Here is a 288,358-nt window from a genome sequence, read left to right on the forward strand (position 1 = left end):
TTCTTGCTGTCTTTACCGGACATACGTTGTATTGCAGAATGGCACCAATCCTAGTCTGGAGATATTTTTACGAAGTGACATAGCAGTGAAGTACAATATTTCATTTCCTTTAAAAGATTAAAGATTTGTCTGTCATTTCTGTGATTTAGTAAAAGAGATAGGAAATTATGCAAACAGTAATAAATTAAAAACTTAACAACAGTTCATTCATACTATACGATCAAAATAGGAGGTAGCTGATTTGCTGCCATTGTCCACACAACATGCCCTTATCTGCGTCTAGCCCTTGTAAACGGACAAATGGCTATTAGTAATTCCTAAACAGTAGTACGATCCACGATTCCAACATAGGTTTTGATTAGAGTTTCAAAGAACTGGAATCAATAGGAGGGTATGTGTAATTTTTTGTAGTATTCAGCCACTTATCATTTTTCGAGAAAAGCAGCAAACAGTGGACGGATTTCATGTTCTATTGTCTATTTAATTTAATATTTTGATTATATGTTTCTTGAAACTGGGTGAGTCAACATTTTTCGTTATATCTTCGATTTCTACCTTTGCTACAGGAAATAGTAGGAACAAAACACCGAAAATCGGTAATTTCAGAAACCGGTTATTTTGAGCGGTTTTAACAGTCAAGTTAAAATGGCAAGTAAACAACCGATATAATTGAAAACAGTTTGTTTCAGCGATAACTGCCATCCCTAGGTCACACCAGTCTGAAGAAAGGTAGCAGTTTCCTACTTACATTGCTGAGTGATGGCAACGTAAATGACAACTCTTCGATTGCAATCGAGGATCTACATCTACATGATTATTCTGCTATTCACAATAAAGTGCCTGGCAGAGGGTTCAATGAACCACCTTCAAGCTGTCTCTCTACCGTTCCACTCTCGAACGGCGCGCAAGAAAAACGAGCACTTCAATTTTTCTGTGCGAGCCCTGATTTCTCTTATTTTATCATGATGATCATTTCTCCCTATGTATATGGGTGCCAACAGAATGTTTTCACAATCAGAGGAGAAAACTGGTGATTGAAATTTCACGAGAAGATCCCATCGCAACGAAAAACGTCTTTGTTTTAATGATTGCCACTCCAATTCACGTATCATGTCTGTGGCACTATCTCCCCTATTTCGCGATAATACAAAACGAGCCTCCCTTCTTTGTACTTTTTCGATGGCATCCGTCAGTCCTACCTGATGCGGACCCCACTCCACACAGCAATACTCCAGAATAGGGCGGACAAGCGAGGTGGAAGCAGTCTCTTTAGTAGACCTGTTGCACCTTGTAAGTGTTCTGCCGATGAATCGCAGTCTTTGATTTGCTCTACCCACAACATTATCTATGTGATCGTTCCAATTTAGGTTATTTGTAATTGCAATCCCTAAGTATTTAGTTGAATTTACAGCCTTCAGATTTGTGTGACTTATCGCGTAATCGAAATTTAGTGGATTTCTTATAGTACTCATGTGAATAGCTTCACACTTTTCTTTATTCGGCGTCAATTGACACTTTTCGCAACATACAGATATCTAAATCATTTTGCAGTTCGTTTTGGTCATCTGACGACTTAACAAGACGGTAAATAACAGCATCATCTGCAAAGAATCTAAGATGGCTACTAAGATTGTTTCCTACGTACATCGTTAATCTAGATCAGGAACAATAGAGGGCCTAAAACACTTCCTTGGGGAACGCCGTATATTACTTCTGTTTTACTCGATGAGTTTCCGTCTTTTACTACGGACTGTGACCTTTCTGACAGAAAATCACGAATCCAGTCACACAACTGAGGCATTGTTCCGTAGGCACGCAGTTTAGTTGGAAGACGCTTGTGAGGGACGGTGTCGAAAGCCTTCTGGAAATCTAAAAATATGGGATCAATTTGACATTCCCTGTCGATAGCACTCATTACTTCATGAGTATAAAGAGCTAGTTGTGTTTCACGAGAACGATGTTTTCTGAATCCGTGCTATGTGTCAATAAATCGTTTTCTTCGAGGTAATCCATAATGTTCGAACACGGTATATGTTCCAAACCCCTACTGCAAATCGACGTTAGTGATATGGGCCTGTAATTCAGTGGATTACTCCTATTTCCCTTTTTGGGTATTGGTATGACTTGAGCAATTTTACAGTCCTTAGGTGCGGATCTTTCTGTGAGCGAGCGGTTGTATATAATTACTAAATATGGATCTACTGTATCACCATACTCTGAGAGGAACCTGGCTGGTGTACAATCTGGACCAGAAGCCTTGCCTTTACTAAGTGATTTAAGCTGCTTTGCGACACCGAGGATATCTACTTCTATGTTTCTCATCTTGGCAGTTGTTGTTTCATTGGAATTCAGGAACATTTACCTCCTCTTCTTTGGTGAAAGAGTTTCGGAAAACCGTGTTTAATAACCCTGCTTTTGTTGCACTGTCATTAGTGACTTCACCGCAGTGAGGGTATTGATTGCGACTTGCCACTGGTATGATATATGTATGACCAGAATCTGTTTGGGTTTTCTGCCAGATTTCGAGACAGAGTTTCTTTATGGAAATTATTAAAAGCATCTCGCGTTGAAGTACGCGCTATATTTCGAACTTCTGTAAAACTTTGCCAGTCTTCGGGATTTTGCGTTCTTTTAAATTTGGCATGCTTTTTTTAGCTGCTTCTGCAACAGCGATCTGACTCGTTTTGTGTACCATGGGGGATCAGCACCATCACTTATTAATTCATGTGGTATACATCTCTCAATTGCTATCGATACCATCTCTTTGAAATCATTCCAGAACTTTTCTACGCTCACATGACCACTTAGGAAGGAGTGTAGACTGTCTCTTAAAACGGCGTTAAGAGCATTTTTATCAGCTTTTTTAAATAGATATACTTTGCGTTTCTTTTTCATGGTTGTAGCTGTTGCGGCATTCATACTAGCAGCAACTGCCTTGTGGTTGCTAATCCCTGTATTCGTCACGTTACTCACTATTTGTCCAGGATTATTTGTTGCTAAGAGGTCAAGCATGCTTTCGCAACCACTTACGCTTCGAGTGGGCTCATGAATTAACTATTCAAAATAATTTTCTGAGAAAGCATTCAGTACAATTTCGGTTGACGTTGTATGCCTGCCGCCGGCTTTAAACGTATAATTTTTCCAGCGTATCGAGGGTAGATTGAAGTTACCACCGACTATAACTGTATAAGTGGGGTACCTATTTGAAATGAGACTTAAGTTTTCTTTTAACTGTTCAGCAACTATATCTTCTGAGTCGGAGGGGGGGCGGGGGTCGGTAAAACGATCCAATTAATAGTTTTGTCCTACTGTCAAGTAGAACGTCAGCCCACGCTATTCTAGTGCTGCATAAGTAATGAGAAGAATTTATGGTGCGTACGGGAAGGAAGCATTTGCTGAAACAACGGCACGAACGTGTTTCTTTTCGTTTCCGAGAAGAAAAATTTGATTTGTGTGATGGTCCACCTTCTGGAAGACCTCTTTTTGATGAAAACTGCCTAAACCAGTTGGTTCACAATAATCCTCGACAAGCAACGCGAGAACTGGCACAAATTATGGAACGCGACCAGACAACCATTGTGCGTCATTTACATACATTGGGTAAGGTGCAAAAATTGGCTGTTTATTTACCACACGTGTTAAGTGACAGCAACAAAAATCTGCAAATAATCAAATGTTCATGTTATTGGCTCTTTACCGTTTGTGTTGCCGTAACCAAAGCCATTCCTTGGGAACATAGCTACAGGTAACGAGAAATAGTGCCTGTATTTGAACTTAAAGAAGAGGAAAGAATGTCTCAGTCCATCGAAAAACCAACACCCCGTGCGAAGGGTTGTACATATCCTCAGATGATCAAATTGTCCGCTTGGTGGAAAACTGCTACCAATAAATCAAACGGTAAAAGCTGCTTATACCGAACAACTAAGACAACTCGCTGTTGCTATTGAAAACTAAACACCGAGTAAACCTGCGTTGGTAATTGACGTTAATGCACTCGCACACGCAGCCAGAATCACCAGAGATGCGACTGCTGAACTTTGGGAACCGCTTCGTCACCCTCTATATTCACCAGACCTTCCACGGGCGGCCATATGAATAGTACGCAGGGGGCCGGGGGGGAGGGGGGGCGGGGGGGGGATGACAAGACATGGAGTATGGAGTATTTTTAATATTTTGGAAGACAAATGGTGACTTGTAAGTAGCCATAAAAAAGTTCCAGTTCCCATCCCGTTAAAAGCCTGCATAATACCTACTTTTTCGTTTCTCTGATAGACTGTGGGGGAGTCCTTCGTTGCCACGGAATGTGGGCCCCCTTTCCCCCTTCTGATTATCATCTTTTCCAGTCTCTCTCCAACAACATTCAGCGACAAGCGTTTCATGATGAAGCATCTCTTAGTAACTGGATAACATTTTTTTTTTCAATTCTAATCCACAACAGCTCTACAGGAGAAGCATAGAACTCCTATCACAACGACGGCAGCCCTGTCTGAAGACCGCAGGCAGTCATTGACAAAGATGGCGATTACGTCACTGAGTAGAGTATCAGTCTTGTTATTTGTATTGCATTATGATGTAATGGAGTGTATCTGTACTAATGAAATGATATCATGATACTGTAAAAACGGCGCCAGTTCAGGCAACCACCGAATATACTTCTTTTAATTGAAGCGATAACGCCTAGAAGCTGAAGTACGTCCAGAACAGGTGCAAGGTTAGTGGAAAAGTAAAAGCTCATCCCCCAGTCGTCAGTGCCAGTTATCTGGCTGAGTTGACCTCCAACGATTCAGCTTCTGACGTGCACTAACATCGATTACTGCTCAAATTCTAGCTTCTAGTTGTTCTGTGTTTTCTAGCTCCTTCACACTCCGCCTGCGGGCCTGCTGGATCAATAGGTCTGGCGATAGTAACGCCGCTGTTACGAGAGCTTCAGTAATATGCAACTATTAATCTTTAACGAGTGGGTTATCGCAGATAGGATACGTTTCTCATTATACCTATTTAGCTCACAGTGTAAGTTATACTTACCGTGAGGATAAGTAAACAAAATCAAAATATTTTCAAGAAATGTTTCAAATGAATTGACCTGATTGTATAGAAAACCAAACCACACAATGGTGGGGACTCAACAGTCGTATCTCAAAATGTAGTATGGCACAGCAGCAATGAGGTCTCGCTATTGCCACCAGGTGAACGAGATGCTTGATAGTTCGAAACGTCTTAGACAAGATATCTTCAGCAGTTGTATTTACTGGGGAGTAACTGCATGGCTTTCGCACTCTGAAATTACGGTAGTATGACTTTCATGTCCATGCAGTGGACAAACACCTCGGTTACCTGAACTTCCTGGGACATGAAAACTCTGTGCCAGACCGGGACTCGAACGCGGAACTTTGACTTCCGCGGGCAGTGCTCTTACCAAGTGACCTATTCAAGTACGACTGTGGACCTGCTCTCATAGCCAATCTTCCCCAGTATCGCTGCTCCTGTGCGAAGTTTGGAAGGTAGGAGAAAGGTATTAGTGGAAGTAAGGTTGCGAGGACAGGCCGTTAGCCGTTTCTGGATAGCTCAGTGGGTAAGTGAACTGCCCGAGGAAGTCAATGTTCCGCATTGGAGCCTCGCTCCGGCACACAGTTTTAGTCTGCCAGGATGCTTCGAGACTGCACGGTGGAAGATTCATTCTGTATGTTGCCTACCTTTTCAGTGAGAAGCTCCGGCGGAATCTGCACATTAAAACGCTACTAAAAAGTGTGCAAGAGAACTAAATTACGTTCGTTAATGGTTATTAGCTGGGGACCTAATCAGATGATATGATTAATATTATACTGCCTTATTACGGCCCTGTTTTGATCATGCCTGTGTGTACGTGTTTCGGCTTATGATTCAACAGTACGTCACCTCACCGAATGCAAAAGCAAAGTAATCGCTTTCCGATATTGCAGTGTCTGTCTTTGCAAGAAGTATGATGCAATATTCATTCGGACATGCATGCATGACGTATGGAAGTTTTGGTCTGGCCGTGAAGCGTGCGCGGATAGCCGAACTGTTAGGAAATTTGTGGTAAGTTCTTAAGGGACCAAACTACTGAGGTCTTCGGTCCCTAGGCTTACACATTACTTAATCTAACTTAAACTAACTTACGCTAAGGACATCACACACACCCATGCCCGAGGGAGGACTCGAACCTCCGACTAAGGGGTGGGAATTGCGTGAACCGTGGCAAGGCGCCTACGACCGCATGGGTACAACGCGCGGCGAACTTTTAAGGCAACCGCTCGCGGCAAGCGAGAAATCCGGATTCGAGTCCCATTCCGGTACAAATTTTCAATATCTTCTTTCAGTTCTCCAGTTGGAGGTTGCCTGTATTAGCAACTGCAGCGACACTTCCTGTAATAGCTTTGCCCTCGCTCCGCGATCTACTGGGTGTAAATGAATGAAGCACTTCCTTATGTACGACGGTCAGTATCGCAGTACGAAATTCTTATAAAGCGAGAGCAGCTTACGGAAGTAAAGCTTTTAGTGAATCTTCAAAAGCTAACCAAAGGTTGTTTTAGCTCCCCTCTCTCACAACTCATCTTTTACAAACATACTGCTTTTTGTTCTACACAACAATTAGAATTTCACCAACAATTAATGTAGCTTATTAACAAGTATCAATAAATGGGGCATATCATTGCCTATTGTTGGGTGTACGTCCTGATGAAAACTCGAACTGGAAGAAACATTCACTATGTTCAGAAATGGCTCTGAGCACTATGGGACTTAACTTATGAGGTCATCAGTCCCCTAGAACTTAGAACTACTTAAACCTCACTAACCTAAGGACATCACACACATCCATGCCGAGGCAGGATTCGAACCTGCGACCGTAACGGTCGCGCGGTTCCAGACTGTAGCGCCTAGAACCACTCGGCCACACCGCCTGGCCATTCACTATGGGTTCAAAAGTATCCGGACAGCCTTATGTCATACGGAATTGACCACTGGATATCACGTGAGTATAAAGGAACGGGGGGAGTATTGTATTGTCACTAGAGAAACAGTAACAGCAGAATGTTTCGCTCAGCAGAGTTCAGTGAGTTCGATCGTGAACTAGTCATTGGTTGTCACCTGAGAAACAATGTCATTAGGAACATTTCTACCCTTTTAAAGTTGCCCATGTCGACTACTGGCTTTGTGATTGTAAAGTAGAGACGCGAAGGAACAACCACAGCTAAACCAAGGGCAGACAGACCTCATGTACTGACGAGCAGGGGCCTTCGAGCATTAAGGAAAGTGGTTGTAAAAAATCACATAAAATCAGCAAAAGGAATCACTCGTCAGCTCGAAAGTGCTACCGGCAATGCAGCTAGCACAGTGACTGTGCGTAAGACCTTAAAATGAATAAGTTGCAATGGTCGAGCTTCTCCTCATGAGCCACACGTGTCTGCAGTCAGCGCTAAGCGACGCTTGAAGTTAAGGTAAAGAGTGACGCCACTGGACAGTGGATGATTGGAAACGAGTGATTTGGAGTGAAGTACGCTATACCCCGTGGCAATCCGATGGAAGGGTTTGGGTCTGGCAGTCGACTGGAGAACGTTACCTGCCGACATTGGTGGTGCCAACAGCGAAGCATGGAGAAGGTGGTGTTAGGGTATGGGTGTGGTTTTCGAGATAAGTGTTTGGCCCCTTATTGCGATTAAGAAAACGCTAAATGCAAACATTGCATTTCACTACACTGTGTACTGCGTACACAAGAGGACAGATTAGAGGGAGCGATTGTTTTTATCAGCGTGACAGTGCACCCTGTCGTAAAGGGCATCTGTCAGGCAACTGTTGGTGGGCAATGACATTCTTGAAGTGGACTGGCCTGCCCAGAATCCCACCCTGAACCTAATGGAACAGTTTTGAGGTGAATTAGAGTATCGACTTCGCTTTATACCTCAGCATTTAACCTGACTACCTCCTCTCTCGTCCGCAGCTCGTGGTCTAGTGGCTAGCGTTGCTGCCTCTAAATCATGGGGTCCTGGGTTCGATTCCCAGCCGTGTTGGGGATTTTCTGTACCCGGGGACTGGATGTTCGTGTTTGCCACATCATTTCATCATCACCATCATTCGTGACAGTGGCTAGATTGGACTGTGTAAAAATTGGGAATTTGTACGGGCGCTGATGACTGCACAGTAGAGCGCCCCACAAACCAAACATCATCGTCATCACTACCTTCTCTAGTTTCGGCTCTGGGGAAAGAGTAGTTTGCCATTCCTCCACAGCCTTTCTGACATCTTATTGAAACGGTCTCCAATTGAGTTCAAGCCGTTGTAAAGACGAAGGATGGATACACACCATGTTAACGTTCATTAATAGGTGTCGATACACTTTTGAGTAAATAGCGTCTTATTGAGCCACTCAAACAACTAAGTTGGGAAATTTTTGTACTTCATATATTTACTAGTTTTGTAAACTAAAAAAAATCAGCATCTTCACATATTAAGCATATTTTCATGTGCGGCCATGTTCAGAAAAAACAGCTTGCACGACTAGAGATAGGACGTTCGTATTCACAGAACATGTACATTGGTATGTTCTGTGAAAATGATTAGCAATCCAGTCACCTCGGTTCAGTATGTGGCCTGTTGTCTTGTAGGCGCAGGGTCCTCCATGGGCCCTGATAACTCGTTTCAAACGTGATGTTGTTGTTGTGGTCCTCAGTCTAGAGACTGGTTTGATGCAGCTCTCCATGCTACTCTATCCTGTGCAAGCTACTTCATCTCCCAGTACCTACTGCAACCTTCATCCTTCTGAATCTGCTTAGTGTATTCACCTCTTGGCCTCACTCCACGATTTTTACGCTCCACCCTGCCCTCCAATACTAAATTGGTGATCCCTTGAAGCCTCAGAATGTGTCCTACCAACCGATCCCTTCTTCTAGTCAAATTGTGCAGCAAATTTCTCTTCTTCCCAATTCTGTTCAGTACCTCCTCATTAGTTATGTGATCTACCCATCTACTCTTCAGCATTCCTCTGTAGCACCACATTTCGAAAGCTTCTGTTCTCTTCTTGTCTAAACTATTTATCGTCCATGTTTCACCTCCATGCATGGCTACACTCCACACTAATATAATATCAGGCATGAATGGCGTCCTTTATGTCATTCACATAGGGCACACATAGAGCACTCTGGTCACAATGCCCTGGGCACCCACTAGCTGTGCTTTGTGGTTGTACCCAATAGCACCCCACGACATAAGACCTTGGGCTGGCACGGTATGTCTTGTGCGAACGCAGTCGCTACGATGCCGCTCCCCCTCATTGTGGTGAACCAAAATGCGGCCATCATTTTCAAACAAACAGAAACTGGATTCGTCCAAAAACAATATCTAACGCCATTCGATTGTCCAGTGACGTCGCTTCACACACCACTGCCGTCTAGCACGCTTCTGCCCATTCGGTAAAGGTAGACGGAGAAGTGGACGACACGCACGTAACCCACGCTGTAATAAAGGGCGACGTACTGTCACCCCGATAGTGTACGATGTGTTACGCTGTTCCACTGTTGCGCAAGAGCCGAGGAGAACGCAGATCTGTCCTGCAGTGCTACTCGGATGAGGTTTAGATCTTCTCGTCACGTTCTGCGGCTTTCCGTGAACCATTATGCACACACCCGTTGCGCTGCCGAAACACTTTGTCCCATACGAGCAGCAACTTCCCAGATGGTTGTATCACATTCTCTCATGGCAATAATGCGCCGTCTTTCAAACTCACTGATTTGACGGTACGGTTCGCGCATCCGTCTGCGCGGCATCCTACACGTCTTCTCAAGTCACACTAACCCATTACCTTCGGTTTATAACGACAGCGGGAGCCGCAGGCATATTTTACCGGTATGGGGTGTTGCGCCGCGATATCGATGTTGACTTCATATACAACTATTCGCTCGACGAAAGATCCGTACCCAAAGACTGGAAAGTTGCACAGGTCACACCAATATTCAAGAAAGGTAGAAGGAGTAATCCACAATTACAGGCCCATATCGTTAACGTCGATATGCAGCAGGATTTTGGAACATATATTGTGTTTGAACATTATGAATTACCTCGAAGAAAACGGTCTATTGACACACAATCAACATGGGTGTAGAAAACATCGTTCCTGTGAAAAACAACTAGCGCTTTATTCACATGAAGTGTTGAGTTCTATTGGCAACGGATTTCAGATCGATTCCGTATTTCTGCATTTACGGAAGGCTTTTGACACGGTACCACACAAGTGGCTCGTAGTGAAATTGCGTGCTTATGGAATATCGTCTCAGTTATGTGACTGGATCTGTGATTTCCTATCAGAGAAGTCACAGTTCGTAGTAACTGACGGAAAGTCATCGAGTGAAACAGAAGTGATTTCTTGCGTTCCCCAAGGTAATGTCAAAGGCCCTTTGCTGGTCCTTATCTATATAAACGATTTGGGAGACAATCTGAGTAGCCGTCTTCGATTGTTTGCGGATGACGCTGTCGTTTATCGACTAAAAACAAAACTGCAAAACGATTTAAAGAAATCTGAATGGTGCGAAAAGTGGCAGTTGACCCTAAATAACGAAAAGTGTGAGGTCATCCACCGGAGTGCTAAAAGGAACTCGTTAAACGTCGGTTACACGATAAATCAGTCTAATCTAAAGGCCGTAAATTCAACTAAATACCTAGGTATTACAATTACGAACAACTTAAATTGGATGGAACACATAGAAAATGTTGTGTGCTGAAGGCTAACCAAAGGCTGCGTTTTATTGTCAGGACACTTAGAAAATGTAACAGACCTACTAAGGAGATTGCCTACACTACGCTTGTCCTTCCTCTTTTAGAATACTGCTGCGCGGTGTGGGATCCTTACCAGATAGGACTGACGGAGTACATCGAAAAAGTTGAAAGAAAGGCAGCACGTTTTGTATTATCGGGAAATATTGGAGAGAGAGTCACAAATGATACAGGATTTGGGCTGGACATCATTAAAAGAAAGGAATTTTTCGTTGCGACGGAATCTTCTCACGAAATTCCAATCGCCAACTCTCTCCTCCGAATGCGAAAATATTTTGTTAACACCGACCTACATAGGGAGGAACTATCACCATGATAAAATAAGGGAAATCGGAGTTGGTACGGAAAGATATAGATGTTCATTCTTTCCGCGCGCTATACGAGATTGGAATAATAGAGGATTGTGAAGGTGGTTCGATGAACCTTCTGCCAGGCACTTAAATGTGATTTGCAGAGTATCCATGCACATGTAGATGTAGATGTAGACCTTGAACCCGTGGGCCGACACGGTTCAAATACTGATCATTTCTGCAGAACATACTAATATTCCTGTACTGTGAATATATCTTTAGTCGTTCAAGGTATTCTGTTTTTTACTAAACAGGAGTGTATTCATATCTTACCCGTATGAGAGGACTTCAAAAAGTAAGTTACACGTTATTATGGCAGGCCAAGTATATTGAAGGCCAGTATATTGAGTGCTGCACTACACTACGAAGTGACACAGATATGAAGTGGCACTGTTTTCCAGTATAATCACAAAGTATCTGTAAACAACGGTCAGAACGTTCTACCTATCGTTCAATTTCTTGACGACAGACATCCGCCTCTCGGTCACGGAGCCTTTCGGATACTGCTGTGTCTTCATTGTCAGGAAATCGGCGATTACTGCGAATCAGTTCCTCGATTGCCTGATCATTGTGGTCTGAAGCCGATGTCGATGACATTCTTTTCTGATTATTATCACCCAAGTTTGTGCAGTCTTGTTCAACTGCGACTGGATACAAAATTTCACGGTGGATCGGTTTGCAGTGTTTTGCCCACAAGAATCATACCGTCGCGCGAACTTCAAGTCTGGAGTACGTTTCCAGTTGCCGTATCATTTCACTCCCACACAGCTAATCATCTGTTATCCGCACTGCAGCGCAAGTGTGTCTGCGATAAACGCAGAAGGTGTACTCTCTTCTGACAGTGCACCACTCTTCTTGCGTAATAGACTTAGGGAGGAAATGTGTAACTTACTTCTTTAAGTGCCCTCGTAGTCGTCTGGATTAACTTGTCACTTAGAAAGAAAATACTGTCTGCACAAAAGTTAGCAGTGAGAATAATAGTCGGTGTTCACCGACACTCATGTCGTAGACTGTACGTATGAACTATGGCAGTTCTCGTGTGCACCCAGTATGAAGGCCAAATATTCAGCAACAGTAGTTTCATCATGCCTGCCCAACGAAAGAGGAACCGTCCCGACTTTTATTCTAAGCGATTAAATCTTGATTAGCCAGAGGGGATTTGAATTCCCGTTCTCTCGAATGCGATACCACTGTCTTGCCGCTGTGCCACCTGGCTCGATGTATTTGCTGAGGAAAAAAATCAGACAGCTTGAAAAATTTGCTAGTGATTGATGGATCCCGTTTCCACGCGACGGATATCTCAGAAGGCGTAACATACGATAATGGCTTCCGATAAACTGAATGAATCGCCGTTGTATTATCTGAAAGTGGAATATTAGTGGGGATCCTGCATCTTCGAGACTGTAAGTTTGTATTACTTTGGAAACAATCTTTACAAAACTGTGGCTGGGAACTCAGAACGTTTTCCTAACTTTTGTTGATCTAAACTTAACGGTAGCTTCATTGTATAACAACAAGCAAAGTGTATCAGTTTCATGAGAATCACATAGTTGCAGGTATCAGAATTTGAAGCAATCAGACATGGTATACCTCAGAGCTCTGTTTTGTGTCACCTGCTGTTACTAATACAAATAAATGATATACCATTTACATAGTCGAAGGTGCAAATTCTGTTCTTTTTGAAGATGATAGAAGTACATAAATAAAAGGTTGTACCAGTCCTCTTGCTGGAAAGGCAACTAACGAAATATCTGAAAACATGACAGATGGGTCAAGGCAAATCGATTATCATTAAATTTTGAGAAGACTCATTACGTACAATTCAATAACTCTAATGGAACTCCACAAGATATTAAAACAGTCTCTCAAAACAATGAACTACAAGAAGTTGAAAGCTTCACGTTTTGCGTATCCACATAGATCACAATCTAAATTAGAAGATACACACACTCTTAGAATTAAGGAAACATCTTGTTTCGGTTACATTAGCAGTATACGTGATTGCACCTATAGATAATTTAAAAATGGAAGTAGTTTATTAAACAAATTTTCATTCATTTTTTGGGGAAAGTTATTTTACAAGGATTGTATTTTGTAAATATAGACCCGTGCTGCAAAATTTATATCCAGCGTCAGTTCTAGAATATCCTGCAGATACATCTTTTAAAAAGCTCAGTATTTAGACAATTGCTTCACAGCACTTTTATTCATTGATCTCATTTGTTGTTACCAATATTACACTTTTCTCAAAAAACAGTGTAATGCACGTTTACGACACCAGGGCCAAAAACAACATCTACAAAATTTCTAGGACTGACATTAGTACAGAAAAGAGACAAAGAGACGGGTAAACATATATTCAACACCGTGTCAGACAAAGTAAATGCCGTGTAGATAATGGTGTGTTTCAGACTGAATTAGAGAACTTACTGTTGGGCAGTTCCCTCTATTCATATGAAGAGTACCTTTACAGAAACTCGTAAGTATTAATGTATGGGTTATTTCGTAGTTAGCAATAGCACTTTAATATATCTTCCTGTTTTGTCGTTTTATTGTATTTCACTTAAGTATGCATCCTCGGCTTATTTCCATATCCCAGAGACCACTCTCTGTAGAACCCTTTCAATACGACTAACTTCACTGTCTAAGTAGTCCCATACTCATAGAATGAGCGTAGGTGAGCAGATGCAGGAATCCTGCATCGAAGATATAGGCAATGTCCTAGTGGAGGAGGTTTGCCGCTACCTTCCTCTGACCCTTTATGAAATGCCAAGTGTTTATCTGTGTGTCAAGTGTGTGTGCAATGTTGGATTTTTGTTGTTATGGAGATAAGCGAAGGGAGAGGGTGAAACATGGTGCCGGCACATAGCTTACGCCTCTCGAAAAGCACCAAAGGGGCCGCCGAGCTTACCTTCCCCACCAGATGGACGGATTGCTGTCAACGGATTGTTGACTTCACGAGACACTACGAAGTGGTTTGTAATTTAATCCAGGTCACTGGCGCGAAGTAACTTTACGACACCACCTCTCCTCCTCATGCTGGCTAAATACTGGCAGCGAAAATTTTGCACCATCAAGATTCGAAGTAGGGGATGGCAGTTATCGCTGAAACAACCGGGTTTCGGCTATATCTGTTTTCTTCATCTCCTGTTTAACATAACAGTTAAAACCGCTCAAAATAACTTGTTTCTGAAATAACCGATTTTCGGTTTTTTGTTGTTCCAGTAATAGTCGTAGACAAGGAACAGAAAAATTCTATGACTCCCTCAGACTTTTGCATTGTCAGTTTCAAGAAACCTTGAATCATAACATCAAATAAAACAGGTAAGTAAAAGAAAACTGTTTCCTCTTTTCTGAAAAAATAATGAGAGGTTAAACACTGTAAACATCAGCAGCGTTCTCCTATTGATTCCAACTCTGCTCAAAGATCATGTTGCGTTCGGGGATTACACCACTATTTGAGCATTTCGAATAGTCAGTGATAAAGGGTGAAAAGTCATGTTGTAGAAGTCCGTTTCCAAAGGCTACAAACAGACAAAGGTCTACCATGTAGACACAAGCAGCAGACCAGATACTTTCTATTTTATTATAAACAATGAATCAGTTGTTAAGGTTTTAATTTATTACGGCTGATTTAATTTCCTTTCTCTTTTATCATTCCACAGAAATGACAGACAAATAAGAAGCTTTTGTGTAAAATTTATAACTTTTTTTCTTTAATCATTTCGAATGGAATACCCGCTTTGCAGTCAAATACATTTACTTACTTTTTAACAGGAATTTAAAAACAATTGCTTTTCTGATGACAAAACTAAAAACGCTCTTTCAAAAAATTCAAATGAACAGTTTAGGCAGTAGGCAAAATGGTGCATTTACCAGGAACAATTACTTGGCAATAGTTAAAATTTCAGTTATGAATTAATCCATTGACCAATATATATCGACCAGTATGTTCACAAATACTCGTTCTATAATGTGTTGATCTGCAAGTCTACGCTTATCATCAGAAACAATGTAATTGAAAGGTAGTGGCAGTCCTTCCAGAAGCCAGAACAAAATATTTTTAGGCTACAAATGATAACCTGGTATTTACCTTCTTCTCTGCTCACCTACTTCTGGGTGGCAAAGGACAACAGGTAATTTACTGTCTCAGCAATGATGTACCAATTCTTACATCATGTGTTCGTGCCTCGTTTCTGTCGGCGTTGTTATAAAATAGTTGTGATCGCTTTTCCCAACGTTTCAAAGCAATGCAAATTTTACGAATAAACAATACTCTTTAAAAAAAGGTTTATTTAAGTGCTAAAAATTTTAGCATCGCTGCTATGGCAAATTGGTATAACGGTTTTCACCCGATTATTAGTAAAAAATAAAAGTAACCCTATTATAGCCGAGATCAAACAAATATCGTAAAATATCGTTATTCAGAGCTAAAATACCGGTATCGGTTTCTCCCATCTCTAATTCGGAGCGGCGTATTTCCAAGTCGCGTGACATCACACAAGTGTGCGTTACCGACTTCGGCTACGGAGGATAAACGTACGTAATTTTCAGCAGTGTGAAGGAATAGATCGTATGAAACGAATCTTTCTCTTTGAAAAAAGTTTGCTAATTTGAACCAAATGTTGAAATTTGTGCACTCATAGTTTGTATCTGGCTTTTTAAGTTCTTGTGTCATTCGCAGTGAATGTATGTCGAGCGTGACAGATGTACAGGTTACAAAGCTAAAAGATTTGTTTTATAATTTGTGAACGTAGACTTGCCCAGTCTCGAAATCGAAATCGTCCGAGTTTCCAAGTGAGTGGCGGATTTGCAAATTCTCGACATTTCCACGAGTGTCATTTTCATCTGCTTCCAGCAAGATGTCGAGAATTTGAGAGGGCTCCTTATTTGAGGGCGGCGATCGTTAGTGAAAGGAGTTCGACACTGTGCCAGGTCGTCGACTAATAATGAAGGTACGGCGGGTATATTGTATCTTCACAAATCTACATCTACATCAATATTCGGCAAGCTACCTGATGGTATGTGGTGGAGGATACTTCTGGTGCTACTAAATTGTCCCCCCTTCCCTGTTCCATGCGCGAATGGGCAAGTGAGAAGAATGATTGTCGGTAAGCCTAATTATTAGCTCTAATTTCTCTAATTCTTCACAACCTGGTCAGTTCGCTAGATTTAATTAAATTATTGTTGAACCTTTGTCGTCCAGTGCAACGTTCTCTTTATTAGTAAAAAATTAATCGGACAAGTCCATGACGAATTGCTGGAACCAGTGTCTACCTTAAAATGTGTAAGAGTAACTACCCAGAGCGACGGCAAGTGGAATGGCCACATAAAACAAATAGTAGGAGAAACAGATGGCAGACAGATTCGTAGGAAGAATCTTAAGGAAATGTAACTCTTACACGAAGGAAGTTGCTTATAAGGCGATTTGACCGATTCGTGAGTATTGCTTATAAATATGGGATCTTTACCAGGTAAGAGTGGAAGAAGAGAGAGAAGATCCAACGAAGAGCGGCACGTTTCGTCACGGGATCGTTTAGTCGGCGCTGGGGCGTTACCGCTATCCTCAACAAGCTCCAGTGGCCGGCACTACAAAAGAGGTGTTGAGCATCACGGAGAGGTGAAACTTCGAGACACTACTTTCCGGGAATAGTCGGACAACATATAATTTTCTCCCACATCTAGTTTACCAGATTAATCTGGTAAACTACGCTCCCCCACCCCCTCCAGAAAAGTGTGATATGACTAAATATAAACGATTTATCAGGAAGGGTCAGCAGATCCGTGAAATTGTTCTCTGACGACACTGTCTGCACTAGTGGTCGTCAAACTGCTGCCCGGATCAAGTATTCGTCATGCACGCGGTTTCAGCCGTATGTTATTAAAAAAAAAAATGCACCTAGCATCTGACATCCGAATACAAAAACATCAACTAACGTTAAAAGCTTCTTTCTGCTCAGCGACAAACAAAATTGTTGTTTTAATTGACGTTAATGAGTTGGGCCATGAGTTTAGTGCAGTTGGTCAGTTACCTCAGGGGCAGAGAGGTGAGTAACGCGACCACTTCAGGGTTAGAGGATGTGGGGGAAGGGGGGGGGGGGTAGGGGGAATGTTTTATTGTTTTTCTTCCAGTGCTGATAACGCACGGGCGTGAGCGGCACATACCGATAAGCTGCTATGATACAAACTCAAACGGTCGTAACAGGGATTTGAGATGTGCGTTACAGAGACGTTCATCTTCAGATGTGGTACATATTTGTAGCAAGTGGAATGAAATTAAGCTAAGGCTGTCGTAATACAGCGCAATGAGTAGAAGAAAATATGCGTTCAAAGCATTTAGCAAATATTTGTGATGGAGTCTGATGCTGCATAATGCATTTAAGTATAAGTACACTGACGGAAAAAAAACTGCAACACCAGGAAGGAGTCGTGCGACGTAAACGAAAGTTGATAGACCCGTTTCTACATCCGAAAGGTGATGACTATTCAAATTTCGCACCATCGATAGGAATAGCGGTAGTAGCGCTACTATGTGGATGCAAATCAAGTTTGCTTTAAGTACAAGCTGTAGTGATCGTGAGCGTTAGTTACCTTTGATTCTGGACGTGGTGAGTTTGTCAGTCAAGAATGCCTTTAAGGCGACAAAAACACCCTTATCAACACCCCACGAGGTCGTGTAATAGGGCTGCGAGGAGCTGGATGTTCCTTCTGTGATAATGCAGAAATATTTTGCAGTAATGTAGCTACTGTACGTGATTGCTGGCAGCCGTGGTCACGAGAATGTACGGTCGCGAGATGACCGAGCTACGGATGGCCACGTGGCATTACCGGAAGGGAAGACAATCGTGTTCGGCGCATGGCTCTGGCGCGTAGTACAGCATCAGCAGCAGCAGTCTGAGCACCAATTGGTATCACAGTGACAAACTGTACTGTTACAAATCTGTTATTTCGAGGTCAGCCCCGAGACAAACGATCTGTGGCGTGCATTCCACTGATTCAGATCACTACTATCTCCAACTTCGGTGGTGTCAAGCGAGAGATTGCTGGAGGACAGTATGGAGGTCTGTTGCGTTTTCTGATGAAAGCTGGTTCTGTCTCGCTGCCAGTGATGACCATGTGCAGAGAAAATAACCCTATAGTATCCGATTACAACTTAGTGGTAATTCTGGAGCACATCGCATTGTTTAAATATCCGAGGGTAAATCTAAGAAGCGACATGAAATTGGTCGAACACGTAAAATTGGTAATCACCAAGGCGAATGGAGAAACTGAGGGGTTGGAAGCGTGCTAGGAAAGTGCAATGCTCCACTGAAGTAAATCGAATGCAATACGCTGCTGCCGCGCGGTATTAGCCGAGCGGTCTTAGGCGCTGCAGTCATGGACTGTGCGGCTGGTCCCGGCGGAGATTCGAGTCCTCCCTCGGGCATGGGTGTGTGTATTTTTCCTTAGGATAATTTAGGTTAAGTAGTGTGTAAGCTTAGGGACTGATGACCTTAGCAGTTAAGTCCCATAAGATTTCACACACATTTGAACATTTTTGAACAATACGCTGCTGCGACTAATCTACTCGTAGTTCAGCGTATTGCTCCTGAGTTTGATAAGTCCTTGTCAAATTTGCATGACAGCAGACGTGGTATGAATTCAGAGACGCAGTACTGGAGTCGTGACAGGTCAGTGTAACGCATACGAAAATGAAACAGGCATGCTCGAGGAACTTAAATGAGAAACTTTGGAAGATAAGCAACGTTGCTCTCGCGGTATCGTTTTATCTAAATGTAGAGAACCTGTGTCCGAAGGGGATGTTGCGAGAATTATGCAGCCATTATCATACGAGGGTGATTTGATAAGTTTGCTAAATTTCCATGAATATAGGAACATTTTTGCTTCATGGTTGGTAAGCTTGATTATTCCAAAGATCGTACAAAGAATTTCAACAATTCACAACGCACGGTTGATTGTTGACAGCAGTCTGAATTGTCAGTGTGTCGACTGCGATTAAAAATGGAGAAAATCGAGTTTCGTGCTGTTATTAAACATTTTCATTTGAAGGGATGAACTGCCTCACAAATCGAAACAGAACTGGATACAGTTCACGCGGACTCAGCACTATCAATAAAGACCATTTACTTTTAATTAACAAATTTAAACGTGATCGGACAAACAATGAAACGAAGCGCGCTCCAGCCGTCCATCTGAGATCACCACAAAGGAAACCGCTGACAGAACCCATGAGATGGTAATGGAAGACTGCCGAATAAAAATTCATGAGACTGCTGAGACTATAGGCATCTCTACTGAGCGAGTGCATAGTGAAATGATAGTATGGTATTGTTGGCCAGGATGTCCCAGTCGGGTTCGGCCGCCAAGTGCAAGTCTTACTTCAGGCGGCGCCACATTGGGCGACTTGCGGCCGGTGATGAGGATGAAACGATGACGAGAACAACACAACACCTAGTCCCCGATTGGAGAAAATCTCCAACCCGACTGAAAATCGAACCAGGGGCCTCTACATGGGAGGCAGGCACATTACCACCTAGCTAAGCATGCGGACAGCGGGTGCATAATACCCTGGGCAAAGAAATAGCCGTGAAGAAGATGTGTGCAAGGTGGGTGAAGCGACTGCTCACAGTCGACCAAAAGCGCATTCGGCGCAACATTTCAGCACAGTGTCTGGTGATGTTTAGTCGCAATCCGTAAGACTTTTTGCCGGATTTGCGACTGTTGATGAAACCTGGATCCATATTTGCACACTAGAGTCCAAACAGCAGTCAAAACAATAGACAAAGGCTGATAAAAGTGTACTAAAAAAGGTGAAGATCGCTTTGTCGACTGATAAGATGATGACCATCTTTTTTCCTGTTTCTTATTTTTCTTATTTTCTTTTCTTTTTTTTTTAGTTTAGTAAGTAATAATTCTCATAGAGTACTTGAAAAAAGGCAGAACCCTAACTGGACCCAGTAATGCTTACTTGTTGGATCGTTCAAAATTTGCGTCTGCTGAAAAGATACCAAAGTTGGCAATCAACAAAAATGCTTTCTCACCAGAATACTGCACCAGCCCACACATCAGCGATAATAACGGCGAAAGTGCATGAATTGTGCTTTGAAGTGATTCCTCATCCACCCTATTCATCAGACTTAGCCCCAGGTGACTTCTTCCTGTTCCCTAATTTGAAACTTTAGCTTGCTGGAAAGAAATTTTCATCAAATGAGGAAGTGAGTTACAGTAAACGAGTATTTTTAGGACTTGACAGATTCTTTTTTTTCCGATGGGATGAAAAAGCTGGAGGAGCGCTGGACCAATTGTATGTCCCTCAAAGGAGACTATGTCGAGAATTAAGGTGAGTTGTTTGTGACACATTTTTTCATGCTTTTTTACCAGACTTACCTAACTATCTTTGTATATCTTGTCCAGGGACCAAGAGAAATAGATAAAAAGAACACAAGGGCACCTACAAGTGAGTCTAAATAGTCATTTTACTTCTCTCAATATGCGACTGGGATGGGACAGATATGAAGTGCTCTTCTCCACGTACTCTACACTAGTTCGCCGAGCGTATATTCAGGTGCACATTTAGATATAGGAGAGATATCCCTCATGCATCGGCACTTGGACAGCAGACGAGTACAGGTTGTCCAGATGAAACCTCCCTCATTTCCAGATGCAACTAAAAAAAAAAAGAAACTGAGATTTTGAGGCTTATGATTTTATTCGCAGTTGTTATTTTCTCAGCAGTTGTGGTATATATTTCAGAATAAAATTCAGTCATCAGTTGCATGACTAGGAAATTAATTTCCCTCTACCGGTTACAACAGATTAATCTGTCATCTTTACAAGTTTAATACTGTTTAGTACAACTTGACCGTACATAAATGTGATTCAATTTGTGTGCATCATTACCACATATAATATGTACATTTTTGGACACGTCATGGCATTATGCTTCTTTGAAGAAGATATTCACTTCTGCTAAACCAATATTAAGCTTCTGAAGATGACAGATTAATCTGTTGAAGTCGGTAAAGTGAAATAAATTTTCTAATTGTGCAACTGACGACTGGATTTTATTCTGACACACAGGTACTTACGGTCTGCGACATCATGTAAAGCATTTTAAAAATTATTGTGCAGAATTTTTCTACACAAACCCTTCGTTTTCTTCCAAGTGCTAAATATTTGCCAGAAATGACCACACCTCAACAGATAAACCAACGCGTGGTGTGGTAAGCGGAAACGAAATCACTTGTTGCTGTCCAAAGAATTTCCGACCTGAACTTCAAAGGCGATTAAGGCTTCGTACGACAAGCTTCTACGCTGAGAAAAATTGTGTATTTGGAGAGGAAAAATTTAAGTATTTCGTAGGGTAGTAGGGTGTGGCTGCATTTATCGGGCCCTATGGTAAGTACGCATGGAGAATATGTAGGAAAGGGTGTTGGGGAGGTGGGAAGGAAGCAGTAGTTTGGGGTGTTAGTACGACTATAATGTGAAGGTGAAACGTTGTTGTGATGCCTCGTGTAAGGAGGAGAAATGCGTACCATCACGTTTCCGACTTTGATAAAGATCGGATTGTAGCCTATCGCGATTGCGGTTTATCGTATCGCGACATTGCTGCTCGCGTTGGTCGAGATCCAATGACTGTTAGCAGGATATGGAATCGGTGGGTTCAGGAGGGTAATACGGAACTCCGTGCTGGATCCCAACGGCCTCGTATCACCAGCAGTCGAGATGACAGGCATCCTATACGCATGGCTGTAACGGATCGTGCAGTCACGTCTCGATCCCTGAGTCAACAGATGGGGACATTTGCAAGACAACAACCATCTGCACGAACAGTTCGACGACGTTTGCAGCAGCATGGACTATTAGCTCGGAGACTATGGCTGCAGTTACCCTCGACGCTGCGTCACAGACAGGAGCGCCTGCGATGGTGTACTCAACGACGAACCTGGGTCCACGAATGGCAAAACGTCGTTTTTTCGGATGAATTCAGGTTCCGTTTACAGCATCATGATGGCCGCATCTGTATTTGGCGACATCGCGGTGAACCCACATTGGAAGCGTGTATTTGTCATCGCCATACTGGCGCCTCACCCGGCGTGATGGTATGGGGTGCCATTGGTTACACGTCTCGGTCACCTCTTGTTCGCACTGACGGTACTTTGAATAGTGGACGTTACATTTCAGATGTGTCACGATCCGTGGCTCTACCCTTCATTGTATCCCTGCGAAACCCTACATTTCAGCAGGATAATGCACGACCGCATGTTGCAGGTTCTGTACGGGCCTTTCTGCATACAGAAAATGTTCGACTGCTGCCCTGGCCAGCACATTCTCCAGATCTCTCACCAATTGAAAACGTCTGGGCAATGGTGGCCGAGCACCTGGCTCCTTACAATACGCCAGTCACTACTCTTGATGAACTGTGGTATCGTGTTGAAGCTGCATGAGCAGCTGTACATGTACACGCCATCCAAGCTCTGTTTGACTCAATGCCCAGGCGTATCAAGGCCGTTGTTACGGACGGAGGTGGTTGTTCTGGGTACTGATTTCTCAGGATGTATGCACCCAAATTGTGTCAAAATGTAATCACATGTCAGTTCTAGCATATTTGTCCAATGAATACCCGTTTATCATCTGCATTTCTTCTTGGTGTAGCAATTTTAATGGCCAGTAGTGTAATTTTTTGACTACAAATTTTCTTTCAAAAACATTAATTTATGGTTATTTTAATTAATGTCTTAGTTGTTGGTAACGACATGAGAAGAATATTTACCGTTGTTTCGTTTCCCAAGAGTGTTCGGGGGTACTGGGACATACAGGGTTATTCATAAGTACATCCAGGGATTCAGAAGACGAAAGCGTAAAAAAAGTACAGGACTTAGTGAAAACAGACACGCATCAGTGTCAGAGCACCTCTCCAACTTTGTAACTTACACTACACGTGCTCATTATGGGCTTCATTTGTGATGCAAGCGTCATTTGTGGGTGCATGTCGTTGACGCAATGTGTCCGGGAAGGTACGAAGACAGCCTGCTTTGCGAAGCTGCTAATTGCGTTGCCTATCTGCAGGTGAGAACTAATTCGATGTGACACTGCGGAGACGAAGATTAACAACGAAACAACCTGTAGGTGCGAGCTGTAATTATAAGAATTCTGCTACCCCTTAGTAGGCTTCCCTTTACCAGCGGGACATTGACCATTGATACATAGCAAAAACATGCGACACATTTCAACTGGTTGGCTGATAACCTATCGTAGGACACATGAGTCCCATTGGTAGTCTAAAGGTTAAAGCGAAGCACCTTACTTTTAAATCTTATGAAGATATGACTGAATATTTGTACAGCTTTTTTTTACGGATAGTATTTCTTATAAGTGCGCTGCCTGTGAAAATATGAAGTTAGAAAAACGTAAACGTGAACACACTCGGGCTTTAGGCCTTAGCCCTGTTCCGAATGGCCGACTGCTGCCTTCAAGGCAGTACGCCGAGGGGACGATCGTGATACCTGCGATCAACACGTCGCCAGTTCCTCCAGCCGTTATTGCCAGCAAATGAATTATGATGATGTCGATGCTCCTTTATTCAAGCAGCTTCTCATTTGGCCTCACAAGGCTGATTGGATCCGTTCCATACCTTGCTACCTCAGAAGACATCTGAGAAAGTCCTGAGAATCGAACCAAGTCCTTAGCCAAAGGGGGGGGGGGGGGGAGGGGAGGGGAGTCCACATGGTCCGGAACCACCCCCTATCATCTAAATGAAATTACATACAAGCTGGCTGCCGTGTAGTGAAATTGATAGATATTTTAATTTTCAATCATACGACAAAAAAGGGATACGCACTACAGTTAATCAGCAAGGCCAATGTTTGATTTAAGGGGGGGGGGGGGGGAGGAGGGGGGGGGGGAAGTAACGGAAACTGTAAACATTTATTTAAAAAATCATTACAGCCATATTTATTAATGTACAAACCTAAAATTTTGTATATGTTAAGGAAAAGAGCTGTGTTTTAGCGGAAAAATATAATAAAATACGCAGCATTGATATTTTGCCAGAAATTTGAAATTTTAATTTCTTATTGTGTTTTTCATAAAAAGCCATAACTCAAATTCTAATCATGCACTTAATCTGAAAATTTTATTGTAGTGTCCGGAGAAGGTTATAAGACCACTGAACTACAGTTATTAAATCGTGGTACAAACTGAATCATTAACAGAGTTTTTAATTTTGCACATTCAAAATTAACTTTTTTTCTACATACAATCATCTACAAATCAGAGTGTAAGGGCAGGATATCGTATTTTTTTTTTAGTTCCAGGGAGACAGCAACACGTTGCGAACAGTTCCTGAAAATTTCATAGCATTAGCGCATATACTTTTTGAGAAAAGGCTTCTAATAACGTAAACATGTAAAACAGAGAAAATGAGGTTCAAAGATTTTCTTCTCATATTTCTACATGTAATAAGCTTACCTCAGTTTTAAAATCCTCCATGCTGATACTCCTCATCCTCCAGGTTTCTCTTCCCTCCTCTTCAAATCTGCCTGGCCTGCATTTGCAGGTAAGACACTGATCTGTTAGCTTTCTTGACACCGCTCTCGTTGATGGTGTAAAATGCTTTTGTTGTAAACATACGAGGATCTATACCAGCTCTCTTCAGCACTTCAATTCTGCCATTATTTCCGTTATTGTAACATAAAACTGCATCACAGACACCTATTTTGAGTACTTCAAGTCCACAAAATGTCCTTTTTGAGCATCCAGTCCAAATTAAATTATTGAAGCTTTCATTTGCATTTTGTGTCTTTCTGTGAAGATACTTCCTCAGTAGATCATGGTTTGCAAGAAACCTGAATGTGGGCTTAATTGCATTCATAACAGGTTCTGGTAATGAGTGTTTATGTGAATACGTCTCATTTCTGTTGTTGAACTTACACCAATCGTCTTTCGGACACAGATTGTGCAATGGTGTCTAGTTTGTGGAATAAAAATTGCCCACACAGCACGCCTCATTGCCTCTAAATTATGTGTGTTTTTCCTGATAGCTCTCCCATCAGATAACTGAAGAGAATCAGTTTCTTTCAGAGTCAACCTTCCTTTTCCGCCTAGTGGTTTTCCATCCTCAAGTACTTCACCTCTCTTCTCTTTCAGCAAGCGACGAAACCTACCACCAAGCCTCTTTTGGATGTGGCCAACACATTCCAACTTTTCTATAGTAGTATTGTACAGATTTTTATCTGTTACTGCTTTGAACGAAGATGAGTCCCCTTCACCAAGGTATTTAATATATCTAACACCATACTGGTCCTCAGATCTGGAGGACATCCTCACAACTGCAGCAGCCTCCATGCCCCACTTGAGCCACTATAATTTTTAGAGCATGCTACTGCATGCTTTTCTTGCCCAGTTTCCCACTGTCTTCATTGTTGGACATTTTCCTTGTTCCACACTGGTGACAATATGTAGACATAATTTCTACATCTAAAACTGTAACTGAGTCAATACCAATAACAGATGCAACTCCATAAAGAGATGTGTGGCCCCTTTTCATCCAGATCCCATCTACAGACACACACAGGTCAGTAACAGTCGTAGGAGATGCACTGTCATGAATATCTGCCCCAGGATCAATTTCGTTTTGGTTTATTTCCACCAATTCCTCCACTGCTTTCTTCATAGAAACTTTGGCAGTATCACATACAGCATCAGACATTTCTTTAATTATTTTTTCAAACCTTGCACACAGTGGAGGCATTTTCAGAAAACCACGCAATAAATTACCTCCTTCCTTGCCCTGTTCACGGCATCTCAGAGCATATGTTAACCCTAAAATTGCTTTCTTAGGTACCAGTGTCAGTTTTTTTGGAGGAGGAAAACGAAAATTCATAGCCACACGAACTACAAATTCATCATTAAGCCCCACATCCGAGGAGTTAAAGATGCAAGGACAGTGAGGTGGGACCATGACGGAAGTACCACAGTCTGAAAATTGTATCTCAAGTCAAAAAACTAACAATTGTTAATCTATAAAACATTGCACACGGAGTAATAGCACAGGTTTTTGGAACATGAAAAACAAATAGAGTAAAAGACTTGAGACAAAGTGCAGTTTTGTCATGCGTTTTGGGCACGTTTTTTGCAGCTACTAATGAATAAATTAAAATAAAAAAGTAACCTATTAACCCCTGCGGACACATCCGAAGAGTAGTTCAGCCAAATTTCAAAAAGACCTCTTTATCAGTGTGCCCACAATCCATTTCGTCAGCTTGAGACACAGTGTATGTCACACACGACAAAACTACATCTCTGTTTCAAATGTCTGCCACTTCACTATTTTCTCAGATTTCAAAAGACCCTTCTGTTACTCGATACGCAATATCCTACAGATCAAAAAAATTGTTTGTTTTTTGATTTCAGATAAGATTTGCAGAGAGCAAGACTTCCGTCATGGACACACCCTATTTTGGGCAGGGGAATTTTAACTCCTTAGATAGCGGGCTTAATGACGACTGAATGTCTTTAAAAAATGCGAAAATATTCTCCAAGAATAAATAAATAATGTACAAAAAATTTCCGTTGATTGCTTCGCCAGTTTTTCAAAACGACCATCGTAAAAATCCCTAATTTTATAGGCTGACTGAGAAGAATGGATCCATCTAGTTAATTTGAATACTACGATTCCAAAGAGATTCGGAAAACGTCTTCCTTATTCTTAAACTCACGACAAAAATTTTATTGAGTTTTTTCAAACAGAAGAGTTCATCTGATGAAAACAAGGCAGTTTTTTTTTTTTCAGCGTGTCTCTCGCTGCTGAAATGCTCTCAGCGTTTTTAGGTGACTGAAGTAATAAAACTTGAGTACAGTACATAGAATATGTCATGATATTTTATAGAACGCATTAGATCCTTATAACACTGTTTCAGTTATTATCTTACTTTTTCCTCTCTTATTTTTTATTTATTCAGATCTTTTTTCAGTACTAAAAATTGGTCTTTGATGCACTGTCTCCTCTGTGTTACCTAACAAAAAAATGGTTCAAATGGCCCTGAACACTATGGGACTTCTGAGGCCATCAGTCCCCTAGAACTTAGAATTACTTAAACCTAACTAACCTAAGGACATCACACACATCCATGCCCGAGGCACGATTCGAACCTGCGACCGTAGCGGTCTCGCTGTTCCAGACTGTAGCGCCTAGAACCGCTCGGCCACTGCGGCCGGCTGTTACCTAACACCGTTTTAGTTGTGCCCATAGGTTTTCTGTAATAGTATTTCTCTTCAGTCATGTAGTTGTGGCCATTCGAATTTCACCCAGTCCAGTCAATGTTGTTTGTGATACTTAAATGGCTTTAGAGCCCACCATAATAGCCGATTCAGGCTATTAAAATTGCATATCCCTCTGGGTACTATCAAATACCGGAACCTCGTGTCAATATGTTGAACGGTTCACGAAATAAAAGGGGTACAAGTTGCAGGTGATTCACCGTGCATGTGTAGATGTGGAAGCTAGATACGCAACAAGTAAATCTAAATGCGATAAGTGGAGAAGACGGCGGCGTACTCCGTCACCCCAGCCGAATTCCAGGACTTCGACTGGAATGACGCTGCCCTGTCTAGCAGCTGTCTGTCTCCAGACCCGCCCCCGACAACTGCCAATCGATGTCCGCCAGCGGCGCGTGCGCCCTGGGCGCAGCGCCAGGCCGTCTGCTCGCAAAGATGGAGCCGCGCACTCCCTAAGGGCGGTCGTCGCTGCCGGCACCTGTTCCTGTCCCCCCACAGACAAGACAATAAGAGCTCAGGGTCACCCACGCCACGCACTAGATCGCTGTGCCGACGACGCATCCCACGTTCTTGCGATGTATGGCATGAACGGCGCGTGCCATTCGGGAGTACTTCGGGCCACCGCGAGAAACGTCGTCTGCGGCTGTACCGACCACTTTTGGCTTTGCCCCCCGCAGCTCGCCGCACGCCGGCACATCGCCTCCCTCCCAGCAAGCGACCGCCCGGGGTACGAACCGCGGCTTTTGTCGAGGAAGACTTGCGCCGCGAGAATAAACGGACTGTTGCAGTACCACACTACGCCGGTGAGTGTGCCAATTGGCCGCCGTTTGCATAGCGTTCTACTTCCCCCGCATGCCGATTTCACATGTGCGTGTAATTACTATATATATATATATATATATATATATATATATATATATATATATATATATAGTGTGTGTGTTTCTCTTTTTGTCTGTGCGTGTCAGTGCTCTCTGCAGCTTCGTAGTTGCCAGCAGCACTGACCGAGCCGAACTGCTGGCGTAACATCGTCCTCGCCTCGCGTGTTGATCTCGTCAACCTGCGCAAATCGTCCCACCCGGGAGCTGAGATTTATAAATAGCACCGAGGTTAATATAGTCGGCGCCAGCCGGTCATTTGCAGGAGGACAGGGCAGGAGTACGACTGCCCCGCCGCGTTTCGCAACGGTGGTTTCGAAACGGCCACACAGCATCCGTTTTCTGCTAAAAATTCTTCACTGCCAACTACAGCTCTACAGTACAGTCCCTTTAACATGTGTGTCTTCGCCTCTGTCTTCCTCTATCATGCGCTGATAAGGGCACCGTGAGACCTGCTATAAATTTTACGAGATAGCGTTATTCGTATTCCGCGAAATGTGCTGCGGTCCGATTTTCTCTGCAATGTAAGTTTAAATGCGATAAAAAATCTTCAGATTTTATTCTTTTGTTAGAATATTTCTTTTAATTTCTTTAGTGTCTCGTCAGCTACAACGTTCTTTAAGATATACGAGTAATTACTTAATCACGATGGAATAAATAAAAATTTTAAACTATAAGTTTACGGTGCGTAAAGTGTTTAGGCCTACTAATTGCGCAAGTTCGTTGAAACATAAATAATATAGGCCTGCACGGCCTAGTCCCCCATTCTTTATCCTTTCAGGACATTTCCTGAGATCACTCAGCATCTTTTGATCTTTCCGAACGCCGATTTTAAAGAAGGTAAATTATATGCAGGTAGACCTTAAGGTCTCAGTTAAATCGAAGTGGTCGTGGTGACCTCACTGTTGCAAAGAACGTTACCTGGTCTTAAGAAAAGACTAATTTCGTCAATGAAGAAATGTAAGCAGTCTTTCCTAACAATTTTTGTTGCTTCGCCCTTGCATTTCTTTAGCTTTCCATTACCGTCTTTGTAATGAATTATCATATTTTTGTCACGGTATACGCAAATATGTTTAAAAAGCGTCTTATCCTGTCACTACGGTTATCATCGTACTACCATTACTACGACGCGAATACTGTCTGGTCTGTATAATAGAATTCACAAGCTTTGTGCAGCTTAAAAGAGAGATCAAATTGTTTTATCCGGGCCCTATGTATACGATAGTCACGAATTGTATCGATTAAGGGTGCCACTATTGATTAGCCGCGCGAGGCGTCGATTAAACTTGTTGCAGCCTTAGGCGTGCGCTGTTTCATTCGTGAAAATGGACAGACATCCTACGAATTTACATGTAAATGTCGTTCAGCGATACTAATTGTGGCATTCCGCATGGCGTTGCAGCCGCATAGGGCAATACGTGGAATATATTCCAGGTTATGCCTTCATTTTATGAATTAATTTTTCCCCGAGTCACCCGCATAATAGATTCTTGCCGAGTGGCACGTAGCCTATGTTATAAACAACAGCAAACACTTTTTAAAAAGTTAATGATTGTCGTTTCCATCCCAGCTTCACAATTTTTCATATTTGTATGTACATGTAGTAACACGAACGGTAGCATTCACTAGGGCAACAGTTGTAACGAATCACAGAACGAAGAATTCCTCGTTTCTTCATAATTTTTGTCGTTCTGTGAATATAATACTATACATTTTATATGTACTAATGTATGAGGAAGACAATTTATTACTGTATATGCCCTTGTAAAAAAGAGATCTACGGATGAATAAAGCTATACTACTACTACTACTACTACTACTACTGCGCCATCAGACTGTTGAGTTGTGTAATAATGCCTGGTAACTCGTGCTTTTCTTATAGAGTGGCTTCGAATATTGAGCTTTGCCTATATAATTCGCAAAAATCTGTTATCATTGTTTGCATATTCTAAATTGCCATGTTCGTTTACATATGGAATGTTTATTGGTTCGTGCACCCCCCCCCCCCCCCCCCCCTCAAAGATGATTTTAAATTTGTTTTGTCATACGACACAGTATTATCTGTGCAACTTCTGTACTGTTGAATTTTAAATCGTTCATATCACTTAGCTCGCCCTCAGAAGTAAATAAGAAACGAACATTAGTATTTGCAGTACCCAAATGCAAGCAGGAACAGTAACAGCAGTTTTTCTTGTTTACTTATGAAGTGGGAATATGTAATGTCGCTATAGAACATGAAAATGCAATGCATTGTTTTCCATTCTGTCACATAGCATAATTTACGTAGCAGTGAGTATCCTTCAGCTCTACCTCCCATCTTATTAAGATAGAGACTTGCATGTATCCTTGTGGTTATTTCTCTTGAATTCTTACAGTTATGAAGAAGCCTTATCTACCCTGCAATTTCATAAAAGTTTGTATTAACAATATCCAGACTTTTACTAATGCAGTATCCAGAGTTTGAATAATGTGGTCAAGGTATTGGCCTTATTCATACGTAAAAATTATTTAGTAATTCGAATGAATTCCGTGTTTCTTTATAAACTCAATGCTTTATAGAATCACAAAGAGCAATTTTTAATTATAACAGGATTAACATACTAAACATTTTCCTATCCCAGTGCACAATAAGTCAAGCAGCTCACATGGTTACAGCAGCACTATTTCTGAATGGTAAACTGGATAGGAAAATTAAATGATCCAAGCATAAGGTGGATAAATCTGAACAAAGCTGTTGTTATTCTCATTCAAAACACCAACTGTACACATTTCATAATTTATATGTGTTATTTACATAATTTTTGCTCCAGAATAAACTCCTTGGAAACCAGTTTGCAAGACAACTCTGTACAAGTACAAAACTTGGACAATGAGGATGGCAGAAGTGAGACATTAATCTTCTCTATACCATATTGATAGAAGGTACAGGGATATTAGCTGGTCAGCATTGATGAAAGACAACTTTTTCCCATCTGCTGCACTTGATGGTGTTACTTTTATATGTTACTGATTGTAAAGATAGATAGCTTCATCTTCAGGCGGTTTGATGCTTGAATCAGTCAAAATCAGAAACTCATGCTGTCTCCTACAAACACAAGGTATTCTAATTCAATCTTCATGTACCTGTACCAGCTTAATTTGAGGATATATTGCAACTGTATAGTTATACATAATTTAAGGTAAGACAGAGCTCTCAAAACCAGATTTTAAACAGAAGTACATTTCCAGGGGCAGATATAGACTCTGACCATAATTTATTAGTTATGAACTTCAGATGAAAAGTGAAGTAACTACAGAAAGTTGGACTCAGATATACTGAAAGAACCAAAGATTGTTGAGATAATTAAAGGGGCATTAATAATGGTTGACATAAATGTGGGAAAGGAATACAATGAAAGGTGAATTGGTAACTTTGAGAGATAAAATAGTAAAGACAGGGGAGGATCAAGTAGCAAGAAAGACAAGGCCCATTAGAAATAGTTGGATGACACACAAGATATTCAATTTAACTGATGAAGCAAGAAAATATGAACATGCAGCACTTGAAGTGTGGTAGATCGGATACAGATGCTTATAAAATAATATTGACAATAAGTGCTACATGGATAAGCAGAAATGGTTAGCAGCATGTATAACTAGGAGAAAGATAGATATTGCCTATGAGAAAATTAAAGAGCCCATTGAAGGAAAGCCGGCCGAAGTGGCCGTGCTGTTAAAGGCGCTGCAGTCTGGAACCGCCAGACTGCTACGGTCGCAGGTTCGAATCCTGCCTTGGGCATGGATGTTTGTGATGTCCTTAGGTTAGTTAGGTTTAACTAGTTCTAAGTTCTAGGGGACTAATGACCTCAGCAGTTGAGTCCCATAGTGCTCAGAGCCATTTGAACCATTGAAGGAAAGAGAAACAAATGTATTGGAAGCAATAGCTCAGATAGAAAGGCAGTAATAAGCAAAAAAGAGGAAGCTGAGAGGTGGAAGGAGTCTATCGCACTATACAACGGAAAAGAAACTTCAGGACAATATTACAGAAAAAGAACAGTTAGTAGATGAGATGATAGATATGATACTGCAAGAAGAGTTTAACAGAGACCTAAGTCAAAACAAGGCCCTTGAAGCAGAACACATTCCATCAGAATTGCTGACATCATTGGGAGAGCAAGAAAAATGTAAGTTTTTGAAAACAGCCGCAAGTTGCCCTTTGCATTTTTTGTTTACCAGTTTTGCTCTTGAAATGAACAACAGCATCATCAAAATATAGTTTAAAGTTGACTGACAGAATTAAAGACTGCATTTAAAGTTGGATGACAGTTCTGAAGATTAAACTGGTTGTACTATCATACTTAAACTTAATGTTTAAAGTATAGTAATGAAAGAAGTATTCATCCTGTTGTGCAAAGAATATAACAGTCCAATTCCAAAGATAGTAGGTCTGACACGTGTGAATATTATAGAACAGCGGTTTACTCAGCTGTAATTGCAAAATATTGATATAAATTATTACCAGAGCAGTGGAAAAACTGATAGAAGCTAGCATCAAGGAGATCAACTTGAGTTCCAGAGAAGTGTAAGAACCTATGAGACAGTACTGACATTACAGCTTACATTAGAAGATAGATTAATGAAAATCAAACCTATGTTTATGACACTTGTAGATTGAGAAAAAGCTCTTGACAATGTTGACTAGAATGCACTTTGAAATTCTGAAGGTAGCAGAGGTAAAATATAGGAAGTGAAAGGTTATTTACAGCTTGCGGTAGAACTAGACTGGAGTTACAAGATTTAAAGGACTTGGAGGGGGAGCAGTTGTCGAGAGAGAACGGACATTGTTGAGTCTGTACATTAATCAAGCATTAAATCAATCCAAGGAGAAATGTGGAAAGCAAATTAAAGTACTGGGAAAAGAAATAAAAACTTCACAGTCTTTGCTGAGGCGGCAAAGGGCTTGGGTGAGCAGTTGAATGGAATGTATAGTGTCATGGAAAGATGTTATGAGAACATAAATATAAATTAAATGGAATGTAGTTTAATTAAATTGGGTGCTGGTGAGGAAATATAGATTAGGAAATTAGACACTGAAAGCAGTAGCTTAGTTTTCCTATTTCGGGAGCAGAATAACTGATGATGGCCAAATGGAATGTGGTTTAATTGAATCAGGTGTTACTGAGGAAATCATCAGATACTAAAAGCAGTAGATTAGTTTTGCTGTTTGGACAGGAAAACAGCTGATGATGGTTGAACTGGAGAGGACATACAATGTAGACCAGCGACAGCATTTCTGAAAAAGAGAAATCTGTCAATATGTAGAATAAATTAAGTATTAAGAAGCCTTTTCTGAAAGTATTTGTGTGGAGTGTAGCCACATATGGAATTGTAACATGGACAGTGAAAAGTTCACTCAAGAAGAAAATTGAAGCTTTTGAAATTCAGTACTACAGAAGAATGCTGAAGATTAGATAGATTGATTGAATAACTAATGAAGAGGTATCGAATCGGATTGGCAAAAACAGAAATTTATGGTAAAGCATGACTAAAAAGAAGGGATTGGTTAATAAGACACATCATGAGGCATCAGAGAATCACTGATTTGGTAATGGAGGGAGTGTATCATTAATTGTAGAGGGAGACCAAAGCTTGAATGCAGTAAGCAGGTTCAGATGAACAGAGGTTGCACTAGTTATGTAGATGAATGGGCGCACACAGGGCAGATTGCTACAGTCAACCAGACTTAAGGTTGCAGACCACAACAGGTGTTGTAACTATGTAATTATGTAATTTTTCAAGTTAAGATAGTTCACACGAATTGGAAATCCAAACCCTGGATTTGTATGAGACAGTACAAGTTTCCAGCTCATGAGTGATCCATGCACCCAGTCAAGGTATCTGCAAATTAAGCTATTTAGCTTTGAAATCAGTCGATGTAAAACTTGAGTCTAATATATACAATTGAAGGAAAATAATAAGAAACGTGGGTTATCAGAAATGATTAAAAACCTTGGAAATATCTAGAGAGACTGTTGAAGATAGTATTGATTTGAGCAAGGCGGGAATGTAGGTGTCCTACCAGCAAGTCAATGAAAAAAAGGTCTAATTAAGAATATGATTCAAAGAGGTGGAATAGGCACATAGTACAACAACAGTTGTTGCTGAAAACTATAGATGAAGGTTTGGTGGAAGGAAAAGCATCTTTCAGGGGCAGACCTAGATGTGTATATAAAGCATGTAAGGCAGATTGTAGATTAAGTAGGATGCAGCAGTTACACTGAAAACAAGAGGCTATCTGGCTAGCAACAGGTACATAGAACTGCATCAAACCAACTTTAGGGTCGATGACTGAAATGATTCCAGTTTGTAGGACCTACTATTTCTCATCTGTAGTGGTGTTCTCATTCCACAGAGTTGTTGAAACTGAGATCTGTGTAAAAGTTTTACTGTTATACCATATTTTTAACTTTGTTTGCATGAAGTGCTTTATTTATAAAGCACTCTTAATTGTAAGGTAGGTTATAGGTACGATCCATCCATATCTAGTGTTTAGTATGGAATTTTCTAAACTGGTCTGGAAGTTTGCAACAGGTTGTAAGTAGACATCAAGCAGGGAACTGAAAATCCCAATATGTTAAAAAAAAAAGGTAAAAGAATACCTCATTAGCCACTACTTATACAATTTATGAGAATGTTTAGACTCATTATGTAAATTCCACATAACTCTAATATTTGTATTGGCTGCATCCTGGAATTGTCAGTACATATATATACTTGACTGTGGTTCATGTAAAGTAAATGCTTTGTGTGAGTATTATATAAAAACAGCACATAAGTAGTTTAAGAGGATAAGCAGCAGCTTTTTTAAAGTATCTGTTTTACTCACAGTACACAGTTATGAAGTATCCAAATTGTGATTCCTATAATTGTCAGTGTGAGTTGATTAGCTCTAGGCATAATTTGCTGTTAGTATACTTTAAAGAAATAGCTAGCATTAGTTGCTCCTACCTGTTAGTTTATAAATAATTCTTGCATCAGTGAAAAGATGAATGAAATAGATAAAATCGTCAGTGGTATTGAGAAACAGCTGGGCTCAATGGAATCCCTGTCAGATTCTATACCCAATTCATGGCTGAGTTAGCCCCTCTGTCAACTGTAATCTGTCGTAGATCCTTCAACAGAAAACTGTGCCCAGTAGTGTGAAGAAATCACAGGTCACACTTGTCTACAAGAAGGGTAGCAGGAGTGATCCACCAAACTACTATCCAAGATCCATGACACCTATTTGTTGCAGAATCCTAGAACGTATCCTGAGCTCAAACATAATGAGGTATCTCAAACAAAATGACCTCCTCCATGCCAAGCACCTGGGATTTTGGAAACATAGATCACGGTAAACTCAACTCACACTTTTGTCAACTGATATCCTGAAAGCCATGTATCAAGGCAGCATTTGACTCAGTATCACACCTACTCTTGTTATCAAAAGTACAATTATATGAGGCATCAGATGAAACGTGACTGATTGAGGATTTATTGGTAGGGAGGATTCAGCATGTTATCTTGGATGGAGACTCATCGACAGATGTAGAAGTAACTTTGGGTGTACCCCAGGGAAGTGTGTTGGGTCCCTTGCATACAATATTAATAGTAACCTCAGACTCTTCGCAGATGATGCAGTTATCTACAATGAAGTGCAGTCTGAACAAAGCTGCAAAAATATCCAGTCAGACTTTGATAAGATTTCAAAGTGGTGCTGAGATTGGCGACTTGGTTTAAATATTCAGAAATGTAAAATTGTGCACTACAAAACAATATATCATCAGGGAGTCACAGTTGGAACTGGTAAACTCATACAAATTGCTGTGTGTAATGCTTAGTCCCTACAAAATGAAATGGAATGATCACATATGCTGTCATGAGTAAAGCAGGTAGCAGACTTTGATCCCTTGGTAGAATGGCCCTGATGTATGTGTGAATATTGGAGCATAGCACTCACTATAATATGTGCTTGCTTTTTGGTGGTACATCCTTGCTCCAGACCAGGCTACTTACACTATGCGGGAGACAATATGCTTGCCCTCCCCTTTCAATAATCCTCTTATTATTCTCCCTGCTATCTTCTGTTATGCTCTCTAGGTACTTGAAATTTTCCTCTTTCTTTAGTAATTGACCACTTTTATTTGTATTCATTTGTACTCTTCTCTTATTCCTCACTGTCACCATCACTTCAAACTGCTTTACAGTAAATTTCAATCCATATTATCCTACCACTTCCTCCCAAACATTTAGCCTATCTTGTATATCTCTTTTCCATTTCCCCACGCATTAAATCATCTGCAAATACCATTGCTTCCATATTTTCATCTCCTATTCACACTGCAACTCTTGTCATTCCCTCATCCGTAATGGTCATGAAAAGTAGGGGGGTAGTGCACTCCCTTCATTCAGTATATTTTTCTGTTCAAACCAGTCTGTCACTCTCCTCCTCCTTTCACACAACTCAGAATTCCTTCATACATTTCCTTCATTTCTATCATAGACAGCCTTCCAATTCCTCTTTTGGAATGGTTTGTGTTTACATCTGTGACCACAAGGGGAACAGCACACTTATTAATATGCCACCAATCATGATGAATAGTGCTTTATTAAGTCACTGAACATGGAGCATGAATCACAAGAAAATGACTGTCTCTGCTTGATAATAAGAATTAAATAAAGAGTCACTTCTTGACGATGAGAAATTAGGTTGGCACTGTATCTGCTAATAGGAACCTTATCTCATTGTCAAGAAGTGAATCTTTATGTAGTTCTTATCATCAAGCAGTGACTGTCATTTTCTCACTATTTATGCTCCATGTTCAGTGACACAATAAAGCACTACTCATCACAATCAATAAGCATCACGGATGTAAAGGGAAACCATTCATAAAACAGGAATTGAAAGGGTGTCTAAGATAAGAATGAAGGAAATGTGTGGAAGAATTCTGAGTTGTGTAAAATTAAGAGAAGAGAAGACAGACTGGTTTGAACAGAAAAATGTGTTGAAGCAAGGGAGTGCACTATCTCCCCCCCCCCCCCCCCCCCCTACTTTTTATGTCCATTATGGATGAGATAATGACAAGATTTGGAGTGTGAGTAGGAGATGAAAAAATGGTGTTTACGAATGGTTTCTGTTTACATCCGTGACCACAAGGGGAACAACACACTTATTGATGTACCATTGGCTGTGATGAATAGTGCTTTATTATTCATTGAATATGGAGCACGAATAACAAGAAAATGACAGTCTTTGTTTGATGATAAGAATTAATAAGGAGCCACTTCTTGACAATGAGAAATAAGGTTAGCACTGACTCTGCTAATAGGAAGTTCGCACAGATTATATGTTTGATCACTGAAATAGGAAATTTCTCCTAATGTCCGTAAGTGCTAAGTCCCATGAGGCAACTGTCAGTAATAAGCAGTGACTGCACCTGTTGATGGCTGAGTGGACCAAAGAAAATAAGGTAAGCAATGCCAGCAAGGCCGCAGTTGGCAGGTAAGCAGTGGCTGCACGGTGATGGTGTAGTGGCTCGTGGAACATATGGAGCTGGACCCATGAGGCTGAGGCAAGTGGCAGGCAGCAACCACTTGCAATAGTGAGGTGACTCAGGGGCATGCTGTAGATGGGTCCTTCAAGACTGTGATCATTGGTACTACTGCATGGCTTCTTGTGGAGACAGGTGGTGTCCAGGATGAGAGCTCGGCGAGGACTGTGTGGCTATGTGTTTGGCAGCTGGTTATACATGTTTGATTTCCAGGAGGCTCTTGACTGGTGTAGAAAAATATTTCCGTGATTGTGGCACTGCCTGGAGTGATGCTGGTGTCACTACATTGTACATAAATTTCCATAAGTCTGTCAGTAAATATGCCTGTTTTTACAGACAGTAGATGTGGAGCCTCTAGTGTTTATTACAAGTGGCCAAGTTTTGCCAAGACAATTGGTGGCAGACTGAATGTGTTGTACATTTGAATTTTGATGGGATACCACATTTCCCAGATCATGCTTCTTTCCACATTATTATTCACCTTCCCTATGTTCAGAAAAACCATTACTAAATCATTTCTGTATTCATAGTGTCTCTCTTGAAGCTGCCTTACACTAAAAATTAGATCAGCTGTTGACTTTCCTAGTATAAACTCATAATTTTCCTTGGTCGGTTCTACTACTATTGTCTGTACTCCCTTTTCCAGAATATTGTCAAATACCTTGGCAGCATGACACATCAATGTCATTTCCCTATAATTTTAGTGTAGTTTCCTGCATCCCTTCATAAAATTGGCACTACGATTCCTTCTTTCCAATCTTCAGGTGTCCTTCCATTTCACCATCTCCACGGTTATTTCATCCAGCCCAGGTGCTTTTCCCCCTTTCATGGTCTTTATTGCTTCCTCTACTTATGTGTAGGTTAGGTCCATCTCAGCATTATCTACTTTCCCTGGCTCCTAATTTTTCTCTTCTACATTTCCATTGCGGTTTAAGAACCCTTCAAACTGTTCCATCCACATCTACTTTGATTTCCTGCACATTCTCAACTTCGTTTCCTTCTTTATTGATCATCCTGGAATTTTTTATCCTGCCCCTATTCTTAGCCTTAACCATCTCATAGAGAGCCTTCTTAGTCCCCTCAGTGTTCTCTTCCCTCACTTTTGTCCACTCTTCCATGCATTTCATCTCCTGCTACGTATCTCTTAGCCACCGTTTTTTTCACACTGTGTTCTTTCATTACTTCCTATGTTCTCTCCTGAAACCATATGTGGAATACTTTGTTTTTCTTTGTAAGTTCCTCCCTTACTCTATCATTCCACCAGAGTTTTGCTTTCTGGCCAGGTACTTGTCCTCTTTTTGTGGTCTTAAGGGCAATTATTATTATTATTACTATTATTATTATTACTGAAGCAGGATGAATGTGAAACAAATTATTCATTGAATTGAGACACTTTCACAGACTCCAGTTTAATAAAATGTTGTATTACGTATGGCATTCAGTATGTTTATCAGTTAAACAATTATTCAAACCAGACCTGACAGCAACAAAATATAAAGCAAAGAAGAAAAATAAGTGATATCAACATTATTTTTAAAATACTTTGCCATTCCAGTCCAGTTTAAAATTTAATTTCCATAACATTGTATCCTGATGTACTTTCTTTTCCCTAAATGTCATCTATTTCTGTAGTCTCAAGCCAGACAGTCCATAGTCAGGCAATGAAAATTAGGATAATTAGTTTCCAATGAAGGTTGATTGCCATTGTTGCTGTTACCTTCCTGAGAGCTGCTACAACATATAAGTCCTGTATCTCTATAGTGTGTGGATGATTGTAATGAATGTTTGTGCATTCTAGAATTCTGTTATGCATGAGTATGTCATCAAATTTTTGTGATAATGAAACTTTGTTTTGGCATGGAGCCTGTTCTTCCTAAATAGTACCAAGAGGACTACCGAGCAATGTCCACAACATATGTATGGATCCCCATGAAGGGTATCAACATGCCCTTATTCCATGAAACACTGTGGAAAAATGTGGGAATTAACCTAGGATATTGGCACAAAGTTTAGTGACCTGGAGTTTTATATGACTACATCTTCTCCTCTTGCTGGCCAAACGTTTTGTGAGTCTGAAACTACTGTGAATGAAGACACAAAGGAATTAAAGACTTAGCTGCCAGTGGGCACTGATCAATTGAAAATTTGTGCCAGATTGGATTCGAAGCCGGGTCTCCTGCTTACTATACAGATGCAAAGACCACCATGCCACCCGGACATAGCAGTCATTGCAACTGCACAGACTACCCCAGCACACCTCCCATCAGACCCAAATTCTCCATTTATCCACACACTTCTGATGTAGCGCCCCTTGCACATTATCCTCATTACTCATGGCATTACGTCAGTTCGAAGCTTGGTGTGCATCTGCACTGAAGGGATCATTGATTGTCCTCACCTTAATTATATATATGGTGTCTGTCCTTTCGAACAGTCCAAAAGAACAGAAGGTGAGGATGGCACATCTGCCTAATAAGCAGAAGATCTGAGTTCAAACACCAGTCTGCTAAAAATTTTCAGCTTTCTCCATTGATTTAAATCAATGCCCACTGGCAGCTAATATCTTTAATTCCTTTGTGTCTAAGTTTATATCCATCACCACAATTTGAACAGGCTACCTCTGAGTCATATCCAACAACACTAACATTCATCACCAATTTCATCTATGTAAATTGTAACAAAGATTTAGGTCAACAAATATTTCCTTTCTTGCCCTCTAGTTTGAAAATAGGAATATATGCATTAAAATCTGAAAGTTAAGCTGGTGTTTATTTGTTCAGATTTCTGGAACTGTACGCCCGCATCTCGTGGTCGTGTGGTAGCGTTCTCGCTTCCCACGCCTGGGTTCCCGGGTTCGATTCCCGGCGGGGTCAGGGATTTTCTCTGCCTCGTGATGACTGGGTGTTGTGTGATGTCCTTAGGTTAGTTAGGTTTAAGTAGTTCTAGGTTCTAGGGGACCGATGACCATAGATGTTATGTCCCATAGTGCTCAGAGCCATTTTTTTTCTGGAACTGTACAAATGTTAACTATTTCAATTAACTGTTTGCAAGCAGGCTTGGAATTTTAACTCTCCCAAAATAAAACAAATATGTGACATATAAATTAAAAACTATTGCACGGGCTCCACCGTTTCCTGTTAGGATTTGCTGCTATGTCAAGATGTTTGTAATGAACAGAAACTACATTCATTCTAAATTTAATCAAACAATGGTAATTCCAGTAGGAATATCAGCAATGTAGAAAAATACAGATTGCTACTTACCGTAAAGAAGGTATGTAAAGTTGCAGACAGGTACAATTGAAAGACACCATTTTAATTGTGCCTGTCTGCAACTTGACTTGTCTCCTTTATGGTAAGTAGCAATCTGTCTTTCCTACATTGTTCATTCTCAATTTATTTTTCAGTTGTAGCCTATATTACATAAAAATAAAATGTTTTCCAAGTTCAGTGTAATGTAACTAAGACAGGTCACCCGAAATATATCCAGAATGATAAAATGTATTAATGTGCAGTTTTCACTATGGTATAGAGCTGACAATGTTTTGAACTTTGTCATTGACACTAGTAATTTTTAACTTTTGTAGATACCATATGACCACAATGATAAAATTTGAAAAATTAGAGCTGATACAGAGGTTTATTGACAATCATTCCTCTCATATGCCATTCGCAAATGGAAGAGCACAGGGTCATCCATTAGTAGTATCAGAACTACCCTCCACCACACACCTTCAGGTAGCTTGTGGAGTATTGTTCACACTGATTTTTATTTCTATAAACTATATGTATGTTTTTCTATGTCATTGGAATTAACCTGCAAAGAGGACTACAGGGAGGTAATATGTGGAGAGCTTCATCAAATAATAATAACATAACAGTGCCAGAAATCATTGTGCCACCAGCAAGAGAAGAAGCCTTCTGTACCAAATTCAAGCAAACCCCATAGCTCATATGTAGTTTATGTGTTTACCTGTGCACTTGAAGACTGTCAGACTGTGCTCTGGTGTGACAGTGATCAGACAACTTGCTTGTGAAACTATTCCAACTTTCATAATGTATAGTCCAGTAGATGACACCAAACTGTTACAATGGCAGTGCAGTTGTGTACTGAAAGATATCCTCATCATGCCCAGCCTGCCCAACTGGTCTTTGCAAACATCATTTTAAAAAATTCAGATAATGGAAGTGTGAAGAATAAAATATGCCAAATATAAAGAACAGTAATCAAAGATGTCATTTTAGAAGCAGAAACAAACAATCCACTTGTAATTACAAAGCATCTTGAATGTGTGAGTGGAGTCAGCAAAAAGGACTGTTCTGTTAATACTACAATATAACATATTTCATCCTTTCCACATTTGGTTCCTTGTCAGTGATTTTCAAAATCGGTTCTAGTTCTCTATGTAGTGCTATGGAAACTAAAAAGAGATGCGATGTTTCTACACAAGGTTCTGTTTATGGATGAAAAGTACACACATCAAAAAAAGTTTTGCATCACCTCAGTTCCGAGAGTTCTGGAACCTGTACAGAAAATTGGAGTAGTGGAGATCAACGTAAATGTCATTTCCACCCCTTTTACTGCTCATGAAAACCACACATTGCATGTTGTACCACCATACAGTGAGACCTTCAGAGGTGGTGGTTCAGACTGCTGTACACACCAGTACCCCTAATATCCAGTGGCACATCCTCTCGCATTGATGCATGCCTGTATTTGTCTTGACATGCTATCCACAAGTTCATCAAGGCACTACTGGTCCAGATTGTCTCACTCCTCAATGGTGATTCAGAGTAGATCCCTCAGAGTGGTTGGTGGATCATGTCGTCCATAAACAGCCCTTTTCAATCTATCCCAGGCATGTTCAACAGTGTTCATATCTGGAGAAATTGCTGGCCACTCTAGTTGAGCAGTGTTGTTATCCTGAAGGAAGTCATTCACAAGATGCATGATGGGGATGCAAATTGTCTCCATCAAGACAAATGCCTCACCAATATGCTGCCAATATGGTTGCACTATCGGTCGTAGGATGGCATTCATGTATCATACAGCCATTACATTGCCTTCATTGACCACCAGTAGTGTACGTTGGCCTCACCTAATTCCACCCCAAAACAGCAGGGAATCTCCACATTGCTGTATTCGGTGGACAGTGTATCTAAGGCATTCAGCCTGACCAGGTTGCCTCCAAACATGTCTTCGATGATTGTCTGGTTGATGGCATATGCAACCTCATCGGTGAAGAGAACATGATGCCAATCTTAAGCGGTCCATTTGGCATGTGATGGGCCCATCTGTATGGGCTGCATAGTGTTGTGGTTGCAAAGATGGACCTCGGCATGGACATTGGAAGTGAATTTGTGCATCATGAAGCCTATTGCACATAGTTTGAGTCATAACACGACATCCTGTGGCTGCACAAAAAGCATGATGCAACATGGTGGCGTTGCTGTCAGGGTTCCTCTGAGCCATAATCTGTAAGTAGCAGTCATCCACTGCAGTAGTAGCCCTTGGGGGGGCCTGAGCAAGGCATGTCATCAACAGTTCCTGCCTCTCTGTATCTCCTCCATGTCCGAACAGCATCATTTTGGTTCACTATGAGACGCCTGGACACTTCACTTGTTGAGAGCCCTTCCTGGCACATAGTAACAATGCAGACATGATAGAACCACAGAATTGACCATCTAGACATGGTTGAACTACAGACATGAGCCGTGTTCCCCTTTGCTGGTGGAGTGACTGAAACTGATTGGCTGTTGGACCCCCTCCGTCTAATAGGAGCTGCTCATGCATGGTTGTTTACATCTTTGGGTGAGTTTAGTGATATCTCTGAAAAGTCAAAGGGACTGTGTCTGTGATACAATATCCACAGTTAATGTCTATCTTCAGGATTTCTAGGAACCGGGCTAATGCAAAACTTTTTTTGATGTGTGTAGTGTACAAATTACGGGCTAGTCATTCATGACAACATACACTACTGCTGGTTGAAAGAAATGGATAAACAACAATCTTGGTCTCTTACCACATGGTTTGGGCTTTTTAGAATCATTTCATTGGCCCCCATGTTGTTGATGGAGCTCAAAATAGGCATACATGTCTTCAGTTCAAGAGGTGTGGTCCCAGCTGAAGGAGAAACCATCCACTCCGAGATGAAACAGTGAGCTGCAGAGCTCTGCGAGCCATGTTCATCAGATACACAGGGGCAGTGGCTTGCATAATCAGCATCACCTGCTGCAGTCAGCAGGATGACTGTAGCTGGCAGGGACTGCACACTGTAGTCGATGTATGACTGCCCCTTCGAGGCTGTTGGCACAACTCAGGCCATGGAATACAGCACAGGGAAGGGCAGTACTCTAACTGTATCCTCCAGCATGATCGATGTTGTAGGCTTTTGCCCATTCTGGGTGATGATCAGCATTCATGGAAGCTTCCAGGAACTGGTGCACAGCAACTGAGAGACCGGGATGCCTCAAGCCTGGCCTTGAACATGTGTCCCACTAGAGAGGTGGCCGCCAGTAGGAGGTAGTCACCCTGAAGGAGACCCAGCAGTTCAAAGGTATTAAGTTGTTCGCATGTGATCCCCAGACAGGCCTGCTGCTACTGAAGATGAATTCCATGGTTGACTAGATACCTCATCAAGCACTGCAGTAGTCTCTATCTTGAACTCAGCAGATGGAGACAGCAGTGGTTGGTATCATGTACACCTCGATATGGTCATGTACACAGTACATCAGCAAGCACCTGAGAACAACTGAGTACATCTGAGAATGAAGGTCTGATTTGTGGGACTATTTGTCGAAGTCTGCTGGCCAGTACTTCTCTGGTAGCAGCATCCCACTTTGGAAGAGATAACAGGTCATAGCAGCCGGGTACTGCCCCTGAGTGGTGATGACTATTGTTGTTTAATCAGCTCCTGAATTAGCCTAGCTAAAGCTGCAGTGTTGTCCAGCTTCACCCGTCAGAGGCACAGGCTAGCTTCTTCCACTTCATCAGCTTCCTGAAGCAGTGCTCTTGCGCTCTGAATACATCATCTTACTTCATGGTGTGTGCTCACCACAACGACAGAAACTGTCTGCCTATGTCATTTTGCTGCATTGGCACTAGACAGTTCAATGCGTCTGACTAGGATATGGTGCAACAATATGTACCAAAGCTCGAAGCCACCATTTTCATTACTTGATACATCAATGACATTAATAAATATATGAACTTTACCTAAGTCACATGCTTGCTTGTGGTTTTTTTACGACCTCTTCTCATTATAGTGGGACAGTGATATTGTTGCCTTGTTACTGTCTGATCAAGTTCCACACGTGTTGTTTCACTGAAGTTCTCGTTCAAGGCATTTTCCAGTCATGTGAAAGAGTATATAGTTAAGAAAGTAAAGATTGGTGTCATAACTTGCTATCTATAAACGTTAAAAATTACACATGTGTACTAGAAAATTGGATGCATTGTCTGTTATCACTTAGCAAAAACAGCAGATTGAAGAAATTAATCATTTAAAGTATATTTGGGGTGGCCTGTCTTAGCTGGCTCACTCTATATACTCCATAAGCATTCAACACACATTTCCTTAGTTTGAGATTTGGGTGTGTTATGACCATGTTAACAGATGTTTGCAGTGAACAACATAAAACAAATTCTTCAATTACAACAATTTCAAATAGCTGAAAAATTAACAGAACAAATGGCAATAGGTATGATGATACTGATGAGAATCTTGAAACTGAGTGGCAGCAGTCTCTGAGTTAGAAACATTAGAAACTATTGTGTTCACTTGCTGCCTGTAATCTCCCTTCCCCAATATTTTTTGCTCATCATTCATTTCAACTGTTTAGTTTATGATGATTGGACATGGGTAAGGGATGGTTAACAGGAACACATTTCACACAGAGTCTGACTGTATTCCCTAAACAGAAACATATCTTTTTCATTTATGAATATTAAAGTTCCTAAAATTTAGGTGCAAAAATGTTACTTTAAAAGGGTAACAGTACATAACATTTCACTTCTTTTATTGTTGGCAAGTAACACACTTCCTAACAATGCCTAAGCCCAACCATCCTCATATTAACTGTTATATTTATTCCATATTCATAAGTTTTCCATTACAGTACTGCTTTTCCAAATTAATCCTTCATGCTATGACAGCCAACCATAGACTTTATAACTGTTAAAAAAATAATTTAAAAAAATAATTTAAAAAAAAAACATGTTTTGCCAACAGATTCTAATAACTAAGAATAATGATACTGATTTATCCACTGATTTCATTGGTAATGACATGCATTCTCTGTGAATAAAATGAATAATCCCTCACTGTTGCTCTACCATTTGATGCACAACTTCCAAGCTCATATTTTATCACATCAGCAAACTGTTCAAACATTTTTTGGTGCAACTAAACTGCACATGGTCATTGGTTGTATGTAATAGCAAAACAATGCCCCTGCTGGAAAAAAGGCATGCTCAGCTGTGAAAGTTCCGTACAACAGGTGATGCTACTATCAATATAATGAAATAATTATGCATTGAGCATGAAATATGAAAGGAATACATTCCACTGCCAGTACGAGAAAATTACTGATTGCATTGTTACATGCTGTTTTCAGTTGGAAAAAAAAAAAAAAAAAAAAAAAAATCTATGCTGGTGAAGAATTAACTGCACAGTACACCGAGGTGACAAAAGTCATGGGATACCTCCTAATATCATGTTGGACATCATTTTGCCCAACATAATGCAGCAACTCGATGTGACATGGACTCTACAAGTTGTTGGAAGTCCTCAGCAGAAATACTGGCCCAAGCTGCTCTTATAGCCATCCATAATTGTGAAATTGTTGTTGGTGCAGGATTGTGTGTATGAACAGACCTCTCAATTATGTCCCATAAATGTTCAATGGGATTCATGTTGAGTGGTTTGGGTGGCCAAATTGTACGGAACATTCTTCAAACCAGTCGCAAACAATTGTGCCCCAGTGACATGGCACATTGTCATCTATAAAAATTCCATTGTTCTTTGGGAACATGTAGTCCATGAATGGCTGCAAATGGTCTACAAGTAGCTGAACATAATCATTACCAGTCAATAATCAATTCAGTTAGACCAGAGGATTCTGTCCATTCCATGTAAAACTGGCCACGCCATTATGGAACCACCATCAGCTTGCACAGTGCCTTGTTGAAAACCTGGGTCCATGGCTTTGTGGGGTCTGGACCACACTCAAACTCTACCATCAGCTCTTAACAACTGAAATAGGGACTCATCTGACCAGACCATGGTTTTACAATCATCTGTGGTTCATCCGATATGATCATGAGCTCAGAAGAGGCACTGCAGGCAATGTTGTACTGTTAGCAAAAGCACTTGGGTTGGTTGTCTGCTGCCATTGCCCATTTACCCCAAATTTTGCCACACTGACCTAACAGATATGTTCATTGTATGTCCCACAATGATTTCGGCAATTATTTCATGCAGTCTTGCTAGTCTTTCAGCACTGACAACTCTATACAAATGCCGCAGCTTTCAGTCATTAAGTAAAGGCCGTTGGTCACTGTGTTGTCTGTGGTGAGAGGTAAGGCCAGAAATTTGGTATTCTTGGCACACTCTTGACACTGTGGATCTCAGAATATTGAATTTACTGACAATTTCTGAAATGGAATGTCCCATACATCTAGTGTCAATTACCATCCTGTGTTCAGAGTCTCTTACTGTACATTTTGCAACCATGATCATGTCAGAAACCTTTTCACATGAATCATCTAAATACAAGTGAGAGCTTGCCAGTGCAATTCCCTTTTTTACCTTGTTTGCGTGATACCACTACCATTTATAGAAGTGTATGTTGCTATCGCATGACATTTGTCACCGCAGTGTTTGATATAATCTTTTGAAAAAATGCTTTTAAACAATACCTCGGAAAGAGAATTTAATGAGTAATGTAAAAATAGGGTACAATAAGGGGTTTGAACAATTGAGCATATCAAAATTACGTGCTGCCTTTCATACACTGGCACATATTTAGCTCAATGTGGTGTGTTATGTTGAATGAGATACTGAGGAAGTCAGCAAACCATCTTCGGCATTTTCTTTCTTGCACAGAAAGGTTACAAAAGTGAATAGGGTCACCTCAGACAAACTGGAATTTCCATTTTGTGGTAGGTTCCTTGTAGAAGCAGACATTACGCTAAAGATGGTGGCAGTATTCCACGGGGTAAACTGGCAGCCAGAGTGGTTAATTGTATCTGTAAACACATAATTAGTTATGAGGTTGCCAATGACTCTACAGTTCAAGATAATGTACATGTACCACCTTACTCTGAGCCCAGCCTCTTTTTTTCACATCTGTGTCTCACCGTCAATAGATCAACTGTGGCAAACACCATTGCTTTTATGGAGGAAGAAAATTTTAAGTACTGAAGATTGGCACACTGTAATATTCATGGATGACATGTGTTGGTGAATAAAATGATATAGAGAAACTGAAGAATCCAGTAGATGGATAAAATACAGTTTTAAACATGATGATTTTAGGAACTAAAACAGTGATGGCTGTTTTAAGTAAACTATTTTGTTAAAAAAACAGCTCAAACAATAATTGCTTGTAATCACCTATTGGCTTCATTAAAACCATCATGAGATTGCTTTGCACTGAAAAAAGGAAAGTGTTGGCAGATGAACAAAACCAAATTTAAAATTACTTTTTCAAAACATTGACTTTAAAAGAAATATGAAAATGCATGATGTATAAAAGAGCATTACATTGTTAACTGTCTGCCACCATTGCTGAGTGATCAGTTTGTCTGATTGCCAATTGGAGGACCTGGTTTCAATTCCCTTTACTGCCAGCAATTTTTTCTTGGTTGAGGGCTTAGAATAGGGTGCACTCAATCTCCTCTGCATGTAATCAATGAATTAGTTTTAGACTGTGGTCCAGCAAAGTTGCACCTGCATCTAAAGATAATTCTAGAGGTGTCTATCACTTGCTAAGGTGACATGAGACAACTGCTGATACAGTAGAAGCCACAGTTACTAATAGCTATTGTGGCTGGGAAGACGTGCCCACTTTGGATAACTGGATGGTAATTGAATACTGTAGTTTAAAGGTGCAGTCATTAAGAATTAATATATGCAGTTTAATATATAATTTGCTGTTTGGTTTTGCTCATTTGGCCCATATTTTTGTTGTAATAAAATCCTCCAAGGACACGTCTCAGCAGATGAACAGGAACTGAAATTTGGTATGTTCTAACAACAGTCCAGGATAATGAATTAATGAACACATTGTAACAAAATATTAGTTTAGGTGCATTGCAATGAAACACTATATAACATATGCCAGAACTGCATATACAGCTTTATGCTGGCTACAGGAGGCTGAAGAGAAAAGCTGACATGCAACAGTTAAGAAGAGGTTCCTTGATGAACATTGAGACTACTGATTATGTTTACTAAGGACAGTATCAATCATAACTGAAAAATGTAAAACGTTCTGATGATTCAGTGCTTTCTCCAGTAAATAAAGATTCAGTATGAGAATACTGGTCATAAGGAGTCTGTTTTGGCCTGAAATATAATGAAGAATAGTTGTGCAATGACAGTGTGGGGCTGATTGTAATTCCTTGAAGTTGTAATGCTTCACAGGATGAACTGTTGCCTTGGTACTGCATAATATGCTCATATAATGAGTAATGCTACTATCCCATCTGTGTGGCAACTGCACATTGTTGTGGCCTCTCTCTGGGCTCAATGGCTTAGTGTGTATAAGTGCTGATATGGATGCAGTTATATTGTGTATGCCACGTGGTTTCATAAGAGATGAAATGAGGAGGTTATCTGCAGAACTGGTGAAGAACAGGCTATGTGGAAAACACTAACTAAAAGAAGGGACAGTGTGACAGGTTATGTATGAAGATATCAGGAAATAACTCCAATGATTTTAGAGGAAGCTATAGAGGGCAAAAATTATAGTGGAAGGGTGAGATTGGAATAGGTAATTGAGGACATTAGGTGTGACCTGAAGAGACTGGCTCAGGAGAGGGAATCATGGCAAGCATCATCAAAACATTCAGAGAACTGATAAGGGAGGAGGGGAGAGCTATTATATCTGTGGACACTATATTGATACTTCTAACACCCTGGGATCCTTTGACATACTTTTTCAATCAATTTTAATCCCTCCACCCCCCCCCCCCCCCCCCCAACACCACTTAGAACTAGTTGAAAGTCTACCTGTTTTCTGTAGTTGCATCAGTGAAATTGCATGACTCAGTGTGCAATGTATCAGCTACCAAAGCAACTTCTCCACTGCTGCAATGAATGACAGTGGCAGTGTTAACATGATCAGTGTTATTTTGTCACAAAGAAGCAATGTTCCAGAACATAATTGTTTTAATTAATTTTATAAATATCTCTATTTTGCCTGTTTTCTTCACTGTTAACAAAAAATTCCTGAGGAAACATAATTGCATGAGATGTCCATATATAGCATAAATTTAGTGGGACTAATGATAAAGAAGTGCAAAAAATAAAATAGTAAGTGAAAAAGTATTACACAAGATACTGTACCTGAAGTCCTGGCTATTAGGAACATCTTCTTCTACAACTAAATAGGAAAAGAGTGGAAAATAGTATGGAAAGAGGTAAAAATTTCAAGTTGCTCATTATAAGACATTAAATGGGAAATATACAGTATTTATTTCCGTTTTGTTTATTTATTACTCAGTCAGTCTTCGACTGTTCTTGACTTGTTGGCCTGTTTTCTGTTCCAGAATGTTAGTTTGGGTTTTTATGATTCTCTTTTGTCTTTGCTGTAACAGTCATTGCACTTTATTTGTGAGGCACATACTGAGAGAAGCATTTGAGGCATAGGTGCTGTTTGTTATCGATATACATAGTTTATTATTAGATCATCTGAAATTTTAACATGATTTTGTAAATGCATCCAGCTTTTCTATAATTTAATTTGCTGTCTTGTTTTTAAATCTTGTTTCCAAATTATACACAGAAATCTTCTATTTTATTGTCTGTGTAAATTGTTTCAGAAATTACAAAGACATCACATCGCAAAAGTTTTTACCCCAGTTGAAGAATTCCAAAAGTATAACCCAGAGACAGGGCAACTTCAATCCAGGTAACTATTGTATATAGCTCAACACCTTTGAAGTTTTTGAGGAAATTATTATTGTGTAGCAGTGTTGTAGAAGTATTCCTTTATATTTAGTTTTATGCTGCATGAGAAAGAGCTAGTATTGGTATTGATAACATTTCAAATGATGAGAGAGAAATGTCTCATCCATAGCAACTGACAAATTACAGCTGTTCTGATTCTGTATACATGATTGACTGCGTAACAATCAACTAAAATTCCTCAGGGAAGAGCCTTCTACTGAAAATTGAAGGTGCCTGTGATACTAAAAAATTAAGAAAGTGTGTGGAAACCATTACTGAGAATGATGTGTAAAAGTTTTTTGCATTTTAGTATTTTGCTAGAGTGACCTCACCACATCATTACAGAGATTAGCAAATCTAATTGAAGAAAGCATCTTCAAGACTGAAGAGTTTGCAATCTACCTGCTCTAATGAAAACAATTCACAGATAAAGTTATAGATTAATCACATATCAGCGAGTATGGTGGTGATGTGGAGAGAGGCCCCATTCTTCCATTATTCTGGAGAAGCACAGTAGTGTTACTCCTGGCATGGCTTTATGGTGTGGAGAGGTATGACTTCTAGTGGCAGCTGGTAGTGATTGAGGGAACTGTGACAACACAACAGTAGGACACAGACCTCCTGCATCCTTGTGTGTTTCCTCTCAGCTGACAGTATTGTGGTGCAGATTGCAAGAGGATGATGCTCATCCACATGTGACACATGTCTCTGTGAACTGCCTGTGTGATTTTGAGCAATGTCCATGCCCAGAAAGATCCACAGATCTGTCCCTGATAGAACCTGAGTTGGACCAGCTCCGATGTCAACTCTATCACAGTACCAGTATCCAGGATATGAAGGACCAGTTACAGTAGTTGTGCACCAACTTACCTCAGGAGAGGATACAACACAGGGTGACAATTCTGCTGGAAAGCCTGAAATTTTTAGGGAATTACATTTTACCTGGAAAAAACAGGAAATTTCAGCTAATTTCTGGATTTTCATAAAATCTCAGGGAATACTGTATATTTAACCTGGCACTGAAATTTAATTTTATTGAGTTTTATAAATCACAAATTTTATAAGACTTAATATTTCAAAGTGTGTTAATTGTATGATAATATTACCACACAATTATCGATGTTTAAAAACTGTGGTTAAACAACCTTTTATGGGTAGTATATCTCATCTGAGAGGAAAGAAACATCATTATTGTTTTTGTATCCCTTCCTGCCCCCCAGCTCACCATTAATTTATCAGGAGCTTCTTGACATCATCTTCCTCCTCACACCTGGAATTCTCAGGGATTCTGTAACAGCTTTATGACACCCACTGTAACCAAATCAGTCCATGCATCCTGGCCAGATACAATGAAACATCATACTGAAAAGAGGGCTCACTCTGTCAAGTTCTCTGAAAATTTGACGTAATTTTGTAATAAGTGACATAATATCACATACCCTCTCAACCCATAAAGTTTCATTTTGTTTCCTCCTTCCCTTCTGGTGCTTCACTTTTTTATGTAGGGCAGTGTACATCTGAGGGAGAGCTAGAGGAAACTGTACATACATCTGTGTGTCAACAACTGTGAATACACCTTAGTTGCCAGATCCAACCAAAATGCCTTGTGGCTTCAAAATTGATAGCTGTGAATTGGTGAACAATAAATACAGCTGAATGAATGAAGAAATAGAAAGAATCAGAAAATAACATCCAGTACTAGCATGATCACTGCACTCTGCATCAAAGAAATTTCTCATTTCAGACTGTGCACAACTACAGTCAAATTCACAACTTCCTTCTCAGATTGTACTACGAGGCTAGTGTGAAAAGTTCTCAGGGTGGAATGGAAAAAAGACTTACCTCAGTGAAACTTTTTTATTTTTCAGTGTAGTCTCCTGGTGCACTAATGCACTTCATCCAGTGATATTCCAATGCCTTGATCGCATCTTCAAAATTAGATTTCCCCAGGCCTGCAAAATACCTGTCAACTTCAGCTGTCAATTCTTCATTTAAAATGAATCTTCATCCATGAAGAAGAACTTTGAGTTTGAGGAAGAGATGCAAGTCTGATGCAGCCAATCCAGGCAAATTAAGTAGTTGTGGCAACAATTTGTATCTTAGTTCATGTATTTTTTCATGGCAGTTACACTTCTGTGTAGCCATGACTTTCTTCCTTGCTAAATCTGCCCTTTTTTCATGTGTCTGTTTCTGTAGTTGGTTCAGGAGGCTAGAATAGTATTGTGCCACAACAGTTTGACTAGTGAGAAGATAATTTATCAGCAGAACCAATTTTCCATTCCAGAAAACTGACACCATCCAAGATGACTGACTGGCACAGAAAACATTGTTCGTTGCTCTGACAATGAGTCGAACACTGGACAGACATTTCCATTTTGATGCATTTCTGATCCTGCGTTAAGAATTGTGGCACCCATCCAGAGATCATTCTATAATCTCTGACTCCACTGTTAAAATGTGATATGGGCATTCAGACGGCATCCATCAGCTTCAGGAATTTCTTGTAATTTCAGTTGGCAATTCTTCATGACCATTTTAACCACTTTTGCAATAATTTCTGGGTAGTGTCACGTCTTAGGCGACCACTATGCAGATCACCATCTAACTTGTACTGAGTAAATTTAAACTCATTTGTTCACTTTGCAACAGTTGAATTTGAAGGAAAAGCAGAGTCCCTTGCTTTCATACTACTATTTATGAAGTACATAATCACTGCTCAAATCTCAGTTTCTTTCATCATCACAAATCACTACACAGGAACAACAGAGAGATGTCTGCACCACAGGTCTTTCCTCAGAGCACTGACACATCAGATGCTTACTCAAGAAGAATGACCTTTTATTATATGGGAACCTCATTTCAATAGTGCTAATAGCTGATGGTGATTCTGCATACTTTTAAAAGTGCCCTTGTATTTTGGTAAATGTTTCACAGATACAAGCATTTATCTCCTCTTCCAGAGTTTCCAACTGACACTTTTTTATGTTGCTTTACCACTACTTTTTAATTACTGTTGCACCTGTTTCCTGCATTCTGTTCAGATGTATTCAGTAATCCTCCCAAGTCAGCAAAGTGTTCACAAGATCACTTTAATTTCTTTATTGTTTTGACAGTATTCTCTTCCTAGCTGGGTGGGCATATTTTTAATTTCAATCTACTTCAGTCCAAGTTGGCATGTCTTTTCTTGTTTGCAATCATATTCTTAATTTTTGCCTTTGATCACATCCTTTTTATACATGTTTACTGAATTAGATGTGATTTTTGCTGTGATAAAAGGAAAAGTTATATTGAATTGTAATTGTTCCTCATTTTTATTTTTCCAGTATCTTTAATGAATTCAGGTAATTATCCTACCTTTCATCTTTGAGCTTATTTGATAATATGAGGTACATTATAAGATATGTTGTCATTATTGCTTATGTCTGAATTGAATACACAACAGTTTTTGCTCATATCACCACTTAAATTTGAAATGGAACCGAAGCAGTGTCCACTTCAGTGCTTTAATTTGCTGTGAGGATGGTAAATGAGGTGCAGCAGATTGTGTAAGTGATCTTAATCTACAATGAGAAATAGAAACAGCCACCCAGTAGAAACATGTGTTAAGGAAATGGGAAACAGAATGGGGAAGAAGGAAGTTGAGGACAAAGATAAATTTAAAAAAAGATAGATAGATAGATACATACAAGGACAAAGAAAGATGTATGAATGAAAGAATACACAGCCATAAATAAATGTATATGGATATGGAAAATAAGAAAAGGCGGAGCTCAGTGGCAGTGAAAGAAGGAGGATATATGAATATTTAAAATTATGAGTTAAATACTGAAGACAGAATTGATAAATGGGACCAGGAAAAAACATGAGCCTTAATGAGCATCAGAAGACAATTTTGTGGGAGAAAGCATATGATGATTTTTCAAACACTGATGCTGAACTGTGGCATAGCATGTCATATGACATGATATTTTCTGTATTTTGTCTGTTATGCTGAATGCAGAACTGGCAGACTGAAACTTGTAGCTGTGCCATTAATTGTATCTGGGCAGTAAGAGCATTGCCTGGAAATACATGAATTTGGGTTTGAGTCCTGCAACAGTTTTTTTTAATTTCCCAAAACATTTCAGTTTGTCAAACACTCCACTTCAGAGCATAAAATTCATTCTAGGAACAACTCTTAGGCTGTGACTAAGTCATCTTCTGCCATACCTTTTGTGTCAAGGATTAATTCAGCAGGATGTGGAATGTAGGAGCAAACTACCAGCAGACTGGAACTTTGAGCCAGGCTTATACCATTGTATAGCGGAGTCAGTTAACTGCTTCTATTCCATTGATGAATTTCTCCTTAAAAATGGTAGCCAGAACAAAGTGTAGTTGCATAAGAAGGACTAAAAAGAATGCTAACACTAATCATGTATATATATCCTACAAATTGACTCATTCCACATCATTTTGATAAAAGAATCATTCAGATGATCTATGTAACATGTACCTGATGACTAGCAGACTAGGCTATTCATTTATGTGACAGCATGTTTGAACATTTGTAGTGGGAAACTGCCAGAGATACCTGTAACATCAGCATGCAAATTTATATTACAGAAAATGCGACAAATCAAATTAACTTTTGTGACTCTTCTTTTATACACTCTTGATTCAAAAATGTATGGTATTACTAATGAAAGTAGCCTGATTCTAGAAGACTTCAGAATTATTTCAGTTTTCAGTAAGAAATGCCAGCCCTTCTCCCTGCTTCATTCTGTGGGGAGAAGGGTAGGAGGGAAGTGGGAGGTGGGGGAGAAAGAGAGAGAGAGAGAGAGAGAGAGAGAGAGAGAGAGAGAGAGTAGGGGGAGGAAAGGAGGAATGTTCGGGGAATTGAAGCTGTAGAAATAGATTTGAAGCTATGAAGATGGAATACCTGTAACATAAGATTCTGTACAGAATTTGCAACTGAGTTAGCCACTCCCTTAGCCAGTACTGATTCCTAAAACAAAAGACTGTTCTCTGTGTTTGGAAGAAATATAGGCCACAGTGGTCTACAAGCAGGGGAGCAAAAGGTGATCTACAAAATTACCATCGCAATGTCCTTGACATCCATTTGTTGTGGAATCATAGAAGATATTCTGAGATGAAACATAATGAGATTTCTAAAACAGAGCAACCTCCTCCATGCCAACCAACATGGCTTCCAAAAAAAATTGCTTGTGTGAAACCCAACTCACACTTTTCTCACATACTGTATCCATGGATCAAGGCAGTCACGTAGATGCAGTATTTATTGACTTCCAAAAACCATTGCTTATTTAAAAAAGTACAATCATGTGGTGTACCAAAAGAAATTTGTATCTGGAATGGGCTCTGAGAGAAGCAATGAAGATTATGATGCCAATACTACTTGGCAAATTTTTGCAACAGTGATTTATTTTTAAAATTATACTGGGTTTCAGTGTTATATCTGGTATCATGACTGAACTTTTTTGACTTGTTTTCATAGAGATTCAATTTTTTACTAATAAAATTCATGGGAGAGAATACGTATTGGGGAGCAAGTGTAAGTATTTCAACTGCCTCAACAGTCTGTAGCAAAGCATTGCTTACTCTACATGTGATTATTATTATGGTTTTCTTGAACAATGAGTAAGCAGTTTTCCCAGAAAAGATTCCATATGACATTATATAGTGAAAACATTGTATTTTTCCTTTTGTGCCACAAGCAAAACAGAATGCTATGAAATAAATGACAGAAATATGCACTTCATCATCCAAGAGATGACACAGTGTTTCATTATCCTCACAAATACATTTCATTATTTTCTCCCACTATAGCTACAGCACAATAATGCTTGCACCTTCTTGGACAATATGTGAGTTTCTGTTTCTCTTTACAAGTCAGAACAGTATTCTGCAGGCTAGGAGCTGCCTGATACCAAAAGAAATGTTTTTGTGTGCTTGACTCATTATATGAGCTTGTGCCAACAATGTCCTTCAGCTGACGTGTGGTGCCATCCTGTACTGAACCTCTCTCACTGAACCAACAAAAACATGTTTATTCTATGTGTTCTTAAGTGTTCATGGCCGAAGGTAATCCATATTATACTTAACAGGAAATCCATCATTATTTTAAGAGGTAGCAAGAGCTGAAATGATGTAGGCCTGTATCACAACTACAATATTTGAAAAAATAAATAGAACTAAAATTTTGTCAACAGATACCCTAACAGTGCTTTCTTGTGCACAGTCAAACAAATAAGGACTGTCATGAACAGTCATTAAACCATGTAACACACATGTGTGTGAATAACTAACTGAATTATTATCTTTAACTCTTGAAACAAATATGTAAATCTTTCAGTCATAGAAAATATTTGAGTATATTACTTTTTGTATAAGTAGTATGTGAACAATATAAATTAATGTATCATATTTTGTAATATAGAATCTCCTGTACCACATACAAGTTGGAGAACATTCCATAAGTTCAAATAAGATATAAGGGGCACAAGCTGTGTGGAGTCAGATGCTCTAAAAACGTGGACAAACATGTTTGTGTACTGGCATTTTAGCAGGAGCAAAACAGATATTTCCAGACATACTCGAGTCAGTATCTTTAAAGCCTTACTCCAGCTAGCACCTACAGCTTGCCAGTTCCATAAGTTACAACCATCTGGTGTGGGCATAATCATCTGAAATAGAATATTTGTGGAGGGCATTTGAATAAACCATGGGCGGACACACTAATGGATCAGACCGCTTTGTGAAATTACTTGCTCGGTTTCTTAGGTAATGAAAGACTTTTGGTAGTTATAAGAAACAGGTTTGTAGTTAATAAGGTGTATTTCACTATGTACCATTTTAACCATGCATTTCCCACCAAACAAAGTAAGTACAAAGGCATTTTGGTGAGAATGGAAGTATGTTTTTGACCTTATATGATGTGTGCTGTCAGGTTTGGTTTACAGTCCTATTCAGTAGACAATAATCATAGCACTTGAGTGACAGCAGTAACTAATTATATATCAAGGCCAACCCCTGTGTTCTGTTCTGTCCTGTTTAGAACACTGATCAATTCTTAGAATGCATCATTGCAAAAAATACTAGCTTTTAAACAGATTACTGGTTCTCTATCACTGTTAAAATTTCCTTAAAGTTAATAACACAGTAATGTTAAAACATAATTGTATCTTTTTATGCTTCTATTAATAATAATATTTTGTTTCCCATGTATCTAACACTCTCTAGAGGATTGTCTTTCATCCATGATACCAGTTACATCTATATGTAAGTAAAAAAATAATTGTAAAAGAAATGTGTTGGCATAAAAATGAGCCTTTCTAGACAGCTTCCAGCATGTTTTAAATAGCATTCAAAATATTAACTCTTCCACATATAGTGTCAGTTGCAGTAGAAGTCTGTGTGTACGTAAAAGTTGATGGCGCAGAAACAAAAACAGGTGTTGGTGTTAGAGTCTCTAGACATTTTTCAGCATGTTAGACTGTTGTAACAGAACATTAGCAATTGTACATAGATTTTCAGTTTCAGTCACCTTCTGAGTGACATGTAAATTATTAAAAATGTATTGAGATGTTTGACGATGGCTTTCTGGCCAGTTCTCTGCATGTTAGATCGTAGTCACTATATTAAATGTTATACATAGATTTTTAGTTGCAAGAGATAACTCTAAGTAAAGAATAAGAACAGCCATTAGACATACAACTTTATGCATGTTATATTACTTATGTAAAAAAATCAGCTGTGTGTGATGATCTTTTAATTTCCAGTAGACATAGCATTTGAGAAACTGAGTGTACTGTACAAAGTTATTGCTAATTCAGTTGTTGGCACCAGAATAAAAGAACCAAAACAATTTAATGTCAGTGTTTTAATTTCAAAAGTTTAATATTTTTGGTTCTTCACCTTGAAATAATTTATTACAAACTCAAACAGTGTTAGTGGCAATTTATTTCCTGTGCTGTTATCTGTTTCTTTATAGCAGATAATTTTTTTGTAGCCAGCATGTCTTAGACGTTTCAAGCTAAGTAATGCTTGCTCACATGTTACTGCTATTTTAATTATCCTTTTAAAAGACAAGAACAATATCTAAAATTATTCACAGGGAGTGGTCAGTAATGCAGTTATCATTTCTTATGATATTAGCCTAAAGAATATGAATATTTTAAAATTAAAAATTTCTTGTGTAAAGTGTAATCAGTCAACTATATTATTTAGTGAACATTTATATCTTTTTAATGACTCTGTGATTTATTATGATATAATGTACAGCTGTCCTCAACTTAAAAGGTCAGTTGAAACACTGCATGGTTTTACAGGGCAAAGCTCACTGAACATGGTATGCTATTACCTTTTTCCAACACTGGAAATGACTGACACAACTGGTTATAGGGAACCTAAAACTTAATTTCACCCCAAACCACAAAACCACATCTATGATACAACTGTACTTTATCCTTAATTTTTCACTGGGAATCTGTTGACGTATTTTAGAAATACAATGATTTTGGAAACAAAGTAAAATTTTTATTTACAAAACTTTAAAACAACTTGATAGTGACTTCTCAAAGATACTTCCGGTTTTCAAACAATGGAAAATCCAGGGTGGCCATATAGTGGGATGCTGAGTCGCAGATAGGCACAACAAAAAGACAAATAAATAAAGTTCTCAGCCATTAAGACCTTCGTCAACAGTGGATGTTGATACATAAAAAAAAGAAAAAAAACACACACACATGCAACTCACACACATGACTGCAGTCTCAGACAACTGAAACCACACTTTCAGTTGCCTGAGACTGCAGTCCTGTGTGGGAGTAGCGTTTTCACACACACGTGCACGTACCGCGTCTATTGTTGATGAAGACCTTAATGGCCGAAAGCCTCATTTATTTGTGGCAGTCTTTTTGTTGTGCCTACCTGCGACTGAGCATCTCCGCTATACTGTGAGTAGCAACTTTTCTTTACATAATATCAATACTTCTGATTTTGTTCTTTGCCATTTTTGTTTTTGTTTCATCACCTATTTTCTGTTATTCCTCTTGAGTTATGTTAAACATAAAGTGCACTTGTGAGATAAGTTTATTTATTATCATTTCCATTACTTGTGCTACATGTTAGCATCTTCTGCACCTATGACCTTGACCTGCTTCACCAAACTACAAGTATTTATGTTGATCCTGTTTTATGCAACTTCACATAGTAAATTGGAAAAAAAACCTCTTTCAATAACCAGTTAAATCAATTCCTCACTGATTTAAAAAACAAAAAAAACATGTAATTGTTGCATATGTGAAATAAAACCACATATTACCTATATTTCACCTGTAATCATTCTGACACCATAGTCAGAAACATTAGGCATAACATACAAGAAGCACTAGAACTTCTCAATGTATCATACTAAGACAGTCCTACTGTCACAGCATTTAATGAATGAAACATGGCTGTTTCAGCTAATTCAGACATTTAAGCAGACCTGCATTCTGAATGGTGTGGATGTTAGGAAAGTTCTTTATTGCCAGTGATCTCTTTTGTGTCAATCTTTCTATGTTTCAGAAATAATACAGAGGCAGCAAGAATGTTACAATAGATTTATTGGGTGGGCAAAAAATCTATTGAACCTTCCTGCTGCCTCTGTATTATTTTTTGTACTGTATTTTTTGGAGTAAAAAATCTATTGTAGCCTTCCTGCTGCCTTAAAACCATGGCCATATCTACTTGGTTTGAAACTTCCCACTCCTATTGTTGATACATTCTTCCTCAATTTTACTGTTATGTGCTACACAGAAAATATAACATTGAATGTTAATTTATTTTCAGTTTTCAACATTTTTCCTCAGTTCATATGAATGTTACTAATCCATTTTGTTGCTGAGACTTCTACGTGTTAATCTTTTCCATTCCTTTCATTTCTTTGTGAGGTAATGGAGGAAAATAATGTATAAATTAGATTTTTTAAGAAAATAAAGTACCAGTAGACGTAATTTTTTGAAATCTTGGTAGCAGATGAATTCACAACATGTGTCTATTCATCATTATAGCTATACAGTACAAAGATTGTATCCAAACAGTTTCTCAGTTTTAGAATAGGTTCATAATTTGAGTTTTATGAGTAAAATATGTTAAAAATCCATTTTACCATTCTTGCACTCTGCAAGAAGACAGACAGACAGAGAGGGTGGGAGGGGGGGTGGGGGTGTCAGGATATTGTGATTCAATTTGATTGGCTTTATTTATAGCGCCAGAGCTCTCTGTGCATGATGCATCTTTGATTGGTGTCAAGTGAGTAGTGGTGTAACAGGCAGATATGAAAGCTATTGGTTTAAGTTAATATGAACTTGTTCTTGGCCTATATTAGATGTGACATGATCAATATAAGATGACATGCTTGTAAGTTACATAATTCAGGATGATGGACCAGGTATCACTCAGTCTCTGAGTTGTTGCTGTAGAGGACACATGGATATACGTGATTTCATACAGGACTGTCTTTGCAGTGCTCGTGACCAGGATCAAGCAAAGAATGCTGAAGATGTTCTCTTTGACATGTTCAAGAGTGAAGAAAATGACCTGCTTCCAATTGGAAAATTCCTTGCTGTAAGTACTGAAAACTTGGCATATTCTTCACCCATATTGTTTTACATCTCTTAAAGAAGGCTTTTAGTGTTTATTTTTCACAGACAAAAATGAAAGAAAAATGCCGCCACTTTTGTGACTCTTAAATATAAGTTTGTGTGTTGGTTTTTGCCAAAAATAATGATATAGTGCATGGTGGGATACTATATGTTAGCAAGAATACGTTATTCTTATTGAAAATAAATTTAACTACACTATTTAACTTTTTATGGTTTACTCACATGTAAAGCACGCTAAATGTGTTTAACTTCACCATCTTAAATTTAATTATACACACAAGACTATTCTTTTTCTCAGTTGAAACCACTGCTGATATTGGTTGTGGACTAGACATGAAAGTACAAGATATAATAAAAGACATGTTTCAATTTCAGTTTGATGATACTGGAAAAGTTCTACTATTTCTCATTGTACGACGAATAATACACATCTGTGGAATTAAAATATTTTGACTTGATTACCACAGACTTCAGATAGCAACACTACACCTTTAGATGAATCTTTCACCTATTATTGCAATGTACTCTGATATGAATAAACCGTGATGACATATACAAACTATCTGCTACATGAGGATTTGAACATAGGTTCTTGTCTTTTCCAATGTGATTCAATTGTTGGCATGAGCTGCTTTAATATGGGTAATAAACAAATAATGTAGACTTTAATATTGTTATCCATTTTCAGTAAATTGTATTGAATGCTACTGAGTAATAACAAAAAATAGTCCTGTACCAATTTAGCACCTAATTCTGCAACTATTTCTTTTCTAAAGTTCAAGTACACCCAGTTAATAGTTTGAACTGAGCTGCTGTTTGTGTAGGTAATTTCATCTGCAGCAGAGCAGTACCCCTAGCTGCCACTATTACCCAGTACGATTACTGTGTGCATTGGCAGTTAATTGTCTGGTAACAGACATATCATTATCAGATATCTACTCAAAGCAGCAAAAATAATTAACAGATGCTGAATAAACATCAGTTGTAGGAAACTTGACTGACCTACAACTTTTTTTAAGAAATGGGGTACAAGTAAATAAGACTCAAATGAATCGGCAATTGCGAATAAGGACTACTGTCAGCTGCCAATGAAAATTTGTGCCAGACCAGGACTCAAACCTGATTTTCTGTGGGTGGTCGCCTTTCGATTTGGCTATCCATGCATGACTCATGGCCAGACCCAAACTTCCATATGTTGTCAGCCATGCGTCGACGACCTGAACTCGTACATCCATTATATTTTATTCCCATACAGGTCAGACATTGTACTTTAAAGTTGCTTGCCCAGTATTGGCAGATAAATATGATATTGCAGTGCTTGTGTTATTCTGATTACAGTGCATGTATGCCAAAAGGATCTTTGCATCGTAACCAGAATAACACAGGCATCATAATATCATATTTATCTGCCAATACTGAGCAAGTGACATTCAACTCCAATGTCTGACCTGTATGGGAAGATAGGTAATGGATGTACAAGTTCAGGTTGTAGACGCATGGTTGACGATATATGAAAGTTTGGGTCCAGCCATGAGTTGTTCATAGATAGCCAAATGGCAAGGCGACTGCTTGTGCTAAGAAGGAAATCAAGGTTCAAGTCCTGGTCCAGCAAACATTTTCATTGTTGTCATTCCATTCTACAACTGACAGTAGTCCTTATTCACAAATTCATTTGATGTATTTCATAATGGCTGTGGTCACTGCAATGCCTGTTCATTTGGACATGCATTCATCATAATCAGAATACACAGCATGCATGCATGTCCAAAGAAATTTTGCATTGTAAGCAGAATACATAGCCACTGCAATATCGTATAAATAAGATAGAAGTAAGTGAGAGGTACAATAGTGTTATACGTGGTGGAGGGGGAAAATCACACAAACTGTAAGTAAATAACATTATTGCTTCTGAGATTCAGCTCTGTTTTGTTAACTTAACTCGGTCCCAGTTGTGGTTTGGTATATAAAGACTTATTTTTTCTCTCATATGTTAGTATCATCATATATGTGACATACTATGGTTTTAATTTTTATGTTTACTGTCAATAAATTTTGCTCACATCACTGAAATCTGGTAATGAATAATATACGCCTTTTTAAAAATAAGATTGTGCATTGCAAATGACACCATTCATTAACAGGTTTGAAAAAGACACCATTTTCTTCTATATATGTGTGTTAATAATCCATACTTAAAGCTGCAGCACCTTGCAAAAAAAAAAAAAACTTTTAAATTTAATTAAGTTTTTTTATGTCTGGATGGATAATAGGATAAAACAGAATGAATATGTTGATAATATAACATAGAAACTTAAAGATAGCTGTACATAGAGGACTTTCTCAACCCTTTCTCAATCTCTCATTGTGTTCAAGAGTGTAACCAGGATTGGACTTGAGTTAAGGGTTGGCGAATAATGGAACAGTTTTGAGATTTCACAATGAATGGTTCTAGGAACACTTGCTGATAGCTGGTAATCTTTACCTATTTCGCCTTTTTGCAAAATGAAATTGAATTGATACATTTGCCTATGTTGTGGAGCAGGATTTGTGTTCAGTTTGTGAATATCACGATTGTGTTGATCTATATATGAAAATGCTAGCCTATTTTGTATACCTCCATGCCCTGTTCCCATGCAGGATGATTTTCTGTGCTAATCCAGTTACGACCAGTAAAAATATTTATTCAGCAATTCTCCCAGCGCTTAGTGCAGGTACTCGGGGTAATGGAACACACCCATGTGCTGACATTGACAGAGGACAAATGTAAACATAAGTAGAATGCACACCCATCATTCCATCAACCATCGTCAGTTGAAGAGTTGTGTGAGTAGAACGTACACCAACTAAGAGAAGGTAGAAATGCTACTCATCTATGGGGAATGTAAGTTGGCAGAACAGTAACTGCAACACTGTTTTCTTATGTATGAGTACATTTAGAACAGTAGTTTAGTCCTTTTAAATACTGTTGTGTAGATTAGGCATACAGTAAAGGCTGTCATTCCTACAAACTGCATCAACAAAATGTTTCTTTTATTGTTGTTGTTGAAGGCAAGCGAAGTGTTATGCAGGCAGTGGAACTGTACAGAGAGTGATATCCTGACAAGAACCCACCTTCCTGATAGATGTTTTCTCGTGTTGTTGTGATGCTTCAGGAAATGGGAAGTTTCAACCCACAGCAACGCAGTCGTCGTAGCACTCGCACAAACGAAGCTGCCAAAGTTACTGTTCTCACTTCCATTGCTATGAATCCACATGTGAGCACACAAGAGCTTGAACACAAGATTGGCATTCTTAAAACCAGTGTACATCATATTCTTACACATCACCAGTTCCATCCTTACCATGTACATCTACATCAAGAATTGCATTGGAATGGTTTCCAGAATCATCTACAGTTCTCTCAGTTGGCACAGCAGCGAATCCTCTCCAACCCAAACTTCTTCTCCAATGTTCTATTTACTGATGAATGTTCTTTCTCAAACAAAGGACAGGTAAATACAAGGACAACCCACGATGGCTTAGACAGGTGGAACATCAGCGTCAGTGGAGAGTTAACATCTGGTGTGGGATGCTTGGTACTACAATTGTTGGCCCTTATTTCATCAATGGTAGTCTAAACAGCACAGTGTATGTCAACTTCCTCAGACAAATTCTTCCTCCTCTTCTGTATGAAGTGCCGCTAAGAACCAGAATGCTTATGTGGTACTAACACGATGGCTGTCCAACACATAATGCCTCGCGTGCACGTTGTGTTCTGAACTGAAGGTATCCTACCAGGTCTCCTGCTAGGTCTCCTGATTTAAATACTCTGGACTTTTTTCTTTGGGGATGCATTAAAGACGATGTCTATTGCGATATTCCAACAACTCCGGAGGACATGCAGGAACGTATCATGCTTGCTTGTAATTCTCTTCAGCAGGCAACACTGGAAGCAGTAAATAATTCTTTCATCCAATGAGTGCAGCAGTGTATTGGTGTCCTGTGTCACCACTTTCAGGCACCTTTGAATGCTCTACTCCTGGGAAATGGTGCAGGAGAGTCAAAGTCAATTTTTGTTATGATTTTACTTGGTTTTCATTTGTTTTCTGACAACTCCAGCAAATGGACGAGTTTGTGCTCCTTGGCTCCAAGTCAATGTTGTTTTATGTAATTAATAACATTGTGTTTCAGTGAATGGTAAACTGAGATACATTTTTGAATGTGTCTTTAGGAGAGGAAATGAATTCCAAATAACAAATACTGGGTTCCATTTAAAAAGATCATACTGCTGTTCATATCTTCTTAAAAGACAAAGCTACAATGAAGGCTGTCATGCTGATTGATGTCCCCCTGATGGCTAAAGAACATTTGCTTGAAACATTTTGTAATTTGCATCTGGAAAAACAGTTATTTAGGGCGGTCAAGATAAATGGGACGCCCTGTATATACACTTAACATCAGTATTAACCACTCCCTGTCCTATTCCATTCATATTCCATTCAAAAGATTATGTGATACCATTCATAACTTCAGGTCTTTAATCTTTTTCTTGCGATTCTTAAACAAAATAGTTACAATGGAGACAGTAGAATTATTGCACTGTCTAACTTGAATATTGTTTTTCTATTGTTTGTGCACCAAGGCATCATGAGAACAATGTCACCCTCCTTCCGATGATTCCCTAATAATTTACCTGAGTATTCATGTTGCATTTTGACATAGGCTCTGCTAATCAGTCATAATCCCAGTAGCATACATCTGAATTCTTTCATTATATATTGTGAGCCATACTTGTTAGATGCCAATTTTTGAAGCAGCATTCCACTATAGACCACACTAATTTCTCATCTACAGTTTCCTTAATACATGCGCTACACTTTACCAGTATCCTTCAATAAATGTAATTTTCCATTCAGTGTCCCCCACTACTGATTCCACTTGTTTATTCCATTTTGCATCATTTTGTAGTATTACCTCAAGGTTTTAGAACAATGTGATGAGCTCTTGAAGATTACAGCTTATGTTGTAATAAGATTATTTCTTTTTTGCGAGCATTGCCTCTCATTTATCCATCTTTCAAGAGAGCTGCCAAGCAGTAGACCAAGTGGAAATATCTTGTAAGTCAGTATGTATTTTTTTTTTATTATCTACTGACAAAAGCTGTCTGTAGACAACAATGAACAATCTAAGAATGCTACTCACCATATCTGATAATTTATTTTATGTATGTTGAGAACACTGGTGCTCTTATTACACTTTCATCGACACATCAGGTATTACTTTTGTTTCTGTTGAATATTTGTCCTCCAGTTTAGTTACCAGTCTACAATGTGGAATATCTTATAGAAATTGAAGAAGACTGAATCCAATTCTTCACCTGAATGCTACTGTATGTACGTGATGTCACGTGTGTAACAAATGAATTGTGTTTCACATAAGTAGTATTTCATGAAACCACTATGCTTCTTTGAAGGAAGCTACTTCTTGTGAGTAATTACATTATATTAGACTTTAGAATGACCTCTAGGACTCTGCAATGGGTGAATGTTATGAATATTGGTCTGCAATTCTGTGCATCCATTCCTTTATGTCTCTTATAAACAGAGGTTACAGACACTTTACCACTTTTGGGACTGTTTTCTTCACAAGAGATTTTTTTGGGAAAAATAAACTAATAAAGTATTTAATTCCTCAGTGTATACAATTTTCAATTTAAGGACCATCAAGTATGACTGAATTTTTAAAGTGTAATATATTATTTCAGACTTCTGTATGTTGTCTTGTGTTTCATCACCAATATAATGAAAGATAGATTGGATGAAAAGATTGAATGTATTCAACAACTCTACATGAGATATAAGTTCCTGGAACTTCCTGAAAGATATTTTGCCAATGAGTTTACACCTAACTCTTCTTAAAAATATATGTGTTGCTGTTAAGTCTTCTCTGTCAGTCTCGTGACGTTTTCTTTTGAATTGAGAGTGTTACGGTTTATTTCTGCAGCCTTCTCTGTGTGATACTGATATACAAAAGTAAGCATTGTCATATTTTATTACCTCACTTGATATATATAGTGCAATTTATTATTTATTTGAGCTTTGACCATAACTTGTCAGAATTGACCTAAATATTCCCATTTTGTCTTTTAAGTAGGGTACTACCAATTATCAAACACAAGTACTCTTCCAACCTTCCTCAAATAATCCTCATTAAGTGCTTTCTCCAAGGTGATTTTGTTGATTAGATATGTTTGCAGCTGTAAGATCTAAAATATTTGTCTCATAGGTAGGCTGTCTGAATAGTTGTTCTAGTTGCCCTTATTGCCAATGAAGTGTGTGTTGTGTTCCACCCAGTACTAGACAAATTAAAATGACCCTTACTACTACCATATATTTGAAGTCTTCCCACGGAATTGAAATTAGGCTGTTTAAAAATGAAACTATACTAACATGTCTGAATCTGCATTGAAAATCAAAACCTACCTTTCTATTTCCTATCATTACTAAAAATTCTGGAAGTCGAAGATCAACAATTTTATTCCTCTTTCTGATTTTTTTAAAACAATGGCATGTCAGCTATGTAAACTGTTTTAGACATCAGCAAAGTACAATAAATTATCCCAAAAACAGGCTAAGTGTTAGTTAGTTTTTTAATGTAATACATAAACACAGTTTATAGCTGCTTGGTTTTCCAATTATAGTTCTTGAACCATCTTGCATCCTCAAAAGTTCTCCTCTTGATGAAATCTGAAGAACATAGCAAATGTAGGAGTAAAACCCAAGATACTGTAGTTGGTGGTCATGTGTGCATGAGATGTGATTGCTTGTGTGTGTGTGTGTGTGTGTGTGTGTGTGTGTGTATGTGTGTGTGTGTGTGTGTGTGTGTAGGAGTAAATCAGGCAGTCTCTAACAATTGTAAGCAAATTGAAGATGGCTATTAGAAGTCATTAATATTGACTTTTCTTTGTTTTATCTTAATCATCGATTACATATTTATTTACAGTTGGAAACATCTAAATTTACGGGCGACATATGATGTAGTACATATAAATTTATTGGCAAAATGCAACATATGAGATAATAATAATAATTCCATGTGGCTTAACTGTCTGGTGCAAATCTTTCAATTGGACACCACTTCAGTGACTTGCATGTCCCTAACCTACAGTTTGATGTGGAATCTGAACCATGTCATTCCTGGTAAATCTTCACACCATTGAGAGGAGCTGGCTGGGTTAAAGGCTGACTAAAATGTTCTATGGCCTTACTGGGATTCAGTGCTTTGACTATTCAATTTCCAGGCACCTCTAGACCACAAGCCTCAACAATGCATGAGATGCAAGAGAGAAATACGCATGCCCAGAACTTCCCAGTAAGTTTCAGGGTAGCTTGCAAGAGACCATTCTTTATACAAAATGTTTGGGACAGAGGGCACTGGTCATGTGACTTGCAGTTTATTGTTGTCCAAAACCACAATTTTCTTTGTCCATACAGAAGCCCAATTTTGTAGTGCTCTCCTTGCATCTTTCTGCATGTGATCATAGCCTAGCCAGCATCTTCAACATAAGACAGGTTTCATTGTGTCCACTACAATTGGACCTGGTGGTAAAGCACATGCATGGAAACCAAGAGGTTGAAAGATCGAATTCTGGTTAAACCATGGAAAATTTTCAGTGTGCCTTTAATGTAACCTTCACTTCTAAATTATGCAAAGATTCACCAGGAACAAAGTGTGGTTCTGTTTCCATGTTAGAGTGTAGGTCCGTTTTCCACAGTAGGATTGCTGGGGGAGTTAGAGGCACACAACTTACCAAAGATACATCAAACTGAAAGACTGCATTGGTCCATTGAGCAATATGAAATTATTATTATTATTATTATTATTATTGTGTCCACTGGGTAGCTGTGGCACTGCTGTCAACCATCAATGGAAGTGCCGTTCCTTCTCCACACTGTGTAATATTGCCCACTCACATGATGTGGCAAGCTTCTTAAATGATTCCAAAATGCTGTTCTGGAAAATGAACCATTACTGAGGAGGAATGTGTCTACACAACAAAAGGGTACTGTTCATTTTTTACTCTAATTCTTTGCTTACTGTTAGCTGCTTCTCTTTGTACAAGGAGAAGTGGTTACACTCTTTGAGAGGTCATGTGGTTTTATTTGATTCCAAAATCAAGTTAAATGAACAACAGAATTAGCAGTGTGAGCAAAATACTGGCCCCTTCTTTTGATATTTTCTAATGTTGACTGGGAGTCTGCTGTATAGTTTAACACCAATATGGCTCACTGCCTTTGTGTTAGATCTTTTTGTTCTTTGCATTGCTGTGCTATTTTTGATGTTGTAACTATGAAAGTTTGCATTTTTCTGAAAATAAAACATTTTTGTGTGTGATCATTTCAACGCTAATAATTTACATATGTGTGCTAATATGTATATTAAGCTGTGTCTACAGTGGAACATTGCTCCTGGATGCTTAACATTTTGGTTACTCATTGTAGCCATTTTTCTGCTTCACTGCAACAATGATATATATTTACACATTTGATAAAAAAAATACTGACAGATGTTATTTTGTACAGTTTCACTTGAAAATCTGTCAACTTGTCACCTACTCTGAGTCACTTAAAAACGTTTGCAAAGAGTATGGCATCCATCCCATAAAAAAGTTCTGAGTCATGAGTCTATATTTAGTTATGCGGATCTGTTTTACTATGGAAGAAGCATTAATCTTACATTTAATGTGCTGGTACAGTAACATCTCCACTTATTCTGTAATATAAAACAACTTGCACTTATTGCTTGTTTTATTTAATTGTATCAATATAATAGAAGGAAACATTCCACGTGGGAAAAATTATATATAAAAACAAAGATGAGCTGACTTACCGAACGAAAGTGCTGGCAGGTCGATAGACACACAAACAAACACAAACATACACACAAAATTCAAGCTTTCGCACCAAACTGTTGCCTCATCAGGAAAGAGGGAAGGAGAGGGGAAGACGAAAGGAAGTGGGTTTTAAGGGAGAGGGTAAGGAGTCATTCCAATCCCGGGAGCGGAAAGACTTACCTTAGGGGGAAAAAGGACAGGTATACACTCGCACACACGCACATATCCATCCACACATACAGACACAAGCAGACTGAAATATGTCTGCTTGTGTCTGTATGTGTGGATGCGTGTGTGCGAGTGTATACCTGTCCTTTTTTCCCCCTAAGGTAAGTCTTTCCACTCCCGGGATTGGAATGACTCCTTACCCTCTCCCTTAAAACCCACTTCCTTTCGTCTTCCCCTCTCCTTCCCTCTTTCCTGATGAGGCAACAGTTTGTTGCGAAAGCTTGAATTTTGTGTGTATGTTTGTGTTTGTTTGTGTGTCTATCGACCTGCCAGCGCTTTCGTTCGGTAAGTCAGCTCATCTTTGTTTTTATATATAGTTTTATTTAATTGGATAGATAAAAGAATCTACTCACCAAGTGGTGGCAGAACACACACATAAAAGACTGTTGCGACTGACAAGCTTCAGTCTGACTGAATCAGTCTTTCCTTCTCATCCTGTATGGTAACCCTCCCTTGACCTGCAGTTCTGGATGTCTTTCCCAAAATTTACCTCTTTTCCTAGACCTGTCCTTCCTTTTCCTTCACTCTTCTTCGTTCTCCTTCAACCCTTCTGCCTGAAGAAGGAGCCACTGGCTCCAAAAGCTTGCCAATTACAACAGTTTTGTATGTGTGTGTTCTACCGCCGCTTGGTGAATAGAGTCTTTATCTATCCAATTAAATAATTTTATCAATAATTGATTGTTTTTATTGCTTGTTTTGTAAGAAAAACAATTATAAATGATTGTATGGTGAAAGACAGATATAATGATACACTGAGGTGACAAAAGTCATAGGATACCTCCTGATATGTCGGACCTCCTTTTGCCCAGCGTAATGCAGCAATTTGAAGTGTCATGGACTCAACCAGCCACTGGATCTCTCTTGCAGAAATATTGAGCTATGCTACCTCTGTATTGCAATATTGTTGGCAGCACGGGATTTTTGTGCACTGTTTCAAGGGATTCATGTTGGGCAATCTGGGAGGCCAAATTGTTCATTTGAATTGTCCAGAATGTTTTTCAAATCAACCGTGAACAATTGTGGCCCAGTAATATGGCTATGTCATCCATAAAAATTCCATGGTTTTTTTGGGAACATGGAGTCATGAATCATGTCAAAGTCCCAAATATAACTGAGGGTCTAGTCCATTCCATGTAAACACAGCCTACACCATTATGGAGCCACCGCCAGTTTGAACAGCGCTTTGTTGACAAGCTGGGTCTATGGCTCTGTGCCACACTCAAACCCTACTGCCATGCTCGAACCTCAGCATCAACTCTTACCAACTGAAATCAGGATTCATATGACTAGGCCACGGATTTCCAGTCATCTAGGATCCAACCAATATGGTCACAAACCCAGGAGAGGCACTGCAGGCAAAGTCGTGCTCTTAACAAAGGCTCTCATGATGGGTCATCTGCTGCCATAGCCCATTAATTCCAAATATTGCCACAATATTCTAACAGCTACATTCACCATACATCCCACATTGATTTGCGTGGTTATTTCTTGCCGTGTTGCTTGTCTGTTAGCACTGACAACTCTATGCAAATGCCACAGCTCTTGGTCTTTAAGTGAAGGCCATCGGCCACTGCATTGTTGTTGTGAGAGGTAATGCCTGAAATTTGGTGTTCTCAGCACACTCTTGATACTGTGGATCTCAGAATATTGAATTCTCTAACAATTTCAAAAATTGAATGTTCCATGCACCTAGCTCCAACTACCATTTAGCACCCAAAGAGTGTTAATTCCCACTGTGCAGCCATAATCATGTTGGAAACCTTTTCACATGAATCACCTGAGTACAAACAACAGCCCCAGCAAATCACTGTGTATGCGATATAGACACCATGTGTACGTGTTTATATCGTTATCCCATGAATTTTGTCACCTCAGTATAAAATACAAAGCAATAAACAAACAAATTAAAGAACTCTCAAACATTCATAAATTTGTAGGCACTGCGAAGTACAGGCCTGCGGAAGACTGATCCTCGACTATCAGAGCTTATGGATAACTTGAAACAAGTACACAGGAAATCAGGAATGGAAGGAGGATCACCAGAAACTTTAAAACTTGACAGAGAGACTTTTAGGAGGTATGAAATCATCAGATTTACAGTATTGTCGAAAACAGAAATTAAGGGAGATATATATGAATGAATGCGTTGTAGGCACTTTATCTTAAATTATTACTTTTTTGCAGTGTCATCTCGGCAAACATAGTGCTTATTTCAAGAGCTTTCAGGCATCAGTTTGTTATACCAGATTTTCAAGGATATACAAAATACATTGAAGATTTTTACTGGAAATGCAAAACAAACACAGAAGGGAAGGTAAGCTCATGTCAGATAAGTTAAATGAGTTCTCAATTAGTATGATGTGTATACTTCTGTCCCACTCATCAAGGTTTTTTTGAAAAATGCAAGGGGATTGGCGAAAATGGCCTTATGTTTCATTGTGGTAATGACTATAAATAAGAGAAAAATCATGTTCAGAGTTGTACTAGCTACTGCATCCTTTGGCTTTCTTAATGTGCTTTTAGAAGCACAAATTATTCCGAACTAAGTTGCTGAAAAGATTTGAGTTGTACAAATTATTTGCAGTTGTATATAAGCTTGCAATTCTCTTCCCTTCATTACAGTTTGTGTGTTCTACCTGGATCAGAGATCCATATCACTCTTACACTCTTCATTGTATCTATAATTGATGTTACACTCCTTGTGTACACACAGCTCTTGTTTTGTTTGTACTGTACTTATGTTTATCTCACTTCACAAAATTGTCAGAAACAACATTAAAATTTGTGATGCAATGTGGTCTGATCACTATGATTTTTTTGAAGATGTAGTAGCATTGATTGCAATTTTATAAAGAAATTATGTTGAAAATTAATGTCAGAATATAGTTAGTTATGTGTTCAGTGAATCATAAATGTGACTTTTTGCCATGATATTCTCTCTCTCCCTCTCTTAAACACATACACTCATATTACAATACATTTAGACACTCTTCTATGGAGCAGAAAGAGTTGTCAAGTAGATGTGGTCTCAGTTTGTGATTGAGGTTAATTTTATTAAATGTCAATGATAGAAAGTTTTCTATCACCTTAGAAGCAAACAATAAGTAGACTGCAGAAAACTAGGTCCATGGTTTTTTCAGCTTTTGAATTAAACATTTGTTATCTGATAGCAGGGATGAGTGTAGAATGACATACAGTAAGATCAGTTCTACAGTAAGATCAGTTGTACAGTAAATTTTGTGTGCATCACTCTCTCAGTTATTGGAAAAAGAATGCTTAATTTAAAAGTTGAAATAAATGTCACTTCTATTAATTATACATTTTATAACATTAGACATTGCATCTGTGGGATATGCATTACCAATTTTATATTATACATAATGTGCAATTTGTCAGAAATATAGGCACATTTAGGTGTGTTACTTCTAAAATGATAAAATTGTCATGCTTTGATATGTAGAACAAGATTTATCAAAAATTTTCATAGCTAGATGCCTAGGACATGATTTATGAAAGACTCAAATGAATGAAAAGTGTCAGGACTAGGTACTTATTTCTCTTACTGAGGATGAATAAATTTGTGACTGTGAGCGTAAGGAAATCCCATAGCCACTGGTTCCATGCTAGGCTTCACCTCCATGTTAAAACAAGAGCTTACATATTTCTGCAGGACAGGCAATAAATTGAGCACATGCTGTCAGAATTGCTGTTATGGAAAAAAGAATAAATTACTTCCTATTTGATGAAGAAAATAATGAAGTGCTACCCTTTCTTATTAAATTGATGATAAATATTGTTATAAAGAAATGGGCATGTGTTGTAACAAATTTTCTATTTGTTAGAGGATGTCTACAATAATGACAAACAGAAATAACTTCTCTTGCTTTTAATGCTGTTTTGACTTCCTTCGTGTCGTTTCCACACCTTAGTGAAGTAAGTTTTTTGAACACTGGAAACACAACAAAGACCAAGCTAAAACAAAAAGAATGTGCAAAAGCTACTGAACACTAGAGAAAGCCCACTTAGATTATCTTATATTTTTGGAAAGCATTTGACACTGTGCTCCACTGCAGGCTGTTAATGAAGGTCCAAGCATATGGAAAAGGTTCCTACATATGACTGGCTTCTGGCTTGAAGACTTCTTAATCAGTAGAACCCAGTATGTTGGCCTTGACAGCGAGTGTTCATCAGAGACAAGGGTATTGTCAGGAGTACCTGGGGGAAATGTGATAGGATCCCTCTTGTTCTCAATATACAATACATGACTTGACATAGTGTGGGCTGTGCCCTACAACTGTTTGCTGATGACTCTGTGGTATACAGGAAAGTATCATTGTTGAGTGACTGTAGAAGGATACAACAGTTATGGAAAGGATTGACTGCTACTCACTAAAAAGATGAGACACTGCAGACAGTTGCAACGAAAACATAGTTATACACTGAGCTTTGGGCCAGAGCCTTCTTCGGGAAAGAAAGGAAAACACACACCTTCACACAAGAAGGCAAACTTCATGCACACATGACCACTATCTCTGACTGCTCTGGCCAGACTGTAACTGCTGCACTGAATGAAAGCAGCAGTCAAGGAAGGGGGAGGGATCACAGGGGGTTCAGGTGAGCACAGGGGGCGGGGGAGTGGGGGTTTGGGGGGGGGGGGGGGGGGGGGAAGAGCACTGTCTGTCGCAGACAGTGGTTCAGGCCAAGATAATATCAGAAACAGAGAATATGTCATAAGGATAACTTCCATCTGCGCAGTTCCGAAAATCTGGTGGTGGAGTGGAGGATCCAGATAGCATGGCTTGTGAAGAAGCCATTAAAATAGAGCATGTTGTGTTCTGCTGCATGTTGTGCCACAGGGTAGTCTCCTTTGCTCTTGGATATAGTATGTGGGTGGCTATTCATCCTGGTGGCAGCTGGTTGGTGGTAATATTAATATAAAAAGCTGTACTTTGATTGCAGAAGAGCTGATATATAGCATGACTGCTTTCACAGGTGGCCCAGCCTCTGATGGGATAGGATAAACCTGTGACAGAATTGGAATAGGGAGTGCTGGGTGGGTGGATTGGGCAGGTCTTACACCTCAGTCTTTCACAGGGTTATGATCCCTGTGGCAAGGTGCTGGGATTGGAGTTGCATAGGGATGGATGGGATGTTGTGAAGGTTGAGTGGGATCTTGCATAGAATGTCTCTCATTTCAGGGCATGATGAAGAATGTGGTTCAGTTGTTCTAGTCCAGGGTGGTATTGGGTGACAAAGGGGCACTCCTCTTCGTGGGGTTGGTGAGAGGATTGGAGGGGGGGGGGGGCATATGACACAGGAACTCTATTTATAGACTAATTCTGTGTGATAGTATCTGCCTGTGAAGGCCTTTGTGAGTGAGACCTTTAGCATGCTGGGCAAGGGAGTTCTTGTTACAGCAGATACACCATCCCCAAGTAACCAGGCTGTATGGGAGGGATTTTTGGTGTGGAAGGAATAGCAGCTGTTGAAATTCAGGCACTGTATGTGCTTGGTGGGTTTAATGTGGACAGAAGTTGACATCCAGCAAGGTGACATACCAGGTTGAGGGGGACCAGGTGAAACAGACAAGAGAGAAGGTGTTGAAGGTGTGAAGGAATGAGGACAGGTTGTCTTGGCCCTTAGTCCAGATCATGAAGATCTCATCAATGAACCTGAGGGGTTTGAGGTTCTGAGAGACTAGGAATGTTTCCTCTAGATGGCCATAAGCAGGTTGACATGGGAGTGTGCCATGGAGGTGCCCATGGCTGTGCTGAGGATTTGTTTGTATACATTCCCTTCAAAGGAGAAGTAGTGGCATATTAGGAGAAAGATAGTAAGGTATATATGGCATGAAGTTGTGGGCATGGAATCAGAGGGACATTGGGAGAGGTAGTGTCCCATAGCGGCAAGACCATGAGCATGAGGGATGTTGGTGTGTAAGGAGTGCTGTCAACAGTGACGAGTAGGGATTCAGGAAGTAAAGGGGTGGGAGTGGTGGAGAATTGGTGAAGGAAGTGGTTGATATCTTTGACATAGGAAGCTAGATTTTGGGCAGTTGGTTTAAGGAGCTGGTCAATGTGGGAAAAAATTCTTTCAGTGGAGGTGCAATAATCAGCTACAATGAGGCATCCAGGATTTTCACATTTGTGAATTTTGGGGAGCATGTAGAATGTCAGCGTGCAGGTGTCATAAGGGTTAGAAGGGAAATGGATTCAGGGTAGAGGTTCTGGAAAGGGCCTAAGGCTTTAAGCAGGGACTGTAGGTTATGTTGGACATCAGGGGTGGGATCCAGGATGGGATCGCTCTGTCAGAGTTTTCAGGTGGAGGAGTCAGACAATTGGATGAGGCCTTCTACCAGGGAGTCACTGTGATTCATAATGACAGTGGCAGAACACTTGTCTGCAAGTAGAATTATTAGGTGAGCATCTCTTTTGAGGCTGTGAATGGCAAGTCTTCCTTCTGCTGAAAGGTTAGTGTTCTTAGGAAGGGACTTGGGGAAGGATGGTGAGGCCAGGTTGGAGGCAAAGAATTTCAGGAAGGTGACCAGGGAGTGGATAGGTGGGGGAGGAGGAGGTTCACAGTTGGATGGTGGAATGAACTTGGAGAGGCAGGGTTCAATTCTGAGATTAGATTGGCTTTGGATGGAGGAATTGGTGGCAAAGAAGTGTTTACATTCCAGAGATTGGAAGCAGAATAAGTCTTTGACAAGTTCAGCTTAGTTAAATTTGGGTGTAGGGTTGAAAGTGAGGCCTTTGGATAGGACTGAAACTTCTGTGGGGCTGAGGACTTTGGGGGGAATGTTATCATTTTGTTCAGGGATTGTTTCAGCTCTGGATTTAGTAAAATGTTGGTAGGGAGTTTTGCAGGATGTGACAAGTTGAAAAGGTATACCAGGCAGGGTCTGGGGCTATGAGAGACTGATGAGGAGAAACACTGTGGGTAGGATAAGGGTTGATGGGACATCGAGGTGGCAGTAGGATGTCAGCATGTTGGATAACGTATGGAGATGGTGTCGGAATGCTCTTCCAGTTGCTGGAGAGCAAGGGATTCCGTTTTAGAGGTGTGATGTATGTAGTAGGAATTTCACAGTAGAGGCATCTTGTGAAGGGAGTAGAGATGGTGCTGAGATGACTGTGCCATGGAAGTGTGTTTTTGCAGTACCAGGTTTGTGTGGGACAGGGACTGGCAGAATCTGAAAAGGAGAAGGTCATTCTGAAAGGAAGGGAGGGATCCAGGGAAAGGAATGTTTTTGGTTAGGCCATATGGAGGGATTACATGGTTTAGGCAGCATTTAAGGTACAGGTTATGGTATTGGGTTTTAGCCGAGGAAAGGGATACTTTTCTGAACTGCTGTAGAAAGTTGGAGCAAGGGTTCATTCCTGCATGGTCATTACCATATGCTGATCCATACATGCCAATGACGTCTGTATTTGCGTACACTTGTGTTGTAATGTACTAGAAAACAATTGTGCAATTAACATTAATAAACAGTTATGAGCTCACCAAGTGCCTAATGATAATTTGAACAGTTAATGCAAGTGAGCAATGAAGTGAGTTTAATATCAATAAAAGCAATAATTTGAGTCACATATCAACATCATTGTTGTTGTAATGGAAGACCAAAGACTGGGATTTAACCTCAGAACTGAGGGGGCATTCTGAACATTTTGTGTAAGAAATTATTTCATGTGGCATGCAAGTATGTTCTGTTTATGTCTTTTCCCCATGATTAATGTGTTATGAACAGTATTATAAAATGAGATCCAACATGGAAATGAAGTGTTTCCAGACTAATGGTGATGTAACATTTCATCCTATTCTCTGTTTGAGGAATATGTTCTGAAAGTCTAACCATACCTCTCCATTACAGTAGCTCAAAAATAATAACACCTCTGTGTTGTTATGTTTATCTCTGTTTCATGCACCATTCAGCTACAAGTGGATAGTTGCCTTCCCTCATTTTTATTTATATAAACAGAAGAAAGAGAGAGAACTGAAATGAACTTGTACAATATTTGCAGAAATTACCTGCCACCATAAATACATAAATCTCAATGTGATTCTGTTGCAGAGGCACATATAGGAGTATTTCATATTAAAGTATGATTAAAACATTAAAAAGCAGACATTGATTGAAAGTGATATTAATATTATTTGTCCTGTAGTAACATAATGGAATTATTTTTATAATTCATCTTTTATTTTTACATCTTGTGTGAAAATTATATATGCTTCTACTGCCACTAATGTACTTTTGTGTCATATTTCTTGAAAAATTGTGTTGTGATATTGTTAAACAGTAGTTAATTACAATGATGTACATATATTTAAAAAGGTGGCGAGCTACATTCCACAGTTAGCAAGAATGAATCCTGATTATTGGGGAGTCAGTGTGTGCACAATAGATGGACAGAGATTCTCAATAGGTGATGTCAATATACCATTCACTTTACAGTCTTGTAGGTAAGTTGAAAGAATATTTTACAAACAGTAGCATAAGATCCAATCACCTTAATGTGACCACCACCTACATTCGATATCAGTGTGCAATAACCACTCACAGATGGCAGGTGGCAGCACTAGTGTGGAGGGCATATGAAGCTTGTCAGGAGCTTGCAGGTAACAGTGCAGTCATGGTCGTAATGTGGAAACAGAATGATTTATCTGACATTCAAATTCAGGCCAAGAGTGGAAGCATTTCCTAAATTGTCTAAGGTTGTAAACAGTTTGTGTGCTGCCTTGGTTAAAGTATGCCATGCACGGCAAAAAGGCACTATCCAAAACTGGCACTGAGGCAACTGTGCTGCACCAAAGGCCACAGATGGCGGGGTGTGAACAACGGCTGCGGAATTGTGTACGGGCAAATAGGCATGCAACTGTTGAGTGGATGAACACCCAGACAGACCTGGGGTCTATCAACAGTGTCTCCTCAATAACCATTCAGTGAATGCTGCTGCACATGGGCCACCACATCCGGTTCATGCAGCCATGCTGACTGCTGTTCATCAGTGGCAAGGCTGGAATTTGCATTCCAGTACTACAGCTGGACATAGACTGAGTGGCGACATGCAGCTTTTTCGGGTGACAGATGGCTGTTTACATGTACAATGTCAAGCATCTGAAAGCAAACACCCTTCAGCAGTTGTCAGAAGGGTTCAGGTTGGAGGAGGGAGTGTTATGGTCTGGGGAATGTTTTTGTGGGATTCCCTGGGTGGTCTCATCATTCTGGAAGGCACAATGGATCAACACAAATATACATCATCTTTGGGGACCATGATGTCCACCCCTGCATGCACTTCTTTTTTCCTGGTCATGATGGCATTAATCAGCAAGCCAATGCAATGTGTCACACAGCTCACAGTCTACATGTGTGGTTCTACATGTGTGGTTCAAAGAGCACCAGGATGAATTTACTGTGATTTCCTGCCAGCAAACTCCCCAAATTTAAACCCATTTGGGAATCTGTGGGACCACCTTGATTGAGCTGTTCCTGACATGGATCCTCAACTGAGAAACCCAGCCCATCTGGCCATGATACTGCAGTTGGCTTGGCTCCATGTTCCTGGCGGTACCTTCCAGAACCTCATTGATTCTCTTCCTACATGTCTCGCAGTGATCCGGGTGGCAAAAGGTGGTTATTCAAGTTTTTGATGGGTGGTCACATTAATTTGACTGGATAGTGTATCTGTGAATATTTTGTAAGTGAAAGTATTATCTGCTTTTGTTCATAAAGCAATGATGCTTCTAATGTAAAAGTATTTGATGCAATTTATGTTAGCCATATATATATTACAATGGTAGTTAATTCATTCATTCATACTTCATATTCCATTCAGGTATGTGGAAAAAGTCAAATTATATGTTAACAGGCAGAAGTGGCTAATGTAGACAACTTCTGTTAAGTATGGTATAAGGGGCAGTCAAAGTAAAATGAAACGGATTGAAAAAAATGTTAAGTAAACTGTTCATTATTTCATAAGTATTTGCCATAACCACTAATACAGTTATCCAACTGTGAGACAAGATGGCCAATGCCTTCATTAAAAAATGATTATGGCTGCCAACAGAACCACAATTGTATCCAGGTGTGCACCTCTTCATCTGAAGCAAATTGACGGCCATGAATGTCTTTCTTCAGGCTCCAAAAATATGAAAACTGTTTGGGGAGAGATTGGTACTCCATGGAGGTTGTGTGAGGGCTTCCCAAAAAAAGCTGCTGCCGCATCTTTGAAACAATGTTTTGAGTATGCTGCAGAAGTTTTTTGGAAAGCCCTTCCACATCCTCCATACCATATCAATCTCTCCCCATGTAGTTTCTGTATTTTTGGGGCACTGAAGAAAGACATTTACAGGCATCAATTTGCTTCAGACAAAGAAGTGCACACCTGGGTACAATCGTGGTTCTGCAGGCAACTGCAAACATTTTCCCATGAAGGCATTGACCATTTTGTCTCACAGTGGATAAATGTATTAACAGTTAAGTGATTACTTTTGAAATAATAGTTTACTTACTTTTTTGCTCTGTTTCATTTTCATTTGACTGTGCCTTATAACAACAGATAGTGACAACTGCCAATCTTCTTGCACTAGTAATTATGGAAATTGTCTCTACATTACTTTGTATATGTAGATGTATATTTAGAAAAAAAGGAATTCCTCCAAAAAAATTGCCGCTGCTCCTCCTCTTACACTTACACTAAATTACATACACTAGATTGCTGCTTTCAGCTTCTGTTTCATACTATGCATTTATGTAACATTACTGATCTGAGGGCCCACTATAACTGTCTACATACTGCAAAAGTTAAAAATCTGTATTAAATAAAATCTATTTCCCCAACTACAAGTATTCTAATAAATTATAGAAGGAATTTCTAAAAACATACTCATGTACTTTATTTCTGAATATCTGGGGATTTTCAGTACCCTGTCTGATGTTTACAGTAGGCAACCTGCAAAAAAAAAAAAAAAAAAAAAAAAAAAAAAAAAAAAAAAAAAAAAAAAAAAATTACTTTTGAATCCTAGTCAAGGATGCAAAATCTACACAGAAACTTATCTGTATTTCTGGTAGTATGGTTGTGAATTGAACAGTGCTTCCTAAACTCACTCTTGCTATTGGTCTGAAATACCACTGGGGAGTAAATGTGTTCGTATGTTTATGTAAGAATCACCAGGTGCCAAAGTATTTAGTAAGAGCTTAACAACAATATTCATTTACAGTGACAGAAGATGAGACATGATATTGTGCCACTGTTCCGTACATCTTTGTGGCACCACTAAAAATATTTCTGAGATATTTTCATTGTAAGCACTAATATGCAGTTAATGATGACACAGAACTTTTAATTTCTATAGACTTAGTGGCATGCTGTATGCTTCTAAATTGTGGTTAGTCTAATAAATTCAACAGCTGATACAGGGGTGAATTCATAGTCAGTAATCATCAACTATGGTTACCTCCAGTGATCAGTATGCCACTCACTGATTTCCTTGAATAAATGAGTCAGTGGTCTGACAGAAGTTGTAAAGTTCTTTACGGTAGGGACACTAAAATTATTAGCTAAATCTTAGTGTTTCCCACTCAGATATGGGACAGATGTATAAGTGTGTTGCATCATATAATATCATATAATTTAATCCCTTAATGGCACTATCTGAAACAAATGCAGCCAAAGAGTGTAGTTTTGACAGGTCCCAAGTACATGCACTGAACAAAGCTAAACGGGCAAATTTCTTTCATCTCAGAACATGTAATACCCAACTACCATACCAAAAAACAGTAAAAGACCTTGGAATAATCTTGGATGAACACCTAAACTGGGAAGAACAAACAGTCACAGCTTGCCGGAAATCGCTCTCCTCCCTACATGCAATTCAAAAATTTAGAAAAATATTTCCAACCCATGTTAAACAAAAATTAGTCCAAACACTAGTCTTGCCTAATCTTTACTACTGTGATGTAGTTCAACATGGCACAAATAATGAAAATTCGAGATGCCTCCAGCTAGTGATGAATGCTTGTGTTAGATACGTATGCAACATACGGTTGTATGATCATATCAGTCCTTCATACTCCCAGCTAGGTTGGATATGCCCACATAAGGCACGCGATCTCCACATGATGTGCTTACTTCATCGATTTCTTAGCCACTGGTGCCCCCAATACTTATCTTCTCACATTAAACACCTATCATCATTCCACAACCGCAATACCAGATCGGATACATCTAGCGTCTTGGCTGTACCTTTACATAACACAAAATCTTTCTCCGTGTCATTCTCCATCTCAGCCATACGACTATGGAACGCGCTCCCCTGTGATCTGCGTCTTATCCAAAACCACTCAACATTCAAGAGGGAACTTAAGACTTACATATTAGGGACGGTATAGCCACCATTGTTGTGCCCCCCCCCCCCCCCCCCCCCCCTCATCTTTTTCTTTCTCCTCTCCATCATAGCTTCGAATTTTACCATTCTATTTCTCTTCCTCTAACCTATCCACCTCTTCTATATCTCTTTCACCCCATTCCATCGTCTTATGTCTCTGCTTGATGAGAATAGCTCACAAGCTGCAAGAATATAACGAGAAAATTCCCAACTAGCAATAGGACTGACACTCATAAAAGAAAAATATGTTTACTTTCATATACATAGTCATTATTACTATTATTATTATTTTTATTATTCTTGATTGTTATAATTATTTTTTGATTGTTATAATTATCATTGTACTACTTTTATAATCTCTATTTTTTTTCTTTAACATTAATACTGTATAACATGTTATATGTCCTAATTTTCTGTAGACACTGAAATTTGTTGAATCTGAGTATGCCTGGTTAGGTGTAAGAGAGGGCCTGAAGGCCCTAATCTTGCCAGGTAAAATAAATGCATAAATAAATAAATAAAAATAATAGGCTAACATGCAATTGCATCCACAGGTAACACAAATGTTATGTACAGAAATATTAATTGCAGTTGCACTGCTCTTTGGAATGTCTCGGATTTCACCAGAGTCTTAAGGGCTTAGTGCCTGATGTAATGAAGCTAATATTATAGTAGATTTAGCTCATGAAATCAATAAAAACTTTGAGAAAATTGCAACTGAGGCCAGATGAAAATACGGGAAACAATATACACTACAAAATAAGTTATAAGTAAATTTATTAGTCATGTTAAAAAGCCATAACTGGTAAGGCATGGTCCGGAACAATTTCATTGTGCCTAAACAGAGTTTTGGCAATAAAAACTTTGACAAAATTCCAGCTGACACCAGATGAAAATACAGGAATCAACATACGTTACAAAATAAGTATCTTGCTAAAAAAATTGCCAAGCCTCTGGATTCTAGAGTTGCATATAGGGTGGTGGGTGGGGAAGTAAGTGTCTATTGGAAACTGCTAATATTTCCCAAAATAAGTGGTTTATTTTATTGAAAGAAGATTTATTATGCACAGCAGAATGGTACAAATTATTTTTACAGTGCAAATTCTACACAGGAATGTTGATTTTCCAGTAGTTTCTCCATTTATTTGGGAATGTTCTCAATTGACATCAACGTGATTTCCTGTGGTACTTGGGTGAGAACACACCAGATGGAAGCTTCCAAATCTTCCAGCATATGTGATTTTTTGGTCTGATATACTTTTTCTTTCGTCCAGCCTCACAAGAAGAAGTTGAATCACATGAGATAAGAGCTCCATGCTGGCTACTTGTGAGGACTGTGGTGATCCAATGTATGTCCTGGAAAATGATTTTCAAGCAATTTCCTTCCACTGACTGCAAAAGATGGTAGGACAGCATCCTACACAAACATGAGGTCATTGATATTGTTGTGCGTGGAACAACTGGCCAAACCTGGTTTTCCAGCACAGCTAGGTACAGGTGTGACTCCATTGTGTTGTGAAGAAGGGACAGACTGATAAGTTCTTTTGCTCTCATACCAAGTCAACCAAACTACACTGGTCCCATAAGATGATGCATTTTATCAACAGTGGCATGTGGATATCTTTCACTCAGTAATGGGAATTACGGGAGGTTTCAAATCTTCCCCATGAAACACAACTTTATCACTCCAGATTATGTTTGAAAACAACTTGGGAAAGTGTCTAAACCAGCTAGCATGATTTCTCCATATTCCATCCAACAGTCACAGTTTTCTGCAAACAATAATGTGACTTCCACAAATAAAATTCTAACTCCTTTTCAGTGACATTTTGGATTGTCTGTTGTGTTATCAATTGTACATTTTCCTCTGACATGGATGTCTTGGGATGGCAACATCTAGCAACATCCACGAAAGATCTCATAGTCATCAGTTTTGTATGGCAATTCCTCATGGTCCTTAGATGCAAAATAGTGTGAGGCCCATGCACAGCTCCTCACTCTTCTTGTACCACTGTCACAGAGTACCATATTTCATATCAGGAGTCCACCTGAGTCCATTCATACACTGACAGACATTTGCCCATGAATGTCAATTTCTACCACTGCAGAGAAAGAGACACAATTGTTTTTAAACAATGTACTAATTTTTTTTAATACTACTACGTATTTATATCAGGCACCTACTTCCTGTCCAGCCAGTATATTCTCAGCTAAAGTATCTCAGAACAATTATTTCACACATGTTGTTGTTGTTGTGGTCTTCAGTCCTGAGACTGGTTTGATGCAGCTCTCCATGCTACCCTATCCTGTGCAAGCTTCTTCATCTCCCAGTACTTACTGCAACCTGCATCCTTCTGAATCTGCTTAGTGTATTCATCTCTTGGTCTCCCTCTACGATTGTTACCCTCCACACTGCCCTCCAATGCTAAATTTGTGATATCTTGATGCCTCAGAACATGTCCTACTAACCGGTCCCTTCTTTTTGTCAACTTGTGCCACAAACTCCTCTTCTCCCCAATTCTATTCAATACCTCATCATTAGTTATGTGATCTACCCAATTAATCTTCAGCATTCTTCTGTAGCACCACATTTCAAAAGCTTCTATTCTCTTCTTGTCCAAACTATTTATTGTCCATGTTTAACTTCCATACATGGCTATACTCCATACAAATACTTTCAGAAACGACTTCCTGCCACTTAAATCTATACTCAATGTTAACATATTTCTCTTCTTCAGAAACGCTTTCCTTGCCATTGCCAGTCTACATTTTATATATTCTCTACTTTGACCATCATCAGTTATTTTGCTCCCCAAATAGCAAAACTCCTTTACTACTTTAAGTGTCTCATTTCCTAATCTAATTCCCTCAGCATCACCCGACTTAATTCGACATTCCATTATCCTTGTTTTGCTTTTGTTGATGTTCATCTTATATCCTCCTTTCAAGACACTGTCCATTCCGTTCAACTGCTCTTCCAAGTCCTTTGCTGTCTCTGATAAAATTACAATGTCATCAGTGAACCTCAAAGTTTTTATTTCTTCTCCATGGATTTTAATACCTATTCCAGATTTTTCTTTTGTTTCCTTTACTGCTTGCTGAATATACAGATTGAATAACACTGGGGAGGGGCTACAACCCTGTCTCACTCCCTTTCCAATCACTGCTTCCCTTTCATGCCCCTCGACTCTCATAACTGCCATCTGGTTTCTGTACAATTTGAAAATGCCTTTCACTCCCTGTATTTTACCCCTACCACCTTTAAAATTTGAAAGAGAGTACTCCAGTCAACATTGTCAAAAGATTTCTCTAAGTCTACAAGTGCTAGAAACGTAGGTTTGCCTTTCCTTAATCTTTCTTCTAAGATAATTCGTAAGGTCAGTATTGCCTCACGTGTTCCAATATTTCTACGGAATCCAAACTGATCTTCTCCGAGGTCGGCTTCTACCAGTTTTTCCATTCATCTGTAAAGAATTTGTGTTAGTATTTTGCAGCTGTGACTTATTAAACTGATAGTTCGGTAATTTTCACATCTGTCAACACCTGCTTTCTATGGGATTGGAATCATTATATTCTTCTTGAAGTCTGAGGGTATTTTGCCTGTCTCATACATCTTGCTCACCAGATGATAGAGCTTTGTCAGGACTGGCTCTCCCAAGGCCGTCAGTAGTTCTAATGGAATGTTGTCTACTCCCGGGCCTTGTTTCAACTCAGGTCTTTCAGTGCTCTGTCAAACTCTTCACGCAGTATCGTATCTCCCATTTCATCTTCATCTACATCCTCTTCCATTTCCATAATATTGTCCTCAAGTACTTCGCCCTTGTATAGACCCTCTATATACTCCTTCCACCTTTCTGCTTTCCCTTCTTTGCTCAGAACTGGGTTTCAATCTGAGCTCTTGACATTCATACAAGTGGTTCTCTTTTCTCCAAAGGTCTCTTCAATTTTCCTGTAGGCAGTGTCTATCTTACCCCTAGTGAGATAAGCCTCTACATCCTTACATTTGTCCTCTAGCCATCCCTGCTTAGCCATTTTGCACTTCCTGTCGATCTCATTTTTGAGACGTTTGTATTCCTTTTTGCCTAATTCATTTACTGCATTTTTATATTTTCTCCTTTCATCAATTAAATTCAATATTTCTTCTGTTACCCAAGGATTTCTACTAGCCCTCGTCTTTTCACCTACTTGATCCTCTGCTGCCTTCACTACTTCATCCCTCAGAGCTACCCATTCTTCTTCTACTGTACTTCTTTCCCCCATTCCTGTCAATTGTTCCCTTATGCTCTCCCTGAAACTCTGTACAACCTCTGGTTTCGTCAGTTTATCCAGGCCCATCTCCTTAAATTCCCACCTTTTTGCAGTTTCTTTAGTTTTAATCTACAGTTCATAACCAATAGATTGTGGTCAGAGTTCACATCTGCCCCTGGAAATGTCTTAAAATTTAAAACCTGGTTCCTAAATATCTGTCTTACCATTGTATAATCTATCTGATACCTTCTAGTATCTCCATGATTCTTCCATGTATACAACCTTCTTTCATGATTCTTGAACCAAGTGTTAGCTATGATTAAGTTATTCTCTTTGCAAAACTCTACCACGTGGCTTCCTCTTTCATTTCTTAGCTCCAATCCTTATTCACCTACTACGTTTCCTTCTCTCCCTTTTCCTACTCTCGAATTCCAGTCACCCATGACTATTAAATTTTTGTCTCCCTTCACTACCTGAATAATTTCTTTTATCTCATCATACATTTCATCAATTTCTTCATCATCTGCAGAGCTAGTTGGCATATAAACTTGTACTACTGTAGTAGGGGTGGGCTTCATGTCTATCTTGGCCACAATAATGCGTTCACTATGCTGTTTGTAGTAGCTTACCCGCACTCCTATTTTTTTATTCATTATTAAACCTACTCCTGCATTACCCCTATTTGATTTTGTGTTTATAACCCTGTATTCTCCTGACCAAAAGTCTTGTTCCTCCTCCCACCGAACTTCACTAATTCCCACTATATCTAGCTTTAACGTATCCATTTCCCTTTTTAAATTTTCTAACCTACCTGCCCGATTAAGGGATCTGACATTCCATGCTCCGATCCGTAGAACTACAGTTTCCTTTTTCCTGAGGTAGGATTACATTAGGCTTCAAATGAGAGCAACATTTTTTCCGATGATTGATATGACTTTCAGTATGATATGCTTATTACCTAAACTAGACTTGTCAACTAGTAAAGAAAACAAGAAATTGGAAGAATGTAATTTTAACAAAGAAAATTATTATATAAAAGGAAGACATTTGTAAAAAGTTCAATTTTTCTTCACTGGTCCATATTATAACAAATGCAGTGGAATGAGTTTAATAGCAACACTGTTATGTGTTATAAAAAAGTTTTATCTTTCTAAAACACCCTATCAGTTTCCCTCCATAGTTTGTTGCAGATGATGTGTAACGGAGACTGTCATAAATTCATTTTCAAGATTTTTTCTTATACAAACTATGGGTATAAAAACATGTGAAACTGACCCAGTTTTTCTTTTCCTCAGCAAACCACTTACATATGGAATAGCACTTGAGCAGCTTGGAGCAAATGTTGTTCACCAGTATGTAGGCCAGGAACCTAGTGGCCGAAATTTCAATGAACTAGTGCTGGATTACAATAGTGAGTACCACACATTAAAGAATAAGGCATTGTGAACTTTGTTTTAAAATGATCCTTTGTTCTGAAGATATTTTGTAAGCAGTGTGGGATGTGATCTTATAATATTCTAAATGAATTATCAAGGAGTTTATTAGGGAATAAATTGATTCTTCCTTCCTTCATGCTGAGTTAGACAATGCCAGGGGAGATCTTGACAAGTTAAGGAGAGAGAAGGGTAAAGAGAGGTGGGAAGTGGCAACAGGAAACAGGAGGAACAGGTCTAGAACTCTGGCATTTCGTGGTGGATGAACTAGGATCAGAATACCAGGTCACCAATGTTTTTAAACCTAGTGATGGTCTGGAGCAGGTGACAGAGATTTCACTAAGGAAGACACCGTAGTTGTAGCGGGTGGGCCAGGTAATAGTATTGACAGAGATCCTGGGTACAGTATAGAGTGTGACCTGGCAAAGATTGCATCAGCATCAAAGCATACTAGTATTGAGTTTGTATCTGTTCTTGAGAATGGCTGCTTATGTCGGGTGCAGAGTCACACATTGGTGTGGTTCCTGTTGATTCCCTCAATAGGTGGCCTTCACCTCAACAGGAAAGGGAAGGGTAAACTGGCTGGGAAAATAGCAGGAAAGTTAAAGGGGGGAGGCACTGTCATGAGTGATAAAATACCAGTGGTTATAGGGTTCAGTTAAGACCCTCTTTTAGGATAGAGAGAACAGAAAGAAACCAAGTTTTAAGAGAGGGTAGGATTGAGACAAACCTTCAGTTTGAGGAAAAAAAACAAAAAAACATAATTCTAGCTTATTACATCAGCACAAACAGCTGACAACAATAAACAGAAATTTAAACTCTACTCAATTCTAACTCAGTCAATGTGAAATGTCAGCTATCTATATTGCATCAAAATATTTGAGGACTGGGAAATAAAATTAAAGAAACTAATTATCTGCATAGATGAATTAGAGTCCTCAAACCCAGCTGACATAATATGCCTCTCTGAACATCATGTGACCACTGGTATAGAAATTTTAGGTGTTACAGGACTTAGGTTAGCATCTCACTTTTGTAGAGCAGAAATGGAGAAAGGAGGAGTTGTCACATTCATCAGGAACTGTCATAAACTTAAGAACATAGACATTCATAAATTTTGCCTAGAACAGCATACGCAACATGTGCAACAGAAGTAGAATTTTACAAAAAATCCTTCATAATATTAAGTGTATATCAAGCACCTGCAGGTAACTTTAATGTCTTCGTAAACCACCTTGAAGCTGTACTGGTCCATTTAACAACCAAAAACAAATAAATAGTGGTTGCTGGTGACTTCAATATAGATGTCCTTAAAGATTCTCCCCAAACTTATTTGAGTTGGTTAACACTATCATTCAACTTAATTCACATTGTAAAGTTCACAACTAGGGTAGCCAATTGCTCACAAACTGCCATTGATAATATCTTTATAGAAAAGTCCAATGAACAAAATTACATTACAAAACCAATGTTCAATGGCCTCTCAGACCATGACATGCAGTTCCTTCTGTCAAATGTTAATACTGAACAGGATATAAAATCTGTTAAATCTGAACTCAAAAGGGTAATCAATAAGCCAAAAATTGATTATTTTAGGACACTCCTCAGAGACATTCACTGGAGTGATGTTTACAGAACTCATGGCATGAATGCTAATAAAGTGCTTACCTTATTTGAACACTGTTTTCCCCCAAAACTAACCATGGTTAGAGCAAAGTCTACAAACAGGCCATGGATTACTCAGGGAATAGAAGTATCTTGTAAAACAAAAAGAAAACTGTCTGATGTTGATGCTACAGCACATTACAAGAAATACTGCAAAATATTAAAGACTGTGATACAGACATCGAAGCAAATATATTACAAGGAAAAGATAGTCATATCAGATAAGAAAATAAAGACAATATGAGATATAGTGAAGGAGGAGACCAGTAGAACCAGACATGAAGAGGGGCAAATAGCATTAACAGTAAATGATACATTGGTGACAGATGTGTTATAGTGTTGCAGAACTTTTTAATAAACATTTTATAACTGTTATTGAAAAGATGGGGTAGTCAGGTTCTGCAGATACTGCCATGAGATACCTCAGACCAGACATTTCAAGTAACTTCCATGATATGTATTTGACCCTCACTAGCCCAGCAGAAGTTATGTCCATCATCAAATCTTTAAAATCAAAAACATCTAGTGGGTACGATGAAATATCAACAAAGTTAATTAAAGAATGTGATTCTGAGTTAAGTTATCAGTGGAATATTTCCTGAATGGTTGAAAATGCTGAAGTTAAGCCACAGTTTAAGAAGGGAGATAAAGAAACAGCATCAAATTTCCATCCAATTTTACTTTTGCCAGCATTCCCAAAATTTTTAGAAAAGGTAGTGTACAATTGGCTACATAACCATCTCATCACAAATAACATACTGTCAAAGTCGCAGTTTGGATTTCTAAAGGGTTCTGATATTGAGAAGGCTATCTACACTTACAGTGAAAATTCATTAGACAAAAAATTGCAGGCAACTGGTATATTTTGTGATCTGTCAAAGGCATTTGACTGTGTAAATCATATTATCCTGTTAAGTAAATTAGAATATTATGGTGTAACAAGAAATGCTGCAAAATGGTTCAGGTGTTATATCTCTGGCAAGAAACAAAGGGTGTTATTAGGAAAGGGACATGTATTAAGTTATCAGGCATCATCCATCTGGGAACTCATTACATGTAGGGTCCTGCAAGGCTCCATCTTAGGGTCTTTACTTTTTCTTGTGTATATCAATGATCTTTCATCAGTAACATTACCAGATGCCAAGTTTGTTTTATTTGCCGATGATACAAGCATTGCAATAAATAGCAAATCAAGTGTAGTCTCAGAAATATTGGCCAACAAAATATTTGTGGGCATTAATCACTGGTTCCTAGTCAATTCTTTGTCACTGAACTTTGAAAAAACACACTACATGCAGTTCAGAACTTGTAAGGGGTGTCCTATGAGTATATGCCTAACATATGATGACAAGCAGATAGAAGAAATTCTTGGGATTACAGCTTGAGAACAAATCCAAGTAGGAGGAGCATACCACAGAACTGCTGAAGTGTCTAAACAAATCTCTATTTGCAATGCAAATTCTTTCAGACATAGTAGATATAAAAATGAAAAGGCTGAGATACTATGCTTACTTTCACTCCATTGTGTCATATGAGATTATTTTTTGGGGCAATTCATCATTTTTTCCAGGCACAAAAATGTGTAATAAGGGTTGTATGTGGTGTAAACTCAAGAACATCCTGCAGAGGCCCGTTTAGGGAACTAGGGATACTAACTACTGCTTCCCAATATATTTATTCCTTAATGAAATTTGTCATTAAAAATATATCACTTTTTCAAACCAACAGCTCAGTTCATGGAATCAATACTAGAAATAAGAATAATTTTCACAAGGATTTAAAGTCACTTACTCTTGTACAAAAAGGTGTGCATAATTCAGGCACACACATTTTCAATAACTTGCCAGCAGCCATAAAAAGCTTACCAACCAATGAAATTCAGTTTGATAAAAGCCTAAAGGATTTATTGGTGGCCAATTCCTCCTACTCCATTGATGAATTTCTCATTAGAACCAACTGATTTTTGTTTGTTTGTGTGTGTGTGTGTGTGTGTGTGTGTGTGTCTATATATAGTACAATCTTACTTCTGCACCATTTCAGTGCAGCAATGTGTTCATTGTAAATAAGTATTGTAGTAGTTCTGTTATATGTTTATTACCTCATAAATAAATAAATAAAAAAATTTAAATTTTGAATTCAGTACACTAATGCAATATTAGCAAATGAGTGTTTAAAATGATCCTTTCATATAGTGTTCATTAAAAAAAAAAATAATAATAATAAATAAATAAAAGAATAAAAGGGGGTGGGGGTGGGGGGGGGGGGGGTGATCATTCCACTTGGGACCTGTGGAAGGTACATTAGCTTATTTGTTTTAGTTGTAAATATTTGTCATGTATTATTGTTTTTCTGACATGTTATACATCCTGGAGGACCTCCTCACTATGGATCAATTGGAATGAAAGTAAATCTAATCTAATCTAATCTTCTGTGTTCCTCCAGTGCTCTTGTCAGCATTTATTTACATTGTTCGCATGCTAGTTTTCTCCTTTCAGTCCATGGACATTCATTCATTCATTTTTTGTGTTCTGTGCATACCATCAATGAGGGAAAACCTTCAGGGATGGGGAATGTGAAAGATGTATAAATTAACTAAAGATAAGCAAATTGAAGAATTTTAATTTGTATACTGTAGTAACAGTTAACTATCATTATATTGCTTAATGCTGTTTCTGCTCATGACAGTGGTGGATACAGAAAAACATCAAGGATGGGAAGTAAGGATATCTTGAGTTACCTTTATCTTTTACCATTATAAAAAATAATCAAGTCGCATGCAAAGTTTAAGGAAGTTTTATTTAAACTGATTATACGCATATACAAGACAATGCCATCTTATGATATAAAAAAGTTACAATTGTGGTTCTCTTCCTTAAATGGTGAATTCTGTGCACCTGTTCTTCCTGGCAAATTGGTTAATTACATTGTCAATAGGACAATCAATGTCAAGGTGAGTTTTCAACAGAGCTAAGCCATGAAGTCGATCCCTATGTGCCAGACAGAAACGTACAAAATACGATGATGCGGATGCCCATGCTACATAGGAGAGTACAAATACGAGGTGCGACAATAAAGTAATGAGACTGATGCGAAAAAAATGTTGCTTAGTGTTGTCTCCTTCAAAGTAGTTCCCTTCTGACTGCACACACTTTTTCCAGAGCTTCTGTCATTGATGGTAACATTTCTGGAACTCATCTTCTGTAATATCCTCCAAGACCCTCGTCACAGCTTTTTGGACATCTCGTGTTTTTTGAAAATGGTGTCCTTTGACCGCCATTTTGACTCTTGGAAATAGAAAAAAGTCACATGGATTGACATCTGGTGAATAAGGTGGCTGTGGTAGTACTGAAATTTGTTTTGAGGTTAAAAATTGCTGTACTGACAGAGTAGAATGGGATGGCGCATTATCGTGATGCAGAATCCAATTATCAGCAATGTTGGCACGAACATGAAGAACTCTTTTACAAAGTATTTCTAAAATTTCTTTGTAGTAATATTGGTTAAATGTTTGTCCAGGAGGCACCCACTCTTTATGAACAATTCCCTTGGAATCAAAGAAGCACACAAGCATGCATTTCACTTTTGACTTTGACATGCGAGCTTTTTTTGGTCTGAGTGATCCCTTTGAGCACCACTGTGAACTTTGGTGTTTTGTCTCTGGATCGTACTAAAAAAAAACCAACTTTCATCACCAGTGATAACACGGCTCAACAATACTGGATTGATTTCTGTTTGCTCTAACAGATCGGCTGCCACATTTTTCTGTGTTTCTCGCTGTTGTGGTGTGAGATTTTTGGGGACCATTTTTGCACAAATCTTTCTCATACCAAGATCTTCAGTTATTATTAGATGAACCATTTCTCAAATGATGATCAGTTCTTCTGCAATCATTTTCATGGATAATCTTCAATCAGATTGTACAAGTTCATGCACCCTGGCCAAGTTGACATCTGTCCATGAGGTTGATGGTCGTCCACTGCGGTCTTCATCTTCAACATTCGTTCTGCCTTCACTAAACTTTTTATGCCAATGAAAAGCTTGAGCTCCTGACATAATCTCCTCTCCAAACACCCTCTGAAGTTTACCGTAAGTTGTCGTCACGTTTTCACCCCATTTAATGCAAAACGAAATAGCATACCGTTGTACAATATTATGTGCTTCCATTTCCGTGATGAGAGACACAACACATGTTAACTTATTACAGCACAACTCACAACTGAGCAGTTGCATCAATGTGCCGCTTGGACTAGCAGCTTATAGAGCAAGGTCAAAGATATTGCACCTATGCAAGCCTGCAGGGTTGCCACATCTTGCAAAGAAAATCAGTCTCAATACTTTATTGTCGCACCTCGTACTTGATAATTCGATTCAGTTGAGTTGACTGATGAAAGAAATGAACTAATAGTGTGCATGCTGACTGGCAGGGGCAGTGCAGTGCGGGTGGCAGTGCACAAGGGCAGGGGGGGGGGGGCACCTTCCAAATTGAATTGAATTGAATTGAATTGAATTTTATTTGATCCTGTAAGATTACATTGTGTACAGTAAATGTATGTATCCGCCACCATCTGAAATTTAATTAATGAAATTAGAAAGAAATATAACACTTTGAAACTGAAGCTGCTGGCTCCTCAGCTGTAGTAAATAGCAAATATTTTTCTGCTATTGACAGCTTAATATTTACTTGATTTTATGTTGGTTTTTTCAAAGAAAGTAATTACGTACATCAATATACAGTATAATGAGTCCTGTTTACAGCACATCACTACTTGTAACACAGATTTAAAAGGAACTTTTTCAATGTTTCACTCTATATATTAAGATAAATTGCAGAAAGGGTGACAAATTAAATAATTTCTAATTTTATTTTGAATTTGTAGGAATTCTCTATTTCTTGCTTTATGTTAGATAGGATCTTATTGAACCTTTGTACCAGAGTGAACTCCACTCTGAATTCTAAACAAGGAGGCAAAGCCTACATGAAAATTATTTTTGTGTCTTGCAGAGTGATTGTGATCAAGTGAAACTGATTTTAATTATCAGGACCATTAAGGAGTTATCATATTGGTAAATTTGTGTAAGAATCCCAAGAACCTATAAAAGGCTTTTGCTTGATGTACAGTTATCTAAAAGCTGGACTACAAGTCAGTCGTCAAAAATATATTTGAGTTTTGTGAGAACTCTTTCAATGATATTTTGTTATGGTAGCTGTTTAACACTACACACACTTCCCTCTTGATAGCCAAACACATTTCATTCAGCAGCTCTCTATCTATAGTAGCCCTATGCTTCATTTTACACAATTAGGCAGTAGTATCCACTTTTTTAGAAGTTTCTTTACAGTGACAGTGTACCACAGAGGGTCCCTTCCACCATGTGCTGTTCTGTAGATACATCTATAGGTACATATCTATAAAGGGTGTGGTCAACTACTCTTTTAAATTTGGGCCACTGTTCTCCTACATTCAACCATCCAGAGATAAGTGTTTCAGGTTTTTCACTAATTAATGACACTACTGCCATTTGTTTAGTTTGCTGAGCATATAAATCTATTTGTTTTAGTTGTCCTTTGTACTTTGGTAATCATTGTTGCTACAACTGCCTCATTGTCACTGAGAGCAGTTTCACTGTGGACATCATCAAAGAGGTCAGGTCTATTTTTAAACTAACATTGTTGCAAGTGTCTGTACAAGTAAATCTAATGCAACTACGTTTGTTTGCAAAACTTAAGGATGAAAGGACCTTTTGCACGATGTGTCACTGCCAAGTAACATAGCTTGATGAAACTTGTATCATACATGGAAAGAAATCCTGTAGTATAGTGTAAAAGGTAACTGAAAGAAATACACAATGAGACAAACAGAAATGACACTTTTATTCAAAGACAATACATTTACTGAAGTCAATGTGATTTAGGATGGGCTGCTGAACATTACAAAAGATGGAATATTGTTCTTCGTAGGGTAAGTGATCACCATGGACTTCACTGCATGCTCTGCAGTGTGCTTCCATGCTTACCATAAGGTTGGTAAGAAGTTCTTGTGGTAGGACTTTCCATTCCCCCGCCAGTGTGATTGACAACGGCTGCATGGCCATTGGTGCATGTGGACATGCTGCAGTACATCTCTCCACTGCATCCCACACATGCTCGATGGAATTTAAGCTGGTGAAACGGGCAGGTCACTCCACTTGCCACATATCCTCCTGTTCCAAGAGCTCCTCCAACAGTGCTGTTTGATATGGTTGCACATTGCCATCCATAAAAATTGGACAGGTGCGACTAGAACTCACCACTGAAGGTTCCATACAAACTTAATTATGGATATAGACAGTTCATTGATCTTGGGAATTAAGAATCGCAGTTCCATACAAACTTAATTATGTATATAGACAGTTCATTGATCTTGGGAATCAAGAATCTCAGTTATTTTTGCCTGTTATTGACATTGGTTCTGGCAAAATATTGATATCAGCAATTCCAAGACTTTTGAGACTATTTCAGGTTTGAAATATTTTTGTGCGATAGTTACTAATTAAGAATTTGGATTTTTTTCCTTTACTTGTACTTTGAAACCTTGCTTCTTACCAAATTTCATGAGTCTAGATCAATAAGAAGTACCCTATAGTTTTAATGAGTGAATTTGTGATTATCGCATATGTATCATAAATGACTGTACCTTTTGATTGCATTGACTTAAATGCTTAACATTTTTACACCATCAAGGGACTATAAACATTAGTATGTGACAAAATTTCAACTTGATATGTCTACCTGTTCTTGAAAAAAAGACATCTTAACAGATGGACAGACAGACAATTGAATAACGAATGACTTTTTTTTGTGTGATATAATTACAAATTTCAGATTTTTTTCTTTTACTTGTGCTGTGAAATTTTGCTTCTTGCCAAAAATTCATGATTGCAGTCAACTGATTTCATTGACTTAGAAGCCTACATTTATTACATTGCCAATAGGCCATAGACCTTAGTATATGACATCAATTTCAACTTGATACATCTACTCATTCTTGAGAAAAATGAATCTTAACAGATGGATGGACAGACAGACAGGTGGATAACAAATGACAATTTTTTCCTGTGGGACACTTACAAATTATAAGTTTTCATATTTTTTCCTTTACTTTTACTGTTAAAACTTGCTTCTTCCTAAATTTCATAATTCTAGGTTAATGGAAGTACTCCATAGGTTTTGATGGTTGAGTTTGTGAGTATTAAAATACATGCCAATCTTTTGATTGCATTAACGTAGAAGTTTAAAAGTTTTACATCACCAAGGGACCGTAGGCCTTAGTATATGACATAAATTTTAACTTGAGTAGCTACGCTTTCCTGATGAAAAGGGGTTTTAACAGACAGACAGACGGACGGACAAACAGACAGTCAGTAATCAAATTACAAAAAAAATTTTTTCATGTGATATAATTACAGATTAACAATTTTCAGAGTTTTTTCCTTTAGTTGTGCAGTGAAACTCTGCTTCTTGCCAAGATTCATAATCCCAAGTCAGTGGGTGGTAAATTACAAGTTTTAAGGGGAGAGTTTGCAAGTATCAAAATGTGTGACATATACAACCATATCTTTTGATTTCATTGCAGTAGAAGCTTCAGTTTTTTACACTGCCAAGGGACTTTAGTATGTCGCATCAATTTCAACTTGATACACCTATCCATTCCTGAGAAAATGGTTGTTTAATAGTCAGTCAGTCAAACAGACAGACAGACAACTAAGTGATCCAATAGGAGTACTGTTTTTACCGACTGAGTGGTGGAACCCTAAAAAAGAAATCAAGGCTGAATGCATCCCTGAAAAGACACACATGGGGATGGAGAACATTATTATGATCTTGTTGACCACTGAGTCAACTGTGTTCAAATATTTGCAGGTCAGTACGCCTATGTAACATTATACCACCGCACACCACAACAACTGGATCACAGAAACAATCATGTTCAACATGACATGTGAGGATATGTCCAGAATCAGTGATCAGACTGATCTGTTCTCATCCAAAGAGAGCACGCAACCCCACTCCTTGTTGGTCTTGTCCCTCATTACAAGCAGTACCGCCAATGCACAGATGTGACTGGAACATAACATGCTGGTCACGGAGTAAAGAGACAACCTTCCTGGAGTTTCTGTGCAGCTGTGAAGTGTGAGATGGTGTTCCTTGTGGTCACATTAAATGTGCCTACAATTGCACCCACTGTTTGATGTGGGTCCCTTCTTGCCTGTTGCACAAAGCGATCATCTGCTGCTGTAGCTGTCAGTTGCCAACCACCTCCTCTCCTTTGGGCACTAGTGCCTGTGGTTCAGAATGCTCTCCGTGCTCATAGGACAATGCCACTTATCATTCTTCATCCTTCTTCCAGTTTCCCAATGATTCTTCCCCACATGAAGTCATTCAAAAGCTGTCTCTGGTCTATGTTGTTATGAAGAACAGCAGCACTGCTCACTAATTGACACGCGCTGATTCGTAGCATTTGGGGATATAGTCTTTGCTGAGCTCAAGCCATGCTACAACCAACTTTCAGTGCATGACTGGGAGATCTCTGGCAACATGCTCCTGCACTTTCATTCATTTCCACCAAGTAATAGCAAATAAATAAATTATCACAACAAAATAAATGATTATTTGCAATCTTGACTGTTTTATTAAGTTACAAGATACTCTAATCCAAAGAGTTATCCATTCATTCATTATTCTTGCTTCTGTTCAGTTTTATAATCATTGGTTTTAGGGCAAATTAAGACCAAAAGTGCTGTATGAATACATTTATGAGTGTGAAATTTTCCATCTCTACTGTCAGCTTTATACATTTCTCCCCACCATTGTTATCATGACACTGTGATCAAGTCATTCGTTATGATTCTGTGATACAATACTTTTTTCCATAATCTGTACCTAACTGATCATTATATCTTACAATTAACATTTAGCCATCATAGACAGACCACTGACACATTGATTTAGAATATTTTTGTTGATAATATGCTTCACACAATATTTTACTTTCCTGTTTTAGTCCAACAGGTATTGCAGTTGCAACTCCATTTTCATTGACCATATTAATGTTTTTGGACATTTAATTTGTTTCAGTTTATCAGAGAGCAGAAGTGAATGACATAGTTGTTAGTTTTACATGGAAAATAAGAATGTTAAAATAATTATAATTTGAAAAAATTATTTTATTTCATTTGTTTATGTGATAATAATATGACGGTTGCTTCTTTAGTACATTCTAGTATCACAAATTAAAATGTGTTGTTCGAATAATGTAGGCCAGCCATAAAAAAGTTACATTATTTGTTGTGTAAGTGCAAATGTGGAAGTTTTTCACTGATATACAAGATGAACATTTCTTAGCCAAATGAAGGTAATCATTAATAATAGTTTTATTTCATGTGCCTTGCCCGAGACATTTTTCACATAAAAATAATACTTATGTAATTCATTTATTGCTAACAATAAGTGATAAACTGAAGCAGATGTACTACCCAGGAAAGTTAGTGCGGTTTTTGAAAATTGGGTTATTATTCCAAAATTCCCTGGTCCAAACTAAAAAATTAAATGAGGTGCCTGAAGATGATGTCTTACTAACAAAACTATTCCTGGCCTATAAGCTACAGTCTTGGACAGACCTTGACAAAAGTCTGTTAATAATACGCTCACTGTTGATTTTACGGTTAAATCACTGCAGGTTGTTTGGGCTAAAAACAAATTGTCTGTGGCTGTTGCACTACGCCATTCAGTCCTCATCGGGAATTTCACTGTGTACAGTAATACAAAGCTGGACATCAATAACACTAGGTCTATTTGTGAGTATTATCTGATGGAAAATCAACATTAAAGGCTCCGCAAACAATATTTAACCAGTTAAGTCTGAGTAACATTATTAAAACTGTTTGTAATTGCTTTATGAAGCTCAGCATATTTCCTGCTGGTGACCTGTAAAGTGTCAGTGTTACACGTTTGTGTGTTTTCTGATCCACTACTGTGGCACAGTGTTTAAAGAGCTTTTTAACACAGAATTCACTAACCTGAAGGGGTTGGCACTTGAATTCATTTTTTGCACATACAGTTGCTCTCCCTCTTCTTACAAGTTGTACAGCAGGGCAACAGAAGGTGAATGTGTTCAATTTTAGTGATTTCCTTGCAATACTCTGACATGCACAACAAGTCTGTTGATATTCCATGCATCCCTTCATTTTCTGCTATGTATTTGAGAAGCTTATCTTTTTATTAATGAGACTTCTGGTGGAAGCACTAAATGCATTTTCTTTAATATCCATACCTTTGTCTAAGATGGAGTGTTTTGTAATATTAGCAGTTGTCACAACTGACACTACATATATTCTGCACCCTTTCTTACGAATGAAGTTACCCTGTACAAGGCTAGGGAACACATCTGAAACCCTGCTTTGGTCATACTGGATGCTTCTGCAATTAGCAATGCAAATACACTCCTGGAAATGGAAAAAAGAACACATTGACACCGGTGTGTCAGACCCACCATACTTGCTCCGGACACTGCGAGAGGGCTGTACAAGCAATGATCACACGCACGGCACAGCGAACACACCAGGAACCGCGGTGTTGGCCGTCGAATGGCGCTAGCTGCGCAGCATTTGTGCACCGCCGCCGTCAGAGTCATCCAGTTTGCCGTGGCATACGGAGCTCCATCGCAGTCTTTAACACTGGTAGCATGCCGCGACAGCGTGGACGTGAACCGTATGTGCAGCTGACGGACTTTGAGCGAGGGCGTATAGTGGGCATGCGGGAGGCCGGGTGGATGTACCGCCGAATTGCTCAACACATGGGGCGTGAGGTCTCCACAGTACATCGATGTTGTCGCCAGTGGTCGGCGGAAGGTGCACGTGCCCGTAGACCTGGGACCGGACCGCAGCGACGCGCGGATGCACGCCAAGACCGTAGGATCCTGCGCAGTGCCATAGGGGACCGCACCGCCACTTCCCAGCAAATTAGGGACACTGTTGCTCCTGGGGTATCGGCGAGGACGATTCGCAACCGTCTCCATGAAGCTGGGCTACGGTCCCGCACACCGTTAGGCCATCTTCCGCTCACGCCCCAACATCGTGCAGCCCGCCTCCAGTGGTGTCGCGACAGGCATGAATGGAGGGACGAATGGAGATGTGTCGTCTTCAGCGATGAGTCGCTTCTGCCTTGGTGCCAATGATGGTCGTATGCGTGTTTGGCGCCGTGCAGGTGAGCGCCACAATCAGGACTGCATACGACCGAGGCACACAGGGCCAACACCCGGCATCATGGTGTGGGGAGCGATCTCCTACACTGGCCGTACACCACTGGTGATCGTCGAGGGGACACTGAATAGTGCACGGTACATCCAAACCGTCATCGAACCCATCGTTCTACCATTCCTAGACCGGCAAGGGAACTTGCTGTTCCAACAGGACAATGCACGTCCGCATGTATCCCGTGCCACCCAACGTGTTCTAGAAGGTGTAAGTCAACTACCCTGGCCAGCAAGATCTCCGGATCTGTCCCTCATTGAGCATGTTTGGGACTGGATGAAGCGTCGTCTCACGCGGTCTGCACGTCCAGCACGAACGCTGGTCCAACTGAGGCGCCAGGTGGAAATGGCATGGCAAGCCGTTCCACAGGACCACATCCAGCATCTCTACGATCATCTCCATGGGAGAATAGCAGCCTGCATTGCTGCGAAAGGTGGATATACACTGTACTAGTGCCGACATTGTGCATGCTCTGTTGCCTGTGTCTATGTGCCTGTGGTTCTGTCAGTGTGATCATGTGATTTATCTGACCCCAGGAATGTGTCAATAAAGTTTCCCCTTCCTGGGACAATGAATTCACGGTGTTCTTATTTCAATTTCCAGGAGTGTAGCTTCTAGCCTCTCACCAGAAGCATCCGAATGCAAACTGTGTTATGTAGGTGTGACCAAGTAAGTGATGATCCATCAGTTATACCCACGTGCGAACATCCCTCTCCCCTGAGCATTTTTTCAAGTTTTGTCTTAACACATTCGACAGAATGTGCCATCCAGGGCATATCATACAGATCAAAAAGTGACAGTCTTCATGTTAGTGTGAACTGCTTTTCCAGGAATGTTCCTCGAAAACCCTAAATTACAAATGACATCACTGAGCCCTGCACTTGATTTAAAAACACTAGTTACACAGTAATCAGTTACCAAAGAGTTCTGCACCAGTTCTGATATTCTGCTCCCATGACCACTACCCAGAAATAAAATCTTTATGATATCTTTAAAACTTTTCTTGTTAGACTTTGCTTGCATATTATGCCATGTACTGTCAGATTGCTATGGAACTTCTTGGGCTACCTGAAAACTTTTCACTTCAGTCTCCACACATTAAATCTATTGTAGACAACAAGGCTGAAGCAATCAGATTTTTGATATCTTCAGTGCTGTTTCATGCTACAGAAGTGAGGTTACTGCACATTTATGGTGAATTCCCTCTCTAATATCTGAATTCATTCATTTATTCATACACCTAGTTCCAAAAATCACTTCATCAAGGAAAGGTTTCAGACAGGTGGAATGAATCAAGTTGTACATTAATAGGTAGGAGCAGCACGTTCTGTAAAGTATAAGCATGAAATAATGACTAATGCTAGTTTACTCATGCTGATGATTATGGAAATTATTTCTAATTTACTTTATACACTTCTGTATGTCTATGTATATGAGGAGAAAATCAACTAAAAAAGCCGCTGCTCCTCCTTTGTACTACTCAGCAGCCATTTCAGTCTAATATATTAAACAAAGTATTTATGTAACTTTACATGCTCAAATGATTTTTTTGGGCACTTTGTTTTGCACAGATGGAATTTTTTTCATTAACAAGGTAACTTCATCCAGAAGCAAACTGTGGTATGCTCTTCTTTAATGCTTGTAAAAGCCATGATAGCAGAGAGGGTGAAAGAAAAAATGTGATTCACTTATATTGTCTTACCACTTTTTTCAGAGAAGCCTCATAATCCTATGATAAATGCTGGAGCTATTCTTGTGTGTGCATTATTAAAGACACTTGTGAAACCAGAAATGACATTAGCTGAGAAGTTTGATTTCACAATGAACTATTTCAAGGTAAATTATCACATTGATATTAGTCTGAAAATATTTCATTACATTATTAATGGTACCAAAGAAATAAATTTGAGGTGTTTGTGTTGTCTGTATGTAGAGAATGGCAGGAGGTGAACCTTTAGGTTTCAACAATGCAGTTTTCCTGTCAGAACGTGAAGCTGCAGATAGAAATTATGCATTGGGCTTCTATATGAGAGAACACAAGTGCTATCCAGAGAAAACCAATCTCCGAGAATGTATGGACTTTTATTTTCAGGTACATTTGATAAGATATTATTTTTGCCATGATTCTTGCACATTTTTTCATAGTTTAATTGAAGTAGTTTCTCCCTTTAATGTTGTACTTCTTCAATAAAAAATCTGTGACACACTCAAAACTTTTGTCTTTTACACATAAATATACATTCACAGTTTTCAAACAGCATTTTTAAGTAGTCAGAAAGAAAGCACTGAGTTTAAAGATGCACTAGTTGCCATCATGCCTGCTTCATCAAAAACATCATTTAAAAGAAAATGCAGAGAAAGGAAAAAAATTCTTTTATCAGGTGCAGATCTAGTGTTTGGGTTCTCCATGGTGGGATCACAGTGTGCTACTGTCACCCTCCTCCCCCAACCCCCTCCCCACCCACACCTCCCAACCCTCAAATTTTACTTGCAGGCACCAGGCACCCACAGTTTTAACATGCCACAGATCCCTATGATTTTAATAATACTAACAATAAAACATATAAAATGTTTTAATATAATAAGAGTATAGATAAGAATGATAATGCTTACATCAGTACTTGGTACATACCTTTTTCCAACGAATTACATTCATCTGAAAATTTGAGATGAATATATATCATGCAGTTAATTTAAGAATTGCAAGTGCAATGGCACATTAGTGCAGCCATGATCACAGCCAGACATGCAGCTGGTCAAACACAACACACAATGCAGCTGACTGCCAGACGGCCAGTGTGTGGTCAGCCATCAACACAGTTTCAACTGCATGGGTTTTTTACATTTGATTATTTATTTAGTGACACATTTCTTCACGATAATGTTTCTTCACCGTGGTCTTTGATAAGGAAAAATTTATTATAACATTTAGGAAGAAGCCTACTCTGTGGGACCTGTTATCCAAATACCCTGTTAAAAACATAAAAAAGAGAATGTAGGATTTAATGACTTTGATGTTCAGTGGCAGCAAATGAACAACACCATAGAACCTCTACATTTTTGACCCTATTTTATATTTCATTAACACAACATGTACATATAATTCGGTGAATGTAATCCAACTACCATGGCAGAGTACCTTCATCTGCAAAATAATTGGTAAATACATTTCTATACTGTGAATTGAATCTCAGTGTCCATATTCATTGTTTAATATCCTCATGAATCTAAGAAAATCCATGCAGTGGATCTATAAATAGAACACCATCTCTGTTTCATACACAGTTATTAGAATACAACATGCCTTAACAAGATCTACAGGAAAATCAACATTTACATTCTGGGGCTTGTGAAAGATACCGCACTTATTTGGCCATTATTCCCAATGTGCACTCTGAAAAACTTCTAGCTTGAGAATAGTGACAGTAAAAACAAGAAAAAAAATAAAGAAAACACTCTATTTGTAGAGCATGATTGCAACATAGGCTGTACCCACTTTTGTTTACTTCTTTTTCTTCATCTTACGATTCCACAGGTACACAGCTGTAGCTATCTCCGCAATCCCCATCATGCGACTGAACTGCAGCCAGTCGACTGCCAGCCATGCCAGCCAGCTGTAGCCCTGGATGTAGTAGCTGTGGCCGTGGTCAGCTGTTGATCATGGCCATGGCCACATTAGCGTGTAATTGCCCCAACAGTAACAAATTCTCACAACTTTGATAATGACATAATTTATGCAGCATGAATTCGGAATATGCATCCACGATTATCAGTATTTCACAATGCTTGGGAAGTCAGCCTTTCTGTTCCCCCCCCCCCCCCCCCCCCCCTTATTCAGCATCCTGTAGGTTGTTAGTTCTACCTGTCAACCTATGAATCACATCAGATCTGTTGTTCATAGCTGATATGATCAGCCAGTGAATATGCACCTTTAGCTAGCTAGAATGCTTCTGGTCCAATTGTAAGCCCATCCACATGGACAGCCGTCCAAGCAAGCAACTGAGAAGTATCCTTTTTCTGAGACTTGTAGTTGTCACACTACTTATTCTCTGAAAGTTGTGTGTGTGAAACTGAAAGCTGATATACGAAAATATATAAATGCTTCTACTCAAATGATTTTTGGGAGGAGTAATGAACCTCATGATACCTGCCTACCTCCTCCCCCACTCCTCCCACCTTTAGATTTAAAGCTGAGCTTGATAGTATTGGTAAAAGTTTACTGACAGAAATACTTTCACAGTGATCTAAGATACATAAGGAAGAATTTTTTAGGCTTTTTCCTTTTCTTTCTTCTTCTAAGAAGCAACTATACTAATAGTGAACATATTGTATATTTTAACACTAATCTCTCGTTATTCATCAGTAGGGGGTCAGAAAGAGAAACCAGGATTTACGTGCAGGGAGTGGTACCACAGGTAGCAGGGGTTGTGTGGAGGGGATTGGGTGGTTTTTTGAGGATCTCAGGAAAGTGCAGAAAGAGCTTCAGTTTTCATAGGGCGCAGGATAAACATGGGAAGTAGATAGACACAGGAACAATCAGTATTGTAGAATGAGATATTCACTCTGCAGCGGAGTGTGTGCTGATATGAAACTTCCTAGCAGATTAAAACTGTGTGCCGGACCAAGACTCAAACTCGGGACCTTTGCTTTTTGCAGGCAAGTGCTCTACCGTCCGAGCTACCCAAGTATGACTCATGCCCCGTCCTCACAGCTTTACTTCTGCCAGTATCTCGCCTCCTACCTTCCAAACTTACTAAACACAGTTTTCCAAAATTCCTTCACAGAAGAAGATGAAGTAAATATTCCAGAATTCAGATCTAGAACAACTGCCAATGTGAGTAACTTAGACGTAGATATCCTCGGTGTAGCAAAGCAGCTTAAAACATTTAAGAAAGGCAAGGCTCCTGGTGCAGATTGTATACCTGTGAGGTTCCTTTCAGAATATGCTGATAAAATAGCTCCATACTTAGTAATCATATACAGCCACTTGATCATAGGAAGATCCACACCCAAAGACAGGAAAGTTGCACAAGTCACACCAATACCCAGAAAGGAAATAGGGGTAATCCACCCTAAATTACAGACACATATCACTACCATCAATTTCCAGTAGGATTTTGGAACATATACTGTGCTCGGACATTATGAATCACCACAAAGAAAACAATATGTTGATAAATAGCTAACATGGATTCAGAAAATGTCTGTCTTATGAAACACAATTATTCTGACAAATAACGAATACTGTTGACCAAGGATGTCAAATTGATTCCATATTTTTAGAATTCAAGAAAGCTTTTGACACAATTCCTTACAAGCGACTTCTAATCAAACTGCATACCTATACAGTATCATCTCAGTTGTGTGACAGTATTTTAATTTCCTATTAGAAAGATCACTGTTCATTATAACTGATTGCAGGCTTAAAGTAAAATAGATCTGGCTTTCACCAAGGAAGTGTTATAGGCCCTCTATTATTCCTGATCTACATAAATGATTTAGGAGGCAACAATGGAAACTCCAGGTAGGAATATCAACAATGTAGGAAAACATAGACTGCTATCTACTGTAAAGAACACATCTCAAGTTGCAGACAGACACAATAAAAAGACACTCACTTATAGCTTTCAACCACAGCCTCCGTCAGTAAAAGAGACATACACTCGCACAATTCACACACACATGCACAAGCAAGCACACCTCATGCACACACGACTGCCAACTCCAGCATCTCGGGCCAGAGTGCAACATGATGTGAAATGCAAGCAGCATTCTGGAGGGTGTGGGGAAAGGAAAGGGTGAGGAATAGTAGTGTGTGGGTGGGGATAGAGAAATGAATGCTGTCATGTGGAGTGTGCAGGGACTAGCTGCCAACACACGCTGTGTAAGGAGATTGTGGGGCATGGAGGCGGGGAAAAAGGGAGCAAACAAGCAGAGGAGCAGGAAAGACAGGTAGATGCATTAGCAGAGGGCTGCAAAAAATGGGGTGGAAGATGAGAATGGGGAGGAGATGATCAGACAGAAGGAGTGGAAACTGTTGGGTGGAGGGTGTGGGAACAGTATGTTACAGTAGGTTGAGGTAGGGATAATAATGGGAGCAGAGAATGTGCTGTAAGAATAACTCCCATCTGCGCAGTTCAGAAAAGCTGGTGGTGGAGGGAAGGACCCAGATGGCTTGGGTAGTGATGCAGCCATTGAAATCACATGTGTTATGTTCAGCTGCTTGCTGTGGCACAGGGTGGTCCACTTTGCTCTTGGCCACAGTTTGGCGATGGCCATTCAGCCTTGTGGACAGATGGTTGGTAGTTGTGCAATGATTGCAGCAGAGCTGGTAAATGATATGGCTGCTTACACAGATGGCCCAGCCCATGACAGAGTAGGATAAGCCTGTGACTGGATTGGAGTAGGAAGTGCTGGGTGGGTGGATTGGGCAGGTTTTGCACCTAAGGATATGATCCTTGTGGCAAGGGGTTGGGACTGGGAGCGGTATAGGGATGGACTACGATGTTGTGGAGGTTGGGTGGGCGAAGGAACACCATTTTAGGAGGGGTGGGAAGTATCTTGGGTAAGATGTACCTCATTTCAGGGCACAATGATAGGTAATCAAAGCCCTGGCAAAGGATGTGGTTTAGTTATTCCAGTCCGGCCCAGTACTGGGTGATGAAGGGGACATCCTCTGAGGCTGTTTTTGGGAGTGTTGGGAGGATTGGGGGTGTGAGGGGGAGGGGGGGGGGTCACATGGGAGATCTAGATATGCCATCCCTGGGAAGCCAGGCTGTATGTAAGGGATTTTTTTTAATGTGGAAAGGATGACAGCTGCCAAAATGCAGGTACTGTTTATGGTTGATGTGTTTAATGTTGACGGAGGTGTGGATGGAGCCATAAGAGAGGAGGAGGTCAACACCTAGGAAGGTAGCACATTGGGTTGAGGAGGACCACATGAAGTGGATGGTACAGAAGATGTTGAGGCTACGAAGGAAAGAAGATAGGGTGTATTGGCCCCAAGTCCAGATCCTAAAGATATCATATGTGAATGTGAACCAAGCTAGGGGTTTGGTGTTTAAGAAGGCTAGGAAGGTCTCCTCTAGATGGTCCATAAAAAGGCTGGCATAGGAGGGTGCAATGTGGGTGCCCATGGCTATGCCACAGTTTTGTTTATATACCTTCCCTTCAAATGAGAAGTGGGTTAGGATGGAATTAGTAAGATGTATGAGGAACGAGGTAGTGGGCTTAGAGTCTGAAAGACATTGGGAAACATAGTGTTCAATAGCAGTAAGACCACGGGCATATGGGATCCTGGTGTATAGGAAGGTGGCATCAACAGTGACGAGTAGGGATCCAGGAGGTAAAGGGATGGGGATGGTGTAAAGTCAGTGAAGAGAGTGGTTGGTGTCTTTGATGTGGGAGGCTAAATTATGGGCAACTGCTTGGAGCTGTTGGTCAATAAGGACCAAAATTCTTTCAGTGGGGGCACAATAATCAGCCACAATAGAGCGTCCAGGAATTGTTGGGTTTGCGGATTTTGGGGAGCATGTAGAAGCTGGCTATGTGAGGTGGCATAAGGGTGAGGAAGGAAATAGATTCAGGGGAGATGTTCTGGAAAGGGCCTACAGCTTCAAGCAGGGACTTGAGTTTGTACTGGACTTCTAGGTTGGGATAACTCTGGCAGAGTTTATAGGTGGAGGCATCAGATAATTAACAGAGGCCTTCTGCCAGTTAGTCACTGCAATTGATAACAACAGTGAAATGTGCCAGCCAGTTCCTTCACTGACTCTCCACCGTCTCCATTCCTTTACCTCCTGGATCCCTACTCGTCACTGTTGATGCTACCTCTCTATACACCAGTATCCCTCATTCCCATGGTCTTACCGCTATTGAACATAATCGTTTCCAAGGTCCTTCAGACTCCAAACCCACTATTTCATTCCTCATACAACATTCTAATTTTATCCTAATGCACAACTACTTCTCATTTGAAGGTAAGGTATACAAACAAATGCGCGGCATAGCCATGGCAACCTCCTATGCCAACCTTTGTCTGGGCCATCTAGAGGAGACCCCCTCGGGAGGGGGGGGGGGGGGGGGGGGGGGGGGGGGAAACGCAAACCCCTAATCTGGTTATCCGGTTCAGGTGTATTGATAATATCTTCAGGATCTAGACTCAGGGCCAAGACACCCTATCTTCATTCCTTCACAACCTCAATATCTTCCCTCCCATCCACTTCACATGGTCCTCCTCAAAACAGCATGACACCTTCCTAGCTGATGACCTCTTTCTCTTTATTGGCACTATCAGCACATCTGTACACATTAAACACATCAACCACCAACAGTACCTGCATTTTGACAGCTGTCATCCCTATCGCACCAAAAATCGCTCCCATACAGCCTGGCTACCCAGGGACAGTGTATCTACAGTGACAAAAACTCCCTTGCTCAATATGCTGAGGGGTCTCACAAGGGCCTTCACAGACAATCACTATCCCCCAGACCTAGCTCGCAAACTGATCTCCCATGTCAACCCCCTCCCCCCCTCACACCCCCCAATTCTCCCACCAGCCCCAAAAACAGCCCTTCATCACCCAGTATCAGGCCGGACTGGAACAACTGAACCACATCCTTTGCCAGGGTTTTGATTACCTATCATTGTGCCCTGAAGTGAAAGACATCCTACCTGAGATACTTCCCATCCCTCCTGCAGTGGTGTTCCATCACCAACCCAACCTCCACAGCATCTAGTCCATCCCTATGCCACTCCCAATCCCAACCCCTTTCCACAAAGATCATACCTCTGTTGAAAATTCAGGTGCAACACCTGCCCAGTCCACCCACCCAGCATTTCCTACTCCAGTCCTGCCATAGGTTTATCCTACTCTATCAGGGGACGGGCCACCTGTGTAAGCACCCATATCTTTTATGAGCTCTGCTGCAATCATTGCACAGCTTTTTATATTGGTATGGCTATCAATCAGCTGTCCACCGTGATGAGCAGCCATCACCAAACCATGATCAAGAGCTAAGCAGACCACCCTGTGGCACGGCATGCAGCTGAACATAGCACACTTGATTTCAGTGGCAGTATCACTACCCAAGCCAACTGAGTCCTTCCCTCCACTGCCAATTTTTCTGAACTCCGTAGATGGGAGTTATCCTTACGACAATTTGTCTGCTCCCACACTTATCCCGATCTCAGCCTACAGTACCATAATGCTCCATCACCCTCTGCCCAACAGTTTCCACTCCCCCCCCCCCCCCCCCCCCCCACCACCCCCTCTCTGTCTGATTGTCTACTCCCCATTCTCATCTCCCATCACCCACCCTGTTTATTTGCAGCCCTTTGTCAATGCATCCACCCATCTTTTCCTTCTCCTCTCCTTTTTTCCTCCTTTTTATCCCCATCACCCTGCCCCACAACCTCCTTACACTGCACCTGTTGGCAGTCTAGTCACTGCACACTCCAACAAATGGCATTCGTTTCTCTCTCCCCACCCATACACTACTATCCCTTCCCCTTCCCTTTCCCCACCCCCTCCAAATTGCTGACTGCACCACATGTGATGTTGCATTCCTGCCAGAGATGCTGGAGCTGGCATTCAAGTGTGCGTGAGGTATGCTTGCTTGTTTGCACGTGCGTGTGTGTGTGTGTGTGTGTGTGTGTGTGTGTGTGTGTGTGTGTGTGTGTGTGTGTGTGTGCGCGCGCGCGCGCGCACTCATGTGAGTGGGTTTCATTGATGAAGGCGGTGGCCAAAAGCTATATGTGTCTTTTAATTGTGCCTGTCTGCAACTTGGCATGTCTTCTTTACGGTAGATAGCAATCTGTTTTTTCCTACATTGTTGATTTATGAGACAGTCTAAGCAGCCTTCTTAGATTGTTTGCAGAGGATGGTCTCATTTACCATCACATTAAGTCATCAGGTGATCAAAAGGAATTGCAAAACGATTAGACAAGATATCCATATTGTGCATAAAGTGTCACTTGACTCTAAAACACAGAAAGTGTGAGGTCATTGGCATGAGCACTAAAAAGAATCCAGTAAATTACTGTTACATGATAAATCACACAGGGCTAAAGGCTGTAAACTCAACTATGAATAACTTACATTGGAATGATCACATAAATAATGTGGTGGGGAAAACAAACCAAAGACTGCAATTTATTGGCAGAACACTTAGGAAATGTAACTGGGCTACTAAAGAGACTGCTTACACTATGCTTGTCCACCCTCTTCTGGAGTAGTGCTGTGCACTGTAGGGTCCACATCAGGTGGAATTGATGGAGGACATCAAAAGAGTTCAAAGATGAGAAACTCATGTTGAATTATTGTGAAATAAAGGAGACAGTGCTATGTATAAGATACATAAATTGGAATAGCAGTCATTAAAATAAAGGCATTTTTCACTGCAGCAGTCTTCTCATGAAATTTCAATCACCAACTTTCTCCTCAGAGTGTAAAAATTTTTTGTTGGCACCCACCTACATAGACAGAAATGATCATCAAAATAAAATAAGAGAAATCAGAGCTCGTGCTGCTCGAGAGTGGAACAATAGTGAATTAGCTTAAAAGTGGCCCAATGAATATTCTGCCAGTCAGTTACGTGTGAAATGCAGACAGATCATGTAAATGTAGATCTAGATGTAGATGTAGATTACCAGCAAGGAATGCAGACTCAGAGTAACAGCAGTGTGAGTGATTGTTTTCATTTTAAAGAGCGGTATTCATATAACTGATAAAGAGAAGTAAAAGAGGGAGATTCAGTAAGTAACATAGTAAGAGCTCAGATGGGTGAGTAAATACCCACGCAAAAACTGTATAGACAGAAGATGCAACCAAGACTTTCAGATGCTGTTGGTAAATGGGGGTAGTTGTTTTTGGTTTTGTTTTGGATTAAGGCACAAAAATAACTGGGGTCATACACGCCCAAGTCAAAACTATGAAACATGAAGACGGAGAGGAGTTAAAAAACAACTATACATCAGCCCCAATTGACAGAATAGAATACAGCTAAAAACAGGCACGTGGAAAAAGGGCTAAAAGAGATACCATACAGAAACGAGGTCCAAAAAACTAAAAATTAAATGGCCTTTGCCAAATTGCTTTGGTAGATAAAAAATAACAAGCGAACATTCCATTGGAGGACATTCATGAGGAGGAAGAGATATACGGGTGTCAACTCGGCAGCCACCAAGTGACATCCAGTGTAGAGTCGCTACTGCAGGACACAGAAGCATGAGGAACCTGCTCCATGGGGTCCACACAAGCATCGGCTTGCTCGTGCGGTTGATCCACAGAGTCCAACACTGAAAAATGGTTGGTGATGCACACCGGTGAGACAGAGGCCGGCCGGGCTAAGGTACCACGTGGCGACACTCTCGAACATAACCTTCGAGTTGGCGAAGGAGAAGACCGTTTGCGTTTGGTGGACTTCTTCAAGCCTTTGCGTTTAGAGGAAGACTCGTGTTGTTTGGCTGGAGGGATGGAGGAAGTCTTCATGGGAGTACTCCTTCTGTCCTTTCCAGCCTACTGGTTGGCTAGCTGGTGGCTTCGGCCCTTGGGGCGAGAGTTTGACGGCTTGATGCATAGCTGGACTGGAGGATGGCAATGCTACCTTGACACTTGAGTGATTTCACAACCTCAGAACTGAACTGCAGGTCTCATGTCTGCGTGATGATGTCCTTCATGGAGGGAAGGGTAACAAGAACAGAACTATAGGTATCGGATGGGAGAACGCAGGGTTTGCGACAAGCCAGTAACTTGCGAGCTGGATAAGGCACCTTTTCCTTTACCCAGATCTCTTGAACAACTCACTCATTAAGATACACTGGACAATCACAAGAGGAGGCGGAATGGCCACCGATGCAGTTGATACAGTGGGGGGAAGGAGGTGGACAATGGCCCTCGTGCGCATCCCTACCACAGGTGGCACATGTGGCTAGGTGTCGACAAGACGTTCGAGTGTGATTACAATAGTGATACTGGTAGCAGTGCATCAGGTTTGGAATGTGCAGCCGGATGGTGATAATTTCATAGCCTGCTTTCAGCTTGGACAGAAGCACCAATCTATCAAAGCTGAGAAAGAGAGTGTGCGTGGGCACTAAGGAGGAATCTACCTTTTTCATTACGCAATAGACAGCAATGACATCTTGATCAAGAAAGGTAAGATTGGATTTCAGCCTCAGTTAGACTGTCGAACAGCCTGCTGTAAATTACACCACAGGAAGAATTCAAAGTGCTATGGGCCTCAACATGAACAGGGTAACCATGGAGAAGCAAGGCAGCAAGCAGTTGTTGTGCTTGAGAATCAGAAGTAGTTTCCAAAAGCAAAGTGCCATTCCGTAAACAAGAGGATTTTACAGGTCCAGCAATTGCATCTACACCCTTCTGAATAATAAATAAATTTAACGAGGCAAAGGACTGACCATCTGCGTAATGTGAGACCACGAGGAACCGTGGTGCAGCAGGAAGGTTCTTTGAATCATTAGCCTCATTATGTTTATGTTTTGTAGATGTTGAGTGGGAAGTAGATTGACTCATCGTGAGGAAATGAGGAAATCCCCCATGATTTCCAGCATCTCAGATGGCACGTTCCTTCCAACACCTGATAGAAGGACCAATTGGCAATTTGAGAAGGTTAGAGCTCAGGCAATCACACCTCCCTGGGCCTGACCTGTACCAGGGGGTACATGTGAAAATGTACCTGTTGACTCTGGGCTGGAAATTACACATTATCCCAGTCACTTGTTATGTGTCAAAGGCATGGGCCAGCCTTCAGGAGTGCACAGGGAGGAAGAAGTAAAAGAGGAACCTTAAACGCCAAAGTGGAGGAACAAGAGGAGAAGTGAAATGAAGAAAGGAAAATGGAGTGAAAAACAAAGGTGAGACTGTTCTTACGTAGCGACAAACATTGCGGAACATTCCCAATAACATCCTAGTCATGTTCCCCAAGGGAGGGGAAAAAGAATAACAAGAGGATGGACATGCAGCACGAAAGGGAGAAAATGCTGCCCATGGTAGCCAATCGAACCCACCAAAGAGTGGTGAGCCCCCTGGATGGGGGAGGTAGTTGTGCCACATGGAGATCTTGACAGATACATGGTTGGCGATTGAATTGCAAAGTGTAGTAAATGTTTGTGTTTAAAGAAAATGTCCCCAGCTGCAGTTTATCACCAACTATTGGAAATTTTTTGAGCAGTTATAATACCAGGAAAATAGGTGTGATTTTGATGCCAGGAGCTTGATAAAGGCAAAATAAATGTGTGAGACAAGTGAAAGTCAGGGCAGCTAAGCACCTCCACCTTAGATGACAATGTGTACCATGTCAAAGAGTTGATTTAAGAACTACTGAAAGATGTGTTCTTGAAGGGTACTATGGAAACTTTCAGATGAGAATAAAGTCAAGAGAATGGAATTCTCTCTCCAGCACTTAAGATGCTATCGATCAGAGGTTGTTCCATTCTTGCACCATTTCGTCACAGGGGATAAAAAGAGGATGCATCATGTGATACCTAAAATAAAGAAAGTGTCAATGTGATTGAGATAACCCCTCCCCCAATACTGTGTCAATAAGAAGTTAAAAGCAACAGTATGTATGAAGAAAGTTAGGGCTACAGTCTTTTGGGACCCACTGGGTTTGATGCTGGTTGATTTCCTCACAAATGGAAAAATAGTGAATTCTGTCAGTTGCAATGCCAGGCTGGAATGAATAAAGGTGTTTCAGAGGAAATAACTGGTATTACTTTTGAAAGGTGGCTTGCTCGTTGCACAACAGTGCTCAATTGCATATGGCCTCAGTTATGCATGATGGTCCAGCATTTCCAGGTGACTGTATAGACATACAATCCCTACAGCCTGGATCTCACACCAAATGATTTTCATCTCTTCAAATCATTAAAGAATCACCTGAATTATTGTCACTTCTGAACTGATGTTGATGTTCAGAAATCTGCTTTTAAGTGGCTTCTAATCATGCACTCTAATTTCTTTTATGCTGGTTTTCTTCAGAGTGGTTTAATGATACAGTAAATGCTTTGACAATGATGATGGTTACATGTAAAACTAATTAGTACCAGAGCCCAAGTATTGTTGTGTATATCTTTAATTTCCTGAATACATATTTTCTCACTAAGGACTTGTTTCCTTACTTTTTGAACCACCCTCATACTTTACAGCTTTTTGAAAAGTTTATATAATTCCTAAATTGCACAGGCTTCTGAGTGATCTCTCCCCATCCCCTCTCATATCCTCCCTTCCTTCACCTGTGATATTGCACACTTCACTGCAATACATTTCCTGTTATATTTGTGAACATCTTATTCATTTTAATATAGGTAACATGTTCATTCAAACTCCAAAGTCAATGCATACATTTTCTTGATAGGAATTAACCACTCATTCTATAAGCAAAAGTAGTCCTAATGCCTACCATGCGCCCATTTGTTGGGTGTTAAATGTACTTACTAAACCAAATATAAGAACATTATTACAAGAAAAAATATAATAAAATATGATACAGATGGTAATCAGGCATCACATTTTTTTTTTCCAAATGCTATTCCTGTTCATTTACTCTGTCATACCCAGTGAAATGAAGCCCAAGATTCTCAGTGCATTCTGCTCAGTTCACTCACACAATATGTTGGCACTATATACTTCTTAATGATTTGTTTATATGTGACACTGAATTTCTGTAGTAGTATATTTATAAGCTAGTGGTTTCTCAGTTATTATTTGGGATAGTGTATGAGACACAAACATTAACTAGAGAATGAATAGATGTACCAGTATTTACATTTGATGTGTCCAAAAGTTACACTGTAATATTTCAGAAGACATGCTTTTTTTTAAAACAAAAAATGACTGCAAGATGTCACATACACAGACTCAGATTATTGTAACTTAATAGAACATTAATTTCATTAGACTGTACTGCTGGTTCATGGTGTTGACAATAATGGATAATCCAACAAGTAAAAACATTTGTTAAAAATCTCCTTGGCATGAATTTTCACAGGAATTTATCCAATGGGGGATGAAGATACTAAAAAAGTTGTTTCATTATATAGCTGTGACAGTTAATTTGAAATATATTATATTATAAGAAAAAATTTTTGTGGGAGGTACATGAAACTTTACATTGCATATCAGTGGTAGTTATCCACTCACTATTTATTGTCAGTAGATCACTATTTTATCCAAAAGGTACAAATAAATCACTAGTATGTATTAAGTATATAGTTCTTTACTATTATTACTTTCTTACCTCAATGATATCAAATTATGTTCTTATTATTTATTTATTAATTTTTTTTTTTTTTTTTTTTTTTTTGCATTATTAAAGCCGGCAATTATCCATCAATGTAAGCATAAAATATTCACACATCAAACTTTTATTCATGTATCAGTAATATTAGGTTCTTTCATTCACACAACAATTGAATATTCAAAAACATCACAGCAATTGCGATAATCTTGCCAAATAATCTACAGAGTGTTCAGGAAAAACATTTACAAACCTTCAGGAATATTAGAAATGAGAAAAACATTTGTCAAGTTTTCCCTAATTTAGATTCATAATGAAACTTCAATATCACTGTGTTCTAAGTGAAAATCAATAACTAAAATAATGATGTTTTGCCATGGAGACATGTTTCGATTTGAAATTTTGCTGCATTTGAGGTCAATTCACCTTGAATGTTTCATATGTGAAATGATTAGTCACTTGATAGGTTGACATGATTACTAGCTGAGGTCACACAAATGGGAGGGTTGTCTCACTTGGCAACTTAATGTTAGAATAGACTAAACCTGCAGTTTAGTTGCATTATGGACAATCACTTCTATAAATAAATGATAATTTTACAATGAATAAAAATTCTGTATTCTAGATCCCAGGAGGGGACAGGTGCCTCTTATAGCTGCCCCCCCCCCCCTCTACCCCTGTCAACAATGTTGTCCATAGACATTATTTACATGTCAAGAAATCTGTTTATTAAATGTATATTGGACTGCAATGTCATTTTCAGTGTTGTGCCATGGAAGCCAACTGTGACAGCATGTCAGTTATGGCTGCTACACTAGCTAATGGTGGTATCTGCCCAATCACTGAAGAAAAAGTACTGAAACCGGAGTCTGTGCGAGATGTCCTCTCTTTAATGCACAGCTGTGGAATGTATGATTACTCAGGACAATTTGCATTCAAGGTAATACAAAATTAAAATTACATAGCACAGTTGTTGTCACTGTGAATCATACATTCTTGCTTGCACTTAGCTGACATGAATGTGTATAATAGTTACTTATTTTCATTCTTCCTGGAAATTATTTTATGTAATATTAAGTTGTTAAAATATACAGATAGGAAATTTGTTCTCTTTTGCATGAACTTGTTTTGTCAGCACTTAATACAACATTTGTTTACTGATAAACTTGAAAAAACCTTTACAGGTAGGCCTCCCAGCAAAATCTGGTGTCTGTGGTGGAATGTTGGTTGTAATACCAAATGTTATGGGTATTTGTACATGGTCTCCACCATTGGACCCTTTAGGAAACAGCTGTCGTGGTGTGCAGTTCTGTGAGGCAAGTAATTGTACTTCAAGGATCCTAGATACAAATATGGTGTTTGTCAACACTGTTATGCATTTGGGAAGTAACATACAATGTATGAGTATAGGCTGTAGACATGTACACTTCACAGTCTCCTACAATATTCTATATCTCACATAAATTTCTTGGATATTCCAAGCTACACTTCAGTATTCAGAAACAATGTAAATCTCATATTGCAATGGCAAGAAGCACATCTGTCAAGCAACTTACAAACCCAACTTAGTAAATACAGGGCTATTACAAATGATTGAAGCGATTTCATTAATTCACTGTAGCCCCATTCATTGACTTGTGGTCACGACACACTACAGATACGTAGAAAAACTCATAAAGTTTTGTTCGGCTGAAGCCGCACTTCAGGTTTATGCAGCCAGAGCGCTCGAGAGCGCAGTGAGACAAAATGGCGACAGGAGCCGAGAAAGCGTATGTCGTGCTTGAAATGCACTCACATCAGTCAGTCATAACAGTGCAACGACACTTCAGGATGAAGTTCAACAAAGATCCACCAACTGCTAACTCCATTCGGCGATGGTATGCGCAGTTTAAAGCTTCTGGATGCCTCTGTAAGGGGAAATCAATGGGTTGGCCTGCAGTGAGCGAAGAAATGGTTGAACACATGCGGGCAAGTTTCACGCGTATCCTGCGGAAGTCGACGAATAAAGCAAGCAGGGAGCTAAACGTACCACAGCCGACGGTTTGGAAAATCTTACGGAAAAGGCTAAAGCAGAAGCCTTACCGTTTACAATTGCTGCAAGCCCTGACACCCGATGACAAAGTCAAACGCTTTGAATTTTCGGCGTGGTTGCAACAGCTCATGGAAGAGGATGCACTCAGTGCGAAACTTGTTTTCAGTGATGAAGCAACATTTTTTCTTAATGATGAAGTGAACAGACACAATGTGCGAATCTGGGCGGTAGAGAATCCTCACGCATTCGTGCAGCAAATTCGCAATTCACCAAAAGTTAACGTGTTTTGTGCGATCTCACGGTTTAAAGTTTACAGTCCCTTTTTCTTCTGCGAAAAAAACGTTACAGGACACGTGTATCTGGACATGCTGGAAAATTGGCTCATGCCACAACTGGAGACCGACAGCGCTGACTTCATCTTTCAACAGGATGGTGCTCCACCGCACTTCCATCATGATGTTTGGCATTTCTTAAACAGGAGATTGGAAAACCGATGGATTGGTCGTGGTGGAGATCATGATCAGCAATTCATGTCATGGCCTCCACGCTCTCCCGACTTAACCCCATGCGATTTCTTTCTGTGGCATTATGTGAAAGATTCAGTGTTTAAGCCTCCACTACCAAGAAAAGTGCCAGAACTGTGAGCTCGCATCAACGATGCTTTCGAACTCATTGATGGGGACATGCTGCGCCGAGTGTGGGAGGGACTTGATTATCAGCTTGATGTCTGCCGAATCACTAAAGGGGCACATATCGAACATTTTTGTATGCCTAAAAAAACTTTTTGAGTTTTTGTATGTGTGTGCAAAGCATTGTGAAAATATCTCAAATAATAAAGTTATTGTAGAGCTGTGAAATCGCTTCAATCATTTGTAATAACCCTGTATAATGAAAGAATAAAGATCATCTTTATCCACCAATCTGAAAGTTGAAGAGATGATAAAACATTTCAGATTTTTTAATTTCTCAATGAAACTGGATTATGAAATTTACAAAATTCAAAGAAATAAACAGAAGACTATAAGTCAAATCAGTTACAAAAGTGTCATTCCAGGGAGAAACAGAGTAATATTTCAAAATAAATAGACTACAAACATCCTGATCCACCCCACCCAAGCACAAGACCTGCCTGATTCACCCACTCAGCACATCGTACTCTAGTCTTGTCACGGGCTTATCCTTTCTTATCTGAGTAGGACTACCTGCGAAACTAGCCATGTCATATGCAACTTCTACTGCACAGCATTTTATGTGGCCAAGAACAAATTTGACCACCCAGTGGTGGAACATGCTGCTGAGCACAACATGCTCAAGTTCAATGGCTGCTACACAACCTGTGCTATCTGGATCCTGTCCCTGAGCACCAGCTTATCTGAGCTATGCAGTTAGGAGTTACCCGTGCAACACATCCTTCATTTCTATAATTGTCATAGCCTCAGTCTTCACCAATCCACAGCACTTGTACCCTCTACCCAACAGACAACCATTCCTCTGTCCTGTCACCGTATCTCAACCCACACCTCCATGGCATGACCACCACACACTGTACAAACTCACTGAGTCCAGTGTGTGTGTCACATTCATATACCATCACGTGCACTCTCTCCCTCCTGCATTCCTATCTCAAAAACTTGCTCTCTCTCTGAACTGACAGCTATACTTCCCTAACCCCGCTTTCTGCTCCATCTACCCACTCCACCTGATGCAACATGTCAACCCATTCCACCTGCCAAACTGCAGTCCTGGGAACATTTAAATAAACTGAAAAGTATGTTGTTTTAAAAATTACAAGGAAAGGAATGGCTGACCGTTTCTTACTTTCAGGATGCCAAATTCCCTTTACTTACCAAAAGAAACAGTTAAAAGTAGGTAAAACTGAAAGTAGCTCTTTGGAACTTGTGTGTTCCTTTCCCAGGGAGGGAACAGGGATAGGTTAGAAGAAGTAAAAAATGAGGAGCAGACCACTCACATCCCACTTTGAATGGGACATGACTACTGTGAGGATTACTGCGGGAACAGAGAAAGATGAATGATAGGGCTTCAGAGACAGTGGGATGTCAAATATCAGTTTCGTTTTTTCTGATTTTAAGTGTTTGTTTTGCAAGTACTTTGAATTGAACCTCCTGGAGACAAATCCCGACTAGCCATTATATCTTCTAACTTTACAGCTGTCTTTCTCAAATGGATTTTTATTTTGGAAAAGTATATTTTTGTGTTAAGTTCATTAAATATATTTCAAGACTGAAGTAGTAAATAAACTTTTGTGTGTGTGACAATGGTTGAAGAGTTATCACTGACTGTCCTATGACTGACTATCCTATGACTATAATATCAATGAGTTACTGTTGGAATTGACAGACTCTTACAAATACCTGGGTGTAACACTTTGTAGGGATTTGAAATGGAATGATCACATAAGTTCAGTTGTGGGTAAAGTAGGTGGTAGACTTTGGTTTATTGGTAGAATTCTGGGGAAGTGCAATCAGTCCACAAAAGAGACTGCTTACAAATCACTTGTGCATCCCGCACTAGAGTATTGCTCAAGTGTGTGGAACCCATACCAGATAGGACCAACAGGGGATATTGAACATAAACAGAGAAGGGCAGCACAAATGGTCACAGGTTTGTTAAATCCATGTGAGAGTGCCAGAGAGATACTGAAAGAACTGAAAGACTCTTGAACAAGATGGATGTAAACTATTCTGAGAAAGTCTATTAACAAAGTTTCAAGAACCAGCTTTAAATGATGACTCTGGGGATACCCTGTATGTATCACTCACATAGGGACCATGGAGATAAGATTAGAATAATTGCTGATTCAAACAATCATTCTTCCCACACTCCATATGTGAGTGGGACACTAATAACTGGTACAATGGGACGTACCCTTTGTCATGCACCTCACAGTGTTGCAGAGTATAGATATAGATGTAGTCTCTAATAGTACATTACTAAGCTTCTGTATAACATGAAGAGATATTTTTATAAGAAATTTTACAGTTTGTTTTATATCCAATAGTTGCTACACAGAAATTGTGGTGTTTGCTATATTTTAACACTAATCTGTTTTTGAATCTGCACATTTAGTTGTCATACAAAGAATATCATATTATTTCTCATATTTATATTCAGTTATTTCAGTTGAGCTTGTTACTTCATTTCAAATGCCTATATTTGAATTTTACAGCTGCTTGTGGAAGAATTTAATTTCCATCGATATGACAACTTAAAACACGCAACAAACAAGAAAGATCCACGAAGGCACAAGTATGAAACAAAAGGGCTGAGCATTGTCAACCTTTTGTTCTCTGCAGCCAGTGGTGATGTAACTGCTATGAGAAGGTTAGTTATTGTTGTATTACAATAATGGAAAATTCTGCATGGAAAAATATATAAAATAAGGGAAAAGCAACCACTTACCTATAGAGGGCTACACAAGGCACACAGAAATATGTAATACAAAACACTTAACACTAGCTTTCAAGCTCTTGATCTTGCGTTTGCTCACACAAACACAGGTGTGTACATTTGGGTGTGTGTGTGTGTTTTTGAATGTGTATCATGAAATCTTACTAAAAAAAGAACAAGAGCTCAAAAGCTAGTGTTAACTTTTTCTATTACATTTTTCTATGCATTTCAGTCTGCTATAGGTAACTGGTTGCCTTTTTAGTATTTTTTCATGTTTTAAGAAGCACCAAATAAAAAAACAGTAAAACTTAATAAAAGGACATGTTCTGGAATACTGGTAAGAATGTTGTTTATCTGCAGTGTGTAATAGATCAAACAAAGCATGCTAAACAAAACAGTTGTCAGATTTTAACTTTCTTCTCATATACTTTTTCCGTAATAATTGTAACAATACCCTCAAACAAGTGAACTGTAAAATATCAAGCATTAAGTTGTTCGTACTTTCCACTCACATTAAAACTTCCATGACAGTGCAACAGCACATGAGAGAGGAAGAAAGGAAGATTAGAGTTTAATATATTGCTAACAACAAGATCATTAGAGACACAACACAAAGTTAGGTAGGACAAGGATGGAGAAAGAAGAAGGAGATGGCAGCTAAAATGAAAAATAAATCCTAAGATGTGCAAGCCCCTGGATCAAAGCCACAGACATGCCATACCTTGCATCTGGAGACACATAAGGTGCAAGAAAGGAGTCAGCAACAGTTAAACAAATGCCAAACATTTTTATTATGCAGTTTTCAAAAGTCTATAAATAGTCAATAAAATTTTTCTGGGTTTGTGACCACATTTTCAATATGTAAAACTACTGACTTTTGGTCACTGTTGCAAGTGACCTTCTTCAGGATGTTTTTGGTTACTGCTGAGTGAGAAAACAAACGGTAAACAAAAACACCCTGAAGAAGATCACTTGCAGCAGTGACCGAAATGTCGGTAGTTTACATACTGATAACGCGCTCACAAACAAAGAAAAATTTTATTGATTGTCACAAGGGCTGTGGAAGCCTACATTTTTAGTCAATAAATACTTTTTTAAGTTCATGGTGCAGAGGCTGTCCATAAATACATCTTTATGTCACAGTTGGTTTTAATCTCAGATCATTATCACAATGCCTTTACATCTACATGCTAAAATGCATTATTAGTTGTAGATGGTACTTTTTATCCCACATTAAGCATTCTTTTAGTTCTGTTCAAGAATGAAAGTGAAAGTAATGACTGAATTTATAGCCTTTACAAATTGTACAGACATAGTATGTATGACATTGAAGAGTTTCCAAAATTCTACCATAAAAATGTTTCTGGAAATGGTGTAACTCATTTTCTGATGAAAATTTAGCTTTTAAAACTTTCATAATTTAAAACTTTTTAAAAATTCTGTGTCATCCTCCAATCTTCAATGAGTTAACCTTTGGCTCTCCATGAGCCACCTTGGAATCTCACTGGCAGCCTTAATTTAGTTCAGATTCATGTACAACATCTCTTTTGTCTTAGAATCAAGCTGAACTTCATATTAACTTACCAGAGTAGCTCAGATCTTTATTTGCAATTAATTTATATGATCTCCTTTTCAGTCTTGTTGCATTTTTCTTTTTTTTGAATCCAGGCTATAAAACAGCCACCTACACACTTCTGTACATTATAAGTCCACCAGCAGATACTTATCAGACAGATGTCACATCTTCTATGTTAAACTTTATCTCCTAATGACTGCAGAATTTGAAAGAAATGGATTTGTTCTACAGTATTCTCTTTCATTAAATATACCAACAATTTGAAACTATCCAGGCGATCTAGTGTGCAGAAGCAATTGCAGTGGCCATCATGGTATGCACAAGTTAAATTATCCCACATAAAAAATGAGAAAAAATGTTTCCCATATCACACAATATCACAATAACCTTTTTTTTTTTAAGTAACTGGACATGATTCCCCCTTGTGTGCCAGTTTCTTCTTCTTGCAGTACCTCTTACAGTCAAAATGATCAATTATTTATTGTCATATCTAGAGGCTTCAAGTGATAATTAATTTTGTAACTGAGAATAGAGCAATTAAAAATTGTAGTGAGTGACCAAGGACTGACCACACTAAATGGCTGAAGGTTTCAGTAACTATGCATAGATGAGGATATTTGAGCAGAAATGACTAGCATGAAGAGCTGCATCAAATGGCTCTTCAGACTGAAGACCTCAACTAGATATCCTGGTCTCTGTCTTCTCCTACAATTTTTGCCCTCAGTGGCTCCTCTCTAGTACAATAGAAGTTATTCTACTATGTCTTAACACATGACTTTTCGTCCCATCCATTGTTCTTGTTAGTAGTTTCCATGTATTTCTTTCTTCCCTAGTTGTGTAAAGAAACTTCTCATTATTATTTTATCAGTCCCCTTCAATTTTCAGCATCCTGTTGTGACATCACATTTCATGTGCTTTGGTCCTCATCTTTTCCAGTTTTCTCACAGTCTGTGATTTACTTCCTTTCAAATTGTGCTACCGATGTAATCTCAGAAAAATTATTTCTCAACTAAAGATCTATATTTGATTAAGGTACTTGTAAAATTATTTTGATGTGGAACGCTCACCTGGTCACAGCTAGGATGCTTCTTTTGTCCTCTTTGCTGTGTCTGTTGTGCAATGATGGAGTAGAAACTGTTAATTAGCTCCCATAATGGGCTACTTAATTTATACTCTAAAAGGAAAACAATGCTACCTAGTGCATCTGATACCTTTAGCTGGACCTCCTTACACTATAGTTCTTAACCCTGTAACAATATTCACAGCAAAACCAACTGTACACACCAAATCAAGTCTTTGTTGTTATGTCACCTTCATCATAGAATCACACATTGTGACATAGGTGACTTGTCAATTGTAATATTACAAACAGACCAACAAATGTAATGTTAAGTTACAATATGTACTTGATTATCTGGACTAATTATTGTCGTAAGTCATCTGCGTAATAAAAAATCTGAATATTTGAACGTGTGAGGAAGCGATTTTTGTACATTAACTCTAGAAAGAAGAAAGATAGGTTGCTACTCACCATAAAGGTGACACGTTGAGTTATAGACAGGCACAAAGAAAAGACTGTTACATATTCTTTGCCAAAGCCTGCTTCAGGAAAGGAAACACACACACATTCATTCACACAAGCAAACACACCTCCACACTTGACAGCCATCTCCAGCAGCTCAGAATGCATTCTCATCCAAGCTGCTGGAGGTAGCAGCCATGTGTACATGAGGTGTGCTTGTTTGTGTGAATGAATGTGTGTAGTGCGTATGTTTCCTTTCCTGAAGACAGCTTTGGGCAAAAGCTAAATGTGTAATAGTCTTTTTGTTGTGCCAGTTTGCAGCTCAACATTTCATCTTTACAGTGAGTAGCAGCCTTTCTTTTTCCGTGTATTGTTGATATTCCAATCTGCTAGCAGCAGCATGGATCAATCGTCCAACGCTTCCAGTCGCATTGAAAACAGTGACATGGAGGCGTCAAAAGAAGAGCAAAGAGGTGTTGTTTGTTTTCTGGCAGCAGAAGGAGTAGGAGGAACGGACATTCAGCAACGAATGTGATAAGTGTATGATGAACAATGCATTTCTCTTTGCAAGGGTCAAGGTGTGGCACAAGTGCTTCAGGGAAGGACGGGTGTTGTTAGCTGATGATGTGTGGTCTGGAGCACCACACTACATTACCAATGACATCGTCCAGCTGGTGGATGCACTCATAACCCAGGACAGCTGAGTGATAGTGAAAGCCATGGTCAGATTGAGCATTGGAAGTGTTCACAACATCATGAAGGAGCGACTGCACATGTGCAAAGTGTGTGCCCAGTGGGTGGCCCACAGTCTTCAATCACACTAGGAAGCATGTCGAATGGCCCACTGTCTTGCTCATCTGCAGCGCTATGCTCGGGAAGGGAATGCATTCCTGGCATGAGTGGTTGTTGGTGATGAGTCAAGGTATCATCACTTCGAACCAGAATCAAAACAACAAAGTCTCCAGTGGAAGCATCTAGGGTCACCACCACTGAAAAAAGCCACGGCCATCCACATGAGTGCAGGAAAGGTTATGCTGATGTTCTTCTTTGACCAAGATGGCCCCCTTCTGATTCACTTCCTGCAGCACGGGACAGCAGTGAATGCTCAGTGTTACTCACAATTACCTTGACCTCCATTCGCTGAGTGATCAAACCAAAACGACCAGACAATCTCGCCCATGGGGTCATTCTGCTCCACGATAATGCAAAGCCTCATTCGGCCAACATAGTTGGGGCTCTCCTACAGAAATTCAAATGGGAGGTACTCAGCCACCCTCCATACAGTCCAGATCCCTCTTCCTGTGATTGTGCCATTTTTGGTCCCCTTAAAAAGGCTGAGAGGGACAAATGATTCACCTCGGACCACGACGTCCAGCTATATGTGCGGAACTGGTTAACATCACAGCTCTGGGAATTTTATGAGGCAGGCATTCACTGCCTTGTGTCACAGTGGGACAAGTGTCTCAACAGTCAGGGTCAATACTTCTAACATACAGATACTGGTTTCTGTAATTATGCTTCCAGCTTGTTTCTTTTTGAATGCCCCTTTTAGTACAGCTGAAGGATGGGTTGACATATTAATGTAGTAAATGTAGGAAGTTTCCTTTTTTACCTTTTTTCTAAGTTTTCGTTTTATTTTATATTTTTACTTCAGGGATAAAAGTGTTGTCTTGCCAGTCAATGAATATTTCAGTGTTTATCCATGCCATTTCATGGTTTTTATAAGTAAAGGGAACTCTGTTATTTTTGAAGCACCTGGGGTTTTTGGATTTTTCAATGAGGAGCAAAGACATTTTAAGGGTCCTGGTGGCATTTGCACAAACTAACATTGTTATTTATTCTTTTCTACTTTTATGTCCTGGAGCTGAACTCTTTCACTGAGATGCAAAAGATTTTTCCGGTAATTATTTTCAATTTAATCTGGTTTCAGCTGCTTTTTAAACAAAGTCCAAGTCAGTTATTTTTGTCCAGTTCTTTTGTAAAACTGGCTTTCAAAGGATTTGCTGCATTTTCAAAGGTTTTGCTGCATTTATATCAGTTGACATTTTTTCACTTTGTATTTCCAATTCACGAATTTCATAACGAGATTTAAATCTATACAACCATCCAGTACTTGCCACATATGATACATCACCAGCAATTTTTTTTTTTTTTTTTTTTTTTTACTGTAATGCCTTCTCACACATCCAAGGATTAGCTATCAGCTACTCAGTTGATCTAAAAACCAACAATACAAAACTTCTTACAGATATTCATTTTCTTGGTTTCTTCATCAATTTTCAATGTTTATCTAGTCTTCACTATCAAGTCTGCTGGTGTATTTCAAAATTGAATCAGTATTCTACCTTAATATTGCTTATCATAGAAATACCTACACAATCCTTATCAACTAACTGAAGACCAATTTCTTCATTTATTAATGAATCAATAACGTTTACTTTATGTTTAAGAGATAACATCACTTCTTGCACTTGTGGCATAGCAACTGACAGCTGTGTCATTCAAACAATAATGCAGTGCATATTGTCTAGCTCAAACAATAATGAAATATGCGAGGCAGAGATCTTGCTGGACGTAGGTAGGTAGTGCCAGTGCAACATGTCTGTGCACACATGGACTGAACTACAAAGATATTGACCATCAGTTCAGAAATCTTCTATACTGTGACAGAATTTACTTTTGAGGCATTTTTCCTGGTCAACTTCAGTATTTTTTAGATCTGTGTTACTTTTCTCTGTTTACCACAGAGTCAACACCACAGGTGTTTACTCCATCAATGGTGTGGTGAATGACAGACCTAGACAATTGAATGGAACAACATTGCTTTTACTAATGAATCTCAATGAATGTTGATGGTCGGATTAGAGTCTAAGAGAGAGACTTTTGAACTATTGCCTTATGTGTCACCACACTGGTCCTGCTTTGAGTATTATGGTTTAGGGTGGTATGGGATTCCACTCTCACCCCCCTTTATTACGCCTTGCTGGTACACAAACCAACCAGCATTGTACCTCTGAAGTGTTGGAGCCTGTTGTCCTCCCATACCTTCAGAGCTTTCCGACAGCCATATTGCAACAGGAAAATGATGATGATGATGATGTTCAGTTTGTGAAGCTCTGCACGGTTATCAGTGCCCGTGCAAATTCTGAACCTTTGCTCAGCCCAATCTCACCACTTTCATGATGATGATGAAATGATGAGGACAACACAAACACCCAGTCATCTCGAGGTAGATGAAAATCCCTGACCCCGCCGGGAATCGAACCCGGGACCCTGTGCTCGGGAAGCGAGAATGCGACCGCGAGACCACGAGCTGCAGACTGCAACAGGATAATGTGTGACCACATGTGACATGCAATTTTCAAGACTTCTTTATCATCCACCAGATTACATTGCCCGCTTGGCCTCACTGTTCTCCTGATCTATTACCAATCAAAAACATCTGGTCTGTGACTGGCATGGGATATGCCATCCACTGCTACATCAGATCAACTTTGGCATAAAGTGGAAGCAGCATGGACAGCTATACCCCAACAACACATTCAAAGCCTCTTTGATTCAATGCCAAGGCATGTAGTAGTGGTTATAGCCAGCAGTGGTTGCAGCACTCTACACTGATTTCATCGTCTTCCTCAGTTCAAATTGGGCTGTATTTTCAATCACCTTCAGTGTGTTATCTTCCAAATCAATTTGGCTGTAATATCTCCAGTCCTTCTTGCTGCTGCATTTTGGATGGCCAGCAGAGTATCTACATAGAGGATGGTGCCAGAGTGACTCTGGTATGGCATGTCATTTATAATACAAAAAGAGTAGTGGCTGTTATATTGAGCTTTATGGTGCATGTAGTTGTATATGTTTCCAGAGAGGAATTTCTTGCCACTATTATGTATAAGTACTCTTTGCTTTGTTCCCTAAACACAATGACATCCAGCTTTTTCCTTGAAAACCATAGATTATCAATTTATAGAGAGGTAGGCCACAGTCTGAAGTATCAAAAGTTTTTTTTATGCTCAAAAATGATACCAGACACACACATTCTGTTATAAAGGCATCTGCTAACTTTTGTGAACAATTGATTGATAACATGAGTTGTGCTGTAGTATTTCCTGAAACCATACTGATTACGTAGAATTGCGCTGTGAAATGAATTATAATTTTCTATTGGACACTGAGAAAATGGAATCCACTTGCAAAGGAAATTGCTTACAAATCACTTGTATGACACATTTTAAAATATTGCTTTAATGCATGAGACCTGTACCAAATAGGACTAACAAGGGATGTTAAATGTATACATAAAAAGGCAGGACAAATGGTCACAGATTTGTTTGACCTACTCAAGATTGTCATGGAAATGCTTACCAATCTAAACTGGCCAAAACTTGAAGGTAGACTCCAACTATCCTGTCAAAGCCTAAGTTTAAAAAATAAGTGTTGACTGGAGAATCTAAGACTACATTTACCCCAAACATATAACTTCCATAGGGATTACAAAGACAAGGTTAGACAATTACAGCATGCACTGAGGCATTTAAGCTGTCATTCTTCCCACACTGCATTAAAAAATGGAAAGGGAAGAAATGCTAATACATAGTAGAATGGGAGGTACCCTTTACTATGCACTTTTCAGTGGGTGACAGAGTGTGGATGTAGCTGTAAGACATACTTTCTACTCCAATCAGCTGACTTACAATGCCTAAAGAAGAGTTCAGCACTTGTTACTAGCTTGTGAAAGTCAAGCAGAAACTCAAAGTAGTTTAAACAAAGGAAAAGGCACAGCAGAAAATTAAAAGTGCAGAACACCAGGAAGGATAGAAAATAACAAAATTCTGCTGATTGTGTATGTACAGTATAGTACAAAGCATACATGGTTAAATTAATCATTTGCTTAGCAGACTACAGGGAGCAAAATTTAGCATACAAAGCTGACACCTCTGGCAGCAATGATGACTCTAACCCAGTTGGGCCTAAAGTTGAACTGAGCTTGGATGACAGATAAATGTCCATTTTCTATTTTGCTTCAACTCTGTGCAAGATGTGATTAATTGTAGTGGCTGACAATTAGTGGCATGCCAGTCCTTCAGCAACATGTGCCCTCACATGGAATCACCGTGACATATGAGGTGGAATCCAAAATTTTTGGGACTGGCTGCCATCTGGAAAGTAGGAGTAGTTGATCTTTGCACCACTAGCTGGCGAGAGCTGCATATCTGATGAGTCAGTGTGCGGAGAGGCATTCAGCTGGGAGGACGTGTTACGTGTCCACAGTGATTTCCGTAATACACTGTGTTTGGTGTGTGGCGATTTTACAATGAATCCACGAACAGAACAGCACATGTGTATCAAATTCACCGGTGAAAAGAGCTGGATTTATGGTTATGACCCAGAGACAAAACAACAACCATCCCAGTGGAAGAGCCCAGGCTCTCCAAGACCCAAAAAAGCAAGACAGGTTAAGAGCAAAGTGAAGAACAATTTAGGCTACCTGCTAGAGATAGTACCACCAAACTTCTTTTTCATTTGGTTTCCTAAACCAAACAAGAGAGAGATGCAAAAATTAGACATGGGAAAGTAGAAAGGATTGAGCCTGAATCAAAAGCTAAGCAGTCTCCAACACCGTCATTTATACTTTGAGAAAAACTGACATTAGTTCTACCTGTTAGGCCACTTGAATTTATGTATCTGATTGACTAACATCAATGCTAATTAACTCATAAATGGTCAAATGTATTGAATTTTTTTTCTCAAAACAAATATTTCCCAGCAGAACATGTCCTACAACACCCTTATGAGCTTTTCAGACTGTTTCTGACTACCATGTATAAGCAGTGCATGCAAACAGTCACCGAAATGACTGAACATCAAGTACATAACACAATACCAGTCCAAAATAAAAAAAACCTCATTGGTTCAAAATACTTAACACAATCACTGCTTGATTAAAAAACCTGATAATCCACCCTCACATGTTGGTCATATATACACCATACAACAGTTTTCACAGAAATGTTAAATGTAAACTTAGTAGTATGACTGTCAAAAGATAAATCATCAACATAGTAGAGATAGAAAACAAAATGCCAAAATCAACTTTAAACACTACTCACACTAGCTGCAGTTTCTCAAAATCTTATAGAGGTATTGCATGAGTGCTAGCATTTCCCATAACCTTTTGACATAGGTGTTGCTCATTTACTCACTCGACTGGGACTGACTGTTTTGGGCATAATCATTTGAAGACTGACTAGGTTAGATTTACCCATTCAGGATGGACTGCAAGTATTAACAGTAATTTTGTTTATGAAATATCTGGTGATCTAGGAAATCAGAAAAGTTCATGAAATCATTTTATGCATCACTACATTTACAGGTACATGTGTCATATTGAAAACTACAGTAAACTATGCAAAATTATTAATTAATGACTTAATCATTTAGTGAAGCATGTTATCTGGTGCATAAAAACTAGGTCAACTGAAGTATAATGGTAAAGGTCAGAATCAAACAAACATGTGTGCAAAATCTGCAATGAAACATGTAGCTACTCCTGAATTTTAATGTTAATTGTCTTGTAACTTGTGTTATTTTAGGTTTTTCTGGTATAGGAAAAATTTTAATATTTCTTTGATATTCAGTCACATGGAGTCACCCAGGAGGGATGATATTTTGGCAGGCTGACTTCTTGACATCTTCAGAAGTTCCTGACGACTGTTTATTCTTTGCTGAGTGCTGCCTTTCTGTACTCTCCCTGCCCCATCCGCCACGGCCTACAGTTGGCCAGTTTTGAGTGTGGACCTGGTGTGGTGGTGGGGGAAGCATGACATCAGAGCTCAGTCAGGGTATTTAGTTGCACTGCAGCTGGCGCCAGTCACAGCTCTCTACCAGAAAGGTGACAATAAATGCTTGTCTTCTTCAAGTGCCACAATGGGAGCAGGTTTCCACATAGACCACACTCAAGCCAGTGTCCTAGGCCTTGTTTAATTGAAAGCCACTGTCTTTATTTATTAACCTGTCATGTAGTCCATTTTCTGCAACCTGTATTAGAATACAATCCCAGAATGTTGTATTGTTACAACAACTTGATGCCATTGTAATTTGTGACATTACCATGTTGTAATTCATGGCATTACCATGGGAGATGTAGTGCTCTGCCATAGTGGGCTTTGTCAGCTGTTCATTGTCTGTGTGGTATCTATGCTCAGTGCATCTCTCCTGCACTATATGGATTGTCTGGCCTACATACATTTTCCTGCAGTGGTAAGGATGCAGCAGTGCCTGGAGTCCTAGGTCATCTTTGACTGGTCCCAACAAGGCCTTCATCTTCGCTGGTGGGCAGTACATGCTCTTGATGTAATGTTTCTGGGCCACTCTTCCAATTTTTGCTGATGTGTTTCTGATATAAGGGATAACCACCAATGCAACAGGATTCTCTTCATCCTGAGCAGGCTGTGGTCTTGGCTTCTTCAGTCTTAAGGTGAGTTGTATCTGGTGGTTGCTGTATTCATTTGTATAAAACATGGCCTGCAGGTGCTACAGTTCGACTGCCAGACCGTCATGGTCCAAGATTTTGCCTGCTCTGTGGACTAGTATGCTTAGGACATTTTCTCTTTTTAAATGGGCTTGACAGCTGAAGATGTAGAAGTACAAATCTGCATGTATTGATTCACGGTAGACACTGTGTCCTAGAGCACCATCTGGTCTTCACTTGAGAAGCACATCCGGAAATGGAAGTTGGTTGTTTTCTTCTATCTCCATCATGAATTTGATAATCTGGTGCTCCAAATTCAGATGTTGCAGGAAGTCTTGAAGGCAATGTCATCTGTGTGCACTGAAATGCTAGCCATTTGCATATCCATTTGTGTAGTACATTTTATGCCAATTTGACGTTTGTTGTAAGCTACTTTCATGGTGTTGCAATTTTAAATGCCAGCAATGCATATATAAATGGCATAAAAACTAACTTTATGTCAGGTGCAAGTGCAGCTCTTAGTTAAAGGCTCTGAGAAGGAGTTCCTCAAAAGATATATTAAAAATTTTTTCTCAGTAATGGGTTACAAAATTTAAACTATTACGAATCCTCCTGAATATTTCTCATGTGGATTTAAATAATGACAGTCAATGTTTTTGGAACTGTTGATACTGAATGATACTTTTTGAACACGCAGTAGCTAGTCTTAAGGTTATGCCCTGTGATGCTGGTTGGCTCCATGCAGCAAAGGCTTTGGGGGGCTGTTCAGCCTACAAGTGTCCTACCAGCCTCCACAAGATTTTTACATGCTGCTGCTTACAACAGAGGGAAATCAATAGAGTGGCTGACCTCCGCTATCAAATCCCTGTCTCTGTATATCTCTGTTATGCTTTGAAGAGTCATTAATTAACATTTAACATTACATTCTTAAGCAGCAACTGTGCAGACGTAATGTTATTACATTTTACATTATGATCATGATGTGCTCCCAATATGCTTAGTCATAATTAAAATTGACAATCATAAAAACAGCTGTTTGGCTTTGTCAGACATAAAATAATACACATATTAGATGTGGCATATATGACAAGTAATGGATAAACACGCAACCCTTGCATACAAGTTTGGTACTGCAAACATAGAAAATATTAAGCATGCAGTGAAGTTAATGTACACTACATTAAAGATCTCTCCAAAATCTGTAATTTTTAGCATGAGTTCCTGAGATAAAATGTGGGGTAATGTTACAATGGCAGCTTAATATCCTACCTATAGATCTTATCTTGGAGTTAGCATTTGGTGTTATTTAGTAAGTGATTATCAAATGGAAGTGTGCTGCAGTCTATAAACTTCTTAGAGAGCCCTGACACCATAACTCCAATTGGTTAATGTCACAACTTTTCACAGTAAGGAAACCACGAGCTATGCCTCATCAGTAGCAGCCACCCACAACAATGCTTATTCAAATAAATATGAAATTACAGTTAATGTACAGTCTGTAACAAAGATAAAATGTCATTTGCACATGGGTGAGAAACACTAGTGACTTCACATACATGAAGAAGGAGAAAGTTAGTTCCGGTGTGTCACAGTAATACACCATCATTTTTAATGATTGAAAGATGTTTCTCCTATGACCATGGCTGATGAATAATACTCTCTGATGGACAATATATACATAAGAAAATCAAGGCCTGAAAAATCATAATAAAAGCTGTCATTTTAATTTTGTCTTGATGCTTGCAAGGTTTACAAGCATCATAATCAGGTCATCCTTAATTACAGAGAGGAGCACTTAATTGTAATATTAGTGTGTACTGCTTATTGGCCTGTGTTGTAATGTTATGTACAAGAGTGCTAATGATTGCAGTAGAAGAAACATGGAGATACTTCCACTATTAACACAGTATTACTTTGACGAACGATGGGTGTTTCAGTGCTGAATACAGTCTTTTTGAATACTTGTATCAGGATGACAGTCATTGTTATAGTGACAGTGTCTAATCTAAAGATGTAGAAGCTCTTAACAAAAGAAAGAAGGAAGTTTTTTGTTGCTGAAAAATTTCTTTGACATGCCATACTTCAATTTGGTATGCATGTCGTATATACAACTTGTTGTCTATGATCCAGACTATTGTGAATACAGATTTAGGAAACATCACAACATTAAAACTGATTATAATTTGTAGAACATGAAAAACTGATGTGGAATATTTTCAAAGTCATTTAGTGACAAACAATAAAGTTCTTCATATATTTGTTATTTGATAACAGAACTAACTTTTATCATATATCATAACCAATATTTCTTGTGTAATTTGAAATATTTATCTTATATTTGTTTTCTTTAACAGGCACCGTTTATCTGGCATGGATATGACATTATCAGATTATGATGGCAGAACAGCTCTACATCTTGCATGTGCAGAGGGCCACCTAGATTGTGTGGTTTTCCTGTTGGAGCATTGTGGAGTGCCACATGATCCAAAAGACAGGCAAGTTTGTCCATTATCATTTTCATGGTGTCAACTTTTCAGTGCATTGCAGACATCATGTTCCTAAATTTCCTCTAATGTTACCTACCTATCTTCCTCTAGATCATTGCCTCAATATTTTCTTGCCTCTTCAAACCCAGCAGAGAACTTCTCTGGCCCACCAACCATCCACGCACCTGACTACATGTCCCTATTCACCTTTGTTTTCTGTTCATTGTAGTCATAATTACATCTTCCATGCAACTCAGTTTTATGATTTGTTTGTTCATTTTTCTCTTACAGCTAGTCATCTCCAGTATGCATCTTGCTGTTACGTACCAAACAGCCCTCAATCTAATAGTTTTTGCATTATTGTATAAACAGTCAATATTTCACTGTCATCAGTCAAGATTGATACACACTGATTATAAAACTTCCTTTTTAATCACATCAGAAGTTTGGTTTTGAAAACTGTATTTAGTCTGCCAAAACAACTTCAGACCATTTTTGCTCTTCATTTTATTTCTTTCTCCGTCCATCCAGTCACTGTCTTCAACTAATACAAATACAAAACTGTTCAACTGGTTCTATGACTTCATTGTTAATTTGAACTTACTTTTAATATGTTTTAATATAGTATTTTAGTCATATTATAACTGATTTTCAGGTAAAATTCCAAACTTGCTCTGTTAACTTCTTTTGTTAGGTTTGAAGGTTATCTCTACCAGAGATAATTAGGACAATTTTATTTATTACTTTATGGGAAACGGGAATATGGATAACTGTATACATAACAAACTGTTCCCATAAATGTCTATACATACATATACAGGGTTATTACAAATGATTGAAGCGATTTCACAGCTCTACAATAACTTTATTATTTGAGATATTTTCACAATGCTTTGCACACACATACCAAAACTCAAAAAGTTTTTTTAGGCATTCACAAATGTTCGATATGTGCCCCTTTAGTGATTCGGCAGACATCAAGCTGATAATCAAGTTCCTCCCACACTTGGCGCAGCATGTCCCCATCAATGAGTTCGAAAGCATTGTTGATGCGAGCTCGCAGTTCTGGCACTTTCTTGTTAGAGGAGGTTTAAACACTGAATCTTTCACATCACTATGCGTGAAACGTGCCCGCACGCGTTCAACCGTTTCTTCGCTCACTGCAGGCCGACCCGTTGATTTCCCCTTACAGAGGCATCCAGAAGCTTTAAACTGCGCATACCATCGCCGAATGCAGTTAGCAGTTGGTGGATCTTTGTTGAACTTCGTCCTGAAGTGTTGTTGCACTGTTATGACTGACTGATGTGAGTGCATTTCAAGCACGACATACGATTTCTCGGCTCCTGTCGCCATTTTGTCTCACTGTGCTCTCGAGCGCTCTGACGGCAGAAACCTGAAGTGCGGCTTCAGCCGAACAAAACTTTATAAGTTTTTCTACGTATCTGTAGCGTGTCGTGACCATATGTCAATGAATGGAGCTACAGTGAATTTATGAAATCGCTTCAATCATTTGTAGTAGCCCTGTATTTCAGCACAAAGGAAGATACACATGTACACTGTACAAGGTACAAAGGCTGACTGGAACATTAACATGGTGGCTCATCAGAGCAGTTAGAGTTCAAAGATCATGCATAACACCCCCCCCACCCCACCCCACCCCCCACCCCGCAGTACGGAGTACGGCCTGGGAGGTCGCGTGGGCGTCGGCATCAGGATGAGTAATGCAAGGTGGCAGGCGCACGGCTGAAAGCTCCATCTCTGTCAGGGTGGCATGTGAAGATGCGGTGACAGGCATCAGCTAGCCCAGGAGTAGAGGTGTGGGGAGGGGTGCGGCGTACGAGTGTGCCTGCCCCTAATGCAGATCAAGCCGTCTGTGGAGATGAACACATGAACTCTTGATGGATCACACTCTTGGGGGAGAGACAGGTTACACACTATCTTGACATCTAGTTCCTCGTTGAGTGTTGAGTCTGCAGTGTATGTACGGAGCACGAGCACACGGTCGTCAAAAGCAACAATCGACACGTCGTCGACATGGTTAGATGGTACACTGCAGCACAAGTTGAAAGTCGGGCAGCAAGTCTCTCCAGTAGATGAAACATCATCAAAACCTGCGCATCGGGTTGACGATGACATGCTTGGGAAACCCACGAACTGTGGTGACGAATCATCAGAAGGAGAAGACCCTAACATGGGATGAGCTAACTCATTATCGAGCTTCGTAATGGAAAATTCATCCAGATGGTCCAATTGGGATGGCAGAGGTTGCATCAGAGTCCACGAAAGGAGGCTTGAGCCTCTGTTGCGGAACGGTCTGCAGACAATCTTTAACCATAATGTTGAATGTCGTCTTGCCCCTCCGGAGTACTTCAAAGGGGCTGAGGTACGAGGATTGCAGGGGTTGTCTAACGGAATCATCCCTGAGCATAGCGTGGGAGCAAGTGTTGAGTGAGGTTGGCACGTAAGTATCCGGCGAGGAATGACTGACAGGCGGGTGTAGCCGTGCGTGTCTAAAGTGGGTACGTATTCTACTAATAAAGTCTGGGGAGGTGGGGACATCCTCGGGTGCTTGAGGCAGGATAAGTTCCCCATGTAGAACTGGGTTCTCACCAAAAACGAATTCGGAGATGGTTCCCAGTAAGTCAGGTTTAAAGGTCGAACAGAGACTGAGTAATACCCAAGGAAGTGCCTCAGACCAGAGGCACTCATGGCACCTGAGTGCTGTTTTAAGGGTGTGGTGTCATCGTCCCACTAAACCGTTGCTTTGCAGTTGGTAGGCTGTTGTATGAATTTTTTTAATACCACAAAGGTAACATAGAATTGTGAAAAGTGCAGACTCGAACTGTCGACCCTGATCAGTGGTGATGGTGGACGGGCAACCGAACCTAGCGATCCATGATGAGATGAAACCCTTGGCCACAGTTCAGATTCTGCTATGATGTTGGGTAAAGGAACAGCTTCCACCCAATGAGACATGCGGTCGATTGTGGAGAGGATAAGAGGATATATCTGTGGCCCTCTGACGGTGGGAGAGGGCTGATAAGGTCTATATGTACATGACAAAAATGTCCTTGTGGAATGTCAAACTTGCAGGCAGGGGGGGGGGGGGGGGGGATGTGTGGTGTCCAATTTTGTTGGATTGGCAGGAAATGCAGCTGCGTGCCCAGGTTTGACAGTCCTGCTTAACATTTTTCCATACAAAACACTCGGTGATGAGGCATGTGGTGGCGTGGACGCCAAGGTAGCCGAGGTTTTGCAAGGTATTGAAGGCTTGTTGGCACAACGTGGGAGGGGAGGGAGCAATGGCCGCAGAGTGCCGGTAGAAGCAATGGCCGCAGAGTGCCGGTAGAAGAGTTGCACCCTACTTCATCCAAAATGCGAGGGAACTTGGCTTTAGTAAACACAAGCTATGTCTGGGGATCTGTGAGGAGAGCTTGAGATTGCTCGTCAGAGGCCTGGAGAGCAGCAGGGTCGGATAAATCAATGATGTGTGAGACAGTATTGATCTGCAAAAAGAAATCAGCAGGGATGTTTTCTGTGCCTTTGATGTAGCGTACGTCCATAGTAAACTGAGAGACCAGGTCGAAGTGGGGGAAACACCGAGGGATTGGGTCCTCGGGAGGGTTGCAGAAGGCGTCCACCAATGGTTTGCGGTCAGTAAGGCTGAAGGAAGAACGGCCCTCGCTGTCAGGGCGAAAGTGATGGCTTCATAGACCGCCAGAAGTTCTCTGTCAAAAGCAGAATATTTCTTCTGTGCTGTAGACAGTTTTTTAGAGAAGAAATGAAGGTGTGGAATCACGTCGCCTTTGCATGGCTGTAATACTGCCTCGACCGCAATGTCGCTGGTGTTCGTAGTGATGAACAACTCGGCAGACGGATCGGGTTGATAGTGTTAACACTATCTTTAGAGCCCTCAAGGCCTATAGCATAGGTTCAGTCCAAAGGACTGGCTTAAGGCCCAAAGTCTGTTTGCCGAACAGTGAGTCTGTCAGCGAAGCCTGCACAGCGGTGGCAGAAGGTAGATGTCAGTGGTAGTAATTTATAGTACCCAGGAAACACCGGAGTTCTTTGTACATAGCCAGGGGTGTCAATGATGTGATAGCCTGCACGCAGGATTAGGGAGGCTGTATTCCATCTTCGGAGAGGGTGTAACTCAAAAATGTCACAGAAGACTGGCGCAATTGGAATTTATCTTTGTTGACCTCAACACTGTTGGAGTTCAAGGTCTGGAGGACCTGGGATAAATGATCTTCGTGGCCCTCAGTCGACTTGCTGAAAATGAGGATGTCATCCAGGTATGCAAAGCAGAACTCGAACTGTCATAAGATCGAGTCAATGAAATGTTGCCACGTTTGTGCCGCATCCTTTAAGCCGAATGGCATGAAGTTGTATTGGAACAAACTAAGTGACATGATGATAGCAGTCTTTGGAAAGTCTTCTGTCGCTACAGGAATCTAGTGATAGGCATGTTTACAGTCAATCACACTGAATATTGCGGTGCACAATAACATATGGGTGAAATTGTTTATGTTTGGCACTGGGTAATTGTCCATGATGGTAGGAGCATTTAAGCATCTGTAATCACCACACTTTCGAAAAGAACCATCGTGTTTGGTGACGAGGTGAATCAGTGAAGACCAATTGCTGTCTGATGGTGTAGAATCCCTGCCTCCAAAAGTTCATTAACTTGCTGCCGGGCCACACACAACTTAATGGGGTTGAGGCGTCTAACCTTGTGCCTAATAGGAGGGCTGGCAGTGGTAATTATCTTGTGTGTCATTCCGTCAGTGATGAAAGAGATTGAGAACTGCACACGATGCTGAGTAATGTCCTGACATGAAGTTTCGGGATGAGTGGGGTGCAATGAGCCATAGCCATTAGCACGAGTGGGAAAAGCAGCACAAAAGTCACATGCCTATTACATGAGTGCAGCATGCTCTTGTTTGGAGAGGTCAGCTGCACGCACAGCATGGAGCGGATCGGGGTGCACAGCGACTGTCTGTTGTTAGCTTTGCCTTGAGTAACCAGCACGGGCGAGAGAGGCGTTGGCATTGCGCAGGGAACAGTGATGGCCGCCGAATCATGTGGTTGGCGCACAAGAGAGGGGGAATGTTTACCAACACGCGGGGCGGCTGCCTGCGAGGTGGATGTGTCGCATCGCGCATGCGACTGTCATTAGAAGAACTGTTTGAAACACATGGCACAACACGTAACGGGTGTGTGGTGAGTGCAGAGATCACTGAACGTAAATCGTCACACGCAGTGAATGTTTTTGAACTAATCTGATGAGTGTCTGTGCTGGTGTCTGCTGATGAAGGTCAATCAGGTGAAGGAAGTGTGGATTGCAGTTGCAGCAGCAAGGTACGAGCTGCGGTGAGCTCGTCGAAACTGTGAGCAATGCGTCACTTCAACTCATCATTTTGCTGACAGAGTTGCGGCGCCGCATCATACTCTGACAGTAGATTAGTGACGCAGGTCACAATTTTGTCTTCGAGGGTGGGGCACTCGCATATCAAATCACATGTCGTGATGGAAACAGAATGACGAGCATAAGTGCCTGAGTACGGTATCTGAGTGTCAGAACGGTGGTGTAGCACTGAATCTTGGACTATGTTCGGGGAGAGTTTGTAATGGGACAAAAAATCCAGACCGAGAATTGGTTTGTTAATGTCAGTGATGTAAAAAGCCCACGGGAAATGTAGAGAAGGAGATAGATGCACCATAACTTTAGCAGAGCCGACAGTTTGTAATGTTGATTCGTTGACAGCACATAGAAGCAACTTCATTGGTGAAAAAATGGGAGGAAGCAATGATGTAGGTGTGATGGACATGTCAGCACCTGTGTCGACTAAGAAAACAAGCCGTGTTGAAATGTCGGTCACGTATAAATGAACGATCAGCCAAGAGGATGAGTGGACGGAGTGCAATGTTTGAGGAAGTCTGTGAAGTTCCCAGTATGACTCGGCATCTTTTAGATCCTGCAGTCGGCGTTTGGGTGCTGGCAAGGTAATCCACACTTCTTGGCCTCATCCCCAAAAATCTTGTGGTACCAACAGTATGGATGAGCTGGATGTGACAGTGGTGGTGATTGTGACAGCAGAGGAGGTTTGTCCTTGTTGATCCATTCCGGAATGTAAACTGGGACATATGGTGCGTGTGCAATTCTTGAGTGTTTGGAAAGAGGAGAGAGCAAATGAGTACTGCCCAGTAGTGTAGATGGCGTGGAGACGGAACGAGCCCTACCTCTGCCCGCAGACAGCCTGTAAACAGGCGGTGTAGTGCCAACCAGTGGTGAGAGGTGTGCTGGTTGTTTTTGTCGCAGTAGTGCATACAGCTGATATGTGATTTGAAGGCGAGACCTTATAGACTTGAAGGAGTGTGATAGCAGGTGTATCTGCAGGTTGGTAGGTAACTTGGCAGACCATACCACCCACTAGGTAACGTCCGGCATTATGTTTTCACTCACAAGTAGCTGAAGGCGGCGCCAGAGTTGTGACAGAGTGCAGTCTCCCAGGTGTTCCTCGTACAGGATCTAGATTATTAATTCCTGTGGTGAGCAGGCGTGTTGGTCCAATATTGTCTTCTTGACGAACTCGTATTTTGGTGGTGGCAGTAACCCAGCACTACTGGTGTGGCCATGCTACTAGCAAACATATCCTGAACAACAGCCAGTTGCAATGTCCTTGATGAGTCACAGAAGCACGACGCAGCAGGCACGGTTGGTACCATGGGAACGAATGGGTGAGCGGCACGTGAAGTAGGCCTGTAAACTGGACCAGAAGTTAACGGCGCAGTACTTAAATTATCCACCTCAGAAATGATGCAGAAGGCCGACGTGGCAGGCGCAGATGGTACTGAGGAAGGAGCAAGCGGACGTATGGTCGGAATCGAGGTCTCCCATGAGTGAGGGGGGGGATGGCAGGGGGGAGAGGGGGGGGTTAGTACTTGGTGTGGCAACAGCGAGAGTATTCTGTGCACATCGGAGACACACCCTGTGTGGTAGGACCATAAATCACTGGTGAAACCTGCTGGCGGTCACATTGTCATGGTACAACGTTCCTGGATGGCGAAGTGCCATCGGGTGTGCTCGAACCCACATGGCCGAAAAACTGGGTGACAGATCTGGTGGTTGAGCCTGGCAAATTTGATGTATAAAAATGCCCGTTATTAAATTGTGAGGAAGGTAAAACTGGCATAGCTTGATAGCAGTTGACCGCATGTACGTTTTCCATGAATGGCGGCGTTGCACGTGGCACTACCGTAACCACGTTGTGGTGTGTAGAGGATCAAAGCACATGTGCGTATTTGGATTCCTTTGAACACAACATGAGAGATCGATAGTTACACAATTCTGGAAATCGTCCACTTCTGCAAAGTTTGAGGTTAACTTCGTTGGAGACCTCAAATCACTGTCCATTACTTCGGGGTCACCAATATGGGAAACGGGAATATGGATAACAGTATACACAACAAACTGTTCCCATAAATGTCTATATATACATATATTTCAGCACAAAGAAAGATACACGTGTACACTGCACAAGGTACAAAGGCTGACTGGAACATGAACATGCGGCTCGTCAGAGCAGTTAGAGTTCAAAGATCATGCTTTACGTGGTCGATGTGACCTATGGACGCCACAACTTCATTACTAGGTCTGCATCATTTACCAGTCATGACTGGACAGACTGCATCAGCGTTACATATGTAAGATTTGGTTACAATTTTACACAAAATACAGAAACGTATTAACAATAAGGGCAGATATAACATATTAAGACAATATTATTTTGTCCATTCACTTTGGTCAATATTGAAAAATTCCCCAACAGAATATAATGGGTGTTCTTTCAAGTCCTGTGCAATTGTCCTTTTGAACAGTCCTAGTGGCAGAGACGGCACTTCTCGGTCCAGTGTATTGAACATTTTTAGGGCTACCATTGGAAAACTGTCTTGCGTTCCAGTCAGTCGACAACTTGGTACTTCAATGTTCCTCTTGTTGTGGGTGTCCTGATTATGAATGTATTTCCTCATGCTGAAATCACCTTGGTTTTCCTTTACACTGCTGAGGCATAGAAATACATTTTGGCTGAATACTGTCATTATTCCTAACCTGGTAAATATAGGTTTTGCAGTGCTCCTGTTTTTTACTTGATGTAATAATCCTGAGAGCTTTTTTTGGACATTAACGCCTCCTTACAACCTGCAGTGTGTCGCCATAACAGCAGACCATAATTAATATGTCTATGAAAGAGTGCATAATAAACTCTTAATAGGTACTGGTCAGGTAATACACCTTTTAGTCTTTTTAGCAGGTATATAACACGAGAGAGCTTGTGTGATTGTTCATTGTCAGTTTGCCGTCTGTCATAAAGCCTAGTAGTTTGACAGCCCCCATGTTATCCTGGCAGCTGACATTGCTGAGACTGCATATCATGTGTTGTGTTTTTTCCTGATTCATTTTTATTTTATTTTCGATGAACCACTCTTTAATGCTTTCAAAGAGCACATATGCTGCCAACAGAGCTTGTTCAGCCATTTTCCCTTTGGCAAAGAGTGTGGTATCATCAGCAAACTGTAGAATGTCGTAGGTACAACTTACATTATTGACATATATAAGAAACAGGATAGGTCCCATGACGGATCCCTGAGGTACACCATGCTCCAATTTTTGCTCTTGGGAGGTTGCTCCATGCACTGATACTATTTGTCTTCAGTGCTTCCTGTGCTCCCCGTTTCTGCATCTTCAATACCATAAAACTTGAGCTTATTAATCAGTATCTTGTGTGAGATGCAATCAAATGCCTTCTCAGGTCACAGAATGTCAATGTCACACTCTCTCTATCTTCAAACCCCTCCCTTATCTTTGTGATTAAGTCCAGTACTGCTGTAATTGTTGACTCTCCCTTGCAAAAACCATACTGTGTGTCCTGGAAGAGTTTAATGTTTTCGAAGTAATTTTATATCTTTAGCAAGAATGAGTATTATTGAAATAGGTCTGAAGCTGGGCACTTTGCATGAGCCGCATTTTTTGTAGACTGGTACTGTCCGTGCCACCTTCAGGAAATCTGGGAAGATACCAAAGATAAACAGTTGTTAATTACTGTGGCTAGTGGCTGAGCAAGCTCTGGTATTATTTTCTTCAGTACTGTGTAGGGCACACCATAGATATCTGGACACTCTGAACACTTATAGAACCTCTCTATTTTTGCAAGGTCCTCAGGGTGTATTTCCTCCCAGTTTTTGAATGTGCAGCTTACACTTTTTATATTGCTTGTGGGATCTAAGCCTGAAACTGGAATTTCATTTAAAGTAATATCCACTACCTAACAATGTACTGGTTGAAGACATCAGGACTACCAGAATTTAAGATGGAAGTAGGCTTCTTCCTGTGCTCATTTACCATATTCCATGCTGCTTTACATGGATTATGGGCCTCTTTAATGAACTTGTCATTGTGTTTCTTTTTTGCATCCTCCACTGCCTTTCTGTAGATGTTTTTGGCTCTTAAATAGTTACAGTGAAGCAAGTCTTTAGTTGGAAGATCTATGGCTGTTTTCATGTGGTCTCTGAATATTTTGGTGATGCATTGTAATTTCTTTAGCCCAGATGTATACCATATCTTCCCTTTAATGGTTTTTTCCCTTCCTTGTGACTTGCTCGCAGGGTTCTTCTTACGGATTTCTGGGAAAATTTCATCAAATTTTGTTCTTAAGGTTTGGAACAGACATTCAAATGAGTCATTGGACCCTGATTCTGCAAATTTCTGTTGCCAGTTTACACTAGACAGTGCTCCTTTAAGGTCATTAAATCTTTCTTCTTTGATAACCCTTTTACTGAATGTGTAACTTGAGTGCCATGTGATTGGTTGCAATTTACTTTTTTCTCTCCATACTAAGCTCCTGTGGTCTGCAATCATTGGTTCAGTTATACTGATATTATATTCCCAAGTACTGAGGTTGTGACAACTGTGTCTAGACATGCAACACCTCTTGTTGGGAGTTGCTTTGCTACAAACAACCCATAGCTGTTCATTAAATTCATGAGAACCCCTCTTTAGTACTTCCACTCCCTATGTGTATGTTGAAGTCACCACACAATTTGAGTTTAGATTTAAGGCATGTAAGGTAAGATAAACAGTTATCCATGAGTTCAATAAAGTTTTCAAAGTTACTATCAGGTGAATGATATACAGAGATAACAGTGAGCTCTATGTTTGGTAACATTAATGCAGCTAGTTCAAGATCCACATCTGTACAAAAGTTTTTTAAATCAATTTCCTTTACACTAAGATTTTTGTTTCCATATATGGACACACCACCATGAGTTGCAGTAGTTCTATACCATGCATTTGCCATATCCAAATACTCAACAGATTTGTAATAGTCACCCTCTGCTTCAGTCAACCAGTGCTCACAGATACATAAAACATCTGGTTTCACTTCTACAAAGAACGATAAAAGGTCCACTTTGGTTCTTAAGCACTGTAAGTTTGCACTTGCTATAACTAAATAATATTACTGTTATCACCAATGTTCCTTTTTATCTGATAGTCCATGGTCCCGATTTTTGATTTCAGGTTTATTTTACTGGGGCATTGGTTGATCTCTGGGATAAAAAACGCCTTATTACAACATTCTTGGGCCATATGGCAGTGTCCATTAGCTTATCTTTTAGATGGAAGTCTACAACAATTTTGAAGCTGTTGTTCACACCCTTAGTTTCTAGTTTCTCTACTTGAAAGTTGTTGTAACCTGGACAGATTTTCTCCAGAAATCTCATTACATTTTGAGTTGTTGTGCCATTTTTCACTTTTCCTAAATGAAATCATGCCCTTTTCTCTCCAAATAGCACTCCTTGCTCGTCACCTGTGCCTATTATCAGATTTTTGCTGTCCCTGACACTTGTACTTCTGACTGAACCTATGGAAGATGATTGGTGTGTAGGTCTTCCTTTTTCTACATGTTTCTTAAGTGCCATATTATATAGTATTTTTGGGTTTTCATGTACATTCTGAGTCATTTCATGGATGTTGTTGGTTTGTTGTTCTGCTGTAGCAGACTAGAATTGCTTATCTATCAGTTCTTTTCCTGTAATGAACCTCACCAGTCTGTATTTGTATTAGGTGTCACAATGCTATTTTCTTGTTTAGCTTTCATTTTGTCAGGGGAAGTATTGTTCACACATCGATGTTGCGTTGCTCCATGGATTCTTGACTGTATATTATCACTATTCATGTGTTTTGACCCTCCTAGAGTTACAGCAGTGTTGATTACTTGTCCATCCTCGGTTTGTTTTCGAATACATGTGGAAGGTTGTATTGTACGCTTATTTGACTTGAATATTTGAATCAGAGCTTTGTGTTACAAACTCAATAATCAGTTCTTGATTTGCATGTGAGCATTTAGTGTGGGCCATCTTTAGCAGTAGATACAATGTTTTTCTGCACATTTCGACCTCTTTCTTTACTTTTTTTTTTTTAATGATGACCGTATCAGGCATGACACTAGGTTTTCTAATCTAGAATATGTGATCATCAAAATGAAGATGGTTCATATATGTTCCATTAATATAGATTCCTTCTTTATTTTTCCAGTGTAAGGATTTGAATACTTCCTCTGGAATTGACGAGAATAGTTTCTGTTGCGATGTGGTTTGAACATTATAGGCAAAATGCAAATTACAGAACAACTGTATTCATAACTCACTGTACAGAAAATAACACGCAACTAGGAACCACAGACTTGGAAACATATGCATTGCAACATCTTTGGCACCAAAGATGTTACATGTCACTAAAATTTGGATCTCAACATGCCCCCTAATTTTTACAGACAACTGTAAATTAAAAACTGAGGCTTACATTCTTGGTTCCAGGACTGAAGTCCTTCAACATATTTCTCATGCTTTAGTGTAGAAAGAGCCATCATTAGTACCATCATATATTCTGATGGCTGATACTCTTGTCGAGCTTGATATATGAAGTCCCACAGTCAGTTTCCCTTTCATTTGTTGTTCTGACTACAATGTTCCAGAAATAATTTTTCAATTTCACAAGTGACCTGGTTTCATCATATATAGTCTCAAATCGTTCTTGATGATGTGACCATGTAATGCATCATTGATAATTGACCTCTGTTATATTTGCAGTGAAGTTCATACTATGAACTGAAACATCTGGCACAAACTTGAGCAAGTGTGATGCTTGAAGAATTATTGTCTTCATCTCATGATAAGTCATCAACAGAGATGAATATTTGGTCTGTAGTGATTGGAAGGCTGTCTTCTTTAAAGCCATAGAATGATTCATCATCTGACAATGGCTCTGATTCAGTGTGTGTATTAACTTTGAAATCCACTCCAATGGAATTCATGTTGATGCCTCCTTTTTGGCGATGAACTGGTTTGTTTTCATAGATGTCCACATAAGTTTGTTTGGCTAACAAGTGTCATGACCAAGGAACTTCACATCTCTTGACATGTGAATCCTGTGATCTCTCAGTACCTATACTTGATAGGCTTTTGAACAGTTGGAATAGCCTACCAAAATCCCTCCTTTGCCTTTAGGATGAAACTTTCCTTGGTTTGGCAGTTTATCCAGGATGACTGCATTTTGACCAAATGTATGAAGATGATATACGTCAGGTTTTCCCTTTAGTCACCACTCATATGGAGTGCCACCAGAGAGTCCTTTAGCTAAGCAATGATTTCAGATTAGTTAGCTGTGTAGATTGCTTTGGCTTAAAATGATATTGGTAGTCCTGATTCAAGCAGCATGCAATGAGTCCCTTTAACCAGTGAATGGTGTTTTCATTTGGTGACACCATTTTGCTGCAGTTTATGTGGAACCGTTAGACATTACTGTATTCCTGATATTCTGAGGATGGAGTCCATTCTTTCATTGCAGTACTCAACTAGGTTTCTCAATTCAAAAAAATTGCTGACAACTTCTCCTTGATGTTGAAGGAAATAGACTTGAAACCATCTCCTATGGTAATCTATAAACATCTCAAAATATCTTGCACCAACTTGAGATGTTTCATCCGATGGCCCACCCACATCTGAATGGATTAATTCCAGAAGACCATTTGAGTTCCCTGCTCATTTAGTGATGAGAATGGACATGATTTTTCCTTCAAGAAACATAGTTTATCTAGTGAGATCGACATGACTGAATATCACATCTATCACATACTCATTTTTGAGCATCTTCATTGTATCTCATGAGTTCAGGTGGCCTAATTGACAATGCAGATGTACATATCACTTTTTTGTAACTTTTGGCACAGCAGTAATACATACCTTGTCATGATTTTCTTGTAAATAAAACAAGTTACCAACTCTACTTGCAATCCATTTGACTTTACCTTTAGTATCTCATGCAACTGCATTAGTTTTGTCAAATGTCACTGTGTAGTGTTATCCACAACCTTTGCTACTGCAATGAGATTGGCTACAAGTTTTGGCATGTATAAAGTATTTTTCAGGATTATGGGGCTGGCACCACTGGCTGTGTTTGCAATGTGTGTCACCTTTAGCTGTTACTTGTGTAGCACTGTTGTCTGCAAACACTGAATTCTCTTCCGTTTCTGTCACCTGTGTGAACCCTTTTGAATTGTTGCACATGTCTGATGTGCAACCATTGTCTTTGTGCCAAAAAATGTTGGAATCACAAAACTTTTGAGCTAGCCATTCGTAGTGGAACATCAATGAGCTTTGTTGACAATGCTTGCTGCTTGCACACTTAATTTCTTTTTGGGAGAAAAAAAACACTCATCTTCTTTGTGTTGCTTCATTTTACAAAAGTTGCATTTGTACACTGATTTTTCCTTTTTTTATTTTTCTTTGAATTTGTCACTGTATTCACAAAACTTTTTGACTTGTTCATGAAATGTTTACTCAGTTTAATGAACATTGCGACACTCACACTTTTATTGTGTTTCTGAATACTTGCATTGTGCTCTTTCAAGATTTTTACTTTTAGCATTTCGGCATCTGGTGAACTGTCACAGGATTCAGTAGCACATCTAAAATTGTTGTAGCTGTCTGGTAAACTGAAGAGCAATGTTATTGGCAACAGAGCACCAGTTATTGACAATAGAGCACCATTTATGTCAACATACATTGCTTATAACTTGTCCACAGCATCGAAGTATTCAGTAAGATGATGCGTCACATCATTACTAGGTTCCTTTTTGTGAAGTGTGAGGCATTTGAGCAGGGTTGTTTGGTGAGCAGGTCATTTGGATGTATAAACTGATTCTAGTTTAAGTCATACCTGATGTGATGTAGTGCAATTCCTTCCTTACTTCAACACTGTGGGATGGATGGATAAAATCAAGTCTGCTTTTGCTTTTGTGTTTGTCACTAGCCATGCTTTGTAAGCAGCTTCCACAGCAGAGAGCATTTCACTCTCACCAGTAACTGCATGTTGTGGAATGTCTCCAGAGGTGGATCCCCATGTGTCATTTTTGACGAGTAATGCTTTGATTTGTATTTTACATGTGTTGTAATTATCACTTGACTTTTTGTCTAGTCAAACTCTGTGTTCAGCTGTCATGTGTGCCGTATTCATCGTGTTAATCAACTTTTTTATTTCTGCACTTTTCTGGTTGCGAATTTAAGTGTTCCTCTAATCGCAAAATGTCACCTTTTCCCATATGTAGGAAAATATTGGGCTGGTTCCCACATCCTGCTTCAGATACACGATTGGTAAACACTTTAAAAAATGCAATTTACACTAAACACAGACAGATAGTGTATACAGATCATTCCATTGGGGGGAATGGTAGGGGGACTTGCAAGTAGCTTTAAAATGCCCCTGTGAGTGGCAACCTCATTGTATTAATAGCCTATATAAGGGTATGGTGAGTTCTCTGTGGAATGGGAGAAGAACGATACCAGTCATGGGCCCGTTTTGGGTGGATAAAGGGCACTGAAAATGAAGGTAGGATTTCTAGAAAGCAACTTTATAAATGAGTGTTCAAATATGTACACATAACCCATGTGCCCTCCTGTTCTGTGTTCTCTAGTTCTCTTGTCCCCCCTAACCCTTTTTGCTGGCTGATTTTGGTTTGAAGGATAGTGAACTTAGCATAATGATCAGTATACTCTTTATTGATATTTCCAGCCTTATATCCATGCTTCTGCATACTGATGGAGCTAACTCTGATCAGGGATCTGGTATGTTTCAAAGAAGGCATTCTGTTATAGTTTGCCCACAGAGTCCTTTTGAAATCAATATTGGGTGTCTACAGATTATAACAGTTTTATTAAGTTTTTTGATGAAGTGAAGGCCATTTGCCAGTTTCTAAGGAAAGTGCTTGTGTTTCTTTCAGGACTTCTGTATAGAAGAAAAGTAGGTATTTTTAAAATAGTAAGATCTATCACAGATACTTCAAAGACATGCTCTATAGGTAGACTTTCAATGAATAGTTCCATTCTTATCAAACAAATACACATGTTACTTCAATAGCAGTAGTTTTTCTACATAAATATATTGTCAAATTAAAACCATAAAGCACTGTTAGGTTATAGTTTCTTTGGTTGACAAGTGCTCACTGAAGCTCATTATAGATACATGTTTCATTCATTGGACAACAATATTCAAATAATGGAAAATCCAGGATGGAATGTAACAATATTATGAAAAAGAAAGTTGCTACTCACTACATAGTGGAGATGCTGAGTCACAGATAGGCACAGCAAAAAGACTGACACAAATAAAGCTTTCAGACCCTAAGGCCTTTGTCAAAAATAGACGACAGGCACTTACACACACATTCAAGCAAATGCAGCTCTCACACATTGTGTGATGGCCTTACTGGGTGAAATCTTTATTTGTGAAAGTCTTTTTGCTGTGCCTATCTGAAACTCATCATCTTCAGTATATGGGCAGCAATACTTCAATTTCATTTGTCTTATTTGACATGGACTGAAATATTTAATGAATTAGGGTGAAATTTGACTGCTTTGGACTGGCACATTTTACTGGACACTTACCTTCATGCAGGCAAGACTATGACGGAACTATCTTCTTCTGTGGCCACTAAAAATCATGACTTCTTACTTGAACAGAAAGGCTGATATCTCTTTGATGTTTTTGACTCTTGTAAATTTGAATGGATCTTGGTTTTATTTAAGCTCAATTTCAGTTCTATTGTCACTGGCTGATTTTTTGTATCTGGGAGTCCGCCAACACAAACTCAGTTTGAGGCTACTTCCTTGTTTGCAATAGACATATCTGATCCTGTTACTGACGCCACATTTGGAGCTTTGTCCTCAAATTTTGGAGAAGCTGTGAAATTGTTTGGGGACGACAGGTATTGGCTTCATGCAGACTTGATATTTCCCAGATAGCTGCTAGGTTATAATGTTCTGGGCCCCAGCTGGATAATAGTTCTCTTCTTTTAGCAATCTAATTTTCATTTCTGCCGTCATGGTGATGATTTGATACTGCTACTTGTTTTCTGCTATTACTACTAAATTTTAATTTTAAGGAGTTGCTTTCAGTTGTATTGGGAGTGTTGTTTCAGTGCAACTCACAATTTTTAAAATTCTTTTGTGTGATGAAATATGAAGACTATTTTTAACTGGTGAACACTGAATAAAAAAGAACGCTTTTGCAGGTGGGGGAATCTCCCAATTGATGAAGCTGAAACATTTGGTCATGCAGAGATTGTTCAGTATCTAAAAGACTGGGAAGCAAATCATGCAAGTAAAACTCAAGACGAGAAACCAGATGCTGTGGCTGCTCCTCCATTGCCACAGTAAATATGTCCATTCCACACATCACTTCTGTAGAAAGACATAATGGGAAAGTACATTTATCTAAGAAAATGTATTTAACACTTAAGCTATTGACAATACTATTTAAGAACAAATATAGATTATGATATATGTGAATTGTTAAGCAACATTGTTTTAAATGAAGTCTGAAATTTACATGTGTTGTGATTTTCTTCTGCACATTCATATCTGTCAAATATTCTTACAGAATTTCTGTAAGAATAAGAAAGTTTCAGTCCATTGTTGGAAAGCTACACATAGAAAAGTTTAAAAATCTTGGCTTTAGTTTCTGAGTCTATATTAAGCATAACTGGAGCACATCCAAACAGCTTCCTTCCTCTACTGTCTCAAAATTTTGTCTAAAAAAAAAAGATATATGTTTGTTAACATTTGCTGAATGAAAGTTATAGTGCTTATAAAGCACAACTGTTAAAAGGAGTGGTTGCTTCTGTGATATAAAATATAAATTTGGGATTAATGAAGTTTTAAACCGAATTAATAGAATTTGTTTGTAGAGCAGGGGACAGCTGTTAAAATACTCATGCCAGAAGAGGTGCTATTCATTTGATGTGCAGCTTTAATGAAACAGATATAATAATGATTTCATTTTACTTTCTATTTTCATTGAAATATTTGAAACAAATGGCTGTGTTAAGAGAATAACTGACATAACATTAGTATGCTTATGTAATAAGCTAAGTGATATTTTATTTTATTTATTTTTTGTAAGGAACACAATATTTTGACAAATTCCATGGTTAGAATATGCTTACTTTTATCTGGTCAAAGATAGCAATAAGAAGTCAATTTATGTGATACCATTGAACCCTTTAATTTTATAATTGTTACCAGTGCCGAACTGTCAAGATATTTTATAGAAATGTATGTAACTAATTAAAATTTTTAAATCATCAATAATGTTACAGCACAAACTAATGAAGCTGAAAATGATGATTGTGAAAGTGAGAATAAAATATTTATGTGTACTTTATTTATTTATTACAAAAATATCCATCTTATCCAATGATGCTTTTACTATGAAAACAGGTATTTATTTTCACAGTATGCAAAACATAATTATGCTTTGAAAGCTATGAAACTATTTCTATGATCAAAAAATTAGTGAATAACTTCTCTTTTGAGATACAAATGTGTATTTTAAATATCAAACTAATACATTTTTGACAATATAATGTAACTGTATAGATAAAAAATCTACTTATCAGGCAGCAGTCTAGTGGCTAGCATTGCTACCCCTGGATCACGGGGTCCCGGGTTCAATTGCCAGCCGGGTTGGGGATTTTCTCTGCCCAGGAACTGGGTGTTATCTTCATCATTTCATCATCATCCTCATCATTTGTGACAGTGGCTAGATCTGACTGTGAAAAAAATTGGACTGTCAAAAAATTGGGACTTTGTACGGGCGCTGATGACCACGCAGATGAGCGCCCCACAAATCAAACATCATCATCATCATCATCATCATCATCAGGCAGTGGCAGAACACACACATAAAAGGAGGTTATAATTATGCAAGCTTTTGGAGCCAGTGGCTCCTTAATCCAGCAGAAGAGTTGATGGGTAAGGAAGAGGAGTGAAGGAAAAGGACTGTAGAGATCTAGGAAAAGGGGTGGATTTCAGAAAAGTCACCCAGAACTATGGGAGACTTGCCATAGGAGATAAGAAGGAAAGAATGATTCTTGGGGACTGCACCAGACAAGATTTGAAAACCTGAGAGCTTAAAGATGGAAGAGAAGATAATATGCAAAACAGATATCACTGCTAAAGTACCGTGTATGAGTTAATAAGAGTGAAAAGCTATCTGCATTGTATGTAACAACAGAGGTGGGACAGTGAAAAATAGACAGGTAAGAAAATGAAAAATGTAGAAAACTAAAAAAGAGGTAAGAAAGGAGTAGTTACAGTGAAGAGATGCTGAGATGGAAGGAATTAACATAAATTAAGGCCAGGTGGGTCGCTAGAACCAAGAACATGTTGCAGTGCTAGCTCCCATGTGTGAATTTCTGAGAAACTGGTGTCTGGTGCAAGAATCCAGATGGCATGTGTGGTGAAACAGGCACCAAGGTCACTACTGTCATGTTACAGAGCATGCTCCGCAACAGGATATTGTATGTTGGCAGTATACACTCTCTGCCTACACCCGTTCATCCTAGCTGATAATTTGGTGGCATCACGCCAATGTAAAAGGCAGAACAGTTTTTATGTGACATTTGGTAAATGAAGTGTTATTGTACAGGTGGCTCTCCCTTTAATAGCATATGCCTTGCCAGTTAGAGGAATGGTACAGGTGATACGGCAAGTCTCGCAGTGGGGACTGTCACAGGGGTAGGAGTCATAGGATAGAGAGATGGGTGCAGAATGAGCATAGGGTCTGACAAGGAAATAGCAGAGATTAAGAGGGCAACGAAAAGCTATTCTAAGTGTGGTAGGCAAAATCTCAGACAGTATGGATCTCATTTCAGGGCATGATTTTAGGAAGTCATGGCCTTGTCAAAATAGCTTATTAATACATTCCAGACCAGGGTAAAGTTGAGTGACAAGTGGTGTGCTCCGAAGTTGGTTTTTGGAGGGATCAACCACACCAGGATTGGATGTGATGGCCCCAGAAATGTGCCTTTGAACTAGATTGGTGGGATAATTACATCCAGTGAAGGCTGAGTTGAGAATTGTGGTGTACTGCTATAACCTAGATAACAGAACGCAGCATGTCATTCTCAATGGAGAGAAGTCTTCCGAAGTAAGAGTGATTTCAGGTGTGCCGCAGGGGAGTGTCATAGGACCGTTGCTATTCACAATATACATAAATGACCTTGTGGATGACATCGGAAGTTCACTGAGGCTTTTTTCAGATGATGCTGTGGTGTATCGAGAGGTTGTAACAATGGAAAATTGTACTGAAATGCAGGAGGATCTGCAGCGAATTGACGCATGGTGCAGGGAATGGCAATTGAATCTCAATGTAGACAAATGTAATGTGCTGCGAATACATAGAAAGATAGATCCCTTATCATTTAGCTACAAAATAGCAGGTCAGCAACTGGAAGCAGTTAATACCATAAATTATCTGGGAGTACGCATTAGGAGCGATTTAAAATGGAATGGTCATATAAAGTTCATCGTCGGTAAAGCAGATGCCAGACTGAGATTCATTGGAAGAATCCTAAGGAAATGCAATCCGAAAACAAAGGAAGTAGGTTACAGTACGCTTGTTCACCCACTGCTTGAATACTGCTCAGCAGTGTGGGATCCGTACCAGATAGGGTTGATAGAAGAGAGAGAGAAGATCCAACAGAGAGCAGCGTGCTTCGTTACAGGATCATTTAGTGATCGCGAAAGCATTACGGAGATGATAGATAAACTCCAGTGGAAGACTCTGCAGGAGAGACGCTCAGTAGCTCGGCACGGGCTTTTGTTGAAGTTTCGAGAACATGCCTTCTCCGAGGAGTCAAGCAGTATATTGCTCCCTCCTACATATATCTCACGAAGAGACCATGAGGATAAAGTCATAGAGATTAGAGCCCACACAGAAGCATACCGACAATCCTTCTTTCCACAAACAATACGAGACTGGAATAGAAGGGAGAACCGATAGAGGTACTCAGGGTACCCTCCGCCACACACCATCAGGTGGCTTGCGGAGTATGGATGTAGATGTAGATGTAGATGTAGAAAGAGTCTGCATGTGAGCAAATATATTTGCCTTAAATGCCAAGGCTGTATGGGAGGGAAAGTTTGACATTGAAAGGATGGCAACTGTCAAAATACAGGGTTATTACAAATGATTGAAGCGATTTCACAGCTCTACAATAACTTTATTATTTGAGATATTTTGACAATGCTTTGCACACACATACAAAAACTCAAAAAGTTTTTTTAGGCATTCACAAATGTTTGATATGTGCCCCTTTAGTGATTCGTCAGACATCAAGCCGATAATCAAGTTCCTCCCACACTTGGCGCAGCATGTCCCCATCAATGAGTTCGAAAGCATCGTTGGTGCGAGCTCGCAGTTCTGGCACGTTTCTTGGTAGAGGATGTTTAAACACTGAATCTTTCACCTAACCCCACAGAAAGAAATCACTTGGGGTTAAGTCGGGAGAACGTGGAGGCCATGACATGAATTGCTGATCATGATCTCCACCACGACCGATCAATCGGTTTTCCAATCTCCTGTTTAAGAAATGCCGAACATCATGATGGAAGTGCGGTGGAGCACCATCCTGTTGAAAGATGAAGTCGGCACTGTCAGTCTCCAGTTGTGGCATGAGCCAATTTTCCAGCATGTCCAGATACACATGTCCTGTAACATTTTTTTCGCAGAAGAAAAAGGGGCCGTAAACTTTAAACCGTGAGATTGTACAAAACACGTTAACTTTTGGTGAATTGCGAATTTGCTGCACAAATGCATGAGGATTCTCTACCGCCCAGATTCACACATTGTGTCTGTTCACTTCACCATTAAGAAAAAATGTTGCTTCATCACTGAAAACAAGTTTCGCACTGAACGCATCCTCTTCCATGAGCTGTTGCAACCGCGCCGAAAATTCAAAGCGTTTGACTTTGTAATCAGGTTTCAGGGCTTGTAGCAATAGTAAATGGTAAGGCTTCTGTTTTAGCCTTTTCCGTAAGATTTTCCAAACCGTCGGCTGTGGTACGTTTAGCTCCCTGCTTGCTTTATTCGTCGACTTCCGTGGGCTACGCGTGAAACATGCCCGCACGCGTTCAACCGTTTCTTCGCTCACTGCAGGCCGACCCATTGATTTCCCCTTATAGAGGCATCCAGAAGCTTTAAACTGCGCATACCATCGCCGAATGGAGTTAGCAGTTGGTGGATCTTTGTTGAACTTCGTCTTGAAGTGTCGTTGCACTGTTATGGCTGACTGATGTGAGTGCATTTCAAGCACGACATACGCTTTCTCGGCTCCTGTCGCCATTTTGTCTCACTGCGCTCTCGAGCGCTCTGGCGGCAGAAATCTGAAGTGCGGCTTCAGCCGAACAAAACTTTATAAGTTTTTCTACGTATCTGTAGTGTGTCATGACCATATGTCAATGAATGGAGCTACAGTGAATTTATGAAATCGCTTCAATCATTTGTAATAGCCCTGTATAAGTACTGTTGTCTGTTAAGAGATTTAATGTGGACAAAAGTGTGTAGCTGGCCTTTGATGAGGATGAGATGAACATCAAGTAAGGTGGTATGGGATTCAGAGTTGGATCAAGTGAAATTTAATTGCGAGAAGGTATTCAGAGATTCCAGGAATTTTAACAGGTCAGCCTCACCATGAGTCCATATGGCAAAGATGTAATCAATGTATCTAAACCAAACCAGAGGGTAAAGACTTATGGATCCCAGGAAAGCCACTTCCAAGCAACCCATGAAAAGGCTGGCATAGGAAGGAGCCATCCTGGTTCCCATTACTATACGCCTGATTTGTTTGTATGTTTGCCCCTCAGAGGTGAAGTAGTTTTTGGTGAGTATAAAGTTAATTAAGCTGACCAGGACAGATCTTATAGGTTTGGGATCAGGTGGGCATTGTCTGAGGAAATGTTCAGCAGCAGACAGACCATGTGTGTAGGGGATGTTTGTACAGACGGAGGTGGCATCAATGGTGACAAGAAGGTGTGTGGTCTGAGTGGGACGGGCACCGATTTCAGACAATGTAGGAAATGGTTGGTGTCCTTGATATAGGAGGAACATCTTTGCACTATGGGTTGCAGGTGCTGATCAACTAATGCAGAAGATATATGTTCAATGGGTGCTTTGAAGCCAGCAACTATAGGATGGCCAGGATGATTGGGTTTGTGAATTTTAATAAGAAGGTAAAATATGGGGTGCGTGGTTTGGGTGGGGTAAAAAGTTTCTTGGATTGAGGTATTAGCCCTTGTGAGGGGCCTGAGGGTTTTAGGAGGGACTGCAGGTCATCTTGAATCACAGGGATGGGATCTTGATGGCAGATGCTGTATGCAGAGGTGTCAGACAGCTGGCGTAGACCTTCACTAACATACTCCTTTTGGTCAAGTACCACAGTGGTAGATCCTTTGTCTGTTGGGAGGATAATGATAGAGTCATCAGTTTTAAGGGAAGGCAGAGCCTGGAATTTTGCAGAGGGTTGGTTAGCATCGTGTGTAGGAGCCTGGAAAAGGGTTGTGAAGCAATGCTGGATGTGATAAATTCTTGCACGGCTTGGAAGGGGTGATTTTGAGGTAGTGGTGGTGGACCAAGTTGGGATAGTGGTCAGAACTGTTCAAGGCAGGGTTCAATGACAGGTTTGCTGTTGGAAAGGTTTTGGGATTGGGTTGCAAAATGATGTTTCCAGTTGACACTACGTGTGAAGGGAAGTAGGTCCTTCACCAAAGCATCAGGATCAAATGCAGGTTTAGGCTGAAACATGAAACCCTTGGAAAATACAGATAATTCAGGAGGGGAGAGTGCTTTAGACAAGAAGTTGAGAACACTGCACTGTTGTGACTGGTTCTTGTGATTATGCGTTATTATTGATGTGGGGGCAGTGGTGAAAGCTGTGGGATGTTAAGGAGGTTGGCCAAGCTTGGTTTGAAGGAGAGAAATGATGGTTGATAATGTGGCTGCTTAGGGAGCTGCAGAGGGACAGGAGCAGAAGCACACTGGTGAGGTAGCTTAGGAGAAGGTGGAATAGTTTTTTGAAGTGAAGTCTGGCATGTTGTTGCAGTTGGAAGTTGGCTTGGCAGATGATTCCATCCAAGGAAACATGAGGGGCAGATAACTGCAGGATTTTATAGAAGGAGAGAAGTCTGGAGGAGTGGAAACTGACAGATGAGGCATATAAACCACAGATTAGCTGGGTAAGAGCAAGAGATTGATGTATTTGAAACTGTAAAAGAGGCTGTGCAGAGTAGGAGTAGAGTAGTATTACATCCTTTTATGATTGTAACTACTGATTAATATATCTGACAACAGCAAGATACTTGTATAGCAACAGATGGCAGGAAAATGTAGGAGTGTAGTAACTGTACAAGGAAAAATCAGATCACATACAATGTGTACCATAAAGTCTCTTTAGAAATGAAAAAAATTCTTCGCTTACAGCATGCTGGGAGGCATTAAGCAGCAATTTACCATGAGTCAGTGAAATTATGAAACCTCCTAAGTTTCACCGAAGTTTGTTGTTATTTAAATGCTGACATGTTTCAGATATTAGTCCATTATCAAGGTATCCACATAAGTGCTACCATAATGTGTGTACATTGACCAAATTTCTTGTGTGAGTGGCTAATTGCAAGGCATTATTTGTGTATGACAGTCCAGCACTGCATCCAATGGAACAAACCAGCTACATGCAGCACTGGACTGTTGTATGCAAATAGTACCTCACATTTAGCCTTTGACAAAAGCAATGTGGCCAGTGTACACATATTATTGTAGCACTGATGTGGATGGCTTGATAATGGACTAAGTTCCAAAACTGGTTGCCTATAAAATAAAAACAAACTTCTGTGCAACTTTGACAGTTTCATGATTTCACTGAATCAAAAATTTGTAATCAATGAAAAGACATATGTGTAATTTAGTACCAAATGAGACACATATCTTTAAGTTTTTGTCCCAATTAATCCATCCCTATATGGGCACACTGATCTGGACAAAGCACATCAAGTTGGAACTCAGTTCCTTGACAAGTTCACAGTAACAGATCCTCCTTAATGGTGGTAATGTCAACAGTAAATCTCTGTTTAAGATCAGTGATCTACCACGCTTTTGTTCCATAGCTATATCTTTTAACATCACCCCACGGAAATAAGCCTAGATGAGTGATGTCTAGTGAATGAGGTGGCCAGGGAATTGGGCCACCCCTTCCAATCCACTGGTCTGAAAATGTTCCATTTTGGAACTCAGAAACATGCATCATCTTACTGGAAAACTATGGTGGGTTGATGGTCATGTAGTTGTAGTGCCATCTATTCTATCAAATGATTTAAGTAAACATGTGCACAGTCTTACAGACTAAAAGTAGACCAATGATGTAATTACATGTGATCCCACACCACTAATTCTCCTTAGTTCCATAGTCACGTCAGGGTTTTCTGATCTCCAGATATTGATATTGTCTATGTTCAGTTGCACTGAAAGACACAAACACAAGTGAAGAATGTTTCCTCCAAAAACATTTGTTCTAACATATTAACTGCAAACTCATTCCATCATGGTTTATCATTTTATTGCATGTGTTTTTATTTGGTCTGTAAATCTTACAAGTGCATTATGAGACATTAGGTAATGGACAAGTATCTGTAACAACTGCATAAGAGTTGCAAATTCTGGTGTACAACTTGATTCACTGTTAAACATGGTAATCGTAATTGTCTGACAGCAATACAGATGGACTTTTTTGGAGAATGATTGAAGGGTTGTCTTATACAATTGATGATTTCCTAATAAATTCATGGTTGGCCACTTGTCCCTTTGTCAAACAAAGTCCCTGTCTCCATAAATGTCTTGTACCACACACAAATTGATTGAAGTGATGGTGGATTTCTCCCGTACTTACTTCTGAAATTTTGCTGGGTCTGCAGGTCTGATTTTGTTTAGTAAAAATGACACACACTGTGCCTTCTTTTGAGAAGAAGCCATTTAGTGTGGAATTCATTTTATTATATCTCATCCATGAGCAGGTTATCTGAAACATGAAAATGCAATGGTATTAAAAACTTTATAACCACTGAATGAATAATACAAATCAGATGAAGATATCTCACCAGTTGCCTTTGTATTTTGATATTATAAAGGGATTTTATCATCAATGTGTACAGTAAGCTTTGCACAGAAGTATACAAATAAAGCAAAATGAATGGATGAGAGATACATGTAGTTAGAATTTGAGGTAGCACACACAGAAAAAAAGTGAAAAAATAAAATGGAAAATATATAATGAATGTTCAGGTAATGATTTACAGAGAACATGGATGATAGGGAGAAATACATATAGCACTGAAAGAGCTATCATAATTTTGTTCTAGAAGAAGGGAAGTGAACCAGCAGAAATGAAATTTGTTAAAAAAGTGAAGTGTTTGCAAGGATACACAGTGTAATGATTTTTTTTAAAGTGTCATTTTCACCTTATATATGAAAACTATTTATTAACTAAAGCTACTAACAAGGCTGTTCAGCAATTTTCAGATGAAGTAGAGCCCTGTATTTCCCATGTGTCATCATATTGACGCAATCTAGTTTCTCCAGACAGATTCTGCATTTGCATTTTACCTATCTTCTTTTCAATTTCTGCATGGTCCTGAATTTGATTTATTGTTTCTCTTTCTGAAAAGCTATATTTACATGTCCTTTTATTATTCCCCAAAGTTATACACAAAGAACAAATCAAAAATTGGTTAAATATATACTGCATTCCACAAAGATAATGAACAATAATGCTGGGCATTATTAATAGATGAGTATCATGTAGGAGCTTTTTAGATAACCTTGTCGTGTTTATTCTTAAGCACATAAATTCAGTCTTAACACATTTCTCTGATTTAGAAAAGCTTTTATTGCTATTGTCAACCTACATCATCTTCCTATATCATCTTCACTTCTCTCACTGACAGTTATTTTATTGCTGAAATAATAAGTTGCATCTACTACTGTTGTACATAAAACATGGTTGAAACTTCCAAACAGATTAAAACTGTGTGTTGAACTGAAACTCAAACCTGGGAACACTGCCTTTCATAAGAAAGTGCACTATCAACTAAGCTATCCAACCACAACTCACAATCCATCCTCAAAGTTTTACTTCCAATTCTATCCCTTCTACCTTTCAAACTTCACAGAAGTTCTCCTGCATACTTTGTGGAAGTAGCAGTCTTACAGTACACAATTATTCTCTAATGGTGTTTGTGGGTTACAACAAAAGTGAATTTAGGATGAACTTTGCAGTTCACAGGCACAATACCAGAAATAAAAATAATTCCGATACACTCCCTCCTGCGTTTTCGCGTTATGCGTCAGTGGGAAGAGGAGTGGCTGGCAGTCGGTGAAAATAAGCTGCGTCTGGTCAAGGCCACCACGCGGCCATGGCGTACGTCCTACCAGTCATGCAGGCGGGATGAGGTTCTCCTCACTCGCCTCCGCATCGGGCACAGTCCCTTCACACATGGTTTTTTACTCCGGCGGGAGGATCCCCCAATCTGCAGTGCTTGTGGCGTCCAGATTACTGTCCGCCACATTTTACTTGACTGTCTTTTATTCTCTGATCAGAGGGTGGTGGTTTCTTTGCCACCGGATTTGCCCTCTATTTTGAAAGACGACGCAATGTCTGTGGTTAAGGTTTTACGGTTTTGTGTCCTGTCCAATTTGTTGCCACGGATTTTAGGGAGAGGGTTTTAATGTGCTGCTGGATGACTGGCTCACCCAGATTTTAGGTAAGAGGTCCGCCAGTCACGAATACCTCCTTGTTTCCCTTCGGTTTCTGTCCTCCCTTCCTTGTGTTTCCTTTCCTTTTTTTAGTGCACTCCTTCTCCTCTTGTTTTGCCTCTGTATGTGAGGATTTGGAACTGCGTCAGGTCTGTGTCTTTTAGCTGTTCCCCTTGTTCGCTGTTCGTCTTAGTCCCTTCACTGCATGTGTTCCTGTTTTTATGCGTTTGGGCGCTGATGACCCCGCTGTTTAGCGCCCGTAAACCTCAAACACACACATACAATTCCGATACAGATTAACTATATATGTATAGGTTTAAAAACGGTGTTTTATGTTCTAGGATTGCAAGCTGCAGCAGACACCTGGCAGGAAACAGAAAATACCCTGATATTCAAAAATAAAGTTAAACAGTTCTTTATAAATCATCCCTTTTATTATTTATGAGAATACTTGGTCTTAATGAGATGCATTCTGCTTAACACCAATGATCTTTTAAACAGATTTTGACTTTGTCAGTACATAGACAGCTAATAATGTTTCATGTAACATTACTTATGTGCTTGGAAGTATTATTTAAACAGTAATTAAGTAGCATCTGAGGAGGAGCATTGGCTCTTTTCCAAAGTGGTCACTTTGTTTTGTCTATAAAGCAATCCAGAAGTGATTCCTATGTTTCTCTATGCAATTAGATTAGCACTATAACTTGTTGGCATAACTTGATCCCTGACAGTTGCAGTGGGATGAGCGCTACATCTACATCTACATTTATACTCTGCAAGGCACTCAATGGTGTGTGGTGGAGGGCACTTTACGTGCCACAGTCATTACCTCCGTTTCCTGTTCCAGTCGCGTATGGTTCGCAGGAAGAACGACTGCCAGAAAGCCTCCATGTGCGCTCGAATCTCTCTAATTTTACATTCATGATCTCCTCGGGAGGTATAAGTAGGGGGAAGCAATATATTTGATACCTCATCCAGAAACGCACCCTCTCGAAACCTGGACAGCAAGCTACACCGCGATGCAGAGCGCCTCTCTTGCAGAGTCTGCCACTTGAGTTTGCTAAACATCTCCGTAATGCTATCACTCTTACCAAATAACCCTGTGACAAAACGCGTCGCTCTTCTTTGGATCTTCTCTATCTCCTCTTTCAACCCGACCTGGTACAGATCCCACTCTGATGAGCAATACTCAAGTATAGGTCGAACGAGTGTTTTGTAAGCCACCTCTTTTGTTGATGGACTACATTTTCTAAGGACTCTCCCAATGAATCTCAGCCTGGCACCTGCCTTACCAACAATTAATTTTATATGATCATTCCACTTCAAATCGTTCCGCACGCATACTCTCAGATATTTTACAGAAGTAACTGCTACCAGTGTTTGTTCCGCTATCATATAATCATACAATAAAGGATCCTTCTTACTATGTATTCACAATACATTACATTTGTCTATGTTAAGGGTCAGTTCCCACTCCTTGCACCAAGTGCCTACCCGTTGCAGATCTTACTGCATTTCACTGCAATTTTCTAATGCTGCAACTTCTCTGTATACTACAGCATCATCCGCGAAAAGCCGCATGGAACTTCTGACACTATCTACTAGGTCATTTATATATATTGTGAAAAGCAATGGTCCCATAACACTTCCCTGTGGCACGCCAGAGGTTACTTTAACATCTGTAGATGTCTCTCCATTGAGAACAACGTGCTGTATTCTGTTTGCTAAAAACTCTTCAATCCAGCCACACAGCTGGTCTGATATTCCGTAGGCTCTTATTTTGTTTATTGGGCGACAGTGCGGAACTGTATCAAATGCCTTCTGGAAGTCAAGGAAAATGGCATCTACCTGGGAGCCTGTATCTAATATTTTCTGGGTCTCATGAACAAATAAAGTGAGTTGGGTCTCACACGATTGCTGTTTCCAGAATCCATGTTGATTCCTACAGAGTAGGTTCTGGGTTTCCAGAAATGACATGATACACAAGCAAAAAACATGTTCTAAAATTCTACAACAGATCGATGTCAGAGATATAGGTCTATAGTTTTGCGCATCTGCTCAATGACCCTTCCTGAAGACTGGGACTACCTGTGCTCTTTTCCAATCATTTTGAACCTTCTGTTCCTCTAGAGATTTGGTGTACACGGCTGTTAGAAGGGGGACAAGTTCTTTCGCGTACTCTGTGTAGAATCAATTTGGTATCCCGTCAGGTCCAGTGGACTTTCCTCAGTTGCTTTCCTATTCCTTGGACACTTATTTCGATGTCAGCCATTTTTCCGTTTGTGTGAGGATTTAGAGAAGGAACTGCAGTGCAGTCTTCCTCTGTGAAACAGCTTTGGAAAAATGTGTTTAGTATTTCAGCTTTACGCATGTCATCCTCTGTTTCAATGCCATCATCATCCCAGAGTGTCTGGCTATGCTGTTTCGAGCCACTTACTGATTTAACATAATACCAGAACTTCCTAGGATTTTCTGTCAAGTCGGTACATAGAATTTTACTTTCAAATTCACTGAACACTTTATGCATAGCCCTCCTTACGCTAACTCTGACATCGTTTACCTTCTGTTTGTCTGAGAGGTTTTGGCTGCGTTTAATCTTGCAGTGAAGCTCTCTTTGGCTTTTGCAGTAGTTTCCTAACTTTGTTGTTGAACCACGGTGGGTTTTTCCTGTCCCTCACAGTTTTACTCGGCACGTACCAGTCTAAAACGCATTTTACGATTGCCTTGAACATTTTTCATAAACACTCAACATTGTCAGTGTCGGAACATAAATTTTTGTTTTGATCTGTTAGGTAGTCTGAAATCTGCCTTCTATTACACTTGCTAAACAGATAAACCTTCCTCCCTTTTTTTATATTCCTATTTACTTCCATATTCAGGGATGCTTCAATGGCCTTATGATCGCTGATTCCCCTGTTCTGCACTTACATAGTCGAAAAGTTCAGGTCTGTTTGTTATCAGTAGGTCCAAGATGTTATCTCCACGAGTCGGTTCTCTGTTTAATTGCTCAAGGTAATTTTCGAATAGTGCACTCAGTATAATGTCACTCGATGCTCTGTCCCTACCACCCGTCCTAAACATCTGAGTGTCCCAGTCTATATCTGGTAAATTGAAATCTCCACCTAAGACTATAACATGCTGAGAAAATTTATGTGAAATGTATTCCTGATTTTCTCTCAGTTGTTCTGCCACTAATGCTGCTGAGTCGGGAGGTCAGTAAAAGGAACCAATTATTAACCTAGCTCGGTTGTTGAGTGTAGCCTCCACCCATAATAATTCACAGGAACTATCCACTTCTACTTCACTACAGCAACAAACATGTCACCACCAGTTGCATGCAATCCATCGTTTATAAACATCGTCTGTGACTTTGTAAAAATTTCGGCAGAATTTATCTCTGGCTTCAGCCAGCTTTCCATACCTATAATGATTTCAGCTTTGGTGCTTTCTATCAGTGCTTGAAGTTCCGGTACTTTACCAACGCAGCTTCAACAGTTTACAATTACAATATCGATTGCTGCTTAGTCCCTACATGTCCTTACTTTGCCCTGCACCCTTTGAGGCTGTTGCCCTTTCTGTACTTGCCCGAGGCCATCTAACCTAAAAAACTGCCCAGTCCACGCCACGCAACCCCTGCTACCCGTGTAGCCGCTTGTTGCGTGTAGTGGACTCCTGACCTATCCAGCAGAACCCGAAACCCCACCACCCTATGGTGCAAGTCGAGGAATCTGCAGCCCACACAGTTGCAGAACCGTTTCAGCCTCTGATTCAGACCCTCCACTCAGCTCTGTACCAAAGGTCCACAGTCAGTCCTGTTGACGATGCTGCAGATGGTGAGCTTTGCTTTCATCCCACGAGCGAGACTGGCAGTCTTCACCAAATCAGATAGCCGCCAGAAGCCAAAGAGGATTTCCTCCAATCCATAGCAACACAAATCATTGGTGCCGACATGAGTGACCATCTGCAGATGGGTGCACCCTGATCCTTCATGGCGTACGGAAGGACCCTTTCCACATCTGGAATGACTCCCCCCAGTATGCACACGGAGTGCACATTGGTTTTCTTTCCCTCTCTTGCTGCCATATCCCTAAGGGGCCCCATTATGCACCTGACGCTGGAGCTCCCAACTACCAGTAAGCCCACCCTCTGTGACCGCCTGGATCTTGCAGACTGAGGAGCAACCTCTGGAACAGGACAAGCAGCCATGTCCGGCTGAAGATCAGTATCAGCTGGAGACAGAGTCTGAAACCGGTTCGTGAGACAAACTGGAGAGGCCTTCCGTTCAGCCCTCTGGAATGTCTTTCGCCCCCTGCCACACCTCAAGACGACCTCCCACTCCACCACTCCACCCGGGCAGCCACAGCCGTAGTCCGATCAGGGGATGCATGGGACGAGCTGGCCGTCCCCGACAAACCCCCATCCGGACCCCCACAGTGATGTCCATTGGCAACAGCCTCAAGCTGTGTGACCAAAGCCAACACTGCCTGTAGCTGGGAGCGAAGGGATGCCAACTCAGCCCGCATCCGAACACAGCAGTCGCAGTCCCTATCCATGCTAAATACTGTTGAGCAAAGAATGTCTGAACTAATCTACAGAGAGCACAAACAATTCGACACAAAATTTAAACGGTTATTAAAATACAAGATTGCCTAGTAAATGCAGTAATGCTGCTACTTGCACACTGCTGACACACTGTTCGGCGGCAGAAGGAGACTACACTATTTTACACTATTCAGGTACTAAAACACAATGCTACAACTCTCAAATACTATAGTACGCCCGAAATTTATGAATTAAACAATGCAAGTACCCAAAAACATGCAAAGAAATTAAGAATTAAACTATGTAACAAATAAGTAAGCTAAGAGTATACTACTTGCTGCTGGCAGCTGCTTATCCAATGGCGGCAGGGGGCACACTGGCTGTGACCAACCGACACTGGCCGTTCAAAACAAAAACAGAAGACAGACGACTACGCAAATTTACACTATTCAGGTACTAAAACGCGATGCTACAACTCACAAATACTATAATATGCTGGAAATTTATGAATTAAACAATGCAAGTACCCAAAAACACACAAAGAAATTAAGAATTAAACTGTGTAACAAATAAGTGAGGTAAGAGTATACGACTTGCTGCTGGCAGCTGCTTATCCAACAGCGACAGGGAGCACACTGGCTGTGACCAACCGACACTGGTCATTCAAAACAAAAACAGAAGACAGACGACTACGCGAATTTACACTATTCAGGTACTAAAACGCGATGCTACAACTCTCAAATACTATAATATGCCCGAAATTTATGAATTAAACAATGCATGTACTCAAATACACACAAAGAAATTAAGAATTAAACTGTGTAACAAATAAGTGAGCTGAGAGTAAACGACTTGCTGCTGGCGCGAATTTACACTATTCAGGTACTAAAACGCGATGCTACAACTCTCAAATACTATAATACGACCGAAATTTATGAATTAAACAACGCATGTACCCAAATACATGCAAAGAAATTAAGAATTAAACTATATAACAAATAAGTGAGTAAACGACTTGCTGCTGGCAGCTGCTTACCCAACGGCAGCAGGGAGCACTACAGCTTTAAGCAGTTACCTCAACCAAAAAATACAGCAATTTTGAAGATGTCTCTATGGCAATGCCTCTGTGTTGTCACATCTCTATAGGCAACTACTGTTTTCACCTGCAGCCATTAGTACTTCAGAGCTGAAAGCTGGCTATGAGCTGCAAGCTGTCAGGGATTTCTTAAGACATCTTGACTGTAGCCATAATTTGTTGTTAATATATTTCACAGAAATAGCATGCAGTGACTGCTTATAACTGTTAATGTATAACTTGACTCATCCCTCATCCCTAAAGTCACTTCTGCATGATGGGATTTACAGAACATGACATGCGAATGAATAAATGAATGAGTAGGCCTACAGATGAATTGAAGCCAACAGTTTAAGTCTTTATCTCTCAAAGATTCATGTTATGCAGTTTCATATGTAAAAATGATGTGCTGGTGTCCCATTCATACACTGAATGAAATTCTATGTATAATATTCCATGGGGTCCATTTGCATAACAAGCTAAATTGTCGCAACTCTTAGCCAAGCTCCTCTAGAAGCTCAGTTCATAATGTTTTGCACTTACAAGTATCTTTTGCTGTGTCAACTTGAAAACCAGTGTGCTGCTTAATATGCATACTTTCACTCCTATCTTCTGAGTCAATTCAGCCAAAGTAAACAAAATATTTGAGAAGAAGAACTAAACAGTGGGAATACTAAGCAGAGAAGAGTATCTTCTTCAAAAGTGTGGTTATTAAATTAACTTCTCAATGCAGTTATTCGATAACAAGTTTGTTTATGATAATAAAAATCATTTTCAGTTGATTTGTGATTTACAGAACAATAATAATACAACACACAAACATAATTTCCATCTCAACTCACCCTTCTTATAAACAGTTCAGAGTGACGGTTCATTGTCGTGGTACAGTTTACAACAAGCTCCAGTCTAACAGTACAATAAATTTAGAATCCTTTTGAATTTAAAAGAAAATTACACAAACATATGTAATTAGCCACTCCTTTTACATAGTAACAACAACATGAAAAGACAGACACTACTCACCACACAGAAAAGATATTGAGTGGCAGACTCAGCTCTCAGACTCAGCCCTTCATCAGATATAGACAACAAAACTCACATACATTCAGACAACCACAACTCAGATGGTGACTGTAATCTTTAGTCACTAAAGTCCAACAGTAATTGCATCTGAAGTGAGCAGCAATATTTGCTGAGGAGGTTAGTGTGGGTACAGAAGAGGTGTAGGATGAGGAAGGGGAGAGATGCAGGAGGTGCAGCATCAGAAGGCAGTGCTGATGGAGTGGGGGTTAGAGTGAACAGGAGAGGACAGAAGTAAAGGAGGAAAACAGACTACATAGGTATGCTTGCAGGTGGAGGACAGGGCTGCCAAAGGTCGAAGCAACAGTGGTTATGGGAACAATGAACATGTGTAGGGAGGGTTCCTATTTGTGCAGTTTAGAAAAGCTGGTGTTTGTGGTAAGAACCCAGATGATGCAGGCTGTGAAGCTGTCACTGAAGTCAGTGTCACTGCATGCCCTCATAGGCAGCACTGGCATCTCGGCATCTCCTTTCATCCCTGCCCTCCGTCCCTACCCTTCTTCTGTAATGCCACTACCAACCTCGGCAAAATTGCTGCTCATCTCACATGCAGTCACAGTCAGGCCTTGGCACCTATAGAAAACAATGTGTCCAAGTGCGTGCATGTGTGTGGGTGTTCAAGAGAGAGAGAGAGAAAGAGCAGCCTTTCTCATTGTGCCTGTCAACCAGTCAACGGGTAAGTGGCAAGTAGCATCTATCCTTCCATATTCTTGTTTGATAAATAAAAATATGGCCTTGTGGTAAGCTAGCTACAGGAGTTAAACAGCAGATGTTTAATATAACTGAAGAAATATCCTTTTTTTCCAAGTAGCAGCAGCCTCATTAATTTTAATATGTTAAAATTAGCTTGTATGAGTACAAAAATTGATAGCAATTAAGTGAAACTATTCTTCTATGGTAAATGTCACTATGGCAATAAGTTAACAAGAGGAGATAATCGACAGATATTTAATACAGCTGAAAAACTTTTTTTTTCATAGTAGTGGCATTCCTGTTTATTTTACTATTTTAAAATCAACTTGTGTGAGCACAAAAATTAATAGCAGTTTAATGAAAGTTAATTAGTAATGCACTTTCTAAAAGCTGTTTCACTTAATTTATGTGTACCTTGACTGGTTCCCCATCCTTGAAGGTTCTCTTTTATGGTACAGTTTACATAAAACAAGGGATGAATTAATGAATAAGTTGGTGAACTTTTAGCTATCTACCGTAAGTTCCCCATCCTTGAAGGTTCTCTTTTATGGTACAGTTTACATAAAACAAGGGATGAATTAATGAATAAGTTGGTGAACTTTTAGCTATCTACCATAAGTGAATAGAATTGATGGCGAGAAAGAATAAACCCCGCACTTGCAACATAACTTAATACATTTACACTAAAGCACAAACTGCAAACATGATGAATTAGTGCCAAAACATGTCGAGAAGGAGCACCAGAACAAAAGAACAAAGAAGTACATACATAAAGATAAAACACATTGAAACATATCGCTGCTGGCTATATCCACTGATTGATATCACTTGCCACTACACTGGCCTCCTTTCTGAAATTCAGTGCCCCAGGCATATTGTGGTACTGGTGGCAAACAGTTCTTCTGGCCTGTGTGATCACTGGAGCAATGAGTGGAGGGTCTGTAGGTGGTATGGTATGGTCTACAGCCCAAGGTCTGTGTGGCCCCCGAGGGTCATGGTTTTGTAGTGGCCACACTCGAAGTCTCGTTGTCCTGTAGATTGAGGTAAGCATGTTTCAGGTGCTCTATGGAGACTGTTTCATGCTTTCCATTCAAGTCTTTCATGAAGTCTGGCAATTTGTGCATTACTCGGAATGGACCTATATATGGTTGGCAGAGAGGGGGACATACAGTGTCATCCTGCAGATAGATGTGTGTTGATGTGGCCAGTCCTTGTGTACAAAAACTACTTTGTTGCCGTGACGTTGTGGAGGATGCATGTGGATCCATGACATTCTCTCTTCTAATTGTCTACCAAAATTGGACATGGGTTCCTCAGATGGAAGGATTGTAGATATGTTGGCTAGTGGTCAGTATGTAGACATACTCGTTCACCAAATACCAACTCTGCCACTGAACAAACTAGATCTTCCTTCACTGCTAATCAAAGGCCTAACAACACCAGAGCTGTGTGCCATTAACACAACATTCAGAGATAGGTGAAGTCTTTCAATTAGCTCATTACTTTCTGTAAACTTGTTCAAATCTGATTGCGGCCACATATATATAGCAGCTCTTGAAAAAGAAAACCACATATTCTCTTCCGTAGTGAGACGTGATTGCTTGCAGTACATCATAGCGAGCAAACCAGCCTCCCAGTAGTTGCCGTAGACACAGTGTCTGCCAAAATATTGGAAATAGAGAATGTTTCTCACCAACGGGCAAACCAATCCACCACTGTCAACACATAGCTATAATTTTCAGAATACAGAAGAGGTCCCACCAAATCAACATGTAGGTACATAAAACAGGCTATAGGTTCACCGAATGTTTCCATAGGTGCATGCACATGTCTACCAACCTTACTCTTCTGACACTGTAACCAACATTGGGTCCAATGGTGGGAATCTTTTCTTATTCTGGGCCATATGGTGTATTGTGCCAGCAGTTTAGTAGAAGCACTGACCCTATGATGTATGACACCATAAGGCAAGTCCCAGCTCTTTCACCCATACTTTATTCAAACACCAAACCATGAGATTGATTGGCCAACAACTGAACCAACTCAGAGTCTTCCTTTTGATCAACTACAATATTCTCCCAGCAGACAGCATTGACACTGGCACAGCTGTGTGATAAATAATCAGCTGCAACATTGTACCTGCTGCTTATGTGTCTATAGTCATGGAGTACTGTGCTATGAAGTCCACTATGCAATCACTGATGGAGCGATGCTAGGTCTGTTGTCTTGGAAAAGAATGCTGCGAGCAGTGCATAATCTGTATCAATTGTAAAGCGCTTGTCTTCCAGGTATGCTTTCAAGAATTTAACCTCCACAGGAATGGCTTGTAATTCAGAGTCTGTAGTTCTCCATTTGCGCTGTGCTTCTGTCAAGAGACAGGAAAAAGTGACAGGTGTCCCAATCATCATTGATCCTCTGTTGTAATGATGTGCTGGCTGTCTCCAGGCTGGTGTTGACCATGATTGCTGGTTTGGCATCATGAATAGGATGATGTAATAGCACATCCTCCACCATAGTATCCTTAACATCCTTAAAAGCCTCCAGGAGATTCTTGTTCCACGGTACCTTCTTGTTCCCCAAGGTGAGCTTTCCCTTCAGAAGTGCAGTCAAAGGAGACTGTTTCACAGTGTCAGTAGAAAGTAATTGCTCCTATGAATATTCATAATTCCTTGAAAGTCCTTGGAACCAGAAAGTCACCGATGAGCTGTACTCTTTCATTGTTTGGGGAGAGACATTTTGTGGAACCAATGAACCTGAGAAACTGTACTCTCTCTCTCCCAAAAATGCATTTGTCTTTGTTGATTGCCATTCCAAAGTACTTAAGCTTCTGGAAAAGGGTTTGTAGGTGCTTCTTATGTTGTTCCATATTGTCGGAGAAGACAAGAATGTCATCCATGTAACAAAACAAGGAATGAAAGGTCTCTATGAACCTGCTGAATAAACCTTTGCCATGGTTGTGCAGCATTTAGGCCAAAGGGTTTAAAATGAAATGGAACAAACCAAATGGAGTTGTGATAGCAGTCTTCTTCCCATCACCCTTTGCGACTGGAATCTGTGCATACGCTTTGTGGCAGTCAATAATGCTGAAAACTCTTGCTCCTTCTACAGTGTTCTTGGAGCTGTCAAAATCAGTTCCATCACATTTGTCCTGAGAAATGGCCATCTCAATGTGAGTTGCAGCCCAAGATCGAGTGTTGAAATTTTCATTCTGTGATCTCAATTGTGGAATTATTTGTCACTGCTAGAGTTATTGGAACATTGGAACCATTGCCTGTGAAACTTCCAGCTGGTAACACACTGCAATCAGAACCTGGATTTACAAAAATGTTGTTCCAGGCATGTTGTCCCCCACAAATAACTGGAGAGACTGCTCTTGGTTGCACATGCCAGGCCAATCTGTTTTGTCTGTAGCCTCCTATCTGCCACTACAGTTCTTCAAAACTATAGCTTTTGAATCCCTCCATAAATGTTATGCACTATCTACTCACAGACTTCTGAGTTGTATAGCAGTCAGTGCCTTGCGGGAGCGTAAAAACAGTCCTGTGTGTACTTTTACATGTCAGAAGTACGTGACCTGCTGATTGATGCTCACCAAATGGTGCGCCTGTGGAAATCTTCATGTGTGACATACCCAGGTATGTTCCACATTGCCTATGTATGGCAGTGATCAGCTCCTGTAACCTTGGCGCAGTAGATGCGGGAGATAAAGAAGTAGTAGGGCAATTTTTTTGTCAGCAACCACCTACATCCTTCCAGGTTCATCGAACTAGTTTGGAAAATTGCACAGACTGATCGATTGACATGCATTTTTGCTGAAATGCCAATGGTATCAACACCACAAAGTTTGAACTGGTGGTTTCTTTATCTGTGTTTACTTTTGCTTATGGAGTGGCTATTTGCTCTTGTTTCACAGCTGCCCCTGTGGCTTGTAATTCCTTCACACTCTTAGTTGTCCGGGCATCAGTCATGCCAGTCTGTTTGACAGTGCTATAACCTTTACGCTCTGAATATTCAGCCATCATCTCAGTTTTCTTGACCAAGACTGCCAAGCATAATTTGGCATGTGCTGCTAACAGATTGCTGATTGTTGGTGGTAGCTTCCTAAGGCATAAAGACTGAAGGGAAGCCTCGGCAACATCTCACCAGTCAATTCTCCTGTAACAGTTTATGCAATCTGCTCTCCAGAGTTAATGCACACTGTTTGATTAAACACTCTTTTAGAATCTCATAACTATGTGAACTTAACAAGTTATCTGCTTGCACACTTTGTGCCTTTTCAAAATGTGCCAACACACAATGAAACCTGTTGATTGAAGCTATGACACCATGTTGCAAAAATATGCTCTCTACCTGCATGAATCATAGGTGTGGTTGTTTCGTCCAGAAGGTAGGAAGTTTAACATTTCCAAAGTTCCTGCCTTGAACTGTAGAGACTGTAGGTTCATTTGAAGAGCTTGCCTTTACTGTGGTGTCCTGTGTAACTGCATTCTGAGGTTGCCGTTGTGGCTCTGACTTGACTGTAGTACCATCAGTATTCTTAATCTTGATTCTAGCTCTTTGTCTACTTTAAGTGAATAGAATTAATAGCAAGAAAGAAAAAGCTCCACACTTGCAAGATGACTTAGTATATTTACACTGAAGCACAAATTACAAACATGGTGAGTTAGCACCAAAACATATCAAGAGCGAGCACCAGAACAGTAGGACAAAGAAGTACGTAATAAAGAGAAAACAGACTGAAACAGATCACTGCCATCTATATCCACTGATGGACATCATTTGCCGCTACAAACTCCTTGATTCAGTTCTACTTGATTTCAGCCTCAAATAGCATATATAATGAGTCAATATTTAACATTCTTGTATTGTGCAAAGTGATAGCATATGTTGCCAGTGACGTGAAGAATTTTAGTAACAGTCAACCCCTACTAGTCCTGCTAAATAACACTTATGAGATCTTTCTGATAAGCTGATAAACACCACATAACAGGTAATATTTTCCTTAATTGTGTGTCTCATTACAAGCTGTGATTGAATTTCAAGTAGAGTGAGGTACACAAGGAGATTTTGTTGAATCAAAAGTTTTGGAAGGTATCTGGAATACTAGGGTAAGCTACAGACATTAGATGGCCAACAGCAGGCTACTGCAATAAAGGTGGAAGAATTTTTAGTAGTACGGTTCTTCTAATAACATTACAGGTTTCACAGTCAAATTAACACATCATCACTAGCATGGTTACAAGATCAATGTCTCTCCGAGCTACTGGAGATGTGAGCGAGGTTTACTTGCTTTTATGAATGTGTGTGTTTTTCTTTTCTGAAGAAGGCTTTGACCAAAAGATAAATGTGTAACAGTCTTTTTGTTGTGCCAGTCTGCAACTAAACATGACATCTTGATGGAGATTAGTAATCTATCCTTTTCCTAATATTGTTGGAACTCCAGTGTGGAGTTTCCATTGATATAAGATAGAGGCAGTAAAGAAACTGAGCTGAGGCAAAAAAACTGACAAGACATGAGTTTCAAGCCTTACATATGGATATAACTATTGGCATTTTACAACTTTACAATTGTTTGCACTAAAAAAATCACACATACAAAAAGACAACAGAATTCTTGTGAGTGATTTATTAGTCAAATAGAACACGACATACACAAAATGCAGAATTGCATATATAAATCTCAAAAATTCTTAACAGAACACAGATGGATAAATTAAAATTAGACATGATAAAGCAGGACAGAAAGTTTTTAGGATTGTAGATATCTATGGTACAATGAGGAACACAATAACCTACTTGAAAAGGAGAAGGAATGTCATGAAACTGACACAGTCAACACAGGTGAATTTTAGGCACTTTTAAAAGGAGATTAAAAATATCAAAATTCTTGAAAAATACCGTAAGTAATGTTCGCAATCACAAAAGGATGTTGCAGAAACTACATACACATATGCCTCCTGAATTCAGTATATAAATTGTATGAATAATAATAAACAAAATCCTCCAAACTATTTCAGAAATGTTGACTCCAGAAGAGCAAAGCTGTTATAGAAAAGCAAGATGAACTGCTGATGCCACGTCTATTTTACAACAAATAACGAATTAAAGAAGAGAACTCAGCTGACAGACACATGTAACCTATATAGACTTTTCCAAAGCTTTTGATAGTACTACCACAAGCAAGCTCTGTTCAATTATGGCACAATTGGCTATGTCAGCAAGTTAAAGAGTTATAAAAAGTCTATACATAGGGTCAAAAATTAATACAAACAAAGGGGATATAAAGACAGAATAAATAAGGACGGCTAATATCGCCTACATTAAGCATTAGTGCATACAGGGTGTATACGCAGAAAAGAAAAAAATTCCCGGATTCTCCCAGGTTAAAATACGCTTTTTCTGTGTTAGGTAACAGTATACTTCCCTCGGGATCATAAAACTTATCAGTCCTGCAACTTTAGGAAACAAACCACAGGGAAGGAAAAAAAATGCGCTTTGGAAAGATCTTCGATTTGCAGCAACATGTAAGCTGCATATTTTTGTATTATTGAAGTATATAATGAAATTCCACCAAACACAAAACGTTTGTTTACGAAGCATTTAAATCGAGATCGCGATATGCTTTTGTAACCCAGTCATTGCTAATGTCACGCGATTTCACCAGCTGATGATAACATCATCGCGTTTACATGGGACTCCCAAAACTGGATCTCCCAGTACCGCTCCTGGGTGGTCACTAGACGCTTCAAATTCGATTCTGGAAATTCGCTTCTGGTTCCGGTTTTCCAATTCCTCAATCGATTTTCGCTCCCATGTAAACGCAGCCGGTATTGAAACGTGCTTTGGCTGTCAGGTTTGGTCTTGTTTTTAAAAATTTTCGGGTAATGTTGACGGAGTGGCTTTTTGTACAGTGAAGGACAAGTAGAAATATTAGACTGAAGCTGTTTACACCCAGTCTAACTAAAGAGAGATAGCGATTGTGCTGACTAAATCATAATCTATATCTGCTGCTTTCCAGGCGCCGTAGTTAAATTGGGCTATGTGTCGCGTGTAAACGCAGTGATTCTGAGCATAGGACACGTGACGTAGTCAGCCTACAGCAACATCACTGTTACATAGCGCGAACTCACAAAGAGGAAAAGTTAATGGTTTAAATTAATGTACACAATGTAGCTGCAAGAAAAGCTAAGCTTTCACATATAATATTTTGTCATTTTGTCTTTTCTGCGGCCTGCCGGAGTGGCCGTGCAGTTCTAGGCGCTACAGTCCGGAGCCGAGCGACCGCTACGGTCCCAGGTTCAAATCCTGCCTCGGGCATGGATGTTTGTGATGCCCTTAGGTTAGTCAGATTTAATTAGTTCTAAGTTCTAGTCGACTGATGACATCAGAAGTTAAGTCGCATAGTGCTCAGAGCCATTTGTCTTTTCTGTGTGTGTTACACTTCGATACATCACGCAAATGTGCCAGTAAAATTTTAAGTAATGATGTAAATGCCTGGTCTTCTGGGCTCGAAATTCTAAGTGGCTGGCCGTCAAAGTGTAAAGCTTTGAAAGAAAATCAAACACTCTGTGATTTAAGAAATTCAAAACACTTTCGCACACGTAACATAACTCGTATTGCATAGAACGAAACATACGTTTAAAATAAAGCTTTTCAAATGACCAATTGCAATATTTTCCCGCGACCTGTTAGAATTCGTTTCAGCCATTGTTAGAGAGCACCAAGAAACGGTGTTACTGTGTTCGTGCGTATATGGCATTAAGACACAGCAGTCATAAACGAAACCGGACATCAGAGGTTGAGCGCATTCGTATGTCCAGATTTAGAAAGAAGCGGGCGCCAAGTTGATATTAAACTTTTCAGTGTGGTTTTCGGAATGCAAATTTTCTTACAGTACCAGTACTGTATTATCTGATGTTTAGTTATTTATTATGCCATAATGGCATACATCCCAAAAGATAACAGCGTGCACTTGAAATTGCACAAACAGTTGACACTAGCCAAATTAATTGATTGCCTCTGCGGAAAAGATTAATTAAAGCAATTTTTTTAGCAAATTGACAAAAATAACTTCATTGTTCTGCACGGCAATTAATACCCGAGTGCCAAAACCTGGAAATAAAATAAAATCAGGAAACTGAAACTAATAACATATTTTATCCTTCCATAATTATGTGAATATTTTAATTCACTTTATAGCTCCCAGCTACAGAAATCTGTTTAGTTCTTGAGAGCTGTAAACCAATCAGAAACCGTAAAATCACTTAATGTAAGGACGGTTCACGTAGAGACTACCCCTCACCCCACAACAACTCAGATTTCTCTGCGCATATCTGACAGCTTGGGTGCGCAAGAAAAATGTTTCTGGGTAGCATCCGCTGCTTGTTGGTACTGTTGACACAGCTCGTATTTAATGGGTAGTTACCTTGGATACAGCTTAACAGCCGCACTTCAAGTACCCAAAAGTGGGAGAAGGTATTGCTCACGCGCGACTCAACTGCGCATGTGCATAAGCCCACTGGCAACTGTTCAAACGAACCTAATGTTAACCGTTGTGACGTCACGCCCATCGGAAGCAAATTGTTGTTGTGATGTATTGCATAGTCTTCGTCCTAACGCCTTTGACATGTTTTGCTGTTGGCAGACGGGTCAACAGATATTATGCTGTTGCATCATGAGAACCAGTGCATTAAAGGCATAGGGAGAGGTCCTCTTCTCACACCATTACAAAACAAAATGCAAAATTTTAAAAAATAATGGCAATTGCACATGGGAACTTTGATTCAATATTCATTAGATACTAAAATAAAAGTAAGATTGCCATAGAGCAAAAGAAAAACACAAGTATAGACTATGATTCAGAATTTCGAACTGACAATTTTTGAATAGCTCCTGGGGGGAGGTCGACAGCCAATTGCACCATAGATTATTGAAGAAGTTTATTGTTGCTGTGGGCGAGATGCTGGATGCAGTGTGTGATCTTCAAGCAATTCATGACCAGTGTCACGACTGGTGAACATTCCATGGTCCATTCGGAAATGCTGCAAATTATTGTGAAATGGAATCTGAACGGACTTAACAGTGAGCAACATTTATAATCTGGAACATGGCATGCAATTATAAATTGTTACTTTCTCATGTGCAAATTAAAATGTCTTTCTTGTAATGGGTTATTTGTTATTTCTCTACCACATGTCCTCAAACGAGCCAACGGCCTTGCCGCAGTGGTAATACCAGTTCCCATAAGATCACAGAAGTTAAGAGCTGTCGGGCTGGACTAACACTTGGATGAGTGACCATCCGGTCTGCCGAGCGCTGTTGGCAAGCGGGGTGCACTCAGCCCTTATGAGGCAAACCGAGGAGCTACTTGACTGAGAAGCAGAGGCTCTGGTTGCGGAAACTGACATACGGCCGGGAGAGTGGTGTACTGACCACACGCCCCTCCACATCCACATCCAGTGAAGATGCCTATGAGCCGAGGATGACACAGTGGCCAGTCAGTACCTTTGGGCCATCGTGGCCTGTTGGGGTGGAGTTTAGTTTAGTAGTTTATGTCCTCACGTTTTCACAAAGTTTCATCTTCTTCCAATTATACATTTTCCATTGGGGCCTTCTTAAATAGTGAAAGTTCAATTATAATCACACTCTATTTTCCTGCTGATGGTGCCTCTGTTCTCCAAGAAATGGAGATGGCTGACAACAAGCACTGGCCTGCGTAAATCGTGTGTGTAAAGAATACACTCTTAACATTTATAATATTTCTGAGGTGATTATCGCCTAAAAACTAAAATCATCTTAGATAACACTATTAGGGACTTGCACCATTCTTCAACTATCAGGGATGTGAAGTCAGCCATGATACTGATAGAGGTATTGACAAGGAACCAAAAAAACATAGAAACTATTGCAGTATTGGCTCTGGAAGCTAAAGAACACTATTAGACATGACACAAGATAAAGGTTTATAAAACTATGTCTCTCAAAGTTCCTAAAAAATAAACTTTGAGCAGATTACAGATGCACAAGTGAAATCCTTGACAATGTACTTTTGTTTACACACTGCCGAAGTTACTTGGTCATCGAACAAGACTCTGTGTGTGTGTGTGTGTGTGTGTGTGTGTGAGAGAGAGAGAGAGAGAGAGAGAGAGAGAGAGAGAGAGAGAGAGACTGCTACAACATGGAAAAAGGAAAGTTATCAACTACTGTGAGGAACTGGTGTACAGAATGGAACCAGTGTGTCTCAAGGAAACCTTTTAACTTGAAGAATTTGAATACTTGGGGTTTATCACTCATTCATTTCAGTTATGCTACAAGCCTACTGAAAATGAAACCTGCTGAATAGTGCACACTTTTTTATATAATGCTTAAAAAAGTGTTACCGAAGTGTATAATGTTTTTTCCACCCAGTGTTCACTGAATGAATGTTGTAGTTTCTGATGAAAGAGTCCCTATTGTCAACAACACATTTCTCATGGAATATATGTTCTGGGATGCCAGAGTCAGAATTTCAAGACACCTGAAGAATGGCGTACACGAAGTTTGCAACTGACACTGCAGGTCAGCCTGCCCTTTTCTGGGGTAAAAATATTCTAGTGAGTGCTCACAAGATATCACTGAAGTTTATATCAAATGACTCTGAGAATATATCCTATTAGCTGTGTGTGAAGTGTGCAAAGGGACAAGTAACAAAATTACAAATTAGAAAATGTTGTTAATTTGTAATTGTGTAACACACACCAAGTTTTGGAAGACTCTCACAATGCATAAAATGTCTCCTATTGCAGTTTGTTGGACATTTCTGTGAGACACTCATTGCCAAAACATATGAGTGACAAATTGTACAGCTGTTATTTGAAGTTTTTGTGTCTGTTCTGTTAACTCAAATTGGGGTAAGTGTCTCAGACCACGGAACAATATATTTCCTTAGGATTCTTCGTATACATTGAGTGTGTCTTCCTCACTGTAAGAGTTATCTTAAATCACTCTGGACAGAAAGCCCTAGACATTTGAGGCTTTGGAATGGTCACCATTCATGTAGTCAAACTACATTGGATCTTTTCACCTGTTTACTTACATTATATTACAGTAATTTATGTTTGGAATCAGTTGCCAATCTCTGCATCAAGTGCTGATGATTTTTAAGCACTGCTACAATTTGTGAAAGGTTTTTACAATGCCACCAACCCATAAACAACTGCATTGTTTGTTTATAGCTTCATGTCCTACAGAATTATCCATCAAGTCATTTATGTATAATGAGAACTGCAGCAGACATATCTAGCATTACCTCTGGGTGTTCCACATGCTACCTTTGCTTCTGATAATGTCTCCCACGGAGAATAACATACAGAGTTCAGTTTGGTAACAAGTCTTCAGTCTAACTGTAAATCTGTTTATAATAGAGGGAAACATTCCACGTAGGAAATATATATCTAAAAACAAAGATGATTTGACTTACCAAATGAAAGTGCTGGCAGGTCGACAGACGCACAAACAACCACAAACATACACACAAAATTCAAGCTTTCGCAACAAACTGTTGCCTCATCAGGAAAGAGGGAAGGAGAGGGAAAGACGAAAGGAAGTGGGTTTTAAGGGAGAGGGTAAGGAGTCATTCCAATCCCGGGAGCGGAAAGACTTACCTTAGGGGGAAAAAAGGACGGGTATACACTCGTGCACACACACACATATCCATCCACACATATACAGACACAAGCAGACATATTTAAAGACAAAGAGTTTGGGCAGAGATGTCAGTCGAGGCAGAAGTGCAGAGGCAAAGATGTTGTCGAATGACAGGTGAGGTATGAGTGGCGGCAACTTGAAATTAGCGGAGATTGAGGCCTGGTGGATAACGGGAAGAGAGGATATATTGAAGAGCGAGTTCCCATCTCCGGAGTTCGGATAGGTTGGTGTTAGTGGGAAGTATCCAGATAACACGGACGGTGTAACACTGTGCCAAGATGTGCTGGCCGTGCACCAAGGCATGTTTAGCCACAGGGTGATCCTCATTACCAACAAACACTGTCTGCCTGTGTCCATTCATGCGAATGGACAGTTTGTTGCTGGTCATTCCCACATAGAATGCATCACAGTGTAGCAAGGTCAGTTGGTAGATCACGTGGGTGCTTTCACACGTGGCTCTGCCTTTGATCGTGTACACCTTCCGGGTTACAGGACTGGAGTAGGTGGTGGTGGGAGGGTGCATGGGACAGGTTTTACACCGGGGGTGGTTACAAGGGTAGGAGCCAGAGGGTAGGGAAAGTGGTTTGGGGATTTCATAGGGATGAACTAAGAGGTTACGAAGGTTAGGTGGACGGCGGAAAGACACTCTTGGTGGAGTGGGGAGGATTTCATGAAGGATGGATCTCATTTCAGGGCAAGATTTGAGGAAGTCGTATCCCTGCTGGAGAGCCACATTCAGAATCTGATCCAGTCCCGGAAAGTATCCTGTCACAAGTGGGGCACTTTTGTGGTTCTTCTGTGGGAGGTTCTGGGTTTGAGAGGATGAGGAAGTGGCTCTGGTTATTTGCTTCTGTACCAGGTCGGGAGGGTAGTTGCGGGATGCGAAAGCTGTTGTCAGGTTGTTGGTGTAATGCTTCAGGGATTCCGGACTGGAGCAGAATCGTTTGCCACGAAGACCTAGGCTGTAGGGAAGGGACCGTTTGATGTGGAATGGGTGGCAGCTGTCGTAATGGAGGTACTGTTGCTTGTTGGTGGGTTTGATGTGGACGGACGTGTGAAGCTGGCCATTGGACAGGTGGAGGTCAACATCAAGGAAAGTGGCATGGGATTTGGAGTACGACCAGGTGAATCTGATGGAACCAAAGGAGTTGAGGTTGGAGAGGAAATTCTGGAGTTCTTCTTCACTGTGAGTCCAGATCATGAAGATGTCATCAATAAACCTGTACCAAACTTTGGGTTGGCAGGCCTGGGTAACCAAGAAGGCTTCCTCTAAGCGACCCATGAATAGGTTGGCGTACGAAGGGGCCATCCTGGTACCCATGGCTGTTCCCTTTAATTGTTGGTATGTCTGGCCTTCAAAAGTGAAGAAGTTGTGGGTCAGGGTGAAGCTGGCTAAGGTGACGAGGAAAGAGGTTTTAGGTAGGGTGGCAGGTGATCGGCGTGAAAGGAAGTGCTCCATCGCAGCGAGGCCCTGGACGTGCGGGATATTCGTGTATAAGAAAGTGTCATCAATGGTTACAAGGATGGTTTCTGGGGGTAACGGATTGGGTAAGGATTAAAGGCGTTCGAGAAAGTGGTTGGTGTCTTTGATGAAGGATGGGAGACTGCACGTAATGGGTTGAAGGTGTTGATCAACACAGAAGAACCACAAAAGTGCCCCACTTGTGACAGGATACTTTCCGGGACTGGATCAGATTCTGAATGTGGCTCTCCAGCAGGGATACGACTTCCTCAAATCCTGCCCTGAAATGAGATCCATCCTTCATGAAATCCTCCCCACTCCACCAAGAGTGTCTTTCCGCCGTCCACCTAACCTTCGTAACCTCTTAGTTCATCCCTATGAAATCCCCAAACCACCTTCCCTACCCTCTGGCTCCTACCCTTGTAACTGCCCCCGGTGTAAAACCTGTCCCATGCACCCTCCCACCACCACCTACTCCAGTCCTGTAACCCGGAAGGTGTACACGATCAAAGGCAGAGCCACGTGTGAAAGCACCCACGTGATCTACCAACTGACCTGCCTACACTGTGACGCATTCTATGTGGGAATGACCAGCAACAAACTGTCCATTCGCATGAATGGACACAGGCAGACAGTGTTTGTTGGTAATGAGGATCACCCTGTGGCTAAACATGCCTTGGTGCACGGCCAGCACATCTTGGCACAGTGTTACACCGTCCGGGTTATCTGGATACTTCCCACTAACACCAACCTATCCGAACTCCGGAGATGGGAACTCGCTCTTCAATATATCCTCTCTTCCCGTTATCCACCAGGCCTCAATCTCCGCTAATTTCAAGTTGCCGCCACTCATACCTCACCTGTCATTCGACAACATCTTTGCCTCTGCACTTCTGCCTCGACTGACATCTCTGCCCAAACTCTTTGTCTTTAAATATGTCTGCTTGTGTCTGTATATGTGTGGATGGATATGTGTGTGTGTGCGCGCGAGTGTATACCCGTCCTTTTTTCCCCCTAAGGTAAGTCTTTCCGCTCCCGGGATTGGAATGACTCCTTACCCTCTCCCTTAAAACCCACTTCCTTTCGTCTTTCCCTCTCCTTCCCTCTTTCCTGATGAGGCAACAGTTTGTTGCGAAAGCTTGAATTTTGTGTGTATGTTTGTGGTTGTTTGTGCGTCTGTCGACCTGCCAGCACTTTCATTTGGTAAGTCAAATCATCTTTGTTTTTAGATATGTAAATCTGTTTAGATATTCTATATACATATGTTGACAAAGTGATGGTGCAGATTTCATTTCATTCTGTTTACCTAGTGACAGTGCTGAATTGTTACCAAAAGCTTTCTGGAATTCAAGCAACACATCAGCCCTAGCTCTGCTCTCTACAGCCTTCTGGATCTCATGAAGGAAAAGAACAGGCTATGTTTCACAATTTGTGCTTGTGGAAATTGTCTATGTGGGAGTTTTTTAACCTCTATAAAAGTTGCCATATGAGCACAATCTGTGTTCCATAATTATGGCAGAAACTGACATCAGTGAGACAGGTCTATAGTTTTGGGTGTCAGCCTTGAGACCTGTCTTACAAGATGAAACAAACTGCAAAAAATACAGCAATTTTGAAGATGTCTCTATGGCAATGCCTCTGTGTTGTCACATCTCTGTAGGCAACTACTGTTTTCACCTGCAGCCATTAGTACTTCAGAGCTGAAAGCTGGCTATGAGCTGCAAGCTGTCAGGGATTTCTTAAGACATCTTGACTGTAGCCATAATTTGTTGTTAATATATTTCACAGAAATAGCATGCAGTGACTGCTTATAACTGTTAATGTATAACTTGACTCATCCCTCATCCCTAAAGTCACTTCTGCATGATGGGATTTACAGAACATGACATGCGAATGAATAAATGAATGAGTAGGCCTACAGATGAATTGAAGCCAACAGTTTAAGTCTTTATCTCTCAAAGATTCATGTTATGCAGTTTCATATGTAAAAATGATGTGCTGGTGTCCCATTCATACACTGAATGAAATTCTATGTATAATATTCCATGGGGTCCATTTGCATAACAAGCTAAATTGTCGCGACTCTTAGCCAAGCTCCTCTAGAAGCTCAGTTCATAATGTTTTGCACTTACAAGTATCTTTTGCTGTGTCAACTTGAAAACCAGTGTGCTGCTTAATATGCATACTTTCACTCCTATCTTCTGAGTCAATTCAGCCAAAGTAAACAAAATATTTGAGAAGAAGAACTAAACAGTGGGAATACTAAGCAGAGAAGAGTATCTTCTTCAAAAGTGTGGTTATTAAATTAACTTCTCAATGCAGTTATTCGATAACAAGTTTGTTTATGATAATAAAAATCATTTTCAGTTGATTTGTGATTTACAGAACAATAATAATACAACACACAAAAATAATTTCCATCTCAACTCACCCTTCTTATAAACAGTTCAGAGTGATGGTTCATTGTCGTGGTGCAGTTTACAACAAGCTCCAGTCTAACAGTACAATAAATTTAGAATCCTTTTGAATTTAAAAGAAAATTACACAAACATATGTAATTAGCCACTCCTTTTACATAGTAACAACAACATGAAAAGACAGACACTACTCACCACACAGAAAAGATATTGAGTGGCAGACTCAGCTTTCAGACTCAGCCCTTCATCAGATATAGACAACAAAACTCACATACATTCAGACAACCACAACTCAGATGGTGACTGTCATCTTTAGTCACTAAAGTCCAACAGTAATTGCATCTGAAGTGAGCAGCAATATTTGCTGAGGAGGTTAGTGTGGGTACAGAAGAGGTGTAGGATGAGGAAGGGGAGAGATGCAGGAGGTGCAGCATCAGAAGGCAGTGCTGATGGAGTGGGGGTTAGAGTGAACAGGAGAGGACAGAAGTAAAGGAGGAAAACAGACTACATAGGTATGCTTGCAGGTGGAGGACAGGGCTGCCAAAGGTCGAAGCAACAGTGGTTATGGGAACAATGAACATGTGTAGGGAGGGTTCCTATTTGTGCAGTTTAGAAAAGCTGGTGTTTGTGGTAAGAACCCAGATGATGCAGGCTGTGAAGCTGTCACTGAAGTCAGTGTCACTGCATGCCCTCATAGGCAGCACTGGCATCTCGGCATCTCCTTTCATCCCTGCCCTCCGTCCCTACCCTTCTTCTGTAATGCCACTACCAACCTCGGCAAAATTGCTGCTCATCTCACATGCAGTCGCAGTCAGGCCTTGGCACCTATAGAAAACAATGTGTCCAAGTGCGTGCATGTGTGTGGGTGTTCAAGAGAGAGAGAGAGAAAGAGCAGCCTTTCTCATTGTGCCTGTCAACCAGTCAACGGGTAAGTGGCAAGTAGCATCTATCCTTCCATATTCTTGTTTGATAAATAAAAATATGGCCTTGTGGTAAGCTAGCTACAGGAGTTAAACAGCAGATGTTTAATATAACTGAAGAAATATCCTTTTTTTCCAAGTAGCAGCAGCCTCATTAATTTTAATATGTTAAAATTAGCTTGTATGAGTACAAAAATTGATAGCAATTAAGTGAAACTATTCTTCTATGGTAAATGTCACTATGGCAATAAGTTAACAAGAGGAGATAATCGACAGATATTTAATACAGCTGAAAAACTTTTTTTTTCATAGTAGTGGCATTCCTGTTTATTTTACTATTTTAAAATCAACTTGTGTGAGCACAAAAATTAATAGCAGTTTAATGAAAGTTAATTAGTAATGCACTTTCTAAAAGCTGTTTCACTTAATTTATGTGTACCTTGACTGGTTCCCCATCCTTGAAGGTTCTCTTTTATGGTACAGTTTACATAAAACAAGGGATGAATTAATGAATAAGTTGGTGAACTTTTAGCTATCTACCGTAAGTTCCCCATCCTTGAAGGTTCTCTTTTATGGTACAGTTTACATAAAACAAGGGATGAATTAATGAATAAGTTGGTGAACTTTTAGCTATCTACCATAAGTGAATAGAATTGATGGCGAGAAAGAATAAACCCCGCACTTGCAACATAACTTAATACATTTACACTAAAGCACAAACTGCAAACATGATGAATTAGTGCCAAAACATGTCGAGAAGGAGCACCAGAACAAAAGAACAAAGAAGTACATACATAAAGATAAAACACATTGAAACATATCGCTGCTGGCTATATCCACTGATTGATATCACTTGCCACTACACTGGCCTCCTTTCTGAAATTCAGTGCCCCAGGCATATTGTGGTACTGGTGGCAAACAGTTCTTCTGGCCTGTGTGATCACTGGAGCAATGAGTGGAGGGTCTGTAGGTGGTATGGTATGGTCTACAGCCCAAGGTCTGTGTGGCCCCCGAGGGTCATGGTTTTGTAGTGGCCACACTCGAAGTCTCGTTGTCCTGTAGATTGAGGTAAGCATGTTTCAGGTGCTCTATGGAGACTGTTTCATGCTTTCCATTCAAGTCTTTCATGAAGTCTGGCAATTTGTGCATTACTCGGAATGGACCTATATATGGTTGGCAGAGAGGGGGACATACAGTGTCATCCTGCAGATAGATGTGTGTTGATGTGGCCAGTCCTTGTGTACAAAAACTACTTTGTTGCCGTGACGTTGTGGAGGATGCATGTGGATCCATGACATTCTCTCTTCTAATTGTCTACCAAAATTGGACATGGGTTCCTCAGATGGAAGGATTGTAGATATGTTGGCTAGTGGTCAGTATGTAGACATACTCGTTCACCAAATACCAACTCTGCCACTGAACAAACTAGATCTTCCTTCACTGCTAATCAAAGGCCTAACAACACCAGAGCTGTGTGCCATTAACACAACATTCAGAGATAGGTGAAGTCTTTCAATTAGCTCATTACTTTCTGTAAACTTGTTCAAATCTGATTGCGGCCACATATATATAGCAGCTCTTGAAAAAGAAAACCACATATTCTCTTCCGTAGTGAGACGTGATTGCTTGCAGTACATCATAGCGAGCAAACCAGCCTCCCAGTAGTTGCCGTAGACACAGTGTCTGCCAAAATATTGGAAATAGAGAATGTTTCTCACCAACGGGCAAACCAATCCACCACTGTCAACACATAGCTATAATTTTCAGAATACAGAAGAGGTCCCACCAAATCAACATGTAGGTACATAAAACAGGCTATAGGTTCACCGAATGTTTCCATAGGTGCATGCACATGTCTACCAACCTTACTCTTCTGACACTGTAACCAACATTGGGTCCAATGGTGGGAATCTTTTCTTATTCTGGGCCATATGGTGTATTGTGCCAGCAGTTTAGTAGAAGCACTGACCCTATGATGTATGACACCATAAGGCAAGTCCCAGCTCTTTCACCCATACTTTATTCAAACACCAAACCATGAGATTGATTGGCCAACAACTGAACCAACTCAGAGTCTTCCTTTTGATCAACTACAATATTCTCCCAGCAGACAGCATTGACACTGGCACAGCTGTGTGATAAATAATCAGCTGCAACATTGTACCTGCTGCTTATGTGTCTATAGTCATGGAGTACTGTGCTATGAAGTCCACTATGCAATCACTGATGGAGCGATGCTAGGTCTGTTGTCTTGGAAAAGAATGCTGCGAGCAGTGCATAATCTGTATCAATTGTAAAGCGCTTGTCTTCCAGGTATGCTTTCAAGAATTTAACCTCCACAGGAATGGCTTGTAATTCAGAGTCTGTAGTTCTCCATTTGCGCTGTGCTTCTGTCAAGAGACAGGAAAAAGTGACAGGTGTCCCAATCATCATTGATCCTCTGTTGTAATGATGTGCTGGCTGTCTCCAGGCTGGTGTTGACCATGATTGCTGGTTTGGCATCATGAATAGGATGATGTAATAGCACATCCTCCACCATAGTATCCTTAACATCCTTAAAAGCCTCCAGGAGATTCTTGTTCCACGGTACCTTCTTGTTCCCCAAGGTGAGCTTTCCCTTCAGAAGTGCAGTCAAAGGAGACTGTTTCACAGTGTCAATAGAAAGTAATTGCTCCTATGAATATTCATAATTCCTTGAAAGTCCTTGGAACCGGAAAGTCACCGATGAGCTGTACTCTTTCATTGTTTGGGGAGAGACATTTTGTGGAACCAATGAACCTGAGAAACTGTACTCTCTCTCTCCCAAAAATGCATTTGTCTTTGTTGATTGCCATTCCAAAGTACTTAAGCTTCTGGAAAAGGGTTTGTAGGTGCTTCTTATGTTGTTCCATATTGTCGGAGAAGACAAGAATGTCATCCATGTAACAAAACAAGGAATGAAAGGTCTCTATGAACCTGCTGAATAAACCTTTGCCATGGTTGTGCAGCATTTAGGCCAAAGGGTTTTAAATGAAATGGAACAAACCAAATGGAGTTGTGATAGCAGTCTTCTTCCCATCACCCTTTGCGACTGGAATCTGTGCATACGCTTTGTGGCAGTCAATAATGCTGAAAACTCTTGCTCCTTCTACAGTGTTCTTGGAGCTGTCAAAATCAGTTCCATCACATTTGTCCTGAGAAATGGCCATCTCAATGTGAGTTGCAGCCCAAGATCGAGTGTTGAAATTTTCATTCTGTGATCTCAATTGTGGAATTATTTGTCACTGCTAGAGTTATTGGAACATTGGAACCATTGCCTGTGAAACTTCCAGCTGGTAACACACTGCAATCAGAACCTGGATTTACAAAAATGTTGTTCCAGGCATGTTGTCCCCCACAAATAACTGGAGAGACTGCTCTTGGTTGCACATGCCAGGCCAATCTGTTTTGTCTGTAGCCTCCTATCTGCCACTACAGTTCTTCAAAACTATAGCTTTTGAATCCCTCCATAAATGTTATGCACTATCTACTCACAGACTTCTGAGTTGTATAGCAGTCAGCGCCTTGCGGGAGCGTAAAAACAGTCCTGTGTGTACTTTTACATGTCAGAAGTACGTGACCTGCTGATTGATGCTCACCAAATGGTGCGCCTGTGGAAATCTTCATGTGTGACATACCCAGGTATGTTCCACATTGCCTATGTATGGCAGTGATCAGCTCCTGTAACCTTGGCGCAGTAGATGCGGGAGATAAAGAAGTAGTAGGGCAATTTTTTTGTCAGCAACCACCTACATCCTTCCAGGTTCATCGAACTAGTTTGGAAAATTGCACAGACTGATCGATTGACATGCATTTTTGCTGAAATGCCAATGGTATCAACACCACAAAGTTTGAACTGGTGGTTTCTTTATCTGTGTTTACTTTTGCTTATGGAGTGGCTATTTGCTCTTGTTTCACAGCTACCCCTGTGGCTTGTAATTCCTTCACACTCTCAGTTGTCCGGGCATCAGTCATGCCAGTCTGTTTGACAGTGCTATAACCTTTACGCTCTGAATATTCAGCCATCATCTCAGTTTTCTTGACCAAGACTGCCAAGCATAATTTGGCATGTGCTGCTAACAGATTGCTGATTGTTGGTGGTAGCTTCCTAATGCATAAAGACTGAAGGGAAGCCTCGGGCAACAATATTTGCCAGCTAATGATTTTTAGTGCCAACATTTGTTTCGGCAACATCTCACCAGTCAATTCTCCTGTAACAGTTTATGCAATCTGCTCTCCAGAGTTAATGCACACTGTTTGATTAAACACTCTTTTAGAATCTCATAACTATGTGAACTTAACAAGTTATCTGCTTCCACACTTTGTGCCTTTTCAAAATGTGCCAACACACAATGAAACCTGTTGATTGAAGCTATGACACCATGTTGCAAAAATATGCTCTCTACCTGCATGAATCATAGGTGTGGTTGTTTCGTCCAGAAGGTAGGAAGTTTAACATTTCCAAAGTTCCTGCCTTGAACTGTAGAGACTGTAGGTTCATTTGAAGAGCTTGCCTTTACTGTGGTGTCCTGTGTAACTGCATTCTGAGGTTGCCGTTGTGGCTCTGACTTGACTGTAGTACCATCAGTATTCTTAATCTTGATTCTAGCTCTTTGTCTACTTTAAGTGAATAGAATTAATAGCAAGAAAGAAAAAGCTCCACACTTGCAAGATGACTTAGTATATTTACACTGAAGCACAAATTACAAACATGGTGAGTTAGCACCAAAACAAATCAAGAGCGAGCACCAGAACAGTAGGACAAAGAAGTACGTAATAAAGAGAAAACAGACTGAAACAGATCACTGCCATCTATATCCACTGATGGACATCATTTGCCGCTACAAACTCCTTGATTCAGTTCTACTTGATTTCAGCCTCAAATAGCATATATAATGAGTCAATATTTAACATTCTTGTATTGTGCAAAGTGATAGCATATGTTGCCAGTGACGTGAAGAATTTTAGTAACAGTCAACCCCTACTAGTCCTGCTAAATAACACTTATGAGATCTTTCTGATAAGCTGATAAACACCACATAACAGGTAATATTTTCCTTAATTGTGTGTCTCATTACAAGCTGTGATTGAATTTCAAGTAGAGTGAGGTACACAAGGAGATTTTGTTGAATCAAAAGTTTTGGAAGGTATCTGGAATACTAGGGTAAGCTACAGACATTAGATGGCCAACAGCAGGCTACTGCAATAAAGGTGGAAGAATTTTTAGTAGTACGGTTCTTCTAATAACATTACAGGTTTCACAGTCAAATTAACACATCATCACTAGCATGGTTACAAGATCAATGTCTCTCCGAGCTACTGGAGATGTGAGCGAGGTTTACTTGCTTTTATGAATGTGTGTGTTTTTCTTTTCTGAAGAAGGCTTTGACCAAAAGATAAATGTGTAACAGTCTTTTTGTTGTGCCTGTCTGCAACTCAACATGTCATCTTGATGGAGATTAGTAATCTATCCTTTTCCTAATATTGTTGGAACTCCAGTGTGGAGTTTCCATTGATATAAGATAGAGGCAGTAAAGAAACTGAGCTGAGGCAAAAAAACTGACAAGACATGAGTTTCAAGCCTTACATATGGATATAACTATTGGCATTTTACAACTTTACAATTGTTTGCACTAAAAAAATCACACATACAAAAAGACAACAGAATTCTTGTGAGTGATTTATTAGTCAAATAGAACACGACATACACAAACTGCAGAATTGGATATATAAATCTCTAAAACTTCTTAACAGAACACAGATAGATAAATTAAAATTAGACATGATAAAGCAGGACAGAAAGTTTTTAGGATTGTAGATATCTATGGTACAATGAGGAACACAATAACCTACTTGAAAAGGAGAAGGAATGTCATGAAACTGACACAGTCAACACAGGTGAATTTTAGGCACTTTTAAAAGGAGATTAAAAATATCAAAATTCTTGAAAAATACCGTAAGTAATGTTCGCAATCACAAAAGGATGTTGCAGAAACTACATACACATATGCCTCCTGAATTCAGTATATAAATTGTATGAATAATAATAAACAAAATCCTCCAAACTGTTTCAGAAATGTTGACTCCAGAAGAGCAAAGCTGTTATAGAAAAGCAAGATGAACTGCTGATGCCACGTCTATTTTACAACAAATAACGAATTAAAGAAGAGAACTCAGCTGACAGACACATGTAACCTATATAAACTTTTCCAAAGCTTTTGATAGTACTACCACAAGCAAGCTCTGTTCAATTATGGCACAATTGGCTATGTCAGCAAGTTAAAGAGTTATAAAAAGTCTATACATAGGGTCAAAAATTAATACAAACAAAGGGGATATAAAGACAGAATAAATAAGGACGGCTAATATCGCCTACATTAAGCATTAGTGCATACAGGGTGTATACGCAGAAAAGAAAAAAATTCCCGGATTCTCCCAGGTTAAAATACGCTTTTTCTGTGTTAGGTAACAGTATACTTCCCTCGGGATCATAAAACTTATCAGTCCTGCAACTTTAGGAAACAAACCACAGGGAAGGAAAAAAAACGCGCTTTGGAAAGATCTTCGATTTGCAGCAACATGTAAGCTGCATATTTTTGTATAACGGAAGTATATAGTGAAATTCCACCAAACACAAAACGTTTGTTTACGAAGCATTTAAATCGAGATCGCGATATGCTTTTGTAACCCAGTCATTGCTAATGTCACGCGATTTCACCAGCTGATGATAACATCATCGCGTTTACATGGGACTCCCAAAACTGGATCTCCCAGTACCGCTCCTGGGTGGTCTCTAGACGCTTCAAATTCGATTCTGGAAATTCGCTTCTGGTTCCGGTTTTCCAATTCCTCAATCGATTTTCGCTCCCATGTAAACGCAGCCGGTATTGAAACGTGCTTTGGCTGTCAGGTTTGGTCTTGTTTTTAAAAATTTTCGGGTAATATTGACGGAGTGGCTTTTTGTACAGTGAAGGACAAGTAGAAATATTAGACTGAAGCTGTTTACACCCAGTCTAACTAAAGAGAGATAGCGATTGTGCTGACTAAATCATAATCTATATCTGCTGCTTTCCAGGCGCCGTAGTTAAATTGGGCTATGTGTCGCGTGTAAACGCAGTGATTCTGAGCATAGGACACGTGACGTAGTCAGCCTACAGCAACATCACTGTTACATAGCGCGAACTCACAAAGAGGAAAAGTTAATGGTTTAAATTAATGTACACAATGTAGCTGCAAGAAAAGCTAAGCTTTCACATATAATATTTTGTCATTTTGTCTTTTCTGCGGCCTGCCGGAGTGGCCGTGCAGTTCTAGGCGCTACAGTCCGGAGCCGAGCGACCGCTACGGTCCCAGGTTCAAATCCTGCCTCGGGCATGGATGTTTGTGATGCCCTTAGGTTAGTCAGATTTAATTAGTTCTAAGTTCTAGTCGACTGATGACCTCAGAAGTTAAGTCGCATAGTGCTCAGAGCCATTTGTCTTTTCTGTGTGTGTTACACTTCGATACATCACGCAAATGTGCCAGTAAAATTTTAAGTAATGATGTAAATGCCTGGTCTTCTGGGCTCGAAATTCTAAGTGGCTGGCCGTCAAAGTGTAAAGCTTTGAAAGAAAATCAAACACTCTGTGATTTAAGAAATTCAAAACACTTTCGCACACGTAACATAACTCGTATTGCATAGAACGAAACATACGTTTAAAATAAAGCTTTTCAAATGACCAATTGCAATATTTTCCCGCGACCTGTTAGAATTCGTTTCAGCCATTGTTAGAGAGCACCAAGAAACGGTGTTACTGTGTTCGTGCGTATATGGCATTAAGACACAGCAGTCATAAACGAAACCGGACATCAGAGGTTGAGCGCATTCGTATGTCCAGATTTAGAAAGAAGTGGGCGCCAAGTTGATATTAAACTTTTCAGTGTGGTTTTCGGAATGCAAATTTTCTTACAGTACCAGTACTGTATTATCTGATGTTTAGTTATTTATTATGCCATAATGGCATACATCCCAAAAGATAACAGCGTGCACTTGAAATTGCACAAACAGTTGACACTAGCCAAATTAATTGATTGCCTCTGCGGAAAAGATTAATTAAAGCAATTTTTTTAGCAAATTGACAAAAATAACTTCATTGTTCTGCACGGCAATTAATACCCGAGTGCCAAAACCTGGAAATAAAATAAAATCAGGAAACTGAAACTAATAACATATTTTATCCTTCCATAATTATGTGAATATTTTAATTCACTTTATAGCTCCCAGCTACAGAAATCTGTTTAGTTCTTGAGAGCTGTAAACCAATCAGAAACCGTAAAATCACTTAATGTAAGGACGGTTCACGTAGAGACTACCCCTCACCCCACAACAACTCAGATTTCTCTGCGCATATCTGACAGCTTGGGTGCGCAAGAAAAATGTTTCTGGGTAGCATCCGCTGCTTGTTGGTACTGTTGACACAGCTCGTATTTAATGGGTAGTTACCTTGGATACAGCTTAACAGCCACACTTCAAGTACCCAAAAGTGGGAGAAGGTATTGCTCACGCGCGACTCAACTGCGCATGTGCATAAGCCCACTGGCAACTGTTCAAACAAACCTAATGTTAACCGTTGTGACGTCACGCCCATCGGAAGCAAATTGTTGTTGTGATGTATTGCATAGTCTTCGTCCTAACGCCTTTGACATGTTTTGCTGTTGGCAGACGGGTCAACAGATATTATGCTGTTGCATCATGAGAACCAGTGCATTAAAGGCATAGGGAGAGGTCCTCTTCTCACACCATTACAAAACAAAATGCAAAATTTTAAAAAATAATGGCAATTGCACATGGGAACTTTGATTCAATATTCATTAGATACTAAAATAAAAGTAAGATTGCCATAGAGCAAAAGAAAAACACAAGTATAGACTATGATTCAGAATTTCGAACTGACAATTTTTGAATAGCTCCTGGGGGGAGGTCGACAGCCAATTGCACCATAGATTATTGAAGAAGTTTATTGTTGCTGTGGGCGAGATGCTGGATGCAGTGTGTGATCTTCAAGCAATTCATGACCAGTGTCACGACTGGTGAACATTCCATGGTCCATTCGGAAATGCTGCAAATTATTGTGAAATGGAATCTGAACGGACTTAACAGTGAGCAACATTTATAATCTGGAACATGGCATGCAATTATAAATTGTTACTTTCTCATGTGCAAATTAAAATGTCTTTCTTGTAATGGGTTATTTGTTATTTCTCTACCACATGTCCTCAAACGAGCCAACGGCCTTGCCGCAGTGGTAATACCAGTTCCCATAAGATCACAGAAGTTAAGAGCTGTCGGGCTGGACTAACACTTGGATGAGTGACCATCCGGTCTGCCGAGCGCTGTTGGCAAGCGGGGTGCACTCAGCCCTTATGAGGCAAACCGAGGAGCTACTTGACTGAGAAGCAGAGGCTCTGGTTGCGGAAACTGACATACGGCCGGGAGAGTGGTGTACTGACCACACGCCCCTCCACATCCACATCCAGTGAAGATGCCTATGAGCCGAGGATGACACAGTGGCCAGTCAGTACCTTTGGGCCATCGTGGCCTGTTGGGGTGGAGTTTAGTTTAGTAGTTTATGTCCTCACGTTTTCACAAAGTTTCATCTTCTTCCAATTATACATTTTCCATTGGGGCCTTCTTAAATAGTGAAAGTTCAATTATAATCACACTCTATTTTCCTGCTGATGGTGCCTCTGTTCTCCAAGAAATGGAGATGGCTGACAACAAGCACTGGCCTGCGTAAATCGTGTGTGTAAAGAATACACTCTTAACATTTATAATATTTCTGAGGTGATTATCGCCTAAAAACTAAAATCATCTTAGATAACACTATTAGGGACTTGCACCATTCTTCAACTATCAGGGATGTGAAGTCAGCCATGATACTGATAGAGGTATTGACAAGGAACCAAAAAAACATAGAAACTATTGCAGTATTGGCTCTGGAAGCTAAAGAACACTATTAGACATGACACAAGATAAAGGTTTATAAAACTATGTCTCTCAAAGTTCCTAAAAAATAAACTTTGAGCAGATTACAGATGCACAAGTGAAATCCTTGACAATGTACTTTTGTTTACACACTGCCGAAGTTACTTGGTCATCGAACAAGACTCTGTGTGTGTGTGTGTGTGTGTGTGTGTGTGTGAGAGAGAGAGAGAGAGAGAGAGAGAGAGAGAGAGAGAGAGACTGCTACAACATGGAAAAAGGAAAGTTATCAACTACTGTGAGGAACTGGTGTACAGAATGGAACCAGTGTGTCTCAAGGAAACCTTTTAACTTGAAGAATTTGAATACTTGGGGTTTATCACTCATTCATTTCAGTTATGCTACAAGCCTACTGAAAATGAAACCTGCTGAATAGTGCACACTTTTTTATATAATGCTTAAAAAAGTGTTACCGAAGTGTATAATGTTTTTTCCACCCAGTGTTCACTGAATGAATGTTGTAGTTTCTGATGAAAGAGTCCCTATTGTCAACAACACATTTCTCATGGAATATATGTTCTGGGATGCCAGAGTCAGAATTTCAAGACACCTGAAGAATGGCGTACACGAAGTTTGCAACTGACACTGCAGGTCAGCCTGCCCTTTTCTGGGGTAAAAATATTCTAGTGAGTGCTCACAAGATATCACTGAAGTTTATATCAGATGACTCTGAGAATATATCCTATTAGCTGTGTGTGAAGTGTGCAAAGGGACAAGTAACAAAATTACAAATTAGAAAATGTTGTTAATTTGTAATTGTGTAACACACACCAAGTTTTGGAAGACTCTCACAATGCATAAAATGTCTCCTATTGCAGTTTGTTGGACATTTCTGTGAGACACTCATTGCCAAAACATATGAGTGACAAATTGTACAGCTGTTATTTGAAGTTTTTGTGTCTGTTCTGTTAACTCAAATTGGGGTAAGTGTCTCAGACCACGGAACAATATATTTCCTTAGGATTCTTCGTATACATTGAGTGTGTCTTCCTCACTGTAAGAGTTATCTTAAATCACTCTGGACAGAAAGCCCTAGACATTTGAGGCTTTGGAATGGTCACCATTCATGTAGTCAAACTACATTGGATCTTTTCACCTGTTTACTTACATTATATTACAGTAATTTATGTTTGGAATCAGTTGCCAATCTCTGCATCAAGTGCTGATGATTTTTAAGCACTGCTACAATTTGTGAAAGGTTTTTACAATGCCACCAACCCATAAACAACTGCATTGTTTGTTTATAGCTTCATGTCCTACAGACTTATCCATCAAGTCATTTATGTATAATGAGAACTGCAGCAGACATATCTAGCATTACCTCTGGGTGTTCCACATGTTACCTTTGCTTCTGATAATGTCTCCCACGGAGAATAACATACAGAGTTCAGTTTGGTAACAAGTCTTCAGTCTAACTGTAAATCTGTTTATAATAGAGGGAAACATTCCACGTAGGAAATATATATCTAAAAACAAAGATGATTTGACTTACCAAATGAAAGTGCTGGCAGGTCGACAGACGCACAAACAACCACAAACATACACACAAAATTCAAGCTTTCGCAACAAACTGTTGCCTCATCAGGAAAGAGGGAAGGAGAGGGAAAGACGAAAGGAAGTGGGTTTTAAGGGAGAGGGTAAGGAGTCATTCCAATCCCGGGAGCGGAAAGACTTACCTTAGGGGGAAAAAAGGACGGGTATACACTCGTGCACACACACACATATCCATCCACACATATACAGACACAAGCAGACATATTTAAAGACAAAGAGTTTGGGCAGAGATGTCAGTCGAGGCAGAAGTGCAGAGGCAAAGATGTTGTCGAATGACAGGTGAGGTATGAGTGGCGGCAACTTGAAATTAGCGGAGATTGAGGCCTGGTGGATAACGGGAAGAGAGGTTATATTGAAGAGCGAGTTCCCATCTCCGGAGTTCGGATAGGTTGGTGTTAGTGGGAAGTATCCAGATAACACGGACGGTGTAACACTGTGCCAAGATGTGCTGGCCGTGCACCAAGGCATGTTTAGCCACAGGGTGATCCTCATTACCAACAAACACTGTCTGCCTGTGTCCATTCATGCGAATGGACAGTTTGTTGCTGGTCATTCCCACATAGAATGCATCACAGTGTAGCAAGGTCAGTTGGTAGATCACGTGGGTGCTTTCACACGTGGCTCTGCCTTTGATCGTGTACACCTTCCGGGTTACAGGACTGGAGTAGGTGGTGGTGGGAGGGTGCATGGGACAGGTTTTACACCGGGGGTGGTTACAAGGGTAGGAGCCAGAGGGTAAGGAAAGTGGTTTGGGGATTTCATAGGGATGAACTAAGAGGTTACGAAGGTTAGGTGGACGGCGGAAAGACACTCTTGGTGGAGTGGGGAGGATTTCATGAAGGATGGATCTCATTTCAGGGCAAGATTTGAGGAAGTCGTATCCCTGCTGGAGAGCCACATTCAGAATCTGATCCAGTCCCGGAAAGTATCCTGTCACAAGTGGGGCACTTTTGTGGTTCTTCTGTGGGAGGTTCTGGGTTTGAGAGGATGAGGAAGTGGCTCTGGTTATTTGCTTCTGTACCAGGTCGGGAGGGTAGTTGCGGGATGCGAAAGCTGTTGTCAGGTTGTTGGTGTAATGCTTCAGGGATTCCGGACTGGAGCAGAATCGTTTGCCACGAAGACCTAGGCTGTAGGGAAGGGACCGTTTGATGTGGAATGGGTGGCAGCTGTCGTAATGGAGGTACTGTTGCTTGTTGGTGGGTTTGATGTGGACGGACGTGTGAAGCTGGCCATTGGACAGGTGGAGGTCAACATCAAGGAAAGTGGCATGGGATTTGGAGTACGACCAGGTGAATCTGATGGAACCAAAGGAGTTGAGGTTGGAGAGGAAATTCTGGAGTTCTTCTTCACTGTGAGTCCAGATCATGAAGATGTCATCAATAAACCTGTACCAAACTTTGGGTTGGCAGGCCTGGGTAACCAAGAAGGCTTCCTCTAAGCGACCCATGAATAGGTTGGCGTACGAAGGGGCCATCCTGGTACCCATGGCTGTTCCCTTTAATTGTTGGTATGTCTGGCCTTCAAAAGTGAAGAAGTTGTGGGTCAGGGTGAAGCTGGCTAAGGTGACGAGGAAAGAGGTTTTAGGTAGGGTGGCAGGTGATCGGCGTGAAAGGAAGTGCTCCATCGCAGCGAGGCCCTGGGCGTGCGGGATATTCGTGTATAAGAAAGTGTCATCAATGGTTACAAGGATGGTTTCTGGGGGTAACGGATTGGGTAAGGATTCCAGGCATTCGAGAAAGTGGTTGGGGTCTTTGATGAAGGATGGGAGACTGCACGTAATGGGTTGAAGGTGTTGATCAACACAGAAGAACCACAAAAGTGCCCCACTTGTGACAGGATACTTTCCGGGACTGGATCAGATTCTGAATGTGGCTCTCCAGCAGGGATACGACTTCCTCAAATCCTGCCCTGAAATGAGATCCATCCTTCATGAAATCCTCCCCACTCCACCAAGAGTGTCTTTCCGCCGTCCACCTAACCTTCGTAACCTCTTAGTTCATCCCTATGAAATCCCCAAACCACCTTCCCTACCCTCTGGCTCCTACCCTTGTAACTGCCCCCGGTGTAAAACCTGTCCCATGCACCCTCCCACCACCACCTACTCCAGTCCTGTAACCCGGAAGGTGTACACGATCAAAGGCAGAGCCACGTGTGAAAGCACCCACGTGATCTACCAACTGACCTGCCTACACTGTGACGCATTCTATGTGGGAATGACCAGCAACAAACTGTCCATTCGTATGAATGGACACAGGCAGACAGTGTTTGTTGGTAATGAGGATCACCCTGTGGCTAAACATGCCTTGGTGCACGGCCAGCACATCTTGGCACAGTGTTACACCGTCCGGGTTATCTGGATACTTCCCACTAACACCAACCTATCCGAACTCCGGAGATGGGAACTCGCTCTTCAATATATCCTCTCTTCCCGTTATCCACCAGGCCTCCATCTCCGCTAATTTCAAGTTGCCGCCACTCATACCTCACCTGTCATTCGACAACATCTTTGCCTCTGCACTTCTGCCTCGACTGACATCTCTGCCCAAACTCTTTGTCTTTAAATATGTCTGCTTGTGTCTGTATATGTGTGGATGGATATGTGTGTGTGTGCGCGCGAGTGTATACCCGTCCTTTTTTCCCCCTAAGGTAAGTCTTTCCGCTCCCGGGATTGGAATGACTCCTTACCCTCTCCCTTAAAACCCACTTCCTTTTGTCTTTCCCTCTCCTTCCCTCTTTCCTGATGAGGCAACAGTTTGTTGCGAAAGCTTGAATTTTGTGTGTATGTTTGTGGTTGTTTGTGCGTCTGTCGACCTGCCAGCACTTTCATTTGGTAAGTCAAATCATCTTTGTTTTTAGATATGTAAATCTGTTTAGATATTCTATATACATATGTTGACAAAGTGATGGTGCAGATTTCATTTCATTCTGTTTACCTAGTGACAGTGCTGAATTGTTACCAAAAGCTTTCTGGAAGTCAAGCAACACATCAGCCCTAGCTCTGCTCTCTACAGCCTTCTGGATCTCATGAAGGAAAAGAACAGGCCATGTTTCACAATTTGTGCTTGTGGAAATTGTCTATGTGGGAGTTTTTTAACCTCCATAAAAGTTGCCATATGAGCACAATCTGTGTTCCATAATTATGGCAGAAACTGACATCAGTGAGACAGGTCTATAGTTTTGGGTGTCAGCCTTGAGACCTGTCTTACAAGATGAAACAAACTGCAACTTTACTCAGTCATATGTCGTGCTCTGTTGTTCCAGATCTCTATGGTAAATTAATGCCAGAGAAAAAGAAAAGAAGACTGGTTTTAATATCTCATTAGTGAAATGCAAACTCATATTTGGGAAGGAAACCAGCTGTGTCCTCTTCAAAAGAAGCATCCTAACATTTGCCTTGAGAGATTAAGGGAAATATTGGAAAACATTAATCTGGATAGCCATAGGGGAATCTGAATTATCCTCGTCCCACATATGAGACAAGTGTCTCACCATAGCACCATCTCCATAGGAGATGCTGCAAGATGGACCAGTTTTTGAATGTAGAATCTAAGACTCCCCAACAGATTCTTCAATCTGCAGTCTTTTCTCTACAAAGTGATTTGATCTGTTTTTCAGTTTCATGCTCACTATTTTATGTCTGTCGTCATCACATCTATATTGAGCTCTAATGAGGAAACATGCTTTCATATTCTTTGGTGTAGACGTTTTGCAATGCAGAAATTAGTCATTTAGCCTTCATTTTATCATCTTCAATTTCGGTGTCCTCTTGGTCAACAAGCATTTGGACATATGTCTTTGTTCCAGTGACAGATCTTACATAGGAGCATAACTTTTTAGGGCTTTCTGGCTGATCAGCAGATACAGCATGGCTAACATTGGGGGTAATAATATATTTTGGTACTTAAATAATAGGTTTTATATTTGTTTCACACATTATAAATATTTGAGAGCCTGGTGTATGGAACACACAGGAGCACTAATACACGAATGCCAACAAAAATTTCGAAGACAGCACAGCTTCAATAAGTTGGTGAGGAGACAAACCTAATAATAAATCAAAACTAATTTATTCATAACATTTCTTCTCAATATGAGTTCTGTGTTTTACATATGAAGTAGTTCAATTTGATGCGTAATGTCAAACAGTAAAGACTCAAAAGCTGGTAAGAGTAGTTTCACTTGAATAGTGTAATATGCAATTGAAACCAGTTCTTCTGTGTGTAAGTTAATTAATGTCTTTCTAGGATTTTATCCATCTTCAGCAACTGTATCTCACATCTGTCAAAAATAACCAGACTGATTCAGCCTTTACATAATTTCACAAAAAAATACAGAAGAACTTAAAGAAAGGTATTGGTAGCTGCAAAAAAGCTTGCAAACAGTGAAACATTAATGGTGGCAGAGAGCAAATGCAAAGAAATCTGGAACATAAACAAGAGACAGCAAATATTGGATCAAAACTTATGTTCTACATCACCAGGACTAGCCACCACACTCAATGGTGCTCATTCCAACAATAGAGAAAGAGGTGTCACTGGTAATACACCAATTAAACAATAAAAAATCCACAGGATTAGATGAGATCCCAGTAAGTGTCACTAAGAAATGTATAAACAACATAAAAACCCCTCTAACAATAATAATTAATGAATCTTTCAGATCTGGCTGTTTTCCCGAATTCCCAGGCAAAGGTAATACCAATACTAAAAAATGATGATCTAGCAAATGCACAAAACCAGAGATCAATTTCTTTATTAACTTGCATTTCCAAAACAATAGAAACCATAATGAAAAAAGCTAATGAAGTACTTGAATAAATACAACCTTTTATGGAATGAAAAATACACTTTCAGGCCCACAAGAAGTACACAGTCAGCTGTAGCACAGTTTACTAAAGTTGTACTAGAAGCACTAGACAAGGTCAAGAATGCAACAGGCATTTTTTTTTGTTTTTATCTATCAAAGGATTTCGACACAGCTGACGACAAAATTTTACTACGCAAATTAGAAATATCAGGAATAAGGGATATGGCTCAGAATTGGTTTAAGTCATATTTGGAAAAATGGGTGCAAAGAGTTGAAATCTCACATATTCCTAAAAGACTAGTAGTAAAATACTTATCAGATCCAAAATATGTTAACATAGGCATCCCCAGGAAAGTATATTGGGCCCAATCCTCTTACTTATATATATGTGTGTGTGTGTGTGTGTGTGTGTGTGTGTGTGTGTGTGTGTGTGTGTGTGTGTGTGTGTGTGTGTGTGTGTGTGTGTGTGTGTGTGTACGCCCGCGCGCGAGTGTATACCTGTCCTTTTTTCCCCCTAAGGTAAGTCTTTCCGCTCCCGGGATTGGAATGACTCCTTACCCTCTCCCTTAAAACCCACTTCCTTTCGTCTTTCCCTCTCCTTCCCTCTTTCCTGATGAGGCAACAGTTTGTTGCGAAAGCTTGAATTTTGTGTGTATGTAATGCCACAATCGTGGCAAACGAATCTGCTCCAGTTCGGAATCCCTGAACCATTACACCAACAACCTGACAACAGCTTTCGCATCCCACAACTACCCTCCTGACCTGGTACAGAAGCAAATAACCAGAGCCACTTCCTCATCCCCTCAAACCCAGAACCTCCCACAGAAGCTCCACAAGAGTGCCCCACTTGTGACAGGATACTTTCCGGGACTGGATCAGACTCTGAATGTGGCTCTCCAGCCGGGATACGATTTCCTCAAATCCTGCCCTGAAATGAGATCCATCCTTCATGAAATCCTCCCCACTCCACCAAGAGTGTCTTTCCGCCGTCCACCTAACCTTCGTGACCTCTTAGTTCATCCCTATGAAATCCCCAAACCACCTTCCCTACCCTCTGGCTCCTACCCTTGTAACCGCCCCCGGTGTAAAACCTGTCCCATGCACCCTCCCACCACCACCTACTCCAGTCCTGTAACCCGGAAGGTGTACATGATCAAAGGCAGAGCCACATGTGAAAGCACCCACGTGATTTACCAACTTACCTGCCTACACTGTGAAGCTTTCTATGTGGGAATGACCAGCAACAAACTGTCCATTCGCATGAATGGACACAGGCAGACAGTGTTTGTTGGTAATGAGGATCACCCTGTGGCTAAACATGCCTTGGTGCACGGCCAGCACATCTTGGCACAGTGTTACACCGTCCGGGTTATCTGGATACTTCCCACTAACACCAACCTATCCGAACTCCGGAGATGGGAACTCGCTCTTCAATATATCCTCTCTTCCCGTTACCCACCAGGCCTCAATCTCCGCTAATTTCAAGTTGCCGCCACTCATACCTCACCTGTCATTCAACAACATCTTTGCCTCTGCACTTCCGCCTCGACTGACATCTTTGCCCAAACTCTATCTTTGAATATGTCTGCTTGTGTCTGTATATGTGTGGATGGATATGTGTGTGTGTGTGTGTGTGTGTGTGTGTGTGTGTGTGTGTGTGTGTGTGTGTGTGTGTGTGTGTGTGTGTATGTGGGCGCGCGCGCGCACGAGAGAGTGTATACCCGTCCTTTTTTCCCCCTAAGGTAAGTCTTTCCGCTCCCGGGATTGGAATGACTCCTTACCCTCCCCCTTAAAACCCACTTCCTTTCGTCTTTCCCTCTCCTTCCCTCTTTCCTGACGAAGCAACCGTTGGTTGCGAAAGCTTGAATTTTGTGTGTGTGTGTTTGTGTGTGTCTATCGACCTGCCAGGGCTTTCTTTTGGTAAGTCACATCATCTTTGTTTTTGATTTCCCACAGAATGTCAGATATGGAGAAAAAAATATTCAACTCAGGTAGCAGAAAAAGCAAATGATGCTCTCAGATACATCAACAACTGATTGTTAAAGAATAGAGTAACTTTAAATGTGAGAAAGACAAACTGCATAAACTTCCGACTACATAAAAAACCCAATGATGAAAGTAAACAAATATGTACTAGATTGTGTAACTGATACCAGATTCTTGGGGATGAAGCTATCCTCAGCAAGTCATGCCCTCAAGAATCATGCTGCAAAGTAGCCTACTTTGGATATATGCATTCAATCCTCAGTAATGGGCTAATGTTTTGGGAAACAGGTGCTGGGAACATGCAAACTATTTTCAAGATATAGAAAAGAGCTGTACGAATAGTAAGAAATAGCTGTAACAGGGCACACTGTAAAGATTTATTCAAAAAGCTAGAAATTCTGACAGTTCTGTGTGAATACATCTACCAAAACATCATGTATATAAGAAAAAAATCTTAATCTGTACATCACAAACAGCACAATACATTGCCATGGCACCAAATCCAGACAGTATTTACATTTAAAAAGAAAAAACAAGTCAAAAACTTAAAATAGTGTATTATTATATGGAATAAAATTGTATAACAGACTGCCACAAAAAATAAAATATGCAAATGATCCCCACATCTTTAGCCAAAGCCTAAAAAAATATTTACTACAATTGTATTTACTGGAAGTGAATATTTAAAATAACTTAAGATTGTAATTTAATGTTCATAAACATTGCACCATGTAATAATTTTGTGATATGATTAGAAAAGTAGAACTAATTAAAACACCATGTTTATATGAAGAAGAAATATGGTACAAATATTTGATGACATCCATACAACGTATATTGTTCTACAGATGAATAATATCAGTCAATCATATAATGAAATAATAAGCAACCAGTTGCATAAAAGAAATTTCTTTACCAGTTTCGGGCACTTGGTGCCCTTCTTCAGAAGGTTATGCCTATCACATTGTTTGTGAGTGTCAATAATATAGTCCATTCAGCAAAAATGCTATGGTCCTAAAAATAGATATGCAGGAGCAATAAGTGATGCAATACTGACTCCAGTGATACAATAAGAGCTCTCAGATGCCTACATTTAGTTCACAGTGTCTGCATAAAACTTGTAGGCAACTGTGAGCTCCCTTATTGTATTAATGAGTTCAGTATTGCATTACTTATTGCTCCTGCATCTTTTTTTGCATTTTTGCTGTATGTACTTCATCATTGACACTAACAAATACTGCAATAGGCATAACCTCCAGAAGAAAGAACTGGTAAAGAAATTAAATTTCTTTTATGTAACTGGTTGCTTATTTCATTACATAATTCCTTCCTGCAACTAGGAGTTGAGAAAATTAGTAAGAGACTATTAATTTTGCAATGAAAAATAATATGGTCAAATAATTTTGCAGATTTTTCCTTACCAGTAGATGAGTTGCAGAAAATGTAAACAAACAGTAATTCAATTATATTAAGCTGTTTTCATAAAATTTTATAATGAAAGTTGCAAACATTATTGTGTGACATAACCATTCCGAGATCCATTGCCATAGCATTTATTTGTTCTTATCAGGAGGTACAAGAAGAAAATGAAACGTATATAGGTACCAAAACTAGGAAATAAACATAACATGACAGAAGAAAAATGCTACAAACAAATGGGAAAACAAAGAAATTGAACATCTTTAAATGCAACAAAAGAGCAGGGAAAAAGGTTGTGTGGTATGATGGCAAAACACACAAAATAATAAAGACAAAAGATTTTCTTCACTTCTTTCATGCTTTATTTTTTTACGCTCTTCTCCTGTGCACAGAAATTTGGTCCTGTCAGAAACATTTTATATGATTTTATATAAAAATGCAATTTTGGAAAACCACGTTGGCCAGATCACATATATGCCAAGGTTACCACAACGTGTTTCTTAATCACTATGCAATAATTTAACACTTATGTTCTACAATTACACAAAGTTTTCTGCAGATCAGTAGGTTACTACAATAATATTGATACTGTAATATCCCTTTTGGGTAAATTGAGAAGAAGAGTAACTGTTTAGAACATAAGAGCACAAGTAAAGACGGTGAAAAAAATAAAAACAATACAACTCTTGGCCATACTGACAGGCATTAATACTTAATTTAATACACAAGAAGACACACACAACTATTCAGTGCTACTATTACCATCTAACACAGATAACAGTAGTCTACAGTATATAGTGACGTAAGGGTAATTGAAGGTGTTTTTTAATGATCTTATCATAATATTAGTGTTGTGCAGCATTGCCAATTAACTTTTTAATGCTCTAGATCATTACTAACATTAACATAAACTCTGAAGACAAAACGAACATACATACATATCTGCAAATAATGTGTAGTCACTGTATCTTACAAAATGGCAGGAACATAAAATTTAAAATCTTGCATCAAAATTAGTTGTAAAAAAAATCACTAATAATGTTCTTGTACCAAGACAGCCAGCCAGAATGAACTACAAATATACCTGAAACTTCAAAGCAAGACTACTGAAATCATTCCATAACGCAGACAGTTATTGAAATTAGTGAAGTAATATGACAAGAAAAAATTTCTGTCAGTAGTAAGCACAAATTTGTGCAACATCCATACAGAATGTTGTGCAATGTACCAACAGAATGTCTTACAAAAATTAAAATAAAACATTGGCACCAATGAGAACAGCTGGACAGAGATGGAAATGAATGATTATCGATATAGGCAAGACAGATAAGGTCTCAAGAAAATGCGACAGAATGGCTAAGACAGTGTTTTATAGTAGACATAATTATGTTACATATATTTTAGATAATACTGCAGCAAACAAAGTAGTTCACTTTGATTTAACGTCACACATCTTTACAAAATTCACAAACAATCTTTCTGTTAGAAACTAATCTTGCACCTGGAGCTTTTATGCAATAGGTCTATGTATATTTACACACACACACACACACACACACACACACACACACACACACAGTGGATGCAAGAGGTTAGTTATGTAAGTGGAAGAGCATCTACAGCCAACGTCAGCTTTTTATCATACATTGTGCAATGGTATTTCCACAACGTAGCACCAATACAACCACAGCTCAGGATCAGTTACATTATAACTGCTCAATATAAAATGTGTGTCATCAATAGAGGCACATCAACAGTTTGGAGGTGGACAGATAAAATCATTACTTGCTAATACTGCTCTTACACACATTTGACACAACCAATCTGATCCCTACTTCCAATGCAAATGTCTTCTCCACTGTTCAACAATTGAAACTGCAATTTTATGACTTTCATGTGAATCATAACAACTAACAATTACATGAGTACACAAAAAACACCAGACAAAAATGTCATCTAAAACACATTGTACAAGCCCTGATAAAAAAAAATCCATGCTTAAACTATCACAGAAAGGAGAGGGGGAATGCATACAATGCAGCACATGTCATATGCCTCTGTATCTTTTCATAAACTACAAAAGTAGAAAATAGTATTTAAAATTATTTCTTTTAAAATTAATTCTTTAGTCATAAAGCCATAGTGTGGAAGAAACGAGATTAAACCTCCAAATGAAGCGTGCTATGTAATCACGTTTCTTCTGAAATCATGAATGTAAAACCAAATGCTACATTTCAATATTTTAGCTCAAGTTATAAATTACTATCTCTAGTAAATGCATTTAATAGACTTTCAAATAACAACAAGAAATCAGCCATAGAATTATATGATTTTTACCAACATATCTTTGGTGGTAATATAACATGATCAGTCAGCTTTGTCCAATAAATTAAAAAATCCTGTCTCTTCCCTGAACACAGCACTAAAATACTGTGAAAACAAACGGCTCATGTACTGCGTCTCAGTCTGGTAAGCTGGCATAATTCCTTCCAAAAAGCCAATGTGTCCACCCCGTGCAGTTATAACCATAGCAATATTCTTGGAATTATTTGCTGCCTCCACTGGAATGGCTGGTATAAAAAAAGAATACAAGATGAACTATGATGCAGTAAAGCTATAAACTATTGTAACACATAAAGACAGTGATGAAACAGAGTTATGGTCTGAATTGTTTAACATTAAAATGCATGCACAAAATTGTATAATAAATCACAAATTATGTTCTAAAAGTATACCAGCCACATGTACTTCAGCATTTCAGAAACAGTCAATGCTATTTCTTTACACCATGTAAATTTTTTTTTATTTAGTAAAAAAATTGTCAATGGTCTGAAGATTACACATTCCTTATAATTTTATTTTACTGAAGACGCAAAAGCATCTGTTAAAATACTGCAGTACTATAATTGGATAGATAAAAACATCTACTCACCAAGTTACTAAGTTAAGGAAATTTTCTTAATTTTTGTGCATGTTTGTTCCTGCTGCCACTTGGTGGGGAGCTTTTGTATCTATTCAATTATGTTATGTTTTTGAAAACTGGTTATATTTGTTGATAAACTACTGCAATAAGTTTCATTTAGTTATTGTGATTTCTTCACCCATTTCTCACGAACATAGGGCATACTGCCAGCAATTCACATTGATAGGCATTTTTATCTTGGCATTAATTTCCATGCATTAGCATACACATTTTAATATCATTTCATTTTACAGATTTAATGTATTTACACTTGCTGTGTCAGTGTTTAAGTTTCCTGTTTTGATTTAGGTTTCCTCTTTTACTCAGGAATTCAGCAAAATTTAGTGTTTGCTCTACTCATGATCTTTTCATCTTTCGCCTTAAAAAATTCAAAATGAATAAAGCAATTACAAATAAATGGAACTATTTTTAATGCGTAGTGTTACATCAATAAAATTTACACAGAAAGTGAAAGTACAGATTGCGTTTTACATACTTTATAGGTGTTCTATTTTCTACATGACTCTTCTCAGCCACACAGATATTGTCTAAGTAATAATCCAATAACGCATTTCAAACCATACATTCTGAAGCATAAGTAGAATCACTGACAAGGTATCATTAGATATGTGTATTTTAAGTTCTGAAAAGGCTTCCAGCAAAAGAGGCACATAAACAAGGTCCTTTACATAACCCTACAAAAAGAAATCCACTGCTGATTGGTCTGGAGATCTAAGGTGACCAAGAGAAGAACAAAGCACTGCCATAACAACAGAAATTTTGAACTTTATTTTACAATCTGTGTAGCTATTTTTGACGTACTGCTATGCATAAAATAGGTACTTTATCACATAACAGCTGGGCTACAGTTTCAGGACAATATGTATGTGTGACTACATACTGTGCAAGGTGGCATAGTGTTAAGACATTGGACTCCCATTAGGGAAGACAATGGTTCAAATTCCCGTCAGACATTCAGACTCAAATTCTCTGTGATTTCTGTATATCGCTTATGGTAAATGTCAAGATGGTTCCAGTGAAAAGGGCTCAGCTGACTATCCTCCTCATCTTTCCACAATCTGAGCTCATTCTACATCTGTAATAAGCTCATCAACAGGACACTGTATCCTCATCTTACTTCCTTTACAAGTGCATACATGGATTTCAATAAGCTCTGATAAAGAATGCAAGTTTTTAAGCTGAGCTGCCATGTTACAGTTCTCGTTTATGTGTATGTCTACTGCTCAATGCTTCCTGCATCTGTTAAGTGATTATGTTTTACTCTTTTCAGCAGTGAATTGTATGCATTATTTTCTAGTGCTTTTTTAAATTTTGTATGTTGTTGTTGTTGTCATTGTCTTCAGTCCTGAGACTGGTTTGATGCAGCTCTCCATGCTACTCTATCCTGAGCAAGCTTCTTCATCCCTCAGTACGTACTGCAACCTACATCCTTCTGAATCTGCTTAGTGTATTCATCTCTTGGTCTCCCTCTACGATTTTTACCTTCCACGCTGCCCTCCGCTACTAAACTGGCGATCCCTTGATGCTTCAGAACATGTCCTACCAACCGATCCCTTCTTATAGTCAAGTTGTGCCACAAACTTCTCTTCTCCCCAATCCTATTCAATACTTCCTCATTAGTTATGTGATCTACCCATCCAATCTTCAGCATTCTTCTGTAGCACCACATTTCGAAAGCTTCTATTCTCTTCTTTTCCAAACTATTTATCGTCCTTGTTTCACTTCCATACATGGCTACACTCCATACAAATACTTTCAGAAACGACTTCCTGACACTTAAATCTATACTCAATGTGAACAAATTTCTTTTCTTCAGAAATGCTTTCCTTGCCATCGCCAGTCTACATTTTATATCCTGCCTACTTCGACCATCATCAGTTATTTTGCTCCCCAAATAGCAAAACTCCTTTACTACTTGAAGTGTCTCATTTCCTAATCGAATTCCCTCAGCATCACCCGATTTAATTCGACTACATTCCATTATCCTAGTTTTGCTTTTGTTGATGTTCATCTTATGCCCTCCTTTCATGACACTGTCCATTCCATTCAACTACTCTTCCAGGTCCTTTGCTGTCTCTGAAAGAATTACAATGTCATCGGCGAACCTCAAAGTTTTTATTTCTTCTCCATGGATTTTAATACCTATTCCGAATTTTTCTTTTGTTTCCTTCACTGCTTGTTCAATATACAGATTGAATAACATCAGGGATAGGCTACAACCCTATCTCACTCCCTTCCCAACCACTGCTTCCCTTTCATGTCCCTCGGCTCTTATAACTGCCATCTGGTTTCTGTACAAACTGTAAATAGCCTTTCGCTCCCTGTATTTTACCCCTGCCACCTTCAGTATTTGAAAGAGAGTATTCCAGTCAACATTGTCAAAAGCTTTCTCTAAGTCTACAAATGCTAGAAACGTAGGTTTGCCTTTCCTTAACCTAGCTTCTAAGATAAGTCGTAGGGTCAGTATTGCCTCACGTGTTCCGATATTTCTACGGAATCCAAACTGATTTTCCCCAAGGTCAGCTTCTACTGGTTTTTCCATTCGTCTGTAAAGAATTCGCATTAGTATTTTGCAGCCGTGACTTATTAAACTGATAGTTCGGTAATTTTCACATCTGTCAACACCTGCTTTCTTTGGGATTGGAATCATCATATTCTTCTTGAAGTCTGAGGGTATTTCGCCTGTCTCATACATCTTGCTTGCCAGATGGTAAAGTTTTGTCAGGACTGGCTCTCCCAAGGCTGTTAGTAGTTCTAATGGAATGTTGTCTACTCCCGGGGCTTTGTTTCGACTCAGGTCTATCAGTGCTCTGTCAAACTCTTCACGCAGTATCGTATCTCCCATTTCATCTTCATCTACATCCTCTTCCATTTCCATAATATTGTCCTCAAGTACATCGCCCTTGTATAGACACTCTATATACTCCTTCCACCTTTCTGCTTCCCCTTCTTTGCTTAGAACAGGGTTTCCATCTGAGCTCTTGATATTCATACAAGTGGTTCTCTTTTCTCCAAAGGTCTCTTTAATTTTCCTGTAGGAAATTTTGTATACACTTTCATAAATGCTGGTGTGAGGGGGGACTCATTGGTGGGGAAAAGACAGCAGTTGGGAGCAGGAGGCAGTAAATTATGAATGAAACTGAGGGGGTATTGAGAAGGGGTTTATGAAAAACAAGGATATCTACATCTCCACACATACCACACAAACCACAGTAAAGTGCAATGATACCTGTCTATAGAGAAGTGCCAAAGACAATAATATCTTTGGAGTACACATGCAGGCAACTAACCCTTATCTATGCAGGAAACTGGAAAATCCATTATGTACAAGAACCTCCCTTTAGCAGCTCCAAAGAAGATATTTTTTTTTTTTTTTTTTTTTTTGGCTATCCAACAAGACACTTCTAAAAAATCATATATTTTTTAGAGTACTGACACTTTTTATGGAATACAGTAAAATATATGAAATGCAAAAAAGTAGCTTCACATTTTAGTTTACTCATTTTGAGAAGCAAAGAGTGATCTGTGGTAATACAGTAGAGAAAATAAACTTATTTCCAAGGTCACCAATAATCTCCTTTATTTGCAATAACTGGTTTCAGTAATCAATGTTACCATCTGCAGACCTAGAAAGCACTTATACAGTGGGGCTATATACAAAGCAATTGTAATATACAGTGTAACACTATGCCTCAATGAACTGGTTATGGCATATGACCTAAAACAGCAGTAACAGCACTCTTTCCCATGAACTGGCAGGTACGTAACACAATAGAAGACTGATGCATCAACATGTCAAAACTAAAACAACTATATATACAGTCATTCACCACATACACCTGTCTTATGTCAATCACAATGGAGTACATCATTGCATCCAGGTTACTGCTAAATTGGGAGGCAGCAGCCAGTAAAGGGTATGTGTTGACAACTGGACCAACATGTGTTGCTAGTTTAACATCTATTTCTTACTTGAAACCACATATGTGATTATATTACAGTGCAATGGTGACAACATGGATGAAAATAAATCTAAAACCATGTGCATAAAATCAGAAATTGAAAGCTCAAAAAATAAAATTAAAACTATATGGAATGTAATAAAGAGGGAAACTGGCAGGACAACAGGGAACATGTCTCAGGTAGAGATTAAAACACGGGACAGTATCATAAAGAAACCAGAGTTGGTTGCAGAAATATTTAATAACCACTTTTTGAGAGCAGCAGAGAAGACAGGCTTTAATGGTTCTATGGAAGAATCATTGTCCCTCCTACAGAAAGCTATTAGCAACAGAATCCCACAGTTATCTTTACCTCCAGTTACTGCAAGTGAAGTCATAAGAGTAATTAGATCATTAAAAAATAAAAATTCTGCCGGTGTGGACAATATTTCTAGTAAAATACTGAAACACTGTTATAAATTTGTTAGTCCCGTCTTATGCAACATATACAATACATCCCTTCAAGAAGGGGTTGTCCATGACAGACTAAAATTGGCTGTAGCGATTCCTCTCTTTAAAAAAGGTGATAGAAGTATTGTTACAAACTGTCGCCCAATATCCCTATTAACTACCTTCTCATTGATGTTATATGCTATCATATTCTGGGGGAACCAACCACTTGCAAAAAAAGTTTTCACCATCCAAAAAAAAGCAATCAGAATAATGTGTGGGGTCCATCAAAGACACTCTTGCAGGCACTTGTTTCGGAAGATAGGCATCCTAACAACTGCCTCACAGTACATTTTTTTCCTTGCTGACCTTTGTGTGCAAAAATTATTCTGTCTACCAAGACAACAGTAAATTCCATGGCTATAACACCAGAAACAAAAACAATCTACATTTTGAAATGAAACATCTCACTCTGGTACAAAAAGGAGTTTACTACTCCAGCATTAAGCTGTTCAATGCTCTACCACTACATATCAAATGTGTTCATACAGAACTGCCAAAATTTAAACAAGTTCTCAAAGATTACCTGACAGAGAAATCTTTTTATACTGTGGATGAATATTTGAAAGGAAATGTATACCATCACTAAACTTATCTACTTCTACATCTACATCTACATCTACATCTATACTCCGCAAGCCACCCAACGGTGTGTGGTGGAGGGCACTTTACGTGCCACGGGCATTACCTCCCTTTTCTGTTCCAGTCGCGTATGGTTCGCGGGAAGAACGACTGTCTGAAAGCCTCCGTACGTGCTCGAATCTCTCTAATTTTACATTCATGATCTCCTCGGGAGGTATAAGTAGGGGGAAGCAATATATTCGATACCTCATCCAGAAACGCACCCTCTCGAAACCTGGCGAGCAAGCTACACCGCGATGCAGAGCGCCTCTCTTGCAGTCTGCCACTTGAGTTTGCTAAACATCTCCGTAATGCTATCACGGTTACCAAATAACCCTGTGACAAAACGCGCCGCTCTTCTTTGGATCTTCTCTATCTCCTCCGTCAAGCCGATCTGGTACGGATCCCACACCGTGTCTAGAAGTAGTTCAATTCATTTTATTGTGCATTTGAGCATTAGCACACTTTTTGTAACAACAGATTGACTGTACCTGTATTTACTCTTGTAGGCCTAATATCTGATTTAACTTAGTGCTCTTATTTTTAACCTTTATTTGAAACTCTTTTTCTGCTAAATGGTTGTTCTGTTATCTAGCTGACATTGTATCTATTACTGTATTTATAGTATGAATATAATAGAGGGAAACATTCCACGTGGGAAAAATATATCTAAAAACAAAGATGATGTGACTTACCAAACGAAAGCGCTGGCACGTCGATAGACACACAAACAAACACAAATATACACACAAAATTCTGGTTTTCGCAGCCAACGGTTGCTTCGTCAGGAAAGAGGGAAGGAGAGTGAAAGACGAAAGGGTGTGGGTTTTAAAGGAGAGGGTAAGGAGTCATTCCAATCCCGGGAGCGGAAAGACTTACCTTAGGGGGAAAAAAGGACGGGTATACACTAGCGCACACACACACATATCCATCCACACATATACAGACACAAGCAGACATATTAAAAGGCAAAGAGTTTGGACATCTCTGCCCAAACTCTTTGCCTTTTAATATGTCTGCTTGTGTCTGTATATGTGTGGATGGATATGTGTGTGTGTGCGCTAGTGTATACCCGTCCTTTTTTCCCCCTAAGGTAAGTCTTTCCGCTCCCGGGATTGGAATGACTCCTTACCCTCTCCTTTAAAACCCACATCCTTTCGTCTTTCCCTCTCCTTCCCTCTTTCCTGATGAAGCAACCGTTGGTTGCGAAAGCTAGAATTTTGTGTGTATGTTTGTGTTTGTTTGTGTGTCTATCGACGTGCCAGCGCTTTCGTTTGGTAAGTCACATCATCTTTGTTTTTAGATGCATTTATAATATGTCTTAATTAAACTATGTACAATTTGGCATTGAATTGCCCTTGTATTTATTGTAAGTTTAAATTGAAACCTGTACAATTTGACACGTTCCATATACTTGTGATTGACTCACTAACTGGATCTACGGAACACGAAATAAATAAATAAATAAATACAAAATAACTGCCCATTAATAATTAAGGCAGACTCTAAAAAATATTCTTATGGTGTTAATTACACAATGTACCTATGTAGAAGCTGAATTTAGATTTGATACAGTTACTGCAAACTCATATACAACAGATTACTTAACACAGGATTTAACAATTCATAAAAAACATAACTGAAACCAGTTATCAAGAATAAAGGTTATTATTAGCAATCTTGGCAGATTAGTTTATCTTCTCTAATGGAATAATTTAGCAGTTGCATACAGAATACTTGAAATAAACAAACCCCCTACGTCCCCCCCCCCCCCCCCCCATGCCATCATATAATTTGTGTATGTTCTCCCAAACCCCCCCCCCTTGCCCCTCTTTTAGCTTCTCATTATATTTCCTCATTTTCCCTTTTCCCTCTACTTCAGGCATTACTGTAACCAATAAGTTTGGTCCTAATCTACTTTTGATCTAAATCCTTAATTAATATTATTAAAGTAGTAAGGATTCCAAATTTCGTTGCCAGCAGTATCATTCTCTCTTCTAACCCTAGTGCAATATTTCTATTTATTCTTTGACAGTTTATCTTTCTGTCCTTTATTCACTATCTGTTATTAATTTCTAATATTAAATCATTATTAAAACTTTCAAAAGCACAACAGCCAATGTTCCTTAACTTCCATTTCTAGGTGTCAGCCATGTTCTAGTTGCCTTGTACAAGGAATTATGGATGAATCCTGCAAGCCAGTGGTCTTTCCACTTTCCCACAAGCAAACTGCATTTATACTTCAAACAAGGCTATAAGTTAATAGCATGCTGTTCAGCTCAGTATGGCCACTTTTGATACTTCATAACCTATATCATCTGACCACCTCTTTCCTCCTATCTCCAGCTTCTCTGAATTGCACATATGAGAATTGTTCATACAGTCCATTCCATGGTCTTACAGCACTCTTTGCTTCAATATCATCTCCCCTCTAGTCTTTGTCCTCCACTTGCCTCTGTGACCCACCAGTCAGTCTCTCTCTCTCTCTCTCTCTCTCTCTCTCTCTCTCTCTCTCACGCGCACGCGCACAGCTGTGAAGCACCTTTATATTGAGAGTGATTATCTCTACACTGTTTGTTGAAAGGCACACATAAAAAAAGACAGAATTTTGCAAGCTTCCAGGAAAGTCCCTTTTCAGAGCTACAAAGCACACCAAATATTGCAGTTGTTGGCAGTTAGGTTGATGCCATGTTCCTTGACTTAGGGAAGGCATTTGACACTGTCCCACACTCTCAATTAGTAAGGAAAAAACAGGAAGGAGGAGGAGGAGGAGGAGGAGGAGGAGGAGGAAAAAAAAGAGACTAGCAAATATTGAACCAGATTTTAGACTGAATTCAAGACTTCCTTGAAGACAGAACTCAATATGTTGATCTTAATGAAATAAAACTGACAGATATTTCGTGGGTCCCCTAGGAAGTGTGAAAGGGGCTGTCGTTGTTTACAATGTATATAAATGGCCTAGCAGAAAGCATCAAAAGCTCCTTTAAGACTGTGTGCAGATGATGTGGTTGCATAAAAGAAAGTGTCAATGCCAGAAGATAGTACTCTTGAGCAGAATGACCGGCAGAGGACTGATGAACGGTACAGGCCCTGGCAGTGGACCCTGAATGTAAATAAATGTAGATAAGAAAAGAAATCCACTACTGTATAGCTACACTAGTGATGACACTTGCTGGAAACAGTATAATATCTAGGATTATCTATCCACAGTGACCTTTAAGTGGAATGATCACATAAAACAAATAGGGGGAAAAGCATGTGCAAGACAGACTCATACGAAGAATCTTAAGGAAATGTAATTCGTCCACTATGAAGTGGCTTACAAGATGCTTGCCTGACTGGTTCTTGAGTACTGTTCATCAATCTGGGACCCTTAACAGGTAGGGTTGATAGAAAAGAGAGAGAGAGAGAGAGAGAGAGAGAGAGAGAGAGAGAGAGAGAGAGAAAACACTCAGTAGCCAGGATTTGTATGAAATGTCTTGTTTGTGCACCTTTCAACGAATTTGCACCTCTGTTAATTAGTGAGCTGTTACCTTTAATCCTTAAATTATTTACTCTGCACCAGGACTTTATCAATATTAAACCAGGCACAAATGATTTTCACATTAAAAAAACACTACATTTTATTGCAGTTTTCCTAGTGATAGCTTCAACTTTAAGCTTACAATTGATGTAGCCTCTATAATCACATAACACTTACCATCTAATGGCTGAAAGGGATCATCTGCCGCATTCAGGCAAAGTAAAGGTACTGCTATCTTGTGCAATTTGTTGTGGAGTGTTGCCTGACTGTAGTAGTCAAATACATCTTTGAAACCAAACTGCTTCACAGTGAAGTTTGCATCAAACTCCCTTATTGTTCTGCTCTGTTAAAGAAAGAGTATCATCAGGAAAACTTTAGATTTTTTTTGAGTACATTCTAAGATACACATTTCAAAAAGTTACAAACTTCATGCCACAGTTCACAAGTAAAAAAAAAATTTGTCCTCATCAAAATTTTAAAGTACAGTATACATTGCTGTGCAGATTACTTTCACATGATGTGTTGCTGCCAAGTAATATAGCTTGATGAAACTTGGACCATACATAGAGAGAACTGGTACAGTACAGAAAGTACCCGAAAGAAATATACAACAAAATGAACAGGAATAGCACTTTTATTCATAGACAATTTTTACCTGAAGTCACCACAATTATGATTGTCCCCCGGACATTACAAAATGTGGGATACGATTCTTAAAAGGGTGGACAGCAATGCCTGCTCTGCAACATGCTCCCTTGATGTCCACAATGTTAGAGTTCTTGTGGTAGGGAATGGTAGTGTGGTTGATAACTGCTGGATGGTCATTGTTGCCTGTCAACATGCTGCAGTACATCTCCCTACCACATCCCACATGTATTCGATGGAATTAAGTCAGGGGAACAGGCAGGCCAGTCCATTCGCCAAATACCCTCTCATTCTAAGAACTTGTCCCCCTATGCTGTTTGGTGCGGTCATGTAGCATCATCCATAAAAATGGCGTTAGGACCCAATACATCTGTGAAAAATACTTGTGGAGAAGGAGTACATTGTCACAATAACACTGACTGGTGAGTGTACCATGTCCAAAGATTTGGAAGTCAGTATGCCTATGCAATATTAAGCCTCTCCACATCATAACACCTGGACCACCAAAGCAATCATGTTCGACAATGTTCCTGGGTGCATCTCTTGCCATATGAAGGTATGTTCAGAATCACAACTCAAGACTGAACCAGCTCTCATGCAAGAAATGCACACAACCCCACTCCTTGTTGGTCCAGTCCCTTTGCTCTTGGGACCATCCACAAATGGTGCCACTTATGGGTGGGTATCAACGGAACACAACTTGATGGCATCGGACAAAGAGACCACCCCCACCCCACTGTGGAGTGCAGGATTGCATGTCTTGCAGTACTGTCAAAAGTGATGGCAATTGCACCCGCTGTCTAACGTTTGTCTCTTCTTGGCTATTGCACAACGTCACCTGCTGCTGTAGATGAATATGGTAAACCACCACCTCTCCTTTGGACAGCAGTGCCTGTGATCTGTAATGCTCCCTATGCACAAGAGGTACCAAACTCCTGGGCTGTTGTTCTTTCAACTACTCCGTGTTGAGGTGCCAGCCCCCTTTCACACTACAGTCAAGCTGATCTCGTGCCATGTAACATCCAACTTTGTGCACAACTAGAGACCTCTGGCAACATGCTCCCACACTTTCATTCATTTAAACTGAGTAGTTAATATGCTGTGTTATCTCATCTATCTCATACTTAAGTTTTGCAAAGCAGTATATACTGCTTCAGATTTCTCACTCACCTTGTCGCAGAATTTATTCAAAATTTTATTATATAATATTGCTATGTAATATTTAATCATTCCTAATTACATATTTATCTTTGAACAGAATGGAACATCAACACATTGCTCTTGAATATAACAATTTATGCATAAAATAATTCAGATTTTACTATGACATTTACATTGCTTTACATTTGCTTTAAGCATTATGTTTCCGTACATGAACAGAAATCCATATAGTTTTGTTCAGCCATAGCAGAATAAATGTTATTAAGGGTTGCCCCATTTGAGATGAAAACTGCCCTTGCTCTTGGTTGCATAGCATGCAGAAACAATAGGATTACAGAAACCAACTTAACTGTATATTTAAAAAAAAAAAAAAAAGAAGAAGAAGAAAAGAAAGAAAGAAAGAAAAGCACAGGGAGCTCTCCACTCAGCATAGGCTGGCATACTATCCAGTACTGAACTGTGTTATTTCATTATGAAGCTTGACCTGTGCAATCTTGCAGTCCCTTTATTCCAGACTGATTATTTCTCCATAAAGTCTTCTGCCAAGTTTCCTTAATTGTGATTTCTTAATCTCAAACGGTAAATTTTAAATACGTTGGCTCAGGTAAGGAGAATCCCCATGTATAATCTTCTGGCCACTCATCCTTTGCACAGCAGAGCAGCTACAGCACTCCAACAAACTACACAACTGTCTGATCTCATGGCAAATATTTTCAAGAGTGAAGATCTAGCCTGTGGCTGGTTATGCATTTATAAGCTGTCATGAAAGGTTTACAGAAGGTGGTGCATACTGGGTTAATGAACATAATTTCTAAGAGACTCAATATTATGGTTATTAGTCGTCCTATCCTTATAGCCAACCAATAAACAGTAAAACTTTTCTGGTAATATGGGGTAGAGTTGGTCTAAGGGCTGTGACGGTGCCACACAAATGGTTGTAAATCAAGTGGCAATATCCAATTTCCCTTAGGAAGGTTAAAACAAGGACTGTCTTCCTTGTGTTGTCAGCCGTGACCCGTGGAGATTGTTTTGTTTGTTTAGCTTTAGGGTGCAAAAAACAACTGGGGTCATACGCGCCCAAGTCTGAACTATAGAACACGAACACAGAGAGGAGTTAAACCACTATGCGTCAATCCCAATTGACAGAAGAGAAGATAGCTAAAAACAAGCACTTGGGAAAAGAGCCAGAAAAGACACTATACAGAAATGGAGGTCCAAAACTAAAAATTGAATGGCCTTCACTATACTGCTTCAGGGGATAAAAAGTAAAACACAGTCGACAGTCCACGCGTCATTCGCTAAAATAACTGATAAATGAGATGGCAAACCCAAGCTGGAATGTAAAAAAAAAAAAAAAAAAAAAAAAGGGGGGGGGCATTCCATCAGGAGGTGGCGGACAGTTAAAATTTGGACGCAATTTGTACAAAGTGGTGGGGTGGCGCCACTTAGCAAATGATGATGGCTAAAAAGACAGTGCCCACTATGCAACTGAGTTTAATTAATCTCCTCCTGGCGGGAAGACCGAGAGGAGGTCATCCAAGACGCTGGGAGAGGCTTAATAAGCCAAAGCTTATTCACGTGAAGGGAGGACCACTGGCGACGCCAAAGGGACACCACCTCCTGACAGATGGCAATGCAGAGATCGGAGAAAATACAGGTACTCGTGGGCTGGGTACGAGTGCTGCAGCCTTGGCAGCAGTGTCAGCAGCCTCGTTTCCTGGCAGACCGGCATGACCAGGAACCCACAGAAACATGACACTGGCTCCACCAAGAGTGAGCAAGTGACAGTTTTCCTGGAGCCGCTACACTAAGGGATGGGCAGTGTACTGCGCACATAGATTTTGAAGTGCACGGAGTGTGTTTGAGCAGAGGACACAACTGAAAAGCCTGTGTCGCTGGATGTACCCTGTGACCTGATACAGGGTGAAGAACGGAGCTGTAAATATGGAGCAGTGTGCTGGAAGCCAATATCAAAAGACACGGGTGCCAATGATGAAAGCACACTCGACCCCACAGTCAGTCCAAGAGCCACCAGTGTATGCAAAGGTACTATCGCGAAGTTCCATGCAGAGCTCATGAAACTGAAGGTGATAGACTGACACTGGAGTAGTGTCCTTAGGAAGTGAACGAAGGCCTAGGTTAAATTGGGTCGCTTCACGAAGAGGATCTTCGAGATGGTGAAGGAGAAGACCGTTTACCTTTGGTGGACTTCTTTGAGCCTTTCTGGTTAGATGAAGACTCGGGTGTTGTTTGGCTGGAGGGATGGAGAAAGTCTTCACAGGAGTACTCCTTATGTCCTTTCCGGCCTACCAGGGGGTAGCTGGTGGCTTTGCCACTTGAGGCGAGAGTTTGACAGCTTGTTGCACAGCTGGACAGGGGAATGGCGAAGCTACCATGACGCTGGGTGGTTTCACAACCTCAGAGGTGAATTTGAGGTCACATGTCCGCATAGTGATGTCCTTCATTAAGCGAAGGGAAACAAGAACAGAACTATAGGTACCAAACGGGAGAACGCAGGGTTTGTGACTAGCCAGTAACTTGCGAGTGACTTGATAAGGTACCTTTTTCTTTACTCAGATCTCCTGAACAGCTCACTGGACAATCCGAAGAGGTGGCAGCATGGCCACCATTGCAGTTGATACAGTGGGGAGAAGAAGGTGGACAATGGCCCTCGTGCACATCCCTACCACAGGTGACACATGTGGCTGGGTGTCGACAAGATGTTCAAGTGTGGTTGAAATGATGACACTGGTAGCAGTGCATCGGGTTCGGAATGTCTGGCCAGACGGTGATAATTTCATAGCCTGCTTTGAGCTTGGACAGAAGCACCATTCTATCAAAGGCGAGAAAGAGTGCAGATGGGTACTAAGGAGGAATCTACCTTTTTCATTACACGATGGACAGCAATGACACCCTGATCAGAGACGTAAGATTGGATTTCGGTCTCAGTTAGACCGTCGAGCAGGCTGGTGTAAATTACACCACAGGAACAATTCACAGTTCTATGGGCCTCAACATGAACAGGTAACCATGGAGGAGCAAGGCAGCAAGCAGTAGTTGTGCTTGAGAATCAGAAGTGGTTTCCAAAAGCAAAGTGCCATTCCGTAAACAAGAGCAGGGCCAGCAATTGCATCTACACCTTTCTGAATAATAAACAGATTTACCGTGGCGAAGGACTGACAATCTACAGTACGTGAAACCACAAGGAACTGTGGTACAGCAGGAACAGTCTTTGAATTATTAGCCTCATTATGTTTATGTTTTATAGATGTTCGAGTGGGAAGTAGATTTACTCATCGCGAGGAAATCCCCAATGATTGTCAGCATCTCTGATGGTGTGCTCCTTCCAACTGGGGGCCCTTCACAAGGGGGCACATCCAACTTAGGTGATTGTTCACACCTCAGGTTACACTTCCCGAACACCTGTCAGAGGTACCAATCTTCAATTTGGGAAGGCGGGAAGGTTGCAGCTCAGGCAATCGCCCCTTCCTGGGCGTGGCCTGTACTAGGGGGTACGTTCGAACCCTACCTGTCGACCCAGGGCTGGAAATTATACATTACCCAGTCACTTGTTATGCGTCAGACGCGTGGGCCGGCCTTCAGGAGCACACAGGGAGGAAGAAGAAAAAGAGAATCCTCAAACACCAAAGTGGAGGAACAAGAAGAGACAGGAACGAAAGAAAGGAAAAGGGAGTGAAAGACAAAGGTGAGACTATTCGCTCGTCAGCGAAAGAATGCAGAACATTCCCGATAACACCCCAGACATGTTCCCCATAGGAGGGGAAAAAGAATAGCAAGAGGATAGGCATGCAGCACGGAAGGGAAAAAATACTGCAAAGGTTGGGGCTCTGTGGTAGTCAAGCATGAACTCGCCACAGAGTGGCGAGCCCCCTGGAGGGTGGGGGGTAGGGGGGTGGGGGAAGGTGATGAAGATGATGTGTATGTCACAGGTTAAGTGAGTATGGACATGTAGTGATGTATTGGACCAAGTTCTCTTGCTGTAGTATGTAGTGATGCAACATAAAACTGTAGTGTCCATCTGAGAACAGTGAAGAAATGACCTCTACTTTGTAAAGGAAGTTTAAATGATTAAAAGTTCATTGGGGTGGACAGTAGTACCCCACTTTTGTGAGATATGACATCTGAGTTGCTCCTATAAGTCATCTTTCAGGACGTGTGTTGCAGTGGATCCATTATGGCGATTTCCTTACTTGTTTCAACACAACTGCCATGGACACCTAAGTGGTTCAGAGTCCAGAGGTATATAATGGAGGTTCTTGGACAACAGATACTAATTAATGAACTGAACAGTAATTGTCAATTTCATTTGAATTACTGTGGGAATAATTGGACGTGAGAATACTACGTACTGGGACAGACATGACTTACAGCCAGATGTTAAATGAATACAAATAGTTCCTGTGAAGGGAATAGCATTTTCCATGTAAAAAATGTTACTGAGAAAATCTAAGCAACAGAAGTATCTAGCACAGCAACTAAGTCTCCATAGACAAGTCTCTGCATATTCCAGTGGTGCAAAAGTATGTGGCATGAAAGTTTTCTAGAAGGTTCATACTAGTACATAAAGACACCAGAGGAAAACTGAGTTGCTCCCAGGAATCATACTGCTAATAATGGTCTCAATTCGGCAAGGAAGAGAACCCAAAAGTTTCTTCAGGTTTGCCATATCTAGCTCAAACCAGCCATCAATGACTAGATCCCCACACATTTTCTATGGAATTAAGGTCAGGTGACTTAGTGGGGCAGTCACAGTATTATAGGGTGGTTTGACTGCTTTTCCGAGGGGGAATATAAGCATGCAGTCCTATAAACGTGACTGCTGTCATCTTGGACGACGGGAGTGTTCACAGCACACTCATCACAAAGATGTCTAAGACAGACATGTTCAAAAGAACAGAAACATGTCCAAAAGAACAGACACCATTTTGACCCTGCAGCCATTTTGAATCAAGACAGAGAGGAATTAAAGAAATAAGCTGGGAAGGCTAACCAAAGACTGAGTTTTACTGGCAGGACACTTAGAAAATGTAACAGTATACTAAAAAGATTGCCTACACTATACACTTGTCAGCCCTCTTTTAGAATACTGCTGCACAATGTGGGATCCTTACCAGAGAGGATTGACGGAGTACACTGAGAAAGTTCAAAGAAAGGCAGCACATTTTGTATTACTCCAAAATAGGGGAGAGAGAGTGTCACTGAAATGATACAGGATTTGGGGTGGACATAATTAAAACAAGGCGTTTTTCATTGGAGTGGAATCTGCTCATGAAATTTCAATCACCAACTTTCTCCTCTGAATGCAAAAATATTTTGTTGATGTTGATCTACGTAGGGAGAAACAATCACCATAATAAAATAAGGGAAATCAGAACTCGCACTGAAAGATATAGGTATTCGTTTTTTCCGAGCACGGTACAAGATTGGAATAATAGAGAATTATTATGAAGATGGTTCAATGAACCCTCTGCCAGGCATTTAAATATGATTTCCAGAGTATCCATGTAGATGAAGATGTAGATGCCAGTGGTTATTGATTTGTATCTATGGAACAAGTGGAAAATTTGTGCAGAACCAGGATTCAAACCTGGGTCTCCCTCTTAGGTTCATAGTGGCTGCAGGATCAAAATGGCATCTGTTCTTTCAGACATGTCTGTCAGGGAATCAGTGAGATGCCACAAGTAATGAGGCTAATGAGCAGGGCCACTACATCAGTAGTGTGTGGAAGAAGTTGAGAATTTGGGTCTGACAGGAGGCATGCTAGGATAGTCCGTGCAGTTGTGGTAATCACCGAGTCCAAATACCATGGTGTCAGTGCATCTGCCTAGTAAGCAGGAGACCAGGGTTCAAATCGCAGTCTGGCATAAATTTTCAATTGGCTCACTGTTATAAATCACTGCCCACTGGCAGCTAATGGCTTTAATTCCTTTGTGTCTTGAACCCGGTTCATGTTCATGGTAACCTGAATGAGTGGGCCCAAGTTATGACTCGGGGGAAAGGGGATCCAAAAAAAACATTACAATACTACCTTCAGTGCATTTAACACCATCAATGATTTGAAAATGAAGCAAAATCACACTCATTGGACCATGCTCCATGGCTGCATTCCTTGTAGACATAATGGATTGTTCGCTTTGATGCACAACAAATTTGCCAATTCCTTTCATTGTATGGTAACCAACTCATCCAAAAATGATACCTACTTTCTGCCATTCAGCATATTTCCATTTTGACTCAGCTTACAGTGCTGATGCCCTACAACCAACTAGTACACACACACACACACACACACACACACACACGCACACACACCACCACCACCACCACCACCACCACCACCACTTCACTGACATGACTTACGTCAGTAGTTGGAGGTAACGGGACTGTCAGGTACGAGTTCTACACCACCTACATTGCTCCAAAGTGACAAGTGTGTTCTTGTACTGGGGTGACTAACATTTTGTCTGGTGAGCTTATATGAACTACAGTCAGAAGTTAAATGAATGCAAATGACTGCTTTGAGAGGAAGGCAGTATACCATCTTCTATACAGAAAATATTATTGAGAAAGAAGAGGAGCCATATTCAGCAACCACACCAGATGTGCAGATTGGTGATACACACGTGTGAATATGTGCAATGTTGCACACATCTGGTGTGGGCACCTGTGGTGAGGCGGAGGCCAATGTCACAGGAGAGTCATACGAGCAGCCAGAGTAAGTCAAATGTAAGGCCAACTGGCAGCGATCTCTGCCTCTGTTGCTGTTATCCGTCTCACCTCTACCTGTGGACACTGCAACGCTCCAACTGTTTACTGCATGTTTAGTGCTACAAATCATGAGTTTGTGGTTTATTTTGCCACAAATCATTCCTGTTTGGTTCATGGACTAAATGACCATTTATGTTGTTGTTAGAGAAGTTATTTATTTTCCATATACGTTGCAGCTTGAAGTGAGGATTATAACACCATTGCTGGCTGTAGATTATTGCCGTTTTAAAATGACAGTAGGATCCCAGAGAAAAATTGTACTGAGAAATTAAAAGAATCTTAATCTACTGATTCACAGGACATGGAGGGATGATACAGTGTGTAGTCCAGTTTTGCAAAACACTTATTTACATTACCTCCATTCACCTGCAGTGACAAAATCAATCTCATTTTGGGGACCTCTGTTATTGTTACCAGTGTCCAGTAGCATCTGTATAAGTACTTATGGTTTTGCAATCAGTGGCACAGAAAGAAACTTGTATAAAGTCTGGAACACATCACCACCAACACCACCACGCCAATCTGTGTTATCAGACAGAGTTGCCCATGTCTCAACAACTCTTTTTCTAGGGTTATATTCATCATTTTTATGAATAAATCAAGACAAAGTGATAATAGTACACATATATCTACATTGCCTGACAGAAAAGTGAAACACCCAGAAGGGGAGAAGGGAATAAAATGAAGCTTCATGGATTGAGAGAGTATGTGATATTATTTCAGCGATTACAAACTGGAGTCAAATTTACAAAGAACTTTGCAGTACGAGTTCACTTATCAATATGATGTTGCACCGTCTCTGGCCTGGATGCATGTGCTGATTTGCTTGGGAAGCATCTCATAAAGCTGTTGAATCCTCTTCTGAGGCAAGCTGACCCACAACAGTCATAACTGATCCTTGATACCCTGGGTTGGAGTTGATGCCCGAACTGGTCTCACACATTCTATCAGGGACAGATCTGGGGATCTTGCTGGACACAGGAGTACCTCAACAACATACAGTCAGTTCACAGAGATGTGTGCTGTACGTGCATGATCATTGTCCTGTTGAAGAAACACACCATGATACTGTTGCCAGAGAGGTAACACACAGGACACCGACAACGTACTGTTGTGCAATCAGTGTATCAGCCACGCACTGGTATTGTACCAAATGATTTCCCACACCACAGTGTCTGGAGTAACACATCTATGCCTCTGCAAAACATTGGAAGAATGAGACTTCTCCTCAGGTCATCGGCATACTCACTGATGATAGATCCGGTTCATACAAAATCACAATTCATTGCTGAACATAATGTGACACCTCATCAGTAGTCCATGCTGCCTGGCAAAGGCACCACACTAACCACAGTCCTTTGTGATGCGCTGTTAAGGTCTCCAACCAATGCTGCAGGATGACACACAATGTTGCAGAGAGTCCATTACTTATTCTAGGAGGACACATACAGAAATGAAGGGGTTATGATGTGCTTGGCGCATGGTATGGCAATCTTCCTTTATGGTGGCCAAACATGGTCAATTGGAAATTCAATGATGATTATGCCAGCCCATACAGTCCAACATCCAACCACTGTCACATTCGAATGCCTCACAAATCTGGATATTGCACGATTCCACTAGTCAGTCAAATGAAGAACCACAATGAGGCCTCTTTCAAACTGTGAAAGGCGCTGATAGCATAGTCTCATAAGAGATGGGACATCTCTGTGTCCACAGTAATTACTTGACAGCTGATAATGTTCACGACTCTTATAGACCTTACAAAGCCAGGTAATAACACTGACCATGAACAACACTAATGCACTCTGGTTGCCATTGTATCCGTCGGAGAGAATTTCAACTCTAATCAATCCAGTGGTGTGTATGTGTATGACATTAAATGGACATCCAACCATTTCTTCTTGTTGCTTCACTTTTTGTCAGGCAGTGTACGAAAATTCAGAGCTCATCAAAAGTATTAGAAAATTTTCTGAATGCCATTATAAAGATGGTCTCCCTTGTCATTACACTTTTACATACCTTTCGAATTTCATTCATGTCCCAAGGAACATCAATACCAAGTTCTTCTGCCCTACAAAAAGAAAAAAAGATAAGATTATGGTGAAATAAAACCCTATAAACATTTTGCTTAAGAGAATCTGATTATTATAAATGGCCCTTACCCTTCAATCAGTTTACAAAGTCCCTCACACAAATGCCGGTTGAGCATGAGATTCAGAAAGGGTTTTTCAATGCTTTCAGACCCTTTAAAAACATTCCATGGTACTGAGATAACCATAGCAGCTGCAAACTTCTTCCGTGCTGCCAATTCTTCTGCAGCCAAGTAATTTCCAAGGATTAATCTGTATTATGAACAAAACATGATATCAATTGAATAATGTATGTCTGTCTGAAAACTTTGAAGCAATAAATATTAATGACAAGAATTAGGTTGAAACAACAAATCTTTTATGAGAATTGTGAACAAAAGGTTGCACTGAAGATTATTGTTATTTTAATGGATTTTGTGTTAAGTCACAGTAATCATACTACAACAATACTGGAAAAATCAATGACTTCTGAACATTCACATTACTTCCAAAGTAACGTTATCATTGGATTGGAATCAACTCAAGTTTTACTCTCCTTTTAGAATGCTAATACACTGACTGCATGGACATAAAAAAAAAAAAATGTAACTACGAAGGTTGTTCAGTAATTACATGGACAGATATATATATAGTGAAAGCAACACCTAATGAACAGAATTTAGAGTTTGTACATGTTACTTGGCAATCTCGAAAAGAGTGTTAGTCATTTGTTCAATTAATATTTATGTAAACCTAATGTCTAATGTTGCAGTTATGATGACATGTCTCCTTTGAAGAACAGCATTCTAAAATCCAATTTTTATCCTTCAGAAATTGTAGTCATCAACAATTCTCACTCATATTAATAAACAATGTGGAAGTTGTTGCATCATTTGTGGGAGTTTTTAGGTGTGGATGGAAAAGCTCAAAAGTGGCTGCAATAGTGTAACTGACAAGCACCACTCTGTTCATCTGGTACAAGCATAGGCTTTGACATTGCAAGTTCTTATTGATTCACTTATCCAAGAAGACCAACGAGTTACAGTTGAAAAAATTACTCCAAAATATCAAGCAAATTTTAGCACAACTCATTCCATTAGTCAAAACAAATTGAACTACAGTAAGATTTATGCAAAGCAGGTTTCCAGAGAACTTATTACTGATCAAAAAGGAGAGAGTTTTCACCTGTGCATTGAACTCAAAGACCATTTCAGTACTGAAGGATATGCATTTTCGTACAGGATTTTAACTTGTCATTAAACTTGGATACATAATTTTCAGCCAGAGTCCAAGCATCAAAGTATATAGTGGAAGCACTCTCAATTATCTGCCCATAAGAAATTCAAAATGTGACTATCAGCTGGTAAGATCTTGTTAATCATTTTTTTGTAGTGCACATGGTCCAATTTTCTGTGATTTTTTGGAGGAACAATCCACTATCAACAGCTTATACTGCTCAGGCATGATAGAGAACAAAGTCAAGCCCTCACTGAAGAGGAAATGTACGGGATGGCAGAAGAAAACGCTTATTCTTCATCTACATCTACATCTAAACTCTGCAGTAACCATGAGGTGTGTGGCAGATGGTATGCCCCATTGTACCAGTCATTAGGGTTTCTTCCAGTTCCATTCACATATGGAGTATGGGAAAAATGACACAACTGACGTTGGAAACTATTGGCACTAATGGAAAACCTGTGTTGAAGCTAATAATTATATCCCAAAGACAAGAAATTAGGTTGGATAGCAATATGGAAAAATAAAACTTTGTCATGTTCTATAATCTACTATATGGTCACTTTGGGAATAACTGAAATAATTATATACTCAATCCAGTAGCATCAATTTCAATTCAAGAAAATGCTTAAGGTTAAAACACAGTGATGACAGTATTCAGATTTCTGAATGTATTTAGCAATATTTGGTCCTTAACAAGAATTTGTTTCACAATAATGACCATCTGATACTACAACTTTACGAAAGATATGTGGATTTTAGGTCATATTAATTTATTCTGTACACAGTATTCAATATCTTGATTTTTTAGGCTTCCTACAAATCTGGAATATACACTCTGAAATATCCATGTAACAAAATCCAAGCAAGTTATTATGTTTTAAAATGTCTGTTTCTTGGAGACAATAAGGAATAGAATAACAGAAATATCACATACACTTGAGTTAATCGTATTTAAATTAATATGTAAGATGAAAGATTGTGTGTATAACAGAACATGCAATTTATGATTGGAAGTTAGAAGAACATTGACTTGTGTTACAACCATTGTTCTAATGGCTATTTTTCATTGACGTCGGAGAGTATATATTATACTGTCCTGAGGGGCCCCAGTACTCTATCTTCCCCATTCCGTTCCCTCCCTCACAACCCTCCCCCACACATCACTCCTCTTCTCCTAGTATTTACGATGAGTTTGTCTATTTTTTAAAATTATGAAAGTAGAAAAACTCAATGACAACTGTAAAATGTGAACTTTCACAACTGGAAATGTCACAGTTAATAAAATGTTCTGGGCTATTATGCCATGGTCGAATGGATTTCACTACAACAAAAGCGAGGCATCATAAGAATATTAATGGACAGAGCAAGGGAAATCTGTGAACCCAGAGCTGCTTGATGCAAAATTAAAACATCTCATCAATGCATTCCTCAAGAATGATTATTTGTTCACTGAGGTGATAGGAGCATTTAAGACCACTGCGTAGAAATTACAGCAATGCTCAAGAGCTGGTGAAATTAACAGTTTTCCTGCCATTTATTAAGGACGTGACTGGCCACATAGGAATAATCCTGAAAAAGTGGAACATCACAGTAATCTACACACCTACATGGAAGTTACAATATCACCTAAAATCGGCCAAGGATGTTAGCCAACCACTGGAAAAAGCTGAAATTTATGGGATTCCACGTACAGAGGGGCCATAGAGATTGCAAAACACCCCAGAAATTTCAATAGGAAGGAGGAGGGCATGAAATTGAATGACATTTGGATTCCGGTGCTGAAGAAGATGTGTACCAGTCTTCCACCACGGGATGATAGCAACTGCGGATGATGGCAGTCGATAACGGCCAATTATGCTTGCTTATTCAAAACATGTGACGTCACGCCACTGCGCGGAACCTCAGGATGTGGAATTTTGCTGTAGTCAGCAGCAAGCAAGAGTGTGAATCGGACAGCCAACAAAGCTTTGATCCCCCTTAAAAATGTCCTCTGCAGATGGGGATGAAATACCGGGTTTTAAGGTGAAATCCATTCGACCGTGGCATAACAGCCAGAAACATTTTATTAATTGTGACAATGACAACTGCATATTTCATGATATTTACAATGTTTGTATAATAATGTAATCTCTATTAACTCTGAGTGTGATGAACTATCACAGCAGTTGAAGTGTGCCACCCCTACATTACTGTTTGTTGTTAGAGCAGTTCAGTGGTGATGCGCCTTTGGTGTGACTGAATGCTGAAGAAGTTTTGACACAGACAGTTTGGTAAATTACAGGCTTCGTTTGATTGGAGCACCACTGCTCTAAACCCAACAGAAGGTGTTTCAATGTACACTAATCAACATAGTTGTCTCAGTGTTGACATTTTTTGTGGACCTGCCCCAAACTTTATAGTTTGTTATAAATCCAACAGATGCCGGTTCAGCATACATTTATTTATTTATTTATTTCTTGTACCGTAGATCCAGTTAGTGAGTCAATCACAAGGATATGGAACGTGTCAAACTGTACAGGTTTCAATTTAAACTTACAATAAATACAAGGGCATTTCAATGGCAAATTGTACATAGTTTAAGTAAGACATACTATAAATACAGTAACAGATACAATGTCAGCTAGATAACATAACCACAATTTGACAGAAAAAGGAGTTTCAAATAAAGGTTAAAGATAAGAGCACAAAGTTAAATCAGATATTAGGCCTACAAGAGTAAATACATGTACAGCCAATCTGTTGTTACAAGAAGTGTGCTAATGCCCAAATGCACAATAAAATCAATTGAACTACTTCTAGACATAATACGTTTAGTGATGGTATACATTTTCTTTCAGGTATTCATCCACAGTATAATAAGATTTCTCTGCCAGGTAATCTTTGAGAACTTGTTTAAATTTTGGCAGTTCTGTATGAACACATTTGATATGTAGTGGTAGAGCATTGAACAGCTTAATGTTGGAGTAGTAAACTCCTTTTTGTACCAGAGTGAGACGTTTCATTTCTAAATGTAGATTGTTTTTGTTTCTGGTGTTATAACCATGGAATTTACTGTTGTCTTGGTAGATGGAATAATTTTTGCACACAAAGGTGAGCAAGGAAAAAATATACTGTGAGGCAGTTGTTAGGATACCTATCTTCCGAAGCAAGTGCCTGCAAGAGTGTCTTTGATGGACCCCACACATTATTCTGATTGCTTTTTTTTGGATGGTGAAAACTTTTTTTGCAAGTGGTTGGTTCCCCCAGAATATGATAGCATATGACATCAATGAGTGGAAGTAGCCAAAGTAGGCAACCTTAATAGTGTCAACTTCAGCCACTGAAGAAATTACCCGTAATGCAAATGTTGCCGAGCTAAGTTTTTTACATAGATGAAGAATGTGAACTGACCAATTACATTTACTGTCTATGTAAGCACCCAGGAATTCTGTCTCTTCAACTTTCTGTATTGGTTGATCTCTACATTTTATGTTAATTTCATCGGGATTACTTTGTGATGTATGGAACCTCATATAATGAGTTTTATCTGCACTGAGCAAGAGACCATTTGAGGAGAACCAATTTAAGATGTCATTAAAAACAGTATTTGTAGTTTTTTCAAGATCATGATCAATCAAATCGTCAATTAGAATTGTGGTATCATCGGCAAACAGGGTAAATTTGCTGTTTGTCTCAGAACAAAGAGGAAGATCATTAATAAAGATGAGGAAAAGCAGTGGGCCCAAAACGGAGCCTTGAGACACACCACACGTTATCGTGCCCCATTCAGACGAGGCAGGTTCTCCAGAAGAGCCATTTAGCATTACAGTCTGCTTCCGATCCCGTAGATATGATTGCAGCCACAAGCCAACAGTACCACCTAAACCATAGTATTCTGCCTTTTTCCAAAGAATTTGGTGGTTTACACAGTCGAAGGCTTTCGTAAGATCACAAAAAATACCCACTGGAGACATTTTTTTGTTAATGGCTTCCAAAACTTGGTTGCTGAAAGAGAATATTGCCTGTTCAGTACAAAGACTGGCACAAAAACCGAACTGATTTTTGCTTAAGATACTGTGGAAGTTGAGATGGTCTACAATCCTCCTGGGCATGAGTTTTTCTAGAATGTTCGAGAAGGTAGTTAATAGGGATATTGGGTGATAGTTTGTGACAATGTTTTATCCCTTTTTTAAAGAGAGGAATCACTACAGCCAACTTAAGTCTGTCAGGGACAATCCCATCTTGTAGGGATGCATTGTATATGTTGCATAAGACAGGACTAACAAATTTATAACAGTGTGCAGTATTTTACTAGAAATATTGTCCACTCCAGCAGAATTTTTATTTTTTAAGGATCTAATTACGCTTATGACTTCGCTTACAGTAACTGGAGGTAAGGATATCTGTGGGATTCTGTTACTAATAGCTTTCTGTAGGAGGAACAATGATTCTTCCATAGAACCATTACAGCCTGTCTTCTCTGCTGCTCTCAAAAAGTGGTTATTAAATATTTCTGCAACCAACTCAGGTTTCTTTATGATACTGTCCCCTGTATTAATCTCTACCTGAGACATGTTCCCTGTTGTCCTACCAGTTTCCCTCTTTATTACATTCCATATAGTTTTAATTTTATTTTCTGAGCTTTCAATTTCTGATTTTATGCACATACTTTTAGATTTATTTATAACCTTCTTGAGAATGCTACAGTAAAGTTTGTAGTGTTGTTGTTTCTTTGGATCATTACAAGTCCTGAGAGAACTGTATAACATCCTCTTTGTTCTACAAGATGTTATTATCCCTGTAGTGATCCAAGACTTCTTGGCATTGCCTATATGACTATTTCTAACTACTTTTTTTGGGAAAGATGGACTCAAATACAGACATGAATTCATTTAAAAATGAATTGTACTTTTTGTTTACATCTGTTTCCCTATAAACTCGGCTCCAGTCTATCTCTTTTAGGCTATCATTGAATTCTTTAAGGCCCTGTTCACTTATTATCCTAAAAGATTTCCAAGAATGCTCGGAACTGTTGCACACACTGATGTAATTGAGCCTAAGCAATTGACCACCATGATCAGAAAGGCCAAGGATTGGATGTACAGTGATCTCATTGCATTTAGACTTATCTATAAATATATTATCTATCAGACTTTCACTGTTAACAGTAATCCTAGTTGGGAAATCTACTATTGCCATCAGATTATAAGACTCCATTAAATGTACTAAATCAGCTTTACTATTGCTCTCATTTAGTAAATCAACATTAAAGTCACCAGTAATTATCAAGTTCTTGGACTTTGAGTACAGTATGGATAATAAAGAATCGAAGTGCTTAAGAAATACATTCAAATTCCCTGAGGGAGATCTATACAGTGCTAACACTACAGCCGTGAAGTCATTTACAGTAATCTCAACACCACATACTTCAATTTGTTGTTCTATACAATGGCTCTTTAAATCTAATGCATTGTCAGATATGTTGTTTTTTACATAAATTACCACTCCACCTTTTTCCATTATGGTTCTAGAGTAATGCGCTGCCTGACAGTAACCACTTAGCTGTAACCTTTCAATATCTTTCACATGATGTTCACTAAAACATAATACATCAGCATCTTTTATTCCTTGTGGTTCCTCTAACAGAACAGTAATGTCATTTACTTTATTACCAAGTCCTCCCACATTTTGGTGAAAAATCGTCATTTCTTTGGAATTAGAGACAGATCTAAACTTTTGCCTAAAAAATTATCGGTAGCTACAGACACAGTACGTTCATTACTAACAATTTCCTGAAACATTTGAGTTTGAAACCGAGTCTGACTTGATGGTTGGAGCCATTCAAGTGCGATTGGTTCCAACTTTGGGGTACATTTGTGGACTTCTTCCAATATTTTTGTTTTTAAGAGGGTACCTAATGCTTTTTTTCCTGATCTGTTCAGGTGCATACCGTGTCTTGTAAATAATTCTCATCCAAAACTGCTTACATCTACAACACAAGTATTTTTAAAATGCTTACACAACTTTGCTAACTTAGAGTTCGTTTGTGAGATAGCCTCATTTACACAGGACTGTGGAATTAAGTCATGTCTCTTTGGAATGTTCACAACAAATACCTTAGACTGATGAAGCGCCGATATTTTCTTCCCGAGCGACTGTATGGCATCATTTCCTTCGTTGCAGGCAACGTTGTTTGAGCCACCTATTAAGATCACGCACTCGTTTTTTACTTTTTCAGGATCACACCCCGCTACAACTTCTTGAAGTTTAGCACCTGGCTTCACAATTCCACAAACATCGGCAGCATTAAAACTGCTTTTCACTATATCAGCCATGCCTCTACCATGACTATCAGCGAAAATGTGAAAACGATTTGTTGATGTTTCACTCACAGCAGTCAAGGGATTCATTGTCAGTTCGATGACAGCACCTTCAGCAGCATTTTACAACAGTTTGTAGTTTGCCATAAGTATAATCGATGATGTTTCAAAATACGAGTACATCTTGTGATTTCTGTCAATTCTACATCTTCATATTTTGCTGCAATGTTGTTATACACTGCAGTAAATAAATAGTGTAAATAGATACTTCTTACTCCCAGTCTCAGTCCCAAACTCAGAACAAAGCACAAAGCCAAGAAAAGGCAAGCACTTTGGAAGAACAAAGAACTCAATGCATGGTGAGAAATGTGATGAAGTAGCACTTGAGACACGGCCACCAAGCCTTGCGTATGACAGTCAAAGGGTTAAATATCATTCAATTTATAGCAAGTTTAATGATAGCTGAGTACAACAGTTTTGTAATATCAGACTACACCTTTAATTCTATAATCCTATCAACCAATTACAGATTAACTTCAGCCTCAGGTTGAAAACACAGGATGAGAATAAAAAAGATATAGGTATGTAATTCCCTGATATTTTGAAATATATTGATAACCTTGCCACAGTTGTTATTCACAGACAGTATCTGAGTCATCTCTTCTACATACTGATCTTCCATGCCATTGCTTCTTCTATCCAATAAACCTGTTAACCAGCCACCTACCAGCACTCCACTGATCACCTTGTATCACCCCGACCTTAAGATGCTCTATCACTTCCTTCACCAGGACTTCAGCTACCTCTTGTCATGACTCAAGGTAAGGGATATCCTACCCACATCATATAAAGTACTTTTCCACTGCCCACCCAATTTACAGAGTTTTCCACCCCTACTCCAGTCCTGCACCCCGTGACTCATTCTGTTGTGGTCAAACCATGTGCAAAACCAGTCTCATACACTCATCCACCACCTCTATAACAGTCCAGTCACAGGCATTCCCTACCCTTTAAAAGTCAGGGCCACATGTGAAAACAGCCACATTATATAGTAGCTATGCTGCAACTACTGTGCAGCATTTTATGCATGCTTGACAAGCAATCAACTGTCTACTCACATGAATGACCACTGCCAAACAGTGGGAAACTAGAAACTTGACCATTCAGTTGCCAAATATGATATGAACCACAATACAAACGAGTTCAACAGCTGCTTCACTGTGTGAGCAACATGGATACTCTCTTCCAGCACAAGTTGTTCTGAACTATGCAGGTGGAAATTGTCTCTCCAGCACATACAACGCTCTTGCAGTCCCTCTGGCACAACCCTCTGCTAACATGTTTCCCACTGCCTCACCTAACCTTTTCCCTTCACTCTTTTGTCCCCACCAATCCTTCACCATCCAGATTGTGTAATGCCTTTTTCTTTCGCTCTTCCCCTCCTCTCCATGCAGGCATATTCTTTCTCCCCACTTTTCCACCCCTTTCCTTTCTCCTCTTTCCATCCCTACCTCCCACTTCATCTCCACCCTTGTATCCTCCCCCCGCCCCCTGCCTCTACCTATTACATGCTCTACCCTCTGAACTCCTGAAATCTTGTTGTGCAGCCATTGATTTGTTTGTTTAAATACCTGCCTCACACCATCTTAGTACTCCTTCCTTCTCTAGTACATCCTTTCTTACCCCCACCCCATCTCCATCTGCTCAGGCAACTATCCTCAATAATCTACATATGTACTCTGCAAATCACCATGAAATGCATGGCAGAGGGTACATCCCACTCTACCAGTTATCAGGATTTCTTCCCATTCCATTCATGTGTGGAGCACAAGAAGAATGATTCTTTGAATGTCTCTGTGCATGCAGAATTATTGTAATCTTATCCTCACAATCCCTATGTGAGTGATATGTAGGGGGTCGTAGTATATTCCTAAGAGTTATCATTTAAAGCTGGTTCTTGAAACTTTGTTAACAGACTTTCTCAGGATAGTTTACATCTATCTTCTACAGTCTCCCAGTTCAGTTCCTTCAGCATCTCTGGGACACTCTCCCATGGATCAAACAAACCTGTGACAATTTATGCTGCCCTTCTTGGTATACATTCAATATCCCCTGTTAGTCCTATTTGGTATGGGTTCCACACACTTAAGCAATATTCTAGAACTGGTTGCACAAGTGATTTGCACGCAATCTCCTTTGTAGACTGATAGCAGGTCCCCAGTATTCTACCAATCAACAGTCAACCTTGCCATGGCCCCTGATGCAAACATTTGGATGTCTGTGTGGTCGTGTGTTCAGTTTTGCTAGAGAAAGAGCAAGTCCTCAGAAGCTAGTGTAAATACTATATTTTGTTGAGTATTCCTATGCACCACACATCAGTCAGCTGTGTGTGAGTGGTTGCCTTTCCCTTAATTTACATATTAATCAACTAATAAGATGTATATTAACAGATACTCTGCCATAATAAGTACACCCATCTCAATTCAATATACAATAGAATTAAAATGTTTGCAAGTAGAGTGATGCTTGTATTCCACAAATCCTTTCACAATGCAACCATAAATTTTGTGTCTGCCAACATTTCTCCCTTGACACCTGCTGAATTTCAGAAGGAGTTACATAGCCAAAGAGAGTCACAGCACCTGGTGCATTTTTGTCCCCTTACAATTGTCACCAACAATGCAGACACAAAATAATAGCCCACCTGCCCATATTCACAACTTTATGGAGTCAATGCCAGTCGGATGCATTCCTTAATACTTTGCTAATAACTACAAGACTACTAATGCAGAAACAATGGCTGAACCCACAACAGGTAGCCCATGTTTGTCCGTGTTTGTTGCACAGTGTTTGTTTTGTCTGTGATGTCATTGAACCAGTTTAGGCACATGTGTATGATTTTTATTAATTACAGAAAATACGGGAAAGGCAACCACTCACCTATAGTGGATCAGTGCATGGAGCACAGAAACCCATACCAGAAAACAGCATTCACACTAGCTCTTTTTCTAACAACAGTACACGCATTCACACACACAATCACACAAACACCCAAATGCACGTTGCCATGGTCGTGATATGAAAAAGAGCTAGAGCTCGAAAGCTAGTGTGAATTCTATTTTCTGTGATGTATTTCTGTGCTCCACGCATCAATCCACTACATGTGAGTGATTCCCTTTCCTTTATTTTGCATACTGCTCCATCCAGGAATTTTCATTATTGTTATAAATTAGCTTTGTATAAATTTATAAATTGGTATAGTATGGAAATGATTGTAGTCAGGACATTGACTCATGTGTCATTGTAAAGAAGTTGTGGAGCACTACTAGGACCCAAAGTAAGACAATAATAATATTTGCCAAAATATAAGTGAAAATCTGGTATTAAATTGAAATTTACAAAATGATTAAAGATATTGTCCCAGTTAACTGGTAAATAAGCTCCAAATTATAGAAAAATCAAGTCAAAGGAATGCTTACATCAAACAGAATCCAAAAAGCTTAAAAAGTCCAGTCCCGAGTGAATGCGAGAGCTAGGGCATTGTCGAAAATGAAATGAAAAAATGCCACAAAGTGATTGCATGACTGGATCATTGGGCATACTGCAACAGTCCGAACCTGTGATTTATCTATTCTGGATAACCATTGTATTACACAGATAATAATTAAATTACTAATACCAAACGCATGTTTGATTTTATCCTGAACTTTTCATGAAAATTCTACTGTGGACCCAAAATATGCAAACAGACTTTTTTCACACAGATGAAATATAACAAACAGTGGAGGCAGAAGGGAATTGCCAATAAACTGGGAGGAAGTAATAAATTCCAGTGGTCAATAACCGCATTTATTATTAGCGGAAAAACTTACCGATTCCAACTAGTGGCACAAAATATATCTTCAAAGGAACAGATGAGAGGAGTGTGAAAAATTAAAACATAATGCACACACAAGAAGATATGTAAAAATGTTCAACATCCTACATCACTAATGTGTCCAGTCTGCCATCACAATCACATGAAATGTCTACATGAATCCTCACCCATTAATCGCAATACATTAGCATCAAGACACTTAGTGGCCAGCAGCCCATTGTCTGACATGTATGTCCTTAGCAAAGATGATGATGCTGTCTGCTGGCATGATAAGGAGAGAATTGTATCTTTTCACTGGAGCTGCCAACTCCAGAGTAATTAACATAGAACTAATCTTTCATGCTTGCTAAACACTTTCAAATGTACCAGTCAATGAGTTTACCTCCCTGTCCCATTTAAAAAAAAAAAAAAAAATAATGTATATTTTTGCAGTAGTGGTTTCCTAATAGCTGCTTTTCCTTCAAGTAATCTTTTCTTAACTCTCTAATTATGGTGGTTGTTGGTTTGCCTTGAGTGGTCTAACACCCGTCAATAATCAAACTGGTTAATAGGACAGGAGGGCCACTATACAATTAGTGACCAGAATGGTGTTAGTAACAAAGAATACCACAACAGTAGCAACAACAAAAGAGGCTCCATTTATGATAAGTGCTTAAGAACTGTGAAGCATCAATGAAGGAAGGAAACCATTACATTATAGCAGGTAGAGGAAATTAAGTTTACAGGGTAAAAGTAGGCAAGCCACAAGGGTACTAACAAAGGCTTTAGAGAAAGTGACAAAAGCAAGGATGTTTCTCATTTGCATTCTATACAGGTGTTCTTTTATAGAGGACTTTTGGGTGTATAAAGAAATATGTCAATAAACAGAAAATTTAATATGATTTTCAGCAGTTTCCATTATGCCAATCTTATAGGAACAAGGAGTTCTACAACAGTCCATTTTACCAGGAACGCGCTGCCCAGAATTTATAATATATGCAAATGATGTATCTGTAGCAGTTAGTGACAATGAAGTCACATATGCATACAAATTCAAGAGAAGAGCTGGAAGAGAGAGTTTCTCAAAACACAACTCTTCCAAAACATGATTCAGTCATACCAACTTAATTATAAAACCTAAAAAAAAATACTTGCAGTTTAATACAAACAAAACAGCTAAATCAAATGATGTCACTCTTGAGGTTGGGCACGCACTTTTAGGTGGTGTGCACTGTAATAAATACTGGGGTAGTGTTGTCGACAGGTTCATTATTGGGGAAAACCATAACAATAAAATCTGCTAATAAGTTAAGTCCTAGCACATTCCAAATAAGGAAAATGTCAAAAGCTGTAAATGCAGGTGCACTAGAGATGATGTACTATGGCTTGATCTACCAACACCTATCATATCGCATTCTAATAAGGGGATATGTTGTAGATACTAATATTCTAAAATTGGTTAAACTATAGAAGAAAGTAGTTAGGTGCATGGCTAATTTACCAACAAAACAAGCCAGCAAAAAAATCATTCAGAGAACTAAATGTATAAACTGTTCTTGCCCATATATGTTAAAATAGACTGTATTGCTTTGTTGAACTGGGATACACATGATTACAACACACGATGCAGGAATGTTTATCACTTGCAAGAAGAAGTCTTCGTATAATGGAGAATATTTGGTGAACAGTGGTCACTTTATCACAGTCACCTTTCAGACAGCATAAAAAACAAAGAGGACAGTAAGCAAGTGCTGCTGAGTACATGTTTAAGGAGACCAAACATCAAAGGCCACAAGTCTCCCATTGATCCCCAGGACAGAAGCAGTGTACTCAATCTGTCTGTGTATAAAGTAAATTATATGTGCCAGAATGTCCGAGGTGGAACATGGGAACCAGTCTAGTATTCACTTCGTGGAATGTGGGAAACCATCTAAAAATCACATCCAGGCTGCCTGTCACACTGACCCCTCATCATTAATCCACCAGAAAGATTTGATCCGGGGACTGACATACCTCTTCATCCATGAAGTGGTGTTAACAATCTTCCTGAGAGGTGTTTATAAACATAGAGGGTGGAATTGCTTGTCACTGAGAACTCCAATTTTAGGTGGGTGATGGAGCCTCTCAGGGAAATAGTGGGCAGGTCAGGAAAGAAGGCCGGTATCCACTCTGCTTGCCAGGGGGTCTCGTTCAAGATGTGGAGGAGGCTCTGCCAAAAATGCACCCAGCTGCAAATTGTGCCTCATGCTGAGTTCAGAAGCCATCCTCAATTCCTACAAGCAAGTGGTGGATTTGATGAAGGCAGCTAGCCTTGTCCATGGGGTAGAAGCACAGTTATTGTGTTATAGCATTGTTCCCAGAACCAGTCATGATCCTTCGGTTTCGAGCAAAGTGGAAGGTCTAAATCAGAGACTCAGGTAATTGTACGATCATATTAGATGCAAATTTTTCAACCTCCACTATCAATTGGAGAAATGTAGACCCCACTTAACAGGTCAAGCAAGTGCAATGCACAGGAAGAGGTTACCTGGGTAACAGAATGTGTGTGGCATGCACATTTGGGTTTTTTTGGAACAGAGAAATCCCTCCACAGGCCCAATAAGATGTGTTCTGAGTCCAAAGAAGGTATCAGTCATCATAGCAGATTGGAGAAAGAAAATATTAATAGTGTATTAGTTAACTGCAGGAGCATCTATAGAAAGTTCCCAGAAATATTCCCACTTATAAATGGTAACAATGCTCACATAGTAGTAGGGATAGAAAGCTGGCTTAAAACAGATGTCACTAGCAATGAAATTTTAAACTGTGACTGGAATGTGTATAGCAAAGAGGAGATGAATGTTGGTGGCGGAGGTGAGTAAAATTCGTACAGATTCAGAACACAAAATAATTTGGGTGAAGATTAAGTGTTAAAGGTGGATAAAACATGTTCATCAAATGCTTTTGTAGATCCCCTGCCTCAAGAGCATAAGTGGTGGAACATCTGAGGGGAAACCTAGAGAATATTTTATGTAAATTTCCTGGTCATGTCATAATAACAGTCAGGTTTTAACTTAGCTATAAACTGGGAGGCTCAAGTCATTAGAATGGGTAGTAGGGACAAGGAATCATGTGAAATTGTTCTAAGTGCCTTATCCAAAAATTACCTTGAGCAGAGAACTGACTCATGAAGACATCATCATACACCAGCTGGTGGCAAAACGACCTGAATTTTTCAACTCAGTTAGTGCAGAACAGGGAGTCAGTGATCATAAGACCATTACTGTGTCACTGAATGTGGCTGTAAATAGGAAAACAAAAGGAAGGTTGAATGCTCTTTCTGTTTAGAAAGAGTGACAAGAGACAGATTTCTGATTACCTGATATGTTGACATGAAAATTTCATCTCCAGGACTGACAATATTCTGCATCAATGGAAAAAGTTCAAGAGAATCATACAACAAGCTTTTGACAATTATGTGCTCAAAACATTGTGAGGAATGAAAAAGATCCACTGTGTTTTGCCAACTATGTTATAAAGCTGCTACAAAAGCAAAGAGAACTTAATCACAAATTTAAACGTAACCAAAAAACACCATAGACAAACAAAAACTAAACACAGCCAAAATTAGTGTAAGGAGGACTAAACACGAAGGTTCAATGAACTTGAAAGGGAAATTCTGTTTACCAACTTCACAGAAAATCCCAAAAAAACTTTATTGCCTTATGCTAACTTAGTAAATGGATCAAAGCCATCAGTCCAGACTCTCTGTAACCATCATGGCATTGAAACATAGAATGACACAGAAAAGGCCAAAATACTACATGTATTTTTCTAAAACTGTTTCACATAGGTAGAGTGCACTGTATTTCCTCCTTTAAATAGTCACAGATATGACAAAACTGATGCCGAACTAAGTTATGAAGGGATAGAAATACCACTGAAATTGCTCAAAAAAGAAAAGGCTTTTACAGCTGAAAGGATACCAATTCAATTCTGCACAGAGTATGCAAAAGAACTTGCCCTCTTCTAGCAGCAGTGTACCCATCTCCAGAGAAGTGAAGAGGTTGGGGTTGGGTTGATGTGGAGGAGGAGACCAAACAGCGAGGTCATCTGTCTCATCGGATTAGGGAAGGACGGGGAAGGAAGTCATCCATGCCCTTTCAAAGGGACCATCCCGGCATTTGCCCAAAGCGATTTAGGGAAATCGCAGAAAACCTAAATCAGGATGGCCGGATGTGAGATTGAACCATCATCCTCCTGAATGTGAGTCCATTGTGCTAACCACTGCACCATTCTCATTTTCAAGATGGGTTGTCGAAAGATGGACAAAACAATAAGCCTATATCTGACATCAATCTGCTGTAGAATTTTGAAACATGTTTTATGCTCACATATTATAGCGCTTTTGGAGACAGAAAATGTGTTCTGGAGAAACCAACATAGGTTCTAGAAACAATGACTTTGTGAAACCCAGCTCACTCTGTTCATCCACAAGATTGAGAAAGCTGTAGATAACAACACCCAGATAGATGACATGTTCTTTGACTTCTGGAAGATGTTCAATACAGTTCTACAAGCCACCAAATGTACACAATAAAAGCATACACAATATCAGATAAGCAACATGATTGGATTGAAGAGTTTTCTAGCGAACAGAACACAGCATGTCTTTTTGAATGGCAAGAAGTCTTCAGGAGTAAAAGGAACTTCATGCATGCCCCAAGGGAATGTTATAGGATCATTACTATTCACAATATATGTAAATGACCTGACAGATAACATCAGATGTTCCATGAGGCTATCCATGGATGATGCTGTTGTATACACAGAAGTTGAAATGCTATAAAATAGTAGTGAAATGCAGGAGGAACTGCAGAGGGTCAGCACTCAGTGCAGGGAGTGACAGTTGGCAACCAGCCGCTGTGGCTGAGCAGTTCTAGGCACTTCAGTCTGGAACCACGCTGCTGCTACAGTCGCAGGTTCGAATCCTGCCTCGGGCATGATTGTGTGTGATTTTTTTTTTTTTTTTTTTTGTTTGTGGTTTTAGGGCGCAAAACTTCTATGGTCATTAGCGCCCAGCCCGTGACTTAGGAAACAGGAAAAAACCAAAATTTAAAACCAGCAGCAATGGGAACAAGGTCATAAAATTTGAGAAACTAAAAGCAGAAGGAATGCTTAAAAATCCACTACAGTAAGGGGTTGGTTGTCCCCAAAAAAAAGCTTCAAATAACTGAAGTCATTTCACTGTCACTAATAAACTGGAGAACGCGGTCGGCTGAGCGCGTGTCATCTGCTAAAATCGACGATAGATCAGGCGATAGCTGTAGACGAGAGCGTAACTGATTAAAATAGGGGCATTCAATTAAAAGGTGTCTGACCGTCCACAGCTGAGAGCAGTGGGGACAGAGTGGGGGAGGATCGCCGCTTAAAAGATGTCGATGGCTAAAAAGACAGTGCCCTATCCGGAGTCTAGCTAAAATTACCTCCTCCCGACGATGCGTTCGGGAGGAAGAGGTCCAAGCGCAAGGAAGGGCTTTCACTTCCCGCAATTTATTATGGGGAAGTGTTGACCAATGCGCATGCCATAAATGAGCAACTTGGTGACATAAACCGCTCCGTAGATCGGTGAAGGGAAGCGACTGAATAGCTGGCCGAAGAAGAGAGACTGCAGCCTTGGCCGCTATATCGGCCGCCTCATTCCCACAGATACCAGCGTGTCCCGGGAGCCAGAGGAACGCCACTGAGACGCCCCCCAGGTGGAGCAAGCGCAGACAGTCCTGAATCCGGTGGACCAGAGGGTGCACAGGGTAAAGAGCTTGGAGACTGAGGAGAGAGCTGAGAGAATCTGAGCAGATTACGTACTGTATCCGCTGATGGCGGCGGACGTAATGGACAGCCTGGAGAACAGCGTAAAGCTCCGCAGCATAAACCGAACACTGGTCGGGAAGCCGAAAGTGATTTGGGGTGTCGCCAACAATATAGGCACTCCCTACACCTAACGATGTTTTCGAGCCGTCGGTGTAAATAAATGTGGCGTCAGTCATTTGTGCACATAGAGCAGCAAATGCCCGACGGTAAACAAGTGTAGGGGTACCATGCTTGGGAAATTGACATAGGTCACGGAGCAAGCAGATCCGGGGACGGAGCCAAGGCGGTGCTGTACCCCAAGTTGTCAAGAAGGTTTTAGGAAAGCGGAAGGAAAGAGAATGGAGCAGTTGACGGAAGCGGACTCCCGGGGGTAGTAGGGAGGAGGAGCGGCCTGCATACCCTACATCAAAGGAGGCGTCGAAAAAAAGGTCATGGGCTGGATTAGCAGGCATGGAAGACAGATGGCTAGCATAACGACTCAGAAGGACTGCCTGCCGATTGGACAGCGGAGGTTCAGCAGTCTCAGCATAGAGGCTTTCCACAGGGCTGGTGTAAAAAGCTCCAGACACTAAACGTAATCCACGGTGGTGGATAGAGTCAAGACGCCGAAGAATAGACGGCCGAGCAGAGGAGTAGACTATGCTTCCATAATCCAATTTCGAGCGCACTAAGGTGCGATAGAGGCGGAGAAGGACCACTCGGTCCGCTCCCCAGGAGGTACCATTCAGGACACGGAGGGTGTTAAGGGAACGCAGACAGCGAGCCGAAAGATAGGAAACGTGGGAGGACCAGCACAGTTTTCTGTCAAACATAAGACCCAAGAATTTAGCGACGTCAGAAAACGGAAGGTTGACAGGACCTAGATGTAAGGAGGGCGAAAGAAACTCCTTACGTCGCCAAAAATTAACGCAAACGGTCTTACTGGGTGAGAAACGGAAGCCGGTTTCGATGCTCCACGAGTGGAGGCGATCGAGACATCCTTGAAGACGTCGTTCAATAAGGCTTGTCCGTTGAGAGCTGTAGTAGATCGCAAAATCGTCCACAAAGAGGGAGCCCGAGACATCAGGAAGGAGACAATCCATAATTGGATTTATGGCGATGGCAAAAAGTACAACACTTAGCACGGAGCCCTGGGGTACCCTGTTTTCTTGGGAGAAAGTACGGGAGAGAGTAGTGTTCACCCGCACCCTAAATGTGCGCTCTGCCATAAATTCGCGAAGAAAAAGGGGCAACCGGCCTCGAAAGCCCCAAGAGAACAGTGTGCGGAGGATGCCTGTCCTCCAACAGGTATCGTATGCTCTCTCCAGATCAAAAAATATGGCTACCGTTTGGCGTTTCCGGAGAAAATTGTTCATGATATAAGTGGAGAGAGCAACAAGATGGTCAACTGCAGAACGATGCTTTCGGAATCCGCATTGGGCAGGTGTTAAAAGACTGCAGGATTCCAGCCACCAAGCTAAACGGTAATCCACCATACGCTCTAAAACCTTACAGACACTACTCGTGAGAGAAATGGGGCGATAGCTAGAGGGGAGATGTTTGTCCTTTCCAGGTTTCGGAACGGGAACGACGATAGCTTCCCGCCATTGTCTGGGAAAAGTACTGTCGGTCCAAATTCGATTATAAAGGTGAAGGAGGAAACGCAGACTATGGGTGGATAAATGCAGCAACATTTGGACATGGATACCATCCGGTCCTGGGGCGGAGGAGCGAGAAGAAGAGAGGGCATGTTGGAGTTCCCGCATGGAGAAAACAGTATTGTAGCTTTCGTGATGTTGAGAGGAGAAAGCAAGATGTCGCACTTCCGCTGCACGTTTCTTCGGGAGAAATGCTGGCGGGTAATTGGAAGAGCTTGAAATCTCAGCGAAGTGCTGACCCAATGAGTTAGAAATTGCGACGGGGTCCACTAAGGTATCATGCGCGACAGTGAGCCCAGAGACCGGGGAGAAACTAGGCGTGCCTGAGAACCGTCGAAGCCGACTCCAAACTTCCGAGGAGGGAGTGAAGGTGTTAAATGAGCTAATAAAGAATTTCCAGCTTGCCTTCTTGCTATCGCGGATGAAGCGACGGCATCGCGCACGGAGCTGCTTATAGCGGATACAGTTGGCCAAAGTAGGATGGTGACGGAAAATGCGAAGAGCACGTCGCCGCTCACGTATTGCATCATGGCATGCCTCGTTCCACCAAGGAACTGGGGGGCGCCGGGGCAATTCGGAGGTGCGTGGTATTGAATGTTCCGCAGCTGTAAGAATAACAGCGGTAATATGTGTGACCCCATCGACGACGCTGGGAAAGCGACGGTCATCGAATGTCGCTAGAGACGAAAAAAGTGTCCAATCGGCTTGGGCAAACTTCCAGCGTCGCGGGCGCATGTATGGCAGTTGAGGCTGCAGTCTAAGGACACATGGAAAGTGGTCACTCGAGTGTGTATCATCAAGGGCGAACCATTCGAAGCGCCGAGCTAGCGGAACAGTACCGACCGCAAGGTCCAAATGAGATAAATGTGTCGTGGAGGCAGACAAAAATGTGGGGGCCCCAGTGTTGAGGCAAACTAGATCCGCTTGGTGGAAGATGTCTAGCAATAGGGAGCCACGTGGACAAGGATGTGGAGATCCCCAAAGTGGGTGGTGGGCATTGAAGTCCCCAACCAGCAAATAGGGGGGTGGAAGCTGACCAAGAAGATGAAGGAGATCAGCTCGTGCCATTGGTGTGGACGATGGAATGTATACAGTACAAAGAGAGAACGTGTATCCAGAAAGAGAAAGACGGACGGCGACAGCTTGGAAGGAACTGTTTAAGGGGATTGGGTGATAATGGAGAGTTTCATGGAGAAGAATCATGAGTCCTCCATGTGCTGGGGTGCCTTCAACAGAGGGGAGGTCATATCGGACGGACTGAAAATGAGGGAGAACAAAGCGGTCATGGGGACGCAGCTTTGTTTCCTGAAGACAGAAGATGACCGGCGAGTAGGATCGTAAGAGGATCGACAATTCATCCCGATTGGCTCGAATGCCGCGGATATTCCAGTGGATAATGGACATAGGGTGAACAGAAAATTGAGGACTGTGACCAAGGTCGCTGTCAACTCAACGACTGCTCAGAGCTTGCGACCGACAGCATGGAATGGCATTCAGCCGAAGGCAGAAGATCCTGATCCATAGGTTGGTCAGGAGCAGCTCCTGCCACCAGCGATCGGCCGGTTGACCGGCCGCCAGCAGTGCGCCTCGGCGACACAGAGGACGGCCGAGGGCGATTTCCGCCAGGTGGTGCTGTAGATGGGACACGCCTTGGCGGAGAAGGAGAGGAACTGGGTTTCTTTGTAGCCTTCTTGGAAGTATGATGTTTAGATGAAGGAGGAACCGATGGTTGTGAAGTTGCGGTACGTAAAAACTCTTCACGAGTATGCTCTGTTTTCGAAGACTTCGTGTCTGACTTGTGGGCTCGACATTTAGCAGAACCCGACGAAGGGTGAGCCATAGAGTGGGCAGGCGAAAGTGGGGAGGTTGAACGGGCGATCTTTGCACTGGCCGATCTGACGACCGTGGCACTAAAAGTGAGGTCGCAAGTCTGCGTGGCCGCCTCCTTTGTTGGCCGAGGAGAAGCAAGGACAGTGCTGTATTTTCCTTTCTGAGGCACGGTGGGCTGTCGACTGGCGAATAATTTTCGAGCAGCAAAGGTCGACACCTTTTCCTTTACTCTGATCTCCTGGATGAGCTCTTCGTCCTTGAAAACGGGACAATCTCGAGAGGAAGCAGCGTGGTCACCCATACAGTTGATGCAGCGAGGGGATGGAGGTGGACAAGCACCCTCATGGGCATCCCTGCCACACGTAACACATTTGGCCGGATTGGAACAGGACTGGCTGGTGTGATTGAACCGCTGACACCGATAGCAACGCGTAGGGTTTGGGACGTAAGGGCGAACGGAAATTATCTCATAGCCTGCCTCGATCTTTGATGGGAGTTGAACTCTGTCAAATGTCAAGAAGACAGTGCGGGTTGGAATGATGTTTGTGTCAACCCTCTTCATAACCCTACGAACAGCCGTTACGCCCTGGTCAGACAGGTAGTGCTGAATTTCTTCGTCAGACAAGCCATCGAGGGAGCGTGTATAAACGACTCCACGCGAGGAATTTAAAGTACGGTGCGGTTCCACCCGGACAGGGAAGGTGTGTAGTAGTGAGGTACGCAGCAATTTTTGTGCCTGGAGGGCACTGACTGTTTCTAACAACAGGGTGCCATTCCGTAATCTGGAACAAGACTTCACAGGACCTGCAATTGCGTCGACACCTTTCTGAATAATGAAAGGGTTGACCGTGGAGAAGTCGTGACCTTCGTCAGACCGAGAAACAACAAGGAACTGTCGCAACGATGGAAGAACTGACTGTGGCTGAGACTCAGTGAACTTACGTTTGTGAGCAGACAAAGTGGAAGGTGAGGAAACCATTGCGGAAGAATCCCCCATGATTACCGGCGTCTCCGATGGCGCGCTCCTCCCTTGTGGGGGCCCTCTCTGAGGGCACTCCCGCCTTAGGTGATTGTTCACACCTCAGGTCACACCTCCCGACAAACGGACGGAGGGACCAATCGGCACTTTCGGAAGGTATCAGCTCGGGTAATCACCCCTCCCTGGGCCTGGCCGTTACCAGGGGGTACGTACGTTTCCTACCTGTCTACCCGGGGCGGGGAATTACGCGTTACCCCGTCACCGGCTACGCATGGAAGTGCGTGGGTCGGCCTTCAGACACGCACAGGGAGGAAGAAAGAGAAAGGGAAAGGAAAGAAGAGGGGGTCTCAAACGCCGCAGCGGAGAAAAGGGTAAAGAGAAGAGGTAAGGAAAAGAGAAGGACAAAGGAAGGAAGAAGACATACAAGCAAGGAAGGCGAAGAATGCGGTACATTTACAAGCGTCCGTCTCCGGACGTAGGCGCAAACCATACTCCCAGAGGGGGAGAAAGTGAAGGAAAGAGCCAGAGGTGAGGGGGGGGGGGGGGGGGGGGCGAAGACAGGGGATGGGGAAGGATGCGGAAAGGGAAGGTATGCAGCCCGGAAAGGAAGGAAGGCCACATTAGCTCGGGGCCCCGTGCTCGCTACGCACGTATCCACAAAAGAGTTGTGGATCCCCTGGGGGGGATTGTGTGTGATGTCCTTAGGTTAGTTAGGTTTAAGTAGTCCTAAGTCTAGGGGACTGACGACCTCAGATGTTAAGTCCCATAGTGCTTAGAGCCATTTGAACCATTTTTGACAGTTGACACCCCCCCCCCCCCCTACCAACAAAAACAAATGTAACATTTTATGAACACAAAGACTGCAAGACCCTTCACTGTATGATTACATGATTGTTCTGCAATCAAGGGAAGCAGTTACTTTCAAAATGTATCTAAGAGTGTGCATACGGAATGATTTGAAGTGGAACAACCACAAAAAATTGATCCTTGGTCAGGCAGATGCCAGACTGACATTCTATGGAAGAGTCCTCAGGAAATGTAGTCCATCAACGAAGGAAGTAGCATATAAAACATTCATTTGACCAATACGTGAATATTGCTCACCACTCTAGTATCCGCACCAGATAGGATTAATAAAGGCAAGAGAGAAGATCCAAAGAAGAGCATGTTTCATTCCGGGTTCATAAGTACCTGACTACCTCCATAGGCAGATACTGCAAGACGAGTATCCTGCGTCATGGTGTGGTCTACTGTTACGTTCCAAGAGTCTATTTTCTTAATGAATGAACCAATACATTGGTTCCTCCTATGTATATCTTGTGGAAAGACCATGAAGATAAAAATTAGAGACATTTGAGACCACACGGAGGCTCATCAGCAATTGTTTTTCCTGCAAACCATAGCAACTGGAACAGGAAATGGGGGAAGTTACATTGGTACCTAAAGTACCCTCTGCCACACACTGAAAAGTGGCTTGTAGAGTATAGATGCAAGTGTAGAAAACTTGCATTCCTGGTGCTGTGTGTTAGCTAATTCATTTACAAAATGAGCACTGACATTTTATATAGTGTTCCTTTAATTTTGCATGCCTGTTTAACTTCTTGTATACTTTGTTTTTATCTGTAGAACTGGGTGTATATCTACAGTCAATTTGCACAAAAACTCCATATTTTTATTTAAAACTCCATATTTTTATTTAAAGCTGTATGAACATGACTGTCTAATACCAACAAGATGACAAGGGCATCTGCCGCTGCCACCACACATTATGCTGATGTTTTCTTTATTTTTCTTTGAGTTTCATACCTGATATTCTTTTCCTTAAGTTTTATATCCAATGCTCAATCATTCATTATACAAAATCACTCACTCATACAAATCACCAACAAATGAGATGTGAACTGATATCTAGTAGCTAAGAAAAAACATGTCAGCAGAAATTGAGGGTGAATTTAGAGACACTTAAAAATTTATTTAACAGGTGGGTTAATACATAAACCAAGTTTCTCTTGAATTTAATCCTACATTTCAATACTTGGACAACTGGACGATTATTTCACATGAATAAAAATCACCTCCAGTAGTATAAGCAGAGCTACAGATTTAAGAAATTGACTTATTATCTATGTAAATTTTTTTGCTATGAGAATTTGAAGACACTGCTCTTACCCGCCCATTGATATACCCGTTGCTGCTAAAGGAACATTTGGATTGAGAGTCTGCACATGATGAATAACAGCTGACAGATCTTCACAGTTCGCAGCACAGTATGTTCGAGGTGTCTGGAAGATACAAACATAACTGGACTATGAGAGAATTTTTAAAAATTCAGACTATATACTCATGATTCGGGGAACTGAAAGCAAACACTTGACTATTTCAAGAACTCTTGTCCAGTGATTAGAATAATAGTTAGATTGTATGGCCAAGAGGCAATATTTAAGCAGATTTTATAGCAACCATCATTCCCTTATTTTCCCTTGACAAATAAGGAATCAATCGTATAAATAGCTCTAATCTTGGAAATCCAGAATCATGATACTTGCTAAATATCTTTAATTACATCTACACAAAACTACATTTGGTATGGTTATTTATGGAAATGGAGAATAAATATCTGAGGATTTACATATATTTGATATGTTACCTGTGCTTGGGCCACATTGAACTATATTGTTATCATACCTATCTGTGCAACATTTGGCAACAGAAACATAATCATCAGTGTCAGGTGACTATGAGAAAAGCTGTGTGAATATGCTCTACAGTGCATGTTCAGTATAATTATGCAGAATTCTTGACCAACTACATTTATTAAATTAATAGAATAATATTCCAAATTTGTTACAAACACTGTTTCCACACTGTTTTGCACACAGTTAATATATGTAACAATTATTTTTGCTAAGAGTTAAGCTCCTAACAGGCACAATGTCTATTTTAAAGCTCGCAGTACAGATTTTTAGAACTGTAATCACTTACATTTTTTACCACAAACCTCAATTGTTCGCTACAGAAAAGTCTGTATTTCACTGTGCATGATAACAATTTTGATACAGAATCTCTCAACTTCTCTGGCAGCAAGGTTCGTTCAAATACTGTATGAAATAGCAATTAGTTTTCAACTGTACTACAACAGCCCATCGGGGGAAATCAGAGTGTCATCCCAAAATTTTGCCAGAAATTGAACATACTGACCAGAAACATGTGCATTAGTCAGAGGTGGTTTCACAACTGGATCCTGGTGACGATTGTCATGTTAGCAGGTTGAGGCACAAGGCTGACTGTATCAGGAAATACATATGCTGGTTTGACCTTGTTTAAACATAATGTTGTGGTCTTGTCATGTAATAACACTGTGCTATGTCTCTTCTTTTCACTATCTGGTGAGAGCCAATATATGGTGGCTAAAATGCTGGTTAGACACCATCTGCTCAAAACACTACAAAGGGCACAATTTTGCAAGTCCTGATGAATGAATATAAGAGTGGAACTATGTCTGGAGATCAGTTAAGACCAAATGTAAGCAATATGGACATGCAGATGTGCAACAAAATCTGACAGGTTAACATCAATAGCTGTGTGGCAATCACATTGACAAATTCACCAGGCAAGCGCAGTGGCTCATCACAAAATCAGTTCAGCTGCAAAAGCAATGAAACTGACTTTATACATTGCACAAAGGCAAACAGAACCATCTGAAGTACAGGTGTCCAATGAGTCATACAGCACCTTAAAGCAGTCACAAGTGTACAGTGACATTGCTGAACCATGCCATGGCTTGATTGTCACTTGTGGTACAATGATGGTTGGTACCACAAAACTCGAGAAATACCTCTGAATCAAACTGCCGACCATGGTAGCTGAAATGAGAAAACCAATTTGACATAAAAGGTATGGACAGTGTGTCTACTGTAATGTGTGCAACTGGCATCATTTCTGGTCAGCATGTGACATGGTCTGTCACTGTTGATAAAATAATAGGAATATAGGAATTGCCCATCAGAGGGTGGCAGTGGACCGAATATATCTATGAATACATGAGCAAAACCCATAATAGTATTTGGAAAATTGCCTACATGCACATGTATGTGGTGCACTACTTTGTGTTGACAGGCAAAGCCTGCATGGGCCCTCATGTCAGACCTTCTGAACACCAGGCACCACAAAATGCTCAGTGACCAAATGTGTTGATTCTCTACCTTTAGAATGAATATGATTATACAGGCTGCCAAAGGTATGACATCGAAATTCGGTTAAAGGGAACAGTTGAGGCTTTCCAGTGGATACATCACAATGGAGTTGCACTGTTAGGAACCCACATAGAAGACATGCTTTGTTGGTGGTCCACAATTTTTGCATTTTTTACCGTGATAAATTGATGGTGCATTGTTCATCTTTGGCACGTTAGAGTATAAGTTGTCTCACATTCAACTAAGCAAAAAATCCAAATTGTCTTTTGTGTGAGATTACATGTGCCAGGTAGCTTAAATCGAAATCCTAAGATTCTAATATTTTACTGTTTGTATCGCTTTTGCATAATATTTTATTGTGTAAAATTTTGTGTAAGTCCTGATTATATAGTGTGCTTCTTCAAACATTTGCTAGTGCTGCAAGAACTTCATATTATGTCATCAATTCTAAATTTAATTTTTGTTTTTTAGAAAATTTTGGCCACATTGCCCTTATTTGTGAACAGTTGTTTCCTAATTTAATTGTACAGTGTACATTTAAAGTATATATTCAAGATTTATCGATGCTGCCTAGTGCGTGTGCTTTTGTACAGTTTTATAACAATGAAAATAATCAGTTATTGACAAAATAAACAGATTGATTGTAAACAGATTGATTAAAAAAATCTACTCACCAAGCAATGGCAGGGGAACATGACATACAAAAGGGTTTATTTAACTTTTACAGGCTTTCGAAGCCAGTGGCTCCTCCTTCTTGCACAAGAGTTGAAGGGGATGGAAGAGGGGGGGAAGGAAAATGACTCGAGAGGTTTAGGAAAGGGATACAGTTCAGAAAAGTCACCCAGAACACTGGGTCAGGGGAGACTAACCAGACGGGATGAGAAGGAAAGACTGATGCTTTATTACTCTCCTGAACTGGGGTTCTGGGTGACTTTTCAGAACTATACCACTTTCCCTGAACCTTTCCAGTACTTTTCCTTCATCCTTCTTCCTTCCCCTTCAACTCTTCTGCCAGAAGAAGGAGCCATTGGCTCTGAAAGCTTATAAAAGTTAAAACATTTTGTGTGTGTGTTTCCTTGCCACCACTTGCTGGGTAGATTTTTTATCCATACATTTGTACAGTTTTAGTAGTAGTCTCTCTGTACAAAAAAATCTTTCTCTCAAAATTTCAGTGAATATCTATACAAATAAACATACATTTCTGAGAATTTTTGACAGTTATGAGTGTTGTGCATAGCATATTTCTTAGTAAAAGAGACTTTGTTATATACAGTTACCATAGCATATATTATAACTAACATATCAGGGTTACATTCAGATGTCTTTTAACGGGGTACACTTTCTGCATTTTTTTTACATTAATGCTATTTTCAAGTTTGTTAATGACTATAAACTGTGAAATGGTTCAGGAAATTAGCAAATTTTAAGCCAAATTTTTCTATTGTCATAAAATTTCTCTTTTCCGTTGTTAATCCCTTCAGTCCTTATAGGCAACTGGTGATGTTAGTAGCATATAGGACCATGTGTTCAAATAGAATCAGCAAGCTTAGTTTTCTGTTCTGTAAAATATTGCACCATACACAATGCAGTCCCACTGTATATGCTGTTCTCGGGCATGGGATGAGTTAGTCTATGTTTGTAAGCAGCTGGAAATTTTCTGGACTACTTTCAAGCATTTGTACGCTTCTAAGAAAGGATATGTTGGGAGGGTTACCAAGAATCATGTATGAGAGGTAGCAAAGGTACCTCAAGTACTGTGGATGCTGCCTATATAGCAAATACAGGAAGGCGTGCCTTTGACTTGCATGCCAATGGTAGGTCTCTGGTGCCCTACGCATTGGACACAGGGACCAGGGAGAACTCTAGGTGTTAAACCCATTCCCCTCAGGTCAACGAATCTGAGGTGCTGCCTTCCACTGAAACTGAGGCAGTGAGAATCACTTCACCTGATGGGGAACATGTTAACTTCCATGTCAAAGGGAGGCAAAAGCTAGAGGGTATAGGTCTACTTATTGTCTACAGCTTAAACATCCTGTGAATAATGGAACCTCTTAGAGAAATGGCAGCAAGGGACAGAAAGGAACACATTGTGCACTCAGTGTGTGTACTTGGTGGCCCCATTCAAATAGTCAAAGAGTGTGTTCCAGCTGCCATTGAGGTAACAGGATGTAACCAACTATGGATTTTGGCAGACACTGTAAAAAAGGTTGTCAACTGTCCGGGCTCTGATGTCACAGTTGGATCATTCCAGTGGTAAGAAGAAAAGCCTAGCCTTGCTCATGGAGTTTCAACAAAGCACACAGTCTGCACTCTTGCTTCCAGAACTGATTGTGGCCCCCTGGTTCTGAATCTAGTGGAAGGCTCGAACCAGAGATATGATTTTAAGGTGCGCAGGCATCCACAGCATAGTTGATACACAATAAAAATGTTCTTTAAAAATTGTGAAAATCTTCTAAAAAACTTCTGGAAACAACATTACCTGTTGATAATCCTTTATTCTGAGATTACACATGACTGGTTTTGTGATATTGTAATTATACCTTCAGGTGAAAAATATAGCTAATTTAACATTAGGCATCCCAATGTTTGGATGGTATTTGACATGAGCATGGACAGTTAAAATCGATGCTAAGTAACCCAGAAAAAGAAAACCAAAATTAGTAGTTGTAGGCCATGTAAGTGAACTCTTAGAGTTATGTTTGTAGACTAGTGCTGCAGATCTGGTGAAAACAATAAGAAGCCACATTTTGTGACCTGGCTATGCCTGTAGTAGAAAGGTCGACCTTCCTGCTGCAGGCATAGTCATGGGCACTACATGTTGCTTCTTGCTGTTTTCACTGGTTTTGCAGCACTGTCCTACAAAACTGACTTGCAGAGCTCAGTTACCCAGCCTAAAACAAATAATTTTGGTTGTCTTTTTGTGGGTTACCACCGATTTTAACTGGCAATGCTAATGTCAAGTGCCATCTGAAATTTTGGAAACAATACCAATTCAATGGCCTAATGGTAAATTAGCTAAATTTTTCAACTTCAAATGCAATTAAAATATCATGAAATGGGCAGTGTATAATCTTAGAATGAAGGATTATTGACATTTAATGCAGTTGAATGAAAGACTTTTGAAGTGTCTTCGAGAAGCTCAAATCCCCCGAGACAGAAGTTACAAGCGAGACTGAGCCACAACCCAGTATCAAGAGTGAGCATTAACTTACAATTGGATCCTTTTATCAACCACCAGACATGCCCAGTTGTGACTGAAAACTTTTAGAAGACAACTTCAATTCACTAATGCACGAGTTCCTCTAACATACTTCTGTTACCATCATACTGTTGTGATCAATGGAGGAGACTTTAACCATCCATCAATCAATTTGAAGAATTACTGTTTCTTATATGAGAGAGGTCTGCCTCTGTAGTCAAGTGGTCAATGCGACAGACCCTCATGTAGGGGGCTTGGGTTCAATTCCCAATACTACTAGGGATTTTTCCCTGGTGGGAGAAGTGCACCAGGGAGCAGTCTGACTTGTGGTGCCAACTGAGGAGCTACCTGATTGAGAGGTAGCAATTCCAAGGTCAGATCACGGACAATGGCTGGGAGTGTGGCGTGCTGATCCCATGTGCCTCCATACCACATCCCATGATGAGCAACTGAGGATGACAGGTTTGTTAGTTGACTACTACTTGTCTTCAGAGCCTGATCAAGGGGTTCTCTTTTTTCCTTTATGTGAGAGGGCAGTACTAACAGCTTCTTTGAAAACTCCCTAGAATACATACTTTGAAACACCACTCACAATGGAAATATGTTATATCTAATGACAGGAAACAGACTTGGCGGCACTGAGGGTGGCTACACTGAAACTAGTATCAGTGATCATGAGTGGTTGTTACAACAATGATTACCAAAGTGCAAAGAAAATTAAAACAAGCTGGAAGATTTATATGTTCAGTAAACTACATAAAGAGACAGTGGCTTTATCTCTCAGTGAGGAACTTGAAACATTTAGCTCTGACAGAAGCATGTAGAAGAACTATGGCCAAGTTTAAAATATTAGTTAATTATGCTATCAATAGACCTGTACCTAGAAAGTCAGTTAATGATGGAGGGGCCCTCCATGGGATGCAGTCATTATAAAGAAAGGAGACTACTGCATATTATATATAAAAGAAAGCACGCAGTTGTAGACAGGGAGATGCTGAAGGAAACATGTTTGGTTGTCAAGAGGGCAATGCATGAAGACTTAAAAATCTACTGTAGCAGTATATTATCAAAAAATTTCTCATAAAACCTGAATAAATCCTGTTCATATGTAAACGTTCTTAGTGGCTCACATGTCAGTGTACAGACATTCACAGACAAGATGGGAACTTAGACTGAAGTTTGCAAAATGCTAAACTCCATTTTCAAATGTGCTCTTACAAAGGAAAATTCTGGAGTACTGCCTCAGTTTAATTCTAGTACCACTGCAAAGATGAGTGAAATAGATATTAGTGTCAGTGGAATTGAGGAGCAGTTGAAACAGTTAAAACTGAACAAAGCCCCAATGCCTCATGGAATTTCTATCATATTCTGTAGTACACTTGAAGCCAAGTTAGTTCCTCTTTTAATCATAATATACATACTTCGAACAAAAAGTCATGTTCAGTGGTTGTAAGAAAGTACAGGTCACAACCATCTACAAGAAGGGCAGCAGGAGTGAACTATTATTGACATTCATTTGTTGCAGAATCTTAGAACACATTCAGAGTTCAAATGTAATGAAGTATCTTGAACAGAATGATGTCCTCCATGCCTATCAGCAAGAATTCCGAAATAATGGATCAACTGAAACCCATTTGCACTTTTCACACATGAAATCCTGAAAGCCACAGGTTAAGGCAGTGAGGGAGATGCAGTATTTCTTGATTTTCAAAAGTCTTGTGTCTGGATTTTTGAGTTTTGGTGCAGTTCACATAGTATGTTCTCTTAGATGGAGAGTCATCGACAGATGTATAAGTAACTTCATGTGTGCCCGGGGAAGTGTGATGGGACCCTTGCAGTTCATGTTATACATTAATGACCTCACAGACAACATTAATAGTAACCTCAAACTTTTTGTGGATGATGCATTTATCTTCAGTGACACACTGTCTGCAAAAAGCTGCTCAAATACTCATTCAAATCTTGATTCGATTTCAAAGTGGCAATTTGCCTTTAATGTTCAAAAATGCAAAATTTTGCACTGTTCAAAACAAGGAAGCTGTAGCATCCAGTGACTACAATACCAACAAGTCTCAGTTGGAATCATACAAATATATGAGTGTAACAAAATGTAGGAATATGAAATGGAACAATAACAAGCTGAGTCATAGGTAAATGAGATGGCAGAGTTATAACCACTTGTAAAATACCAGGGAAAAGCGATCAGTCTACAAAAGAGATTGCTTACAACAGTAAAAACACAACCTATCTTAGATTACTGCTGAAGAGTGTGGAATCCGTATCAAATAGGTCTAACAGGACATAATGAAATTATACAAAGAAGAGCAGCAAGTCTCTGACGGCACTGCCATCTCATCTGCAAACCTGAGAGTTTTTATTTCTTCTCTCTGAATTTAGTTCCCATTCCGAATTTATCTTTGATTTTTGTTATTGCTTATTCAGGGGACAGACTGAATTACATTAGCGAAAGGCTAAAACCCTGCATAGCTCCCTGCTCAACTACTACTTCCCTTTCATGTCCTTTCTGCAGAACTCTCACTGATTTTCCCAGAGATCAGATTTCTTCCAACTTTTTCATTCTCCTGTAAACAATTCATGTCAGTATTTTGCAACCAAGATTTAAACTGATGGTTTGATAGTATTTACTATAGTCAGCATCTGCCTTCTTTGTTCCTGAAGTCTTATGGTATATCATCTGTCTCGTATATTTTGCACACAGTTACAATAACTTTGTCTTGGCTGGCCCTTCCAAGTATCACACTAATTCTGAGGGAATGTCATCTACTCCAGGGGTACTATTTCACTTTGAGCTTTCAGTGCTCTGTCAAATCCTCCTCGCAGTAACATATCTCCCATCTCATCTTTACCTAATTCACGTTTCTTTTCTACGATGTTGTCATTATGTTCTTTTCCTTACACAGACCCTCAACACATTTCTTCCGTCTTTCAACTTTCCCTTCATAGCTTAGTATTGACTTGCTATCTGAGCTGCAGCTATTCGTGGTTGGTTGGTTGGTTTGTGGGATTAAAGGGACCAGACTGCTACGGTCATCGGTCCCTTTTTCCAAGTACTAAAAACACCCACAGAGAATAAAAACGATTAACAGAATAGAGCACAGACGACACAGAACAAGAGAAACTGAGACAAAGACCAGGCAAAACGAACTAAAATCACACAGAGTGTGACGGTGGTAGGCCGACCATAGAAATAAAAAAAGGAAAAGCCAACCACTTAAAACACATTACAAAAATCAGTTTAAAACCGGAGGCCAGAGGCCAGAATCAACACAAAACAATAAAGGAAAACAGAAACACTCAGATGAAAGAATAAAAACCCCCTGCCCTAATAAAACGTAAAACTAAGGCACCCATAACAGGGTCATCAGATAAAATGGCAGGGAGCGTATCAGGCAGCGCAAATGTCTGCCTGACCACAGCTAAAACGGGGCAGGCCAACAAAATGTGGGCCACTGTCAAAGCCGCCCCGCAGCAACATACAGGAGGGTCCTCCCGGCACAGTAAGTAACTGTGTGTCAGCGGGGAGTGGCCAATGCGGAGCCGACAAAGGACCACTGAGTCCCTGCGGTTGGCTCGCATGGATGACCGCCACACAGTCGTCGTCTCCTTAATGGCACGGAGTTTATTGGGCGTGATCCGATCGCGCCATTCAGCGTCCCAAAGCGCCAAAACATTTTGGCGGAGGACTGCCCGCAAATCAGCCTCTGGGAGGCCAACATCCACAGACGGTTGTCTCGTGGCCTCTTTCGCCAGGCGGTCAACATGTTCATTGCCCGGGATACCGACATGACCGGGGGTCCACACAAAGACCACAGAGCGGCCGCAATGCGCAAGAGTATGCAGGGACTCATGGATAGCCATCACCAGACGAGAACGAGGAAAACACTGGTCGAGAGCTCGTAAACCGCTCAGGGAATCGCTACAGATAACGAAGGACTCACCTGAGCAGGAGCGGATATACTCTAGTGCTCGAAATATGGCGACCAGCTCAGCAGTGTAAACGCTGCAGCCAGCCGCCAAGGACCGTTGTTCGGAATGGTCCCCTAGAGTTAGCGCATACCCGACACGACCAGCAACCATTGAACCGTCGCTGTAAACAATTCCAGAGCCCGGATACGTGGCCAGGATGGAATAAAAGCGGCGGTGGAAGGTCTCTGGAGGGACCGAGTCCTTCGAGCCCTGTGCCAAGTCGAGCCGAAGGCAAGGGCGAGGAACACACCACGGGGGTGTACGCAGGGGTGCCCGGAAAGGAGGTGGAACAGGGAAAAACCCAAGTCTGCAGAGAAGCTCCTTGACACGTACGGCGATCGGACAACCCAACCAGGGCCGACGGTCTGGCAGACGGACGACTGACTGCGGGAACAGGACACGGTAATTTGGATGCCCGGGCAAGCTAAAAACATGGGCAGCATAAGCAGCCAGTAATTGTTGGCATCGTAACCGCAGTGGAGGGACACCTGCCTCAACAAGGATGCTGTCCACAGGGCTGGTGCGGAAGGCACCAGTGGCAAGTCGGATCCCACTGTGTAGTATTGGGTCCAGCACCCGCAACGCAGAGGGGGATGCTGAGCCATAAGCCAGGCTCCCATAATCCAGGCGGGACTGGATTAACGCCTGGCAGAGCCGCAACAGGGTAGATCGGTCGGCGCCCCAGCGGGTGTGGCTCAAGCACCTCAGAGCGTTGAGATGCCGCCAACACGCCTGTTTAAGCTGTCGGATATGAGGCAGCCAAGTCAACCGGGCATCGAAAACCACTCCCAAAAACCTGTGTGATTCCACCACTGAAAGAAGTTCGCCGGCAAGATAAAGCCGCGGCTCCGGGTGGACAGTGCGTCGCCGGCAGAAATGCATAACGCAGGTCTTGGCTGCCGAAAACTGGAACCCATGAGCTACAGCCCAAGACTGCGCCTTGCGGATAGCAGCCTGTAGCTGACGTTCAACAACTGCAATGCCAGGAGAGCTGTAATAAAGGCAGAAGTCGTCAGCATACAGGGAAGCAGAGACAGAATTTCCCACGGCCGCAGCGAGCCCGTTAATGGCTATTAAAAACAGGCAGACACTTAAAACAGATCCCTGTGGCACACCGTTCTCCTGGACGTGGGTGGAACTATATGAGGCTGCGACTTGCACGCGGAAGGTACGATACGACAGAAAATTTCTAATAAAGATCGGCAGAGGGCCCCGAAGACCCCATCCATGAAGCGTAGAAAGGATGAGATGACGCCATGCCGTATCGTACGCCTTCCGCATGTCGAAAAAGACAGCGACCAGGTGCTGACGGCGGGCAAAGGCAGTACGAATGGCCGACTCCAGGCTCACCAGATTGTCGGCGGCGGAGCGGCCATTACGGAACCCACCCTGAGACGGAGCCAGAAGGCCCCGAGACTCCAGTACCCAAGTCAAGCATCGGCTAACCATCCGTTCGAGAAGCTTGCAAAGAACGTTGGTGAGGCTAATGGGGCAGTAGCTGTCCACCTCCAAAGGGTTCTTGCCTGGTTTCAGAATGAGGATAACAATACTTGCCCGCCATTGCGACGGAAACTCACCCTCGACCCAAATACGGTTGTAATGGTCGAGGAGCCGTCGCTGGCAGGCCACTGAGAGGCGTTTCAGCATCTGGCAGTGGATGCTATCTGGTCCAGGAGCGGTATCAGGGCAAGCAGCAAGGGCACTGCGGAATTCCCACTCACTGAATGGAACGTTGTACGATTCTGGATGGTGGGTGCGAAACGAAAGGCTCCGACGTTCCATCCGCTCTTTAATGGAGCGGAAGGCCAGGGGGTAATTCGCAGAAGCGGAACTCATAGCAAAATGCTCTGCCAAGCGCCTTGCAACGACGTCGGAGTCTGTACAAACTGCTCCATTCAGTGAGAGCGCAGGGACGCATCGAATCTTGGCCCAGACCTGCGATGGAGTGACATGGAGGCCAATGGTGGACACATACCACTCCCAGCACTCCTTCTTGCCTTGGCGGATAAGGAGGCGGGCCCGCGCACGCAGCCGTTTGAAGGCGATAAGGTGGTCGATGGAGGGATGTCGCTTGTGACGCTGGAGCGCCCGCTGGCGATCTTGAATCGCTTCAGCGATTTCAGGCGACCACCAAGGCACAGCCCTCCGCCGAGGGGACCCAGAAGAACGGGGAATGGCAGATTCGGTGGCAGTAACGATGCCGGTGGTGACCGATTGAACCACCGCATCAATGTCATCAGTAGAGAGAGGCTCAATAGCGGCAGTGGAGGAGAACACGTCCCAGTCAGCCTTATTCATAGCCCATCTGCTAGGGCGCCCAGAAGAGTGACGCTGTGGTAGTGACAGAAAGATCAGAAAGTGGTCACTACCACACAGGTCGTCATGCAGACTCCATTGGACAGACGGTAAGAGGCTAGGGCTACAGATGGAAAGGTCAATGGTGGAGTACGTGCCATGCGCCACACTGAAGTGAGTGAAGGCACCATCATTTAACAGCGAGAGATCGAGCTGCGACAATAAATGCTCAATGATGGCGCCTCGACCTGTTGCCACTGACCCACCCCACAGAGGGTTATGGGCGTTGAAGTCGCCCAATAGCAAGAAAGGTGGCGGCAATTGGGCTATCAGCGCAGCCAGGACATGCTGCGAGACATCACCATCCGGTGGAAGGTAAAGACTGCAGACGGTAACAGCCTGTGGCGTCCACACCCGTACAACGACAGCCTCTAAAGGTGTCTGGAGAGGGACAGACTCGCTGTGCAGAGTGTAAAGGACATATATACAGACGCCACCAGACACCCTTTCATAAGCTGCTTGGTTCTTATAATAACCCCGATAGCCACGGAGGGCGGGGGTTCGCATTGCTGGAAACCAAGTTTCCTGCAGAGCAATGCAGAAGAAAGGGTGAAGGCTGATAAGTTGGCGGAGCTCAGCTAGATGGTGGAAGAAACCGCTGCAGTTCCACTGGAGGATGATGATGTCCATGGCTGGGAAAGGCGTGACGGGACAGGGAAGGCAGATTACGCCGCTGGGTCACCTGCTGCCTCCGATTGAGCACCTGCGCTAGTGCTATTCATGGCGTCTGAGGGACCGGCGAGATCGAGGTCCTCAGCGGACGCCAGAATCTCCACCTCGTCCTCAGACGCAGAGCTGGAAGGTTGCGGTGGGGTGGCTGCCACCTCGAGTTCCTTGGGGTTAGTGCTCTTCTTCTTTGATTTCTCACGCTGCTCCTTGGGTTTAACTGGCTGGGAGGGCTTCACCGATTCAGTCTCCGGGACTGAGGAGGGTCGTGAAGCCCGTCGACCAGCTGATTGTGGGCACTTACGCCACTGTCGGTCGTCAGCCTTCCCACTGGTGGAAACCTGGGAAGGCAGGGACCCAAGGGACCCCTTGCGAGAGTGAGAAGCCGAAGAAGTTGGACACTTCGCCGGCTTAGAAGCGGGGACCAACGTCCCCGATGGGGGGGATGGTGTTGCTCCTGAGGTAGGTGGCACAGGAGCAACCCGGTGGGTAGAGCCCCCCACTGGCAAGGGGGCAGGAGCAGTTGTACCACTCATCGATCCGGCTGGAAGTCGTGAAACTGATGGGGCGAGCACAGGTGTTGTAGCAGCGGCGTAGGAAGATGTCATTCTCACTGGATGTAATCGGTCGTATTTCCTTTTGGCCTCAGTATAAGTCAGTCGGTCCAGGGTCTTATATTCCATGATTTTGCGCTCTTTCTGGAACATTCTGCAGTCTGACGAGCAAGGTGAATGGTGCTCCCCGCAGTTGACGCAGATGGGAGGCGGGGCACATGGAGTATCGGGATGAGATGGGCGTCCGCAATCTCGACATGTGAGGCTGGAAGTGCAGCGGGAAGACATATGGCCGAACTTCCAGCACTTGAAGCACCGCATCGGGGGAGGGATATAGGGCTTGACGTCACATCGGTAGACCATCACCTTGACCTTTTCCGGTAACGTATCACCCTCGAAGGCCAAGATGAAGGCACCGGTAGCAACCTGATTGTCCCTCGGACCCCGATGAACGCGCCGGACGAAATGAACACCTCTACGTTCTAAGTTGGCGCGCAGCTCATCATCAGACTGCAAAAGGAGGTCCCTATGGAAAATAACACCCTGGACCATATTTAAACTCTTATGTGGTGTAATAGTAACGTTAACATCCCCCAACTTGTCACAAGCAAGTAACCTGCGTGATTGGGCGGAGGATGCCGTTTGTATCAGTACTGACCCAGAGCGCATTTTAGACAAGCCCTCCACCTCCCCAAACTTGTCCTCTAAATGCTCGACGAAGAACTGAGGCTTTGTGGAGAGAAAAGACTCCCCATCAGATCTCACGCAAACTAAGAATCGGGGCGAATAACTGTTACCTCCATCCTGAGACTTACGTTCTTCCCACGGCGTGGCCAGGGAGGGGAACGTTTTCGGATCGTACTTCTGAGCATTAAATTGAGCCCGAGAACGCTTAGAGACTGCTGGCGGCTGGCCGCCAGCGAGAGATGATGTACCACGCTTCATTGCAGGTCATCCGCCCTGATGCCACCTATTCCGACCAAGGGCCCTCCCCACAGGCGCCACCCAGCCACAGCAAAGGCCACCTGGCAGGATGGCCGTTGCCGGGAGTCCCGATACCCCAGGAGGATAGGCATCTACTCCTTGGCATACGTGGGGAGTTAACGGCGCAGGCATCAGTAGAGCGATCCCTGTGTTGTCAGGGGGCTACAACCAAGAGGGTACATGGTGGCCCCACCACAACGGACTGGCTACCGTGCTGGATCTTAGGTGCAAAAATGTCCAAGGTCGTCGTCGCAGATAAAAGAAACACTGCAGAGTGCAGTGTGGTAATCGCACCCAGGGACGTAACCTCGCCCAAGAGATCGAAAACGAGCGGGACACCATTGCAACGACGAGAAAGCCAGCTAAAGGTCTAATTGCACGACGGATACAGTGCACCATGTAAGGCGCCCTTCCCCAATTGGCTCGCTCTTCGGAATAATTTAGAAAGATGGAGGTCAAACCCGAGAGGGGACCATCACATAAGGCCGAAACATGTGAGACTCCTTTTAGTCGCCTCTTACGACAGGCAGGAATACCGCGGGCCTATTCTAACCCCCGAACCCGCAGGGGGTGCAGCTATTCGTACAGCTGCATCTCTCTCCTTCAAATGTCTCTCTAATTTATCTATAGTTGGTGTCTATCTTTCCCATAGTTATGCATGCTTCTACAGCCTTGTATTTTTCCTATGGCCATTCCTGCTTAGCCATTTTGCACTTTCTTTGAGTCTCATTTTTCTAGACATCCATATTCCCTGCTGTCTGCTTCATTAGTTGCATTTTTATATTTTCTCCTCTCGTCAATTAAATTCAATTATCTCCTGTGTAGTCCAGGAATTTCTATTATGTTTTGTCTTTTCATCAATAGGAACTTTGGCTATCTTCTGTATTTCTTGGGTTGTTTGGGGAAGGAGACCAGACAGCGAGGTCATCGGTCTCATCGAAATAGGAAAGGACGGGGAAGGAAGTTGGCCGTGCCCTTTCAAAGGAACCATCCCGGCATTTGCCTGAAGCGATTTAGGGAAATCACGGAAAACCTAAATCAGGATGGTCGGACGCGGGATTGAGCCGTCGTCCTCCCAAATGCGAGTTCTGTATTTCATCACTCGAAGTAACTCATTAGTCTTTTATTGCATCTCTTTCCCTCATTTCAGTTCAATGTTGCCTTTATGCTCCTCCTGAAACTCTCAACAACCTCTGGTTCCTCCAATTTTTCCCATCTCCTTAATTTCCTATCTCTTGGATATTTCTTCAGTTTTAATTTGCAGTTCAGTTCATAACGAGCAAATTATGACCAGAATCCACACCTATCCCAGAAAATGTCTTACAGTTAAAATCTGATTTTGAAATCTCTGTCTTACCTCCAAACAATCAATCCAAAAACCTTCGAAGGTCTCCAGTTCTCGTCCATGAATACAACCAACCTCCATTCACTAGTTTACTTAAGCCAAGTGTTCACAATGATTAAATTATGCCTTCATTTATTACTATTCTTAAACCAAGTGTTAGTGACGATTAAAATTATGCCCTGTGTAAAACAGATATTCCCCATGTTCACAGACTAAATAATCTTGTTGGAGATTCCCTCCCACAAATTAGCAGCATCTTGTGCTGCACTTATTTTGCAGAGCTTGCCAATACACAGAAAACTGATGAAGAACTAAAGAAATTCTTGCTCGATACCTCCTACAGGCTTACAGATATGATCGTTAACATTCCTTGATTTGTCATTCAATTCTGTCTACATCTACATCCATACATCAACTCTATCTACATCTACATCCATACACTACCAACCACCATTAAATACATGGCAGAAGGTACTTCTTATTATAGCTTTCCCATTCAAGTATGGAGCGCAGGAAGAATAATTGCTTAAATACCTCTGTGCACTATGTAACTAATCTAGTCCTGTTTTCAGGATCCCTACGGGAGCAATATATTGGGGTTTTTACTGTATTCCTAGATTCATCACTTAAAGTTGGTTCTTGAAAAGTTACTAAATTGGCTTTCATGGGACAGTTTGTGTCCATCATCAAGTGTTTATCAGTTCACGTCTTTCCACATCTCCATGACACTCTCCCACGGGTCAAACAAACCTGTGACTATTTGTACAAGTTTGGTATCCTCTTAAGTCCTATTTGGTATGGGTCCCACACTTTTGAGCAATATTCTAGCATGACTCATTTGTTTACAAAACATCCAATCTCCAGACTGCATTTCCCTAATATTCAGCCAATTTACTGAAGTCTGCCACCTGCTTACCTACCACTGAGCAAATGTGATCATTCCATTTTATAGCTCTACAAATTATTACATGAAGGTATCTGTATGAGTTGACAAATTCCAGATGTGACACTTAGAGTTTGTCTCAGGAAACTACTTTGACTTGCTTTGTGAAGTGCATGATTTTACATCTATAAACATTTAAAGCAAGCCTTTGAAATGTTACTGTCTGGAAATTTGTGCCGCTTATTTCAGATAATAGTTCTTCACATAAAATTGCATCATCTGAGAAAAATCTGGCATTATTATTACTAATGTCTGCAAGGTAATTAATATACTACATGAACAGAAAAAATATCCACCAACTTCCTTGGAGCACACATGAAGTTACTTCAACATCTGGGTACGACTTTTCATCCAAGATAACATGATATGTGATCCCTACCAAGACATCTTCACTCCAGTCATGAAATTTTCTTGGCACTCCACACGATCACACTTTTGATAATAGGCTTATGTGTGGTATTAACTCAAATGCTTTTTGGAAGTCACAAAATACTGCAATTACCTGACAGCCTTGATCCATGTTTTCAGGATATCATCACAGAAAAGAGCTAGTTCACTTTAACACAAGCGGTGATTTTGGAATCTATGCTGGTTGTTCATTCTGTTCAAGTTACCTCATTACATTTGGGCACATAATATGTTCCAAGACTCACCAACAACATTTTATTTTGTTGGTACTGCCTTGCCTCCAGCCACTCAACCACCTTCCTGCTTGCAGCGTGGTTCCGCTATCCCCCTTAATTTTAAGTAAGGACTATAGCTTTTAGTGTCCAGTTTGTTTACAATATGACGCAAATGATGGGGAGAGGATCTAAGGCAGTTGTCTTTTAGTGATAAAAACAATCTTTTTCAGCTTGAGGATGTCTCTTCTAGTGGCACGAAACAGCTCGCGACTTTTATTAACAGTATTCTACAGCCATTGAGGATTTTTCTGTCACAATCACCAAAGACAAATGAATGCCAGAAATATTGGCTTTCAGGACCACTTCTGCTGTCCATCTTGTAGATGAGAGCAATCTATGCTTACTTCCAAGCACTGGGCATGGTTTTTGATTGAGAAATTTACAGCATATTATTGTTAAAAGAGCAGCTACCTTAGCTGCAAGTTCAGTATAGAATCTGATAGGAATTCCATCAGGTCTTGAAACTTCGTTCACTTTTAACGATTTCAGCTGCTTTTCATAGCACCTGACACTAATACCTGCAGCGGTATGAGAATTAAACTGGGGCAATACTTCTGGATTTTCCTTTGTAAACAAGTTTGACATTCACCACATTTTTGTCTGTAGACCTAGGCTTTGTTTTTCACCTATTACTCAGTAGTGTCTTTATCTTTACAGTAACTGTATACTTTAAAGGGTCCCTCCCACTGTGAGTTTTCTAGGAGATACACTTCTCTCAAGAACATGGTCAACTATTGTTTTAAACTTGAGCCACGGTTCTTATACATGCTCCTATCCAGATCAAAATGTTTCAAGCTCCTCAGAAAGATAAGACACCACTGCCTTGTTATCTAGCTTGCTGAACATATAAATATTTCAATATGTTTAGCTGCCCTTTGTCCTTTTAGTAGTTTCAACACTGGCATCCTCAGTGAGGTAAGATCTGTTTGTTGGGTTCCAAACTATCTGTTCTTCAGAGGAGACGCAGTAATGTTTTGCAGGCTGACTTGTCATGCCAATCACTAACAAAATTATAACCATACCAATTGATTGATAGATGACTAAAGTCTTTTTCAATTATTGCTGTATGATAGGGGAATGTGTGTACTACTGGCGTGAAATTTCTCTAAAGCTTCCATTTGCACCTGGGGGTGAGTCTGAGGATCAATGAAAGGATCCAACCATAAGGTTATACACACAGCCTATTTGTACTGAGTTTTGCACAACAAATCTTGCATGCAGCTTCAATTTATCTCTCAAGGGATTTTAGTTCCTTGTCTACTGCAACAAGTACACCATCTCCAGTTTACATTAGTCAATTCTTTGAACATATGGTTCAATTTTCCTCAGAAATCTCAATGGTTTGGTTTTTAAAGCCTTTCTTTGCCTAGTATTATGTGAGTCCAACTGCTTTTTAGGATGGCTTTAAACTATGGCACTTCATTGTGAATGCTTTGATCGTTTACTATTAGAATTTTAATATTCTCACCTGCGGGAGGGGGCTGGGGGAGGGAGGGGATGGCAGGGGGCATTTCAATGCATCTACACAGATATTTTAGTGTATCCTACAGCTATTGTTGTCTTGACTGGACACAAAGTCATCTAATCCAAAAAACTCTTGTGTACACACTGTCAGCCTCTGATATGTAGTGCACACCATCCGATTTAGAAGGACTGTACAAGTTTAGGTCGTTGCAGCTTAGGTAGTAACAGAATCTTCAGAGTCTCTGATGGAAACCTTCCACTTAATTCAGAACTGTGGGGACATGATCACTGCTGGGAACAATGATGCAGATTATGAGCAATATCTTCTCAACCTCAGAGCCCAGACAACAAGCACCAATTGTTCCAAAAAGGTGTCACAATATGCAACTGATTTGTATCTTGTTTTCTCAATGGGTACCATTATTCTCTGAACATCTGAACTGTCGATGATTAACAGACCACTATCCTTTCCTGCTCATCTCCCCATGAAACAGGGCACAGTCTGTTTCCCAACAACTGATGTGTGTCTTTCTGGCTCAGTTTCAGTGGAAGACAGCACATGGAGCTTGTTCGTTAGGGGGCCGGCTGTGACAGCCTGAGTTCTCCTGTTTCCCCTGTAGGGGGGGGGGGGGGGGGGAGGGGGGGCGGCTTGGCTTGTTACTGACATAGCACTGACATCCAAGTGGACAAGTACTGATAAACCCTGTACTCCCTGCAGAGGAGAAAGCATCTGAGAGGACAGTACTTGAGGTACCTCTTGTGTCTATGGTACATGATCCTTGGTAGCCTTCGCAAAAAAACCATCTGTAGCAGCTTCCAATTTTTGACAGTAGTCAGGGCAATTTCCAGCTACTTGGGAACATCAAATAACTCATCCTCAGCCTGACAAAATCAAACACAGTGGGAATGCATTGTGGCTGGTGCTATATTTTACAGAACAGTAAACAAATGGCTTTAAAGTCAGCTTGTTGATCCTATTTTAATTTGTTGGTCCAATATGCAAGTGTTACCAACTACCTTGAAGCCCTAAAGTGATTAACAGCCACTTTTGTAACTAATATTGTTGTTCAATTTATATTTCCTGAGTTAGCTCAGCTATGTATTAAAGGCTTCTTCTGCACTTTACACTGACCCATTAAAACAAGTTACTTCTTAACTGGCATTCATCCAATTACAAAAATTATACATGTTGCCAAAATAATTTTGCTATAATTATAATAATAAAGTGGTAAAGTAATGAAAAATGTCGAGGAACATAAGGATCACTTTCACCTTATATCATAGCAAGAAGATTAAAATCAAAGTCAATGAAGACCTAAATTCTTGCTTAAGAAAATTTATATAGTGACATCACCAAATAAAGATAATATCTTTTGATAATGCCACACCTGCCTGTGCATGTGTTTTTTCCAATTGCTTTCTAAAAATAAGCCTTACACATAAATATTTATTCTCTTCAATCCCAATCACCAACAATTCTTTTTATAAAATAAAATATTTCTTTGCTGACATTGTTGTTAACAACTGTCTTATTTGATGGTAAAACTGAGATGTGAATGTGTGCCACATCAGTGGATACAACTGAAACCTACCTTCAGTGATATACCTCCAAGACCCCGGTTATTGAACACAACTACACGCAACCCAAGTTTGTTTGCAGCTCTAACAAGCGTTTTAACATAATCTGCTTGGCTAGCTCCGGTTAAACCAGGAAGGATAATAACAATTGGTGACTTAGGGGCACAGCCATCTTCCAGCCAGTCCAAGGCCACTTGTCCACCATCACTAAGCCTCAATATCTCTCTGCAAAAAGAAACAAAGCCAATAATACAACATGGTGACGTGTATAAATTCTTTAAAATCAATCACTAAGCCTCAATATCTCTCTGCAAAAAGAAACAAAGCCAATAATACAACATGGTGACGTGTATAAATTCTTTAAAATCAATTTTTATTTTTCATGGTGTGTGTCTTATCATCAAGAGAACAAGAAATACAATTATAATGCTTACACTCAAGCTTGTGAACTGCAGGTGTTTATAGTAACTAGTAAAAACTAACCAAGTAAAAATTAAGTTTGAGAATACGAACTGTCAATCTCTAAAGTCTCTTCAACAAATATGCAAGAAGGAATTTGATTCACAAGTTCGAAATGACGATTCAATTCACATTTTTTTACTATGTGAAAAAGGAGGTGGTTGTTAAATGACAATTAATGACACCCTAAAACAGGAGTTATTGAACTCAAAAGGAATACGTCTGAAATAATCTAATTCTGTGTGTGATGCGACAGTGATACCATTTCAGATTTATATGTACTGAGCAGTCAGTCTAAATGAACTGATTTGAATCTACAAATAGCCCGTTTTCTTCATGTTTTATCACACATATGCCCATTTATCAAAGACGACACTTATAATACCTATGGAATGAATGATATGTTAAGTATCAGTTAGGCTCAGGCTGAAGCGGTCTTCATTGAAGCAATCCTTCCAATAACACATGTGGGACCTGAAGATGTTAATGGCTGAAGTTGACAGCATGACAGCTGAATCATTAGCACATCTAGTCTTGTGGAGAGTGACTATAAAACCTCTGTAGACTTAAGACTACAGAGTGAACCCACTTGCACTGTTCATAGTTGATGTATGATATATGTGCATAACAGGTCTATGTATCAAAACACTCATCAGAGATGGGTCCACTATCTATCACACATTTTCTGAATTTATCTTGAAGTTTTGTTTTTATGACACATGCATAAAATACAGCAAAGAGCAATTAACTACGGTGTGAATGTAAAAGTTATGCTGTGCTACATGTCAAACTGCTGACACAGTCTATACAGCATTCACATTCATTGGCTGCAGCAACTAACACGCTTCCCTTTAAACTTAAAACCTAGATGTTGGGCTACACCACTGGTCAGTTTGTTGCCACACTCAAGATTTAAGCTGTGTGGGGGCGGCAGTATCACACTCAAGTCAGAAATAGGATAGAGCACACCATGCATGACAAATATTTACAATTTATACAATAAATTCGAAGTTACACACAAAAATTGTAAATAAAAAGTCACTTTCAGTCTTTGTACATATGATATGCGTTAAGAAGCACCAAACTTTATGATCAAAACTCCACTCAACATCTCTTCAAGGGTTTGGTAGTTTCAAAAAATTTTATACCATGCGCTTTTTACTAATGACACTAGAAAAATTAACTTCACTCTAAACTGTGCGCGCTCTTCTGACTGTATCGAAACGTATATCGTATCTGCTTTTACCGTGGGTAATCGTCAGTCTTTAGGACCTACGCCAAGACAATGTCTCGCTTTGCAACATTGTAGGTCATTTTATACAGTAAATTCAGTCCAACAGCTAAAGCGTTAAATAAAGTATATAAGTTACAAAATGTTTAAAGTAGCCCTAAACTCTGTTGGTGTTAATGACATGATATATAATGGAATTACGATCAGCTGTGACAACGCAAAAATTGAAATATTGGCTCACCTTCTGTAGAGAATTTCGGGAAGAAGTTGTGAGCGCAGTAGGCTAGCCAAAACAGTTTGCGCTCGCGATTCGAAACACCATAATGTAGGCCAGAATTTTTCCTTCAATATAGGAACGTTATCTTCCAAAAATTGTCTGAACTTGCCGGGAGCACACGCTATGGTTGGTAGCTATATATAAAAAAAAAAAAAAAAAAAAAAAAAAAAAAAAAAAAAAAAAAAAAAAAAAAAAAAAAAAAAATCAGAATTGTTTTAAAACTACACTTCTATTCGAAAAATCACTAGTATATCTTTCATTAAACTTACTTTCACGGCATCGCGCAAGTAATATATGAAGAACACTGTCCCAAAGCAGGCGCCCACATACCACCTTGGGACAACAGACAAGATATCTAACGGTGTCAGCATCCACTCCATATCAAATGTTACGACCGCCAATCGCCAACTAACACCGGTCTGTAGAGCGTCTCTCCACTAAGTTACGGGGCTGCAGCTGACACCGCGCGTAGCGGCTGAGTGGGACTAGATAAAACGTCGCTGCTATCGCCGATGTGTAAAGCGTCCTGTTTTATTATTTTGTGAATGGGGTGTCCTTGGCAGTTAATACATTCGGACGGGAAATTGATGTCATCATGCCGTTCAATGCTTGGATTCAAGAATAAAGTGCCAGACCATTATTTTGCTGTTTGTGCGATTCCATGGCGAATTACATCTCATTAATTTCACTCATTTAATTTGTCGATGATTCATCAATTGCGTAATGTGGACAGGTTACGCCCCTACTTGACATTTCCGACAAAGAGAATAGAAACACATGCCAAAGATATACAAGTCAAGCCGACAGACTGGAGACTCCACAGAGAGAATACCACCTCTTTGCCATTTATGTAAATGCTTGGTTCGACATCAAAAAGAAAATAGGTATTAAGAAAACTGATTTCGGAAATGTGATTCCAATGGACTGTTGACATTCGTGATAAATGAACAGAAAAAAATACCATTAAAATAATAATATGCAGAACTGGTTTTTCGGAAACTGATTGATGTTATCATCTAAAAAACACAGGTTTCTGATTGCAAAAATGGAAATGTACAGAAATAGTTATTTGAATTCTAATATAAGCTGTTATAAATGCATTACAAAAAAGAAACTCGTTATATGTCATATTTCTCTAGATGTCTAAAGTTTTCGTCACATCCACCACAACCAGCACTAATTGAAAATCTTGGAAGCTATGACATGCACGGGCACGCAGCGTAATAAATACAATCAATAGGCAGTAGAAAGCAATGTATGGCTATAGAGTCTGGAGGCAGAACTCAAATCCAAGCCGTTATGTATTTTGTATCTGAAGGGACCTGTACTTGGTCCACTATTGTTGTCCACTACTGACGTCAGTGAGAAGGAACAAAAAATACTGTATGCTGATGAAATGGCATTAGTAAACATAGAAAATATCTAAACACGCTGGAAAGAAGCGTGTTTGTTTCTATAAATAACACTGTGCAGTGGCTCTTATATAATGACTTTATTAAAAATAATTGCGTCGATTACAAGGCAAAGGCCATGATGTACACAAAGAGAGAAAAGGAGGTTCACATAGATACATTCATATTTGAAACAAAACTGAAAGACATTATCTCTCGGGAATTATATTTGGCAATAAGCTCCAATGGAGACCAAACATATATGATGTCTGCTACAAATTAATCACTATAATTTTTATTATGTAATACTTGCACATTATGTCTACAAACAAGTTCGATGCACTTTCTGAACCATACTTTCAATATGAAATTACTGTTTGGACAACCCTAGCAGCAATTATACAAGTAGAATTTTTGTACTGCACAAAGAGGCCACTAGTACCATCGCGAATAAACAAAATAAATGGATTCAAGCCATTCATAATTAAAAATATTGACATTTCCTTCTACCTGCACATACTGTACAGAACAATAATTTAATTAATTAGACGCAACATATTACTAGAAAAAAATGCAGGTATTCGTTATTAGTATACAAGGAATAGAAGCCAGCAGAGAAGCATACTACATAGATAGAGAGCTGCTGAAAAAAGTCCTCGATACCAAGATGTGCAACTGATGATGTCACGTTCTAATAGTCTGCAGACAGTAAGAGTGAAAAGATTTTCCATTAACTTCTTAAGGATTACCCAACGTAAAAAATTTTTTGCTTACAGATTGTACGTGTCCCATGATAACAAATGATTTTATTACTTTTATGTATATAATTTAATCACCTGAATATAAGTTGTGATCAAAATGTAACAGGAACCTTTTAATTTGAGAGGTTTTGTAAATCCGATTTTCAATTTTTTCTATCTTGTTGGTACACACGTACCCAATGTATGTTTGCATTTTCAGCTGTTTTGAATATTTAATTTATTGATGATATCGAAAAGGTTGTGCATGTTTTCGATTATTTCGTGAATTTTTACTTTCGAGCAATATGAATCAAAGAATTTCTATTAAATTTTGTTTGAAAAATGAAATAAAGTGCAACACCGTTTTTGAAGTAGTGAGTCGAATGAATGAACTGGAGAGTATACTTTATATTCGAAATTTCGAAGAAAATTCCCAGATTCTCTTGAATAAAGCGAGTTAGAGAACCCAAGAAGCTCTCAGTGTGAGTATGAGGGTGGGGAAGTTACTCAAAACAAAGAACATTCTCCGACTTTGTATAAAATAAATTAGAGGAGCTTCTCACAAACAGAGAACATTCTCTGCTTTTATAAGCGAGCTCTGTAGCATACTTTGAGCTGAGTAAGTACTGTTGGTGTCTAAGTTATGCCAAGTTATTTTAGTAAAAATTACAGAAATTATCTTGCTTGGAAGGCAAAAAAGTATATGTGGCCCAAAGAAATTCTTAAGAGGAAACTGTAGAATTTTATTTGTGTTTAACAATAAAAACTTTATTTGCCTGGTAAAGTTCCCACAGAAAATCGTGAAAGAAGAGGGGGGGGGGGAGGCGATCTTTCAAATGAAGTGAAAATTAAAACATTTTTGTTGCTATTTAGCAGACCCAAGTTTTCAGATTGATGTAGGTGAAGACTTAGGCATACATTAAACAGCTGTGTCACTGAGATTTTCAGACATTCATTACCATGTTTTTTCACAGCATGCATCGTATATTTTGTTATGTTAGAAATAAGTAGGCGAATCACAAAAATTTTACTGAGCAAGGTGGCGCAACTGTTAGCACACTGGATTTACATTAGGGATGACAAGGGTTCAAACCCATGTCTACACATCCTGATTCAGATTTTCCCTAATTTCCCTAAATTGCTTCAGGCAAATGCCAGGATGGTTCCTCTGCAAGGGCATGACCGACTTCCTTCCCTAATCTGATGGGACTGATGACCTTGCTGTTTGCTTCCGTCCCCCACATCAACCAATAGACCAGTAAAATTAACAACTGGTTTATGATAAACCTAGCGATCCGTTACTTGTAACAAACTATACGGGTGGCCACTTACACACAAGATATCAAGCAGACCATTATGCATCATATTTAACCAAAATTGCCTCATGTTAGAAAACTCTGGCAGAGGTCCAATTTGGAAGTATATGAAAATGTTATGTAATCTTAAGATTTCGTTTGCATAACGTATTCACCAAACTTTAATAACAAAAAAGTTTGTGGCATATCGATAACATCGCAAAAAATGTATTTTCGTAATCTGTAATCGTCTTAATAATTTTTGCCAAATATAACAGTGAAATCGAGATGCAGTGCAGCTCTTCTAGAACATACTGATGCCGGTTCCTTGTATATACACTGAATAGTTTGCCTGTCCAAATGAGTGAAATGGAATGTAACATTATGTGTACATTCTGTGCCAGAGACAGCAGACAACACACACCAAGAACCTTCTGAAGAAGGAGAAGAGGTAGTGAGAAGGAACTCCCTCATCAGAGAATATTCTATGAATTTTTTATTCATATGAAACTGAGAACTTTCTCACAGGATGTTCTTTTGCTCTGAGAATCTTCTCTGGAGAATATCCTCTTTTTTAATCATATGACCCACTGACTGTAGCATTTCTGCTATGAGTAAGACAAGAGTTTACGATTGGTATAAACGTTTCAAAGAGGGTCGAGAAGGCGTTGAAGATGACTGCCACACTGGACACTCTAGCACATCAATTACTGACGACAATGTGGAAGAAGTAAAGAAAATGATTCTGGAAAAACGGCGAATCACTATCAGCGAGGTTGCTGATGATTATGGCATATCCTTCGGTTCATACCAAGCAATTTTTCGAATATTTTGGGCATGAAACGTGTAGCACCAAAGTTCGTTCCGAAGTTGTTGAATTACAACCAAAAATTAAGTGGCATAGACATTGCTCAGTAATTGCTAAATTAAGTCGACAATGATCCAGAACTTTTAAAGAAGGTTATAACAGATGATGTAACATGGGTATATGGGTATAGCATCGAAACCAAGGCTCAATTGTCCCAACAGAAATTGCCTGAAGAGTCAACCCAGAAAAGAAATTCGGCAAGTTCGACCACTTGTGAAAGTTCTTCTCACTGTTTTCTTCGATTACAATGCGATATTGCACCAAGAGTTCTTGCCTTGTGGTTATATGGTCAATATGGAATACTACCTGGAAGTTATGCGCCGTTTACGTTAAGCAATGCGAAGGAAATGACTAAAATTGTGGCTTAACCACTCATAGAAACTGGATCACAACAATGCTCCTGTTCTCACATCAATGCTTGTTCGTGATTTTTTGGGAAAAAACAAAACCGTTTTGTTGCCTCAACCACTGTATTTCCTGACATGGCCCCTTGCGTCTCCTTTCTATTCCCAAGGTTGAAGAGAACCGTGAAAGACATCATTTTGCCATCACTGGTGAGACAGAAACAGAATCGCTGAAGGAGCTGAACACAATAACGAAAAGTGAGTTCCAGAAGTCCTTCCAAGATTGGAAAAAGCCCAAAATCTAAACTCCACACGAATAGGCCATGAAGGCCGAACACTACCAACTAGCCGTCATGTTATCCTCAGTCCATGGCGTCACTGGAGGGAGATATGGAGGTGTATGAGGTCAGCACACTACTGTCCCGGCCATATGTCAGTTTATGAGACCAGAGGCGCTACCTCTCAATCAAGTAGCTCCTCAGTTTGCTTCACATGCCTGAGTGCATCCCGCTTGCCAACAGTGCTCAGCAGACTGGATGGTTACCCATCCAAGTGCTAGCACAGTTTGACAGCATTTAACCTCAGTGATCTGACAGGAACTGGTGATACCACTGCAGTAAGGCTGTTGGAATGGAAAAAGCGCTGGCAAAAGTATATCATATCTGAGGAGGATTACTTTGAAGGGGCAAAGCTGTTGTTGATGGATAAATAAAGATTCTTTTAAAAAAAACAAATATTCCCATTTCTTTTTGATCACACACTGTATACTGTATGCATACTTGTTTATGTGTGTCTGTTCTGTAGTCACCTGAGCTAAATAGTATGTAAATAACTTTATGACTTACATAAAATTCAAGAGAAAAATGTTTGTGATGGTACAATCACATTTGACAATTTTATGTTCTATATTGTGTTGTGTAAACAAAATATAAAGTAATCAAATGAGACCAAACAAAAATGAATCAATCAAACTTTAAAGTCAGTAGTAAATAATATGGTAGACTGTTCTGAAACTTGTGTCTTTATTATGCACATGAAAACTGTGTACAAGTAAGTAATATAGTACAAGGTTTAAAAATTAATAAGTCTCTATCAAAATAGTAAATACGAAGTTTTGAGCTCAAAAGAGTAATCATGACTCAACTTCATCAGTATTCAGTTTTATGATAATCATCATTCCTAAAAATACATATTTATAATGAATTTGATTGGGTTCATGACGAATTTGTAACAGTAATTGAGTGTTCAAACAAGATAATGCACTGAAATTACTGAAGTTACTGTCCACACTTAAGATTTTTGTGTACATTCAAAACTGAAGCTGAATTAGAGAACATCACTTAATATTGTGTTACTTTTTGGCTAGTTGGATGATAACTTATTCAACAGTCATACCAGATGTACTAGTTAGAAAGATTTCAATTATTGTTTTACAGCAAAATTTGTCACATTCATTTATATTTCAGATATGAGCAGTCATCTCACAGTTAAGTCATCTATCTATACATAAGAGTACGTTTGTAATTTTAAAGCACTCAGTGTCAACACATATGACCATGAAATGGGTTTTGCTTTGTTAGAAAAATAGTCAGAAATTATAAATTTGACACTGAGTTGGACTGAAAATTTTTAATTTTCTGTTGAGGTTATTTTTAATAGTTTTTGACTGTACTAAACTATCTGCATCATTATCTCACTCATATATGGTATATAAGTCGATTTTATTTGTTGCTTTGTTTGGGAATATTCGATTTCACACAATCAAATTAATTTTGTGTGATGATATCGACCTTTCATACATATTCTTGCAATATGTCAAAATTTCTGAAGGCAATACCGCAATTTTTAAAAACAATGGCAGTAAAACAACATAGCTGAGCAAGCCATGTTATAAAAAAATCGACACATTAAGAACATTACACTATTGTAGTAATGTATACTCAGTTCACAGAGTTTGGTATGAATGTGGATTTCTTATAGAAATATGTAGGGATCCTTTGAACATTATACTACAGGATTATATTCTGATGCCACTGAATTATTTCCACATTGTTTTCTGTAGAGGAAAATAATTTTTGATACGTTTTGGTGCTTTCTCTTTCACAAAATTTGCGTTTTGTTCAAGAGCTTAATATTTCTTATATTATGGAGCCCATACTTGTCTCAAGACTCCTATGTTAACAATAGAAAACAGAGGTTTACATTACCAGGGATAATGCTAAGTTAAGTCTAAAGAAATATTAAAAAGTTAATATGATGACCTACAAGGCTCAGTTCTTGACCTACTCCTATTCTGTGCTTATATAAAAGATCTGCAATGACATTGTTGGGTTTTAATGTTTGTAAATGACACATCCATAGCTAACACATTCAGGAGAGAATAATGCAATAGCCTTACAGCTAGTTTATAAGAAATAGTTTAACACCTAATCTTATGATTAGTGATATTGTCCAATTCCAAACAAAGTAAATTAACTTACAGGTATCAGAATTAGAGATCTGTGGGTACATGTTGGATGAGGCTTCTTAAGTGAAGTTCATAGGTATTGGACTGGTAATAAAGTGGGAGGGGAGACACCACTCATTTGTGGGTAAATTATGTATGAAGGACAGTTCCATCTGTTTTCCACTTAGAAATTTCTCTCATTTCACTGAACAGCAAATAGAATTGCCATAATATTTCCTCAGTACTTTCCTATAGTGTCTCTTCTGGAGCAATGCAACTAAGGTTAAAAAAGTTCTCCACATACGTGTACACCACCATTACTCTACCATGCAAACATAGGGGTTACACTCGTCTGGTGTGAGATGTTCCCTGGGGGGATCCACCAGGGGCTGAACCGCACAATGACCCTGAAATAGTGGTTCGGTGTGGGGCGGCGGAGGGCTGAAGTTGACTGCGGTAGTTGTCATGGGGTTGTGGACCACTGCGGCTGCAGCAGGGACGGAGCCTCTCCATAGTTTCTAGGTGGCCAGTTAACATACAATACAATCCATACAAGGTTAAAAAAGTAATTATTCTACAGCAGCATTGTGTATATTGATAATAAAACATGTTGAAGAAACCTGTTAAGGGACTTAGGGATTCCTTCACTTAGTTCCCAATACACATGATCATTAGTGACATTTGTTGTTAGTAATAGAAATAAGTTTAGTGCGAAATGAATAGTTCGCATTTATAGTGCTAGGAATAAAAATAATTTCCATATGTATTGTGCACCCTAATTTAGGTTTCACAACGTAGTTTTATATTGTGATACAACCACCTATAACTGATTACTTCCAGATATCAGTTAGGAAACTGAAAAATCCTTGTATATTCAAAACAAAGTAAAAGAATATATCAGTTACCACTCCTTCTACAATCTATCATAGTATTTGGAATGAGGGATGTAAAGTCCACACAATGTAAATGTTTATTTATTTTTATTTATTTATTTGTTCTCCACAGCCAGTTACAGGATTTTTTTAAATTCTGAACATATTTTACACTTCCTGTCATAGCTTTGTGTGAATAAATACAAACAATAAAAGAATATATGTAACTTGCTTTCTGGTACACTTAAATACTGTTTGTGTAGATGAAAGTCTTCTGCTCCTCTGATAGGAATTTATGAACTCTATAAAAACTTTTATTCATAAGAAGCACCTTTAGGACCATTTCAAAGCAGTTTCCATTTGACCTTTTTAAATTTTTTGGAAGTTTGTTATTAAATTTGATCCCCATGTAATAGTGACTGTTTTCTGCAACTTTTGTTTTAAGCCTTTCCAGATGATAATCATAGTTTCCCCTAGTGTTATAAATGTGTAGATCATTATTTAGACTTGTTCTACTCGTATTTTAAAGTTTGTAGAACAGTTTTGCCTAAACATTTATTGATAGCAGTGTTAGTAGATTCTTAGTTATGAACATCCTTTTGCATGATACTCAATATAACTAAGCTTAAATAGAATCCTTACTGGCTTTTTTCAAGGATCAATACTGTATTACTTGGTTAGGCATCAGCATACCACTGTACTTTAAATCCACATGTAAGGTATGATTACACTAAAGATTTTTGAATAATACTCATTTTCCCACAAGTCAGTAAATTAAGTTTCTTACTTTTTGGCATAAGAGATGAAAGTGATGCTCCCAAGAGAGATGCATATCTAACATTACACAAAAAAGCAGTTTTGTCAAACAGTTTTAATTCTAAACCATCGTCAGACAGAACAGTCCAGTATGATGATATATTTGAAAGTCCATTACACCTATTTTACTAATATTTATGCTTAAGTGATTGTTCTGGAAGTAATTTTCAATTCAAGGAATACACCAGAACAATTTTGGGTCAGATCATTCTTCTTAGGCCTGCAGTTAACAATTGTTGTGTGATATGCATAGTGCTCTGTGGACAGATTATTAAATATAATTATAAACAATAAAGAACCCAGAACTGGCCCTTGGGGCACACCTTACTTTACTTTTGCTAGACTGGAGTTGTACTTCTGAATAATATTCCCCACTTGGTGTGTGATTTGTGTGACCTGCAATCTGTCTCATAGGTTTGACTGAAGGAGACAGTTTGCTATTCATCTAACATAAGTTTCCAATAAATCAAGCAGCAGCTCATGATATATTGTGTCAAATACACATGATAGATCTAGCAACAAACATACCACCCTTTCTTACCTAACTAATTCCATCTGTATTAGCAGGCACTGGATCATATATAGCTGATGATACTCAGTAGCCTTTCTTAATCATGTTGAGCTTCTCATAATACATTTCTTTGAGAAGAAAGTTTTCTTATCTTGGTGCAATAATTTTTTTTAAATACCTCAGTTAGGATCAGAATTAACTGATTAATTGGTAGTTCTCAACTTTGTTGGTAGTGCTCTTATTATGCATGGGCTTGAGTATTATAAATCATAATTTAGATGTAAATATGCCTAAATTCAGACTTTAATTGAAAATATAAATCAGGTAGGGATACGTGAGTGTTTGCATCTTTTTAAAATAATAGAGATAATTTCGTCCTATCAAGTAGAGACTTAATAAATCATAATTTAGATGGAAACACACCTAAATTCAAACCTTAATTGAAGAAATTAAGCAGGAGAGGAATGAGTGAGTGTTCACATTCTTTTAAGATAATGGAGATAATTTCACATGCATTTCTGGCTCACCAAATGGGGCTTACAAAAAATATTTCAAATGTGCATGCGTTTCCAGAGATTTGTGGAAACAACTACAGTTTCATCAGGTAGTTCTCCCAATATACTCAAACATATATAAAGGAGTTTAGAAGTTGTTTGCAAAATTATCAGTATGTTACATTAGCATTAGTCATAATTCATTGTTAGTGTACATTACAGAAGTAGCATGTAGTGGCTACTTCTCCCTATTAATGTGAAACATGACTTGTTCCCTATCCTGGAGGCTCTCCTGCATTATGAGATTTCTGGAGCATGATGTATGAATGAATTAATAAATGTGAGTGAAGGGACACTTTTACACAAATAGATTTCCAATATTACTTTATTATCTTATTTAAATTCAGTACCCAAAGCAACAATGTATGATTATTGCATGGATAACACAGTCCTTTCAAATAACTGTCATATTTGCAGTAATATGATACTCTAGACACCTTTGAAAAGATTTTGGAATAAGTTAGTTCACTATAAACGAGGTTACAATCATACCAGCCAGTGAGACAAAGATAATTATTATTGGCTAGAACAAAAATTACTTCACTTTCACACTTATGTAAATTTTGACACTTTAGAAAGTGTTAAGTCGTATTTCATACACACTGAAGATGAGATGGTAATATAGAGAAAGCTGCTACTTTATTACCATCCCCTATTAACATTTGCTTGCATGGCAAACACAATCCTTTCTAATCTTTATTATATTTATATTCTTGTAAAACTCATTTCTTAAAACAGCCCAACCACAAAGGAAGGTATCAAACGAAGCCTGTAACTGGATTGAGGTTCGCTGATAGGGAGAATGCTATGTGTTGTCTTGGAAGTAAAATCATCAACAGATGTAAAAGTAACTTCAGTGGTTCCTCAGGGAAGTTTGTTTGGCCCTAGCTGTTCATGTTGGATATTACTAACCTGGGCAGGCTTTTACAGGTGATTCAGTTATTTACACTGCTCTGCAAAACAGAAGGACGAGACGGATAAAGTAATACAAAATATTAACACATGAATGGAAATTAATGAAAGGGTGGAAGCATGTTGCCAGAGGTCTTCCAGCCATGCACAAGTAGTTGGATGTCACATGGCGTGAGGTCAGTGTGACTATACATCTGCATACATGAATAGATCTCGATATGGCGAGTGGAGGTGGATATGTTGTACCACGAATAATTTCCTTTCCTGTTCCACCCACAAATAGACAGAGGTAAACATGCCTGTCTATATGCTCCATGCGAGCCCTAATTTCTCTTATCTTGTCTTTGTGATCCTCACAGGAGATGCGCATTCGTGGCAGCAGAATCATTCTGCCGTCAGCTTCAAATGCCAGTTCTCTAAATTTTCCCAGTAGTGTTCCTCAAAAAGAACGTCACCTTCCCTCCAGGAATTTATATTTGAGTTCCCAATGCATCTCCTTAATACTAGCATGATGAGCAAACCTACTGACGACAAACTTAGCAGCCTGCCTTATAATGCTTTGGTGTTTTCCTTTAATCTAACCTGGTGGGGATCTCAAGTACTCGAGAAGCACTGAAAAAGGGGTAGCACTAGTGCTCTGTACTTAGCTCCCAATAAACTGAAGTCGACCATTCACCTTCCCTACCATAATCCTCAGGCCTAAATATCTAATGGACGTAACTGTGTCAAGATGTGTATATGCTGTAAACGAACATTATAGAATTATTTTTCCTGCCTATCTGCTATATAGCTCTTGGGGCATGCGAATGTGCTGCAATATGTGGAAATTTGAGAAAATTCCACATGGGCATACACTTGCGCTGGACAGGCATTCCCTCCCATGTAAAATGTCTGGTTGACTGCTTCTACACATTTCCCATCTTTATTCAGTGGAAAGGACATCGATTGTAGTGTGTGCTGCATGCATCTATTTGGTGAAAGACAGGCGGAAGAGATGTTTGCTAGTTCTCTAGACATGAGAAACACCTTAGTTGACTTTGTAAAGTAGATCGGAACTACTAGTGTCTTCTATTTTTCTGAGTTTTCACATAAAGATCTTCGCAGATGAGATAAGTTTCTAGTTACTCAGTGGCTTGCAGCATGATCCACCATGCTCCCCCTCGCTAAAGTTTTGGGTATCTAGAGACATGAATTCCACTTTCTATCTTCAAGATTCTACCAGGCAAGCGATCGATAGCATAGTGATACGGGCTTTATATCGAGAACTACCGCGTAAATGGTATGATATTCTGGCAAGTCAGGAGAAGATACATATATTCTTGTAATACTAGAATCTGGAGATGTCTGTAGAAAGCATGGCAGCAAGCAAGCAGGTCGGGGCCAGAAACAGTAATGCCTTTGTGCCGAGAGAATCCAGCCCAGCCTTTGTACACCAGTTCGGAGAGTGACTGGGGTCCACTGAAGGGCTCTGATTGCGCATCAGAGCAATGAGTGTGGGGCAGTTGACTAGTGATTGTTGGCCACGGTGGATGGCCGGCCTACCTCGTGCAGCGAGGACTATATATATTGTATGTGCTTATGTCTGTCTGTCTTCGCCGTGTATGTACGAGTGTCTGGTGGTCGTTAGCTGTATGCACTATGCAGAAACGATGATTTTGTATATTGCAAGATACGTATTGTGTTTACTACATCCACATGGTATGTAGTGATATAGCCAAGTTGGAGATCGGTTTCATGCAGAAAAATTCAAGCTTTCCACAACAATAACTGAGCTGTGTAATTGAGGAAGTGTCTTTGGCGATAGTTTCCGTATTACATGATCTGTAGGCCACTTTTGCAGGGTTTAACTGTGAGTGTAAAATGAGAGCTGTATCTTTCTTTCGATCTGTACAAAATAGTTTTGCCACTGAAAGTCTCGTAATTTTTCTGTCTGCATAAAATGCCGTTAGTGCTCCCACACTGGCAGCAGTAGCAGTTCAGTGGGCAAATTCAGCAATGATCAATCAGTATGCTCCATTTACAAGATGTTCGATGACATCAGAGAGTCACAAGACATCCTTTGTGTCGGACATAGGAACTTCTACAGACTGGTTCAAACAAGACAGAGGCAAGGCATCTGAGGAAATTTCTGTGACATCTGAGAGTCACTTGATGTCTTATTTGTTCGAGTGTTCAGAGACAGGTCCAAACAGACCATCCTCCTCTTGTTCAAACAGGCTGGATGCTGTTTGTCACCCACCATTGTGGCAGCTGTACGACATCGAAAATTCACAGAAAGTTCCAACCATTTTTCTCTTTTGTAGGACAGTGCTTCGAATTCTGTTTGATTTTCCCGTCTGTGCTCCTTAGACACCAGTGTGTGCTCCAAGAAGTGAGGAATATAATATGCCTGATTCCAGCAGAAAATATAAACTAGGCCCACTCACTTAATGAAATTTTCTCGGGCTTCCAGCCGACGCGACTGGAAGCCTGAGAAAATTTTATTAATTCGTATCGCCGCGAAACCATGCATTCATACAAGCCTACTCCCTGTTTAAGAAAAGTGATGAACACCACAGCAGTTGTGAGACTCTGAAATTTTTCTCTCTCTGGCAGTGCCTCCAAACAAGCAGCTAAAACTCGAAAAGCAGTATGTATCCTATTTTTAGAGTAACAGACATATTTACTTCGATATCGAAATATCGTCGGTGTGGCGTGTATACCAGATATTGCAGCAGATATCGGTTTCGGGATCTATTTCCCACAAAAGCGTGTGTAGTGTCTCAGGGAGATTTTTTAAGTGTGCAGCGATCTTTTTAGAGTCTATGTTCGAGTGTGGCGGTACATATCACAAAGCCGAAGCAAACTAGTGTGCAGTGATCTTCTTGAAGGTGTATTTAGAGATTTATTCAGTGGGATTTAGCAACTCCTGAAGCAGCTCATGCTCAAAGACACGGGTATTTCCTACAATCGCTTGCGAAGTGTGTCAGGGACGGTTTGACAAGTGTGTTACGATTCTTTTAGAGTTTTTGTTCAAGTATGGTGGTGGTATTCCCCGGAATAAAACGTGTAATTATATCGAAAATTGTTTAAATATTCTTTCATCATCAGCAAAACTCTCTCACTCTCTTTGTGCATTTAGTTTCTGCGACAATTTCAACTTATGTATGTGACAATATTCTGCATAATGCTTAAACATCAGATGTAATAACTCCCGAAGCAGTTCGCATTCAGTGACGAAGGGTATCCATGGGCCGAAGGTGGGAAGACTGCGGGTATTTCCAACGCGACAGCGAGTGCTTAGGGGGTGGGCCTGCAGCTGCCGCATGGCGTGCCATGAGCCCAACGTGGTCC

General features: G+C 40.2%; 2 protein-coding genes across 5 annotated transcripts; one reads left to right on the top strand and one right to left on the bottom strand.

Moving 5' to 3' along the window:
* Positions 1-27,832: 27,832 nt before the first annotated feature.
* LOC126475570 (glutaminase kidney isoform, mitochondrial) lies at positions 27,833-153,323 on the top strand. 4 transcript variants are annotated; one of them, XM_050103476.1, is made up of 15 exons: positions 27,833-28,213; positions 50,905-50,993; positions 58,271-58,309; positions 61,540-61,639; positions 72,715-72,854; positions 72,962-73,091; positions 79,113-79,240; positions 88,708-88,823; positions 103,514-103,635; positions 103,733-103,891; positions 117,821-117,997; positions 118,242-118,373; positions 122,277-122,431; positions 135,418-135,558; positions 152,178-153,323. In XM_050103476.1, exons 1-15 carry the CDS (start codon positions 27,986-27,988, stop codon positions 152,320-152,322), a joined length of 2,001 nt encoding a protein of 666 aa, XP_049959433.1. In that variant the 5' UTR covers positions 27,833-27,985; the 3' UTR covers positions 152,323-153,323. The 4 variants fall into 4 exon arrangements, with proteins under 4 accessions (XP_049959433.1, XP_049959435.1, XP_049959436.1 ...); XM_050103479.1 differs by lacking the exon at positions 27,833-28,213 and adding an exon at positions 29,593-29,640; XM_050103478.1 differs by lacking the exon at positions 58,271-58,309.
* A 52,036-nt stretch (positions 153,324-205,359) lies between these two features.
* Positions 205,360-275,028, bottom strand: LOC126475616 (phospholipase ABHD3). Its single transcript, XM_050103481.1, has 8 exons — positions 274,546-275,028; positions 274,241-274,410; positions 272,324-272,534; positions 252,528-252,640; positions 228,762-228,941; positions 228,619-228,670; positions 218,179-218,344; positions 205,360-208,993 (listed from the first exon to the last, which is right to left on the bottom strand). The coding sequence occupies exons 1-8, from the start codon at positions 274,654-274,656 to the stop codon at positions 208,791-208,793; spliced, it is 1,206 nt and encodes a 401-aa protein (XP_049959438.1). The 5' UTR covers positions 274,657-275,028; the 3' UTR covers positions 205,360-208,790.
* Between the last annotated feature and the right edge of the window lie 13,330 nt (positions 275,029-288,358).

Source organism: Schistocerca serialis, chromosome 1 (assembly GCF_023864345.2).
Source record: "Schistocerca serialis cubense isolate TAMUIC-IGC-003099 chromosome 1, iqSchSeri2.2, whole genome shotgun sequence".
In the NCBI taxonomy this organism is placed as follows: Eukaryota; Metazoa; Arthropoda; class Insecta; order Orthoptera; family Acrididae; genus Schistocerca; species Schistocerca serialis.

Coding starts and splice junctions, on each gene's coding strand:
- LOC126475570 (XM_050103476.1), top strand. CDS start 27,986: ATGTATGGCATGAACGGCGCGTGCCATTCGGGAGTACTTCGGGCCACC. Junction 73,092..79,112: donor AAACAAACACAGAAGGGAAG/GTAAGCTCATGT, acceptor ATATTTAAAAAG/GTGGCGAGCTACATTCCACA. Junction 103,892..117,820: donor GTATGGACTTTTATTTTCAG/GTACATTTGATA, acceptor TGTCATTTTCAG/TGTTGTGCCATGGAAGCCAA.
- LOC126475616 (XM_050103481.1), bottom strand. CDS start 274,656: ATGGAGTGGATGCTGACACCGTTAGATATCTTGTCTGTTGTCCCAAGG. Junction 252,641..272,323: donor TTGGAGGTATATCACTGAAG/GTAGGTTTCAGT, acceptor TGTATCTTCCAG/ACACCTCGAACATACTGTGC. Junction 228,671..228,761: donor CTTTGTAAACTGATTGAAGG/GTAAGGGCCATT, acceptor TTCTTTTTGTAG/GGCAGAAGAACTTGGTATTG.